We start from the raw sequence: 217944 nt of genomic DNA on the forward strand, positions 1-217944 counted from the left end.
CCCATATGAATGGAGGATCTGAGAAGACAATGGCAAATCCAATCATCAGGACATTGACACCTAGCAACCAATGACCCAGAGGGATATGGACTTCCCTGCCTCTCCTGGGGGAAGCTGAACCGTCTCTAGCTCCAGATCAAAGGACTGGAGAGGTGTGAGAGTTGGCTGCTGGAAGGAATCGAAGGAGGAGGTGAGAGAGAGAGGGAGACCTTGAACCAAGGGGTTCACTGCAGCTTGGCTGGGCTTTGGGCTAACCAGAATGGACTATGCTTTAACCTTCATTTGTGTACGCTACCCTAAGGACTTCCTACACTGTCTATCAGTCAATGAATATATCTTACTGTTTTGACAACGCTGTGTGAGTCTCACTGCAAATGTGAACAGAGCTCACGATGTGAAGCAGGCGTGCTGAAGGCTCAGAGGTCCAGTCTAAGGAGGTGGTGAAGATGTATGTCTTACCCTGGAGGAAGAGCGAGACACCCAGAGGGTCTGGCGCCCTGATGGGTTTCTCCTAGAAGGTGTTCCAAAGCTGGAGCCGGAGCACCGATCCTGTGGACCCTGGGACTAACTGTCCTGGATATTAGAGAGACAAGATGGGCGACGTACTATCTTTTATTGAACCAACTTCTGAGAGAGTCAAACTTACCCAGAGCTCTTCTGCAGCTCTGCCAAAGGTACTCAGAGCATCACAGCCAAATACCAGGTGGAACAGATTGGGTAGCAGAAGTGGTTAATACATATTTAAAGGGACCATTCAAGGTGAAATGGCTCATTAACACCCCTGCAGTCAGAGGGGAAATAAAAACAGGGGGGGAGGGGTTAGCAGGCTACAGATTGTTGTAATGAGCCATAAATCCAGTGTCTTTATTAAGCCCATGACAGGTTTCAGAGTAGCAGCCGTGTTAGTCTGTATCCACAAAAAGAACAGGAGTACTTTATTAAGCCCATGATTTTTTCTGTCTAGCAGAGCTTTTATTGCCAGGCTCATCTTTTGAAGGTGTGTGTGCAGGTTTCCTGTGAGGACGAGAACTGAGAGGTCAGATATGGAGTGATCGTCTGTAAAAAGGGTTTGCCCACAGGTGATAGGGTGTTTTTGTCTTTTATCATTTTCCTGTGTGAGTTCAATCGAGTGCATAGTGACTGTCTAGTTTCACCCACATAGTTGCTATTGGGGCATTTCGTGCACGGGATGAGGTACATCGCATGTTGTGATCAGCATGTGTAGGACCCATGGATCTTGAAAGGTGTATTGTGGGGGGGTTGATCACTGTAGCAGAGGAGATATGTCTGCAGGTTTTGCATCTGTTATAAGTCGGATACAATACTGGAATTGGTCCCCAAGGCTTAACCCTGCTTCTCACCAGGTCCTGAAAACCCTGTCCACAGAAAAGTTTTCAACTAGTAATCATCACGCCTTGGTTTGCACTTCATCTACAATACTGCCCTGGTGGTCTGGCAGGGTCTGGTAGTGCACTGAGTTGGTGTGCCCTGGTCTGTGTAGATCTTGCTTTTGATGATGAGCTTAGTATGGTTAGAGATTGTTCGAAGGCCAAAAGAGGGGGAGAGATTTCTTTTAATAATGCCTCCTTATGGGGCCCAGTGTGGTGTGGTAGGTGACAACTAGGGAGATGCAGCCAAAGGTGGTTGTTCCCCCCATTGAAGCAGGTTCTTTTGGGAGTATTTGGGTGGCCCATTCCATGCTGCACTCTACATCTCTGGTGAAGTGTCCCTGTTTGGTGAAGGCGGTTTTAAACATGTTAAGTTGTGTATCTTGGACTTTCTCCTGGGAGCATATGCTGTGGTATCTGAGGGGTTGGCTGGAGATTGGAGTGGTTACTGGAGCTGCAAAGGTTGGTGTGGTGATCTGTTGTCTCTAGGGCTCCATTGCTGAAGCTGATCATGGTGCCCAGGAAGTTGGTGGTGGTGCGGGTGGATGGGTGCTGATGGTTGAAGTTGTGGTGGAAAGGGTGGAAGGCAGGTGAGCTCTGGCTAAGGTGTCTGGCTCCTGGCATATGGCTCTGATGGGGTGGGAGGGAGAAGAGGATTCGTTGTTAATTTGCACAAGGCACCGCTCAGATTGGTTTCTCCTTTTCTAAACGGCAGCAGGGACCAAGGCTCTGATCCGATCCCACTTCACGGATAAAAGGGGTCTCCCAAAGCTCCCCCTCCACCAACCCAGCCGCAGTCTCCTCCTTGCGCAGGGCAGCCCGAGATACAGCAGCGTGCGCGCACGTTCCTGCCAGCTCCGTCTCCTTTCCGACAGGGCCCCCCACGCCGCAGGGTGGGTGCTGGGTGCTCCCGGGGAGCCAGCGTGGTCCCGGCGCTAGGTGGAGCTGGCTCCCCGGCTGAGCGCGGCGGCTGCCCGGGGACGGGCAGGGAGTGGGAGCCGCTGGCGCAGGCCAGGGGGGCCACAGCAAAGCGCAAGTTGGAGGCACAGCGCCTTGTGGCCGCAACTTGCACACGTGCTGCGGGGATCCGAGCCAGGCCCGGGGGCATTAGGAGCAGGAGCCGTGCCCGGGGAGTGTGTGTGTGTGTGGGGGGGGGGGGGGCAGCTGTAGCTTCCCCATGAGCCCTCCCCGCCAGGCCCGGGGGCCCCTGCCCGCGCAGCGCCTCCCCCCGGGCAGGCTGGGGGTGTGCTGGGGCGGGTGCACCCAGGACCCGAGAGAGGCGAGAGCCCGCCACTCCCAGGCGGCCCTGCCCTGCCCAGCCTAGGGGGGCTGAAGGGAAGCGGCCCGGGGCTGGGCAGGGAGGAGACCGCGCCTATAAAGACCCGTGGGAGAGCAGCCGGGCCCAGCCCGCCGAGCTCTGCCCCGCGATAAATCCACCTTCTTCCTTCCCCCGCATCAGACTTTCCACTGGAGCGCCGGGGCCGGGCTGCTCGGGTTACACACGAGCCTGCGCGGGGCAGCGCGGCTGGGGCGGGAAGGGGGCTCCGCGATGCCGCGTCGTTCCGCCCCCCGGGCTCGGAGCGGGCCCCGCTGATCGGCCCGCAGCAGGGGGGTCAGCCGCGCCCGGGCCCGAGACGGTCCCCGCGGGAGCTGCCCGGCACCGAGGGATGGTTGCGCGCGGAGCCAGCCAGGGCTTGCCCAGCGCCATGCGCTGCGGGCGGCCCCTGGGCTCCGCCTGACCGCGGGCGCCGGCCGGCGGGGAGTCTGGGCGCTTCTCCCCCACCCTGAAGGCGCGGGGCGGGATGGAGCTGCGGGCGCTGTGTGGGGCGCTGTACTGGCTGCTGCTGCCGCTCTCGCTCCTGGCCGGTGAGTAAGGAACTGCCCCCCTCCGCCCCACGTTTGCCAGAGCCGGGGAGGGGGCGGCCGCTGGGGGTCCAGGCGAGGCCGCGTGGGTCGGGAGTTCCCCTGGGGCTCAGAGCCTAGGTCCGCCCGAGCCCCCTGCCGCCGGGACCGGGCTGCTCGCCGCGCGCGGGGGCTGGGTGTGGCTATTGGAGATGTGGGGGGGGGACCCTGCCAGCCCCCATGTGTGCCGCGCTGGGAGGACTCGCCAGCGTCGCGTGGAGAAACTTTGTGTCGGCTCTGGGCGCTTCTGCTGCCCGTCCCTTTGCAGAGCGGAGCGTTGCACATTCCTCGCTGCTGGTGGGCGGTCCCGCGTGGGGAGCTCGCTGTGACTCACCTGCACGCGTGGGAGAGCGGGCTCGAGAAGGAGACCAGGCTAGGGGGAGAGTCCCGTGTGAACTCGACCTGTCCAGTCCCTCCGCACGCAGCACGTGGGCTGCCATGGCCGGGGCCGCTGTCAGAGCAGCGCGGGCATGTCCGTGGAGTGAAGGGACAAGCAGGAGAGAAACGGGGGTCACGATATAAAAACCACAGATCAGTCTCCCCTTTACTTTTCCCCACCCACCAGTCCCTGAATTGCTTCATGTTGACGCTAGGTACATCCCCAGCAGCAATGTCCCTGCCCATATGGGGCACCACCTCTCTGGCTTTCCTCTTCATTTCAACAATCTTTCTTCCCCGCCCGATGAGGCCTTAAGAAAAGACCCCCCCTGTCCCATCCTCACCCTTCTGGCTGCACCCCCACCCTTCTAGTTGGAAGTAGGTGACCAGATGTCCCGATTTTATAGGGACAGTCCCAATTTTGGGGTCTTTTTCTTACATAGGCTCCTATTACCCCCCCAGTCCCTGTACCAATTTTTCACACTTGCTGTCTGGTCACCCTAAGTTGGAAGGGACTGGGCAGGAACCCAACCATGTTCCTGTCTTAGCCTCAAGGGCCTTTGTTTAGTGACCTGAGGTGCTCCCATGGGTGAGAGGTTAGCATAGATCAGTGGTTCTCAGCCAGGGGTACGCAGAGGTCTTCCAGCAGATACATCAGCTCATCTAGATATTTGCCTAGTTTTACAACAGGCGACATAAAAGGCACTAGCGAAGTTGGTACAAACTAAAATGTCACAAAGACAATGACTTGTTTATACTGCTCTGTATACTATACACTGAAATGTGAGTACAATATTTATATTCCAATTGATTTCTTTTATAATGATATGGTAAAAGTAAGCAGTTTTTCAGTGCATCCGAAGAAGTGGGCTGTAGTCCACGAAAGCTTATGCTCTAATAAATTTGTTAGTCTCTAAGGTGCCACAAGTACTCCTGTTCTTTTTGCGGATACAGACTAACACGGCTGCTACTCTGAAACTAGGTACTATGGCAACCAGTGACATGCAAATACTCACAATAATTTCCCCCTACTTTACTCACACCTTCTTGTCAACTGTTTCAAATGACCACCCTGATTACCACTACAAAAGTTTCAGAGTAGCAGCCGTGTTAGTCTGTATCCGCAAAAAGAAGAACAGGAGTACTTGTGGTACCTTAGAGACTAATAAATTTGTTAGTCTCTAAGGTGCCACAAGTACTCCTGTTCTTCTTTTCACTACAAAAGTGAGTTTTCCTCCTGTTGATAATAGCCCACTTCCACTTTATTTGCCTCGACCCCCCCCCCCACCACCACCACTTGGTAAGGCAACTCCCATCTTCTCATGTACTGTTATGTTGTATTTTCCACTCCATGCATCTGATGAAATGGGTTCTAGCCCACGAAAGCTTATGCCCAAATAACTGTGTTAGTCTCTAAGGTGCCACTAGTACTCCTCGTTGTTCTTGTTTTTGCTGATACAGACTAATACGGCTACCCCTCTGAAACCTGTCACAATAGTATGTCATCTTTTGAAGAGTGACTGGCCTGTCAATCACCACTGATGTGCGTGGCACATTCGAGACCTGTAAGACACCATGATCCCTACCCTGAACAGCATGTTTGAAGAACAAACTTGCATCAAAGCCCTGAATGCATAGAGTGGGATAAAATCAGGTGTCCTACTTTCCAAGATCCTTTGTGTTCATGCCCTGGGTGAACCTGACTTTCTGCTTTTAGGCACCTGTGGAACTCCTTGCCAGGGGATGTTGTGAAGGCCAGATGTGTAACTGGGTTCAAAAAAGAATCAGATAAGTTCATGGAGGACAGTCCAGCAATGGCCATTAACCAAGATGATCAGGGACACAACCCCATGCTCTGGGTGTCCCAAAAACTCTGACTGCCAGAAGCTGGGACTCGATGACTGGGGATGGATCACTCAATAATTGACCTGTTCTGTTCACTCCCTCTGAAGCATCTGGTTCTGGCGAGTGTTGGAAGACCGGATACTGGGCTAGATGAACCTTTGGTCTGACCCAGTATGGCCATTCTTATGTTTTTACATTCTGTTGTCCCAAGACACAGTCTTAGGGGGTAGAAAAACAAACAACTTCTGCGTAGTGCTGCTGAGGGAGTAGCTCGTACAAATTTTCCCCAGGCAGCAGGGAAATGTATCGAATCAGTGCAGGCCAGCTGTTAACAAACATTCTCTTTACCTGACTTGCCTGTTGCTAGGTGAGTGGGACCACGTCTGTTAACAGGACATTGTCAAGAGGTTTAGGTTTGAAAAAGGAGTCTGCTGTGTCCAGTGGATGGAGTACAGGACTGGGAGTCAGACCTGGCTTCCGAGTCTGTCAGGGAATCACTGTGAGAACTCAGCCTCTGGGCCTCGGATTCCTTCTCTATCGAGTGGGGACAGTGATGCTTGTCTTTGAAGCGTTCTGAGAGCTGCTGGTGTAAATACTAGCTGTTTTATTCCAGGTTTTTTAACTCACAATCCAGTGACCCATCAAATAGCAGTGTCTGAGGAGTGGAAATGTCTCAGAACAAACACGCAGCGTATGTGGTAGAATGTCAGCGACACAAAGCATAGTGGTGCAAGACCCAGGGCCACGCTGCCCTCAGATGAGAGTGACCCAGCTGGGGAAGGAACTGCCGGAGATTAGAATCAAGCAACTGAGCAGTCATGGAAATGCTGCAAATCCTTCCTCTCTGATAAAGCTTTTCTACCACAAGTAGAATGATCTATTCCACATCAGCCATTCCTCAGCAGAACCTCCCTCCCCTTCTCCCTGCAGAACTCCAGAGATAATGAAGTCCCTAATGTTCTTCATGTGTTGTCAATCTGTCCTCAGTGGAAGGCACCCAGCTACTATGCTGGTGAGTGGCAGTACAAAACCCTAAGACAGAGGTGGTTTTAATCCTATCAGGTGGTAGTAACAGGTGTTCGTTGTTTTTTTTGAAGTGAGTGTCATTTTTGCAAGAGTTATTATTCAGAATGATAAAACATAGTGAGTCCTACCAAGGCATGAGTATGTGAAGTAGGAAAAAGTTATGATGCTGGAGTCTGTTGCATCCAAGTTTCTTTACTTAGAAATCTAACTTCTTACTCTTCCTCCCCGGCCTCTGTCTGAAGTCTCTGCATGCATCAAGTCAGCCAGTATTTCAGAAATATTTAAAAAGCAAACTTCTGCTCATCCCTGAGCTGTTTCTGTTACTCCAGAGTTTACTTTTGCAATCTAATTTCCAGAAACTTGTGAGAGAGGGACTGACTGGTGTACGGTGACACAGGCAGCGGTTAGAAAATCTCTGCTGAGTTTCCAGGAGCTGTGCTAATAGCCTGCAGTTTTGACTAATTTTGGCTTTTCCCCCTAATCCGTTCACTCAGCCCGGAGAAAGTATCAGTCTGTTAACAGAACATTCTGGGTAACTTGTATGCTTGGGGAAAACCCACCTTGGCTGTAGCAACTGGTTTTCAGAGAGGTCAAATCAATAATAAAAAGCTGCTCTCAGACTGTTTTAAGCAATGTTATTCTTTGGAGACAGATGCACCACCAGCCTGAGCACCCATTTGGCTACTAGTCTGGAAAATACCAGTGTCCTGAGACTTAAAAAACAGAATCAACTCTTTCAATCTGTGCTGCTCTGTGAAGTACGTTAGCTGACAGTGGACTGTCAGTTTACCTTTAAATAGACACTAATGAAAAGCCCTGTTGGGTCATCCAGCCCAGTGCTCTGCAGATGAAGGATTGCCCTCAACAACTTCCTTGTGTTTTGTCTGGCCAAGTTTTGAAAAAGTCCCAGGCTATGAGGCTTCCACCATTTCCCCAGGGAGATGAACCACAGCCAAAGACATCTTTAGATTCTAGTTAGAAACTGGGAGGCTGTGGGGGGAGGGAAGGTAGCGTGTGGCTTTCCAACCCAAATTCTGTGGCAAACTGCTGCTTGGAGGAAAAAGGAGAGCGGTTGAGGGGAAAATCTGCAGCTGTGAAAAGCTGTAGTGTGACTCTTCTCCAGTAGGTCAAAATAGCTTGACTCCTTTTGCCAGCAGCAGTGCCACCTCCTCCAATTAATAAACTGAAACTGATTGCCATGAGCTGTCAGGCTGCATTTGGGAGCACGGCAGGGCAGGATGTGATTTACAGGGATTCAGGTGGCAAAGTGGGCTTTCTTGGCGGTTACAGAAAATCTGACTCTCTCTTTAGTTGACTTTTTTTTTTTTTTTTTTTTTTTGGTGGCAGAGGCGTTTTTAAAAGTTGCTGACTTCCTATTTGTTCTAGTGTGTGTCTCTCTCTCAAGCAGTGACTCACCGTGACAGAGTGTGCAGGATGTGAGAAGATAATTATAATTCTGCCTGCAAACACCACTACGAGAGTGTGTCTATGTGTCTGTTACAAACCCACTTTTTTGGGTGTTAACCACAGCCGCAAGAAGTTGCTGTGGAGTGTTTCAGGCTGGGAGCAAGGATTTGTTTCCCAAATTTGCTTCATGGTGGTTTGGGCATCTTGGAGATACACATGGTTGTAAAATATACAGGGGCAGATCCTCACCTGGTGTAAACTGGTGTAGCACTGTTGACTTCGGTGGGGCCTACTGTCATTTTCCCCAGTTGAGGTTTTGGCTGGTTATGTGTGTGTTCACAATGGATATAATCTCCTTCTACAAGAGACTTCCTCTGCTTGTCCCTGTAGTTGAACAACAGCTGAGATTATTTAGACTGAAAGAACTTGTTTGCTGTTCAGTCAGTTTTGACAGTGACACGAGCCTTGTCAGTTTCACCTTCTGCCCTGGCTTAGTGCTGGCAGCATTTGCGTTCACAGCACTGCAGGCAAATATTTAAAGTCCCAAAACTGTGTTCTTTAAAATCCTATTAAAATTGCTTAACTTCCCCCTGCACATTAGGTTCTGTAGTTGTTTCTTTACACTGGGAACTTAGTTAAGTAGCCACTGTCCTTTTTAGTTCTAGGAGTTCAAATATAAGACTCTTGGGTGTGCTCAAAACTGTTTTTTTCAAAATGGAATGTTCAGGTGACCAGCTCCCAGTATGATGTGGGGAAGAATATTGCGAAACGCCTGCCAAGTTATTTCCTTCTGAGAACGGCTGTTAGGCATGTCTGTGGTATTGAACACCACTGTGCCTGAGCACTTTGCAAACACCACCAATAAACCCCACAATAGCTCTGTGAGCTTGGGAAGAACTGTGCATTCTCTGGATGGGGAAACTGAGGCACAGAGAGGGGACATCACTTATCCAAATTCACACAGTGAGTCCGTGGAAGAACCATCAATAAAACCAGATCTCCTTACTCCCTTCCAAAATCCAGAACATAACCAAAGTCCTGCAGCTTCTTTCTGTACAACATCTCTAAAACATAACCCTCCCTCCCCATCCCAGCTGCTTGTCCCTGCCTTAGTCTTCTCCTGTTCTAGTATCCTGTATCCTCTCCAGTCCATCCAAAACTCCCTCGCTGCATCCTCTCCCCTGTAGTGTCACTTTTCTGCCTCCCTTTTGGGGTGCATGTGAACTGTAAGCCCCATATTGTCTCTTTCCAGGCTCTCCATGACACTGCCCTGATCATGCGTCTACCCTGGTCTTATTAGGGGTCCCATCTCCATGCCAGCCTCTGTTCCCCTTCAGTCTCTTTTCACTATTGTCTCTGCTGCCAGCAGCCTTCCAAATCTTGTCCTCTTCCTCGCCCACCTCACTTCAGCTACTCCTGAAGCCCATCTCTGGAAGCACCACATGTGGAAAGGAGCAGGCATCTTCACTGCCAGCCCAGAGTGCTTGGCTTGGCTCCAGGCACTGGTCCAGGTCCATCACTTCAGTACGGTTCCTCAAGAACGCCGTGTCCATACAGCCTGCCCTAACCTTGCCTCGCCCACTAGTTGCTTTGCTCAGATGCCTCGGCTCCTTCCTCTTCCTGCCCCCTTGCCTGTAGACTGTTCCTCTTCTAAGCAGTTTAGGGCAGGGAGCTTGTGTATGTGGGAAACACCTGGCACATTTACAGTGCTACCCCGGGGAGCTATTTCCTCACTGGTCCCACCCAGCTGTCTCCATTGTGCCAGAGGTTCTGCTCTTGGTCAGAGGCAGTAATTGTGAATGGAAGCCCCTGTGCGCCCACAGATCTCAGGGTAAGGCTTGACATGGCTAGGGCCTGTGGCTGGGGCAGGCGTGTGCACTCGGACCCGATCTCGGCCTGCGATCTCATGCCCACCACAGGGAAGACGGACATGTGGTGATCAGCGTGATGTGCGTTAAAGCTCTGTGTAGACGAGGCCGTTTGTAGCTTTAGCGTGTATTTGCTGGTGGAGGTTCCTTGTCTGTACTAGAGTTTTGTTTAAAATGATGGCAATACCAGCTTGGAATACCAGGACCCGAGCAGACTCCTGACCATGAGGAACTGGCACGGAAACTGCTCCTCGACTGCCCTCTGTCCACACCAGGACTGCGCTAAGGGTGGGATAAGGACCCCGCTCCAATGTGACCTGCTCTCGAAAAGCCTTATTTCCCTGGGTTTCCGCCTCTCTCACGTGTTCGGTGTATTACAGGAGTTCCCCTGACCCCACCTGTTTAATAATGTAATTATAGGGGGTATTTTTAGGGGTTTCTCTCCTGGACGAGCCCAGGCGTTAGGTGCTGGCTGCTGTTAACCAGCCTCCCTATTTTAGCTTTTATTTTCTTTTCTTCCTGAAATAAATACTCCATGAAGTAGGCTCCAGCCAACGACTCCACTCTCCCCAAGCTGCTGCTTGTCCGGGAGAGTGGGCTGCACAGCCAGTCACCTGCTGTGGTTGGGTTCTTTTTTTAACTAGAAGAGAAGTAAAACGGCATCAGTGTCTGCTTTTTACGGGCAGGGCCTCAAAGAAAAAAATAACTGGTGCTTGTAACAAAGTGCCAGTCTGCACGGTGTGCGGTGGTGTGTGTGTAGTGCCAGTCTGCACGGTGTGCGGTGGTGTGTGTGTAGTGCCAGTCTGCACGGTGTGCGGTGGTGTGTGCGTGTGTGTAGTGCCAGTCTGCACGGTGTGCGGTGGTGTGTGTGTAGTGCCAGTCTGCACGGTGTGCGGTGGTCTGTGTGTAGTGCCAGTCTGCACGGTGTGCGGTGGTGTGTGTGTGTGTGTAGTGCCAGTCTGCACGGTGTGCGGTGGTGTGTGTGTAGTGCCAGTCTGCACGGTGTGCGGTGGTGTGTGCGTGTGTGTAGTGCCAGTCTGCACGGTGTGCGGTGGTGTGTGTGTAGTGCCAGTCTGCAGGGTGTGCGGTGGTGTGTGTGTAGTGCCAGTCTGCACGGTGTGCGGTGGTGTGTGTGTAGTGCCAGTCTGCAGGGTGTGCGGTGGTGTGTGTGTAGTGCCAGTCTGCACGGTGTGCGGTGGTGTGTGCGTGTGTGTAGTGCCAGTCTGCACGGTGTGCGGTGGTGTGTGTGTAGTGCCAGTCTGCACGGTGTGCGGTGGTGTGTGTGTGTGTGTAGTGCCAGTCTGCACGGTGTGCGGTGGTGTGTGTGTGTGTGTAGTGCCAGTCTGCACGGTGTGCGGTGGTGTGTGCGTGTGTGTAGTGCCAGTCTGCACGGTGTGCGGTGGTGTGTGTGTGTAGTGCCAGTCTGCACGGTGTGCGGTGGTGTGTGCGTGTGTAGTGCCAGTCTGCACGGTGTGCGGTGGTGTGTGCGTGTGTGTAGTGCCAGTCTGCACGGTGTGCGGTGGTGTGTGCGTGTGTGTAGTGCCAGTCTGCACGGTGTGCGGTGGTGTGTGCGTGTGTGTAGTGCCAGTCTGCACGGTGTGCGGTGGTGTGTGTGTGTGTGTAGTGCCAGTCTGCACGGTGTGCGGTGGTGTGTGTGTGTGTGTGTGTAGTGCCAGTCTGCACGGTGTGCGGTGGTGTGTGTGTGTGTGTGTGTAGTGCCAGTCTGCACGGTGTGCGGTGGTGTGTGCGTGTGTGTGTGTAGTGCCAGTCTGCATGGTGTGCGGTGGTGTGTGCGTGTGTGTAGTGCCAGTCTGCACGGTGTGCGGTGGTGTGTGCGTGTGTGTAGTGCCAGTCTGCACGGTGTGCGGTGGTGTGTGCGTGTGTGTAGTGCCAGTCTGCACGGTGTGCGGTGGTGTGTGTGTGTGTGTAGTGCCAGTCTGCACGGTGTGCGGTGGTGTGTGCGTGTGTGTGTGTAGTGCCAGTCTGCACGGTGTGCGGTGGTGTGTGCGTGTGTGTAGTGCCAGTCTGCACGGTGTGCGGTGGTGTGTGCGTGTGTGTAGTGCCAGTCTGCACGGTGTGCGGTGGTGTGTGTGTAGTGCCAGTCTGCACGGTGTGCGGTGGTGTGTGTGTGTGTGTAGTGCCAGTCTGCACGGTGTGCGGTGGTGTGTGTGTGTGTGTAGTGCCAGTCTGCACGGTGTGCGGTGGTGCGTGCGTGTAGTGCCAGTCTGCACGGTGTGCGGTGGTGTGTGTGTAGTGCCAGTCTGCAGGGTGTGCGGTGGTGTGTGTGTAGTGCCAGTCTGCACGGTGTGCGGTGGTGTGTGTGTGTAGTGCCAGTCTGCACGGTGTGCGGTGGTGTGTGCGTGTAGTGCCAGTCTGCACGGTGTGCGGTGGTGTGTGTGTGTGTGTGTAGTGCCAGTCTGCACGGTGTGCGGTGGTCTGTGTGTGTGTGTGTAGTGCCAGTCTGCACGGTGTGCGGTGGTGTGTGTGTGTGTAGTGCCAGTCTGCACGGTGTGCGGTGGTGTGTGTGTGTGTAGTGCCAGTCTGCACGGTGTGCGGTGGTCTGTGTGTGTGTGTGTAGTGCCAGTCTGCACGGTGTGCGGTGGTGTGTGTGTGTGTGTAGTGCCAGTCTGCACGGTGTGCGGTGGTCTGTGTGTGTGTGTGTAGTGCCAGTCTGCACGGTGTGCGGTGGTGTGTGTGTGTGTGTAGTGCCAGTCTGCACGGTGTGCGGTGGTCTGTGTGTAGTGCCAGTCTGCACGGTGTGCGGTGGTCTGTGTGTAGTGCCAGTCTGCACGGTGTGCGGTGGTCTGTGTGTGTAGTGCCAGTCTGCACGGTGTGCGGTGGTCTGTGTGTAGTGCCAGTCTGCACGGTGTGCGGTGGTCTGTGTGTGTGTGGCATATGTGCATGTACAACTATGTCCTGTGTGCAGGGTCCTAAACCAGCACAAGTTTCTCCCCTCTGGGCCTTGCTTAAGGGCATGTGCATGAGCACACCTGTAGGACCTCGGCCTTGCACCCTGCACCACTTCTCACCAACCCTATCTCTGTGCGACATCTCCCTCCCCTCCCCAAACACTTTTGTCATCTTGCAAGGCTGGCTTCAGTCCTGCCCGTCTAGTTTTTGGTTTCACTTTGCTCCCCTCCCTCCTCTCTTCCCAGCCCCTCCTGTCCTGTCCGTCCCCCCACGGTCCCTCCATGCCAGTCGCATTGTTTGGCAGCTGCCATACAAACCTGCCCATGATCAGCCTTGTGCAAAAGTTGCTGTGTAAACAAATTCCAAGCGGTGGAATGTAAGCGCACCCTGCTGGGTGGGCCAGTCTCATCTTCCTTGGGCCTGCGATACTGGCTGGGGTTTCTAGCTGATCTGGAGCGTTGGGGGGCACTGGGACAGCGGTGCCTGTGCTCTGGGTTATTGATTCGCTCTCAGACTGTTTAGCACTCTGCTCCCGTCGGACACAGCGAGACAGAACGCCGCACACGTCCGAGGGCTTGGAGGCCAATTTGTCTTGTCAATGAACCGGCTCTGCACGTCTTCGGCCCCCTGCGTGGTTCTCTGAGCCCTCTGCAATGCCATTCGGATAGTAGAGATCCAGCTTAGACCAGTGGGCCTCTGTATACGGTCACCTGGCTGTATCCTGGCTCTGTTGGGTGGTTAAAACCACTGAAGCATTGAGCTCTTTTGGGAGGGAGAGGTGGGGGCTGTTCCACTGATTCATTGACGTTGTTTTTTTCCGAAGGGTCCATGCTGCTGACTGTGTGTCCTGGCCGGCCGGGGGAAGTGGGACCGGGGAGGGCAGCTGCACTGTAGTCAGCTTGCGAGTTTACACAGTGGCGTGTGCTGGGCTACGGGGGTGGGGGTGGGCTTGTTTAAACAACGGGTGTTTAACTTCACTGCAGTGGCGTAAACTGCTGAGACCCGGACAGCGAATGGAAACTATGATGGCAGTGCGGGAAATGTAGCTGTTGGGAGAGAGAGAGAACTGGGCAGTCGTCCGAAAGCAGGAATCGGGTAGCTTGGTATCTAGCGTGGGCCTTACATCTCCAAGGGCAGTGTGGCTGGTGACTGCAGCCCCACTCTTCTTGGCCAGTGTAAAATGCCCCCGCTGGGATCTGACATTTGAGTGAGACTTGCAGATAAGTAATGGAGTTACCGTTGCTCAGCACGCCGCGTTAATGACACCTCCTGGGAACTTGGCTCGGGAAGCTAAAGCAGAGAGAGTGACTTGCCCCCAGGCCACAGCGGGGTTGGTGTCAGCACTGGGATTAGGACCGAGTTCTTGGTTCCCACTCCTTCTTCAGCCCATGCCTCTCTCTTGATTCTTTGTGTCTTTCTCCCCTCACTGGGTGATGCTAGGCTTCTCTCAGCTCAGCAGGGGGCTAGCTTATGGGCTGGGAAGCTTGTGCAAAGGGCAATGTGACTCCCATAAATCTCTGAGAATGTTGAGCTGGCCAATGTGAGTGAATCTGGTCCTGCCAGGGCCGAGGTGCAAGAGGAGAGAGATCGAACGCCTGGAACACTTTCCTTTCCAGTCCTTCCAGGGTCTCAGACGCGGAAACCCCAGGGTGCAGGTAATGCTCTGAGATGGGTATGGGGCTGGGCAGCCCAGCTGGGCCCCGACACCTACCCAGCAGAGCTCTGCTCCACTGGGGGCAACAGGGCTGTTTTGGGATCGCAGGGTCTGTTATGAAGAGTTGCGGGTTCACACCCGGGACAGCAGCTGTTTCAGCCCTTGACCGTGAAGCTGCATTCTCAGGGTTCCTCTGCTGTTCAGCCCTGCTCATCCCGGTGGGCACAGCAGGGACTGAGTTGGCAGCCGCCCTTTACCACACACAGGTCCTGCTGAGTTCCCTGCCTGCCTATGAAGATTGAAGTTTGCAGGCAGATTCCAGCCCCCCAGGTCGGGGCAGCACCATCTCCCCTCTGACGGGGGATCATTGCCCTTAGTGCAGGCTGTTGGCATTCCCCATGTCTGGCCCCAGTGAGCCCAGACTTCCTAGCCAAGCGTGCTCCTTGGGTTATCCCTGAAAAGCACCCAGCAGGCCCAGCTAGTGCAGAATTTAACAGCCCATCTCTTAAGAGGGAAACCTCTGAGCCCCCAGTGCTGTGCCCTGCCTGGGACCCAGTTCGCTCCTAAGCCACTTCTCCCTGCATCCCATCGTAGGGCCAGTGGGGTCCCTTCTGCTGGTTGGTTTGGGGGCAGGGACTTGTCCAGACCCCTCGCTGCCTGGGAACCCCCAGCTCCTGGACTGATGGGGGAGGGGTTTGCATCCCTTTCCCAGCGTGCCAGGGGCTCTGTTCTGGGTCTGTGGAGCCGGGCGACTGCACGCTGTTGTTTCAGTGATCGTGAGCTGCTTGTGGGCTGCACTGGTACATAAACCACCCCTCCCCAAACTCCTCACGGAGGGCAGCCACACACTGTGCAGAGGGGCCTTGCAATGGGCAGGGCTGTGGGGCAGGGAGGGACATGGTGGGGAAGCATCTCAGATGGAGGGGAAGAGGGAGACCACCGGGGCACAGTAGAGCAGCCAGGGGATGAGAAATTGGGGTGGCTGGTCTGAGCGAGCCCCTGGAGCTCTCGGTTGGCTCTGGAGCGAGCTGGCAAGCCGGCGATGGTGCTGGAGAAGGAGCCGTGGTCCCGTGCAGGCTCTGGCGGCGGGAATGTCTGCCATCCTTGGGGCTAAAGCAGAGAGTCTTCCCACATTGTTTTACTTGATTCTGCCAGGGCTGCGACCTAAAGGTGTGTCGGCCACACACTGGCCAGGCCATCGGGACGCTGAGATTTCTCTGTCCCCTTCAGCAGCTCTGGGCTAGCACAATGTCCACACATCCTGGCTCCGCATCCCAATGAGCTGAGGGCTGGGGCATGCTCCAGTGCCCCCTCCCCCCCAGCTGAATGCACAGGGGCTGTGTGGCCTAGTGATTGGCGCACAGGACTTAGGAACTGCTGCTGGGAGGGTTGTGACCCTTAATGTCTGCAGACAGCTTTGGGAGCCTGGGGTGACGGGCTGTGGAAGTGCAAATGATTCCTAGGGGTGTCTGCGCCTGCCAGTCCTGAGAGCCAGAGGGTGCGTTGCACACAGCTCTCTCCTGTACCCCGCCATGCGCCTGGGGCGCCCTCCCCATTGCTGCAGGGGCAGGTTCCCGCCCTAATCGGAAGGGCTGGTGGTGCAGAATGGAGCTGGGGCCACGTATCCATCTGTAATAGCCAAGCTCCCCCTTCCCTGCTGTCTGAGCTGCACCGGTGGCCTGCTCTCCCTCTGGGTGTCTGTCTGTCTGTGCCCGGAACCTGCTCTCCCTCTGGGTGTCTGTCTGTCTGTGCCCGGAGCCTGCTCTCCCTCTGGGTGTCTGTCTGTCTGTGCCCGGAGCCTGCTCTCCCTCTGGGTGTCTGTCTGTCTGCTCGGAGCCTGCTCTCCCTCTGGGTGTCTGTCTGTCTGTGCCCGGAGCCTGCTCTCCCTCTGGGTGTCTGTCTGTCTGTGCCCGGAGCCTGCTCTCTCTCTGGGTGTCTGTCTGTCTGCCCGGAACCTGCCTGTCACGCTGGCTCCTGCTGCCTAGACATCCCCTTTGTGCCACTGCTGAGCCGAGGGTGGGCACAGGCTTCCTGTGGGGACGAGAGCAGCGGAGTCCGGGCCAGGGGCTTGTCCGGCCTCCTCCGCTGGGAAGTGAAACCTGGGCTGAGCCCTCTGCCCCTCCCAGCTCAGCGTCCCTGCTGGCCTCCTGGGTTTGTGGTGTATGGTCCTGCCTGGTGGAAGCGGCAGCCCGTAATAGAGCTCTTCTTGGCAGGGCCGGGCAGGGTCTTTCGGCCACCTCCCCGTTAAGATCTATTTATAGCAGAGCAAAGAAGCTGGCTCCCTTGTGAGGCATGCCTTGTGCCCCTGCCGGAGAGTTGGGCTGCTCCTCTAACGCCTGGACCCCTCTGCACCCCCCACTCTTCACTCAAAGGTGGCATCCAGACCCGTGGGGCTGCCACAATAGTGCCCTGGGGTGGGAGCTGCCCCTTCAGAGAAGCAATCTGGCTGCAGCCTGTCATGCTTTCCATGGCCACTGGCAAGGGAGATGAGCACTGCCCAGCCTCTCCCCAGACAGCCTGCTTGAAATGCCTGGGTCCAGATGGCCACCCCCTCGGAGTTTGGTGACCCCGACGCCCTCCGCCAGCGGAGGCCCCAGGGATCATTAGCAGATGTCTGCATCTCCCGGCGCAGTTAGGAGTTGGATTCATTTTCCATAGAAACAGGATGTAGTGGGTGAAATGGCATTTCTGATCGCCTCTTCCAGTAACAGGAAATCTCGACTGATTTGCTAGGAATCTGGCTGGCCGGGAGCGTGTTCGATACGTCCCTGGCAGCACAGAGCGATCTGTCGGCCTCTGAATTAGTGGGCAAGTGGGTTTTTCATCTGGGCGCCAAGTGCGAGGCAGCATGGGGGTGCGCACCCCGGGGAGGCTGGAGAGTGTGGTGGGGCGGGCAGCTCAGGTGGGACAGAAATGCAGTCAGGGTTGATTTCCCTGTGATTTGCTGGGGGTGTGTGGGGGGGAGCAGTTGGCTTAGGGAGCCTGCTCTGGTGCCAGAGCTAAAGCTCTGGTCCCACTAGCATGGGGAAGGGAAGCCCTGGAGCTGGAATACTAAGGTGACCTGGGACGCCCGAAGGAGAAGGGCAAAGTCCTTTTACCTGAGGATCTCCAAGCACTTTACATCCTCTTATTGTCATGGTAGTGGGGTGTGTGTGTGTGTGTGCTAGGTGCTTTAGAAATGTCTAAGATGTTCTCGTAGCCTCCCGATAGGTCATGTCCCCCTCTGTGAAATGGGATAATGGAGGCACAGAAGGGTTAAGTGACTTGCCCAAGGTCTCACAGTGCAGCAGTGGCATAACCAGAAGTAGAGCCCTGGAGTCCTGTCTCCCAGTCCCCAGCTCTAATTAACATGCCACCATCCCTTCCCCACCAAGGCTGGTGTCAGCCAGAGACAGCACGCTGCCTTCCAGCTGTTTGAGGCACAGCTGCCCATTCTCGTGGGCCCTGAGATTGCCGGCGCTGGGAGCGTGATGGGATCCCGTCGTTCAGTTCACTGTGTAACGTGTGGAGACACACATCTGTCCTGTCTTCCATGGTGTGAAAATAACCCCCCAAGTGCAGGAAGAGCGATGGCTCTGCAGCCTGTGGTCACACGCGTGTCGGCCTCACCCTTGGGCCACTGATCTGGTTGACACCTCTCTGTGGCTTGTTTGGGATGAATGCGAGGCCCGGGTGTGAAGTAACATCGTGGGGATGTTTGCCTGAACTGCCCCTCCGCCATCCCGGCTGGGGAGCTGGAGGGTGGCTTCATGTCACTGCCGTGCCGTGGGAGAACCCGGGCAGCTGCCCACTGTCTGCGTCCATCTCACCCAGCTTTGCTGCCCCAATGGGAATCAGGGATGCTCTAAATGGGGCACTGGGGTGAGTGCTCTAAGGAACAGGGGAGCCAGGAAATGACTCTAAAGGGGGCTGTAGGGGCAGTTCGCTGGATAATCGCTCTCATCTATGGCTGTGCGGGGGACGTTGGAGGGTTAAATGCTCAAAGCATCCCATTAACGGGGCGTCCCTTGGCTATGTCCCTTGTTCCTGTCCTCTTAACCAGGGCTGTGGCGCCCTCCGTCGCTGCCCCCCATTGTGGGCATGTACAAATAGCGCTGCGTTAATTACTGCAGAACGTCAGCGGGTCCCTGTGAGTGCGGCAGCAATTAATGAGGCCGGCTACTTAGCATAAAGTGCTCCCGAAACCTCTTCATTTCCAGTGAACCAGCCACTGCGGAGCTTCCCGGCTGCCAAAGGCGGCGGTCGGTTCAGGCCGATCCCGCGAGGGGGACGCTCTGTTCAATAGGCTGTGCTCCGTGTGTGTGACACCGCAGTGTCTGTGGGCAAGCGTAGCACCGAGCAGCCTTCCCGGCACGAAGAACCGGCTGCTTTTCCGGGGGCTCTGGGGCTGGCTGGCTACTTGAAGGGACTTGGGCCAAGAGGCCTGGAGGCTGCTTAATGTTGCATTAAGAAAACACCTGCCTCGACCCGGCAGGTGGCTTGTCCCTGTTCTACCAAATCCCTTCCTTTCTGCTAGCGACCCAGCCAGAGAGCCCGAGTCCCAGAGCAGCACAGCTTGGAGGTGCTAGCCACTGACTAGGAAGTAGCTCCTACCCCCTGTAGTTAATGCACCACCAGCTATGCTGGGCCGTGACCTGGGGCTTTCACGCCACATTCTGCCCCCCCCAGTTTGCTTCAGAACCTCCCTTTCTTCCAGCACTAGCTGCTGCCGCCAGTAGTTTGTGAGCTGGAGCTGGGGTTCATCCTGAGGAGAATGTGAGCTTGGGGTAGCTTCCCTTTACGTGCCCCGGTCCGAGGGCTGGGTGGACGTGGGATCTGCACTGTTTCTAACATGGAAGCGAAATGAATCAAGTCTGGCTGTGGATTTACTCTGGGGCTGATGATCCAAACCAGTAGGGTTCCCTGCAGCCATCGTGTAGCCAACACCCCGTATCCTGGCAAGAGTAAGTTGCTGTCTGTCGTTCTGGAGATGGCTTGCTATCGGCTGGCAACAGTGAAATGGGAGATGGGGCACATGCTGTTCCTTGACTATCTTCAGCTCCTTGCTGGAATTCCTGCTCTAGGGGATGCACCTGTTGTACTTAAAGTACTGCACAGGATCTTTTTAGGGGGAATAAGGCAAAGCGCCACATTTATTAGCAATACATGTATTTATTAACACTGTATTATATGCATATAATATATTACACTTACACTCTCACACACACTCAAACACACTCCGTCTTGTTGTACCAATTAGTTGCTCCCCTTAACTTCACTGGCCAGGTGAGTTAGATGGGGGAGGGGGTGGAGCCGGGCTTCTGCCGATCCGGATCGATGCTCCCATGTTGACAAGACGAGACCCGGGGTCCTCTGCAAGACACATCACTTTTATAGCAGCTTTCCTCTTATGCAAATCTATACCAGATTCAAACTCTGTGTCTGTGTCCATTGGTCCTTTGTGCTGCTTTCTTTTGAGTGTTGTCCCAATGCTGCAAAGAGGGTGTTTCCAAAAGAAGGTGCTTGCTTCTAAACCCCCCCCCCCCTCCGAGGCCGTCGGTATGTCTGCTTGTTTTTAATGAGCCCACTTGACACGTTTTATTGTCCTTGGGTCTGGCTCCCAGCCCCTCTCCAACAGTTGAGGCTGTCTGAAGGTGCTGCCTTCCATGCCTTGCTCATCCACACCTCATTCATTCAACAGGGCAATTGATTAAGAGTGGGGGGGGGGGGGGAGAGAGAGAGACCTCTTGTTCTACTGCTAGCAAAAAGAATTTTTTCTTCTATCTTATTCTATCCTTAGGGGCTCTAATATTATACCAAGGGCAATGCAAAGTTTCTAAATGAGGCTTTGATACAAAATCCCATGAAAACAGGTCACACGTGGGTAGACCCACCACAAGGTTATATGAAGAGGCACAATGTAAAGTCATATGAAAATTATCAGAGATTTATCTACACACCTGCCATCCGTTCCAAGAACCTGTCCTTCTTGGGTCAGTCGTTCAGGATTACTGCCCTCAAGGTGGGTTTCTCTACCAGCTTCCTGGCTACACCCATGAGATCCCACTGGGTGGGAAGGGGTTCAGTGGAGAGATTAGTCCTGCCAAATCAAACTAGTGGGACTGAGCACCTGCTCCACAGAAATGTGATTGATTCCCATGGGGAGGCCAGGGGATGCTGGTGGCACAGCTCCCCGAAGCGCTGATGTGGTGATCTGGGGCCCCTAAGTCCATAGATGGCACTGCTTTGTAATCAGGGTACAGTAGTGATTGTACTGGTGATATTCCTCTCCAGGGTCATGGGCCTTTGTTGTCCTGGGTATTGAAGGGGGGACCAAGTTAGGAAGCTCTTCCACAGAGCTGAGAATGTCTCTAGAGTCCAGTTCTTGACTTGCAGACTTTTCTGGAACCGGGGAAAAGCAAAAATTGTCGTTGTCTTCTTCCTTCCTTTTTTTTTTTTTTTTTTTTTAAATTGTCTAGCTCCTTCTTTCTCTGCTTATGAAATACCCTCTCCTGTCATTGGCCAATATATCTTGCTTTGAAATTTTCTGCACCAGTTGTTACTCTGGCTCGCTAAGCCGGCTGGTTGGCCACTTTGGCTTCCCAATCATTGATATTTCTGTCGCAGTGGGGGAGGACGTATTTGGGTCTCTTCCTCTCTTTGCCTCGTCACCTCCTGCCCATTTTAAAGTTCACCGTAGATTTTTCCTTTTGGAACCTGTCGTCTTCCCTGCAGAGGACGTGTCCAGTCAAGCAAAGCTAAGCTTTCATAGGCATGTCTTCAGCACTGTTTGTGCAACATCGCTGGAGAACCTCTCTATATGCATGACTTTATCCGGCTACCTGAAACGAATGCTAGCTCAGAGACCTTTCCACCCCCTGGATATGCCTGGGATAACTATCCATATTACAGCGCTGTGGAGTAAAGTGGAAACATTACACTATGGGAAAGGGGGACTTTGTTCTCATGCATCACCCTGTGCTGTTCCAGACTTGATGCTGCAATCTACCATGTGGTAGAACATGTCTACACTCCCACTATGCTACAGCGTAAGCCCTCTGTAGTGCACGTGGAGAAAATCACTCCTACTTCCCTTCTGAAGGTGACCTAGAGAGTGTGTCTAGATAGTCTAGGACCCCCTTGGGTGTGGTGTAAACAGTGATAACTCTGGAAGGACTCGGTCAGTTGTTGTTGTCAGGGAGCACTCCAAAGCAAGGGGACCCATCCCATTGAGAGTACTTGACTCCCTTGCCTTGCCCCCCTTCGTGTTTCAATAGATGATATTGATAGTTATTTGTAGTATCGTATCGCCTGTGAGCCCTAGCCGTGGGCCAGGCCCCACTGTGCTAGGCGCTGTACAGAGATCGGACAAAACAACTGCCCCTGCCCCAAAGAGCTGACAATATACAGATGAGACAACAGATGGAGCCAGCCAGACCCATGGGGGAGCACAAGGAAATGGTGCTGGTCAACGTGACCGGCTGTGAGCTCAGCACCGCAGCAGCCGAGCCATGGCCATGTGTTTCTGGCGGCTTTGAAGGAGGAGGAGGAGGGAGCTTTGGAGACTCGGATGGGGAGCTCCTCCCAAGCGTGAGGGGCAGTGAGGACCTTGTGGGACTAGCCCCTCTGCTGGGTTGCCCCAAAGCAGGCACACAGCAGGTGCGCAGGCTTCCAAGGCTGTTTATGGCAGGACTTGGGGCTCTTCTGGTTTTGTCGCTCTCCCCACACAGTGCCAGGGAGCACTCAACGGGCCGGATGCTGCTCCCCTTCTCACCCTGAGCATCGCTCTCCTCCCCACGCGTCACTGTGACCAGGGGCACAACTGGGAGAGCAAAGCGCTGCTCAGTAGGTGCTTGAGGGTGGGGAAATCTGTCCCCTGTGGGGGGGGAAAAACCCCTCCTCTCTCTCCTTGTCACTGAAGGGGTGGCTAACCTGTGGCCTGCTTACCAATCACGGCTCGCCAGGCAGCCCAGTCCGCTGTTCCTCAGGCATGAGTCACGCCAGCCCTTGGAGTGAGCTGATGGCTTCCTCTGAGTCTCTCTAGAGCTGCTGTAGTCATGCTGGGGTCATGCACAGCACGCTGAGAGATGAACGCCTCTTCCTTTGTGCAAAGCTGTTAACTGACTTATTCCCTCTGGCAAGCTCTCCAGATCCTCACTGATCACGTTCCAGGCTGTAAATCTGACACCGGCAAGTCTGGGCCCTTCACCTGGCTCACCATGCCAGCGGAAGCCTGTTTCCTGAGCGCACCCTCTTCTGCACAGAAGGGCATTAGGAGGCAGCATGTCCATTCTCTCGAAATCTGGGCCGGTTTTCTCTCTCAGCAGCGTGAATCATTATTCTCCTGAAGTGCCCAAGATAAGAGTGTGACCCTCTCTAGTCTCTGTATCAAGGGGCTGTGATGGCCTATCAGCCATGGCTTAGTGCTCTGGCAGAAGGAAGTGGAGGGTTCATAGGATACCCTGGCTAGCCCCTGCACTACATAGGATGAGCAGTGGGATCCTAAACAGGCCTGCCCAGGCATCCACTCCCGCTGCTTCCAGCTCCGGCGTCCCAGGGCCCCTGTGCAGACTTGCAGACTCCCAGCTGTTGCCCAATTGACCTGCATCTGCTCCGATTTAAAGTGAGACCCCTCCAGTTCTCTAGTGGGCCAGTGCCAATGGTGAGCATGGCACAAAGCAATGGATGTGTCGGGTTCAGGTTCCCTTTCCCAAGAAGGCCAAGCTATAGACCTACCTAGTTCATCCCACAGAAAGTCCCACGTCTACCACCATAGATGGACTATATGTGTTGGGTACATGGGCCTAGGCACTGCCCCTCTGGGACCCAGCACCGCTCTGAGATCCACAGTCTAGTATCTTTAGGGAGCCAATTACTGTTCTGAGAGCCAGAGGATGGTGGAGTGGCCCTTTCTTCTACAGACTGGGCCATAGAATGGCAAAGCTAGAGAGCCACTGGTTTCGACTCTTGCTTGCAGCCTGGTCAGCCAGTGTGCAGCCCCTGGCATAAAGAGGGGCCCTGGTGTCGGTCGGGGTCTGTGCTGTGCCCGGCTCGGTGGGGGGCCCTGGTGTCGGTCGGGGTCTCTGCTGTGCCCGGCTCGGTGGGGGGCCCTGGTGTCGGTCGGGGTCTCTGCTGTGCCCGGCTCGGTGGGGGGCCCTGGTGTCGGTCGGGGTCTCTGCTGTGCCCGGCTCGGTGGGGGGCCCTGGTGTCGGTCGGGGTCTCTGCTGTGCCCGGCTCGGTGGGGGGCCCTGGTGTCGGTCGGGGTCTCTGCTGTGCCCGGCTCGGTGGGGGGCCCTGGTCTCGGTCGGGGTCTCTGCTGTGCCCGGCTCGGTGGGGGGCCCTGGTCTCGGTCGGGGTCTCTGCTGTGCCCGGCTCGGTGGGGGGCCCTGGTCTCGGTCGGGGTCTGTGCTGTGCCCGGCTCGGTGGGGGGCCCTGGTCTCGGTCGGGGTCTCTGCTGTGCCCGGCTCGGTGGGGGGCCCTGGTCTCGGTCGGGGTCTGTGCTGTGCCCGGCTCGGTGGGGGGCCCTGGTCTCGGTCGGGGTCTGTGCTGTGCCCGGCTCGGTGGGGGGCCCTGGTCTCGGTCGGGGTCTGTGCTGTGCCCGGCTCGGTGGGGGGCCCTGGTCTCGGTCGGGGTCTGTGCTGTGCCCGGCTCGGTGGGGGGCCCTGGTCTCGGTCGGGGTCTGTGCTGTGCCCGGCTCGGTGGGGGGCCCTGGTCTCGGTCGGGGTCTGTGCTGTGCCCGGCTCGGTGGGGGGCCCTGGTCTCGGTCGGGGTCTGTGCTGTGCCCGGCTCGGTGGGGGGCCCTGGTCTCGGTCGGGGTCTGTGCTGTGCCCGGCTCGGTGGGGGGCCCTGGTCTCGGTCGGGGTCTGTGCTGTGCCCGGCTCGGTGGGGGGCCCTGGTCTCGGTCGGGGTCTGTGCTGTGCCCGGCTCGGTGGGGGGCCCTGGTCTCGGTCGGGGTCTGTGCTGTGCCCGGCTCGGTGGGGGGCCCTGGTCTCGGTCGGGGTCTCTGCTGTGCCCGGCTCGGTGGGGGGCCCTGGTCTCGGTCGGGGTCTGTGCTGTGCCCGGCTCGGTGGGGGGCCCTGGTCTCGGTCGGGGTCTGTGCTGTGCCCGGCTCGGTGGGGGGCCCTGGTCTCGGTCGGGGTCTGTGCTGTGCCCGGCTCGGTGGGGGGCCCTGGTCTCGGTCGGGGTCTGTGCTGTGCCCGGCTCGGTGGGGGGCCCTGGTCTCGGTCGGGGTCTGTGCTGTGCCCGGCTCGGTGGGGGGCCCTGGTCTCGGTCGGGGTCTGTGCTGTGCCCGGCTCGGTGGGGGGCCCTGGTCTCGGTCGGGGTCTGTGCTGTGCCCGGCTCGGTGGGGGGCCCTGGTCTCGGTTGGGGCCTCTAACTCTCCCGTAATGCAGCTAGTAAATCCTGTCGTGCCAGGGGAAGTGTCACTCACTCCATTTTGTGGCTTTGTCTAGGGTTACCATTCGTCCGGATTTACCCGGACATGTCCTCCTTTTGTGTGCTAAAAATAGCATCCGGGGGGAATTTGTAAAGCACTCACAATGTCCGGGATTAGCAGAGCGAGCGGCTGGGAGGGCTGCAGGGAAGTCCCGGGCTGGACTCAGGAGCAGCTGTAGAGGAGCCGGATCCGCCCTGCATTCTGAGCCGGCAGCTCCCTTGCAGCCCAGTCCAGCAGCACTGTGCAGGGCCAGACCGGGTTTTGTTGTGCAGGGCCAGGGACCGGGTTTTGTTGTGCAGGGCCAGGGACCGGGTTTTGTTGTGCTGGGGAGCTCAGCCACGTGTCCGGCTCGCACAGAGCCCAACACCCTGTTCTGAGCAGCAGGGTAAGGGGGACCGGGGGCAGGAAGGTTCTGGAGGGGGCAGTCAAGAAACGGGGGGGGCTTTTTGGGGGGAGTGGAGAAAGTTTTGGGCAGTCAGGGTACAGGTAGGGGGTAGGGTCCTGGGGGGCAGTTGGGGGGGGGTCTTAGGAGGGGGCAGTTAGGGGACAAGGAACAGGGAGTCTTAGGTAGGGGGTGGGGTTCTGGAGGGCAGTTAGGAGCAGGGGTCCCAGGAGGGGGCAGTCAGGGGACAAGGAGCGGGGGGTAGGGGGCTGGGAGTTCTGGGGGGGAGCTGTCAGGGGGCAGGAGTGGGGAGAGGGATCGGAGCAGTCAGGGGACAGGGAGCAGAGGGGTTTAGATGGGTTGGGAGTTCTGGGGAGGGAGTGGGGAGTGGTTGGATGGGGCGTGGGAGTCCCAGGGGTCTGTCTGGGGGTGGGGGTGTGGATAAGGGTTGGGGCAGTCAGGGGACAAGAGGCAGGGAGGCTTAGATAGGGAGTGGAGTCCTGGGGGGCAGTTAGGAGCAGGGGTCCCAGGAGGGGGCAGTCAGGGGACAAGGAGCAGGGGGGGAGTGTTTGGGAGTTCTGGGGGGGGCTGTCAGGTGGCAGGGGTGGGGAGATGGATCGGAGCAGTCAGGGGACAGGGAGCAGAGGGGTTTAGATGGGTTGGGAGTTCGGGGGGGGGCTGTCAGGGGGTGGGGAGTGGTTGGATGGGGCGTGGGAGTCCCAGGGGTCTGTCTGGGGGTGGGGGTGTGGATAAGGGTTGGGGCAGTCAGGGGACAAGAGGCAGGGAGGCTTAGATAGGGAGTGGAGTCCTGGGGGGCAGTTAGGGGCAGGGGTCCCAGGAGGGGGCAGTCAGGGGACAAGGAACGGGGGGAGGGTTGGGGGTTCTGGGGGGGCGGGAAGTGGGAGGGGCAGGGGCGGGGCTAGGGCGGGGCTCCTCCCGTCCTCTTTTTTTCTTGCTGAAATATGGTAACCCTAGCTTTGTCTTGCTGTGTCCTCACCTCTCCCTGCTGAGTTGTGCCTGCCGTTGCACTAGCCGTCTCCTCCCCTTACCCAGCAAGCGGTGGTTGGAGATGGGTTGGAGATTGCACCGGGTGCAAAGCGGCTGAGCGAAGGAGACAGTGAGGTTTCGTTTCCTTTGCAACCAGTGTGTAGCCGTGGGCAAATCCCTTGCACTGAGCAATTCTGATTTTGCTTCCCAGCCTTGTGGGCAGGGCCGCTCCTAACCCTAATGTGCAGCCCAGATTCATCTGGGAAGATTTCAAGGCTGGGTTAAAGATCAGCGTTTAAACAACCCAGCAAAGTCAGAGCTGAGCTGTTCCCGAGCGGTGATTTATTCTCTCCTCACATAAAAGTATTTGAAAGAAACAAACTCCTGGGGCTGGCAGCTCCAACTCTGAGTAACGCATTAACCCTCTCCTCACTCCTGCACCGTGACCGGTTCTTCCACCCCTCCCTTGCCCCAAGCGCTTTGCCCCCGATTCTTAGAGCTGCTTAGAAACGGGCTCCCCATTTCCCCCATCTCTGAGGGTCCGGCTCGCCACGCTGCTGCCCTTGCTGGGAGTCTGTAATCCTGGCCCCCGTCCTGCACTGTGCAGGTGCTGCCTTTACTGGCCCAGGGCTATTCTAGCCCCATTGAAACCCCAGAGGAGGAGCCACCGCAGCCTGGGTCAGAGCCACTTGTGCTGTGAATCCCTAGGTAGTTTTTGCCATGCAGCCACCCCCACCCCAGCTGTGACGGTCTCCTCTGTAAGCTAAGCAGGGTCAGGCCCATTCAGCCTCTGGAGGGGAGACCTCCGAGGAGTTCTGGGGAGCTGCAGGAAGCTGATTCGACAGGAGGTGCTGTTCCCTCCGCAGCCATCCCATGCCCCAGCCATGCAGCTGCGGCCTAACCCCCCTGGTGAGTGTCAAAAGTCCGTAGGTGGCTGCCCTGGTGCGTCAAGCTGGGAGAGTCCCCGGGTGACCTGATGGTGACAGATGCTCTGAGATGCATCAAGGCTGCTGTTGGCTCCCCAGACTCCTTGCTGGGGGCAGAGCCGAGCTGCTCTGTGCCAGAAGCCCGCTGGCCGCCCTCCGCTGATGGACGGGGTTTGTGCAAGGGAAGTGGCTCTGAAAGGTGCTGGCTCCGGGGGGGTTGTCTGCCTACGTCAGCGCAGTGGAAAGGATTTCATGGGCACGTCAGTTCACTGTTTCTCAAGTAGCCCTGCGCTGGGGAGGGGGGGAAATGGGGGGAAGCAGCGTACTCCAGAGAGGCATAAAATAATCAACCCATCTCCTTGGAAAAGTCCATAAAACCCAGTGCTTTGGCCAAATCTGGAAGATGAACAGCTGTCTGCCCAGAAAGCAACCAGCACAAAGCCCTGGTGAGGGAGGAGGAGGCAGGATTCAAATTCAGCAAACTTTAGCCCATGCAAAAAAATTGCTGCTTCTCTCCTCTTCCCCCGCATCTTCCTGGCTCTGGCAAGCCCCGCTGGCTAGGCATGGCTGCCCCCTTGCCCCCACTCTAGAGCTGTGTGTGTAGGGGGTGAGCCTGAGGGATCTGGGCAGGTTAGTGAGACCAGCAAGGTGGGCGAGGGACCCTTCGCAAGAAAGAGGGCCCACTCAGCAACCCCTAGTGGCTTTAACTGGGGGGCTTGGACAGCACCTCTTTACTGCCCCCTCCCCCCCCCCCCAAGGGCAAGGCCCTGCCAGCCACAGGCCAGCGGGGTGAATCCGTCAGGTTCCTTCCCCACAGAGTTCCTCTGGTCCCTACAAAAACACAGGGGAGGATTGGATCAGAGACTGGGAGTGGATGGGCCATTACACAAAGTAAAACTATTTCCCCATGCTTATTCTCCCCCTACCCCCCCGCCCCCTACAGTTCCTCACATCATCTTGTCAATTGCTGGAAATGGGCCATTTTCATCACCACTACAAACAGTTCTTTTTCTCTCCTGCTGATAATAGCTCAACTTAACTGAGCTTATAGTCGCAAAAAGAAGAACAGGAGTACTTGTGGCACCTTAGAGACTAACAAATTTATTAGAGCATAAGCTTTCGTGGACTACAGCCCAAAGAAGTGCATCCGAAGAAGTAGGCTGTAGTCCACGAAAGCTTATGCTCTAATAAATCTGTTAGTCTCTAAGGTGCCACAAGTACTCCTGTTCTTCTTTTTGCGGATACAGACTAACACGGCTGTTACTCTGAAACCTGAGCTTATAGTGTGTATGGTAACTCCCACCTTTTCATGTTCTCTGTATGTAGAAATATCTCCTCACTAGATGTTCCAGTCTATGCATCCGATGAAGTGGGCTGCAGCCCACGAAAGCTTATGCTCTAATAAATGTGTTAGTCTCTAAGGTGCCACAAGTCCTCCTGTTCTTTTTACGGATACAGACTAACACGGCTGCTACTCTGAAACTTTTTATTAATTTTCAACATTTGTAATAGACTCTAGACTGTCTTATAGATCCTGGTGAGAGGGCTCGGAATGAGAAATCTGAAACGACTGGTGCTGTTGAGCTTGGAGAGGAGATGAACAGGAAAGGCCAGTACAGAGGTGGTCGCAGTCATACTGGCACAGAGCGGGCAGATTGGAAGCTTCTCTTTACCCTTTCTTTTAATCCAAGCGCTGGGAGACAGTCCGTGCAAGCAGCAGGTCTAAAGCTGATAAAGGGAAATGCCCCTTTTACGCCAGGCCTAATTAACCAATGACCCGAGGAATTGTTGAGGCCAGAGCGAAGCAGGTAGAATTGAAAGAGGATTAGCCTTGATAAGGATAATCAGAGCCTGTGTGATTACATTGGATGGGATAGAAACTTTTTAAAAAAGGGAGGGGGAATAAACCCTCATGCTTCAGGACATAAGCTAGCCACTAAATGATGGGGGTCAGGAAGAAACTTCCCTAGGGGCGGACATTGCATAACTGCAGCCCAAAGGGGCTCTTGCACCTCCTGTGAAACTCCTGGTATTTGCTACTGATAGAGACAGGGTGTGGGACTAGATGGACCTCTGGTCTGATCCAGTCTGGCAAGCCCTGTGTCCCTAATGAAGAGCGTTCTCACTGTCCTCTTGGCTATTGCCCCATCTTGGATCAAACTCCGAGTCCTAAATCAGTGCTGTGGCAATTGTAATCTTTCTGGTACCTGGAATGGCTCCAAGAGTGAGCTGCGAGAGGGGAGGGTCCAGGAGTCCCGGACAGTGTCCTTTGGTACCAGTTAGCACAGCAGCACGTTTGCACATGAAAAGACCTTTGTGCTCAATTCCTCTGGCCTGTTGGTCTGACTCGGCAGGGCCAGAGCACCCGGCAGTAGCAGCCGGACGTGGAGGAACAGAGAACCACCCCTTCTACAAAGGCACCTTCCCATGGAGCACCACTCCCATTGTGCTGTGCCGGGAGCTTGGCACAGGTATTCCTTGGCCACTGCTGAGCTAGAAGGGGCAGGGCTGGAATGTGGAGTGATTGCTTTGAACTGTCACCTGGACAATGTACTTATTTATCGAGGGCTCGGTTTGTGTTAAGATGCAGGATTGAAGGAGGAGCTGCATAGGGGGAAATTAGTATCCATCTTTCTTATATGTGATTATATATGCATGGAAAACTCTGTTGTGTGGTGGTGGTTTTGTAACCTTTAGAAGTGTAGCAATACTTCATTCCGTCTTACCTCTTCCCTGTTCGTTCTGGAGGACTAGAGAACTAGGTGTCTGCTTTTCCAGAGACGGTAACTAGAAGGGCAGGGCCAAGAGAGATTTTCTCCCAAGTGTTTCACAGATGTTCTAAACAATCCAAGTTTTAAGATCACACATGTCAGATCTAAGTCTGTTGTGACGTCCGATCCCACTGCCCACCCACACATCTGCTCGAGGACTCTGTGAAGACAAGGCCTGAGATTTGTAGCTTTAAAAATACATGGACTATACCCGAGTCAGGGAAAAGCTTTTCAGCTTTTCTTTATACGTATAAAATCTTGAAGGCTGGCAACCCCTCCTGCTCTTTAGCAGAAACTGGCCGTGTATTTGCACCTTCTGGCTGGATTGGCTCAAGTGAATGAGTCAGAAATACCAAGAGGGAAAATAACTAATGACCATTGGCACCCCCAAGCTCGCTGAGCGGAGTGAACTGGAAAAAGTCAGGCCCTGCCCTTTGCAGCCATGCCAGGAGCCAGCAAGGCTGAAGGATATTTGCGAGCCTAACGAAGAGGTGAAAAGGGTGAAATCAATGGAAATTAGGAGCCTAAGTAAAATAGCTCTGTAGATCTGGCTAAACTGGCTCCATACCACAGGGAGCTTCCAACGCTGCCCTGCTGGGGTGACTTAGAATCAGCTCGATGAGAACATTCCCCATTTACCTAATAATCCACCGTGCTGGGGACATGGCCATAGAGTAACACCCCATCTTCCCCATCTCTGACTCCGGTGCCCATTTGCTCCGTTTACAAGTTCAGAGGTGATGCCCGCCCCCTCCCGCGCACTGCTCGCCACCTGCCTTGCAAGGGGCCAGAGATCTGACCACAACACTGGGCTTTTCCTGCCTCCTGCAGCATCCGTGTTCCATGCTGCGGTTGGGACGGTTTTGCTGAGGAGGCGTGTGGCAGGATGGACTCTGCCGGGGCTCACGAGTCCAGACTCACTATCCGCAGGTCAGCAGGGGAGCCTGTCAGGGGCCAGGATGGAGACGGAGCGGAAAGTGACCCCACATAGTCACTGCGATGGCTTCGGGTGCTGTAAGCAGGGCAGGGGCAGTGTTCATAGAATCACAGACTATCCGGGTTGGACGGGACCTCAGGAGATCTCTAGTCCAACCCCCTGCTCAAAGCAGGACCAATCCCCCACTAAATCATCCCAGCCAGGGCTTTGTCAAGCCGGGCCTTAAAAACCTCTGTTGTGGGGATGGGCCTTGGTGTGATTAGTAACCAGCCCATTCTGGAGGCTTTAGTTGGAGTGAGGCTGGGATCTTCCTCATTCTGGTCAGGATCTCCCCAGCTTGGCCAATCCAGCGTCTCTTGGGCTGGGGCGGCCCCCTAAGTACTCGCAAGTGGCAGGTTTGCCTTGCTCCAGACCCGCTTGTAGGCCGGGGCTAGGAGAGGCAGGGAGCAGGCAGCGGGTTCTGTGATTCTTCTGTCTCTTGCTTAAAGCCTGTTCTTGTTTTTCCAACACTCCCTTAATCACCAAGGACTCTAAACTCCAGGGGGTTCAAGTGGATGTTACCAGTCTGACCAGCTCAGCGGTTTCCTCTTCATCCCCACAGCTGGCTTGTGAATGGTGGGAGGGTGGCTGCTAAGTGAGGAAAGGGCATAAATCAAAGGGCTGGAACAGCTGGCCGGGGAGTGGTTGGGTAATGGTGCCTCTCCCTTGCGAGCAGCAATCCAGATCTGTGCACTCCATTGGCCTGAGACTCCGCAGACACCTGTGCTAACAGCAATGCACAGCACAGCGTCTCTGCCCTTCACCAAACCAGCTGCAATGGGGCATCTCAGGGGGCAAGCAGCTCCTTCTTCCCCGAAGCTGCCAGCGCCTGCAGAACCCAGGTTGTGTCCTTCTCCAGCTCGCTGGCACTGCTCTCCTCCAACCGCTGCGCCGTATGTTTTGTGTGTTGGCCACTGTCCATCTTAAACTGCAGTCGTGGTCAAAGTTAGTATGTAAAAATAGCCCCTTCTCGCTGCTGTGTGTGCGCTCGCAGCTCGGCTGGGACAGGCAGGTTTCACTCCTGTTGGCCCTGGAGAGCCGGCTCTGCTGGGGGCTGGGAGGGCTGCGTTCTGACCTCTTGAGAATGCGAGAGTCAGACGTGTGAGTGAGGCTGTGAGAGCCAGGCCAGACCCTGCTGCCGGGGACTCCCGCGCAGCCCTGCTGGAGACCACGGGGAATTCAGAGCCTGCAGCTGCCCGGGCGTCACTCTGTATCGCTGCTGTGGAGAGGAGCAGAAAGAGCCGAGCTTGACTCTCCGATCCCAGCACTTGTCGAGCAAACCTCCATCCTCCTCCTTGTAAACTGGAGCAGGCTGGATCCGGAGCCAGCGAGAGGCAGCAAACAGGAAATCCTGCGATGCCTTGTTTTTCTTTACTGCCTTTCCTGAGGAACAGGAGGCTTTCAGGCTCCATAACTTGCTCAGCTGGTTCTCAGATACGTTTTTGACAATATCTGCAGAATCCTGCTGTCCCCGCCCAGCCCCTGTGATTGCACATGACGGTGTTAAATTGCAGGCGTGTGAAAACTCTGGGTCCAAATCCCTGTGCTGCTGCTTTTAATGCCCAGTCTGGGGCAGCACCCCTGTGCTGTGTCTGTGCTGGGTGGCGAGGCACAGTCTGGGAGGGCGAAGCTGAATGTGGATTTCTCTCCCCTGCTCCCCCAGTAGGTTTTCTGATCCTCTCCGGTTTACTGGAGGTGGGGCGGGGAGGTTGAGCAGATTTCCTGAATGCCTCTGTGCTCTGCACCAAAGCTTTCCTCTTCCTGGCGCGAGCACGTGATGGGGGAGCTGAGACTGAGATAAGCCATTAGCCCCAAAACACTGGCTGCATGAGGCCTGGGGGATGTCACCGGTGCAATCCATGCCAGCGGGCTCTGCTCCAGCTGTTCCTTCCTCTCTGCCTGGCCTCGTGGGCAGGGGCAGGGCTCTCCCCATCCCTGGCGGTCTGAGCACTGCGCCGCTCCAGGGAACGCTGCGCGACGGGCCTGGGCTTCTGCCCCACCGAGGTCTCGTACCTCTGGCCTGCGCAGAGCATCTGCGGTTGACTAAAGTGAAGGAATTCCCTTGGGTTTGAAATCGCTTTCGAATGCATCCGAATAACCCCGACTCCTCTGAATGCCACCCCCGTAAAGTGCCGTCGCTCTCGGGTGCGGAGATATAGCTTAGCCCTAAAGGGCAGGGCCTTTCCTGTGCGGTGCACACTGCCCGTGCAGGCCAAAGACGCTTTGCTCGGCCCCCTCTGCTCAGGAGCTAGAGGAGCATTGGGTTCCCCTCACTCATCGGTGGGAGGGCTGGGAATAGAACCCAGGTGTCCTGGCTCCCAGCCCCTTCCTCCCTTGTGCCCAAGGACTGGTGTGCTGCATGTCTCACGTTAAACGTGGACAGAGGCTGCCTGCCTGGGCGACTTGCCCTTAGTTTGGAGAAGCCAGGCACCGGCCAGGGCTGTGCTGCATGTCTGGGACAGCCCAGCGCACTGGCAGCAGCTTCTGAAGGTGTGCCCGGCACATCCCCAGCAGGGGTCACTGCCACCCACTGGAATGGGTGCAGTGTGCGCTCCTCACTGTGCTAGCCCAGCTCTGGGTGAGGCCATGGCCCAGCTCTGTGGTCCCAGCCACTCTCGACTCTCCGGTGCCATGTGCTTGGGCAGAACCAGGGCTGGCCCATGTGTAGGGACATAAGGGGAGCTGGGGAGGCTCTTGTCTCTTGCACTCCCCTGGGGTGCCTGCAGGAGGCAAGCTACAGTGTGGCCCTTAGGACTTGTCTACACTTGGACACTACTGAAGTAGCTACTCCGGAGCGGTTATCTTGCTGAAAGTCCCTGTGTGGCCAGAGAGCTCCTAGGGCGCCAGTGTCTTTGGGCAGCGTGTGTGTTTTCCCGCTATCGCTCAGTGACGTGGGTTTAACCTTGCTGCGGTGGGATGGCGTGGCGCGGGAATTGCAATGGCTCTGCTCACGCTGCAACAAACTGGCTTGGTGGTGGCATGGCTGTCCTAGTGGAGACAGTTTGCCCCCGTTGTGCGCTCTGGGGATGGGGGACAGGAGGGAACGTGCCTGGCAGAAGAGGCAAGGTGCAGTCGATGGCGTTAGCGTGAAGGGCTGTGTCTGCTGTGGAATGGGGGTAAATAGCCCGGGAGCGATCCGGTGCCCTGGAAGGTGCCGCTTGCTAGCGGAGAGTTCGTGGCACTTTGCGGCTGACTGGCAGAGAGCAGGAGAGAGCCCTTGGCGGGTATCTTCTCCACTGCCACTTGAGCAGCATTCCCAGCCAGGTGAGGACACAGCAAACCCCGGGATCAAACGCCCAGTCCTGCTGCTCCACAGCTCCTGTTCTCTCTCGGCTGGATCCCTGTGGGGCCTGCAGGGCGCTACCGGGCCTCCGCATCTGAGCATCGCTGGGGCCGTGCGCGGCCCGGCCGTCTATCAGCCTTTGCGGCGGTGGGGTCAGACGGTGTGACCCTGGCAGTCTCTGCTCGCTGTGATGGAGTTACCACGTCTGCACGGCTGGGAATGCAAACCTCCTCCCCTGGCCTGGAGGAACTGCTGCGGCTGCAGAGGAGGAGGGAGAGGTTGGGGAGGGGTCGCCGAGCCTAGGTCACTGGTGTAAATGCAAAGCGAGGCGGCAGCACCCCGCCCCCGCCCTGTGCAGTGGGTTGCCGGCTCAGGTCAATAGTTCTCAAGCTCTGTCGTAGGCTCCTGCCTTCCCTGCGGCAGCGAGAGCATGCGAGCGCCTCCTTGGGGCTAGAACCAGCCCCTGGCTCCGGGCAGTAGCACAGCAGGGCCAGGTCCTCTCTAGTGCCTCCAGCGCTCAGGCCCCGGCGGCTCAGGTCTGAGGCCCTGGGAGGCAGCGCAGGGTGTGAGCGCGCCCCCTGCTCAGTCCGCTTGCTCTGGGGCTAGACGGTTTTGTCCCCAAGGCCCTCAAGACAGCTCCTCTCATCCACCCTGTTCCCCTTGCTCACTGAGTTTTCCGTACCGAATTCCCCACTCCGCCCAGTGCCACCCAGACACTAGCCTATCTCCGCAGCGAAGAGCAGTCCTGCAAACCAGCTGCTGCACAGGGAATGCTCAGCGTGTTCCAGAGCGTGTGTACGGCTCTCTCCCTCATCCCTGAAGTGCAGCTGCCTCTGGGGTGGGACGTGGCGTATGCTCCAGCTCAGCATTGCTGCAGAATAGTGGTTGAGGAGGGGGAGAAGATGAACGCGGGGCTGTCGTGTGTGTGTGTGTGTGTGTGTGTGCGTGCACAGTGCCTAGCACAAAGGCAGAGGCATCCAGGTGTTCCTGCCCCAGGCAGGTAGGTTGCTACAGTCCACCAACCATTGCGCGTGGCCAGAGGCAGCATAGGAAGTGTGTGACTCTGCTCCCAGGCCCTGTTGCCTTGAGGAGCTGGGATCCCGTCCCACATATGGAGCTGCTTCCAGTCCCTCACCCTGGGCTGAGCTGCATTTAGCTGCTAGTCAGGTCTGGTGGCTGGGTCTGCGCCGACTCCTCCCTGGATCAGCCATTCTGAGCAGCTAGAGCCCAGCAGCCTTGGAGACTGCTCTGATGGGGAGAAGAGAGGACTCCCACTGCTTGCTTCCTCACGTACCCCTGGGGGAATTCTGCACCTCTGCGTCTGCACAGAATTTATGTCCCCCACATATTTCTTTGCTTCCCTGCAGAAAAATGAGTCCCATTACCGTTGCACCCAGAAGCCCCAACAAACCCCTGTGCATCCAGATCCCCCCCACACACCCAGATCCAGCACTGAGCCACCCACACCCAGATTGCCCCACACAGAGCCCCTCCTGCATTGCTGAGCCTGCCTTCCCACATCTGGTGCACCTGGCACAGAGGGGCAGCACCCTGTTTCTGGGGCAGGCCCGGTCCTTGCACGGTGCCAGGGTTGGGTGCAGCCTCACCGCTGAGTCTGTGTCCTGGGGAGGAGCTGCACAGTGATCTCCCACTTGTGTGCAGCCAGTGGCCTGTGCTCCCCAATGCCATGCTGGAGTTTCCACATTTATTTGACAAATAAAATTTGCAGAATTTTAAAATGTGCACAGAATTTTTAATGTTTTGGCACCGAATTTCCTCAGGAGTAGTCACAGCTGGGGTGTGGGAGATCTTGGTGCTGAAGGGGTTAACTGCCTGGCCCTGGCGATTTAACTTGGAGACTCTAATGCCCCTGGGCTCAAGGGTCCGAGGTCCCTGACAAGGAAGCTGGGAGCAGTCCTGAGCCTCTTGGGGAAGAGAGGGTGAAAACAAGGCTGCCCTCCTGAGTCAGCTGCGGCAGTTCCAGCGGTCTCTCTCGCTCTCGGGAAAGGGCTCTCTCTGCCTCATTGTTGCTGGCACCGGAAGAGGCATATTTGCTCCATGAGATCATGCAGTTTGTAAATTTTGTAGTTAGCAACCACTGGCACTTGTGAAGCCGGGGAGCGCAAGGTACTGCAGGCAGAGGTCACTGGCTGGCCTGCTCCCCTCCCAGGGTGGCACCGAGGGATGTGCCGCAGCCAGTGGTGGGGATGCTGCTGATTGGCACTTGCCCCATCACCCACATCTGTCGCCTCCAGTGCTGGCCGAGCTGGAAAGCAGCCGGGGTGCGCGCAGAGGAGGCCAGACCTGCGCTCTAGGGTGGGCCCTGTGGCTTGTGGGCACTGTGCTCTGGGAGCCAGACCCCTTTTGGGGCCACATGACTTTCCAGCCTCGGCTGCCCTGGGACACTCTCCCTCGAACCCTCTCTAGCACTGGTTTCCTGAGCGGGCAGCGGGGAAGCAAAACTCGGGGCGGTGGCTGCGCGGAGAGAGAGAGCAGCACCATTGCTAAAGGGCAGGTCCCCGCTCCTCGGGGCCGCACCCTAAGGTGTGCTAAGAAGGGAGGCTGGGAAGAGGGAGGCATGCTGAGGGGGTGTCTCACTCCTGAGCCCCGTGTGCCCCAGCTCGTCTGTCCCCTGGGCTTAGTCTGACCCTTACCGGAACGGGCCGGGTTCACCCTGGCTGGCATGGGTGGGGTTCCCTTGCGGGAACTTGGACAAGGCCAGTGTCTCCCTGGTGCAGTGCAGGATCTGCCTTTCTGGGTGGGGGCGTGTATTGGGAGACCTGGGGTTTCCTGGCTGCCTTAAGCAGTCGCTGTCTGGAAGGTACCGTTGCGTCGTGCATTTGGAGACAGGGCCTAATGCCCTGCAATGACGCTGCGGCCCTAAGCCTTCTGTTGGACCTGTTTTCTCCTGGGCCTCTTGAAGTGTGACCCCCTCAAAGTAAGTGTGTGTGAGAGAGAGAGAACCAGAATGCAGCAGACACCCTCCTTCTCCCCCCCTCTGCTATGCGAAAATAAGTTGTAGGGGAGGAGAGGGCAGAACTTCCAGCACCTGCCTCTGCGCCCCGTCCTCAAGGACTGGCATCTTAGGGTTGCTGCAGGCTGCTCCTTTCTGGTAAGCTGCGACGTCTCTGCCCCGAGTGCTGTGCCTGGAGCCACGGGGGAGGAGGCGGCGAGAGGGAGGGGGCGTGATCCTTGTCTGCATGGTACAGCTCCCTGTCCCTTTGCACAAGAGACGCTGCTGGGCTTTACCTGGCCCCCAGGTGGATGATGGCTCCTGCTGGTGCTTTCCTTTCCCTGGAGAGCGTGGGCTGTTTTGCCTTCCCACATGCGCTATCTCAAACTGGGCTCCGGTCCCCCGGGCTGCCCTCGTCTCCTGCCAGTAGGGGTTGCTGAAGGGGGTCTGGTGGGGCAGGCGGCTCCGCAGCGATGGAGGGCTGAGTGGGCCATGGAGCCTAGGGGCAAGGGGTGGTGGTTGTCCCCGTCCCCCCACTGTTCTGTGTTGCAGGATGTGGGGACACTTGTTCTCTTGCTCCCCAGGCTGTGCCAGTGCCAAGCTAATATTGATGCCCTTTTGCCGCCATTAAGCTCCCTGAGAAAGCGGCTGAGCTGGCTTTGATCTCTGAACGCTCCGCAGGGCTTTCGCCTTTGGCCATGTGTCCCCCTCCAGCAGCACCTCGGTCAGATGCGTTTAGCAGGACCAGGGACTGACAGTGCCTCCTTGCTCCCGAAATAGGGAGCAGCCAGTGGGCCACCCCAGCTCTCTGCATTCGGATTCTCTGCGGCAGTGGGCGCACCCCCACCTTGTGCCCCACACCAAGCACTCTGGGTGCAGCCCCAACCTGCCAATTGGTGGAGCTCGAGGGAGATTGATTTGCAGGGATGACAGGCTCCAGCCCAGCCTGTTCCCAGCAGCCCCAGGGGCTCTGGACTGTGTGTTAACTCCAGGGCGTGTGTGTCGGGCAGCACGGAGAGGCCCTCTGTCGATGCAGTAATCTTATATCCTTGGCATCCCAGTCCTGGGCTTCCCGCCTGGTGCATTTGAGCTCCTGGTGGGAGCGTGACTGGGCAGTGGCTGGGGTCACACTTCTTCCCGCGGTGTCCGGCTACATGGCCTTTCTGCGGCTGTGCGGCTTCCTATCCCCAGGGAGCGAGATCCCACGGAAACCTGCTGGTAAACACAGGAAGGGCCGTGCCCCCTTCCTGTCAGAGCCGGAGTGCGCCGCGCACACCGCCCGGCACTAGCCAGCACCGTCGTACGGAGCATATTTACGCTGTGCTGCTTCGTAGAGGCCCTGGCGCTCTGTGTAGCAGGACACACCTTGCTTATTGGCCCCCCCGGGTTTCATTAGCTCCGATAAAGGCCTGGGGAAGCTGGGACCTGGGAGTCCTCAGCTCTGCTTCGGGCTGGGCCTGTGGGCATGAGCCGCTCTGGCACAGAGAGAGGCCACAGGCCTGGAGTGAGCTGGGGAGGGGAAGGGAGGATGTGATGGCCCAGGGTGAGTGCTCGGCAATCAGAGACTGAGGGGTGCATGGCAGTGGGGGGGGGGAGCATCAGCCAGTTCTAGGCCCCCTCCCATACCAACTCCATCTCTGCACCTGGCCCTTTCCTAAACCTTCCCAATTGCTGCTTTAGCTGCCTCCTAGGGGATGGGCCTGCCAGTGGTTATTTTCCCAGTGCCACCCCCGTCCCGCTTCGCTCCTCGGACGCCCTCTTTCCCATGAGGCCTCGGTACATGAACCTCCCCCTCCCCAGATTGCCAGTGCCAAGTGTCAAAAATCGCAGCAGGCCCCTGAAAATCAGGGGATCGGCTTGAAGATCATGAGATTTTAAACCAAAATCAATGTTTGGACCTTTTATATTTGCCTTCTGGCCTCTAGGGGCCACATGGCTAGTTCTTCCCCGCAGCCATGTAGACTAGAAAGTGAATTTAAAAAAAAAAAGAAAAGGAAAAAAAAAAGCGGAGATTCTCCTGTAATCACATGACTCAGGTACTGGGGCTTTAAGAAAAACAACATATCATCAGCTCCCGATCTTATCGGGTCTGGCAACACTGTAAATAACCCCTTACTTTTATTGTTGGGGGGGAAGGGGCCAAGCCTGCTGTACATTGTGGGCGACCCACCCCAGCCCGGCCTGCTACTCCAGTAGGAAGATGGGGAAGGGGGCTAGAAACTTGGGGCACAAATGAATGCTGACAGCAGCTGCGCTAACCGGGGCGCCTACGGCTTTGCGGCTAGTCTCATTCCGTGCCGGCAGTGGCTCCCTACGGCCTCTTGCTCATGTGGGTGTCTGCATTTGATTGTGGCTTGTGTCTGGTGTTGCCCAGCAACCTGGTTTCTGATCAGATAGCATCTAGCCTGGTGAGTTCTACCAGAAGTAGACTGACTTCCTTTGTGTATCCCTGGGAGCTGCTGGTTTTGTAACCCACAGTATGGATTGCTACATCTCCAGCACTTTTGCTATTGGAGACGTGGGGTTTCCAGCTCTAGGCTGGCTGGAAGCACAGCGCCCGTCGTTTGTTCTAAATCCCTCCAAGCTCCAGACCGGTCAGATGGTTTCACTCCTTAAAACAAGCTGTAATTTGCCTAAAAATAATCTCCAGCAAAGAGGAAAGCTGATCTTGTGATTAAAGCACAGGACGGGGAGTCAGGCGATCTGTCTCCTAGCCCGGATGCTGCTGCTGACTTGCGTGTGGCTTTGGGCAAGTGGCTTAGCCTCTCTGTGCCCTCGTGCAAGGCGCGGGGGATGGGCCTGAGCCTCCTACCCGTGCATGGCGAGGGGGAATGTTTGGGATGTCCGGATGGAAGGGGGAAGAGGAGGACAAGGCCAGATCTGAATGTTCCCCTAGTTCGGTGGGCTTGAAGACCACGTTCTGGTGTGAACGAATCTCTGCATGAGCTCTGATAAACCTCCAGGTACCACGGCTTCGGGTATAGAGGGGTGGGGATGGGACTTATGATCCGCTTCCCTGGAGCATGCCACTGAAAGCAGATTGGTGTCACTGTGGCCCCAAAGGTGTCCCACCTCCTGCGGCCCTGCGCGTCTCACAGCTGTTCTCAGAGCGGGTTGAGAGGCTGTAAAGCAGGGGTCCTCAAACTGGGGGTCGGGACCTCTCAGGGGGTTGCAAGGTTATGAGATGGGGGGGTCGTGAGCTGTCAGCCTCCACCCCAAACCCCTCTTGCCTCCAGCATTGATAATGGTGGTAAATATATAAAAAGTGTTTTTAATTTATCAGGGGGGTGGCACTCGGAGGCTTGCTGTGTGAAAGGGGTCACTAGCACAATAGTTTGAGAAACCACTGCCGTAAAGCGTCCCGCACTCTGGGCAGCTCAGAGGGAAGCCATTCTTTAAACTGCTTGTGCTCTGAATGTGCCCAAACAAACACTGATAATCGGGATACACAAGGGCCCTCACCCAGACATCCATCCTGCTCCCTGAGCATGGACGCTGCAGCCACTCTGCAAGCTGTGCCAGCTCCGTGCCAATGTCTGGGACAAAGAGTGAAGGCCTGATGGCAAATGGCCGGTTCCTTTGGGTGTTCCCCCACAGTGGAGCCCAGAGGGCCCATGCACAATGGCATGTCTCCCAGTGTCTTGCCTTTGGGGTGGTCCATCAAGGTGCTTATACAGTGCTCAGCACTGGTCTACGTCCTCCACCCCTGTGAGCGGGTGCAGCGAGACACGGGAGGTGATGGCTCTGTTGTACTCAGCACTGGGGAGCCCTCGCCACGTTCAGCTGTGGGAAAGACGGGAATGAACTGGCGAGAGTCCAAAGGAGAGCAAGAAAAGCCATCGGAAAACCGGCCTATGAGCACAGGCTGGAAGAATTCGGCATGTTTAGTCTAGAGAAAAGGAGGCTGAGAAGGGATCTGAGAAGCCTTCAGCTATATTAAGGGCTGTTCTAAATAGGACAGTGATCAACTGTTCTCCGCATCCACAGCAGGTAGGACAAGAAGCGATGGGCGTAAGCTGCAGCGTGGGGGATTTAGGTTAGATATTAGGAAAAATGTTTGAACCGTGAGGGTAGTGGGATACTGGAATAGGCTTCCCGGGGAAGTTGTGGAATCCCCAACAGGTGGGACAAACACCTGTCTGGCCTAGGGTTGCCAATTTTGGTTGGATGTATTCCTGGAGGTTTCATCCCATGACATAATCTTTAATTAAAGATTAATCTTTAATTCCTGGAGGGTTGGCAACCCTAGTCGGGGATGGTCTAGGCCAAACCTCCCCAAACCTCGGCTAATGCTCCCCGCAATGGCCCCAGGGCCAGGCCCAGGCAAGGCTCCCCAAACAGGGGGTTCACATGTCGCCCAGCACGGGGGAGTTGGGCCGGGTGACCTCTTCCAGCCCTATGTTTCTATGATTCTCTAATGTGGAAGCACACCCAGCCGTAGGCCAGGGCAGCACCGCGCTCGGCGCTGTATAAACAGCACAGAAAGACTGTCCCTGCTCTGGAGTGCTTAGAGTTGACGTAATTCACCTCTGGGCACAGGATGAGCTCAGTGCCCCGGCCCTGGGGGGAGTCTTGCAGAGACGGTGTAGGGTGGGGCAGATCCCCCGGTTGGCCTGGGCTTCTTTGGGTGTCAAAGCAGAAGGGAAGGCGTGTTCCTGGCTCCCGGGGGGAGCGTGCCTGTCAGGTCCAGCTTTGCAGGGAAGGCTGGTTCTGGCGCATTCCCAGGGCGGGCTGCAGTGCGAGCTCCTTGGAGAGGGGAGATGATGGGACCCTTAGCGACACAGCGGGCTTCTTGTGGCGTTTCTGTAGCGAACACTGCCCTGATTTGAAGGGGTGTGTGTGTGGGTTTGTGTATGAGATGCATTGTGGAAATAGGAGGGGGAGGTTTTCAATAAACAGTCACATAAAAAGGTCTTGGTTGGCACCAAAATACACCCATCCTCCCCCCCTTCCTCTCCAGCATTGGACAAAATTGATTTTTTTTTATTTTATTTTTTTGGATAGACATATACAGCTATTACCAGACTGCCCATTTTCTGGTAAAAAGGGGAAATCCTGGCAGCCTGAGCCTGGCGTGGGGGAAGGGAGTCTGGCCTGGAACCATTTTTCAGGGGACAATCTCTCCAGTACGGTGCTCTGGCTCGCACGCTTGTGCTCTCGCTTTCTTGAGAGAGGTTTTTTTTTTTTTTTTTAAATATGTATTTGAAGTGGCTGCGTCTCTGGAAGCCCTTTCCAGAGGGCAGTGGCTGCCAGCCATGGGGAGGGGGTGCTGGGTGGGATGAGTGAGTGGAGATTTATCCTGCCCCTGTATGGTGCGCGCCTCCTCCCAGAACATACTGACTGATTCCACACTGGGGTCGCCCGGTGAGGCGGAGCCAATAGGAAGGTCCAGCTGATCTAGTGGCCAAATTGGATGCTCCTCATCAGAGCATTGTCCCTGCCCCCTGTGCAGCCTGGACCCTATTGGCCACCTGAGAATCCCTCCGCCATGACCTGTCCTGGCATTGCACAGAGCGTGTGGGGAGGCCCAGCACGGCAGTCATGGGGGGTCCCCTGGGTCTGGGATCCACATGGTAGCTCACCAAAGAATGCCGTGTAAGGTCTCTAATGAGAGCCGGCATCACGCTGGTCCCCGTAATCCCTGCGAGGTGTACGTCAGGGATAAGCTGCGAGGAGTTATGTAGATATTCCAAATAGGTCTGTGAGCGATGGCAGGGCACCAGGTGATCCCCATCCTCCTGGCAGGCAGGGAGACCAGACTGGACACTTCTCTTTCTCTCTCTCTCTCTCTCTCTCTCTCTCTGGCTGCTCATGTGCAAATGGACGCCCATTCACAGGCTGAGCAACATGCTAATCAATGGTAAATTCTCAGAATGGAGAGCGGTAACTAGTGGTGTTCCCCAAGGGTCAGTCCTCGGACCGATCCTATTCAACTTATTCATAAATGATCTGGAGAAAGGGGTAAACAGTGAGGTGGCAAAGTTTGCAGATGATACTAAACTGCTCAAGATAGTTAAGTCCAAAGCAGACTGTGAAGAACTTCAAAAAGATCTCACAAAACGAAGTGATTGGGCAACACAATGACAAATGAAATTTAATGTGGATAAATGTAAAGTAATGCACATTGGAAAAAATAACCCCAACCATACATACAATATGATGGGGGCTAATTTAGCTACAACTAATCAGGAAAAAGATCTTGGAGTCATTGTGGATAGTTCTCTGAAGATGTACACGCAGTGTGCAGAGGTGGTCAAAAAAGCAAACGGGACATTAGGAATCATTAAAAAGGGGATAGAGAATAAGACGGAGAATATATTTGCCCTTATATAAATCCATGGTACGCCCTCGTCTCGAATACTACGTACAGATGTGGTCTCCTCGTCTCAAAAAAGATATACTGGCACTAGAAAAGGTTCAGAGAAGGGCAACTAAAATGATTAGGGGTTTGGAACGGGTCCCATATGAGGAGAGATTAAAGAGGCTAGGACTCTTCAGCTTGGAAAAGAGGAGACTAAGGGGGGATACGATAGAGGTATATAAAATCATGAGTGATGTGGAGAAAGTGGATAAGGAAAGGTTATTTACTTATTCCCATAATACAAGAACTAGGGGGTCACCAAATGAAATTAATAGCAGGATTAAAACAAATACAAGGAAGTTCTTCTTCACGCAGCGCACAGTCAACTTGTGGAACTCCTTACCTGAGGAGGTTGTGAAGGCTAGGACTATAACAGGGTTTAAAAGAGAACTGGATAAATTCATGGTGGTTAAGTCCATTAATGACTATAGTCAGGATGGGTAAGGAATGGTGTCCCTAGCCTCTGTCAGAGGGTGGAGATGGATGGCAGGAGAGAGATCACTTGATGATTACCTGTTAGCTTCACTCCCTCTGGGACACCTGGCACTGGCCACTGTTGGAAGACAGGATACTGGGCTGGATGGACCTTTGGTCTGACCCAGTACGGCCATTCTCATGTTCTTATGATTGCGGGGACTGCACGAAAACCCAAACCTGGCAGGGCTGATCCTGTGTAGGAGGCAGGGCTGTGAACTTTCGGCACTCTGTCTGGGGTGCAGATGAGTCCTTCGTCAAGGGGGGGCACGATTGCCATGGAAGACGGGTCTCTGCCACGCTGGTGGGAAAGCACTGTGAGAAGGGCTTTGGGGTGAGCAGAACCTTAGTGGACAAGAGGGTCTAGGCTCTAGGAGGTGTGGTGCGATTGTAACGCTTTGTGCTCAGCAGTTCTGCTTGTTCCCACATGTCTCTGCTCGAGTGCGTTTGTCCCGGCTGTCTCTAGAAACAGATCTCAGTGCCGCATGCTAAGCGGAGCTGTGTGCTAAGGCGAGCTAGCAGGCTTTGGGACTGGCAGGCCTGGCGATTCTGGGAGCTGGGAGCAGCGGATTGGGGCTGGACACCGCAGGGGGATGCTCCGAGTCGGCGGGTGTCTATCGCTAGCCTGGATGAGGGACAGCGGGGGCTGAGAGGTGAGAGCTTGTGCTGCCCGTGGCTGGGCAGATCAGGGAGCTGAGCCCTGGCTCCCTTACGTCAGGCGGTAGCGAGGGCTCATGACCCTGGGGACACCTGGGCGGCAGTGGGGGGTTCTGCTGTGAGCCCACACGTGGGCTTTGCCTCAGCCGTATCCCGCAATCCTCAGCCCCAGGGGGCGAGGTTGGAATTGGCGCGGTGGTCTGGGGCCCAGTGTCTGAGCAGATGTGCCCAGCTGGGGAATGAGAGTGGGCCCCTTTGCTTGCAGAGTGCGGCTCGGCCGCTGCTCCGTCCAAACCCTCTAGAGCCGGCACCGTCCGATGTGACACTCAGCCAGGGCCGGGAATGGGCCTGTCAGCTGGGCTTGGCTATGCCTAGAAAGGCAGGTCTGCGGGCAGCATTAACTGGCATTGGAATTGAGGTGCAGAGGCGGATGAATCCTACAGAAAACACGAGCTCTGCTCCAGGCTGTCTGGCCCGGGGCCGTAGCATCCACTACAAGGTTCTCCCCCAACTTGAGTGTGGGACTGGACAGCTCAAACCTTCTCCAGTGATCGGCCGGAGGGTGAGGCTGTCAGGGTAACTTCCATCACCCCCGAGGGGCGTGATCCCAACTCCCTCCTGCAGGACTCTCCCACCCAGGGGTTTTGCCCTACACGGGAAGCAGCGTCCCCCTCCCCGCTGATGATGATCCAGCTTCAGTGTGTCCCTTTTTGGCGCATGAGCGAACAGGAGGGTTTCCCAGTGTGCCAGCTCCGATTGGAGGCTGGGTCCCCCCGGGGGATGAGCAGGGAGCACGGAAATCATGGCAAGGCTGGGAATAAGGGGTGTGTGTGTGAGGTGGGTTGCCGTAGAGATTCCGTGTTGTGGAGCAAACTAAATGGTGTCTAGACTTGGAAACCTGGGGGGGCAGGGACTTAGAAGGGCAAAGCCACCCTCAGCCCCACGCTGGAAGGGGTGTCGCTGACTGGGGCGGTGCTGGAGCTCTCCGAAGGGGTGGCTGTGTGAGGCCCCTGCTGCTTCCCTCTTCCCCCGCCCCTTGAAATGCAGTGTCAGGTGCGCTGGGGGTTGGGCATGGTCTAGTGGCCAGACCACTGAGCTGGGACCCGGGAGCTCCTGGGGTCTACCCCCAGCCCTGACGCTGCTCTTCCTCTTGGGGAGACTTGGCCTTCGTTAAAATGTGTAAAACGCCGTGTAACGGCTGAATATCATATTAGCCCTGTGGCTGCCTGGGAGCTTCAGTCCCCCCCATGCTGCACAGCAGGGTGATGGTGCTGTTGGAACTCTGCCTCTAGCTCCAGACACACCGGCCTTAGTGCTGTAGCTAAGGGGAGAAGTTCTGGAACCAGTACAGGGGGTATGACACACAGCTGAACAGTTCTGCATCTGTCCAGTAGAGGGCAGTGGCGCACATTCCCTATCCAGGTCTTTGCTGGATGTTTTTTTGACAGGCTGCTTCTAATCTACTTCAAAAACTTCCCATATTATGAATCTGCAGACCCCAAGGTTAGCAAATCCCATGCCATGAAACTCATGCTGGTGGGTGTCAGGAATGCCCCTGCTTTCCAGGGAGCGTTTGGCGGTGAATTCCCCATTTTGGGGGCAGTGCTGGTACTCTTGTATGGAGTGAACGAGCAGCCGGGGGTGGTTGAGATCAGAGCCTGTCTGCCTGTGGGCCCCCTCTTCCTGGGCGGGGGTGGTGGTGGCTGGCAGCTTGTCAGTGCCTTGATGCTGTGGGGGGCCGGGGAGGGTCCCCCAGGAGGAGGTGATCTGGGTTTGTGCTGGCCTGACGCCACAGCCTTCTGCTGTAATGGGGCCTCAGTTCCTGGGCCGAGTAATGAGGAGCTCTGCTTGGGGGGACACTTGTTCCACAAGTCACTCCCTGCCGCCTGGGGGACCCTGCAGCAGCGGGGGCCATAGGGTGTCCTGCCCTGCCCTGCCCTGGGGCGGCTCAGATCTCTAACCCGCCTCCCTTTGCCTCTCTCCCCAGCTTGTGTGTTCCGGTTCAATGCCCTCTCGCTCGTGTACCTGCTGTACCTGCTTCTGCTGCCGTGGTTCTTGGGACCCACCGAACACACCATCAAAGGTAAGGGGGGGGCAGCCGCGGCTCCGCCCAGGCTCCGGGCGTGGCAGGTTTCCCTTTGCCGTGCGATCCCTGAAGGCTTGCCCTCTCCCCACCCCCACGCCTGCTCTCCTCGCTCTGTCCTGGCTGATGGTGGCTGAGATTGGGGGATAGAGATGCCGGCTGCAGTCATGGGGAGACTGCTGTGCTTCCAAGGGGCATTGCTCTGGGAGCTCGCACTCTCTGGGCAGGGCTCCTGGCCTAGCGCCGGAGCGATTTCCTGTTCCGGATACAAGCCGTAAAATCCTTCCTGCCCAGGGCAGTCAGAGCGCAGGCACCACCCTGCGGAGTGTCCCGGGTTTTAGCAGGAACAGTCCCGTCGCTCAGCGGCTGTGGTATTCTCCACCCCTGGAAAGCCAGGCAGGAGTTGGGGGAGACAGCGTTGGTCAGCGGTTAGAGCATGAGACTGAATATTAGCAGTCCTGGTTCTGCAGCCAGGGGCACACCCTGTCCCAGCGCTGGGCCTCAGCCTTCCGAGCTGTAGAATGGGCGAGAAGGAAACTCCCCCTCTCTCTAATACTCTGTGAGAGGCACCCATGAAAAACATCCTCCGTGCCGTGTATTCTAGCAAGTCAGCCCACCTGGGACTGCTCACTTGTCACTGGGCTGCACTCCAGACCCACTGAGAACTTCCTGGCAACAGCAGGCAGAGGACACAGGAACTCCTGCATCCAAAGCTCAGGGCTCTGCCTCTTGAGCTGAAGGAGAATCTCCCTTAGCTGCTAGCAGTATTGAGACTATGGCACACAGCTGAGCAGTTCTGATTCCATGCAATAGAGGACAGTAGCACATACATATGCTATTCATTATGACTGTATTCATCTGTATCCATTTTGCCTCTCTAACTGGGAGTGGGCTAAAGGCCACAAGGCAACTCAGACATGGCTTGGAGATAATCTCCCTGTCTCCTGGACACAGCCCACGTTGCTAGCTTGCCTTTTGGGGCCTGACTGGATCAGACCCCAGGTCCATCTGGTCCGAAGTCCGGTCTCTGACAGCAGCACGCCCCAGAGGCTGCAGAGGGAGGTAGAAGAACTCGGCCATAGGCAGGTGTGGGATAATCTGCCCCCACGTTATGTCTCAGTCTGGTCTCTAATAGTTAGAGATTGGATTAAGCCCTGAAGCAGGAGGCTTAATATCCCTGCCAGAATTTTCATCCTTTGTATAATGGATATTCTAGTTCTCCATAGGAATGTCGATCCCTTTTGGAATCATGCTAAACTCTTGGCCTCTGTGACTTCCTGTGGCAGTGAGTTCCACAGTCTAGTTTTGCATGGGGTGAAGAAGTATTTATCTCTGTTGGTTTTGAATTTTCCATCTTTTAATTTCTTCGGGCCCCCTGCTCTCCCCATCCCATAACACAAGGACAAGAAGGTGTCGCTCCCCATTCATTACTGTATATGCTGCTCTCAGGGTGGATGCTTGCACTTGGCGTGCAGTGGGACTGGGTCCTCACTGGACTGGGGGCTGGTTCTAAAGGAGACCTGGGCACAGACGCGTGTGACTCAGCAGTGACAGGGAAAGGAAATGGAGAAAGTGTGCATGAGTCCGTGGAGCTCTGAGATAATCTTGTGCTCGGGTTCGGTGCCCGGGCCCTGCCGTGTAATGCCCCCACCCCCTTTTCTTGAGTTTTGCTTTGATTGCTGATACTAACCATGCTTGGGGCTAGCTGCTACTGCGGTTCAGCAGGCTGCAGTCTCACCTCTGAGCCACAAGGTTGTGGGTTCGAGTCCCACACGAGGCCTTGAGCCTCTTGCTGTGCTCCCGGGGAGGCTGATGTGATGCCAGAGGGGAGACGTTTAAGGACAACTTGTGTTCCAGTGGAAGTAAAAGATCCCAAGGTCCGTTGGGGACGATTGTGCTGGCTGTTCTGCCTCTTCCGCAGAGCCCTGATGCGGGTCTGTGTGTGAGTGCCGGACGATTGCCATCATCCACCCCCCCCCCCCCCGAAAAGCGACTGGGACCCCTGGGGCGGGAAAGGCTCCAGAGATGGTTTGGATGCAAAATCCTTCCTGTTTCCCCTCTCGCTGTAGTGCCTGCCCTGAGCCTCCTGGCTCATACGCCGCGGGCCGACTCCTGCGTGGAGGCCAGACTGTGGCTTCAAACCACGGCCCAAGCTGGAGGAGGCAGCAGAAGGCATGTGATGGCTCAGGCAGGACCCCTCCTTTACGAAGGGTGCCGCGAGCGCTCGCGGCCTGGGGGCTCTGCTCCCCGCGCTGGCCCCGGGTGTCACTGCTGGCTAGCTCGAACAGCTGATTGACATTTCAGGGGCAATGGCTGCACAGCAGCCGTGGCTAGATCAGCTTTCGGGGGCGGTGGCGGGCAGCCAGATGGCTTGGGGTTTGCAGAGCCAGGGGATCGTGAGAGAATCCGCTGCCGTTTTAGCACTGCGTAGATGGGGTATCCCAGAGTCGCCAGGCAATAATCCCTCTCCCTGTGGCTGCTGAGAGCGCACCTGGCATGTGGCGTCCAGCTCCGGGACCCTCCGTGCCAGAGAAATGTCAATAAACTGGAGCAGCTCAGAGAAGAGCCACAACTGGGGAGTCCAGGGTAAAAAGTCCATCCGTACGCGTCCTTCGGCTGCTCGGGGAGGGTCTGGTACGGATCCCAGAGGAGAGGAATTGGAATCGAGCTGGGAGCAATGGGATATGTCATCAGAGGAACAGAGAGCCTGGCTCTCCGGGACAGGACTGTGGAGTAGTGCCCAAGGGAAGAGTGGCTTATAAATAGAGGGTTAAATCACTGCAGGCTGCCCGCCAGGAAGAGCCCTGCCTTAGCCCCACGCCTCTTTGTCCCATCTCTAATCTCCGGGACCCCAGCACCACTGGCTCCTGCCCCAGAGAACGGGGGGGCGTCAGCGTGTCCGTGAGGAGTCCTGGCTCTTCGAGCTGGCAGATTGCTGGAGCGGGGCGACGCGCTCACGCAGCTCTCAGGGCTTAACCGGCCCCACACGTCTGCACACGGCGCCTTGTTCTCCGCCTGCCGGGAGCAGGATTAGAGAAGAGGGCCTGACCCCAGTCTGCACTCCTGCCCGCACTGGCCTGCACCGCCAGGGAATTATGGATCCTTCTTTCTCTAGTGTCAGGCCTGGCCTGCCCTCACTGTCCTGCACCCCTTCCGTGGTCCTGCTCGGAGCCGCGACCCCAGCCGAACGGCTATCCTGATCTGCCTGTGCCAAGAGCCCCCTTGAGATGTGCCACAGTGCAGCATTGGCACCAGGATCTGCCAAAGACCAGTTAGCCTCTTGGCCAGTGGCTCTGGGTGGGTGTGGGAGCTTTGTCTGCTCGGACAGGAGGGGTGCCGAGGAAGACTGGACTCAGATGTTTGACATGCAGAGGAGAGGAGGGGCAGTCGAGACCCAGACTCCAGGAGCCCTGGGGGATGGGGCGACGGGAGTGTGGTGCCCCCTGGGGTGGGGGCTGGACCGCCATGCCCACGTGAGGGTGGGACCCCAGCTCCTGGCTGAGCAGGGTGGGTAGCTCATAGGCTGAGAGTCCTGGGTTTCTCGGTCCGTGGGGGTTATTTTTAGGGCCAGGGGGGCGTGAACTGTTCTAAAGTGGGCACCTTCTCTCCTTCCTCTGTGGTTTCCCCCAGGCCGGGCAGCTTGGGGATTCTAGTCTCCTAGCGGTTCCCGGGCGGTAGTGCCGCTGTTAATTATAGCCTGGCCTTGCTATGAATAGGCCTCTTGCTATGAAATGGCTGGTTCCAAACACCAGGCTTATTAACCAGAAACCTCAGAGCCGAGCTGCGTCCATCCAACAGGGAGCCAGCCCCCCCCTCGCCGTGCTCGCTGCTGGAGCAGAGGGGCGTGCGGGGGGGGGGGGAGAGCCTGGGAGGCAGCCATAGATCAGCTGTTCAGCATCTCCTGGGTGTCGGCCAAGGCTGGGCTGGTGGGAGCTGCTGGGGGCCTCCAGTGCAGGGAGACCCACCACAGGTGGGCAGGCAGTGCCTCCCGCAGGGGGAGAGGTTGGCAGTGCCATGGCTTTGGGGCGATGCAGCGGGCAGGGCTTTGGGGTGTGGCGAGCGGGGCACCCCTCCTCTGAGTGCTCGTGCAGCTGGCACCGAGGCCGCCCTGCTGCCGGAGCCCTTCCGGATCAGGCCCCAGGCCTGCCCGCCCCCTGCAACAATTAAAAGATCCATAATCCGAACTGGCCTCCCTCGTGTGCCACCACTAAAAGCTTCTGCCCTTGAATATTTCATGGGCTTTTGTGCCATCTGAACCCGGCTCTCTCCAGCGAGCCGCAGAACAGACTTACAGGAAAGGATCATCGTCACTGAGCGAGACTTTGGACGGGCCAGTTCTCCCTCCCCTCCCGGGATCTCTCTCTTTCCAGCCGGGAGAGGAAAATGTGAGCCCCCCCAGTCTGGCATCCTTGGATTTATGAGGCGTGTGTGAGTGCAGGGGGCTTAGCAGCATCTGGTGGAAGATTTGACTAGGGTTATTATCGGGGGTGGGGGGTTGAAGTTATTGGCTCACCTTGTGGTTTGCGATTGGAAAATTCCAGGCTGGCTTGAGCCAGGGCCGCAGCCTGCGGTGAACGGGGGTGGGGAGAGGAGCCGTCCCTGGCAGGCCGGGGGAGCCCAGCTGGGTTTCATTTCTGCAGGCCCCCAGGCAGGGGATCCTTGGGCAGCTCCCCTTTGTCAGGGCAGGCTAGGCCTAGGGGTTTCCTTTAAGCAAGAGGGGAGGTCCCTGAGACTGCCAATCAGGGGGGCAATTGGAGTGGTTTCATCCCAGGGATTCGCCCCCCACAGGGACCCACCAGCTTTTTTCCCATGGGACCCCAGCCACTGGGTGATGACTGCCGCGCCCGGCAGGATTGGCACTGGCTCTGCAGAGCTGTAAGGGTCCATATCCCGCTGCCCGTCACCTTCACCAGCGGCTCTCCCGGATAGCACACCTGCAGTTTGGGGGCGTTTTCTCCTTCTTTGGGTCCTGGCTCTAACACACACCCCATGTCTGACCCCGTGCCTCGGTTTCCCCATCTGTACCAGGGGGGTGACAGCCCTTCCCAGCATGCCCAGGCATGCTGAGAAGTTTAACTCATGAATGTCCATTGAGCCCTGTGAGATCCTTGTGTCAAAGCAGTGAGGCAGAGGGAGGGAGGGGATTTTTACCTAAACCTACCTGCCCTTGATTCCCAGCCTGCTGTATGGAATCAAAGGGGCTGCCCCACACGGGACAGCGTGGGCGGGGCGATGTCCTCATCCACTTCCAAACGTCCCTTTGTGCTGAGAGCCCTGGGGACTCAGCCCAGCGTCTAATCTCCAGCCTCTCCCCCTGCCCCAGCACACACAACCCCCAGCATACAGCCCGGGCATGGACTGCTGGAGTTTTGCTTTATTTCAGTGATTGGGTGTCTAATTTATCTGTGTGGGACCACGATGGCGTGTGCAAATTGGGAAATCTCCCTCCACACGCACCTCAGCCGGCCTGGGTTGTGCCCATCACTGTGGGCACGGTGCACAGCTATAGAAGTGCAATTGCACGTGCATTTTAAAATTGGACACACACACACTGAGAGCTGGCCCCTCTTAGCTCCCTCTCCCACCCTCCGACTGGAGCTGGGATGTGCTCCGCAAGGCGGTGGCTGGCAGGAAGGGGAGAATGTCCCCCCTGCGCCCTGTTCTATGCAGGCTGTTCGGGGCGCCCGGCTCATGCTGCTGCTGGTGTGAAGTATTTGCAGGTCCCCTCTTCGAGGGAAGTCGCAGCTGCAGCATGGCTGGGAGAAGACCACGCAGCCCCCGCTGGCATTGCATTGTGACATGGCCTCCTACAGGAGAGACCCTCTGAAGGGGTGGCCCCAGCACAAGTGTCTGAGTTCCCCCAGGGGAGCCCGAGGTTCCTGCGGGAGGTGGGGGGGTTCTCCCTCAAGCCATCCTCTCTGCAGGCTGGATCCTGCTACGTGCAGCAGGGAACAACACCCCCTTGCCTTGAAGCCCGTGTCTAAGCTTTGCTGGACTGGGCCGGAGCGCTCAGCCCCAGGCAGGATCGAGCCCTCACGACTGGTGCTCTGTATGAAGTGGCTGTGAGCCACTGGCTAAGGCTCTGATTGAGAATCTGATTGAGAATCTCGGTCTGGCTGTCGAATGCCCGAAGCTCGTGGGGCCTCGGGGTTTGGCCTGGGCCCGTCTCTGAGCTGGAGCAGAACCAAAGGAGGTCCAGTTTCATCTCAGACGTAAGCTGATCACTTCGCACCGCCTCCATTACCCTGGCTGGCAGGGCTGCCGTGCCCCGCACAGGGGTGTGCCTGGGGTACCCCCATCCCACCTGCCCGAGGGCTGGTGCTCTCGAGCGGTGTGGGGGGCAGGAGTTGGTTCTCTGAGCTGTTTGCTTTGTGAGACTGTGTCTGACTCCTCCAGCATTGCAGCTGGACAGGGCCGGCTGCGTGTGTGCAAACAGGACCCATCCTTACATAGGCGGAGCTGTGCTGGTGGACAAAGACTGTGAAAGAGTAAAGTCCTTCCTGGGCCGATGAAGTGGGTGTGGGAACTGTCAGCTCTGTGTGTGTGTGTGAGACTCGGCCTGTCACATCGTGTCCCATCAGTTAATGTAGGAGCCTGGAGAGGAAGCGGGGATCTGCATGACACCCCCCGAGATCCGGGGTTCATTCCCCTCTGGGTTTCCCATGGCAGGGGATCCCACCCCCCTCTCGTGTGGATTCAGCCACTTGTAGTGATGGGGGTTGGTGTTGAGATCCTCACAGCTCCAGGTGTGCCCAGTGAGGCCTCCGGCCTTCCCTTGTCTATGGGCAGGGCGTGTCCCACTCCCTCCTGACCAGGGGTTAGGCTGCCCGGCTCCTGCCATGCACTGTGCTGCCCCCAGCAAGCCCGTCTGCCTAGCAGCCAGCCTCTGCGCTTTGCTTTCTGTAGTGCCGGCGTTACCCCCCAGCTCTTTCTAAGCTTGGTAACCGTCAAGGTTCCCGTGCGCAGGCCAGAGGTCGCCCGTGAGCCTTCCGGAGCCCCAGCAGGCCCAAGTCTTTCCAGCCCTTCCCCCTGGGTTGGGGCCTCCGTGGACAGAAGGCCGAGTCTATTCGCTGGCCCAGAAGGAAGGGCCTGAGTCAGGCCAAGCTCATCCTTTTACACCAAAAGCCCTTTCTTTGTCTCTGAGTCTCTGGAAAACCCAGCCTGACCTGGTCTATGAAACCTCGCTGGGGGGTTCCTCTCCAGGGCTGGCTAGTGTCAGTGACTCACTTTAATCACCGCCCCCTGTTCTGAATCCCTGGAGGAGCTGTGGTCCCCTCCCCGGGGCAGAGCATGGCCCTACAGGAGTCTTTCAGAGATTTGATTCGGTGGCCCCAAAGATACTGTCTGGGGGTGCAATCTCAGTGTGCACCGGGCAGACTCCGCTGGGGTTAACGGGCACATGAGGGCATGATCTCTGCCCACCAAAGGCCGTCAGATGCCAGCATCTAACCCCCAACTCCTAGGGGAGGCCTGGGCACTGGTGCCACTCTCGACATGGTCTGGGCTACCCTGCGCCAAGGCAGAGGGGCTGGCTGACTCTGTGACAGCCCCACACACATCTTCCCGCGGCCTGGCAGACTGCGCCAGTCATTCCCTATCCTGCTAGCGAGGCGAAGGGTTAGTTCTCCCCGTCTGCCTCGCGTGGGAATCTGTGCTCCCGTGGGAATCCCTCTCGGAAGGGGCCTTTTGTTTCCCACCTTCTCCTTCAGCGGGTCTGTGTTTAAATGGGCCCCCCGGGGCCTTCCTGATTCTGGGCTCAGAGTGTGACTTTGCTAGAGTTGCCTTGAAGGAATCCATTGCCGATCACTCGAGGCAGCTAGCACCTTTGCAGGGCTGGTGTGGACGCTCTTCCGCCTGTTTGTTTCCAGGTACAAGCGCTTGGAATTTACCCTGGGCTGATCCCTACGGGAAGTCATAAGCCCTCCCCATAGCACGCAGGGTACCACGTTCCTGGGTCAAGCAACCTTGGAAGGTTTGGAGGCTCAGCCAGAAATGTTCAGAGGCTGCTTCTCCCAAGCCCTTGGGTGTGAGGACAGACGCAGGGACCCAGCTTGCAGAGGACAGGGTGGGGAGTGTGCTCTGACTGTGCCCCCTGGTGGTCAGTGGGTGGGATTTGAGACCCCAGACTAGGGGCTCTTGTACAGAAGCTTGGTGTGCTTTGCTCCCAGTCTGTGATGCTGTGAAGGGAACGTGTGTTGGGGAGCAGTGCACCAGCCACAGCGGGGGCTGGCCAGGATGCTGGCGTCCGAGCACCCCGCTGGAATGCGGGAATAACTTAGCCACCTCCGGCGCAGTGCAAACACAGCTAGAGCGTGGCATGCGCTGACACCCTCCAACGGCTGAGCCGGGGGCAGGCCTGCGTTTGCACAGCAGTGGGTCAAGTCCCCTGTACGCAGCTGGCGGAGCGTTTGTGGGAGACGCAGTCATTCTCTGGCACTGGAAACATCACCCACATTGCGGGGTGTAGTGGTTAGAGCAGGGGGGACTGGCGTTCTGATGCCAACTCTGCCACTGTCTTGGTGCAGAGCCTTGGGCAAGTCACCCAGCTTCTCTCTTGCCCCCTCTGTAAAACAAAGATGCTGGCCACAGCGTAAAAAGCCCTCGGCTGGGAGGGGAGCAAGGAGGATGATTTAATAAATGGGGGCGTTATTTTTGTCTTCTAGGGCACACAGGCCGTCTCCTCCAAGCTCTCCTGGGAACCAGCATCCTCTTCCTCACTGCCCACTTGGTCTTCCAGATATGCCTGTACACTGTGCCGGATCTGGGCCAGCTGCTGGGACAGAACTGTGAGTACTGAGCCCTTTCCTCCCCATTCTGGGGGCAAATGTAAATATTGGTTGCATCTCAGTGGTAGCTCCTGGATTGATTCCGTTTCGCCCCATGTCCCCTGCTCTTCTCTACCTGCCTGGCCAGATGCCCCCGGGCTCCGTCCTGCTGCCCAGCGCGAGCTTTCCCGAAGTGCTGGCACTTTGCTTTCAGAGGTTACTTACATGCACTTGTTGAACAACATCCCCGGCTGGGCGCAGGCTGGCCGAGAGGGGAGCGGGGCAGGCAGGCGTGTGCCTCTGCCCTCCAGCCCCTGCAGTTCTGTGCGCACTGGATTCTCTCGTGGCCTGTGGACACGGAGTCTGTTTGGTCTCCGGGGACAAGGGGGCTCTGGCAAGTGCCTTTGCTCATCTCCGAGCGGAATTGGAGGCAGTAGGAAATTGTTTCCCTTATGGAAAGCCAGGCTTGGCTTCCGCCACTTGCTCTGCAGCCTCTCCCCCGGGAACAGCCTGGCCGGTCAGGGCTGTGTACAGCACACACCAGGGAACCACTCCCCGGCAAGCCAGGAAAGCCAGTGGGAGAAACGTCCCCCTCCTCCCAAACTTCCTCCTTTCCCAGCAAGGTGCTCCCTGCAGCCAGTGCCCCCGTCTTGCTCCCTCTGGGCCCTCCTTCCCCAGACCCTACAGAGCTTCCTCCCCAGAGCAGCAGGGGGCAGAGGAAGGGGAGAGGGAGTGATGGGAGAGGGGGGTGTGCAGCCACAGCTGTCCCCAGAAACCACCTTCTCCTGTGTCTCGTTTGGAATCCACCGGGAATATAGGTGTCGGCTGGGCGTCACCGGACAGTGCTTGGCCAATCCGATTGCTTGGCTCCCTGAACTGTCAAGGTGAAGGAGATGTACCTGCCCCCTGGCCTGTTCTGTTCCAGCCCTGAGTTGGGCTGGGGGGGGCTTGGGTCAGCTGAGCTGGGACTGTCTAGTGCCCCATTTCGGGGGAGGGATAGCTCAGTGGTTTGAGCATTGGCGTGTTAAACCCAGGGTTGTGAGTTCAATCCTTGAGGGGGTTACTTAGGGATCTGGGACAAAATCAGTACTTGGTCCTGCTAGTGAAGGCAGGGGGCTGGACTCGATGACCTTCCGGAGTCCCTTCCAGCTCTATGAGATAGGTATATCTCCATATATTTTTATTTTTGTTTTGGTCTGGCCCAGCCAGCAGATGGTTCCTGTGCTCCCGGCTCATCCTGTTGTATTCGTTTAGATGGATAGTATGAGCCAAAGGTGTGAACGTAGCCCACGGTGTCCTACATCAAACCGTGTCAAACAAGGGGAGGGGTCGGTGTACAGAGACCTCAGCCTGCTCCGCCCCATTAAACAGCCATCTGACCTTTCGTGAAGGATACAGCAAAGCGGGAGAGACCGTTCGAGCCTTGGGAATGTGACGTCAGAACTAAGGTTTCACGTTCGCCACTTCCCTGGGCCTTGAGCTGACGAGTGATTTTAAAAGGAGAAAGCCCCTGGTGTGCCAGTCCCCGGGGGGCACTCTTAGAGGTCCTGCTGGGTGCTGAGATGCGCTGGAGAGTCACTGTTGCTGCTCTCGTGGGAGGCTGGCCCGTTAGATGGCCGGACAGTCAGAGGGACGCTGGGACGGATGGCACGTACGCGCCGGGCTGCGCCGCCCAGGGCTGCGGGTCGGAGACGCTGTGGAGACGGGGGGATGCGGCTGTAGCACTTGATCTCCCCTCGGCCCCTGCCCTGGAGCAGCTCCCCCCACCCGCTGACCCTTCCGACGAGCTCGCTAAGCAGCTGCAGAGCGGGTGGCGTCGGAGCTCTCGGCAGCCCCGCTGGCCCTGCTGGCGTTTGCTCCTGTTCTTGGCACCCGGCCCTTCTTTCTCTTACAGGCCTGATAGGGAGAAGGGCTTTGCTGGCGGCGTCCTCCCGAGCAGTACCACATCCCCACGTGCTGTGTACATGGCTGGAGCCAGCAGCAGCCTGGGGCCAGGGTTGTGGGGGGCTCTTTGCTATTCAAGGGGATCAATCTGGGCCCCCCCAGTATCATCAGACATGTCAGGGGTCCCAGCCAGCCGGGCTCTGCTCCCAGCCAGGGCGCTCTGGAAGGAAGGATGCACTCTGCAGTGCCCAGCACGGTGATAGGGATACAGATTCCCTGCACGACGGGGGCACATTGGGAATGCGTGAGGCAGGATTCAAAGGTCCCCGTTAATCCTTGATGGGTCAAATAAGGCCGGGACCCCATGTGCCCTATGGGGGATCCAGCTGCAGGGCTAAGAGTGAGATGGCATCGCTCCGGTCCTGACCCACTTGGGGTTACGGCAACCCCCCCAGAGCAGGGCTGGAGCAGGGCTGGAGCTGGTGTCCGGCTCCAATTCCAACCTTGCTCATTGCACTTTGCTTCCTAAATTCCCCTGCGGTTTCAGCTAGATTGAAGATTCTTCTTATTCTCTCCTCAACGGACACCGAGAAGCTGTTAGACGGCCGCCCCGTTCCACCGCGGAGGTGGTCGCATTTCAGCGGTGGGCAAAGCGGTCCCTGCCTGGCTAGTCTGTAAAGAGCTTTCAGCTCCTTGGAAGATGCTGTATAAATGTGAGATCTAGAGAGCTGAGCCTGGCGTTTCTATGGGCGAAGTGGAGTGTTTAGCATTGGCTCTGACCGTAATTGGGTGCGCAAACAGCAGGGGGCAGAAATAACCGTCTGACTGGTCCCTCCCAGGTGCCCTTGCAGTAGCTTTGCACAGATTCGTGCATGCCGTTTTGCACACTTGGGTCTGGTGAGCCAGGCCTGCACTAGCCACACTGTTATTTGAGGTGAAACATTCTAGTTCTGAGCCATTTGGCCAGTGAGGGTCAAGCTGGTGAGTTACCGCAGGCTGCCACCTGCTGTGTATCAGGCTCCGCTGGCCATGTGCCTTCTGTCATCCGCTCCCCTGCTCAGACGCTGTCCATCTGCTGCTGCCGGGCTCAGCAATGTCTTGGCATCTGTGCCAGTTCCCAGTGGGTTTGCCAGACTCACTCCCTCTTTGTTTGCTTCCCCACAGGCAGCAGGTGGGAAACGCTCGCCCGTCACATTGGGGTCACCAGGTAAGGGGCAGATCTCTGCGTCGTGGCACTTGGGCGGTGGTGGATTTCTCGGACGTGGCCCCACGCACACTCCTCTGGGGCCACGTCTGAGAAATCCACCACCGCTGTGATTGGGCGTTGGCTGGGTGGTCACTGGGGCCATCGGGTGTCCTGCTCCAGCCCTTGAACTGATGGCCGGGGGGAGGCTCAGAAGGCAAGTCCCCACAACTGGGCCTTACGCTTTCCTCGGAAGCACCGTGTGGTGCCACAGGCCAGGGCCGGGGACCGCCTGTGTGCTCCCGCGTGCCGCTGCAGTGACTCGAGGCATTGGCTGCAGTGCTGGCAGAGGGCACAGGCTCCGGTTAGAGCTGTCTCCTTGTCCCAGCTTCCAGCCCAGCCTGGCGGAGGCAGAGCCAGAGGGAGCTGTGGGGTGGCCAGCAGCAGCACATGGCAGGGCATGTTGCTCCCTGATGTTCTGTTCCCACATCCGTGGCTGAGCCATGTGGGTCCCTCCCCAGCCACTCCCACTGGCCTCTGCCCATGGGTCTCACACAGCGCGAGGGACTGGCCTGTCGGCAGGTGAGTGTTTAACTCTCCTTCCCGTCTCGTTCCCTCGCAGGCTGGACCTAAACGACATCCCCAACTCTGTGCGCCTGGTGGCTCCCGACCTGGGGATCCTGCTGGTCTCTGCCATCTGCCTGGGCCTGGGCCGCCGCCTCGTGCCCAAGGGCAGTGCAGCGGCGCGTGTCCGGAGGCTGGAGTCGCTCGAGCCCCTCGAACAGGTGAGATGCTGCAACTTCATGAGCTGAGATGGCTGGTCTCTGCCAGACGGGTGCCAGGCCCGGGCGGGGTCCCTGCTGGGAAGCTGGTGAACCGCTCCAGCCATGGGTTAGAGCCATCAGGCTTTTCCGCCCTGGGTTTCTGCCAGCCCCTCCCGTGGACAGGGTACTTCCCCAGGGCCTTGTCCAGACTGGCTGGCTGTGTCTCAGGCGATGGAGTTTCTTCCAGACCAGACACACACACGGACAGCCCCACCCCCCCCCAACTTCAGGGAGCTGTCCTGAGCAGGGCGTGGACTCAGGAATGACACCCCCCCCGACCCCCATTAGAGTCTGGACTTCAACAGAACCATTCAATGGCCACTGGGATCCTCCAGCCATGGCCTTGACTTGTGTCTGCAGCTTCGCTCTGTGCGGTGGGGGAAGGGCTCCCAGCACGGGCCAGGCCAGACCTGCCCCAGGATGATGAGTGTTGGGTCCCCAGCTGGTGTATTTCCTTTCCTTGCCAGCCACATCCCTGCACTTCCCAGAGCCCCAGCCTAGCTAACCGGCTGCATTCCCTTGGAGACGGGATTGTCCTTCCTGTGCGGAGCAGTTCTGCCCTGTTAAACAGGGGCACCGGCCACCGCCAGAGGTGGCTGCCTGGCACCAGGGCTTGGCTACCCTTGAAACGCTGAAACGGCCCAGCTGCAGCGCTGCGGGGATCCCCCTCCCCGAGAGGCGGTAGCCAGGGGGACGGAAGATTCCTTCCATCGACCTAGCACTGCCTACGCCAGGGGTTAGGTCGGCTTGACGACGCTGCTGTGGGGCTGAATTTTTCACCCCCCCCCCAGCGACGGGGCAACTTCCCTGTTTAGTGTCGGGGGAAAGGGATCCTTGTGCATGCGTGAGGCTTGCTTCTGCCGCAGCTGCGTACATGAGCTCAGAGGGCCTGGCACGTGCAGTGCAGAGCCCGGAGAGCCCTTGGGACGGAAGGTGTTAGAGAGCTGGAAAAAGCTGTATTTATGGTACCGTCCCGGCCCTTTAAAATCCCCCTCGTCCAGGGTGAATCCCATTGGCTGACACTGAGCTCCTGGGAAAGAGACCCGAGGAGGAGTTGAAGGGGCTAGGTCTGTCTGCAGCCAGCCCACCGCTGAGCACAGGAGCTGCCCCCCTGGGCATTATTCAGCTTTGCAGATTGCTGCCGCTGGAGCCAGCTGCGAGCCTGGGAAGCTTGGCCTGGCCGAGGACGCCCCAGAGACCACTTGTGGAACAGATGTGCTAATGGGATTAGCCAGGACCAGCGAACCTGCGCCCCTGGGAACCGCAGTCTGGCAGCGCTGCCTCCTGGGGGAGTCATTCACTCCCTCGCAGCTCATTACGGTGCAGATCCTTCAGCGTCACGCTGCGCCGAGCTCTGCCCCAGCCCCCAGAGCCAGCGGCGAGAGATTGGCCTGTTCCCGCTTGCACCAGATGCCCGCTGCGCGGCCGGCCTTGCGTTCGTTGGCCTTGCAAACCCTCTCCGAATGAAGGGCTCGTCAGCTCTGGGGCCTGGGAGGGACCCATCCCTGGGACGGGGGGCACGTGGTGTACTCAGCCCGGCTGCCCTGGATCTCCACTGCTGACTGACCCATTGACCCCTTCCCCTCGGTGCCCCCCCGTGGCTAGGGCTGGTCGCTAACCGCTGGTGCTGTTGGATGCCGTGGCCTGGGGAAGAACCAGAGGGGAGGCAGCCCAGTCCCGGGAACGGGGTCTGGGGCTGTGGGGCCAGAGAGCAGGATTCTATTTCTAGCTCCACAGCTGCCTCTGTCATCTGAACTAGGGCAAGTTGTGGTCCGTTCCTGTGCCTCAGCTTCCCTCTCTGGAAGAGGAGGCTCAGGCACTCCTTGTTCCCAGTGGATTTGGGAGGGAATCTCCCCACCTCCCCCGGGCACATTTCTGGGAATGGGACATGAGCTGGGGTTAAAGCAGAGGACTAGAAACTGGGCAGCTCTTCCATTCCCAGCTCTGGCATTGCTGTACTGCAATGAGCCAGGCCCTCCCCTGCCCCGTGCCTCAGTTTCCCCATTGGTTTGTAAAGTGCCTCAGGCAGATGGACGGCTCTAGAAGAGCAGAGGGTTCCAATTCCCTTGGCCTGACTGAGCGGGGTCAGCTGGGCCCTTCCCCGCCCGACTGATGCCCTGCGACTGCAGGGGGAGGGAGCCCCCCGACCTGGGTGGGGCTCGGTTCCTCCCATCATCTGCACTTCCAGCTCAGTGCAGCTGTCTTTTGTCCTGCCTGCAAATGGCCCAAGGGCCCGTCTGCGCATCGGAACGGGCAGGCTCCTCTCGGTCAGTTTGTTGGCGGCCTTTTGTGGCAAACCACATCAAGGGCCCAAGGGAGGGGCCAGCCCCAGCTGACTTGCCCTTCTCGGGCACCACAAAGACTCTCCTGAGGGAGGAGACCAGCACCCCAGGCTGATCCTGGCACAGCCGTCCACAAGCTGCTCCAAGTGTGACTCACCCAAGCCCCCTCCGCATGGCTCTGAGCATGAGGGGCCACAAGGCAGGTGGGGGAGAACCCCACAGAGAGTGTGGGGCACAAGGCCAGGCTCCCCACCCATCCTGGTACTCCCTGGCCTGTGTCCTGTGAGCCTGGTTCATGGATCGAAAGCAGCCGACTGCTTCTGCCACGGGCACAGGGTGCCCTGGTGTGATGGCAGAGAATCCAAACTGTTGTGGGGGCGAATGGAAGGGTGAGGCCAGTCGGTCCCATCCCAGACAGATGCTACCCTCCAATAGCCCCGGCGGAGCCTTTGTTAGCCCGTCAGACAGCTCCCGTGTAACAGCAGGGCCCACGGTCACCAGCTGCAGGAGTGAGTCTGCGTCAAGCTGAGGCCGCTGGGGAGAGATCATGCGAAGTGCGGGGTCGTAGCCTCCTGCAGTGCTGGTCTGATCCAACCCGTCCTGGTCTTAGAGAGGGAGGCCAGCCCTTCCTGCTGGGCCCTGCCGTCAGCCCCCGATCCCTGAGTTAGTACCCAGCCTTGAGCTGCAAGGCCAGGCCATTGCCAGCTCCAGACTCCCGGCGTCTTGGAAACCTTGTTTCTGGAGCTCCCTCTGCCGATGGAGCCAGCCCAGCGCGCCTGGCGCAGTGCCGCATTCACACTGCCCAAACTGCCCCCGTCCACCCCCAGGCAGATCCAAGCACCAGCACGACCACAGTGCCGATAAACCGCCGGCCTCGAGCGAAACATGATCTCCGCAGCGGGGAGAGCCAGCCAAGCGGTTTCCTCCCAGCACTCACCCCACACTTCCTCTGCTCCACAAAGGACGTTTCAGGGAGTCTGTCCAGATAACCGGAGGCTTAGCGCTGCCAGTGCAGACCGGGTTCGGTTCTACTCCAAAAGCACACGGACGCCTTGGCCTCCTGCTTCTGCGCATCCTCCCAAGACCCAGACCCCGCAGAGTTCTGTCCAGCCTGTCACACAGCCCGAGCATGGAGCAGGCAGGACGTGCGTGGTGGGTGCTCCAGGGCTTCTCTAGCCCCTGCTGATTTGGGAACGGTTTGGACATTGGACTCTCTGGAGGCCAAACCCCAAACATCTGACCCACCAGACTCCCCATTGGAACCGCCCCATCCTCGAACTCAGGGCTGTTTGTTGGGAAAATCACCAAGAAAATGGCACACGAGCGAAATCACCAGGCCTGGCCTTGCTGGCTTCGGGACACCCCTGGTGCCCTGAGACGGGGGAAGGAGGCCCTGCCCCAGTGCAGCTTAGAGTCCAGCACAGCCGTGTGCTTCCACCTTTCCAGCCAGAGGAGAACTAGTCCTGCCCAGGACCCCACACGCTGGGCCGGGGGTAGGGAGCTGCGTCACCAGCTGGGGGATTGGCAGAGCTGGGCCTCAGCTGCCCAGAGGGTTTGGAATCTGGGTGTGGGGCTGTTGCTGCCTGGCGCGGGGGGTGGCGCAGGCAGCGTTCCTGCCGTGCCCACCTGGAGGGAGCTCCTGCTCCTCTGCCCCCACCCCCTGTTCCTGGCACCTTGCAAACCTCAAGGTGAGTCACCCAGCAGAGGAGGGACCGTGTTTGCTCCTCGGTTACCATGGGGACCCTAGCAAACAGCCCGAGTAACAGAGCTGATATTATCCGGGGTTCGCCAGAGGCCAGGCTGCAGCTGGGGCTGGGGCCAGATGGGCTGGTGGCTGAGTGTCGCCGCTTGCTGCTCCTGGAAGGCTGGTTGGAGTCTCCCCTGTCCTGCGGCCTCCCCGTCTAGCCCCTACCCTGGGCTTGGTCACTGGAGCGGTGCTGGAGAGCTGTCCTCGGGGCCAGGCGCTGCAGGGGCTGCCCCAGCTGTCCCTCTCCTGGGAAGTGCTGGTCCCTGGGAGTCTGTGGGCCGGAGGCTGCCGAAGGGGCTTGTGCAGGTGCCCACGTCAGGGGAAGCCAAAGCAGTTTGCTCTGCCCCCCACCTGCCTTTCCCCCTGGTTCTCAGGGTCTTGGCTCCGGGCACAGGGGCATCGGGGAATGGTGTGTGTGGGGGGGGGGGGGTCAGGATGGAGACTGAGGACCAGACTTTTGTCCAGTTGAGCTGCAGCTGACCTGCCCGGGCAGTTGCTGTACCTGTGACCCCGGGGCTAACTGGCTGCGTTTGCACACCCAGTCACCTGATCAGTGAGCATGCGTGTAAACGAAGTGTGCAAGCCTTGGCCTGTGGAGCCAGGACCGTGACTCCCCCTGCGAAACGGGCCTGGCCCCTCTGTGCTGTGAGCCGGGGAGCCCTCTTGGCTGAATGGCCTCGGCTAGAGGTTCGCGGTTGGGTGAGGGAGCTGGGGCAGCCCAGGCTCCGGGGCTCGCAGCCGGGGGTGTCTGGGGGCTGGGGAGTGGTACGTGCAGCCTTCTCCCTGCTGTGCTGTCCTGCAGCCAGGGATACGCTGCGCAGCACAGAAAGCCCCTCCTGTCCCATCCCGTCAGACCCCTGCTGAATTGTGACTAGTGGAACGAATCCTCCGCACTGAACAAATCAACCAGGCAGGTCCCTCCCCGGCCAGCGCAGCCAGAGGTGCCTATGGGGCAGGACGCTGCCACGCCAGCTGATGGGGCCAGGAGGTCACCACTGGGTTTGAGGAGCTGGCGTTCTAGACGCAGCCAGTCACTCGAAGCCTGAAGCGGGAGCCTAGGAATTGCAGCTGTGGAACTGAGCATTGGTCCGTCTAGCTCCAGGAAAGGCCAGTGCTGGGTGCTTCAGAGGATGGTGGGAAAAGCCCACAATGCACCTGGCTAAGTCTACACCCTGGGAGGGGATGCTTTACTGCCTCAGCTGGTGATCAGCTTGTGGCCTGAAGCCTGAGGATCAGTTGCCTGAGTAACTATATCCTAGCAACTAGTACTTCTGATGCTGCAGTCCACAGACATCTGGAACCCTTGTTGTTCACCTCACTAATACCCTGCAGCAGTGAGTTCCACGGGTGAATCATATATGGCATAGAGAATTCTCTTCTCTTCTGCGTAGTGCTGGTGCAAGGAGCTGGACCAGCAGCTCCAGAGCCTGCAGGCTGGAACTGCCAGTGCAGGTAGTGGCACTGCATTTCCCCCGCTCTGATCTGGGCCCCTGCCCTGGAAGGGCTACCCCCAGTGGAGAGAACAGTCGCCGGGGCCCTGCTTCTCCGCTGAGCCCAACAGCAAAGCGGCACCCAGTGTGGTGTTTGTTTTGTGACGGGGACACAGGACTGAGGCCATCAGGGCAGCAAGTGGCCATGGGATGGGAAAGGTCTCTGGTGCTTACCAGTCCCGATCCCCCTCTCCTCCAGCTGACTTGCCCCTAGTTCCTCAGAGGTAGGGGCCTCGGGTTGGGAGCACTCGTCCTGCCAAGATGGACAATGTTTTCCTCATTAGCGGTGCCTGCAGTTCCAGGAGCTGCCTGGGCAGTCCCGGGAATCGTCTGAATCCGCGCCTGGGCTGCGTTTGGGATTGGCACGGCCCCTGGGAACATTCCTCGAGATTCACATTCCTTAGTGAGCTCGGCTGAGCAGCCCCAGGCCGCGGGAGCAGGGCCTCCTGCCTCTTCTGGATCCCCAGATCCCCCCATGTTCTGCCCCTCCGGGACCTCAGCTGGTACCTGGGCTCACCTGGCTGGAGGGCAGGCGAAGGGAGAGAGGGCCACGCTGGCAGGAGGGAATGGGAAGGAAATTTCCCTCTGCGGTTTGGAGATGCTTGTCGGGCTGCACTGGGGGGTTGGCTTGTTTGGGGACCTTCGCGGTAGTGGGAGCTGCCAGGTGCCGTGTTCAGTGATGTCCCCCTGCTGCCACCACAAGCTGTCGGGGGGCCTTGGGGCGCTTGTAAGGGCAGAAAGCAAAGGCGGAGCTGGGGGCAGCGCCGCGGGGGATGTGGGCTTTGGCCAGCCTCAGGCCCACCGCACCTGGGCTGGCATCGGGGGCGCAGGCCCTGGCCCTTTGGGAATATTAACTCTTCAGCTTCTCCCAGCCCAACGCCCTGCCCTGCCCTGCCCGCCTCAGAGCTGTATGGCGCCAGCGATCACGATGGGGATGTGTGTCAGGGTGTTCTCCTGCCCCTGCTGGCCAGAGGGGGCTGATTGCTGCACCCAGGGGTGGTTCAGGGGGGCTGGCTCATCCCACAGAGCTCTGCCTTGGGCCTAGTCCAGCCCTTTCGTGGCTGAAGGCTGCCAGTCCTACCCAACTGGCTTTGGGACGGGTCCAGACCGGGACTAGGTAGAGACCCAGCAAACTCGTTCCAGCTCAGGACCCCAGAGCTGAGCGCTGTAGAGCTCCCCTGTCCCTGCTTGGTGCCTGGGCTGAATAGACTCACTGGCAGAGAGCTGAGCTTGCAACCCAGGGTGGGGACCCAGTCACCAGTACCCTGCGTGGGGCGGCCTTTAGGGGGGTGCGAGTGGATTATTGTGTCCAGTACTGTGTGGGTTGGGTGGGAGCAGGGCCTAGTGGTTAAAGCAGCAAGTCCGGGTTTGGGTTCTGGCTGTGTCCTGACTCACGGTGCGGTGCCACGTCTCTGAGATGGGGGCAGTGCCCCCGGTACCCTCCTTCCAGGTGTGGCACGAGGCGTCATGCCAGAAGGATTGTAAAGCAGCGTGAGATACGGCCTGGCCGCTTTCCCCAGTACTCAGGCAGCTCTGGCAGGGGCCTGTCCAAAGCGAGCTGCTTGGGGATAGACCGTTCTGCTTGCTTCTGGCCAAGCTACCAGGGGGCTTCTCCCCACCCTCTGTGCCCCCGGCCCACAGGAGACAGAGCCCAGTCTGACTCAGGGCCGGCCAGGCCTCGTTTCCCATTGGCACTGGCCTGTGAGAACGTCGCCCAGCGAGGTGGCTGGCACAGCTGCGCCGGCCGCGGGGTTGCACCAGCCGCTGCTGCCAGGAAACGCCATTTCTTGGGTGCTCTGCGGAGAGCTCGGGTTGGACCCGGGCGAGCCAGGGGCTGCGGAGGTGGGGAGTTAAGTCTCAGCTGCTCCAGCCCCCTATGGGGAGGCAGGGGGGAAGTGTCCACGTCCCACGGGAAGCTGGGGCTTCTGATCTCTCTTTGTTCCCAACACTGGCTGTCCCGGCCTGGCCTCGTGGCCAGCCAAGGGGAGTGCCCAGCAGGGCGCCTGGCAGAGCTGGCCCCGCAGAGCTGATGGAGGCTGGCAGCTGTGGGAGGAAGATGGGCGGGGAGGTTATTCCGGCCAGTGCTCTTGGCAAGCCGACCTGGGCTGCGGCCAGGCACCGGGCATTTTGCTGGGCACTGGAGACCACGGGAGACATGGAGACCAGTCCCTGCCCACCTTCCGGCAGCAGCACTTTAGAGGGCCCAGGCTCAGACAGCAAAGGAGGGGACTCAGCCAGGGTGACCCCAGAACATGGCTCCTTCGTGCCTTTGATTGGGCTGTGTGTGGCTGCAGCCCGCGGTACCCCGGCCTGCTCTCTGGCCAGGGGGCCCCAAGGGCCCTCGCTTTCTCCCATTGCTGGGAATTGTTGCTCCATGTGTCCCGGGGCCTGTTTTGTGACTGGCGCTCGTGAGCGATCCACCCTGGGCCTGGCAGCCTGGCGGGCGAGACGCCCTGGTGCTGATGGATGGTGCCCAGAGCCTCTGCCTTGGCATAGCTCTGCTGGCAGAAATGGAACTACTTGGCGGGGGCCTCACCCCCATAATTCAGTGGGATTCCACCTCCAGAAGGCCTGGCTCCCCTGGGTGCACAGCAGGGACCCTATCGCCACATCCACCTGTGCAGAAGGGAGCTGCCCAGTTCTCCGCGGCTGCCCGTCCCCTCCAGTTCGGATTGAAGCGCTCTCTCGCTGCAGATCCCCCAGAGTGGGGGCCAGCGGTGCGTGCAGAGGTGAGGGTGGAAAGGCTGGGAGGGCTCCAGGGGAAGGTTCCAGCCAGCCCTCGGTGTGTTTGTGTGCGTGAAGTAATCTGAACTGGATCTGAACCCGGCGCCCAGGCCTGGACGGTGCCAGGCGGCAGCTGGAGCCCAGTCAGCTGCAAATACCTTTGCTGGGAGAATGGATCAGCGCAGAAGGCGGCGCTGGGAACCCAGGCTGCAGCGCCAAGAAAAACAGGCTTTTTGTAATGTGTTGTCCAAGCAGCTAATGAGACAAACAAGACCAGGTGCAGGGCTGCGGGGCGGAGCGCGGAGGCAGCTGGCTCCCACCCCAGCGGGGCTGGGCCCGTTGTTCCAGAGCCACACAGAGCAGGGATGGCTGGAGGATCAGGCAGCGTGTGAGTTAGCAGCAACCAAACCTCTGGGGCAGTGCGCTGATCTCCAGTGACCCCCATGGGACGGGGCAGGTCCCCAGCCTGTCTCACCCTCCCACTCCTCTGTAGTGTGGCCCAACCCAGAAATACTCCCAGGTTGGGACTCTCTGACTTGGAGGCTCAGGTTATGGCCAGGGGGGACACGGCTGAACATGGGGTGATGAGGCACCTTCGCCCACCCCACTCATGGGTCGGCCCAGCCCGAACAGTCTGGGTCTGACTTTGTCAGCAATGGGCTGAACCAGACCCACCAGAACCTTGGAAGAGCCTGGGTCTGGATCCGGACATTGTGGCCCGGGCTCGTCGTCTGGTAGGCAGCGTCACTCAGCGGGCATGGCACAGACCTGGGAGCCGGGACTCCTGGGTCCTCGTCCCAGCTCTGCCACTGATTCACTACCACCGTGGGGGAGCCGCTTCCTGGTGCTGGGCCTCAGTTTCCCCTGCGGTGGGGTGAGGGTGCTGCGTGATGCCACTGCGATGGACGGCTGGAAAGTGCCCTGTGAGAGCAGTGGAGCCCAGGGGGGATCCCCAATCCCCTTCCCCTTCCCAAAGGTCTGGAGAAGCCCCTGCCCCTAAATCTCTAGCGTTCTCTTGGGCGCTTACTGTCAGAGGCTGGAGACCAGGCTGGCTGGGCCGTGCCCTGCTCCGGCGTGGCAGTTCTGTACCTAGGGCTGCCCCCTGGTGCCCTTGCCAGGCAGATGATCACACATGGCATTTATATGTAACCACAGCTGGGCTGCCATTGTCTGAAATCTCTGCAGTGAAGGGAGGAAGTGGCAGACGGGCAAGTGGCTCCCGGCACGCCTGGTACGTGCCCCGGTGTGGCTGTTCCGGCGGCAGATTCCTCGGTGCTCCGTATTTATTATTCCCTCGCCCGCCCTGCTGTGGAAATGGCAGGTGCTTTGAGAGCTGAGCAGGCCGGGCAGCGGGTTCCACTGCGACTCCCTGGAACACCGGTGTCTTCTCCAGCCATCCTCCCCCGGGAGCCGTGGCGGGGAGCCTGCCGCCTCTGCCAGCAGGAGACGACGCTCTTCCCCAGCAGCTGCAGCAAACTCCTGCTGGGCCGCGTCCAGTCCCCTTCCACCCCAGACCCGCGCAAACAGCAGCTGGCTGAGTCTGACAAAATCCCTGCAAAGCAGGTCTGGTTAGCCCCGTTTTCCTGCTGGGAGACAGGCCTGGAGCTGGGGCGGGACTCACCCGGGCTCAGGGGCAGAGCCAGGCCCAGCCCGACTCCTGTGCTCTAGCCACTGGACCCTGGGTACTCTTTGCTTAAAATGACCGTGGTGTGGGGTGCAGAGCCCTCTCGTGTGGGGTAGGAAAAGGGCCCGGCCATGGGCATATAAACCAGACCCCTAGAACCTCCCCCACCCATAGGGCCAGCGGCGCGCCATGGGCTGGTCTAGAACTGGCGCCTCTGTCTCCATTTACTCTATCAGCACGTCGGCTGAAACCGCAGCCTGACCAGGCTGCCTGCACCTCCCGACCTGTCCGGTAACCGGACCCAGCAACGTTGCTGGGGGGCCATGTCTGTTCTGGGCTCCGTACAGCCAGCGCGACTGATCCCTGAGCGCAGGCTCTGCTCCCGCCCTCCCTCGCTCTGACACCTCGCACCCGGTGCCCTGCACGGAGACTGATCAACGGGTCTCCTTTCCCTGGCGGGCGCCGTGACTATATCATCCTTCTGTGCAATCCATGGGTCTGTCTGCTTTGCTGTGCGTCGAGTGGCCAGAACTCAGTTCATCCTGCGCCTCCGACTAGCTCAGCGCCTTTGTACTGTAGGGAGAATGAGCCCTTTGTGTCCTGGGGTCGCAAGCCAGGCAGGTATCTGGAAGATGGGGAAACTGAGGCACAGTGAGGGGAAGTGACTTATCCATGGTTACACAGTGCGTCTGTGACAGAGCCAGGAATAGAACTCCAGAATCCTCCCACCCACCCACCCCTGCGCTAACTACTAGTCAGTGGTATCTTGGCCACGTGTGTGCCACGCCCCCTGAAGAGAGGAACTGTCTCCTCTCAGCCCCCGGCTCTGCCTCTTGCGGGGCTTCGTCGCACCAGCCTCAGGAGTGCTGGTTTGTGGGGCCGGGGCGTGGGGGTGTGTGTGTCTGGGTCACCCCCCAGCGTGCAGGGCTGGATCCCTGGATTTCGACCCTGCACCGACCAAGGGCATCCAGATCTGCGGCTGCCCTTGCTGCAGGGCCCGAGGGACGCAGTGACCCAGCCTGGCTCTCGTTCCCTACAGGAGGAGGACCTGGAGAGGCCGGCTGGGCAAGGCGCTGCAGAGGAGGTGGGCTCTGCGAAGCGAAAGGGGCTGCTGGCTGCTACGCTGCGGGTGAGGGCGCACTGGCTCCTGCTGGCAGTCGGGAAGTGTCTGGTCATCCTGCTGCTGGCTCTGGCAGGTAGGTGTCGGGGGGAGGGTCCTCTCCCGTTTCTCCTGGCCCAGCGTCGCCGGATCACTGTAGGGTCCGTGACCTGGGCATGGGATGAGTCTGGGGCTCTCATCCTAGCTGGCACTGCCCCTGGTCGGTGCCGAGGCCTCTGTCCTCAGTGCTGAAGTGTGGGGCCCCCCTGGGGTCTCAGAGCAGGGCCCTGGCGGAGAGCCCCAGCCCTGACCCGGCTAGTGCAGCTCTCAACAGCCCCGGTGTCGGCTCGTTCCCCAGGGATCGCTCTGCCATCCGCCTTCTCCAGCATCTATTACCTGCTCTTCGTGGGCATCTGCACCTGGTGGGCCTGCCACTTCCCCATCAGCCACCTGGGCTTCAACACGCTGTGCGTCATGGTGGGCGTCTTTGCCGCCGGCCACCTGCTCTGCATCTACAGCTACCAGGCGCCGTTCATCCAGGGGCTGTTCCCCCCCGCCAGCATCTGGGCACGGTAAGGCACCGGGCCTGGCCTCCCTCCTGTGTTCTGACGCCCCATCCAGAGCCCTCCCACTCCCCTGCAGCCGGGCTGGCCTGCCCCTGTCCCATCTCCCCTCTTCCCCCTGCAGCTGGGCTGGCCTGCCCCCGTCCCGTCGCCCTCCCAACCCCCTGCAGCCTGGCTGGCCTGCCCCCGTCCCGTCGCTCACCTGTGGCAGGCTGCCCCTCCAACTCGGGTGACAATGGGCATTGTGGCCTCGTCCTGCAGCACAGGTGGGTGCAATCGCCTGCCCCATTTCCGGCTGCGGGGAGGACCCATCTCCCACTGGTGATATTCCCACCTCCACTCTGCCTAGCAACCTGCTTCCGGTACCAGAAGGTTCCCCTGAATAGTCCCCCTCCCCCACCCCGAGGGACCGGGGAAGGAGGGGGGACTTGTGGGTCACCAAGGAGGAGCTCTCCCGTAGCCGGGGGGGCTGATGGAAGCAGCTGCCGGTGAAGGGACCCCGGACGTGCCACTCGTCAGTGTGCCAATCAGACCGGGATCCAGCAAGTCCTAGGGCCTGGTCCCAGCTCTGCCCCCGGTTTGCTGTGTGTGGTGTGGGCCCGGCCCGGCTCGGCCCTGCTCTGTGCCTCGGTGGGGCTGTGACGCTCAGTCGGTTAGCGCAGGGCCTGGTCCCAGCTCTGCCCCCGGTTTGCTGTGTGTGGTGTGGGCCCGGCCCGGCTCAGCCCTGCTCTGTGCCTCGGTGGGGCTGTGACGCTCAGTCGGTTAGCGCAGGCGTCTGTGTGGTCACCAGCTGGGTTCAGCTGTATGATGGCTGGGTTCAGCTCAGCGGGAACCTCTGCTCAGGGCGCGGCGGCCGTGTGGAAAGCCAAGGACGCTGGGGTGGGAGGGCTGAGCTGAGAACCGATCCTGAGCCCCCCGGTCGGGTGGATCACTGGGCCGGCAGGGGGGTTCTGTCTGGCTCTAGGACAGAGCTGAAGTGGAGGGATGACCTGCGAGGGGGGCTGGAGCCCTGGAGAGAAGAGGTGGGATGGGAAAGGCTCAGGCAGTGCCGTTTGGAGAGTGGCCGGGAGAGGCGGCAGACGGGGAAGGGGGGGCGGCGAATGGCAAACGGAGCAAAGGAAACAGTGTGCCGTTGTGGAAGAAAGCGCAGCTGCTTTTCCCACTGGCGTCCCAGGCAGCGAGAGGGGCTCTGGGGCGTGCTCAGAACTGGGGCACCCCACGCTCTGGCCGGTGCAAGCCTGTGAATGAACATCAGCGTGTACCTGAGCCACCCAGCCGCCGGCACCTCCGTACCCAGCCTGGCTTGCCAGCTCCCAGCCTGGCCCTGCTTCCACGCCCAGGGGTGTAACGCCGCCTCCTTCCTCCCTCCAGCGTATTCGGCTTGAAGGCCTTCATCCTGCCGCTGAACTGCACTAACCCCAACGCCCTCCTCCTCAACACCAGCCACCCCTGGCCGGTCTACGTGAACCCCGGCGTCCTGCTGCTGCTGTATTTCACCGTGGCCTCTCTGCTGAAGCTGAGGAAGTTGGACTCCTCTGAACGGGTGAGGGGCGCTGGGGCCGTGTACAACACAGTGCTGGGCCCATTCTGCCCCTTGTGCCCTACCCTGCGCCCGGGAAGGTGCCGCCGACAGCTGCTGTGCCAGCTGGGAAGCTGGTGCTCCAGAGGGCACCGGTGCCAACCTGGGGATGTGGACAAAGAGCAATCAGCTAGTGGCTGAAAGTGGAACTCTTCACGCCCTGCTACGTAGCATGGTGGGGCCAGAGCCCCAAAGCACTGGCTGCCCCACTGCAGATTGTCCTCCTCAGTGAGGGGTCCCTGCCAGGCCCGGACTGTGCCCTGCAGCGAGCTCCCCAGAGTGCTGGGGAACCCTGGAGAGGGAAATGGGGCATGTGGCCAGGGGGATTTGGGGGCGTTACGTGCAGCGGCGTCCAGAGCAGGGACGGGGACGGTTCTGCTCCAGGCGGCTCATTCCCAGAATCTCCCCGCTCGGAGCAGGGAGGGCGCAGTCCTTCTCTGCCTGGCTCTGGGGAGACCCCACCGGGGTCCCTGCCCCACTGTGCGTGTGGGAGCGAGGCGCTGAGGTTGGCTCTTCCCCCCTTCCCCCCCCAGAAGGACAAGGCAGAGGCGTCAGCGGTGGCGGCGGAGCCCCAGGATGAACTGGTGGAGCTGGAGAGCTGGCCCAGGGAGGGAGACTGCCTGGCAGAAGACACCGAGGTCAGGAGTGGAGCCACTGGCCCCTGGGGCTTCGGGAATGGGGCCCCTGTACTGCGCTTGCCCTTTGGAGACTCCCCAGGGCTCGGAGAGGTGACAGGGAGCCCCCCACCCCCAGCTTTCCCTCAGGGCAGAGGGGGGTGCTGGGCCGTTAGCACCAGCCAGCCAGGGGCTCGTGGGGTTAGAGGGGCCGGAGGGGGGTGGCATGGAAGGGGGATGCTCTTGTGCCTTATGCTGGAGAGTCCATGGGGGGGGGGGCAAGAGGGAAAGGGTCAAGGGCCTGGGGACACTGGGTGGGGGGGTCTTGTGGTGCAGGAGGGGTGCGTCTGAGTGTGTGTGAGAGAGAGAACACGCTGGGCAGATAATGGCGGGGGAGGCAGGAGGAGGGGAGCACATAGACCTGCCCCTTGCACCCTCCGTGGCTGTGAAGCCGCCTAGTGTTGGCAGCCCGTATGCCCAGGCCTGACGCTCTCCAGACTGGGGCTCACCCCACTCCTGTCTCTCTCCCCCAGCGGATGCTGTCCCCGGGCACCGAGGCCTCAGCTGCGGACACTGAAAACTGCACCATGCACGTGATCGGGCCAGGTAAGAGGCCGTAAGCAGCCCAGGAGAGACACGCTGGGGAGCTGCTCAGCTGAGTGACTGCAGAAGCTGCCCCTCCCTGGGCACTGCCCTGCGGTGCCAGCCGCTGGTGCCACGGGACTTCCCTGGGCTTAGGGCTCCGTTGCAGCCCCACTTGCCTGGCTCCAGCTCCCTCTGCCCTTAGCTGGTCCTCACCCCAAGCCTGCAGCCCCCTCCCCAGGAACCCCCTTTCCTTGCACCCAGGATGGTGCAGCCTCCAGAGGGGAGTTTCCAGGGCTTGGCTGACACAGGCCCTGGGCCCTGCTCTGCCCCTGGCAGTGAGGTGGGCATGGGCTGCCCCCCAGCCCTGCTCGTGTTAAAGGGACCCCAGCAGTCGGGGCTGGCTGAGTAGCACCAGGGCTCAGCTCAGTTGGGGTGAAGCAAAGGTGACTCCTAGTGGTCAGAGCTCAGCATTGCAGGGATGTGCACCCTCCAGGAGTCGCATAGCTACCCATGGTGTTGGGGTGCAGAATGGGAGGGTCTGTTCCTGTGCCGCTGCCCAGGTGTGATCCCCACGGCCCCTGACCTGGCCTCGGCACCCGCCCATCCCTGTCTGCTCCCCACGGCCCCACAGCCCCCTGCCCTGGCCCGGGCACCATGCCCGTCGCTGTCTGATTCCCACGGCCTCTGACCTGGCCCCGGGCACCGTGCCCGTCACTGTCTGATTCCCACGGCCCCCGACCTGGCCCCGAGCACCGCGCCCCTCACTGTCTGATCCCCACAGCCCCCTGCCCTGGTCCTGGGTACTGCGCCCATCCCTGTCTGATTCCCACGGCCCCCGACCTGGCCCCGGGTACTGCGCCCATCCCTGTCTGATTCCCACAGCCCCCTGCCCTGGTCCTGGGTACTGCGCCCATCCCTGTCTGATTCCCACGGCCCCCGACCTGGCCCCGGGTACTGCGCCCATCCCTGTCTGATTCCCACAGCCCCCTGCCCTGGTCCTGGGTACTGCGCCCATCTCTGTCTGATCCCCACAGCCCCACAGCCCCCTGCCCTGGTCCTGGGTACTGCGCCCATCCCTGTCTGATTCCCACGGCCCCCGACCTGGCCCCGGGTACTGCGCCCATCCCTGTCTGATTCCCACAGCCCCCTGCCCTGGTCCTGGGTACTGCGCCCATCCCTGTCTGATTCCCACGGCCCCCGACCTGGCCCCGGGTACTGCGCCCATCCCTGTCTGATTCCCACAGCCCCCTGCCCTGGTCCTGGGTACTGCGCCCATCCCTGTCTGATCCCCACAGCCCCCCTGCCCTGGCCTTGGACACTACACCCGTCGCTGTCTGATTTCCCTCCCCCCTCCGTTACCGTGCCCGTCGCTGTCTGATCCCCCCCCCCGGGTACCGCGCCCATCGCTGTCTGATCCCCCACCCCGGGTACCACGCCCGTCGCTGTCTGATCCCCCCCCCCCGGGTACCACGCCCATCGCTGTCTGATCCCCCACCCCGGGTACCACGCCCATCGCTGTCTGATCCCCACGGCCCCTGACCTGTCGGTGCCGCTCTCGATCTACATCAGTCCCAAGGTGCTTGGCCAGTTTTCAGCCTCACTCTGTCTCCTCCAGGGGGGTGGAGCTGAAGGGGCTGGGGGAGGGATTTCGGGGCTGTGAGATGAGCTGGAGCCTTCGTGCCCAGTGGGATGGGCTCCTCTCTGGGAGGTGATGGGTACGAGCCGTGGGGTGGCCTGGTATTGTTGGGGGTGTCTCTGGGCAGCTTTGGGGCTGCTCTAACCATCCCTGTGATTCTCTGCAGCGAGTAAGAAGCCGGAGCGGCGCAGGCAAAGGCTGCCCCTGCACGCGCTGGGGCATGTGATCATGAACCAGAGCTACGTCTGTGCCCTCATCGCCATGATGGTGAGCCTGGGGCAGGGCTCCGAGCGGCTGGGCAGGGGCTGCACCAGCTCCGGACCGGAGCTCTGATCCCCAGTGGGGCTGGGCTGACATGGGGTGGGGGTTCACCTGCTCCGAGCCCTGGGGAGGGCTGGGCTGACATGGGGGGTGGGAGCAGCTCTGCACAGGGGCTCTGAGCCCCAGTGGGGGCTGGGCTGGCATGGGCAGGGGGTGAACCAGCTCCGGACTGGAGCTCCCCGCCCCGGTGCGGGCTGGGCTGGCATGGACAGGGGGTGCACCAGCTCTGGACAGGGGCCCTGAGCCCCACTGGGGGCTGGGCTGCCTTGGGCAGGGGGTGCGCCGGCTCCATACTGGGGCTCCCCGCCCCGGTGCAGGCAGGGCTGGGCTGGCATGGAACATGGGGAGGGGTGCACCAGCCAGGTGCAGGGCCTGAGGGCGGAGCCTCCTCTCCCGGCCAGGTGTGGAGCATCACCTACCACAGCTGGCTGACCTTCGTGCTGCTGCTCTGGGCCTGCCTCATCTGGATCGTCCGCAGCCGGCACCACTTCGCCATGCTCTGCTCCCCCTTCCTCCTGCTCTACGGCCTGGCGCTCTGCAGCCTGCAATACGTCTGGGGCATGGACCTGGAGCCCGAGCTGCCCACCCGCGTCGGCTTCATGAGCCTGGAGCAGCTGGGGCTGGTCAGGACCAAATACCCCTGCTTGGACCTAGGGGCCAAGGTAATCCCCCACGCCCCTCCCCGCTGCCCGTCTGCCTCCGGGCCGGCTGGTTCCTCTGCCCGGCTGATGTCCCGCTGCTCCCCACAGCTGCTCTACACCCTGACCTTCTGGCTGCTGCTGCGGCAGTTCGTGAAGGAGAAGCTGCTGAAGTGCCGGCGGCCGCCCGCCTCTCTGCTGGAGGTGACCGTCTCCGACGCAGGTGAGCACCCCTCCCCCACGGCCTGCCCGGGGCCTCAGCCTCCCCCACCTCCACGGGGAGCCCACGGCAGCCTTTGGAGGGGGAGCCGCAGGGAGTGCGCGCTGGCCAGGGGAGACGCTGCTGTGCCCTCCGCCCTGCCCCGGGCTGGAGCGGGCGCAGCCTGTGCCTGGCCAGGGCCGTCGTGGCGCTGGACCTGCGTGCCGGGATGATGAGGGGCTGGTCTGCGTCCGGCCACATAGAACTGTGGGGGGACAAGGGCAGCCATGTGCCCCCTGCCCGCGGTAACAGGGCCCACGGGTGTTGCTCGGAGCAGCCTGGGCACGCTCGCTGCTTTGCAATGGGGGGTGGGGGGCTGGGGAGCTGCCTCCCTCTGCCTGGGCACGGAGCAGGGCATCTTGGGCACCAGTGACCTCTGATCCCAGGAACCGTGCCTGGTGCCACCTGTGGGTGATGTCTGATCCCCCTGCCCTGGCTCCGGGCATCGCGCCCGTCGCTGTCTGTCTGCATGTCTGGGGCTGGAGCCTGCCGCCCGCCAGGGAAATGTGCATGCTGGGTCTCCCGGAGCTGCTGCGCTGGTGCAGGCCTGGCACGTCCCCGGCTCTCACCCGCTGTGCCCTGCAGAGCCCCGCCGGCCGCGGAGCATGCTGAAGTTCCTGGGCGAGCTGCTGACGGATCTCTATGCCAAGTACTGGATCTACGTGTGTGCCGGGATGTTCATCGTGGTCAGCTTTGCCGGGCGCCTGGTGGTCTATAAGATCGTCTACATGCTCCTCTTCCTCCTCTGCCTCCTCCTCTTCCAGGTGAGGCCTGCACCTGACGGGAGAGGCTGGCTGGCAAGCCCTGCGAGGCGCCTAGGCTGGGCATGTTCCCTGCATGGGGTGCTGGCCTCGGCAGCCGCTTGCTGTCTGATTCCAGGGCGGCCTGGACACCTACCCCGCGACCGGCCGCTCTCTGTGATGGGGAACCCACCTGTGTCATGTGGGCGGGTGCACCAGGCCGCTGGGCGGGGTGCTTCCCGGCCAGCCCTCCGTGCCCAGGCTTAAAGAAACCCCCAAGGTCCCATGGGGTGACTGGGCCACTGCGGGTGGCAGCCATCAGGCGGGGCAGAGCAAGGGGCATCGAATTAGCACTGCCGCTGGAGGTCCAGGCCAGGCTCCGAGGGGCGTGACAGGGCTGCGCTGGGCAGGGTGCTGGTGCTGGCTGGTCGTGGGCTCAGGAGAGGGGGCGCTGCGACCACCCTTAGGACAGAGAAGCTGGGCAGCCCTGCTGGGAGCTGGGGGTGCGGCCGGGTTCTGGGCTACGCGGGAGGCGGGGCCCAGGCACTCATGGCTGTCATCCCCGCAGGTCTACTACAGCCTGTGGAGGAAGCTACTGAAGGGCTTCTGGTGGCTGGTGGTGGCCTACACCATGCTGGTGCTCATCGCCGTCTACACCTTCCAGTTCGAGGACTTCCCCATGTACTGGCGCAACCTGACCGGCCTCACCGACCAGCAGTGAGTGACCCCCCGGCCAGCCCTGACGCTGCCCGCACAGCGCTTCAGGCCAAGCCTTGCTCAGTGGCTGCTTCCACTCCTAGGTGCTCAAACCCTGCCCCAGGGGCAGAGCCTCCAGGTGGGGTCGCCCCATCCCCTCGGCAGGGCAGGGTCTGTCCTGGGAGTGGGGCCGACTCCCCCAAGAGGAATGGCAGGATTGTTTCCCCCCCCCCCCGGGCTATGGAGAGGGAAACTGAGGCACGGAGAGGGGCAAGGACTGCCCCAAAGGCCGTCTGTGGCAGAGCCTCTCCCAGCCCGACCCCTCTCCTAGCACAGACTCCAGCTCCCGCTGCGGCCGCTCAGGCAATTCCCACGAAGCACGTGCCGGGAATGGGCGGGACCGGGGCGTCTCCGTGTCAGTAACAGCCTGCGTCGCCGGGCGCTCTGCCGGCATGCCCGTTCTCCTCCCCTGACGGGTTACACTAGCTGCTCTCCCACCGGGCGAGGGCTGGGCCTGGCTGGGACCTGGGCAGTGCCCCGGCTGGAGCTCTCCAGCTCTGCTCGCTGCGGCTGGGGAGCAGCGTTTGGGGTTGGATGCAGGAGCCGGGGGGAGGGGGAGGGGGCTCCATCGCCCTGGTCCTCAGCCGCTCTCCTCCCATCCAGGCTGGGCGACCTGGGCCTGGAGCAGTTCAGCGTCTCCGAGCTCTTCTCCAGCATCCTCATCCCGGGCTTCTTCCTGCTGGCCTGCATCCTGCAGCTGCACTACTTCCACCGCCCCTTCATGCGCATCACCGACCTGGAGCACGTGGCCCCCCCGGAGCCCCGGAGCCCGCCCGCCCCCAGGTATGCTCCCCTCCCGCCTGAGCAGCGCTGGGGGCACCCGGCCCAGCCTCCTCTCTGGCCTGCCTGGTGCCCCAGTACAACGTGAGGAGCCAGACCTCGCAGCCCAGCCCGTGGGTTTGGCTTGGCGGAGGGGCCTGCGGCAAATACACCAAGCAGGGTCTCTGGGGACACGGAGCCGGAAAAGGGGCTGGGGCAGGGGCAGGCTCTAGGAGGTGTGTCTGGGGGAGAGGGCGCAGTTCCGGGCATCCTGTCTGCTCCAGCCCGATGCTCCTCTGGCACCCCGCCCCGGCTGCGAGCAGGGGGCCCTTCTGCAGACAGGCCTGGATGTGAGCTTGGGGTGGGCTGGCATGGGACCCTGCCTCTGGCGTTCATGCCCCTTGGTCTGACACGAGGGCAGTGAAGTCCTGGTATCTCCCTGTGCATGGGCACCGCAGCCCCTTCCCTGAGGAACCTCCCCTGCCCCTGGGCAGCCCCACGCCACCTCCCCTGCCCAGTTGCCCCACGTGTTGAGGAATGGAGTGTGCGGTGCCTGGTTCCCAGCCAGGCAGGGAGCAGCATTGGGCTCCTGCATGTTTGGGTAGTGCCTGCTGCTGGCTGCGCTGTGGGGCTGGGCCTCCCTCCCCAACCTCCTCCCTTGCTGCCCTGAACTAGGGAGGGGTCAGCTGTGGGCACTGGAGCCGAGCCCGGCCCCAAGCCCTGTTCTGAGCTGCTCTTGCCGGGGCCTCGGGATCCAGCTCTGGGCACGCTGCCGTGCAGAGAGCTGGGGCGGGTGAGCAGCCCCGGGGCTGTGCCCGGCGGGCTCCAGCTGGCCAGTGCAGCGCGTGGGATCGGCAGAGGGCGCTGCTGGGGGTGTCTGTCGGATGCCAGGGGCTGCAGGAGCAGGACAGGTGGCTCAGCAGGGCCGCCCTCCCCTCTGAGGGCTGACCCCAAGGCCCCGCATTGGCACTGGTGGGTTCTGTGCTACTTGGGGCACCACCTTTGGGATCTGACTTCTGCTTCTTCAAGGGCCTCTGCTCCCTGCGTCCCAGCCCTGAGGATCCCCCTCTCGGCTCCTCCCCTGAGACCCTGTCCCTCTCTCCCCCCCCCAGCAGGTGCGAGGTGGCGCCGGGGAGCCACCTGCTGCCCCATGTGGAGGAGGAGGCTGAACCCGGAGACTCCGACTCGGCTTCGGAAGGTAAATGCCTCTCAGGGCCCTGGGCGGAGCCCAGCGGGGTGGGGGTGGGGGGGACCGGGGGTACGCTGGCGGGAGAGATGTTGGGAAGGGAGAGGGAGCCTGCGGGGGCAGGGGGCACTGATGGAGGAGGGGGCAGGGAGAGTGCAGGGCCTGTGGGGGGAGCAGTGGGGAAGGAGGTTGGGAGAGCACAATGGGTGTGGGGTTACTGGGGGAGGGGCAGGGCACCCAGGGGAGTGCAGGGCATGGGGTGGGTGCTGGTCGGGGAAGGAGTTTGGGAGAGCACAAGGAGTGTGGGGGGGTTACTGGAGGAGGGGCAGGGCACCCAGGGCATGGGGTGGGTGCTGGTGGGGGAGGGGGAAGCGCACGGCAGGTAGGGGAGGGGGAGTGCACGGCAGGTGGGGGGCGCTGATGGAGGAGGGAGAGCGCACGGCAGGTGGGGGGTACTGGGGGGGAGGGGACGCGCACGGCAGGTGGGGGGCGTTGGTGGGGGAGGGGGGGAGCACACGGTACATGGGGGGCGCTGATGGAGGAGGGGGAGCGCACGGCAGGTAGGGGGCACTGGTGGGGAGGGGGAGCGCACGGCAGGTGAGGGGCACTGGTGGGGGGAGGGGACGTGCATGGCAGGTGGCGGGCGCTGGTGGAGGAGGGGGAGCGCACGGCAGGTGGGGGGCGCTGGTGGGAGAGGGGGAGTGCATGGCAGGTGGGGGCGCTGGTGGGGGAAGGGGAGCGCAAGGCAGGTGGGGGGTGCTGGGGGGGGAGGGGACGTGCACGGTACATGGGGGGCACTGATGGAGGAGGGGGAGCGCACGGCAGGTGGGGGGCGCTGGTGGGGGAGGGGGAGTGCACGGTACATGGGGGGTGCTGATGGAGGAGGGGGAGTGCACGGCAGGTGGGGGGCGCTGGTGGGGGGAGGGGACGTGCACGGCAGGTGGGGGGCGCTGGTGGGGGAGGGGGAGCGCATGGCAGGTGGGGGGCGCTGGTGGGGGAAGGGGAGCGCAATGCAGGTGGTGGGTGCTGGGGGGGGAGGGGACGTGCACGGTACATGGGGGCGCTGGGGGGGAGGGGGAGCGCACGGCAGGTGGGGGGCGTTGGGGGGGAGGGGACGCGCATGGCAGGTGGGGGGCGCTGGTGGGGGGAGGGGAAGCGCACGGCAGGTGGGGGGCGCTGATGGAGGAGGGGGAGCGCATGGCAGGTGGGGGGCGCTGGTGGGGGAGGGTGAGCGCACGGCCCTGACAAGCTGCCCTGCTTTGCAGCGGTGCCCGGTAAGTGGGGCCTGGTGCTGGAGCGCCTGGTGGTGCTGGGCTGGACCTTCTCCGACATCCTCACCCGCGGGCAGGTCTTTGTGCGGCGCCTGCTGGAGCTGCACGTCCTCAAGCTGGTGGCGCTCTACACCGTGTGGGTGGCGCTGCAGGAGGTAACGGGGGATGGGCGGGCGTGCTTGGGAGCCCAGGAAGGAAAATGCCCTCGAGGCCTCCCACCCCTTCCCCCTGGCCCTGGAGCAGCTGCAGGGCAATCTGCCTCTGCCAGCCATCGGGAGGGCCCCGTATGGGGGGTGGGATCCTCGGGGCAGGGGGAGCGCTGCGTCGGGGTGGGAGGGGGCCGCTAGCTAGCCTGGGGGTTCCTTCGGCTGCCACGTGACTCAGTGGGGGGCCCTGGCCGTCCGCGGTGAGGCTGGAAGGTGTCCGTGGAGGTGGGGGCCCCTGACCAGCACCCCCAGCTCTGCCCTTGCTCCCATGTGCTCTCTGCAGGTGTCGGTCATGAACTTCCTGCTGGTGGCGCTATGGGCCTTCGCCCTGCCCTACTGCCGCTTCCGCCACATGGCCTCCTGCCTCTGCACCATCTGGGTCTGCATCATCATCGTCTGCAAGATGCTCTACCAGCTGAAGGCCGTCGACCCGCATGAGTACTCCAGCAACTGCACCGAGGTGCGCGGGGCAGGGACGGGACAGGATCCAGGAGGGGATCGGGGCTCCCCCCTCAGCCTGTGGGCTCCCGCAGCAGGCAGCCCTGGGAGGTCGGCAGGGCTCCCTCCATCCTGCCCCAGGGAGCTGCCACCGGCATGCCCGTCCCTGCAGGGCAGCCCAATGTGCTGCTGCCCCAGGACAGCGCGGGCATCAGCCATGCAGCTGCCAGGCACTGGGAGGGATTGGCAGCTGGTGGGCCAGACGCCCCTCCTCCGATGGAGAATCATGGGGACCCCCTGCCGGGGGGCTGGGTCCCACGCCTGGCAGCTGACGTCTGTTTGTGTGTTTGCGCCGCAGCCTCAGCTGAATGACACCAACCTGCTGGAGGCGGAGGTGAAGAACTCCACGCTCTACCGGGGCCCCGTGGACCCTGCCAATTGGTTCGGCATCCGCAAGGGCTTCCCCAACCTGGGCTACATCCAGGTGGGTGATTCGGGGGCACTGCTCCTGCTCTCTGCTGGACTCGCGGCCCGCTCTGCCGCTGCCATGCTCCTGCTGGGGATGCCCGCGTAGTGGGCATGGGACAGAGACCCCCAGCTCCTCCCATGGGGCCCAAGGCAGGATTTGAGCCCTCGGAGGCACCAGCTCACCCACATTCACCCGCTGTCCACACTGGCCCAGTGAAAACGGGAACCGCCTGCCCCTCCGCCGGGGTCAGCGTTGGCAGCTGTCACGGAGTGTGGGGGAACTCAGGGCCCTGCACCCCCAGCTTCCTGCGATTCACCATGACTCTCAGCCAGCCAGTAAAGGTTTATTTGGATGACAGGAATACAGTCCAAGACAGGTCTTGCAGGCACAGACAACAGGACCCCCCTCAGTTAGATCCATCTTGGGGTCCCAGGGCATCCCAGCCCCCCTCTGCCTCCCAGCCATCTCACCAGCCAGCTTCCAACACTCTGCCTTCAGCGACCCCTCCCACAGCCTTTGTTCAGTTTCCCAGGCCAAGGTGTCACCTGGCCTCCAACCCCTTCCTGGGTTCTCATGTTACATGCTCAGGTATTCTCCTTCGGGCAGTCTCCCATCCCCCAATGTAGACTATCCTAGCCACACTCCCCTGTCAGCATTCACAGACCACAGTAAGAACAGTCCCAGTTCGTCACAGCAGCAAAGCCGGTGAATCCATGTGGGCCGTGGGCAGTCCAGCACCTCGCCCATGGCTGGTGGGGTGACCCCTCCTGCCCGCCATGCCCCAAGCCCTCGCTCCCAGCTGGGACTCACCTTCGCCCCTGGCCGTTCCCCTGCAGAACCACCTGCTGGTGCTGATGCTGCTCGTCTTCGAGGCCATTGTGTACCGGCGCCAGGAGTATTACCGCAAGCAGTACCAGCTGGCGCCGCCCGCCACCCAGACGCTCTTCGAGGAGGCGTCACGTGAGCATCTGGACCAGGGCCTCATCAGCTGCGCCAAATACTTCATCAACTACTTCTACTACAAGTTTGGCCTGGAGGTGAGAGGGCAGGGCTGAGGGCAGCCCCCCAGCCCTGGCGCCAAGAGCGGCGTGTCTATGGGAGCGGGTGCTCCCCAGTCCTGTGAGCAGGACCCCAGCATGGCAGGCAAACCCCCCCGCCCAGACCCTGCCTTCGGAAACGCTCGGACACTGGCTGTGGGGAATTAACTCCCCCAGGATGGTGATTCCCTGGCGCTGCTGCCCGGGGTGCAGTTCAGGAGGGGGGACACTGCGGGCGCAGCGGGACCCTTGTTCTTCTTGCCCTCAGCTGGCTCGGTGTGGGGAGGGCGGCGCCAGCCAGGCCCCCTGGCATGGGGTTGCCGGCAGCTCAGCCCCTCGTCTCCCCCACCCAGGTCTGCTTCCTCATGACGGTGAACGTGATCGGGCAGCGCATGAACTTCATGGTGATCCTGCACGGCTGCTGGCTGGTCGTTATCCTGACCCGCCGCCGCCGCGCCGCCATCGCCAGGCTCTGGCCCAAGTACTGCCTCTTCCTGGCCCTCTTCCTGCTCTACCAGTACCTGCTGTGCGTGGGCATCCCCCCTGCCCTCTGCATAGGTAAGGCCCAGGGGGCCGGGACCAGGAGAGCGGGGGATGCTTGGAAGCCCTGCTCCTAAATCGCTGCATGGGCAGGAAACCCTTTCCTTCCCCTCTCCCCAATCTCTCCTCAGGCAGGGACCCCTTCCTTCCCCCCCACCTCTCCACAGGCAGAGACACTCCCCCCCCAGATCTCTGCATGGGTAAGAAACCCCTTTCTTCTCACCCCAGCCCCCAACCTCAGCACGGGCAAGGACCCCTTTCTTCCTTCCCTCTGCCCCTCTTATCTCTGCACGGACAAGGGAGTAGCTGGGGGGAGCATTGATGCTTGTGTGTTATCGAACCCCCATCTCTGTAGCAGGCCTGGGAGCAGACACATGGGCATGGTGGGGGCACGTGTGCCCCGCTCCTCCGGTGACCTCTCCTCTCCTTGGCAGACTATCCCTGGAGGTGGAGCCGCTCCATCCCCATGAACTCGGCTCTCATCAAATGGATGTATCTGCCCGACTTCTACATGGCGCCCAACTCCACCAACCTCATCAGTGAGTACCCGTCCTCGCCCTGGGCAAGCCCCCGGTCCACGTGGCACCACTGCTCCCCATGGGACTGGTGCCTCCTCCTTCCCGGCTGTCTGTCCACCCACCCTCAAAGCAGTGCACTGGCTCCTGGGCAGCGCATGTCCCCCCCCCGGGAAATGCCTCGTTCCAGGCCTTGGGAGCAGAGTCTTGGTTGCCAGTGTCCTTCCCCAGGGGAATCCCACAGGCCTGACTCTCCCCCTGCATATCCCCCCTGCTAGCCAGAGGAACTTGTCTGCCAGCCTCGCCCACTGGCCCCATGACCCGGCCAGCTGGGTATTCACCATGCGCTTCGCACCTCTGGGCATGTCACAGGGAGCAGCTTCCATGGAGGTGAGAACCAGCTGTGCCTCCCAGGCAGGGGGAGGGGCCCAGCTGGGGGTCTGCCCCCTTGGAGGAGGGGCCTGGCTGGGGTCCACCCCTTTGGTGGGAGAAGGAGGGGCCCAGCTGGGGTCTGCCCCCTTGGAGGAGGGGCCTGGCTGGGGTCCATCCAGCTCATTCTCCAAGGTGCCCATGGTGTTGGCATGGTGGGGTCCCTTTGACTCTCTTCTCCCTGCAGGTGACTTCCTGCTGCTGCTCTGTGCCTCCCAGCAGTGGCAGGTCTTTGAAGCCGAGCGGACGGAGGAGTGGCTGAGGGCGGCCGGGGAGAACACGGACCAGCTGGAGCTGGCCAGGGGCAGACCCAACCCGGTGCCCAACTTCATCAACTGCAGGTAGGGGATGGGCAAGCGCAGGTAGCGGGGCCTGGCCTGGGCAACTCCCGGCTCAGTGGGGCTGTGCTGAAGCACCCAGAGGGCGCAGAGCCTGCTCCCTCGAAAGCACTGGGCAGGGGGGCTGGGGGGCCCTGGCTCAGGGGAGCAGGACATTGCTCTGACGGTAGAGGGCCACAGGGAGGGGATGAGGCATGGAGACCATCTGGCGGCCTGTGGGGCATCTCGCTCTGCTCCTTGGGGAAGGGGTGTCCTGCCACCCAGACCCCCAGCGGCCCAGGACCGAACTGCCCACTGTGCCACAGGGATAGGGTGGGAGGGCTGCCCTTGCCCCGCGGCTCCAGGGCTGTCAGCGCTGCTATGAGCCGGCTGCCCTGGCTGCAGGTCGTACCTGGACATGCTGAAGGTGGTGGTGTTCCGTTACCTCTTCTGGTTCGTCCTGGTCGTGGTCTTCATCACCGGTGCCACCCGCATCAGCATCTTCGGCCTGGGCTACCTGCTGGCCTGTTTCTACCTGCTGCTCTTCGGCACGGCCATGCTGCGCAAGCCGGCCAAGGCCCGGCTGGTGCTCTGGGACTGCCTCATCCTCTACAATGTCACTGTCATCATCTCCAAGAACATGCTGTCGGTGAGCACCTGCCCCCGCCAATGCCCCCTGGGAATGGGCACCGGGCACGGCACGGCTGGGAGAGCCCTGGCAGGGCCTGGGGGGCAGGGGCACTGCTGGGTATGCCAAAGCCCAAGGGAGCACCCTCTTAGCACCCCCCATGCACCCTCTTTGGGGCCAGCCCCAGCTTCACTCTGTGCCTTGCCCTGGCCCCTTTCCTCCTTGGTTATCTGCCCATTGCCTGCTCCTCTGGCCCCGTGAAAACATCCCCCAGGGCTGGGTGGGCGAGGGGGGCTCTGCCTTCCTTGTCTGTGCACAATTCAGAGCCCCGTGTGGCCCTGGGGCCGGATGGGTTGGGCAGGGTTCACGTGCCCCTGTGGGAGCCCCCTCCTCCATAGGGGCCTTCTGCCTGTGCTTTGGGAAGCCCTGGCGAAGCAGGGCTGGGCATGCGTTTCCTTTAGACACAGGGGAGTGTGGAGCAGAGTGGCAGGGGCCCGAGCGGGCAGCGTGGGGGGAGGGGAATGGTCCCAGGGCCCTTTGGAGCCCTGGGGGGGCTGACCCCCTCCCCCACTCTGTCCCGGCAGCTCCTCTCCTGCGTCTTCGTGCAGCAGATGCAGAGCAACTTCTGCTGGGTGATCCAACTCTTCAGCCTGGTCTGCACCGTCAAGGGCTACTATGACCGTGAGTCTCCGGCTGCTGGGCAGAGTGCCGGCGGGCAGGCTGTGCTGGCAGGGTCAGCGCGGGCACCCCGGGCATGGCCAGTATCTCTGGGGGGGAGCAGAACCTCATACTAGCCCCCCTGCTCTCTCACATCCCCTGCTGTATGCCAGGGGCTTGGACCATGGGCCTATCCCAGTATCAGGGGGCTGGCAGTAAGGGGCTGGCCCACTGAGGCCTGGGGTCCCCCAGTGTCAAGAGGCTGGGAGGGGCCGAGGCTCAGGGTGTTGTGGGGTTGGAAGTGCGGGGCCCAGCACTGTGGGAGGGGAGCCTGAGGTCTCCCAGTGTCCGGAAGGTGGGGGCTGAGTCCCGGAGATCTTCATGCCTGCAGTGTGGAGGTCGAGGCCCTGAACGGTCCTGTCTCTCTGCTTTGCCAGCCAAGGAGATGGGCAAGGACCAGGACTGCTCGCTGCCCGTGGAGGAGGCTGGCATCATCTGGGACAGCATCTGCTTCTTCTTCCTCCTCCTCCAGCGCAGAGTCTTCCTCAGTTACTATTTCCTGCACGTCATGATGGAGCTCCAGGCCTCGGCCTTGCAGGCCTCCAGGTGGGGGCGGCATGGCCAGGGGATGCATGCTGGTGGGGCAGGCTGGGAGCCCCCTCACAGCAGGGGCGGGGGGGAGGATCTCCCTGTGAGGTGCGCTTCTGCCACCTGCCCAGCCTGTGCTGAGAACCGGACTGGCATGGAGGTGGCATTCCCTGCTTGTGCCCCCGGCAGAGGCTGAAGGCCGCATTTCCCCCAGCTCCCATGGAGCGCCGGGGACTGGAGGCCCTAGTTCCTGTGGGGCCCCGCCCAGAGGCCAGCAGGGGCTGGAGAGCCTGGGGCCCCAGGGGAAGTTGGAGGTGCCAGTGCTCTGCTCCTGGATCCCTTGTGCCTTGAGCTCTGGGCGCGGTGCCCCGGGGGCGGAGGTTGTCTTGCTGCAGCGCCTGGGCAGGGGGCAGCGTGCGGGGGGTGCCCCGGCTCACTGCCCCGTGCTGTCTCCGCAGAGGATTCGCGCTGTACAAGGCCAGAACCCTGAAGAGTATGAGTTCCCACCGGCACGCCGAGGAGAAGTCGCTGGCCCAGCTCAAGCGACAGTGAGTCAGCCGAGAGGGCGGGCCCCGGGCTGGGGGTTCTCGCTGCCCACAGCCTCTCTGCAAACGGGGGCCTGGGGAGCGGAAGCTGGCCGCCTGGCTCCGTGGCGGGGAGATGGACCCCCCCAGCTGGGGGTAGGGGAAGTATTGGGCAAGGAGAAGGTCTCCTGCACCTGTGGCTGGGGCCCCTGTGTGCTGGCTGTGATCAGACAGCTGGCTGGAGTGGGGGGACAGACAGCGCCAGCGCCCGCAGCTGCTCTGTGTTTGTGGCTGCAGGATGGAGAGGATCCGGGCGAAGCAGGAGAAATACCACCTGGGGCAGCGCCGCAGCGACTCCACCGAGGCCCCGGACGAGGACCAGCCAGGTGAGAATGGCAGGGCCGGCCTGGGGCACCACAGCAGCGGCAGCATCTCGAGCCCAGCGCTAGCTCCTGCTGCCACCCCCAGGGAGTCCTGTGCACCCAGTGCCCTTTACCGGGCTGGTATCCCAATGGGAGCCTGGCTGGGTAGGACGGGCTGGAGAGAACTGGCAGTGGCTTTTGGGGACCTGGGGTGCACAGGGTGGGGCTGCATGGCCCACACCCGGTGTCCTGGAGAGTCAGGTGGCCCATAACCCCCCACGCTGAGCAGAAACATCTGTCTGTCCCTCCCTCCTGCGTGTGTCTGTCATTCCCCTGCCCCAGGAAGCCCCACATCCATGCCCGTTCTCCCGCAGACCCTCCCTTAGCAGTGCAGCGAGGTGGTTTGCCCTCAGATGGTGCCACCCCAGGATTCATGCCCCCACAGCAGCGTTAGTTCCTTTGCCGGCCTGGGCGCCGCTAGGGCCACGACTCTGTGCTGTGAAGAGTGCGAGCAAGCTAGAGGTCCTCCCTCCCTGCCCCACTCCCCCACAAGCAGCCTCAGAGGCTGGATCGGGCACACCGGGCGTGTTCATTTCCACCCAGCGTGTTGGGCATGGCCCGTCACCTCCCCTGCTGTGCCCTGCCCAATTCCGAGATCTGTGCCGTGGTCTTGACTGCCATGGGGCAGGGTGCGAGCTGGTGCGGCCGACAGGCGTCCTGCCCCGGCCGACGTGGTGCTCACCCTCTGATGTGCCCGTTCCGCAGAGCCGAGTGGCGAGAAGGACCCTTCCCGGCAGAGGAAGAATTGGTGGCGGCCCTGGTTAGACCATGCCGCAGGTACTGCCCCCGCCCCAGCATGGAGCACTAACACGGGCGACTGCCCTCAGCTCTAACCTTTCTGGTAGGGGGTCACTAACGCCTGCGGGGGGCTGCAGCAGGGGCAGGGCCGATCTGCCGGCTTGCCCATCCCCTCTGCAGCTCCAATGGTGCCTTCCTCGCGGCTGGCGCCGGTGCTGGCAGTCTGTCCTGCCCTGCGTGGCCCCGAGCCCGGCTCCTCCCGACTCTGCTTCCCACCCACACCCTGGGGTGCTAACCTGGTGTTTCTGTGCTTGTCGGTACTAATCGGTGAGGGGCTTGGGAACAGATCCTAGGTGCCCATTGGAGCCCCTTTGTAGACAATCTCCCCCCCCCGAGCAGAGGGTCCTTGGAACCAGGCTTCAGGCTTAAACCTAGGGGGGGCTGGGTTCCGTGAGCGAACCGTGCAGCTAATCTGTGTGCAGCACGGCTGCCCCGGAGCACTCGCCTGGGGCCCTGCCTACAGGGGCCTGTGCCATTCAGCTCTCGTGCGCACCGGTTCCTCCTGCGGAAGTCACTGGTGCAAGCTGGCACATGGCCCCTGCCAATCCCCGAGTGCCTGGCCGTAGAGGTGCCAGCGTGCTCCGTGAGCGCTGCGCCCCAGGGCGCTAGCCACAGGCTCCGGGACTGCTCGGTGGCTGATTGGGATGCAGCTGTTTTAATGCTCATTCTGCAGAGCGCTTGGTGGCTCTTCGGGGACTCCACTCTCGGTGCGCGGGTGCATGAGATCAGATTCTTTGGCCATCAGTGTGTATGGGGCCTGTGCCCATGCCCTAGCTGTCCTCCCCCAACCCTCCGCCCAAGGGCATAAAGGGCACGGAGCCAACCCAACCGCCCCTCGGTTCCTTCTGACCCCCGGTAAGGGAGGTGTCCCTTGTACCGTCCTCTCCTCCACTGGGGCCTGATAGAAGGGGCCCTCCTTGGAGGAAGTAAAGTCCTCTTCCTCCTCCTGTGCTGGGCAGAGCAGGGCTCAGCTCCCACCCTAGCAGGAAGAGCCCTCACAGGGAGCTTGGCGAGTCACGGCAGCAGAACAGAATAATTCCAGGACACCCCCACGCTGCCCGTGGCCTTTGCTGATAGAGACCAGCGGTTCTCCCCGGGTGAAGGCGTGGTAGGAGCTAGCCACGTTCGACCCACCACGCCATGGTCACGCTCGTTCCGCTGGAGCTGAGGCAGCCTCTGGGGCCTGCCTGAAGAACGTCCCCGTTGCTCAAAGGCAAGGCAGCCCCGCAGAGCTCGTGCTACCCCCCTCCAAGACGCTGCTCGTTGGAAGAGGCGTCCGGGTAGGAGTCCCATTTTGGCTGCTGGTGAATTCCTGCCCACCTCCACGCTTGGGAGCCGTCAGGAGCGGGAGCTGGCCAGGCAGCCGCCCAGAGAGGACCGTTCCTGACCCTGCAGCAGGAGTGGTTCCTCGAGCTGGGTTCTCCATGTGGCTTCCACGCCCTGCCCGCTTTCCCCACTGCTCCTCTGGGGTCCTGGGGAAGGACCTGGGGCATCGGGCTCCCTTTGGGCCCTCGGGTGAGGGTGCGAGGACATCTAGGGCGCAGGCAGGGCCCCGTGGACAGGCTCGGGTCACGTGCAGTGAGAGTGGAGTCCGTGGGGAGCCCGCCGGGAGGAGCACCGTGACTGGGGTAAGCGGCTGCTCGCTGGGTTGCACTGATGGTGCCCTGAGATACGCCGCGCTCAGGGCCGCCTCCAGGTGGGCTCTGCCCCCAGAGTCATAAGCCTGACGTCACCTTATCCTGGGCTGAGCTGGTCAAAGCCCCACAGAGCCATCAGTGCTGTGGGGCCTAGTCTGAGCGCCATTTCCCTCCCCTCCCCTCCCCCCAGGAGTTGGGGGGGTGGGAGCAGGGACCTTCCCTCCCGGGCTGCGTCCTCTGCAGGACCCTCCATGACACCGGCTGTTGTGTGTTGTCTCCCCCTCCCCGGCTCCCCACAGTGCTGCACTCGGGTGAGTATTTCCTCTTCGAGTCGGACAGTGAGGAGGAGGAGGCCAGCTTGGAGGAGCAGAAGCCAGCCAAGCAGAGTGCGTTCCAGGTAAGGGCAGCCCCGAGCCGGCCCTGCTGGAGCCGGGCAACTACCTGCTAGCCGTGGTCATGGCTGGACAAACTGGGTGTCCGTCCGTCTTGTCCACTCTGCTCATCTGTCCGTCCGTCCATCCGCATTCTGTCCACCTATCCCTGTCCTTATCCATCTGTCTCTCCTCTGTCCAGCCCCATCCCCCATGCCCCCAGCTCTCCCCCCCGTGCCTGTCCGTCTCCACCCCGCATCCTCTTTCCCCCTCCTCAGCCAGGCTGCAGTGATGGGGCCCCCGGGTCAGCGTGGCAGTGCCGTCCCTGGGGATAGACAGGACCAGACTCCAGTGCAGGGCGGGTTTGCAGACACCCTGGGTAGTTTATGGATATTTTGGCACAAACCTCTGGGAAGCTCGTGTCTGGGCAGGAACCGCCCCCCCAGCTGCCCGCCTGCCCTCTGCTCACAGGGAGGGGCAGCGGGCAGGTTGGTCCTGGGCAGGCCACGCCTGCGGTGGGGCTGGCGGCTGCCGGACACTGAGCTCCCCACCTTGTCTCTCGGCTCCAGCTGGCGTATCAGGCCTGGGTGACCAATACCAAGTCTGCACTGAAGGAGCGGCAGCGGCAGGACCAGGAGGACGCTGAGTTGCCAGCAGGTGGGACTGGCTTGCCTTCCTTGCCCCTTGCCCGGCTCGCCCTGGCTGGGATAGATGGGGGCAGGGAGCCCTCTGGGCTCGCAGTGTGTCCCTTCCCAAGCTGGGAGGAGCCCTGGCTGGGCATGTCCTGTCCCTTGGAGGGGAGTGTGATGGAGGGGGCATCACACCTGGGGAGGCCAGCAGCATCCCGGCCCCACGTGGAGAAGGGGTGTCTTTCCCCCTGACCCCAATGGCTCCATTTCCCTCCCTGTCCTTCCCCCCTCCTCTCTGGGGCCCCATTCCCCTCCCCACAAGGTATGTGGTAATCCTTGCTGGAGGGGGCCCTGCTCCCCTCCCATTGCCCACAGGCCCCAGAGGAGCCTTGTCGTGGGCCAGCCCGAGGGGGTGATGACGGCGAGCCCCATGGAGGCTGAGCATGACCGTCTGGGGGCGTCAGGCTGGTTTCAGGGGCGTAACCCGCCCTGCCTTGCAGGGGACGGCGGAGATGGAGACGTCTGTGAGGCCGATACGCCTGAAGAGCCTGAGGACCAAGAGGAGGAGGACACAGGTGGGTGGGAAGCTCTGGAAGATGGGGAGAGCTGGGGGTTCATGTCCCCTATGGCATGGGCACCCCATAGCCCTGACTGCCTCCCCCCCCGTGCCAGGCCCCACTCCCTCCCCCCGCACACCCAGAGTGGGATCTGCCAGAGAGCGCCCCATGGGGACGACCTGCCCTGCTCCCCTCAGGGCCCGGGGAGGGAATGTGCCCACAGCCAGCAGGGCAGCACAGCCATGCCCCAAGGGGATTGACAAGGGGTGGGGGGGGCTGCCAGACTGGACCCTGCTCTGTGCCAGGCAGGGGGCACCACTCACCCTAAGCACAGCGTGGTAAGGCCAGGGCTGTGTGTGCCTCCAGCCCCGCTCTGGGCTGGGAGTGGGGGGCTCAGCCAGGTGCCTGGGGTGCACCTCGCCTCCGGTGCTGCCGGGCCCTTGTGAAAGCAGCCAGATGCTGAGTGAGCCGTGGGGGAGACCAGCCGGGGCCCTCCCTGACCTCCGGGTGGCCGGGGGCCCCTCCCCAAGCTGGGTGCCGCGGTTCCAGAAAGCAGCTTCCCCTCCCCGTCCCTGCAGAGAGAAGCAACATGGTGCAGCGGGCGCTGAACATGGTGCGTTTCCTGTGGGTGCTGTGCCAGGCCACGGTGGACGGGCTCACCCAGTGGCTCCACGCCTTCACCAAGGAGCACAGGGACATGTCCACCGTCCTGTGGGTGGAGAGATACGTCCTCACCCAGAAGCTGTGCCAGGTAGGTGTGGGCGGGGGGAGGAGCGCTGCAGGCGCCAGGCCGAGGGGCGCTGGGTGACGCTGCTGTTCCCCTGGCAGGGAGACGAGGTGCACAGCGGAGTCCTGGACGACCTGTACCAGCTGGCGCCGGGCGACGAGACAGGCCTGCAGGCGGCCGCCACCTTGGACTCTCACAACAGCATGGCTTCAAGGCAGGTGCCTAAGGGGCCCGGGCAGGGGCAGTTCGGCCTGGAGCCGGGTTACTCTGTTTCCTTCTCTGCAGCCTGCTGCCCTCTCCTGCCACCTCTCTGCCCCCCAGGTGATCCCTCCCCCATGGCAGCCAGGTCTGCTGCTCCTCCCCTCCTGCCACCTGTGCTGTTGCTGCATGACCACCGGAGGCAGCACTATGGCTCTCCCCCAGCCACGCCAACCCTGCCATGCCCACCTCCGAAGCCCAGCATCGCCCAGGCCGGGGGCTGTGGTGCTTCCCCCGATGCAAGCCCTGGCTGCTCAGAGAGAGCCTGACCCTGTGCTCGTTGCCCTCCCAGTGGGTGCGAAGGAGGCGACCTTCTCAGCAGTGGGGCTGAGGGCACCGACGACACCATCTCCCCCCTGACAACCGGCTACCACAGTGAGGAGCAGATAACGGCCCTGAGCTCCCAGGAGGAGGTGGAGCGGATCCAGGGGTCTCAGGAGCTCCTGGTGTATCCCAAGCACCGGACCCGAACGGCCAGCGAGCTGCTCTCCAACAGGTAGTGGAAGGCTCAGAGTGAGAGCCGGGTCTGTGCAAAGCATTGTGGGAAAGCCATGCAAATTAGCATGGCTCTGGCTAGGAAGGACCTAGCCTCCGAAGCCTGCAGCAGGCACCTGCTCACCCGGGGATGTGCTCGTTAGTTTCACAGTGTGCAGGGCGGCCTCTAGTGGCAGATGTGTGTCTGCGTCGCTGCTCCATGGCTGCTCTGCCATTCCCCATGGCCGGAAGCTCCGGGCAGTACCCCTGGGGCGCGGTGTTCTGCACACGGAGGTGAGAGACCCAGTTCGGTCTGTGCATTGATCTCCCAGGAACTCAGCCAGCCCCGGGAGAAGGGGAGCCGTTGGACTACTCTGGGCTCCTGGAGTCCCGTGCAGCTTGCCTGAGCCAAACGACGGGCAGTGAAAGGGCGGCAGGTGCTGGGGACTGGGGGCATCCCTGGGGAAGGCGTTGCTAGGCTCCCAGCCTGTCTTTTCTCTCGGCAGGCAGAGCAGGCCTGTACACGAAGAAGTCCCAGCTCCTGTGTAAATGGCACTTGCTCTAGGGGGGCAGGACACAAACCAGGGAGCGCAGCACCCCAAACACAGGCCTCTGCCATTGGAGAGGGTTCCCCTTAGCTGGTAGCAGAGCCAGTCGCTGGGCTCAGCCACTAGAGGGCGACACTGGGGCGCACCAGGCATATCCCCGGATCCCGCAGGCAGGAGGATCAGCCCACGTCTGGCTCTGTGCTTCCCAGGCAGAAGTACTTCCAGGAGCTGGAGGAGTCGGAGCAGTTCTACCGGGCCCAGAACCGCTTCCTCAAGCTGCTGCTGGCCCTGTACCACTTCGTGGCTGCCCATTCCGAGCTGCTCTGCTACTTCATCATCATCCTCAACAACATGGTGTCGGCTTCCGTCATCTCCCTCTTCCTGCCCATCCTGGTCTTCCTGTGGGCCATGCTCTCCATCCCGCGGCCCAGCAAGCGCTTCTGGATGACGGCCATCGTCTTCACCGAGGTGGGTGCCCGCTGCAGGCTGGCTCCTGGGCTGCCATGTGCCGGCAGGGAAGCCAGCCTTCACTCTGCCCCCCGGCGGGCTGGGGCCAGGGCCGGCTCCAGGCACCTGCCTGGCAAGCAGGCGCTTGGGGCGGCCGCTCCGGAGAGGGGCGGCATGTCCAGCTATTCGGTGGACGGTCCCCACTCCCGCTCGGAGCGAAGGACCTCCCGCCGAATTGCCGCCGCAGATCGCGATCGCGGCTTTTTTTTTTTTTTTTTGGCTGCTTGGAGCGGCCAAAACCCTGGAGCCGGCCCTGGCTGGGGCGGAGCCCTGGGTCCTGCCTGGCTGCGTGGTGGGGCGAGGCTGAGCTCTGGGGCTGCGCGTGGGGACTGATCCCCTCTCCCCTCCGCAGGTGATGGTGGTGGTGAAATACCTCTTCCAGTTCGGGTTCTTCCCCTGGAACAGCTACTCCTCACTGGTGCGGAACGATGCCAAGCCCTTCTTCCCGCCGCGCATCCTGGGCCTGGAGAAGACCGACCGCTACCTCAAGTTTGACCTTGTGCAGCTCATGGCTCTGTTCTTCCACCGCTCTCTCCTGCTGGTAAGAGCTGGGGGACGTTGCGGCCGGTGCGTACGGCTTGTGGCTGAGCTGCCGTGGGGCCACCTGCCTGAGCTCTTGGGAGCCAGGCCTTGAGACTCACTGCCCCAGGCAGGGAGATGGCCCTAGCGCTGGGTCCTTCAAGCTCCAGGAAGCATGGTAGCAGAGGTGGGGTGCTGGAATTTGGGGTGGCAGCCTTTCCCAAAGCTAGGGGTACACCCCTGGGGGCGTAGGTCCAGGTGGGGGCACAGATAGCCTCTGAGTGGCTCCCCGGCAGAGAAATCAGTCGCTCGTGGTTCTGGCCATCTTCGAGCAGTGAGGCCAGTGTAACCAGTCCAGCACGTCTGCCTGAGGTCAGGGCGCTGGAGACAGTCGCTCGGAAGGGGGTGTCACCCCCCCCCCAGGTTTCAATAGGTGCCAGCGGTGGTACCTTAAGAGATTTGGGAAGGAAGCGGGAGGGTCAGGCTCTGCAGTGTGATGGGGGCATGTGAGGGCACAGTGCTAGCTGGGGAAGGTGTACATCCTGGTGCCCGGCCTCTGACAACACATAGGGGTCGCGGGGGGTCTTGTTTCACTGGAGGGGGCTCAGCTTCCGAATCCTGGGAAGGGATAGCACAGCCGGACATGCCATGCCAAGCTTCAGGCCTGGCACCGCAGTGCCCTGAGCCCGACCCCCAGTCCCTCATCCCCAGCCGGCTGGCACTGACCCTGGCTGCCCCCTTCCCTGCAGTGTTACGGCCTGTGGGATCACAAGGAGGATGCCTTCGCCAAGTGGAAGCGCGAGGCCGAGCGGGCGGAGGAGGAGAAGCGCGAGGCCGAGCGGGCGGAGGAGGAGAAGCGCGAGGCCGAGCGGGCGGAGGAGGAGAAGCGCGAGGCCGAGCGGGCGGAGGAGGAGAAGCGCAAGGCAGCAGAGCCGGCAGTGGAGCCGCCACCCGTGCTGGACAGGGGGGACGGTGCGGAGCCCCCAGCAGCGAATGGGGCAGAGGCAGAGGTGGTGGCAGCAGGACTGGAGCTGCAGGAGAAGGGGGCCGGGGAGGGGGAGAAGGGGAGCCATCTGCGCTTCCGGAAGAAGAAGAAGGAGAAGAGGAGGTGGACCAAGAAGTGGAAGGCAGTAGCAACAGTGGCAGGTACATGGGCGGGGAGGGCCTGGTGGTGCGAGCACATTCCCTACTGGGGGGCGCTAAGGACCCTGGCAGGGTCGCTGGGCCATTCTGCTGGGATCTCCCTTAGAAACCCTGGCACTGTGGGGACCCGCTGCCAGAGCGGGCTGGGGGGTGCCCGTCTGTGCCACTCTGGGGCTGTGCAGAGCAGGGTGCTCTCCCACCCCACCCATCCAAGAGGCAGAAGCCCACATGCTCGCTGCCCCCAGCCCAGCAGGGCCGGGCATGCTGGGGGCTAACCCTTGATTTCTGAACGGCAGAGGAGGAGGACGAGGAGAAGGAGAAGGAAGAGAAGAAGCAGAGCCCAGCCCGGGAGAAGCTGAAGGCTGCTGGGCTCAGAGTCAAGCTCTTCCTTCTAGCTGTGTAAGTGACCCCAACCCTCAGCCTGGAGGGACAGCCTCTGAGCCCGCCACCACCGCACACCCTGACCCCCCCCCCCACTGTCCCTGCCACCCCCCATCCCCTCGATTTGTCAGGTGCGGGAGGGGAAGAGATGTCCACTTCTATGAACCAAACATTTGATTTGCTTGATGGCTGCTGGCGGGCCCCTGGCTGCCTGGCGGGACCCAGGGGGTGGGGCCCTGCCCCTCAGCTGCCTGGGGGGGACCCGGGGGGTGGGACCCTGCCCCTCAGCTGCCTGGGGGGGGACCCGGGGGGTGGGGCCCTGCCCCTCAGCTGCCTGGGGGGGAACCCGGGGGGGGGGGCCCTGGCTGAGCAGCCCAACCGGTCTGAGTTCCTCGCCTACTTTCAGGGCACAGAACATGTACCAGCCACTGAGGGGCTTCTTCTGCGCCATCCTGCACACCAAGTATCAGGCTGCTACTGATGTCTACGCCCTCATGTTCCTGGCAGACGTGGTCGACTTCATCATCATCATCTTCGGCTTCTGGGCCTTTGGGGTAAGCCGGGCCCCACGGCTGGGCTGGCCACGCCCCCGTGGACCTGCAGCGCCCACTGCTCCAGGCCAGACACCCGCCTCGCTAACCTGCTCCAGCCTCCCTGCGGGGCTGGAGCCTGGGCTCCCCAGCCGGGCCCACGGCTAAGCATTGTGCCCTGTAATGGCCCATCTCCCTGGCTTCCCCCAGAAACACTCAGCCGCTGCCGACATCACCTCCTCGCTGTCGGACGACCAGGTGCCAGAGGCCTTCCTGGTCATGCTGCTCATCCAGTTCTCCACCATGGTCATTGACCGAGCCCTCTACCTCCGCAAGACCGTGCTGGGCAAGCTCATCTTCCAGGTCATCCTGGTCTTCGGCATCCACCTCTGGATGTTCTTCATCCTGCCAGCGGTCACCGAAAGGTAGTGCGGTCTCGGGGAGGTGGGGCAGCCATCGTTCGGTCCGGAAGACGAGGGCACTGCACAGCGCTCTGCTCCCAGAGTATCCCAGCCCAGACCCTCGCAGTTCCAGAGGGGAGCGTGGCCCTGTGGTCAAAGTCCAGGTTCTAGGGAGTCAGGAAGCCTGGGTTCTATTCCCATCTTGCCATTGGTTTCTTTGGGCAGGTCATTCCCTGGGGGGGTGCCGCTAGATGGGTCAGCGTCTGCAGACAGGACGTACGCGCTCAGTGCGAATTATTCATTACACAGCCCCTTAATGCGCAGGCTGCGCGGGGTCTGGCCCAGCCAGGCGGGAGCTGAGAACCGTCGTGATGCACAAATTGCCCTGACACCTGCCGGCCTCCTCGTCTCACTGACGTCTCTCCCTCCGGCTCTGCCCCTGCAGGATGTTCAGCCTGAACACAGTAGCCCAGCTGTGGTACTTCGTGAAGTGCATCTATTTCGCTCTGTCGGCCTATCAGATCCGCTGCGGCTACCCGACTCGCATCCTTGGCAACTTCCTGACCAAGAAATACAACCACCTCAACCTCTTCCTCTTCCAAGGGTAACGGGGACCTGCCCTTTGATCTCAGCGGGGGTGGGCTCCACCCCAGCCCTCCTGCCTCTGAGCCTCGTTCCCTAGGAGCGTGTGCAGAGACTGTACCGCACCAACGCCAGGGATAGGAGTGAAGAAGGATCCTGTATCCAAGGGGTGCTTCCCAGGACCCTGGGGGAGGTAGAATGGGATGGCCCAGCTTGGCATGTGGCCAGGACCCCAGGGCTGCCCGTGAGCAGGAGATCCTGGGGAGAGGCACCCAGGGTGGACAGAGGGCAGCTGGTTCCCCCCAGGGTGCAGCCAATGACCGCTCACTTTCCCCTCGCCCACGGCAGGTTTCGCCTGGTGCCCTTCCTGGTGGAGCTGCGTGCCGTGATGGACTGGGTCTGGACCGACACCACCCTGTCCCTCTCCAACTGGATGTGCGTGGAGGACATCTACGCCAACATCTTCATCATCAAGTGCAGCCGGGAGACTGAGAAGGTAGGGCTCCCCGTCCCTGCTGCCTTCTCACCACTGTGCGCCATGCCATGCTGGAAACGGAGAACTGGCACCACCCGCCTTTTGGGAAAGGAGGAACCTAGGCAGGAAGGATGGGCTCCTCCTAAACCCAAGTGGAGCCAGACTGCTGGCCTGTCTAGCTACAAAGGTCGGAGAGGGTTTTCTAACCTAAGCCGACAGGTGTGGAGGAGCACACGGTTCAGGCAGACACATCCCATAGGGGTGAAATCATTGAAGGGGGAACTCTGTATCCTGGGAAATAGGACAGGAAGGAAGCGGGTAACGACCAGGGAGGAGCTAGTGAGGAACAGTCAAACGTCCAAGAGTCTCATTGAAATCTAAGACAGGAAGGCAAGCAGCTGACTAGTGACACAACGAACAAGTGCTTCTCTACGAATCTGGGCAGGCTAAATACTAAGCAGGGTGATCTAGAACGGCTGGCGTGAAATGAGGCTATTGATCGAATAGGAAGGCCGGACACCTGGTGGAACGGTGATAATCAATGGGGCGCAATAATAGCTGAATGACAGAGTAGATCGCCCTAGTGGGGGAGGGGCGCTGTGTGGGAAAACAGAGTCAATATGGTAAAAATCTTAAATGAATCAAAGCGTCCCTGAGGATCTCTGAGGCGAGGAATTCCAGGCCGGCATGCTCCGAGCAGAGCCACGGGAAGGTACTGCCGACCACCTGGCCAGGATGGCGATGGGGATGGTGACATGCGCAGGGAGATTTGAGAGGCTACGAAAACAGAAAACCCAGTGATCCTGGGGGTTTTCAACTCTCCCTGTATTGACTGGGACCGTGTCACCGCATGTTACGGACCAAGCCATGCACACTGGAAAAATAATCCTAACGGTACATAAATGAGCTGTTACCGCTCCAGAAAGAGATCTTGGCGTCATTGTGGCTAGTTCTCTGAACACATCCGCTCAGTGTGCAGCGGCAGTCAAACCAGCTATGTCAGGACTGGAAAAGGTACAGAGAAGGGCAACGAAAATGAGGAGGGGTCTGGAGCAGCTTCCATGTGAGGAGAGATTAAAAAGACTGGGGCTGTTCGGCTTGGAAAAGAGACGACTAGGGGGGGATGACAGGTCTATAAATTCATGACTGGTGCGGAGACAGTAAATCAGGACGTGTTATTTACCCCTTTACATAACACAAGTACCAGGGGTCACCCAACAAAATTAATAGGCAGCAGGTTTAAAACAAACAAAAGGACGTATTTCTTCACCCAATGCACAGGTAACCTGTGGAACTCCTTGCCAGGGGATGTTGTGAAGGCCAAGACTATAACAGGGCATAAAAAAAAAAAAGAACTAGATAAGCTTATGTAGGATAGGTCCATCGATGGCTATTAGCCAAGACGGTCAGAGATCCCACACTCTGGGTGTCCTGGGGCGTCTATTTGCCAGAAGCTGGGAGTGGACGACTGGGGATCACTTGATAATTGCCCTGTTCTGTTCATTCCCTCTGAAACAGCTGGCACTGGCCACTGTTGGAAGACAGGATACTGGGCTAGATGGACCTTTGGTCTGACCCAGTCTGGCCGTTCTTATGCCCAGGCCTGGGAACTTGAAGGTGAAAGGGTAATAGGGACAGGGTGGGGTGGAGAACATGAGGGGGCAGGGCAGGGTGGGTAAGCTGGGTAGGGCAGGGGGCTGGGTGGTGTAGCAGGCTCTTTCTGAGTTCCAGGACAAGTGAAAGGAGTTTGAGGATCTCAGCTCAGTCCCTGGCATTTCTTCAGCCACAGAATGTGGCTACATCTGATTCAGCGGGTGGGCCCTGCTTGGCGGAGTCGACTGGCAGAGCAGGAGGCTGTGGGTTGGCGCTTGGGCATCAGCTGAGCTGCGTTGCAAGGAGCCCAGGGTAGAATAACAGGGGGGCTGGGAGCTGGGATTGAGGGGTATCCACAGGGGTGTGTGGGGAGACCATGCACTCCGCAGTCACACTGAGCGTGATCCTCGTCCCTCCCCCATATTCCTCCTCGGCCTCCCGGAGGGTGGGAAAGGCCTTGAGATGAGCCGTTAGCACAGCCGGGGCGCCAGAGGGGGTCTGTCCCTTCCCAGGCTGGGAAGCCCCACTGGCCCCGAGCTGAGCCCGCCCTCTCCCCGCAGAAATACCCCCAGCCCAAGGGCCAAAAGAAGAAGAAGATTGTCAAGTACGGCATGGGCGGCCTTATCATCCTCTTCCTCATCTGCATCATCTGGTTCCCGCTGCTCTTCATGTCGCTGGTGCGCTCCGTGGTGGGCGTGGTCAACCACCCCATTGACGTCACCGTCACCCTCCAGCTGGGGGGCTACGAGGTAATGGCCAGGCCAGGCCCTGGGCGTCCCAGACCCCCATGGCTCTGATCACCACCAGGGCGGTGCCGGGGCCCTGTTCAGCCCTGGCTGCCCAATGGCCCAGATACTGGGTGGTGAGAGGGAGGGGGGCTGGGAACCTTTCTGGGTTTGGGCTCAGACTCCCCCTTGGGGGGGATAGGGAGTGAGGGCCGCTGGCTGGGGATGCCTGGCCTGCGCTTGGCACGGCCGCCCTGTGCTCCCCTCGCCACAGAGGGGGCAGGCAGGCTGGTCTAGAACCCGAGTAAGGGCCCGGACTCTTGGGTTCCCTGGCTGTGCCTGCCTCCCTACCCCTGGGCACGCAGGGTCCGCAGGATGCTTTGAGACCCTCGGCCGGATGGGGCTGCAGCTCCTGTTGCCCCGACCTCCCGCTCAGCCTTGCCCCGGGGGTTCCCAACGGGTGCAGTGCAGCAGGGGGAGGCTGGTGCTGCTGTCTGGCTGCCCTGGGGGGTGCCAGTGCTGGGGCTGTCCCCGCCTCACCCTGGCTCCCCTTCCCCGCTGCCTCGCAGCCGCTCTTCACCATGAGTGCCCAGCAGCAGTCCATCCAGCCCTTCACACCCCAGGACTACGAGGAGCTCACCAAGAAGTTTGAAAGGCAGCCGGTAAGGGCCCCCCCCCCCCCCCCCCCCAGGTGTGGGGGGAAGGGTCGGGCGGAGCCACAGTGTGGGGGTGAGGGGTGCAGGAGGAGGGGCAGATCCTGGCTCCCAGGAGGTGTGCTGGGGGGAGGTTGGAAGGGGGGATGAGCGTGGGGGGCTGTGGAAGGGCTGGTGGTGCTCACGCTCACCCATCCTCTCCCACGGAGGGGCAATGCCGGGAGGTACCCATGGGCGTGGGCTGGACCAAGCGGGGCTGCTGCCAGTGCTGGCTTCCCATGCTCTGCTCCTACTGCCCGACCAGAGCCTGCCCCCTTTGCACCCAGCGGGAGTCGCACCCACGCCTGCCTGTCCCTAATGACGGCGCCAGCCCAGGGGCCTGTTCCTCTGTGCCCAGGGGCCTGTTCGCCTGGCGGGTGGGGGGCCTGCCCCGCCCTGACGGTCTCTCCCCACCCCCGGGGTCAGTGATGGGTGGGGGCCGTGGCTGGGGTGGGGCTCTCTGGGGCGGGGTCCCTGCCCCGCACTCCAGCCCTGACGGTCTCTCCCTGCCCCCGGTGTCACTGATGGGCGGGGGCCATGGCTAGGGCGGGGCTCTCTGGGGCGGGGTCCCTGCCCCGCACTCCCGCCCTGACGGTCTCTCCCCACCCCCGGGGTCAGTGATGGGCGGGGGCCATGGCTGGGGCGGGGCTCTCTGGGGCGGGGTCCCTGCCCCGCACTCCCGCCCTGACGGTCTCTCCCCACCCCCGGGGTCAGTGATGGGCGGGGGCCATGGCTGGGGCGGGGCTCTCTGGGGCGGGGTCCCTGCCCCGCACTCCCGCCCTGACGGTCTCTCCCCACCCCCGGGGTCAGTGATGGGCGGGGGTCATGGCTGGGGCGGGGCTCTCTGGGGCGGGGTCCCTGCCCCGCACTCCCGCCCTGACGGTCTCTCCCCGCCCCCGGTGTCACTGATGGGCGGGGGCCATGGCTGGGACAGGGCTCTCTGGGGTGGGGGCCCTGCCCCGCACTCCCGCCCTGACATCTCCCGTGCTGGCAGGTGGCCATGCAGTTCATCACGCTATACGGCTACGAGGACATCGTGAGGGCGCAGATCGAGGGCAGCTCGGGCTCGCTCTGGAGCATCAGCCCCCCCAGCCGCGAGCAGATGCGGGGGGAGCTGCTGAAAGGCTTGTCGGACATCACGCTGCGGCTCACCTGGACCTTCCAGAGGTACCGGCCAGGACGGGGCGGGGGGCCCTGCCACCCCCAGGGCCAGAGCCCTGCTCCAAGCTCACCTTGCCTCCCCTCTCTCTCCTGGCAGGGACCTGGGCAAGGGTGGCACTGTGGAGCACACCTTCGACAAGCACACCACCGACTTGCAGCCAGGCACCCCCATCCGCACCGAGCTCGCCGACCTGCTGCAGGGAACCAGGAACACCGCCGTGTGAGTGCGGGCACCGCGCCACCCCAGGGACAGACCAGGGGGAGCAGAGGAGGGGCTGGAAGCCTCCAATTATACCCCTCCCGCCCTGCGACGAAACATTGGCTGCCTGGTGGCAGGGGTGCCAGGCTCCCAGGGTGTCACACGGCCACCCAGCAGCGGTGTCGGTGCAATGGAGTGCCGGGGCCATTGGGGCCCCACCTCACCGGGCTCGGGGGAGGAATAGCTTCTCCCTGCAGGGCTCTGGGGAGAGCACAACAGGAGTGGGGGGTTGGCCCTGGGCCCGACAGGGCCAGCAGAAGGATGGGGATAATGGGGGGCAGGTCAGTCAGCTACAGGGCTGCGAGTGGAGTGACTAGGGTGGGATGGAGTCACAGGTGACTCAGGGATGAATACTATGAAAGGCAGGTTCTGGCTGGGTCCAGCGAGGCCTGGGGGCCCGTCCCCGAGCGCTGCGCTGAGACCCATCCCCACAGCCCAGCTGGGAGGGAACCAGCCTGCGCCGTGCAGGGAGTAGGAAATGGCGCAGTGCGAGCCGTCCACAGCCCACCAGCCATCGCCCTGTGCCCAGCTCCCCCCCAGAGCCTGGCTGTCCCAGGAGGAGCAGGAACATTAGGCACGGCTCCCCTCACCCCCCTTTGTGTTGCAGGAACGTCCCCCATCTCTTCCCCACGTACGTCCGCGCACCCAACGGCCCAGAGGCCAACCCCGTCAAGCAGCTGCTGCCAGGTGAGCGGGCCGGGGTCTGAGCCGTGGGGTGCCAGGGAGCAGGGGCTCAGCCCCCCGTTTCTAGGGTGATGGGTGTCCCCAGTCTCTGTGCTGCTGGCAGCGTTGGGGCCTCGGTTCCTTGGAGGGGGGCAGCCGAGGGGAAAACGGCCCCCTTTGCCTCTCCAGCTGCTGTGCTGCCAGGCAGAGGAACTGTGGGATGGGGTTGCCGGGGGCATGGCCCAGCAGGAGCCGCTTTGGGGGGTGGCTGGGTTAAGTGCCCGGGAAGCCAGCCGGGTGGGTGCTGGGGGAGGCGTCCCGCCTGGCTGGAGCGGGGGGCGAGCTCCCAGCCCTGACCCCCCTCTCTTACAGAGGAGGAGGAGAGCTACCTGGGCGTGAAGGTGCAGCTGCACCGGGAGCGTGTGGGCGCCAATGACAGCTACCTGGAGTGGTGGGTGGTGCAGCTGAGCGAGTGCCAGCAGACCTGCAACATCCTGCCCATGGTGATCTTCAACGACAAGGTCAGCCCGCCCAGCCTGGGCTTCCTGGCCGGCTACGGGTGAGTGCCAGGGCCCCTCCCAAAACCAGCCCCCATTGGCCATGCTGGAGGAAGGGCACCAGCCTGAGGCAGCCCAGGGCTCTGCAGTGTGGGCAGGGGAGGGATATCAGCCAGGGTGGTCCAGCTGCTCGTTGGTATGAGGGAGTGGAAGGATGCCAGCTGTTGTACGGGGGGGGAGGGAGATGGGCCGGGTGCGCCCGTCTGCAGTATGAGGGGGGCATACTGCCCTGGGAAGCCCCTGGGCTCAGTGGGGCATTACTCCCTGCGGCCTGGAGGCCTTTCTGGGGGGACACCCTGGCCTGTGTTCCCCTACCGTGGTCCAAACCCTGAGCCCGTCCCAACAGCCATGCTGGCAGCAGAGCTCGGGGCCTCTGCTCCTGGCGCCCCCCATTCCTCACCCCAAGGAGCACACGAGTGGGCTCGGGGCGGCCTCCTGTCACTTGCCGGCTTCCCAACGGGAGGCCCAGGCGGCCCCATCGCTTGGAACCAGGCCGGAGGCAGCAGGGCCCAAGCCTGCTCTCAGCACAGGGCCCAGCGGCTGCAGGGAAGGGCTCTGCCCCCAATGCGGTGCTGGGGGGCAGGGAGAAGGGCTGACCCCGCTGCCCTTGCCCCATTGCAGGATCATGGGTCTCTACGTGTCCATCGTGCTGGTGATCGGCAAGTTCGTGCGGGGCTTCTTCAGCGAGATCTCGCACTCCATCATGTTCGAGGAGCTGCCGTGTGTGGACCGCATCCTCAAGCTGTGCCAGGACATCTTCCTGGTGCGCGAGACGGGCGAGCTGGAGCTGGAGGAGGAGCTCTACGCCAAGCTCATCTTCCTCTACCGCTCGCCCGAGACCATGATCAAGTGGACGCGGGAGAAGGAGTAGCAGGGAGCTGCGGCGGGCCCCCTCCGCCCCCTGGACTGTCACAACCGAGGCCTTAACCCAGCCCAGCCAGAGCGCCCCGTCTTGGGGGGCCAGGCCGAGTGCTCCAGGCGACCTGCCAGCCCCTTCCCCTGGCCGGCGGGGGGTCTGAGCTGTGCCCAGCACCACCCGTGTGCGGAGGGGGCATCTTGGGCAGGCTGGCCTTGTGCTTTTTAAAAGGAAGTTGAACTGCTTTACAACTAGAGAGTCCTGTAAAGGCAGCTGGGTGAAGACCCCCCTCCCGAGGAGTCACACTCCCTCCCATCAGCGGGGTGGGGACACGCTCCTGCCCCAGCCCCACCTCAGTGCCTTCCAGCCCTACTGCTTCCTGGCTGTTAGCACCCCTGGGCCAAGGGGGGTGCACGCTGGAGCCCATTCAGCGGCTGTGCCGGCCTGTGAGGGAGATGGGCTCCCCCTCCTGCAGTGGGAGAATCCAAGCCAGCCGGCCGCAGTCGCTCCCAACTCCGCTGCAGGCAAAGCCTGGCCCAGTTGCCCCCTTGGCCTGCTCCTGAATCTGGCTGCACTAACACTCCAGAGCAATACCTTCCCCGCCCCCCCCTCCGCCCAGCACAGCGCTGGCCAGCACCCATGGGTGCAAGCAGAGGGTCCCACTAGCCTGACGGCCCCCCCGGCGGTGCTGGGCTTGCCGCTCCTCTTGCCCTGCCTGCAGAGGGCGTGGGACATGCTACTGCAGCCAAGGCCCAGTGCAGGGAGCTCTGCTCGTCCCAGGACTGGTTCGCCCCCCCCCAGGCACTCCAGGGGGGGAGGGCTGGGCTCGCTCCAGCTGGACTGTAGATTTTTTTAAATTCAAATGGTTTATTTATACAGATCTCTAATAAAAGCCAAGCCACGGCCTGTTAGCGTGACTGACTGACTCCATCTTCTTGCCCCGGCTGGGTGCTCCACTGGGGGCTGGCGCAGTCCGAGGGCCCGACTCAGCCTGGCCTCACCCACTCGAGATCAGGGAGTCAGCCCAGGGCCCCAATCCAGCTGTGCGTCAGGGGATGCAAAATATCGTATTCCTCTTAGAAACAGTCATTAAAAGAAGGGGGGTTGGGAGGTGTCTCCTCTCCTCCCCACCCCTGCAGGTAGCAGGCGCCTCCCAGGGGCAGGCAGTGAACAAGAGCTGGGCCCAGCACCTTGGAAACAAAGGCAGGCCCACTGCCCTGCAGCAGGGCCCCTGTGATCTCAAGCCCAGCCTGGACGGTGCTGGGCCCAGGCCCCATTTGCTCTCTGGCAGGCGCGCTGCTCCGGGGGCCCCTGACAGCCAGGGAAGCGTCGAGCTCGTTGGGAACATGGTCCACCTGTCAGCTCTCACCCGGAGTCACAGCTTCATCTTCCAGCAAGAACTCCTGGATTTCCAGCTTCATCGCGGCCCTGGAAGACAACCACCATCTCAGCCCCCTGCCACGCCGGGTTGAGCTCCCGGCACAGGCCCGGTCCGACCGGCTCAGGTCACATTCTGGATGTTATGGTAAAGGAGGAGATTCTGCCTCTGATTTGCTTCTAACTCGGCCTGCACGGCAGCGGCTTCTCCCAGGGCTCAAGCTAGGATGCAGAGCGGGAGCGCGGTGACCGATGGCGCCGGCCCACCCGCCCTCCCCGTACCTGCATTTCCTGCGCTCTGCCTCCGAGCGGACGTAGAGCGGGAGGCTCTCCAGGCAGGTCTGTAACAGAACAGAGCAGCGGTGACGGGCTGCCCCCAGCATCCCCTGTTCCTGTGCTGCTGGGGTCCGTGCAGCAGTGCGTGTCTCTCCCCGCCCGTCCCCAGCACCGTGCCGCAGCCCTGGATGGGGCCAGGGGGCTGATGGGCAAAACTGGGATCCGAAGGAGACTCCACCGGGATCACAGTCCTGCCAACAAAGGAGACCCACCCCCTAGACAGCCAGGTCTGCCGGGTGCCTAAAGCAGGGCTGGGACCACAGCAGAGCCCCTGAGGGGCAGAGGGGCTCACCGTGTCCTTGATGGTCAGTCTGCAGCCATAGCAGAGCAGGGGCAGGAAGTCGGCCCGGGCGTCGGCCCTGAGGGGAGAAGACAGAAGTGAGGAGAGGGCTAGGGGCCGGTTCTGCTTGCAGGGGAGGAGCTAGCTGGGGGCAGCTCGAGGATGATGGTGCCACGGCTGCTAGGGGAGTGTAGGCCCAGCTGGGCCACAAGGCCAGTGCCACTCCAAGCAGCGCGCTTACCCCGCGATGGATCCTGGGCTAGGGTTGGCCTTACCCTGGAGCTGTCGTGTTCATGCAGCATCCTCTCTGCTCCTCTGCCCCCAGGCAGCACCCTCTCCCGGCGGGCGCCGCAGCTGGCAGCTTCTGCTGGGAGAGCCGCTCCGAGACCAGGATGGCTTGCAAAGCAGAGCCGTCCTCTGCACCAAAGAGAGATGGTTGTCAGAGCCCCTCGGGCTTCCGCTCCCCATCCAGAAGGCCGGGCATCTGCCTCCTCCTGGCGGAGCAGACAGGGCCGGCCAGTGACCCAAGCCAGGATGGCAAAGCCCACACCCCTGGCCTTCAGACACCCCCTGCCAGGCCAGGCCCAGCCAGAGGCAGGTTCCCCTGCACGAGGGGCCCTGGGAAGATCCAGGCCCATAGTTCAGCTGGGAAAAGGGGCTAGTTAAGCCCTGGCCTGCATCTCTAGGCCCCCCCGGCCCCGCACCCATGGCAAGGTTCCCCTGCTTTGCTCCTGGGGGTGGTGAGGGGCCGGACCCGGATGGGCTCTGACCCGGGAGGGCAGTTGGTGGCACCCTGCCCTAGATCAGCCAGAGAGGATTTTGTGGATGGGGGAGGCTGCCCCGCTCAGGGAAAGGGGCCAAGTGAACGGAGCCTGCGCTGGCCGGGGGCAGCGTTCGCACGTACCCACGTTGGTGTCCAGGGCGCACAAGCACAGGAGGCAGCGTTCGGGCTCAGCGGCAGGGCCGGCGTCTCCAGGGGTCGCGCTCAGCTTCTCGCCCGTCCTACAGCCCAGAGGGGGACGCACAGAGGTTAGTGCCAGGCGACGGGGCAGCCAGTGCCATTGTGAGTGCAGCTGCCCCCACAGCTTGTGCGGGCAGACGGGGCCTCCCCCTTCCCCAAGGCCTGGGCACCACAGGGGCAATTCTTCAATAGCAACGTTAGGTCTCAAACTCTGCAACTGCCCCACAGCCTGTGCCCCACCCCCATGTCCCCCACTACTCCAGCCCTGGGCTCCCCCCACCCTGCTCTGCCGGGGCCCCTCAAGCCTGCCTCCAGTCCCAGGCTCCCAACGCAGTTCAATCAGTGCCCTGTAGCCCCGCCCAAGCCATTTCAGTCCTGGGCTCCCCACGCAGCAGGAGATGCTGTGCGCCAGGATTCAGGGGCGCAGCAGAGTTCTGACCCTCCCCTAAGCAGAAGTTTCCAGTTGTTCCCACCAAGGTCTGGGCTGCCGAGGCGGGCGAATGGCCTCCAGGGTGAAGCCACCCACACGTTTCCCACCTGAGCCGAGCCCCGGTCTGCAGAGCTGTCGGGGGGCCCCACAGGGGCCAGCCCTTACCGGTACACGGTGCTGACGGTGGAGGGGAACTCTGCCTGCAGCCCGTAGAGGAAGCGCTCGATCACCCGGTGTATGCTGGCCTTCTCCAGGGCCTGGGGGGGGGAGAAATCCACGTGGAGTCTCGTAGCCTAGCTGATTCCAACCCCCATGCCCGCCCTAGGACTCCCCTGTGATGACAGCAGAGCAGCTGGGTCCTCTCCACAGATGTTCAGAGGCCCTGGAGTGATGGAATCGGCACCATGCCCGGCTCTGCAGTGCCCAGGGGAGGGGGAGTTAGCCTAATCTGCCAGAGCCTTCCCCCAGTCACATCAGCCAGGCCCCAGCCATCACCGCCTCGGCTGGGGCCCTGGCCTCACTGCCCATCCCTGTCAGGGATCACTGCAGGCCGGCACTTGGGAAAGTGCCCCTTGGTGCCAGGGGCACTGGAGGGCTCCCTAGAGGGCACGTTGACCGCTGGGAAGGGTTGCAGGTCCTGTGGGTTGGGCTGGGATGAGCAAGAGACAGGGGGGTGCCCTTGACGTGCCGGAAGAGCCCAGTGCCCGGCAGGCTCTCCCCTGCCGGCTGGCCCAGACCCACACGCCCCCTACCTTGGTGTCCAAGGCAGGAGTGAAGACCGTGGGAACGCCAAACAGGTGGTTGTAGAAGGCAATTTCCTTGGCAGAGTACTCCCTCATGGGCCGCACCACCACCACGTCGCCATGGCGATCGTCCGAGAAGCCCTGCGTGGAGAGAGACTGGGTGAGGGACCGGCCCACCGCCAGCACCGGAGCAGAGCCGGGACGGCCCCCAGCCCTCTGGGGCCGCTGTCGTCCTGCATGTCTGACCAGAGAGCTCAGGTCTGAGCATGGCTGGGTGAACACCGGCCCCATACCTGCCCTTCACACCCAGCCTGGGCTCTTAGCTGCTCGTTCGTGGCTGCCAGGAGCACACCAGTGGCAGTGCCAAGCTCTGGGGTGAACTGCCAGACAGGAGCGCGCCCCCAGCCCTCCAGACTAGCTTCCCCTTGGAGCTAGACTGCAGCGCACTCCGAGCTAGGCTGCTCTCGGAGGGCAGTCGTAGGACTGATTCTGGGGCAGGCCGTGCCCACGGGAGGGTTCTCTACAAACCCCTCTACCCACCTGCTACCCCCATCTCACAGGGGCACCCGAGGCACCGAGGGGAAGGGACATGCCTGAGACCACACAGGGAGTCAGTGCCAGAGCAGGGACTAGAACCCAGGAGTCCCGATTCCCAGCCTCTTGCTCTAACCACCGGGCAAGGGAGTGTGGGCAGTTCTCAGGCTGGACATGCGGTCTAGTCCTTGAGGCAGATCCTGGCTGGAAAAGGGTTTGTCTGGCTCCCTGGTAACCTAGCCAGCCTCCAGTAAAGGGACAGCCAGGGGAAGAGGCTCTCACGGAGTCGGCATTCAGAGGCCTCCTGCGGGGCTCCACAGAGGGCGGCGCAGGTCGCCGCTGAGGGGGCTCTGCCCACAGCCAGCTGCAACATCTCCACTCGCGTGTCCATGTTCCTCCAACGGCCCCCTGTGCGGATCGGTCGGAGCGACGCCCCCCAGCCAGCCTCTCTCCCTGAGCCCTTTCTGGCCCTTGGCTTCCCAGCCACGCTGCACAGACCGATGGCTGCGGGCGGCTCCCCGTTGCATCGCGCACACCTGGAGTTCAGAGCAGGGGTGAGGCAAGAGCCAGGGCTAACCCTGGACCTGCTGCTGTCTGCGGCCTGTGTGCAAAGCAGCACCGGGGATCCCTCTTGAAGGGCAAGCAGGGGCTGGGGAGATAGGGATCGCCATGCTGGATCAGATCTACGGTCTGTCAAGGCCGGCAGCTGGCCTCCAGCATGGGCGTCGGTGGGAGGCAGAGACCCCCGTGCACCTGGCCTGCTCTGTGCTATGGGGAACGCCGTCCCCTGAGTGCCGGACAAGCAGCGTCAGTGGCTGTAACATTATTGGTCCCTTGTGGGGAAAAAGTCAGGCCCCGGTTTTCTCTTGCTGGCCTCCCAGTGGGGCTGCTTTTTATGGGAGCTACCTTGGCTGCTCCTACGTTTCACTAACGACCCCTCCACTGCACACATGCGTGCAGCCCTGGCCAGCCCACGCCCCTTGCTCTCCGCTTCTGGGAAGGGATTAAAGAGCAATTCCCTCAGGATGCACAGTGCCTGCGGGCGTAGGGAATAGAGATCAGACCGTTCCCTGGGTCCCTAACTCCACCCCCTCCTTTAGATTTCAGGGTGGGAGAATCAGATTTTTGTTTTTATCGTAGCTTTATCTTTTTCTTCCTTGGCCTCTTGTCAGAAACTAACTCAGCAGTTGGTCTGCTCCGAGCACAGAAAGGGGAGCCAAGAACTCTTGGGTTCTCTGGCCTTGGCCGAGTCACTTCCCGTCGGTTCCAGTGCCTGCCCCATGGGGAGGAGTGGGAGAAGACGTACAGTCCCAAGTATCTCTGTCTTTGTTAAGCCAGTCCCCAAGTGCCTGGGAGCCGCAGTCTAAGGGTTAACACGACCTGGCAGGAGCCGGGGCCGCAAGATGTTCGCTCCAGCTTGTGAAGGGAAGCAGAAGCACGTGGCGCGGCTCCCCTGACCGAAAGCCCCGGCTTGAGAATCAGTGCAGTGACATCTGTCCCAGCTCCTGCATTTGCTGCTGCAGCTGAGAAATGTCAATTTCACAGGCAAGAAAACCTCCCCTTCCTGGAGAGCACGGAGCAGGAACTGATCGGATCAGAATCCCCGTGCTGCCGTACAGCAGCTCGCGCACGGCTCTGCTCCGATGCCCATGTACTTGCGGGGAGCCTGTTAGAGGCATTAAGGCGGCTGGAGAAGATCAGGGACGTAGCAGCCCTTTGTTCCAGGCCCACGTGAGGATTATACATTCACCCAACACTAAGCTGTGGGCCCTGGCCATGCTCAGTTATGAAGACAATGGAGAAGTACGGCAGTGCCAGCTTCTCCCCGAGGTCCCGATAAACCACAGCGCACTAGTGCCGCCGAGGCCCAGGCAGAGCGGAGAGGCCACAGTGCAGTGCGTCTCCATCTCCCCCAGCACAGCATCCTGGCAGCACTGGGACCAAGGCCTCCAGCTAGGGAAGGGGGCTAACAGCGGAGTCCGGGTAACCGCTGACTCCAGCCCAACTCAGACGCCTGCTTCCAGGCGCCCTCCCGCCCGCATTTACCGTGTCCATGGCGAGGGAGGCCCCCCGCCCCAGAGAGAGGTTGGTCAGCAGTTTGACAGCCAGGCGGGTGCAGCTGTCTCCCATCATGACCTTGGAGTACCCGTGGGCCCTGGCTGTGTGCAGGATCAGGTGATTCCTGAAGGAGGAGAAGCCAGAAGTGAGGGAGGGCTGCAGTCCGGAGCCAGACAGATACATTGAGCCCATCAGCCCCGGCCAGCTCCTCACGGTCACCAGCTCCCACAGCAAGCCTCCCACCCACTGCTGTGCCCAGGGCGAGGCAGAGGGGCCATTTGGGGGCTTCAGAGGAGGGAGATGAGATCTCACGGGCGCTGCGGGGAGGAGATGAGCAGGGCTGCGCTTTCCCAAGGCCCCGAAGGGAGATCGGCCCCCAAACCCCACTGAATTCCAAAGGCAGCTGGGTGCCTTGCGAAACCCAGTGTGCGCGGGCACGTGGCCTAGGCAGCTCCTCCGGAGATCCCCAGAGCTCGCTGGGGGGCCTGGCACGAGAGCGATGGACAGACAGACACTCCCGTGGATGGGAGCTGCAGCATCATGGCTGGGAAGCAGTGCATGCTGGGATGGATCGGAGGGCAGGAAAGGCGGAGGAAAAAGCTCCTTAGCCCCTCCCCTCCTGGGCAGCCCCCAGGCGGCAGGTCAGAGAGGGCAAAGCTTGCAGCCCTTGGCACAAGGGCTCAACTCGCGGTCAGCACTCTGGGCGGGGCTCACCGCAGGGTCTGCAGCAGCTCTTCTTTAGCCGTCAACGTCTTCACGGACCCAAAGAGCCGGATCAGCTGCTCGGTCCGGACTGCAGCCAAGAGCCTGGCTTCCGGGGCGGCCAGCCCCTCCATGCCGGGTGCATCTCGCACGCTGACCTCGGCAAGCTTCTCCTGGATCTGCCTCTCAGGCAGAGAGGGACCTCCGCCCTCCTCCTGCCTCTGCTGGCGGATAAAGCCCTCCACCGCCTCCTTGTAGCTGTCCTTGGGGCCTGCGGGATGGTGGGGCACACGCTGCAGGATGGAGCTGGGCAAGTCAAACACCTGCACGGAGCAAGCAGAGGATGGATCCTGTTAGCCACAGCGAGCGCCTGCATGGCAGTGAGATAGGTGCCTCGGGAGCTGGCAAAACCCAGACAACGGAGGAGCCCCAGGGAGCTTGTGCCAGAGACAGGATTAGAGGTCAGGAGTCCTGGCTCCAGCTCCCCACTCACACCTGGCTGCCTCTCTAATATATAAGAATGGCCCTACTGGGTCAGACCAAAGGTCCAGCTAGCCCAGTATCCTGTCTTCCGACAGTGGCCAATGCCAGGTGCTTCAGAGGGAATGAACAGAACAGGGAATCATCCAGTGATCCATGCCCTGTCGCCCATTCCCAGCTTCTGGCAAACAGAGGCTACGGACACCATTCCTGCCCATCCTGGCTAATAGCCACTGATGGACCTATCCTCCAGGAACTTATCTAGTTCTTGAACCCTGTTATGGTCTTGGCCTTCACAACATCCTCTAGCAAGGAGTTCCACAGGTTGACTGTGCATTGTGCGAAGAAATAATTCCTTTTGTTTTAAACCTGGTGCCTATTAATTTCATTTGGTGACCAGTAGTTCTTGTGTTATGGGAAGTAGCAAACACTTATCTACTTTCTCTACACCAGTCATGATTTTATAGACCTCTATCATATCTTCCGCTTAGACGTCTCTTTTCCAAGCTGAAAAGTCCCAGTCTTATTAATCTCTCCTCATACGGAAGCCGTTCCCTACCCCTGATCATTTTTGTTGCCCTTTTCTGAACCTTTTCCAATTTCAATATATCTTTTTTGAGATGGGTCGACCACATCTGTACACAGCATTCCAGATGTGAGCATACCATGGATTTATATAGAGGCAACATGGTATTTTCTGTCCTAATATCTATCCCTTTCTTAATTATTACCAGCATTCTGTTTGCTTTTGTGACTGCCGCTGCACATTGAGTGGATGTTTTCAGAGAACTATCCCCAAGATCTCTTTCTTGAGTGGTAACTGCTAATTTAGACCCCATCATTTTATATGTATAGTTGGGGTTATGTTTGCCAATGTGCATTACTTTGCATTTATCAACATTAAATTTCATCTGCCATTTTGTTGCCCAGTCACCCAGTTTTGTGAGATCCTTTTGTAGCTCTTCGCAGTCTGCCTGGGTCTTAACTATCTTGATTTTGTATCATCTGCAAATGTTGCCACCTCACTGTCTCATTCAGGCCCTATCATGGCTAAGGGCACCTGGCCCAGTGCCTCCTCCATCCCAGCCTCGTCGGTTCCTATTGGACAAATCTGTGCCCCTCAGTTCTCGGGCACCGGGTGGCCATGCTGAGCAGGGGCCTCGGACATCTCAGCCAGAGGCTCTTGTCCCAGCACCTGGAATCGCAGCGAAGGGGGGGTCTGGGGCATGTGATCGCTCGCCCAGTGTGTGCCCCAGCGCGCCGCAGGGCCGTGACCCCACCCTACCTCTTCTAGGTGGGCCAGGTGATATGGAAACCCTGAGGCTTGCAGGACGGTCTCCAGCTGGAGCAGCGTCTTCTCTCTCTCAGCCAGGCTTTGCCCGCACACGGCTCCCTCTGAGTAGCAAACAAGAGATGCCAGATGAGGAGAGTTAGCTGCCTTGCAGGAGAGGCTTCTCTATCAGTGGCCTAGGACGCTCCAGCCAACCCAGAAGGCATGCAGCCACATCTACCCTCCTCACCAACTAACAAGGCAGGAAGTAAGGAGATGGGGCTCTCCAGTGCTTGGGCAGGGGGGATACGGGCCTGCAGGCCTTGAAGGCTGCATGCAACGGAGCAAACTGCAGCCACCCTTCTCTTTCAGACAGGAGTGAAGTCTGGGGAGCAGTTCCCAGCAATGCTCTATCTTCCTACAAGCAGCCAGACCAGACCTTCTCCAGGTGAGGCCTGGATTCTCCATGGGCAGGCCAGAGCCATGCCGCAGAACTTTAGATGCAGACGCCACTTCCTCAGCTCCATATACAGTATTCGCGAATACACGTTAGGCGTAGTACGCAGCATCCGAGTAGGTATTCGGGCACGGGTTCAGATATCCAAGTGTTGAGAAGTTACGTTAACTGAATGAATTACGCTCTTCCCACAATTCTATTCATCCATCAAGTATCCCATAACGCTCTGCAAAGCTGAAGTCAGCTTTGGCATTAGAAACTTGTCAAAGGCAAAATACATGAATGTTCTGCCCCAGCCCAGTGGGGAGGCACCTTCACATCCCTGGAGTGCTCGTATCCAAACCAAGATAAGAAACAAACAGGCCAACACGTGAAGGAACCAGTACAAAGGGAGGGCTTGGACTTCAGTTACATATGAAGAGCTTTGTAATTTGTAAAACCATCCTATAAATGCCGCTAGCTGAAATGCAGATCTTTGAAGCACCCCGTCCGTGCACGGCGAACGCGCCGCGAGAGGGTGCGTTCGTCTCCTCGAGTTGTGCTGGTTTCTCTTTAGACGATGCATTGGGCTAAGTTCAGCTGGCCGGTCTCGAATGTTTTTAAGACTGAAGCGCGAGCGTAGTCAAACAACAGGCTACGCCACTGAGTCAGCCGCAGAACCCAGCAGAAATGCACTGATCCTCCAGCCAAGCCCCCATCCCTTTCAAACCCCCCACCCCTCCAGGGACGTCGGGAGAGGTAGGAGGATCCCCCCTCCATCCTCAAACAAGCAGAGCAGCTCCCCCCATCCCATTTAGTCTCTCTACTCCTATGCAGCCTGCTGGTGCTGCCAGGCGGAGAGCGCCCATCTGGTCGAGGAAGGAAGTGCTGGGCTCAGCAGGGCACGTCCAGCCCATGCAGCCGCTCGAGTCTGGGAAGAGAACTGCTAACTCGTGCTCGGGTAGCGTCCAGACTGGGATTGCTCTGCAGTCTCTGGAGATGGAAGCACAATTGGTGCACTAACCCCCTGGTCCATCACCCCCCATAGTGGGGGCTGGTGTAGCTGCCCAGCGTGCTGTCTCTTCGGATTTAAAGAGAGCAGCTAGCAGCTGCAGATAAGCCTTAGCCTATCTGCAATGGGGGTACACATACCCCACCCTCAGCTGGGCAGGGGAAGGGTTAATAGTCTGTCAGGGCAACGACAGAGGAAACTTCCCCTCTTCCTGCCCGCTCATGAGGGCAAGGAAATTAGAGGGGGCAGTGAGACACTCCGAGTTCCCCAGCCTCCCACAGGAAGGAATCTCCCCCTGCTTCCCGCCCAGGGGGACCAGAGAACCAGGATGGGGGGGAAGCTGCTGGAAGGAGCTGCTGCCGGACGAGGGGATACTGTGAGTGGTGGATCAGGCTGAGAGCCTTACTCCCGAGCCCATGCCGGGAGCTCTGGCTGGAGGGGTGTGGGAGCCTTTGAGTGGCCGGACCCTTCCTGGGAAGGGGACACCATCCACCTGTGTGTCTGAAGTGTGCCTCGCCTGGGTGCCAGTCACTGAACCAGACTAGCTTAACCCCCCCATTTCCAATGTGTTTACTCTGTGCACCGGCCATCTCACTGCTCGCTTGGGGAGCCTGCCTCTCCAGGCCTGAAGGGATGCTGCCAGTAACAGGAGAGCGGAGAAACTAGACAGGCCTTAACAGTGAGAGGGGCACTATCCAAAACCAGCTTTCTTAATGCTGGACAGCATCAGCAGATTCCAGAGGGTTCTGGCTGTAGGCTGGCCCAAGACCGCGTGCACAGAATGGGTTGGGAGCAGGGCAGGTTGCTGGGTTACCGTCAACGTAGATGATGCCCGGCATAAAGCGCAGTTTCTTGGCTGTCTCCCGACTCAGGCCCTGAGAAGAGAAATGGGAATGAGCCGCTCGTCCCAAGCGCTGGGAAATGTAATTCATGTTTGCGTGTCTTAGCAGCATCCCCTGGATCTAGCGGAGAGGGCAGGTCAGACTCCTCTAATCCTGGCTGTTAGATAGGCATTCCCACGGCCCAGGCAGAGATGGCGAATGTTTCTAGTTAACAACACACCTAGATCTCATGGGCTGAAGGTCCCAGCCTAGACCACGCGATTCTAATTGACACCTGATTACACTCAGACATTGACCTGAACACGGACATTTGGACGCATTGTCACAGTAACTGTGGGCATAGCTTAGATGCTCCCCACCTTTTGGGAATAGAGCTGCAGGTGCACTGGACAGGAGTTGTGAGATCTTCTAAGGAGCCACATTCACTGATTGCACTTCTACGGTTTAGACATGGGGGCAGACAGAAGCAGACAGCCCTCCTGGGAGATCCAGGCCCTCACCCCACACAGCAATGTTTTCCTCTCTGCTAGTGAATCAGCCTCCTCTTAACCATCTCTAACACCCCTGCTACGGTGCAGGTGGCTGTTCCTTCCTCCGGCTAACTGCTCTCACTGTTCCTAACAAGTTTCCCCGCAGCACTGCAGAGCGGATACCTCTTGGACTTGTCGAAGCATTGAGCTGGAGGCAGGTCCACCTGATAATGCAAGAAGAACCTGTGAGGGAGATAGGAGAGAGACTTAACCATCCATCTCTGCTTCCCCCTCGCCTTCCCACAGCCGGCCCGCCCTTACACAAGAAGCGACTCTACCTTTTCTCCTGGGTAAATGGCACGATTCTTCCCAAGCATCGCACGGAACTTGTGAACAAAACACTCCCTAAAACAGGCCCTTGGAAACAAACACGCACGTAAGTCATTAGAAACGACACTCCCAACCTTACGCGAGATCCCAGTCTTGGCAGGCAGCACCTCGGGCACCTGCATCTCACGCTAATGAAGCTTTGATTCCAGCACAGGCCAATCGGGAGGCACTGGGAACTGCCTGCTACCCTGCCCGACAGGGAAGTCAGTCAATGAGTCCCCCTTAAGATTTCATCAATTAGCTTCTGTCTGACAGCAAGACAGTTCCAGTGTGGGGACCTAGAAGTCGGTGAAGATCCATTTTAAAGCTAGTCTGAGAAACCAGGCTTGCTGGACTGGATCCCTCTCTAGCCCTCTGAGCCAAAACACTTAAACAAAATAAAAAGCCCAAGAGGAAAAAGTTGCATTGTACAAAGACAGGCATCAATTTAAAAGGGTTTGTTGCTTTTATAAATGGTCAAGTTAAGCCAGACACATGGAGAGGTAATTTGATCCCCAGCCTCAGTTCAGAGCGGTCAGCGTACAAATGTGCGCAAGGCGCTAGAAGGCCACGTTTGCAAAGACCGTAGGCATGCAGGTATGTGCATGCCCACTGTTAACTGCAACTGGCGTTCTGATCATTGTGTGCGCGCAGTTGCTTGGGTTGTACTCTCAGTCACAGTAGTACCTGTACAACTGCCTACGCAACTGCAAACCCAAGCATTCCAAAACCTGGCCTGCAGAGCTCAAACAAATCAACTTCCGAGATTCAGATAAAAACAATATGGGGCAGATTAGATTTGTTTTCCAAATTTAAAAAAAGAAAAAAAAAGAAAAAAAAAAAAAAAGGTGACCCCCCCCCCTCCCCCCTATGCTCATACCCGATTTCTCCACAACTAGGGCCCTGCATCACAGTATCTCTTGCATGCAATGGCAGTGATTGGATCTCTGCAGAAACAAAATGATGCCAATCCAAAGCAAGGGCCTTACAGGGCAACTCCCCACACTCCTGAGTGAGTTCAGTCTGCTGCACACAACTGTTGTGCTCTTTATTATCTAGTTGGTTTGAATCTCTCTTGCAACCCTCCTCATATACAGCCCTATTTCAAACAGATTTATAAAGATCAGTAAATGAGGATCTTAAGATGGGAACGTTCTGGCCTTCTGAACAGGGTTTTTTCTTGTAAATCACTATGGCTGTTTCGCTCTTACTTGCAAAAGGCATCTCCAACACGAATGACTAACACAGGCGAGGCCTCCTTGCACTTCATGCACTTCTGCGCACAGCTGGGGAAAGACAGTCAAAGCGAACCGATTACCACTCTAGGGACCACCTTCACGCAAAGAGCAATGCAAACCACCATCAGCTAGTTTAAACACTTTGAAGATACCAGGTGCTTTGTAAGTACAGAGGTGAAGGATGGGTGTAGTGCAATTGTATTTTTCTAATAAATGAATCTGGGGTTGATGTGGGAACTAGAGAGACTGAAATGCTGAGGTTATGTACACACGGGAGGTGGTAGCGCAACCAGTGGCCTAGCAGTAAAAGGCTACATTATACTATTAGCCCTGGAGCTGACCAGTTACCACCTCCAACTATACAAATCTCAGTCCACATGTCAATTATGTCAGGTCCCGTTTTCAAAGCACAAATCCGGAGGCACGTGTTCAAGCTGGTATTTGCACATACACAGCTGCAGTTGTGCCATGTCAATGGTGGCCATGTGATAATCTGGCCAGAGGAGGTCCAGGGGCACCCTGCAATTTCTCTCTCCTCTGAAGGGCCAAAGCACTAAGGGGTGAGTAAAATAGTCACAGTAGAAGATAATGGTCACCTTTGTGGCTATACACCTAGGTATTGTAGCACCCAAAGGCCCCAGTGAGGAGCAGTGTCCCATTGTGCTGGGCCCTGTAAGCCCCCCACGCCCACCGATCAACACCCCAGGCCTGGTCTGTACTCAGGGTGTAGACTGGCATAGCTATGTCCCTCAGGGGGGGTGAGAAATCCACATGACTGAGCACCGTGGCTACGCCGGCCTAGCCCCCAGTATAGACTCAGCAATGTCCCCCCTAAATCCCGCTCTGCGGCTCAAGGGAGCCGGGCAGGCCGCGGGCACCAAGGCCAGAGCTGGCCTGGCCCAGGCTCCAGCCGACCTCCCGTCCCCGCTGTCTCCGCGGCCAGGCGAGGGGGCGGTTAATGGGCCTTGGCCGGCCCTGGCTAACGCTGGACAGCGGCTGAGCCGGCCCCCCCGCCGGCCCCCACAGCCCAGCGAGGCCCCGGGGGACCCCGGTCCCTCCCCCCGCCGGGGGCCGGGCTCTCACCTGACGCGGGGCCGCCTGCGGGGCTGGTCGCAGCCCCCGTACTCCTCCTGCGCCTGGCACATGGCGGCAGCGCTCCCCTCCCCCACGTGACGCCCGGTCCCCGGCCCCGCTTCCGGCGCGCCCCTTCTACGTCACCGCCCCGCGCCGAGCGCGCGGTGATGAGGATGAGGCGCGCCGCGATGACGCGCGCATGCGCGGGGCCCTCCGCGCTCCCGCCCCTCCCTCATGGCGGCCGCGATGTTCCGGAGCCTGTTGGTCTCCGCGGCCCAGCAGCGGCCTCAGGCCCCGGGCCCGGGCGGGACCCCGCGGGAGCCGCCGCCCGCCGGCCCCGCCCCCGACACGCTGGAGGCGCAGTTCAGCTGCCCCATCTGCCTGGAGGTGTATCACCGGGCCGTGTGCATCGCGGGCTGCGGCCACACGTGAGCGGGGCCGGGCGCTGGGGAGCGAGAGAAGAAACCACCCTGGAGCCCATAACCCCCCCCCCTTCTCGGGGGCACCCATGGGACCCCCCCATCACCTCCCTCCCCCTCCCATCCCCCACCCCTTCTCGGGGGCACCCATGGGACCCCCCCATCACCTCCCTCCCCCTCCCATCCCCCACCCCTTCTCGGGGGCACCCATGGGACCCCCCCCATCACCTCCCTCCCCCTCCCATCCCCCACCCCTTCTCGGGGGCACCCATGGGACCCCCCCCATCACCTCCCTCCCCCTCCCATCCCCCACCCCTTCTCGGGGGCACCCATGGGACCCCCCCATCACCTCCCTCCCATCCCCCACCCCTTCTCGGGGGCACCCATGGGAACCCCCCCATCACCTCCCTCCCATCCCCCCACCCCTTCTCGGGGGCACCCATGGGACCCCCCCATCACCTCCCTCCCATCCCCCCACCCCTTCTCGGGGGCACCCATGGGACCCCCCCATCACCTCCTCCCTCCCATCCCCCACCCCTTCTCGGGGGCACCCATGGGACCCCCCCATCACCTCCCTCCCATCCCCCCACCCCTTCTCGGGGGCACCCATGGGACCCCCCCATCACCTACCTCCCATCCCCCCACCCCTTCTCGGGGGCACCCATGGGACCCCCACATCACCTCCCTCCCATCCCCCCCACCCCTTCTCGGGGGCACCCATGGGACCCCCATCACCTCCCCCCTCCCATCCCCCCACCCCTTCTCGGGGCACCCATGGGACCCCCCTATCACCTCCCTCCCCCTCCCATCCCCCAGCCCTTCTCGGGGGCACGCATGGGACCCCCCCATCACCTCCCTCCCCCTCCCAGCCCCCCCCAACCTGGGGCTGGAGCCCCTTCCCCCACCGACCCCTGCCCGCCCTGTGCGGAGCCAGCCCGGCTTTCAGCCTGGCCTAGGGGGAATCGGTTGATTTTTTTCCATGGGGTTGAATGTGAGTGTAAAACAAAATCCCCTGTCCTGTCCATTCCTGACTCTCCCATGGGCCAGATTTCGCCCAAGGCGCTCGTGAGCGATGGGGTGCTTGTCTTGAATGGAGCGATTGAATTTTCAGCTTTGTTTGGAGTCTGTTTGGGCGTTGCGTGATTGGCAGCTTCTTATGTTGTTGTATCAGATCATCTAACAGCTGAGTCACCCAGTTCCTTAAAACTACCTTTCTGTGCATATGTCTTATGACTAGATTCCCCAGAGCGTGAGGCAATTGTAAATGTCAGAACATGCACTACTTATTTTGATCTATTTTAACTCTGGAGCAAACACTACTTATACTGACGGTGGTGGTTTGCTTGTGTGGTATCGGCAACATGCAAAGTGCTTGGCGGAAGAGCTCTGCCCTGAAAAGCTTACAGTCTAATTGGGCAAGAGATGAAGGAGGCGGGATGGGAAGTGACAGAAGGCAGCTTGAGGGGCTGTGTGCCAGAAGCTGGGAATAGGTGACTGGGGATGGATCACTTGATATTCCCTGTTCTGTTCATTCCCTCTGAAGGCACTGTCAGAAGACAAGATACTGGGCTAGATGGGTCTTTGGTTTGACCCACTGTGGCTTTTCTTATGTTCAGTGCTAGCAAATGTCATGTTCCATGGGTTTTGTTTTGATCTAGGGCACGGGGGGAGCAGCGACATTTATAGGGCGCCTGGAAGGAAGCATTTCCTAGACCGTCCCTTGATTTTCCCTTCTCATTACAACCGGAAGTAGTTTCCATACTGGCAATGCTGAACGAAACAGCGAAACTTACTGCCTCCTTCACCATCTTGGACTTGGAGGCTAACTGTTTGGGGGACTGCAAATGACAGGGCCTGGCCTGCTGTCTTCTCTCTCCTGTGGTGTGAGTTTTCTGTATAGTGGTGGTGTGTGAAAGACTGTTAAATCAAACAGGGAACACAGGCACCCTTGACTATTTCCAAATGCTTAATTCTGAGCCGTGTTCCCCTGGGGAAGTAAACAGTTTAAAGACACCTCAGCAGGCTGATGGGGCCCAAAGCTCTTCTTGAACTTCCTTCAGAGCCTGAAAAATGTCCAGCCTCTCCAAATCACAGACTGCCGTTTGAAATTGCCCCTTCTCTGCCGGGCCAATGACCAGGCCTGCCGGCCTCGGCCTCCGGCCATTGCTCACCTTGGCTGTTGATGAGCCAGACGGGATCAGCAATCCCAAGACTCGGTTCAGAACGGGGCTTTCTCAACAGAGCAGAGCGGAGGGACTCCGCAGTGCGTGCTCCTACATCAAACCAAGCTGGCCGGTCCAATGTTAGGCCTCCCTCTGTCCCAGTGTTGTTCCTTCTATTGATTGAGCTTCAGTGTCAGCACTGTGCCAACAGAGCAGGAGACAATGCCGGCCCCAACGAGGTTGCTGTTCTGGTACCTAGCCTTGCAATGGTGACTCCCACAGGAGTCCTTTTGGTCTGGTCCTCTTTGGGTCACTGGGGTGGATTTGGCCTGCCTGCAGTAATGATTGATCATGATGTGGAGGGCAGCCATGTCTATCACTGTACCTATCCCTCCTCTAGACACTGTGGTGTAGGCACCAGCTACAGGTAGAAATCTTGCCGGGGACAATGTTGGACAGCTTTGCTGTGAAGAGGAGGGGGCTGTCATCCCAGCATTGGGGTCAGAATGGAAGGAAGAAATGCGTGGGGGCTGGGTCCCCATGAGGGAGTAGGCGGGAATGAGGCTGTGGGTGAGCAGAGCTTTGAAGACCCTGTGCTTATGCTTTGTGGGGAATAGTAGAGTCCACACGGGGGGTTGGCGACATGATGATTACTAGCAGCATCTGGAGGGAGAAGCAGGGAGACCTGCGAGCAGATTGCAGGAGTTAAGGAGAGGTGACCACCGTGCACATGAGGGCCTTAGATCTTGTCTTCACTAGGAAAACGTTGTGGGAGCCAGAACTTGAGCCCGAGAGACAGTAGTCAGTAGTGATGGCAAAGGCAGCATTGGGGAGGGATGTGGAGAAACTATGGGTTTATTTGACCAAAGTGCCTTTGAGTCAGTGACCAAACTACTTAACTTGGTACCTCACCCTGCCTGTCCAATGGGCTGGACTCTTGGCGAGCTGCCTGTGCTAACAGACTCTGAGAGGATCATGTGGTCCTTGCCTCTGTGCAATGTGCTGCATTGGAAGCTGCTGAGGAGAGGAGTCTGGGTGGAAGGCGAGTTCACTGGTGGCTCCCTGCTTTTGTTCAGGAGCAGAGTAGTGACCATGTGAACTCTGCTTCCCAGCAGGAGCTGCTTGTACATATATATCTAATACCCTCTGGTCATGCCACTGATCCAGAGAGACTGGCAGGAAGTGCAGCTTTTGGGGACACCCGCTGCCTTTACTCTGTGAGAGAGTCCATCTTTGCACCAAGCAGGGGGGGTCGTTGAGGATGTCATGCCAGTGGCAGGAAACTAGCCAAGTGGCATGAGGTGGGTGTGGGAACTGGCACGTACCAATGTGCTCTGCATTATCATGTGCTTGTGTTACCATCATGCTTGCAGGCCCCAACTGAGGCAAGGCCTTCGTGTTGTGTAACCACATAGTGAGACAGTCCCTGCCCTGAAGAGCTTAGCTAAGTAGACAAGACAGGCAAAGGGTAGGAGAATGCAAGATGGGGCTGATAGTATTTCCTAATAGGGAACTGCGACAAGAAGATGAAGCAACTTGCTTGGAGTTGCGCAGGGAGCACATGATGGAGCCACGTTTTGTTTTGACATTTTCAAAAATAAAAAATTCTGGTTGTCTAGTTCAAAATGACCTTTCGTTTTGAAATTTCAGCTAATTAAAGTAGGACTGGGTGGAGAAGAAAGGTAAAGTCGAAACAAGACATTCTGATTGATCTGAAACGCGAAAGAAATCCATGTTTTAGTGCAGAAGTTTGAGATTTTGACTTTTCGTCCCAATTTGAGATTGGGGGGGGGAGTTTCCATCTCTCAAATATTCATGGGACCAATAAAAACATTTCCCACCTAGGTCTAAACTGAAACATCCAACCCCACTCCAAGAGTTAGTCATGGGCGGCAAGGCGGTGTTGGGTGAACTCCACTCTGTGTTATTGGGGAGCAGACAATGAACCGATTGCATGTTGACCTTAAAGAATTATGGATTCATTGCAGCTTCTCTTTGTCTATTTCAGAGCTGTTGAGCATGTCTTGGATGAGCAAGGGAGGGAGGGGGTTCTTAATATAGCTGTCTGGAAACTTTCCAGGCTCAAACTACCAGGGCTTTGGAGCGGAGCACGGAGCAGCTCCGGAGCAGTGGAGCTGCAGGTTTTTGCCTGGAGCTGGAGCGGAGCCGGAGCACAGCTTCCAAGGCCTGCAAACTATAGCTTCCAGTTTATTTTCAGCAGGGATCCCAGCTCATCTTTACAGATGTCTACAGTTTTCCCTTTGCTCAAGATAAAAAGGTACGGCCAGCTAGCTGTTCCGCTCTGGCCAGATCCGTTCACAGTGGAAAGGCTGGGGTGCTACCAGGAGGGATTTGCCATTTGCCCTTTTTGTCTCTCCCACTCACCCGTAACCCAGAGGTCTGTTTCCAGTAGAAAAGTTTATTTCCCAGAATTTCCTCTCCAGCACTTGATTTGAGGTCCCTGCTTCTGCAGGCATAAGAACTTTGGGCGGGAGGGATAGCTCAGTGGTTTGAGCATTGGCCTGCTAAACCCAGAGGTTGTGAGTTCAATCCTTCGGGGCCATTTAGGGATCTGGGGCAAAAATCTGTCTGGGGATTGGTCCTGCTTTGAGCAGGGGGTGGGACTAGATGACCTCCTGATGTCCCTTCCAACCCTGGTATTCTGTGATTTGAGAGGAGGTGATCCCCAGCTTAATCTCAGTGTGTCCTGGCCTATTACTTCCCTCCCGTGAAGTCCTAAATGGCTTGTTTTTGAAAATCATTGCGTGACCATCTGCAGAGAAAGCACATTCCCTGGTGCTGCTGCCTTGCTGTGGGTCTCCGGATCACTGCTTTAATGCTTCCTGCCCTTCGTCTGGGGTTCAGAGCGGAGCACTCTTTCCCAGCTCGTATTTTGTGCCTGGGTACACATGGAGATCAATTAGATCTTATTTGTGTGATGCTGTGTAGTGCAGCATGGAGTCTGCAAAGGGCAACAGGCTCCTGTCTGCTTTCTGGCACGTACCCCCCGAACGCTCCTTCTCACTACACGTCTACAGACAGGCCTGACGTTCGAGGTGATGCACCCGTCATTCACTCTAACTGCTGTTTTCCCAACGTCCCTTTGGCCTGTCCCAGGTCAGCTGCGGTAGGTTCTCACGGTGCTGCTCAGCCCCAGAGAGTGGTCACTTCTCTCCAGCATTTGAAGTCTGGATGTTTCTAAATTGGTGTGTGGAGATTTAACCCTGCAGCTGCCGTAGCAAGGCAGTCACGTTGGTAGGTCCTCACTTGGACTTGCAAGTGTAACTCTGGGGCACAGGTGAATTCCTGGATGGACGGTTTCATGAGCAGAAGCAGACCTAACTCCGGCCTTTGTTAGCATCCAGGTACTCTGTGTTGGTTTAAAGGAGCAGTGTGGCAAGAATGTCACTTGCATGCCTCTGTTGTCTGGTTAGCTGAACACCTCTGTCTGTGTTCCTCTGGCCCCCATCACTGCAGTATGTCAGTCAGCCGTGGGCAGAAACAGCCTGGAACAAACCAACCGCACTCACTGTGTCAATGCAGGAGATGTTTTCCTTAATGAAGGACCAGACGGTAAAAGGGTGTCCCCTTCCCCAAGGGCCAAGTCCATTGACTGTCTCACTCCTAATTCCTGCAGGCTTGGGAACCAAGGATCCAGAGGGGCTGACTTTGTCCCCGACAGCATCACTAGCTCTCAGCACCAGCCTGTGCACGTGATCTGAAACCTCGTTCATTCTAGCATAAGATACCCTTCTGTGAGAGGCCACGGGGCGGGGTAAATGCAAAGCCAGACCTTTTTGCACAGCCTGAACTTCTTAACCACATCAGGTCAGCCCCTGCAGATGCTACATTGGCTGCAGCCTGACACATGCTCGCTGGCTCCTGGGGAGGAAACCTGCCTTCCTGTGGGGGAAACAACCTGAGCATGTTTGGTCTGTTGCGTTCATGCATGCAACGGACACGTTCAGCTCTGTGTAAGTCCCTCGCTTAGAAGCCCTGCCCCCAAGCTATCTGTTCTGGACAAATCCAGTTCCTTCCCTTCGGACCTTTGGCCACTGCAGCCTGGCTGGGTGCACTGGTAGCTCTGTCTCTGGAGGTACTCGTAGAAGTCTCTGCATGTATAGAGTATCCGGTTTCAGATGGTAGGGAGAAGCTGCTGGAGAAGGCAAATTGGCCAGTAGGTTCAGTAGCCCTGTGACTAGTTTGGGGAATTCAGGAAAGCGTCTAGACTATGCATGAGGGAGGTAGCAAACTACAACAGGAGAGTAGTGGCCAGGAGGAACAAGTAGGTGAAAGTCTCAAGTCTCTGCTCCAGCTGGCCTATGAGCCCCCCACATGACCCCATAAAGTGGAGTGGGGTGGCTGGATGAGGCCTGCAACTCAGATGCACAGTGTGTTGCTTTTGAAACAGGAGCCAGGAGTTGCTGATAGCTGCGTATTAGTAGCGCATTGATGTGCACTGAGGTAGTTCAGCCTATTGGACCTATGTGCTGATCTACTTGGAGGAACCGTTTCCATGCCCCAAGGTCTCGTAGATGTTACTAGATCCTTGGTGGCTACCAAAAAGCTCCTGCCCGGCTTCCTAAAGTCTGAGGAGAAACCAGTTCTGTTGATTTGTGTGAGATTAATTCCTGCACCCCCAAGGAGGCAGTGGGCAGGGCTTCCTATGAGTAGGTGTGTCAGAGGGCATGTGCGGGGGAACCAAAATGCCACGGGGTCCTTTCCTCTCCTCCCCTGGGCTGTGATAAATAATGGTTCTCCTCTGAGCAACTTAATGGTTTTGTTTCTCCTCCAGATTTTGCGGGGAATGTTTGCAACCATGTCTCCAAGTGCCATCTCCTCTTTGCCCGCTCTGCCGCATGCCCTTTGACCCCAAAAAGGTGGAGAAGGCCTCCAATGTGGAGAAGCAGTTGTCCTCCTACAAGGCTCCCTGCAGAGGGTGCAGTAAGAAGGTAATCCATCTGAGCGGGTCCAGTCATGACTAACCCATACCTGGTATTGTGGGGGCAGGACAGGTATGGGTGACACCTCGGGTGGCCCATTGTGCTAGTCAAGGTTTTGTCCATGCCCAGATGAGTGTTGGTTTATGTCTGAGCGCAGTATCTGTTTCAGGAGTTATTTCCTCCATCCCCAAAGATTGTGGATGGGAGGCAAGTGGGATGCTCCACTACGAGGCATGTGGCTTGGAACCTCGGGGCAGCACAATAAACGGGGGTGCCCCACCGCGATAAGAAAACCTGACTTTTGCTCCCGTCGGGAGGCGATCAAATAGCAGGAAGGGCGGCCTTGTACTCCAAACCAGAATGGGAGTCAGGAGAGCTGCGTTCTGGTCCTAGCTCTGTTACAGAGTCACAATGTCCCCTTGAGTCAGTCACTTACCCTCGCTCTGCCTCGGTTTCCCATCTAGACGATGGGGATAATGCTTCCTACATCAGAGGTGCTGAGGCTTAAATCGGGAATGTTTATGAAATATTAGCGATGCTCTCTTGCAGGCCAAGTCAGTATTTTATTAAGTGGATGCATCTTTTAAAAAGGGAACCCGGGCCCTTATTTTCTCCCTCAGTTGCTTAACCCTTTCTAGAAGACACCTGTCGTCAGGTTTCTACTAAAATTCATCCTTTCCCTGTAACGATCATCTCCCCCACTCCTGTATTTGGAATCAGCACAGCTCCATGCCTAGATCTTGTTAGGGAGTTTACTGCTGGCTGAGCAGTGGTGCAGACCTGACGTGGGAGCGTTAATTCCTCAGCACCGGTGCATATCCTAGTGGTAAGGTTGCGCTGCTGTAGTTAAGGTTGTGTCAAGACTTCTGTTTAAAGGTCGAACTTCCTAAAATGAACATGCTCAGTTGGATTCCTTTGAAATGTGCTGTTCCTCGGGAGAGTGCAGGGTGTGGCTAATGACCCCAATGTTTCCTTTTTGTCCATTAATGGTGTTCGATCGGTGGTTCTCCAACTTTTGTACTGGTGACCCCTTTCACATAGCAAGCCTCTGAGTGCCACCCCCGATAAATTAAAATATATATATTTTTAATATATTGAACACCACTATAAATGCTGGAGGCAAAGCGGGGTTTGGGGTGGAGCTGACAGCTTGTGATCCCCTGAGGGATCCCGACCCCCAGTTTGAGAACCCCTGTGTTCGATGGAATCCTGTGGGTGAGAGTGAATGGGTTGTAGAAGTAGGTGAAGAGCTTGTACATTTCCGTAACACTGGGTTGGCAGAGTAATGGGGCTGGTGTGTATTGGGCCACTGCTGGAAGACGGCAGAGTTAAGATTGTTTGGGCTCCTTAACTGTGGATTTCCTGCTTTTCTAAATTTGAGTTTTGCTCAGCTCCGTGTTCTGCAAGGGTACATACTCCCAAGCAACCTTCACTCTGTGTTCCCGTAGTGTTTTGCCACTGAATTTAACACAGATGTTTAGACTCCAGAGAACACTCCTCACAAAGCAGATCAAATTCTGGAACCCAAACTACTTGCTACCATGCTTGGTAAAGCTCCAGCTAGTGGTTCCACCCGGGGGATCTCCTCGTTGGCTGGCTGAGTTTCACACGCAGAGCTGTTCAACTTGAGACCTTAGGTACATGGCCCTGGTGAAAGCCTGCGTTGTTGGTGCTTATGAACCCAGAGGGCCCCTGCAGGAAGGGCTGTGAGATATCTGAGCTATACTGGCTTTGCTGCCTGCTGTGAGATGGTGCTGTGCTCAGATGAAACATCTCTTTGTCCTAACACCCTTTGGCAGTAGACTAGTGCCATTATTAAAACAGCGGAGCCTTCCAGAGAGGCTTGGGACAAACCCCAAGTGGTGCAGCTGGTGTTTCATCTCTAGTTTATGAGCAGCCTTACAGAGTGGGATGTTCTTCTCTTTAGAGCTGGTGAAAGAAGCTGGATTGACAGCCCGAGAGAACACAGCAGAGAGTAGGTCTAACTAGGGCATTGTCCTGCCATCATGCCTCAGCCCTGCCGTGAAGGGGCCACCTGGGTGCCTCTGAGACTGGCAGTAAAGTTGTTCAGTTGTGGTGGCTTTGTGATGTGGACAGCTGTCACCTCGGGGACTGAGACCCTTTCCCTTTGCTGCTCCAACGCCTCACTTGCTGTCAAGTGAATAACTCCAGAACTCCCTGTGTACCTTTGAGCCTGGCATTTCTGTTCCTTGTTGAGAACTTGACTGTAAGGTTTGGGTTGCCTTGAAGGGCAAGAGCTCTGCCATGATTTGCTTTGGTCTTATGGAAAGGAAATGGGCTTTCTTAGCAGTCTCTGGGATCAGCTAGACTAGCCCACCCCATTCCCCCAAAATCCTGCATCTCCTCACTGGAGCTGGTTGGCTGATTGTTTTAGTTGGCTATAACGAGACACGCTTTGGCCCAGCAATTCCACATTGGTGCAGACTGATGTGCAATAATCCTAGTGGTCTCCTGTATTCGGGCGCCTGTCAGAAAGCGTTTGGGGAGGCTGCTCTCTCGAATGTACGGGTTTGCTTGAGAGTGGGGCATCTGCCTTGTTTTCTTCTTTCTGGAGAAATGCATCCCTTGCTCCTTGGAGTTCTCAAAGATTGTCCTGGCTGTCCAATGATCTATTTCTTTTTTCTCCCTCTATTTGTCTTTCTAGGTGACCCTAGCGAAGATGAGATCCCACGTTTCATCCTGCGCTAAGGTTCAAGAGCAGATGGCCAACTGCCCAAAGTTCGTTCCAGTGGTCCCAACTTCCCAGCCCATTCCCAGGTATTAAAATACCAAATTCAACCACTTCACAGGGGAATTCTCCCATCTCGTTTTCTGTAACAAACTGCTATTTAAACAGTGCACAAGATGAACCAGAAATTGTCAGGTCAAATCTGGCCTTGAATTGTAGAGGGATTTCGAAATAGGCTTTTCCAAAACCTGACCCAACACAAATGTCTACATGATTTAAAAAAAAAATCCAATGGAAAAGCTTTTTCTTAAACAAATCAGACTCCCCTGCACCATTTGCAGCTCTAACATTGTGCAGCATTGCTCTCCTGCCTGAGAACCTGGGGGAATAGACTAGAAACTGCCTGAAAACAAAAGGGAAACTGACTAATCTGTTATTTTGCCAGCTGGGAGAGATGCAGAAAGTAAACTGTGTGGCTGGTAAAATAGATAAGGTAGACTTCAAAAACTCTTTGAACTTGATTCTGCTCTCACTGACTGGGATGCAAATATAGAGTAATTCCACTGAAGCCACTGGAGATGCATCAGCATGTGATCAAAATCTTTTCCTTCAGTCTAAGGTGGTGTTTGGTGCTCGTAGTGAGGGAGTGACTCATGGTGTATCAGATACTTTGGAGTCCGCTGGGGTTGGCTTGTCTCTGTGAAGCTCGTTCAGTTTTCACCTGTCCTCTTCCCTGTGGGTCTCTGTTGTGTTGAATTCTTGACTGCCGTTTCTTTTTAGCAATATTCCAAACCGTTCCACTTTTGTCTGCCCTTACTGTGGAGCCCGGAACCTGGACCAGCAAGAGCTGGTCAAGCACTGCATGGAGAACCACCGCAATGATCCCAACAAAGTGGTGAGCTTTCCTCGGGCAGACTGGCGAGCGTTTGGCACCGCGGCCCTGATTTCCGTGTCCGGCTCTGTGCTCGTGAACTTCTGGCTAGGCAGAGAATGGGAGCGGGGTAACCTCCAGTGAATTGGCAGTCTCTGCGTGTTTTAATCAATCCCCTGTTCAAAGTCAACAGGCGCACACATCTGCTTCTGGGCATAAAGTACTATCTGCATTTCTAGCTCATTTAATCTTTGTTAAATCTCTTTGACAGGCAGACACGGAGCTGGATCTATTAGCTTTGCTCGAGGTGCATTGCAGAGCAAGAACTGGGTTAAGCCTAGATTTCAGTGCTGTCTCCCTAACTCTAATGGTTTTGCTTTGCCATTCACTTTCCACTACAATAGGCTGTGACTTTTAAGGGCTTCTTGTGCTTCTGAGACGGGAGCTTCTTCTGTGTCCCTAAATGCAGCGTGCCTTTAAGCTCACAGAGGGATCACAGCTTTTTGGCAGGGAACCCTCTGCACTTGAGTGATCATATTTCCTGTGTCCCATTCTGGTCCTGAGCCTATTGTGCTCAACACTCATCAGTGCTAAAAGGGACCATCTCCAGATTGCAAACACCTCTTTAGTCCACTAGAGCATCCCCGAGGGTTCTCAGCACTCTGTCACTTTCACGCACCATTCCCACAGTTGCATGTGCCTGTTAGGGGGCTTATTCCTTCACCGTCTCACTTCCCTGGTCCTTCTCGCATGAACAGAGAGCAACAATACCCAAAGTCCGAAGGTGCAAACAATTCGATGTTTATTGGGGTGAACTTCCAGCAAGCATGATTCCAGTTTCCTTCCTTAGTGTCCCCCTTTCCAGCTCTGACACCACAGAGCCTTGCCTGTGTCCCTGTTCCCATTCCCCCCCTTAGCAAAACATGGTCCCAGTTCCCCCCCGTCCAGTCCCTGTTCCCGTTCCCCCCCCTTACTTCCTGATTGACTGCAGACCGTATAGTAAAACTTGAGTTCTGTTTAGCTATACCTTAACCAATCATTTTACTGAAATTTTACTAACCAATCCTAACATACTGTAACACAGTTATTTAACCAATTATATCCCACCTCCTTAATTGGTTTACACCCAACAAAATTAATTATACAGCAGACAGAAACAATCACAGAACCAGACAGAGATTATACAGACAAACAATAGGAAAGTGGAGACTACAGTGATAGCACAATACAGAAATGAGGATTTCACATCCCAGTTATTGATAAGTGAGTTCTTGCCAGACAGGATGCTATCAAACTAAGTTTCCTTTTACATCTTCTAGGCTCTTCCCTTTCCCTGGAGGTGATGGGAATATCAGGACAGGATTGGATTCCTAACAGCCCAATAGCACCTTATTTCCATGTGACTAGTTTGGAATGGGAGGATGTGACTGTTCACTTCCCAGTTTATGGCTGGCCTCTGCTGCTTAGCCGAAAGCCTTAGCCTAAAAACCAGGCCTCAGACTCTCACAGTAAAAGAAGGCCCTTACACAGACAGTGATTTTGATTCTTCTTTTATACTCTGTAACTAGCTCTCCAGCTTGGGGAGATGTACAGCCTCTCTCGAAGAGGGTGTTTGCAGAAATTGCCTCTGACTGATAGAAATTAAAAAGGAAATCTAGTGTTTGGGCTGTGGGTGGCAGGCAGGGTTCCAAGAACTACACCACATTGCTGGTCTTGTGACTTCCCTTTCCTCCCCTGTACGTTCTAGGTGTGCCCAGTCTGTTCAGCGATGCCCTGGGGAGACCCCAGCTACAAGAGCGCCAACTTCCTGCAGCATCTCCTACACAGGCACAAGTTCTCCTATGACACCTTTGTGGTGGGTACTGCCACAAATCAAAGTTCAAGTCGCTTAGGGCCCTGGCTGTTCCCACTGACCACGTTCCAGCCCTTAATCAGCTGGCGTTGGCTTCACATGTGGCTGGCCCATATGAGAACGCCACTTTTGTGTGCAATTTTTGCACAGTTTTCATGCTGAGCTATCAGTTACTGGCATCTTTTAGTGGGGGAACGGAAGGGGAAAGGTTTTCTTCTGTATCGCAGGTGTCTGTCCCAACCAGCTAAGTGGCCTTGAAATAACTTCTGCCTTTTAGAGAGAATCACATCTATACTGAGACAAAACAGCATGTTGGAATGGTGAAGCAAGACTCTGCAATAGGCTGTGTGCTTGTAGGAAGTTCCCCTAGCAGGACACATGTGCACAGGAGGGTTGGGGGAGGGGTCCTGTGTGAAGGCTGAGCTTTGTTCTTGTGGCCTGCACTTGTGGGAGTCAGCTGTATGTTGCTTTATTATTATATTATTGCCGTAGTGCCTTGAGGCCCTAGGGAGGGATCTGGGGCCCCAGAGCTAGGACCTGGAGATGCACGCAATGAAACAGGTTCCTGCCCCTAGGAGCTTCATCTGAGCGATGAACTTCGCCAGGTTGTGAACAGTGAGGCCAGGCAGTGGAGTTGGGAAAGGAAGAGTATGTAAGTTTTTTATCCGCTCATGTGTCCCTTTTAAACACACTGGAAAACGAGCGAGAAAAGTGTCACTGAAAACCTGCTAGGACTACGAAGTCCCAACCAAATGTGCTGTCAAGTTCATACCAGCCTCTACGTGCAGGCTGAATCTCACCTGAGCTTGATGCATTTTTAACGAACAAGATTTTTGAGAGAGGTAAAGCCACTAATGCAGGAGTTGGGTTGCATTTAGCAGGCCCCACGCTGCCTTTTGGCGCACAGCACGCGCTCCCTTCACAGTCTGCCCTGGGGACTTGAGAGAAGTGAGCTGGTGGTAATTCTGTGTGAGTAGTCACTGTTCCAGCCAGCCTCAGGAAAATCTCCATTCGTGAGAAGCTGGCCAGGCTGGACTGGCATCTCACCAGAAGCAATGCTCCAAGATGCAAAAACCTGTGTTGTATAAACAGCTGTGGGGCATGTGCCCAAAAGGAGCGTTGGATAACATTGGGCTGGCTGAGTCCAGCCCCTCGCTCAGACGTGCTCTCGCACGGCGGCATTGGGAGCTGAGCTCCAGAGACCATTCAGAAATACGGAACGTCCACAGTGTGCCATGTCCTTCCCTGGTGCGGTGTGCAAATGAGAACTCTGGCCGGTCTCCCTCATGGTTAATCTTTGTGTAGGTGTGGGGGTGGTACTCGCCCCTCAAAGGCTGTTGCCAGTGCAGTTCTGCTCCAGGGACCTTGTAGATAAACTCCAGTTTGTGTCTGCCATTATCGTTTGGCAGATTAGATTCCAGAGTGACTGTTAACCTCAGAGGACAGATACTAAGCTTTGAAATATTTGCACGTCTCATCTTTCAAAGGATCCTCATGGTCATGTAGCTTGTGCCCAAATGTGGGTATTGGGGGAAAAAAAATTGTGGTGTTGATAGAAACCTTTTTTGACTTTGTAAATGAAACCTTTTCAATTGGCTGCATCTTCCTGCTGTGTGTAGGCAAACCAGAGAGTGAAACTGAGGCTAGAACTGATCAGTTTAACTTGACTGTCCTTTTAACACGCAAGAAATAAGCTTAGAAAGGTAAATTAATGTCCTGTTCTTCCCAGCCTGGCCTGTCTGAGGTGGCGGTAATTGCACAGGTGAGGTTTCTTGTAATCATGTGGCTGTTTTGACAGTGTCCAGGTCTGAAAGGAAGGTCAATGTGAAGATTCTTTCCGCTCGGCATTCTGGCCCTTTCTTGGGAATGTCACAGGAGGTACGAGCACCCGGGCAGACAGCTCATTCATGCAGGGAGAGACGCACTTACTCCTCGTCAGCCCCTCTGACCTGTTCACTCTTCTTATTCCCAGGACTATAATATCGATGAAGAAGCAGCGTTGCAGGCTGCGTTGGCGCTCTCCCTCTCGGAGAACTGAAGGCAACTGATGAGCAGCGGCGTGGATCCTTTGCACAGGTCGCCTTTCCGCTAGGAGAGGTGTGACACTTCTTAATCCCTCTGCATTCCCTAGAGATTAGGCAGCCCATCTCTGGTTAAATCGCACCTTGTTTAATAAGGTGGAATCTTTCGTTGCACAATGAAATGGTGAGCGAGCATGATCTGGTGAGAGTGACACCTGCTGGATGGGAAGAGGCAAAGGCGACCTCACCAAATGTTTGTTTTTTCCAATTGGGCATTTCATATCCATATACGGAGTATATATCTTTATCTATTTATTATTAGATGCTTTTTGGCACCGTTGCTCCTTTTATTTGTTGCAGTTAATGGGTACGTAAAACAACGATGCATTTTATGTAAAATGCCCCAGTTTTCAATTCTTATCCAGGGGTTGGTTTGTTTTAAAGCGTTGAGCGTTTTTTAGCCTCGTAAGAGTATTTATTGGGATGTCGGCCCTCCGCCCTCCCAAGGGCATGAGCGGTCTGTTGCTCAGCTCTATTGCCGCTGCTCACGGAAGGCCAGAGGCAACGAAGCGCATTGGGCTAAATCTGGGAGCGAATCTGCTGCGCTCAGATACCGGGATGGCAAGTCTATTAAGAAGAGCTAGGTAGAAACGGGAAGGAATCCTGAACTGTCCTGCCACTGGTATTCTTTCACCTTGCTCATTTTGTACTGGCTTTTGTGATACTAGAGTTCTTGCATTTTTTCTACATTAATCGGTGTGAGACCTTTTCACGTTTTATAGAGCAAAAAAAAAAGCAGTTACTCTTCATATTGCAATATTTGTGTTTGACTAGGAACAATAGTATTTTTATGGAACCTTATTAAGAAAAAAATTATATTTTTTAAACACATGCTGTGGATTCAAGAACTGGGGGGGTGGGGTGGGGAACTGCTGGAACCTGGAATTGAGAGGGGGCTCTTTTCCATTCGCGCCTGAGCAACAGAAAGGTTGCATTGTTCCGTATTTATTTTGGGGGGTCAGTTACTTTTTTTTTTCAAATAAAGATGCTGATGTGCAGCCATGCTGGATCAGACATGTGACCCAAGCATGGGAGGGGGTTACTCAGAGTTACTCACCAGGCATTAACAGGGGTGTTGGTCAATGGATCAAGTCCACTTCTGAAAGAAAATAAAACCTGTGAATAAGCTACAAGCTGTGTGTCTCTCCAAGATGCAAAGCCCTGTGAGTTGTACAGCAGAGGGGGTGTTCTCTGGGGCAACAGCCCCATTCGCATTACCAAGGAGCGGGCCAGTGAGCGTCTCGACTCCAGGCTGTTCGTTCGCTTCTGACGGCATGGACGGGCGGTTTGGCTGGGATTGTGAGGGGGCTGGTCTGGTCCTAGCTTGGCAGAGCTCAGTTCAGCAGTGGTCTGGTGTTTAGAAGTACATGCAGTACAGCATGACAAGCAGGCTGCCTTCCACTATTAGTACTAACTTTAGGTCTCTTAAAGCTTTTGATTGATCCATGAATGCTAATGTGTGTGAATATGGCGCCGATAGTGTGCAAATCCAGCCTCGGGCTGTGGCATGTAAACTGTAGTTAGGGACTCCGATTCTAGTCACCTGTGGAGAAGGAAACCAATGCACCTCAGCAGCCGTCCAGAGGTTGGTTGGGTCTCTGTGATCCCGGGGCAAAGATTCGGGAGCTCACCGGGAGTGACACCAGTAGGATAATTTATAATAAACGTCACGCCCCAGATTTTTTCTTCTGTGACAACTGTAATTTTACAGCCTTAAATCTTATAAGGACATGACTGCAAAACTCTCCATTGGTGTGGAGTTACACCCAGCATCTGGTGCTGGCCCCGTCTGAGACAGGGCCCTTTGACTGAGAGCGTGGCAGGTCCTGAAATCAGATCGATCTGTTTGTAACCAACCATTACATACTGGGGGTGGCTGAAACTTTGGCCTAGCGGCATGCATTCTTCCTGGGGCCAGGAGGCTGTCTGGGCATGCTCAGTTCCATGCTCTTGCTGTAGTGTAGAATCAGACCAGCTTAGTCTTTCTGCGCTGTGAAGATCACTTCCTCGTTTGCTCCTCGGACGCTGCAGGCGCCTCTCTGGGGATAGGGCAGATCTGCCCAAAGGTTTGGGCTGAGCCTGTTCTTAAGGGAGTTGAAATTCATTTTGGAATAGTATGGCTAGCAAAGAATGCTGGGAAACAGAATGACTGGAGCAGGGTGCGCTCTCCATGGCAGGGAGACGTGTGTATTCAGTTAACTTGTCCAGCCAGCGTGGTTAGGAAGGAAGTATTGGGAGTTTTGACAGTGCATTTCCCTGTCTAGTTTCTGCCCAGGTCTGTGACTTAAATGTCATTGGTGCCATTGCATTGACTGTCGTTCAGTGGGTCTGTGTAATACTGGTTTAAACCACGTCCTTGTACTGACTTGAGCCCTGATGTTCCCTACCTTAGATGCCAAGCCTCAGATTTATGCTGCACACAGCCCCTTTCTTCCCAGCCAAGGAGAACTGGCCGCTTGTCAGTGGGCCAGTTCCCATCCTAACTGACCTCTGGGATCCCCATTGCTGGATCCTCCCTTCTGTAGGGACTGGACATCCCACTCCACAGCACAAAACAAACAAAACAAAGTTCCTGGCTGGTATCCACCAGCCCCTCTGTTGCTGAGCTCTGGGGAAGAGCCCTGTGGGAGGCAGGGCAAAATCCATCTAGGACCATTTCATTTCCCGTCTGCTAAGAGACATCCTGTAGCCTCCCTATCTATAAAGCCAAAACGGGTAAATCACGTACAGTCCTGCTGAGCAAGCTGGAACCCAGCACCCGCCTTTTCTAGGGAGCTGGGAGCTTCTCTCCTCCAGTGCCCTGGGAGGGGCAGTCCTGCTTAGGAACACAACTCAGCAATAGATACCTTGTCCACTCACAACCTGGTGTGAAATGTGAAGGGGCAGGATTCATCAGGTGCTGCGATTCGCTCATCCCATGGGTGTTTGGGTGACGCTGCACTTTCATATTCAGGGTGTTTCAAGCCAGAAGAGGCCACTAGAACCTCTAGTCTGACCTATGTAACGCAGGCCATTAAACTTGTCCAAGCATGAGGTGTTGGGTGGCTGGTGGCCATGTGTTGACCTCTTGGAAGGGGACCTTTCCTCCATCTATCTCGCTGTTCTTGCTTTAGCCGTTTTGCTTTCTGGCTCTGTGCCTGGTTCCTGTCCCTTCCCATCACAGTTCAAATCGGTCTCATCACTGGATTGCGTTTTTATTCTCTATTTGCTCTTTTATCCTGTGACCTTTGTTATTTGCCACCTGACCTATCTCGAGTCCTTCCATCTGCAGCAGTGCAGGAGCTATCCTATAACCCCACCCAAGGGAAGGAGCATTGCAGCTTGCTGCCCTTCCAGCTCTTGGTCTCCCAATATGGACACATTCTGCTACTAAAGTCCCTGGCTTATGGTGGTCTAATCTCTAGCACACTGGCTGAAGGCCATCCCTTGTGGAGGGATCGCCTCGTTTTCTTAGGTGGGATCTCCATCTCCAAACCCTTATTTATCACCCTTCGCCCTTTGCTCTAGCACGCACGGTTAAACCTTTCTCCAGAAGAGCTGAGTGGCTCTGCTTGCCGCTGGTTTTGCTCACTGACTCCTTTTTCCTTCCTTGCAAAGCAGCTGCCACCTCCCAGCATGCTAGAACGCCACCTACTTTGCACCTCACTTTGATAGTCTGGGACCAATTGGCAGGCACCTAGCACTGGTGCATTCCCTCTTAGGGATGGGGTGTGTGTTGGGTGAAAGTACGACTTCGCACTGATGCCTGGGGACTCTCAGGGGGTGCATAGCAGCTAGCTAATCTCCTGGCGTTTGGGAGCTGGCTTGTGCAGACCTTCCTTTCAGCATTGCTCTGGCTGCGTGATACTCACCATCTGGCACCGCACCGTCGCTGCGAGCAGGTCCCTGGCCATGCCAAATGGTCCTGGGGGTGATATTTTAAACATCTCAGTAGCTGCTTCACTCCAAGCTTGAAGCTTAGTTTGTAAGTGGGTTACCCATCAACGTAACTGAATGCAATTGCCTACTGCAAACCCAGGGACTGATGGAAACTGCCCCCAAATCACTGCCTTTGAATGTAAGATGAGATCGGACAGGGAAACTCCACAGTACGGCGCTGTTAACCTTGCTTGTTTTGCTTCGCTTAGTTGGGATGGGTTGGAGAAGGAGGTTTTGTCTGTCTAGCCTTAAAACCCAGCCATCTGCCAGCAGGCTGTTTTGTCCTGGGTTTGAGTCTGTACTGCTGTGGGTGGACCGTAAAGAGGGCAGCGGAAATGTTCCTTCTCCAATGAGACGTCACAGACGTCGGATCTCATCTGTTCCCATCTCTCTTCCAGCAGCGTTAAGCTGCAGAGCTTACATTCCTTTCAAGTATGTAAACTTTAATAAACCTACCTAACTTTTCTACTCTTTTACTGTACTATAGCGAATGGGGTCCAGTTTGCCACTGGCTTTCAAGGCATGGGGAGTGGGGAGGGTGTCTCTGAGTCTTGTCTTAATGTCAATTGTGTCGAACAGAAAATGAGTTTTGGCAGGAGGAATATTTTACTTATGGCTTGAGGGTAGATGTGCTTGATCTCTGCTCAAAGTGGTGGCACAGCACTGTGAATCGCAAACCTCGCGCTGGGAACAGGAATGGCAATGAGTTAGCCAGTGTGATGAGGAAGAATCAGAACCCAGAAACCTTGTTAACTTTCTCTAGCCCTGTCTCACCCCAACCTGCCCACTGACACATTGCCTTAACTTCTGTTCCTAGCATGGAGTTTGTTCCTGTCTTTGTATTGTTTGCTGTCTTGTTATAACAAGCAGAATCCTCTAGGGGGAGCAACAATTACACACTTGCTAGGGGAAGCCTGTCTAGTGTACATCTTAAGTGCTGCATTTTGTCATTACACTTGAGATGCCGTTGGAAAAAGCCGAAGCCATGCGCCTCTTACAATGAAATGTGTAAATGTCTCTGGAATGTGTGCGGTCATGCAAGAAATATTCATGTGCTAATGTAGAAGTCTTGTTTGCCATAGGTTCAATTGCACTTTTGAGGCAGCAGGGATTAGTGGTTAGAGCAGGGACCTGCATGCCAAGACGCTCGAATCTGTCTCTACTACTCCACTCACTAGCTGGGTGACCTGGGGCAAGTCGCTTCATCTTTGTGCCTCAGTTTCCCTACCTGAGCAATACCCACTTGAGGGATTATTTGGGGGGGATGCCCACCTCTGTAAAGTGCTAGGGGATCCTCGTATGAAAGGTGCTATAGAAATGGGAAATGTCACCTTTCAAAATCAGCTGTGTGTCAGCAAGCACAGTTCATTTTTCAGCTGTATAATCGTTCAGATCTCTTTACCTAAGCAATGTGGTGATGTTTGTAAATCATTCACTCTGTGCTCAAAATAGCTGTTCGTTTCCAGCTGGCTAATCTGGACTTGCTAAACGAGGGAACTGTGCTGGAGCAAGGCCGTCTTTCAATGCATGCTGGTGTGCAGTATACTATGTCGATATTTCCAGGTAAAATACACAGCGATGCTATTGAGTACATGAATGTCAGTGGCATGTGGCTCTCAGACATGCAGCACACCGCACTGCAGCCGGCAATAGAAAAGGGTTTTTTCATATGGGATAGCTTCATGGATGACTTTGGGTTTATGAGGCACCTTTCATACTACAGGTGTCCTAAAGCTCTTCCCACTGAAGTGAGTGAAACATTGGCAGGTGCTGCAGCTGGTCTGCCCTCAGCAGTTGCCCAAATGTTGAGGGAGAATGCTGGCCAGGGTTTTGGAGTTGTGGAAAAACTCTTCAAAGCAGATGGGCCCTTGATGGGATGTCTCAGCCAAAGGTTGCTAACTGGGCACATCAAGTCACCGTGTGTTGTTCGGCTGAAATAGCAGCTGCCGCTTGGGAAAATCTCCAGGGTAGGTGACTGAGGAACTCCCTGTGCAAGCACAGCGTGTCTCAGCTAGGACTCGGTGGATCAGTACAACGCTCAGGAGCCCAGCCCTTAAAAGGCCTGTGTTTAAGTTCACTCATTCCCATTCTGGGTCCATCTTAACCTTTAAACACTGATCCGTACCGAGTCTGTTTGTTGTGAGTGTCTTCGCTTCTCACCCAAAATCCAGGCAGGGGAGGGAGTGGGTTGGCGTTCTTCAACCACGCTGAGACCTAGGAGGTGAGGTGGCTGCCTTCTAGTCCAGAAGCCATCCTCTCCCAGGATTGCTTAGTGTCCGACTGGTGCTTGAGAGAACTTTCAGCAGTGCCATTGACTTTTGATGGGACTCAGGCTCTCTTGAAAACTTTGTTCCATGTTCCTAGTTTGAAGAGTGCAATTTCGGGGCTTAACCAAGGTACTTCCTTGCACCCTGGTATCCAAGTTTTAGGCTCACACTCTAGTAATACAAGGTTTTTTCCGCCTCAGTCTAAATAGTAACAGAAAATATTGCAAAGCATGTTTGCTTCTGAGTGGCGAGCTGTCCCTCCCCCACCCCCTCACCCCAAGGAACCTGCAGTCATCCCTACAACACATGAGCAAAGGGCAAACGCTTAGCAGAGACCAGCTGCTCGGAGGAGTTTCCTGAGTTGGGAGTTAGCCATGTGGGGCCGCCTGGGAGACATGAACAAAACCATATCCTCAGTGAGCCAGGGGGCCTTTCTTCCTAGCCGGTCGCTGCTCTTTAACCCTGGGGACCGCTAACTGGATTTCCTGAAGATGATGGGACCTCCTTGCAATATATGCTCTCTCCAGGAAAAAAGGAGTTGATATACAACCTGGGAAGGGTCTGGGTTTCCTGTTTATGCCAGTGCAGTATCCGGATCACTGCCCCTGGCCTGTACTGTTGGGTCCCATGTATAAAGAGCTCGTGCTGCTTTGTGGGCAAGTCTGTGCCACTTCTTAGCTCCTTCCAAAGGGGACTTTGCCCGGAAGAGGGGTAGGGGGTGGCATCCTGAGCAGGTTGCTGGCAAAGACCCCTTTGTTGTATAAATAATGAATGGCAGCATTTATTGGCCCAAGCTTTGCCCTGGAGAAGGGGAAGGTGCAACAGATGCTAGAGAGGCAGCATGGCTGTGTGGATAGACTTCTGGGGCTGGGAGTTGAGGCCTGAGTTCCATCCCTGGCTCTGCCACAGCCATCCTGTATGATCTTCAACAAGCCACTGCTCAGTGCCTCAGTTTCCCCAGCTCTATAGCGGGGGCAATGATACCTGCTTTTGTAAAGCACTTTAAGGCCTATGGATGAAAAGCCCCACATATGTGCTAAGTGGATATTTACTATGCTCCCTTTGCATCAGTTATGTGTAATAACATAAATGAAAGGGGTTTACACTCAGAAATCCACGTGTCGCAGCAAATCACAAGATTTCTTCCCCTTGAACTCCTGATTCTGCTGGAGGTGTGGGACTGTCGGGCCCACGGTTCTGGGTGTAGGCAGAGGAGTCCCCCATGTTGAGTGTTCTCTGTCGGGTTTGGCATTGGTGACGGTCATGCTGTTCAATGTGGTGTTGTGACTATTTTGCATATGAATAGAACTTTTAACGAGACATACTGTTTTTGAAGAAAAATCAATGATGTATTTGTAGCAAACCATTTTTTCTCAATAAATGCAGTTTCATCCATTGGTGTCGGGCTGAAATCTTTTGGGAGCTTGGGACAAACTGGGGTAACAGTGTCAGCTCTAGGGAACAGAACCCCCCCACTTAGTAGACCTTTAGTGGGTCTGTTTCCCCTCCCACACTCCTCATCCACGGGGGAGTAGAGAGCTGAATGAATTTTAGTGGCATATGAACTTGTCTTTTTTTTTTTTATGGCCATTCCAGATGCTTTGAGCCTGCCCGTTGCATTGGACAAGCGTGGCTGATCCCCTCCAAGACACAGCTACAGGTGTCTAACCTGTCTCTGCTCTGAAGCACCATGAGCCTGGAGCAGAAGCAGGTATACCGAGGCAAAGCCCACCGAGATAGGGCAACAAGTGCTGAATGGAATCAGCTGTCTTTGTTTGGAAAGGGAGACGCTGGGCTGATCTTTATGACCTCGTCCACTGACTCATTAACTACTGCTGAGCACTGTGGTGCCTGTCAAGTATCTGGCAGACAAGGTTTCATCATCCTCAATCTTGTATTTCCAGTGCCCTCTGCTAGATAGGCCCCTGTATCAAGTCTCCAACAATGCACAGGCTACTGCTTATCTGGCTGACGCAGAGCAGTTAAAACCTTATCTCTGTCTCACCTCTGTCAACAGTGGAGTTAAGTGTGGATTTAAAACAAAAACCCAAAGAAGGGTGATCGTAACTACTGTCTTTCTTCAGAGCCTGCCTTTTGCTCCTCAAGTGGCCTGATTTGGCTGCACTGTTCGTAACTGTTTTGCATGGCTAGGTGAATTCCCCCGTCCCTCATGCTTGCACAAGAATTGCTGAGCTGTAGGAAAAGTCCAGTGACAAAATTCTGTACAGGGAATGCAGTTCCAGCGAGCTCGGACAGCTTCTCCTGCAACACATTGAGGGCAAAAAGTGCCCCCTACTCCTAGCAACCTGAAATCTTGCACAAAGCGACGCACTTTCTGAGCCGACTGCTCCCATCTGCTCTCAGCAATCCATTGCTGATAGCAAAGGGGATGCTTTTTTACAGGTTAATGACACGGCTTCGCTCTCGAGAGCAGGAGCCTAATGCACGGCATAGGTTTATGGAGCTCTGTAACCCTCTGCCAAAGCTCTAGGACGTCTATTACTCTGTTCTCCGTGCTGTTGTGAATGGATAGTGTAACCAAGGGTGTGGCCGTGCCTTGGAAGATTGGGACAGGATGGGAAGCTCCTGACTTTGGGAATCCTGGGTATCTCCAAGGCCCTAGAAATTGGGATGGGGATTTTTTCCCCTCCCATAGCCGTGCCTGGGTTGAACATTCCATAGTGCTCTACCTGTGTGCTGACTTCTCCACAGTCCTGCCTGCTGGGGGGCCCAGGTTGGAGCGTGGGTTGGGTAACTGCTCTCCTGCTGCATTAACTGGGCTAGCAGCTAACGACTCTGGCTGCTGAAGTGCCATGGGCCGGCACTGGATTTGAATGTCAGACTGAATAGCAGCCTTTGATTATTTCCACAGGACCAGAGGTGGGCTGCTGCCTACAGGCTATCAAAAGACTGTACCCCATAGGCAGGGCTGCATGTCTGTATTCCCTGCTGTACTTGGCACAGCTCGCTGGCTAGTCTGGAGCTCCCTGCATGGATGCTTTGGGAGCTGCCCACGGTTCCAGGACCCCTCCTCTAGCCGCCTGTGTGACTGACATACCCCCAAGGGCCATTGGGGAGAATATGGTTCTCTTGGTCCCTTCCTTGCATTATGGGACAAGTTCCAAATACCAGGAGATTTCTGTGACCCACTCTGGCTACAGTCCAATCTCACCTCCCCATCGTGTGTGCATGATCGTGTCTGCTTTTGACTTCAAAGGGTTACATGATTTCATGGCTCATTTATGCCTTTTAGAGGCTAGAGGGAGACTATTTTTAGAGTGCGTTTATATTGAAATACAAGTCTAATAAATCATACAAAATACCCCAACTATTCTGCACCCACAGACCCTCGCCTTTGCCGGGTGGTGGTCACTAAATGACACTAGGCCCCCTAGAATTGCTGGAGATCTTGCCACAGAGGGACAAGTCAACAAGGAAGCTGGGCCTAGTGGGTAATCTGAACCCGGCACCCGTCCCCCTCTCCTTGCAGCTGCACTAAGGAATAGTCGCTGTCCGTGAATCCGGTTCAGAAGCTAAGAGCACCTCGCAATGCCCGTCTACCAGAGCAAAGTGGTTTGTGGCCTGAATTGCATATAGCAGTGGCCCAGTGGCCTCTCGACTGGATCTCCGGCCATGCCCAAAGGAGGGTGCTCAGCAGGCTCGTGTGGAATAATTCTCACTCTCGGGCCCAAAATCTGCTGCGGGACTGAGGACAGGAGCGGCGCTTGCGCTGACCCGCAAAGGGTCATCTGAGATGAAGCCATGAAGGTGGTGCCAAGCTAGAAAGGTGAGTTTGCTGAAGCATTGTATTGTTCTTCAAGGTGAGCTCGCCGGGCAGCTCCCTCAGAGAAGGCCAAAGTGCAGGATTTGATATTGGCCATTATTGATAGATGTTACAGCAATACAAAAATCAAAGAGCCTAGTCACAGACCTGGACTCCAGGGTGCTAGGCGCTGTACGTACACTAGCGCACCTTTCCAAATGCAGGCCGTGTGCGTATCAGTGCCCCCAATGCTGTCTTACGCTGTCAACAGCTAAAATGCTGCTCTGAAACGGGGAGGGGGGTTGCTATGGAGACACACAGTTGGAGAGGCTCGCTGGGTGAGAGATGGGATTGGAAGTTGGGAACCTGAGTTGTATTACCCACTCTGCCACTGACTTCCTGTGTAGTCTCAGTCAAGTCACTTAACCTCTCAGGCCTCAGTGTCTCAGGCCACATCTACACAGCAGGGGCACAGCTGCAGCACCATAGCATAGATGCTTCCTACATCCGCGGAATCGGGTTTTCCATCAATATAGTTAATCCACCTCTCCAAGAGACCATAGCTAGGTCGATGGAGGAATTCTTCCATCAGCCTAGCCTAGCTTCAACTACACCGGGGGTTAAGTTGACTTACTCCAGGCATGAAATTTCTGACAACCCAGAGCAACGTGTGGCTAGGTCCATCTCACTGCTGAAGCTCGGAGTTCTCTAGCACCACTGCCTGGATGATGAGATGCCCGGGTCATTTTCCAGGCCATGTTTGTAGAGTCACTTACAAAGCTGCTAGATTTTTGCTGCCTTAGCTGCTACGCCTTGTGGGTGGGAAGCAGCAGCCCCTTTCCAAGGTTACTGCTGAGCTCCTCTTCTCCAGATCACAAACCAGATGGGGCTTGAAAAGCACCTATAAATCTTCTTAATTGTAAGCACCAGCGCGGGGAAAGGGGTGTTGATCTGTGCTTGATCCCCTTCCAATTTCTCAGGATTTTAAAAATCCCAATTCTTGGAAACATCCTTTGTAGAACATGATACTCTGAACATTGTCCTGAGCAGGGCAGGTGCTGAGAGACTTCCACGGCGTTCTCCCCTGTAGCCCGACTGTCTCTGCTTCTCAGAGTGGGGGACCCTGCTTCCCTGGCTGGCTCAGGTGAGTGGGAACAGCACCTGTGCCCCGATCGGGGGGAGAACTACCCAAGCAGGATGAAATCTGCCTGCAAGGGTGGGAATGGAGAGTCCTGGGGGTGCCCGCAGTGGACTCCCTGCGCTGAGGAAGCGTTAATCTCTCAGCCCATTTAAATGCCTGCTGATGTTAAGCAGTATTAAACAGGGGCGTCAAGGTGCTTCGTACTGTCATTGTTCTTGGGCTGCCCCCTCCTTTGTCTAGGATGGGCTAATTCAGTCTGCCATGTGGGGCCTCCCCCACCCATTGTCTAGGCTGCCAGGAGCCTGGGGTTTCCCCTTCCCAGGCTGGTGAGTGCAGGAGAAGCATGATCCGCTCCTTTGCGGCTGCCTCAGTGTCTCACCTGCCGAAGCAAGGAGGGGCTGCGAGCCTCCCGGGGGGTAGAGAATCAGCAGATGTCTTTGCAATGGCCTGGCCCAGTCTTTGCTTCCAGACATGGCTTTGTCCTGGGTGGATGGGACATAATTTGATTTAAATACTTCCAGGGGCCTGCTGTGATTAGCTATGGGGCAAAGCCATGCCAGCGGAGCCATCTTTCACAATAGCCCAGCCTCTCGCCGTAGTATTGACAGGGCCTTCTTCACAGCTCTGGGGCCTGGAGACTGCTGGGGGTGGGTGTCTGTCTGAGCCGGGCACACTGTTTCCTGACACAGCTTCCAGGAGCCCCCAGCCGCGTTTTGGCCAGGGTGCTGCTGTGCACCACTTGAGAGGCAGTATCTGCGGTTAACTTGTATACCGTCCTTGGCTCCTAGCAGGAGGGTTACACCAGCTCAGGATCCCCTGCACGTGGGTCACCGGCGCGTGCAAGGGGCTGAGTGGGAGGAGCCTAGCTTGCACCAACTCTTAGTTTGGGCTACAGTCTCCACACCAGCAGCGTTATTTAAATGCAGCGAGCTAAGCTAGAGGGCCAAGTAGGACTGACTAAGCCACTTCTCACGGTGGGAAGGGGTCTTTGGGGGGCTATCTTGGCTTTAGCAATTCCAAAACTCCAGGAGGGGTTCTTTCCTGAGCATCACAGGACCTGGCTTGGCTATTCTGTGGAGAGCGAGGTTCTTGGGGTTTAAAGTACAGGACCAGAACTTGAAATCGGGGGGCTCTGTTCTGCTACGGACTTGCTGTGAGACGTCGGGCAAGCCATTTAACAGTGCTGTCTCAGTTTCCCCTAGCTATAAAAGGGAGACTATTTCCTAACCTACAGGTGGTTTGTGAGCTTGTATTCACTAGTGTTTGCAAAGGGCTTGGAGAGTCTTGATAGAAAATGCTGTTGAAGGACAATTGGCTTATTAGCCTAAACACTCCTCTGGTATTGGGGTGCCCAGTCTGGAACTAGCAGGGAGTGTCCGATAGCTGTCTGACACCGAGCCATTGGCTGCTGGTGCATTTGAATCCTCCTGCTTCAGTACCACTGTCTGGTGCCTCTGAACAGCACTATTTGATCCAGCTGGCTGGGTGCCTTGCAGTGCCCAGTTCTGCTGGCACTCCTGAGGTGTGGAAGGCCAAGTGCAGACCCCCTGGGGAGCATAGGGGCTAAGAGGGGCTAGGCATGCTCGGCACCCACTACTTTGGTGACCAAAGTTATTAACTGCTCGGTTACTGCCTGGGCTTAACCACCGTTTTCTCCAGCTCTACTCTCTCCTTTCCAGCCCTTGGTTGCATGCTCTGAGCCTTTGCCAGCGTTCTGATGCCTGAAGTTCCTCCCGCTTTTCTTCACCTTGCTGCTGCCCAATCCTCAGGCCCTTACTGGTCTCTGCTAGGCATCCCTTGTGATTCCCCCGTTGTCTTCCGGTGCTCCCCCTTCTCCTGGCTTTGACACTGCCGCCGCATACCCCTTTCTCCCCACGCACTGAACACCTGCCTCTGTGGCCGATGCACCTTCGGAGAACAGGGCTTAGGGCCAGGGCAGTTCCCCTCCCTTCAGCCTTGGCCAATATTTGCTGTGTGTGTCACTGTCATAAACACTCTTTTCCTGCTAAGCTGATGGGTTTTGGGGGTCTTTGCTCTGTGGGTTCAGAACCAGCCAGGGGCTCGCTGAAGAGTTTCTAGCCTAGATTCATGACACGGGTTTTCACACACGGAGGGGGGGCTTTTGGGTCAGTGGCGAACGTCTCTGAAATCCTGCCCTGGGAGAAGGGCAGACTGACCCAGGAGGACTCGTCCAACTCCAAATTCCAGGCTCCGATTTCACTCCAGACCTGCAAGTGCTTGGCAGAGGCAGTTGTCAGAGACTTGCTGGGCAGGAGAGGCCTGAGGGTGGGGTGTCTAACTGTGTGTGGTTAAACATGGGCACTGCCAAGGCTGAGACAATGAGCAGCCTCTGCCTTCAGCTTGACAGGGCACTTCTGTCGTGGGGGTAAAGCAGTTCCTTTGGGTGCTCATCTTGTGTCTTCTAGCTGCAATGAGGGGTAGAGAAAATCTGGGCCACTATAAAGGTAATGAACCATTTTCTCAAGGGCTAAGACAGACTATTGCCCACCTTCCGCTGTAGGGGCCAGGCATGCTGCTTCTACTCGCCTTCTCTGACAAACACAGAGCAGTGTGCCTGTTCAAAAAACCAACCCCCTGTCCAAACTAAATGTACAGCTGGTTCTCCCCCAGGGCCAGACCAAGAGCATGAACCAGCCATGCTGGATTCATTGAGTCCAAGGCCAGAAGAGACTCTGGTGATCATCTAGTCCAGGGGTGGCCAACCTGAACCTGAGAAGGAGCCAGAATTTACCCATGTACGTTGCCAAAGAGCCACAGTAATATGTCAGCAGCCCCTCATCTGCTCTCTCCCCCCCACCCCACTCCCAGTGCCTCTTGCCCACTGGCAGCCCCTTCAATCAGTGCCTCTCGCTCCCTCCCCCACCTGATCAGCTGTTTCGGGGCGTGCAGGAGGCTCTGGAGGGGCAGGGGGAGGAGCGAGGGCACGGCAGGCTCAGGGGAGGGGACGGGGCCTGTGGCAGAGCCAGGGGTTGAGTAGTGAGCACGCCCTGGCACATTGGAAAGTTGGCGCCTGTAGCTCCAGCCCCGGAGTCGGTGCCTATACAAGGAGCCACATGTTAACGGCTGAAGAGCCGCATGTGGCTCCGGAGCCAAAGGTTGGCCACCCCTGATCTAGTCTGACCTGCATAACCCAGGCCAGATGTGACTGCTGTTGCAGAATGCATCAGTGAAAGGTACCAGACGCTGTGGGGAGCAGGGTGGTGTAAGACCCGCTATAAAACAGAAATGGTGCCTGACTAAAAGCAATAAGCTCTGTCCCAGCCCTGGCTTCTCGTGCTGCCGGCTGTCCTATAACCTCGGAGAACGGGATGCTGATCTGCAACTGCAGGCGGCACGGTGCGTCCAGTTCAGCTTTCGGATTTCACGAGAGGCTCGCGTGTAAGAGGAGACAGGCTGGGAAGGCGCAAAGACCCTGGTCGAACATAAATTATCTCTAGCTATTAGCAAGTGGGGTGGGAAGACTTCGGAGACCCAACGGCCAGGTGAGTGGGCGCACTGTCTGGGGCTCTGATAACATTGAAGAATAACTCTTATCTCGCACTCTGCTGCTTCAAAGTATTCTCCAAACATCCCGTTCGCCTCAGGTCTCCCGCTGAGGTAATGGTGGTTATCCTTGTTAGACGGAGGAGGAAATTGAGACAGAGGTGAAGTGACTGGCTCAAGGTCGCAAAGTGAGTGAGGGGCAGAGCTGGGCTTAGACTCCAGTTCTTGGCTCCCAAGATGATCAGACCATTCCTCTTTGCATGCGTGTGTGTATCAGTACTTGTAACTCTCCCTCTCTAGGTCCTTACATTAATGGGTGTGTCCTACACCACCTTCGGGAAGTGGAGAAGTCTGATCCCGATTTTATAGTGGGGGGGGAAACTGAGGCACGGACAATCTGCACTTGCATTATTCCTAATCCTTCCACCCCTGTGTGGTGCAGTGTGTAAGGTAGGTGCAAACCTTGCTGTGCTGGCAGTGCCCAGGGAGGAGTGCAGAAGGATGGGGGGGGCTGTATTTTGCGGGGGGGGGCTGCTGGATTACTTTAGCAGGGTGGTGTGGGGAGGTCTGTGTGTTTGAGGCAGGGCTGCGGGGGGCTGTGTGATGGGGAGAGGTGAGGGTGCTGGGGCAAGGGTGCGGGTGGCTTGTGGCCCAGGTGTGGGCAAGTAGGAGGGACTGTGTGTAGGTTGGGCTGTGTTGGGGGAGCAGGAGGGGGTTGGGGATGCATTTTGGTAGAAGGTGGGGGGAGGGGCTGTGTACAGGGGGGTTGTGGGTGGTGGCTGGGGATAGTCTGGTGGTATGTGGGGGTATGCTGGGAGGTGTGGGGTAAATGGTGAGTGGAGCTGGGGGTTTGGGTGGTTTCTGGGGCAAGAGGAGAGCAGGGGTTGTGTAGGGGGGTACTCTAGGTGGTGGTGAGGGTCAGAGCTGTGTAGGGAGAGCAGGGTGGTGTAGAGGGACACTGGGGGAGCAGGGGTAGTGTAGGGGGTACTCTGGGTTCCCTGGGGGGTCTGTGCTGTGTATGGGTGAGCAGGGTGGTGTAGAGGGGTGCTGGGGGGAGCAGGGGCTGTGTGTGTGTGTGTGGGGGGGGGGGTGTTCTGGGTGCCCTGGGGGGAAGCAGGGTGGTGTGGAGGGGTGCTGGAGGAGCTGGGGTAGTGTAGGGGGTACGCTGGGTGCCCTGGTAGGTCAGGGCTGTGTATGGGGGCACTGGGGGGAAGTAGGGTGTGTGAATCGGTACATGCTTGGTAGGGGGATACTGGGGGAGCAGAGGTGGTGTGGGTAGGTATGGAGGAGCGAGGGGGGTGGTTAGGGCTGGGTAGGGGGATGGTGTGGGGGGCTACAGAGGAGCGAGGGGAGTGGGGGTGGTTAGGGCTGGGTAGCAGGGAGTGGGGGGAGCAGAGGTGCTGTGGGGGGGTATGGAGGAACGAGGGGAGGGGGTGGTTAGGGCTGGGTAGCATGATGGTGTGGGGGGTGGTTAGGGGAGGAGTGGGGGGAGCAGAGGTGTGGGGGGTATGGTGGAGCGAGGGGAGGGGTGGTTAGGGCTGGGTAAGGAAAGTGGGGGGTGGTTAGGGCTGGGTAAGGGGATACTGGGGAACAGAGGTGGTGTGGGGGTACGGAGGAGCGAGGGGGTGGTTAGGGCTGGGTGGGGGGATACGGGGGAACAGAGGGGGTGTGGGGGTACGGAGGAGCAAGGGGAGGGGATGGGGTGGTTAGGGCTGGGTACGGAGGAGCGAGGGGCGGGGTGGTTAGGGCTAGGTAAGGGGAGTGGGGGGTGGTTAGGGCTGGGTAGGGGGGTACGGAGAACGGGGGGTGTGGGGGTACGGAGGAGCGAGGGGCGGGAGGGGTGGTTAGGTCTGGGTAAGGGGAGTGGGGGGTGGTTAGGGCAGGGGAGAGGGATACGGGGAACAGGGGGGGTGTGGGGGTACGGAAGGGGGAGGGGAGGGGGTGGTTAGGTCTGGGTAAGGGGAGTGGGGGTGGTTAGGGCTGGGTAGAGAGATACGGGGAACAGAGGGGGTGTGGGGGTACGGAGAAGCGAGGGGCGGGGTGGTTAGGGCTGGGTAGAGGGATACGGGGAACAGAGGGGGTGTGGGGGTACGGAAGGGGGAGGGGAGGGGAGGGGGTGGTTAGGTCTGGGTAAGGGGAGTGGGGGGTGGTTAGGCTGGGTAGAGGGATACGGGGAACAGAGGGGGTGTGGGGGTACGGAGAAGCGAGGGGCGGGGTGGTTAGGGCTGGGTAGAGGGATACGGGGAACAGAGGGGGTGTGGGGGTACGGAAGGGGGAGGGGAGGGGAGGGGGTGGTTAGGTCTGGGTAAGGGGAGTGGGGGGTGGTTAGGCTGGGTAGAGGGATACGGGGAACAGAGGGGGTGTGGGGGTACGGAGAAGCGAGGGGCGGGGTGGTTAGGGCTGGGTAGAGGGATACGGGGAACAGAGGGGGTGTGGGGGTACGGAAGGGGGAGGGGCGGGGTAGTTAGGGCTGGGTAGGGGGGTACTGAGGGGCGGTTTAGGGGGGGCTCGGGCGGGGCCTGTGGGGGCGAGCGAGCAGCGCCGCACGTCCCCCCACCCCCCGTACCTGTGACGGGGGCGGTCCCGGGGGAGGCGGCCAAGCCCCGCCCCTCGCCCTGCGGTTGGCCCGGCGGGCGGCCCATGCTAATGAGCCGGGCGCCTTATGGCACCTGCCGGCGGGGTCCCGGCAGAGCCGCTGCCGCCCGGCCATGCCGCGCTCCTTCCTGGTGAAGAAACCCTGCAGCACCCGCGTCCCCAACTACGGGCAGCTGGAGACGCGGCGGCGGCAAGGTGAGGGGCCGGGGCTGCGCCCGGGGCAGGGCGCCCAGGGGAACCCCCGGCTCGGGGACCCGTCGGGAGTGCGGGTCCTGCTGGGGTCACCCTGCTGCCGGACTGTGACTTCCCTGCGCCCTCGGGCTGCGGGCGCTGTCCCGGGGCGCAGGCTCCCGGGGCCGGCAGGTGCTCGCAGCCTGCCCCCAGCGCCCTGCCGGCAGGGCACAGTCCCGGGCCGGGGTCTCCCCGCCCCATCGCTTCCCGGGCGCTGGGGCTGACGGCCCGGCTCTGCCCCGGCGCTTCACACGAGACAGGTGTCCGCTCCCCCCTGCCCCGCACAGGGCAGCGCGGCGCCCGCTTGGTCCGGCCCCGCCGGCTGGCTCCGGCCCCGCAGTGAGTGGGGCTGCGACTGCCAAGTAACCCCGCTTCCTTCTGCAGGGGGGTCTTGGGGCCCCTTCGCCGGGGGGGCTGCGGAGAGCGGCTCCCAGTGGGACCCCACCGAGAGAAGCGGAGCGGGCAGCATTTCTCTTGCAGACCGGGCTGGGGGGTGTCCGCGTTCCTGGAGAGCAGGGCGGGCAGGTGGTAGTGGGGGCTCTGGGGGCAGGCAGTGCCGCCTGGATTGTCACTGCTGGGGCACTGGTATGACACCCCTAATGGGGGGGCTTCAGGCAGGGGGACCCTACTCCAGCTCCATCCTTAGACCCTCTGCTGTCATCTCATCCGAGTCCAGCAGGAGGGGGGCGGGAGTATTTCCAATAGGCTACTTGGCCCTGGACAGAGAGAGAGAGAGAGAGGTGTGTGTGTGTGTGTCTGTCTGTGTGTCTGTCTGTCTGTCTCAGAAATCTCCCCAGGATGGAGCCACAAGGGCTGACACTGGGCATGTTGTGATTAACTTCCCTCTTGGACCTCCTGGAAGGTCCCGCGCACTCCACTGAGCACCGTGGCGGGCCCGATTCACCCGTAGATAGATGGCCTGGCCCGTCCCCCCAGCACGGCCCCTAGGCTGGGGCAGAATGCCACCAGGTGGGAGCCTTCCGACTGCTCAAGCCAGCTCCGTTCACGGGGCCAGGACCTAGGAGACTCCTGCAGCGGCAGCAGGAAGGGTGGCCTGTTTCCATCAGGTAGAACAAGGCTCTGACTGTCTGCACTGAGGCTTCCCATCCCTAGAAAAGGGGAAGGGGGGGCTTACATTGGTGGAAGTGGGAGCTAGCAAGGAGTGCTGGGGCCAGCCCAACATCCCGGACCCCAGACTGTCAAGAGCACTGCCCCATTAGCAGCCCCTGCCCCAAACCGTTGCCCAGTTTCTCTCCACCCAGTCTGAGCAAAACAAACCCGCAGGGGGTGGGGGAGTTGGAGTGAGCTGGTGCAGGGACTGGTGTGTGCAGTGTGTAGGCGGAGAGGACTTTGGTTAATGGACACAAGCGAACTGGCCTTCAGCTCTCGTCTGCCTTGCTGTTCTCACTGGTGCACAGCTCCTGGCTAGGCGTGCACGCCGGGCACGGGGGTGGGAGCTAATAGGCAATATTACGGTTTCATGTTCACCTGCCTCTTGCTTCTCCCCAGAAATCAATGGCGCGTGCCACTCCTGCGGGGGGCTGGTCTTCCCCATCCTCATCCCGAATGACAGCGCCCCTTCCACGCCCTGGGACGGCAGCTCCATCCTCGCCCGCTTCTCCTTGCCTCTCCCACTGGATGGTGATACCAAAAGGACTCCCAGCGCAAGCCCCCACAACCTGGAGATCAGCCTGGTGGACACGTTAACGGGCCGAGCCCCGGGCACTCCTCTCAAAGACAACCAGAACAATCTCAACCTGCCACCTGTCCTCAGCCTGCCCCCAAGGAGGCCATCCGACCCGGGGAGCCCAGCAGAGGGGGACAGGGGAGCCCAGGACAAACTGCCAGGGGCACGGGGTGGGGCAGCTGAGCCCTTGGAGAGATTTGAGTGCTTTGACTGCCACAAGTCCTACCACACCTTCTCGGGGCTGGCCAAACACCGCCAACAGCGCTGCCTGCTGCAGGCCAGGAAGTATTTCAACTGCAAGTACTGTGACAAGGAGTACGGGAGCCTGGGGGCGCTCAAGATGCACATCCGCACCCACACGCTGCCCTGCGTCTGCAAGATCTGCGGCAAAGCCTTCTCCAGGCCTTGGCTGCTCCAGGGACATATCCGAACGCACACAGGTGGGCTGCAGCGCCGGGGCTGCCCAGGGAGGGAAGTGCCTTTCATGTGCTTACCGGGCTCCGCTTGGCCAGTCATTTTGCACAGCTGCTGGCGCAAGCAGGTCGAGGTGGCTTGCAGGCGGTAGCGGAGGGCGGGCTGGGAGAAAATGGCTAATCTCTGGTGGATCCGCCTTTTAATTTGGCACTCACAAAACAGCTTGCCAGGCCCAGTTCGGTTAAAAAATGCTTGTATTTTGTACGGAGATTTTTTGCAGACCCCAAGAGTAAAAGGGCACTGTCTGCTTACAGATCAAACGCTGCAGACCAACATCTCTACCTGGGACACTAATACACTGTATTTGTATCCCAGTAGCACCTAAAGGCTCCATTTAGATCAGGGTGAGCCTTTGGCGTTAGGTGCTGTACAGATACCAGGATACCGCGGTCCCTGCCTTGAGGAGTTTACAGGCCAAGGGCTTCTCTTAGTACACCTGAGCTCCTCTCACTGCTCGCTCCAGGGACCACAGTTGGTGAATTGCTGTAATCTGAGCGACTGCATCCCCACTGGAGCTTCACCTCCCCCTTGGTGGTGGCCCAGCTTGGTGGAGTTTAAAGTGTGGATGGGAGTCAGGGGAGGGGCAACCTTTGAGTTCGAGCTCCAGCCCACAGTGCAAAGACCACCAGCCCTAAGGCAACCTGCACAGACGTTACCTTTATGCACACAAATAGTCCCATTGGCTTCAATGGCTTTGCTGCATGCAGGAAATTAAACAAGTGCATAAATCATGCCAGGATCTTTCTCCGAAGAAGAATCTAACCCCTTAGAGTAGATTTTCAGTATCCCATTTGCTTGGCCCTGTTTTGCTCTTTGTTTGCCCTTTGCATTTCTATTGGTTTGAACAATGCAAACTCAATGAACTTCGTTTTCCCCCTGTGAGTTTCAATTTCAGACTCTTGGTGCTGTAATGTCTGGGTTACAGACACTGCAGATGAATGTTTAAAAACAGCTGTTTTCATGGGAATGAATTTTTTTAAAGTATGGAAATCTTGCTCTGCTGGGCTTAGGTTTCATAAAAGCTGATCTTAGCAAAACTAATATTTTTGTCACCATTTAACTTGATTGTGTCCCTTTAGTAGAATTTTTTGCAGTATTTCCTACTTATTCCCTTAGAAATCGAATAACTCAGGTCAAACTGACTAGCAATGAAGTAACCAAAAATCAGACTGACTAGTCTTGTTCCCTTATGCCAGATGAGAACAACATCCAGAGCAAATGCAACTAGTGAGAAGTAAATGATCTAAAAGAGAATTCTTCCAGTTTTAATAATCTTAGGTATTACAGATCAGGAGAAGGGAGGGGAAATTCCACTATCCTTTTAAAAAGATGTTCTCTAATCCATCCAGATTAGCCCTAATTCTATTTACTCATGGTGTGTTTATTGTAAGATTGTGGTGGTGCCTTTACAGTCTTGGTTTGCCCCCTCTTGGCTCACTTCCTATGGCCTTGGGCATGTTGCCTCTTTGTGCCTCGGTTTCCCCATTGTGAAACATGAGTAATACTTCCCTATCTCCAGGTGGGTTGTGAGGATTAGTTTGTGCTGATAAAGTGCTTTGGAGATTTAAGTGCTGTCAGCAAAGAGAGTGGCAGAGCATTGGTCTAGTACATTTCTTCTGCCTAAACAATCTCCTGCCAGGCTTGCAGTTGTGGGAAAGTTCCTCTTGTAATAGGATGTGCTCATGCCATGTGGGCTGAGAAATCCAGTTACAAAGCTGGTTGTTCCGAAGTGGGAGACTTGCGATTTCCCCCCCCCACTCCCTGCATGCCCAAAATAGAGGTGGTAAACAGGAAACAAAATACAAATGCCTGATGCACATATTCCCCTCCAGATCCCATGCATGAACCTAGCCCAGAGCTGAGCACGGCAACAGGGCTCCCGCAGAGGATGCGCGATAACCTGATGTTTGTGTCTCTGCATTTCTCAGTTGCAAACATCCAAGAGAGGCGGGGGGAGAGCTGGAGGCTGACTCACCAGTGTCCCTTTAAGCAGACAGCAGGTCGGACATGAGTTGGCAACATGAGCCGGTTGCAAAGAAAAGGCTAACGTGACTCTTGGGCTCCGGAGCAGGGCCAGTCCTGGTTCCTTTGTACAGGGCTCTGGGCACAGCACCTGGAATATTGTCCCTGGTTCTGGGCACCAGGATCACAGGAAGATATGGACAAATTGCAGGGAGTTCTGAGAAGGGTGACCGATCTACGGCCTGGCAGGATTGATTTACAAGGAAAGACTGAAAAAGCTGCATGCATCTAGCTTGGCTAAGCAGAGCAGAGGGAGTGAGGGGCTACTCAGTGTGGTATATAAAGGGATAACAAAGGGTGGTAGTGGGGTGGATTAGGCTGTAGCAGGGAAAACCTGGCAGTGAGCTGCCTTGGGCTGTGCCATATTCTCCCCAGGAGAGTGTTGTAAACCTCATGGCTGGCAAATGGTGCTGGGAGGGGAATGATCCAGGCCTGGCCCTGGGGAGAGAGTCTGATGGGGCTTTTCTATCTCCAACTTCTATGATTGGACAGGGAGTCCTTCCATTGTGAATTTCAAGCCAAACAGTCTGGCCTGGGCCAGCTTCTGCAGCAGAGGCTGGGGGTGGTTGGGAAGAGTCACTGGGCTTGGCTTGGAGGGAACGCAAAATCCTGACTCCCAAGGGTGCTGTGTCCCACCCCTGCTGCTACTATATGCTCAGGTGAAGGGCTTCCAGCTGTGGAGTCCATGTTCCCTCTGCTCCCGCCACGGTGGAGTGCTTCTGAAATTTACTTGTGCAGTCAGCTGCTGGAAATGAGATTGCAGGTCTCTTGGGCTGTCTGTCCACCTGGCTCCAGTCTCCTCTCTTTCTTCCTGCTGTACAGACCCCTTCTGCACGGCAGGGAAGCGGAGCATTCCCCTGGTTACAACGTGCAGCGGGCCGGGCTGCCGCTGGGATGCTCGCAACCCTCCCTCCCTCCTGCTCCCTGGAAACCCCCTAACCCACCTGAGCGCCTAACAACCCCTGGTGATTGCCTGCCATTCGGCCTGGCCACTGCCCCCCGCTGATTCCAAGGGGGAACCAGGATAGGAGAGTTGTGTGGAACTTCCTGCTATTTCTGGGACCCCAGGCTGCTTGGATCTCACAGGAGAACTGTACAAACCAGACCAGACGCGGGACTGGTCCCACTCCCTGACCCGGCCAAGCCAAGATTGTGCCCCAGTGTCTTGTCTAGAGGGAGCTGCTTGCATGGGGGTGGTTCTCTCTGACGGTGTTGCCTTTGCTCCCCCCCCAGGTGAAAAGCCCTACAGCTGCTCGCACTGCAGCCGCGCCTTCGCCGACCGCTCCAACCTCCGCGCCCACCTGCAGACGCACTCGGACGTCAAGAAGTACCAGTGCCGGGGCTGCTCCAAGACCTTCTCCCGGATGTCTCTGCTGTCCCGGCACGAGGAGGCTGGCTGCTGTGCTACATCTTGACGCCCACTGCCCATGGCTGCACCAAGCAGTCGGAACGAGGAAACCTGCTGTAGGCCTGGGCATCTCCGTGGGAGCTTCCGGCATCCTGCCACTCTGTGGAGGGTGCGGGTGGACGTATGCTAGCATGGGAGAAGGCTCCGGTTCCTGGTGATGGTGGAGATCTATACCCATCTTCCAGCTTTGTGTCTTCAGCTGAATGGCACCAGCTCTGCAGAGGGCGGTGCTGGAGGCCTGGCAAACTCATTGCAGGAATGACTTGGTTCTTTCTCCATGCAGGCAATGTCCTTCAGTGTGCGCGTGAGGAAGGGGAGTGGAGACTGCATTCCAGGCTAGCTTTGAGCTCCATGCATTGAGCTCTGGCTCTCTAGGGGTGAACTGGATCACCCCCAAGCTCCATGCATCCACTCTGCTCACCTGCCTGGAAGTACGTTTGTCTGCACCCGTTCAGCGGGACTGCCCGAACGGTGCTTCAAGAAGAGCCACGCTGGAGGAATAACCTCTCCTCGTTTCTGCCTCTCTCCCATCCTTTGCATCCAAGAGTCTCCACCTCCCTCGTTAGGGGCTGGGCCGTCAAATGCAACTCGCTGTGCTGTCACCAGCAGCCGGTGGGAGCTGTCCATTCTCCCCTGCTCTGTGGCTGCCAGTGTGGGATCTGTTGTCACACATCGGTTCAGTTTGATTGCCTGGTGTCTAATAAAAAATAAAACCGAGAGCCTGCAAAGTGAACTTGTCTTATTGCTCAATGAGAGCACGGGGCCAGCGACTTCTCACTGCTTCCTGCTCCGTCTTGGCGACACGTCCTCCTAGTGCTCCTCCCCAGCCTCAGCACTTATCCGATCGGGTTATTTGTATTGCAGTAGCACCCCGAGCCCTAGCAAGGGCCAGGATACCAGCGTGCTAGGCGCTGTACAAACACAGAACAAAAAATGGTCCCTGCCTCCAAGGAGCTTACAGTCTTAAGTCTAAGACAAGGGGCAATGGAGGATAGAGACAGAGAATAGAAGAAACAATGAGACACCATTGGTTGGCAGAAGTCTCCAGGGCTATGCGTAGTCACAGCCGAGGGACTGCTTCTGTGCTGTTTGGCGTTCGGACACTCCTTTACCTCTCTCCCGGGCATCTGCTTCTCCCCGCTCCTGGCGCAGTTTCACCCGCCCTCACCACTTGGACACAGACGTGTCCTCCAGCCCCAAAACATACCCTGGGCCTTGCATTGTTAGCAGTTGCTGGAAGGACAGCTCCCAGGTCTGAAATCTCTATTTGTCTAGGCTTTTTTCTTTTAAAGACCTTGTTTATGTAGGCCCTACTGCCAGTGTGTCATGCAACCCCTGCTGTTGCTTCACTGGCAGTTGTGCTGCATTCACAGCTATGCTCGGAGGTAGCCTCCCAACCAAAACAGGAAGCAGAGGGCCAGGCCCTGAGGCCGCGTCCACGCGGGCAGTATAAATAGACACAGGGGTGTTCGTTTTTGCTGATCACTGAATGTAACTTGAGCGGGCAGGGCTCTCAAATATCAGATTCCTGGCCCTGTTTTCTTTCCTCCCAAGCTGCATGCGTCCCTCTGCCCTGTCCCAAACAGGGGCCTGACACAGTTGCTGCTCACTCTTCTGGGGCTGGATGAAGGCAGAGGCCCTATATTGCCACTCAGGGTCCCAGCTCCTGGTGTCAGGAGTGCACCACAGTCTGTTTCATTTTTTAAAAAAGTGTCTCGCCATTGTGGTTGCAAAGAAAAGCTTGAAACTGGGGGTAAGGAGAGCAGTGATGTCTGCCTGTGTCTGCAGAGAGCCTGAAACAATAGCTCCGAGAGCTGCTGACTGCCCTGGGCATCTCAATGGGTGTTCACACCAAGTCCTGCTGCTCCAGCTCTACCCCAGAAAGGATTCTCCGTGTGGCAGCAGGCTCCGCCCACCCACTAGCCGATACATCTTGACTGCTGGGGTATGTACTGGGGCTCCCCTCCTGTCCCTCTTGCCTCTCTGACGATGGGCAGGGGACCCCCTGCTGCTGCTCCTGTGGGGCAAGGGGGCCACGTGCTACTGCCCCGCTCTGTCTGGGAGCAAAGGGAGTGGTGACTCCTGCCACGGCCACTCCAAGTGGGGGTAGGGCTGTGGGGCAGGGGCAGTGATGGGGGCCTACAGTGTGTGCATGGGGCCCCAGGCATTTTGTATCCTTCAGCTCCTCCTCGCATCCTGCTCAGTCAGGGCGGCATGACGCAGGGCTGTAGCCCTGTGGGATTTCTGGGGGGCTGTGTGGAAGCTGCATGTGGGAATGCCCCCTCCCCTGCTGGGGGTCTCAGAGATGAGCAGGTGTTTGGACTGGCTCTGGACTTACCTCTCTACCCCTTGAGCAGGTCAGGGCAAGCTTCCCCCCTTCTCCCCAGGAGCTAGGGAGGGCGAATCTCTCTGTAGCCCTGTTCCTAGCCTGTCTGCCTGCTCCTCCTCTTCCCCGGGGTAGCTGTAAGCTCTGCAGAGCAGGGACTCGGCTTGTGTTGGACACAGCTGAGCGTGCTCTCGGTGCTGGTCGCTGCTGGTTTCGGAGCCTTGTGCGGCTGGTTAAACTTCCAGGCCCCTGGTGATCCTAGTCAAAAGTTCCCCCAAGCCAGTGGCTCATGGGGCTGATGCAGTTATGGCACGTCCGTTTCATAGCCAACGACCCACAAGCGAGGCCGGGGGCCAGCATCACGTCCACCCACCTCTGCCTGCCCCTAACCCGAGGGATCAGGTCTCCGTTTTGCAGCTGGGTGACCTGGCACTGTGAGGTGGACAGTACCTTCAAGCTGCTACGGGTGGATGATCTGAGCCAGGCAAGCCCCCCCTCCCCCCCCACCAAGCGCTGGGAAGAACAGGGGCCCGGGTTTCGTTGTTTCAGTACAGACAGCAATGGGCTGGGCACGGCATGCAGTGCCAGAGAGGTGTCTTTCCCCCGGCCCCGCGCACATCGGAGATCTCAGCTACCCATCCCTAGCTGCGTGTGTGGCTAGATGAGACTTTGGCGTGGGGGGGGGGGGAAGCTGCTTCGGTATTTTCACGGGTCTGGGCTGCTCCCTGCCCCGTTTGCTCTGCTGGTGGCAGAGAACGGGTTTGAGACCTGCCTGGTGCCAGCTGTGGAGAACATTTAAAAGCCGAGTGGGCAGCTTGTCTCCAGGGGCCTGTTCTGTCGTACAGCCAGGGCCCGCGTGCTAGGTGCTGTACGGACTCTTCAAAGGGCAAACCCTGCCCCAAGGAGCCTATAAGCGCCATGACAAAGGGAACTCAGGGCTGGGGGAGGGGACGCGACGCAGGCAGCAGTGAAACAGGCTCGGCTCAGCTCAGGGCCATGTCGTCATGGGATGCTTCTGGGTGCAGAACCCTGCGCCCCCCTATAGCGGCTATGTATAGCTCCTTATGAAAGAGCCCGCGTGTTTCCTTAGCGGAGATGGCAGCGTGTTTGGGTGAGCAGCGGGATGGCGGGGCTGCTGATGTCACCTTCCTGGCCCAGCAGAAAGGCAAAGCAGAGCTAATATTTCTATTTTGGGCACCAGGGGGTTGGGGGGGGGGGGTTATAAATAGAGCCCAGAGGCCTAAAGGAAGCTATATTATGAATTGTGTTCTATTTCCAGAGCCCAATGTCTAAATATGTCCATTGCACCTGTCGCCAAGCGGGGCAGTGGGGGAAAGAATCTTACAGGCTCTAAAATAAACCCGAATGTTTTCCCTTCTCCTAACGGTGCATGGAAAATACGTATAAATATATCACCGGGCTGGGGGGAGCGGAGCAGACGGGGGCCCTGGCAGCCAGCCAGCCCTGGGCACAATGAGGGAGAGCGGCAGCGGAATGAATGAATGAGATTTTCCACTCTGCGGTGGTTAGGCTGAAGCTGTAAACAGCACGTGGGGCCTTCTCCCCCCCCACCAGCTCTGGACCTCCTGCACCCCCAGCCCATCCTCCCTCTGGGGCCCCACTCCCCCTGCTCTGTTCCCCTCTATTGCCTCTTTCCTCTGGGCTATCTGCCCTCCACCCCGAGCTGCTAGATCTTCCTCGGGGCTTGGGAGGGCAGTGCCTAGCTGGGCCATGCGGGTCAACACCTCTGCACTTCCCTCCGAGAGGACAAAATCCGCCATCCTGGGGGTTCCCTCTTCTTTTTCAGAGGCTGGATGGGAGACGCTGGGCCTGTGCCAGCCGGCCGAGCAGAGCCTGGGATCAACCCATAGGAGCCACAGAGCCCACGGACCAAAAACGTTACCAGAGACCATTGCTGCAGGAGCCATTGTGCCCGTGCTCGGCACTTTATACCCTCTTCCTCGCCAGCGTGCCCACACTGCCCCTACTTTCCCCATCTTACAGCTGGGGAAACTGAGGCACAGCCAGGCCTCAGAAAGGGCACAGCAGCTGGGCTGGGGCTAGGAGCCAGGACTCTCCTCTACTGCTCCTTCCCCGTCCAGCCCATTTCTAACCCCCAGAACCCCCGTTAGAAAAGCGATGCCTTGCACTGAGGTGCTAGCAGCGTCACGGCTGGGCCGCGTGGAGCCAGGGGGTGGGGTGGTCTCTGTGATGGGGCGCTAGCACGGCAGGGGTTCTCCTTTCTATCCCTCCCAAGCCAGGCTGAGCGGGGCACCGGCTGATTGCTGGGCTCGCAGCTTGTGCGTGCGAGAGGAGACAGAAGCAGCTTACGGCCTGCAGACGGAAAGCCAGCAGCTCCGAGACGTTTCCTGAGTGAGGTCACCAGGAACATACAGTGTCGCAGGGCCAAGTTCTGCTTTCGACGGCGCTGCACGTGTCTAGGCCGGACCTCCTCCCTGCCCCCCAGCGGCAGAGCGGTGACCGTCTCATGGTACGGGAGGGAAGGGGAATGAACCAGGGCTGGGTTGCCCAGTGCAAGGAGGAGTGGCTCGGCCCATGCCTCCCCATGAGCTGGTGCACCCGCAGTCACGCGTGCTTCCTCACGGGGCGTTGCGTGACTCGTCAGGGCCAGATCTGGCACGTGCACGTTAATCAGGAGCAGAGCCCGTTGTTCTGGGGGCTGGGAGCACTGGTCATTGATAGCCTGGAGCCATTTCTCTGAGTTTTATAGGCGGACAACCTGCCTGGCCCGTTTCACCCCCCGACACACCAGTCACCCACTTACAGTTTTTTGCAGCTTCTCAAAGCAGATGCCCGCTGCCGCACTCCTTTGGGAGGCAAAGGAATACAAGGAGGGAGTCAATTTACTCATTGTGGCAGGAACAGGCAAACCAGTGGGGCTGCCCAGAAGGAATCCGGCAAGGTGGCCGCTGCACTCACCAGCTTAAACAAGATTTGATCATTAACCAGCTACACTTTTAAGACCAAACCACAAACCTTCCAGTCCAGGGTTTATCTCCACCTTACCCTATGGAGGTGAAAGCTGGAAATCCACCAAAGATCCAGCAAACACTTGGAATGCCTTCAGCGGCAAATGTCTTAGGAAAACACTAGTTATCAAATGGACTTTATAGCAAATGCCAAGATTCATCAGAGTTCAACAGCGCCTTATCTCTAAAGAATCAAGCCAGAGCAGTTGTGCTGGGGGGGCATCTGGAGGAATATGCAAAAGGGGCTGGCCAAAAGTATCCAGCTGCCAAACAGTGCTCAGAGGGAGAACTTGTGGGACTTAACACAGAGAACGTGCAAAGAGCAGCCTGGGCTAGCCAGGGAAGGCGAGCCCTGTTCCTGCCCCCCATGACGTCTGACGGGGCGAGAAGGGTTCTGATCAGGGCTGGCTCTGGCTTTTTTGCCGCCCTAGGCAAAAAAGCCACCTGCTGCCCCGCGCGCCCCCTCCCCCCCCAGCGCGGCAGGGGAGGGCGCCAAACCCGGCCGCGGGCCCGCAATCCCTGACTGGCTGGAGCACCGGGAGCAGGCCGGAGAGCCCGGCTGGGGCTCTCCGCTCTCCCCAGCGGCCAGAGCGCCAGGGGGAGGGCGGAGAGCCCCCAGCGGCCAGAGTGCCGGGAGCAGGGCGGAGAGCTCCCGGCGGCCAGAGCGCTGGGGGGAGGGCAGCGAGCCCAGTCGCGGCCCCGCTCTCGGGCCGGAGCGCCCCGCCGCGTCGCCTCCCTCCAGGCGCCGCCCCAAGCACATGCTTGGTGGGCTGGTGCCTGGAGCCGGCCCTGGTTCTGATTCAAAAAAAATTTCTCCCAATCTGGCAGACTCTCCCCAGGGAGGGTGTGGCCCAAACTGCAGCAACCTGTCTTGAAATAACCAAACGGGAGTGTGGCGTGTCTAGGGGGAAGTCTGGCCCCTGGCGTCTTGCACCAGAGTGCAGAATTACACCTACTGCCTGTAAATTATGCACTAATTGCTTGTGCAGATCTTCTCTCCTGAGGGTGAGTGGCCGGGGAACCGCCCCGTCTGTCTGCCTCACTCTTGTCAAAGTTCAGTAAATCTGCCCTTCGGAGCTGGTATTTCATTTACACATGAGCAACAATCCCGTTACTGTCCCATTAAGTGGGTGGCTAGTTTTGAGGGTGCTCCAGTGATGGTGACACTGCCCCATTGGGCGTTGAACTGACATCGGTTCAGACAGAGTGTTTGGGATCTAGAGGGTCGGGTTCAGGGCTCTGCCCATTGGAAATAGGAGGTGAAAATAGCAGCTCCCTCCTGGCTCTGCACCAGCGGATCGGTGCGTGTCCCTTGAAATTGCCTCTCCCGGGTGCCTTGCGATGGGAGGTGCTGGTGTTATTTGACGAGAGTCTCAGGTTGGCAGAAATGCCGGGTGCAGAGCCCTGGGGAGCTGGAACAGGCAAAGCAGTGGGGAAGAGGGGTGTTTGGTCCCAGCACAGCCGAGACCCCCGCGCCCATTCCCTGGCCGTGCCCCCTGCCCCTCTACACACGCATGGTGGGATGGGGGGTAAGTGGCTAAAACCTAGGAGTGGAAGCCCGCGGCTCTCCTTGGCACTGGCACACTGGGCTGTGAAATAGGGACTGTGCGAGCAGGGAGGGAAGGGGCCGACCTGCCAAGCTCTTTCAAATAGTCGGCTGGATCCTCCTCCATCTAAGCCTGGCTGTCTTCTGGGACGAGATGCTGTAGCCAAGCCCAGGTTGCCGGGTTCAGGCCCGGGGTAACTGGGGGGAGCTCTGGGGTTACATGGAGGGCAGCCGGGTGGAGCTCATGGTCCCGTTGGCCCTTAAACCCAATCTATGCGAGGAAGGGTCTGGGAAGGCCAAAGTCACGTCCTCGCTGCACTGGCTCTGGGGCCAGGGGGAAGGCGGGGCAGCGCAGCCGCAGGCTGCAATGATCCGCTCGGGGGGTGGGACGAGGAGGGACTGGCACAGGGCTGGGACGGTTGGAGAGGCAGCACTTTGCTCCTGTGCGCCCCAAAGCACCAGCCCCTCGATCGACATCCCCTGCAGCGGAGCCTGGTGGGGGGAGGGAGGGGCTCCTCGAGCGAGTGTGACGACCTGTCTGAAAATAGCCACGCCGTTCCTATCTATAGCCAGCTGCCCTGGGCTGGGCCTGCCCTCCAGGTACTATCTATAACCAGCTGGCAGGCCCCAGTGGAACCACACAAGTTTCCAAGGCTCTGTTAGCACATTAGTGGAAGCGGATCAGATGCCAGGGAGAGCACCTAGGAGCTGGTGAGGCAATCGCCGGCTGGTGCTGGGTGGTTTGAGCTGGATCACAGCGGCGGGCTCTGCACCCCCACGCTGTGCAGGGCAGCAGGTCCCCGGCTGGGAACACCGGCTCCTCTCCTGGGTGCTCAGGGCCAGTGCTGGGCGTAGCCCTGAGCATCGTCCACCCTGTGCTGCCAGCTTTACTGGTTGTTCCCGGAGCCGGTGCAGCAAGTGGGTGAGGGGATCTGGGCTCTCTCCTGCCCTGCCAGCCCCAATGCCAACTCCTGCTGCTGTCTGGTGTGACCGGCTGGATTCCCAGAGCCCGGGGCAGGTAGTGGCACAGCCTTTTGGTTTGCAAGTTGCACGTGTCCGATCTGGGATCGTTCCCAGGGAACTGGGCCGGCGCTCCCCCACGCCAGAGCCCATGTGGTGGCAGGGAGGGCTGGGTCCGGGACTGGCCCAGTCTGTTGGCAGTCCTTCATCAGGATCAGTCTGGATGGGTACCAGGCACCCGGGTCTGAGTCAGGCCTGTCTCCTATTGCCCTCCCTGCAGCTTCTCCAAAAGCGAATCCTAAAAGCCTAAGGCAACAAGGGCGTCTGGGACAAGCCACAGCTGCCACTGAATTCAGAGTGTGTATTGGTTGGCGGGAGGGGGGGGGGTTCTACACTGCTGATGCTGGGGCTGAATTGGAGTCTAATAGAGAAACTGACTCGCTAGCCGGGTGCCACAGGTGGCTTCTATTCCGTGAGTCAGGGCTGAGCCTAGAACTCCCCATGGCAAAGCCCCGGGGTGTCAGGCTGGGCCAGCCCTAGTGCCTGCAGGGAAAGGCAGCCCTTCACCCCCCCCCCAAGACATAGAAGCCCCTCTCCCCCACTGCACTGATCAGCAGCAGCTGGAGCGGGACTGAGGCCGCTGCAAAGCTGGTGGGCTAGCTGGGAGAGCAGAGGGCAAGGCTGGGGGACCTGAACTCGCGTCCCCACCCAGGCTGTAGGAGCCTTGCAGAGAGGCAGGGGGCCAGCTCCCCCGCTGGGGTAAATGGCCTGGCTCCACTGAAAGCAGCAAAGCTCTGATGATTTACAGCTGCCCATTGCCCTGGAAGGGGGCAGGCTGAGATAGGACAGCGACAGCCTCTTGAATCCTAGCTAGCCCACGCAGTTCTGTGGCCTTGGACTCACCGGCTGGGGAGGGGGCACCAGAAATGAAACCACATTTCTGGAACTCTTCAGTGCCCAGACACCACGGTGATGGGCTTGTGCCTTCGGGACAGAGCTGAGGCGGAGCCCAGCTGTAGCTCAGCGCACAGCGAATATCAGAGCTCCTGTGCCCCCCGCCAGCGAGAGATTGGTGGGTCCACCCTTAACTGCGAATCCGGAGTCGTGGGTGGGGTCCAGACGAGGACAAGAAAGGAACGGCCAAGGTGGCAGATTCAGAACCCACGCAGCGAATGTGTCGTCACACCACACGGAATTAGGCTGTGGAACTCACCATCACAGGGAGCTGAGGCCAAGAATTTAGCCTGGCCATGTGTCCAGCTCTCGGGACTAGATGAGCCAGAGTTGTTATGATGAGTGATGATAATACTGGCAGGGAGATTACACCTCCCACTTCAGGGCTTGAGCCGATTTCTAACTATCCGAGACCAGATTATCCCACATCTGTTGCTGCGACACCTGCCTTTGGTGCTGGGACGCGGATCAGATGGCCCTTGGCTCTGATCTGGTCTGGCAGTTCCTACATTCCATACATTCTGCTAGGAAGGGCAGCAGAGAACCTGTGAACGAGTCACTCCAGGGGCAGGCTCGCAGGTTTCCTTGGCACTCCCGGTTCTGCCTAACCCGTAGGACAACGGGGCATCAGTCTGGAGGGATGTGGGGCTACCTGCAGGGCTCTGCTGGGACCAGCTTTGCTTCTTCAGTGGTTGTTTTACCACCTACACCAGGGTTTCCCATTCTGCCTGAGTGGGGTCAGCGCAGCGCTAACAAGTGCCCCAGCTATTAACCCACCAGGCAGGTGGGTGCTAAGCAAGGCTGCTATTTTTAGCCTGCCCCAGTGAATCAAGGCTGGGATATATTTATCCTGGGGGTTGGGTGCATGTGTGTGTGTCTCTCCTAGGGCTGGGATTTGCTGAATACTTTCCACTGTGAGTGACTGGCCGATAAAAATACGGGGGTTGGCTAGGTGAATGAGGCTTTCATGCACTTGTTGTCTGCATTTCTCTGCTAGCTTCATGTAAATACGGGGGCAGGAGGTTGTAGCTGCTCGGTTTGGAAATTCGTTAAGGATGCAGAGCGAGCCGGGCTCCTCAGAAGGTGGCCGGGGCAATCTCCCATCCCCCCATGACTCGGGCGCTTTCTTCATTAAAGGGGGGCAAGGACTGAATTTCAGCTGTTGCCCGGGGCATGGGGTATCTGCTCTTTCTGAGGGGTGGGGGGAAATTTGGAGCTAGCCCTAATCGTCTTCCGTCTAGCTCTGATCAGCCGGCGGCTGGAATCCCATGTTCCTCAGGGCCAGGAAGATGTTGCAAAAGTCAAGGGAATTCAGAAAGCAAGTAAAAGATGCTGAAGAGATGAAGGCAGAATCAAGTGATCCTGTCTGGCATGGCCCGATGGTGACTGTGAGGGGTGTGATCACCCTGCGAGCTGCAGGAGCAGAACCCAGCTAGCTTGCTCTAAGGGACTGTTGGGATTCCCCGAGCCGTCAGTTCCCCAAGAAGTCAGTCCGACTCCAGTCTCGTCACTCAGGTCCATGGGTGGCGGGTGAACCCCCCCCAGGGAGGCTAGCCCCTGGCCCCGCCCCTTCCACCGGAGCCCCGCCCCCTGGAACCCCGAGGCCCCGCCCCTGTGGCTGGAGGAGCCCCAGCTGGCCCACAGCAGCCGCGCCGGCCGGCCCGAGTACCGGACCACCAACTGGAGCAGAGCCCCTGCCAGCTTCAGGGGAGAGGGGGAGCGAGGGCGGGGTGGAGTGTGGGCAGGGCTACAGGCCTGGCTTAGGGAGGCCTTTCTCTGGCACACAGCACTGCTACGCTGAGTTGATCAGTGTACGGTGAGTACAGGGTACCCCAAGCAGCCAGAGTTACACAGCAAACCTCTTCCTTCGTATACATTTACACATCACATGGCATCTGCTGTACACTGCATCACACGTGTCGGGATTGGCACGGCCCCTTGTGGGAACCAATGCCTGGACAGCACGTTCCATTCACGCGCGGGCCGGGCACGCCTTACTCACATGCCAAGCTTATGTGATCCTCTGGAAATGGGTCCCTGGGTGTCCTCCCTTGTCTTAGCTCGTACAGACGTTCTGCTTCCATTGACCTCCCTAATTCTGTCTCCCAAGAAATGAGGCCGTGCCCGTGACCCATTACTCATGTCAGCCCGGGCCTACATGTACCCGGCTGTGATGGGATATTGGAAAAAAGGAAAATATGATAGGAATATTCATCATCGCTCAGGACTCTCCCCACTGGCCTGGACAGAGCCTTGGAGATCAGACAGTGGGGAACGAGGGCTAGAGCGGCCGGGCGGGAGCCATGACTTAGGGATAATTATTAGCATCCCCAGTGGATGGAGGGGAGGCAGGGGGTTGGTTCTGTGCTTTGCTGTGGACCCTGAACGTCGACTCTTCATATAGAGACTTACCAAACCAATGGATCATCTCACCGGGAATTACCCCCGTGTCAGGCGAAGTCCCTGGTGCTGCGCAGCTGGAGAAAAGGTTCTAAGCTGTCCCCCTCTGGCAGGTCCCAGTGCAGGGATGGGGCCAGGGATGGGGGTGGGAGAGGGGGGGGGGGGGGCTGTGCTGCTTCTATTCTGGGCTGCAGCTTGGCCCCTCTGCATCTGTGGGAGGCCAGCACAAGTTAGAGCAGCTCCTGGCCTAGGCTGCTCTAATTTGCCCCAGGGGCCAGGCCAACTCCTGCAGGGCAGCAGGCCGGAATTCAGGAGGGGCAAAGCTGGCATAAAACCACCTCACCCGTGTAGCTGAGCTGATGGGGTCAAGATTCTGGGGTGGGAAGGAGGAAACCGCCCCCTGCCCCAAGAAGGAGAGTGGGATGGGACCTTTGGGGCTGGACGACTGAGTGAAGAGGGAGCATTTGTTATCAAGGAAGCCCTGGACTTCGTAGGTGTCTGGGGCTAATGGGCAGGCACCTGCTTCCTGGAGAGGTGACAAAATTGCCGAGAGGACTGTGTGTGTGAGACTGTGAGTGTGTGTGTGAGACTGAGAGTGAGTATGTCTGTGTGTGTGTGAGACTGTGAGTGTGTGTGTGTGTGTGTGTGTGTGAGTGTGAGTGTGTGTACGTGTGTGACTGGGAACGTGTGTGTGTGAGACTGTGTGTACGTGTGAGTGTGTGTGACTGTGAGTGTGTGAGACTGTGTGTACGTGTGTGACTGTGAGTGTGTGAGACTGTGAGTGTGTGTGCGTGCGTGCAGTGGGCGTGAGGTTAAGGACGAGCCTCGGGACCCCCAGCGCTCACCCCCATCCTCCGCACTCCATCGGCATGTCCTTCTCTTCAGCGATGGCGTGATGGGGTGAGAACTATGCCCGGAATCCAGAGAGCTGGGGAGGTATTTAAAGTGCATAAATAAATACGGCAGCTGGTTCGTGAAGGAGCAGCGGCACCGCAGAGAGCTTAGCGGCCCCTGCCCTGCGCTGGCCCGAGGGGCGACCTGTGCTCCTTCTGGCACCTGCAGCCGGGTGCAGCGAATATATGGGCAAACCCAGCAAAGAACACTCCCCGCAGCGGAGGCGCTCTAACCAGTGGGAATCGCTGCCTGCAATGCTCTTAATGTCTTTGCTGCTGCGTCCTCACCTGGGCGGCTCTTGTCTCTTAGCATTCCACTCCCATCCCCGGCATGTCAGTGCGGGCCCAGTGCTGGCAGCGCAGCCGGTGTCACCTCCCTCGGTATGCCTGGGCCTTTCAGCAGCACGGCCGGTGTCTCTGCCCGGCGTGCACCCAGCAGCATGGCCTGTGTCCTGTGCCCGGCGTGCACCCAGCATGGCCCGTGTCCTGTGCCCGGCGTGCACCCAGCAGCACGGCCCGTGTCCTGCGCCCGGCGTGCACCCAGCAGCACGGCCCGTGTCCTGTGCCAGGCGTGCACCCAGCATGGCCCGTGTCTTGCACCCGGCGTGCACCCAGCAGCATGGCCGGTGTCCTGCGCCCGGCGTGCACCCAGCAGCATGGCCGGTGTCCTGCGCCCGGCGTGCACCCAGCAGCATGGCCCGTGTCCTGTGCCCGGCGTGCACCCAGCAGCATGGCCCGTGTCTTGTGCCAGGCGTGCACCCAGCAGCATGGCCCGTGTCCTGCGCCCGGCGTGCACCCAGCAGCACGGCCGTGTCCTGCGCCCGGCATCACCCAGCAGCACGGCCCGTGTCTTGTGCCCGGCATGCACCAAGCAGCACAGCCGGTGTCTCCTCTCTAGATGTGCCTGGGTACACCCAGTGCTGAGTAGGTGAGTGCTGGAGACACCTAGCGGCTGGGGACACCCAGCGGCTCGGCGGGTGGGTGCTGGGGACACCCAGCGGCAGGGCGGGTGGGTGCTGGGGACACTGGGCGGGTGGGTGCTGGGGACACCCAGAGGAAGGGTAGGTGGGTGCTGGGGACACCCAGCGGCAGGGCGGGTGGGTGCTGGGGACACTGGGCGGGTGGGTGCTGGGGACACCCAGCGGCAGGTCGGGTGGGTGCTGGGGACACCCAGCGGCTGGGCGGGTGGGTGCTGGGGACACCCAGTGGCTCGGCGGGTGGGTGCTGGGGACACCCAGAGGAAGGGTAGGTGAGTTCTGCCTGGACATGGGGAAGTTCTGAAGCAGAGCAGGTGCATTGTGGTGAGTGGGTAAAAATGGCCACAGAGTAGCTAAGTAAGTTTGGGGCTGCTGCGGAGTTCAGCGAATAAAGGAGATGCCCCGTGCAAAGCTGGCTGCAAAGGGGGACTGGCCGGAGGGGCTGGTGCCAGGCCGGGGAGGAGGGGACACTGCCTGGAAGTGTGTTGGCTGCAAACTGCCCAGGGCTGGAGGCTGCAGTAGGCCGGAACTGGGCCATTTGCGCTGCAGTTTTGCTCTAGGCTGCGAGGGAAGTGAGCGGTCAGCGGTTGGGCCCCGCTGGGGAGAGCCTGTTCCACACAGTCCCCCCTCCCCGGCAGCCAGACGGGGGAGATCTCCGAAATCACCCTGGTCAGCCTCGTGTTGTACTTAAAGTACTGCACAGGATCTTTAAAGGGGGAATAAGACAAAACACCACATTTATTAGCAATACATGTATTTATTAACACTGTATTATATGCATATAATATATTACACTTACACTTACACACACACACACACACACTCCGTCTTGTTGTTACCAATTAGTTGCTCCCCTTAACTTCACTGGCCAGGTGAGTTAGATGGGGGAGGGGGTGGAGCCGGGCTTCTGCCGATTCGGATCAATGCTGCCATGTTGACAAGACGAGACCCGGGGTCCTCTGCAAGACACATCACTTTTATAGCAGCTTTCCTCTTATGCAAATCTATACCAGATTCAAACTCTGTGTCTGTGTCCATTGGTCCTTTGTGCTGCTTTCTTTTGAGTGTTGTCCCAATGCTGCAAAGAGGGTGTTTCCAAAAGAAGGTGCTTGCTTCTAACCCCCGAGGCCCTCGGTATGTCTGCTTGTCTTTAATGAGCCCACTTGACACGTTTTATTGTCCTTGGGTCTGGCTCCCAGCCCCTCTCCAACAGTTGAGGCTGTCTGAAGGTGCTGCCTTCCATGCCTTGCTCATCCACACCTCATTCATTCAACAGGGCAATTGATTAAGAGTGGGGGGGGAGAGCTCTTGTTCCACTGCTAGCAAAAAGAAATTTTTCTTTTATCTTATTTTATCCTTAGGGGCTATAATATTATACCAAGGGCAATGCAAAGTTTCTAAATGAGGCTTTGATACAAAGTTCCATGAAAACAGAGGTCACACGTGGGTAGACCCACCACAAGGTTATATGAAGAGGCACAATGTAAAGTCATATGAAAATTATCAGAGATTTATCTACACTCGTCCTGAAAGGTGGGGAACAGGGCAGTCCATTGTCCAAGGGTCAGTCCCTGGGTCCCTCCCCAGGCCCTCCCGTCCCTTGCATCTGGCTCCGCTTCCATCCCCCAGGGACGGTTTTGGGGCGGGTCACTGGGTTTCTTTGCCCGCAGGAGCGATCGCTCCTCTGGGCGCCATCCCCAGAGGTGCAGGTTCCGTCCTCGCGTCTCGCCTACGGGCGCCGGGGTCGGCTGTGCAGCGCCCGCCCCTGGGCAGACAGGAACCAGGTGCAATGCTGAGCCAGGGGAGGGAGCCGAGGGCAGGCTGCAGGCACCAGGACTCCAAGGATGCCGGGAGCACTGGGCTGGGAGCTCCCGCATACTGTGTACCCACACCAGAGCCCTCAGACGGGGGGGGGGGGGTGAACAGACTCTGAGCTCTCCAGGGAAAGGGCCTTGGCCCCGCTCCTGAACAGGCAGCCCCAGTGACGCCGGTGGGCCCCGAGGGTGGTGCTGGAGGGGGACCGCTGCGTCCGTTCTGTGTGTTCTCAGCCCCTGCCCCCAGGCGGCCTGGAAAACAGGGCCTGGCAGCCGCGCCCATTCGTCCCCCTCTCCCCGAATCGTTGTGGTGCTGGCGAGGCGAGAGGGGCTGTTCCGTGGCGATGGGTGGCCGCGGACAGGGCTCGCCCGCGCGGAGAATGGTAGCTCTTTAGAGCCCTGCTGGGGGCTGTTGAAGAGGCTGACCGAGCCTCCACCTGCCTCCGTGCCCGGTACAGGCAGCAGGGAGGGTGGGCAGCGCAAGGAAGGGCGGTTGATCTTCTGGAGGGGCAGGGCAGGGCACAGAGGGGCAAGCTGAGAGGGTCGTGCCCTGCTCCTTGCAAACCCTGTGACCTCCTGTACTGTCGTTCTGGCCTGTCCGACGCTTCCCCTTCAGCTCCTCCCTGGGAGCGCCATTCGGATCGGAGAGCCAGCCCCGTCGCTGCTCTGACTTCAAGCCCTGGCCCAAGGCCAGGATCTGGGCCGGAAATCCCCCAGCAAAGCAGCCCGGAGAATCCTGCTTTGCACCTCTCTTCCTCCGGCGACATCAGTGCTTCCCGGGGGAAGGAGGGGCCGTGCGTGCCCACCTGGCGGGAGGGAAGGAACCAGAGGGGTGATCCTGTGGAGATTAGAGGGTGGCTGGGAAGATGCCGGGGGAGGGAAGGGAGGATTCTTGACCCACTCTCAGCTGTTTCCCTTCCACTTTGCACCTCGCTCAGTCGCCACATGCCAAGGGAAAACATCCCTGGTTCACAGCGAAAGCTGCAGCACTGAGCCCGCTTCCCTGGGCAAGCCAGGCCCACGCCGCCACCTGCTGGGCAATCCCCGTCATGCTGCCCCCAGTACCAGGCTGCCTTGGCCCCAGTGGGGACCGTGTATTTGATACAAGGCAGCGTTTGCTATTCAATGCGCCCTGTAAGGCAGTGGTGTAGCTGCAACGGTGCAAGTGGTGCAGGCGTACCAGGGCCCACGAGGTTACGGGGCCCCACCAGAAGCAGCAATGCTCCGGCACGTCTCCTGGCCCGTGGGGTCGTGACGCCACTCGCTCTCATTTGGCCCCATCGCACCCGTCGTGACGGAAGGGGTGGGCTGGGCCAAACCTGACCAGTGGCGTGACCCTGGCACCAGGTCGCCATGCCAACCATCTCTCAGATTTGGTTTGTGTTGTGTGAGCGTGGGGCGGGTGAGGGGAGCAAGCGGAGCTGCTGGGCACCCGGGATTGGGAAGCGGTGAATGGCGTGCTGAGTGGGAGGGTGGGGAGGGGCGGCAGTGCTGGTGTCTGGCTAGGAAGGTCCCGGGCCTGTGGCCAAGTTGCTAGTGGGCTGTGGAGTGGAGTGTATTGGGGGCTGCAGGGCGAGGGGTTGGGGATGATGGGGTAGGTGGCGGGGGGGCCGTGATGTCGAGAGTAAGCAACATTTTAGATTTCAGAATCAGGAAGGGGGCCCATAGCCTTGTCATAGAATCATAGAATATCAGAGTTGGAAGGGACCTCAAGAGGTCATCTAGTCCAACCCCCTGCTCAAAGCAGGACCAATTCCCAGCTAAATCATCCCAGCCAGGGCTTTGTCAAGCCAGGCCTTAAAAACCTCCAAGGAAGGAGACTCCACCACCTCCCTAGGTAACGCATTCCAGTGTTTCACCACCCTCCTAGTGAAATAGTTTTTCCTGATATCCAACCTGGACCTCCCCCACTGCAACTTGAGACCATTGCTCCTTGTTCTGTCATCTGCCACCACTGAGAACAGCCGAGCTCCATCCTCTTTGGAACCCCCCTTCAGGTAGTTGAAGGCTGCTATCAAATCCCCCCTCATTCTTCTCTTCTGGAGACTAAACAATCCCAGTTCCCTCAGCCTCTCCTCATAAGTCATGTGCTCCAGACCCCTAATCATTTTTGTTGCCCTCCGCTGGACTCTTTCCAATTTTTCCACATCCTTCTTGTAGTGTGGGGCCCAAAACTGGACACAGTATTCCAGATGAGGCCTCACCAATGTCGAATAAAGGGGAACGATCACGTCCCTCGATCTGCTGGCAATGCCCCTACTTATACAGCCCAAAATACCGTTAGCCTTCTTGGCAACAAGAGCACACTGTTGACTCATATCCAGCTTCTCGTCCACTGTGACCCCTAGGTCCTTTTCTGCAGAACTGCTACCTAGCCATTCGGTCCCTAGTCTGTAGCAGTGCATGGGATTCTTCCGTCCTAAGTGCAGGACTCTGCACTTGTCCTTGTTGAACCTCATCAGGTTTTTTTTGGCCCAATCTTCTAATTTGTCTAGGTCCCTCTGTATCCGATCCCTACCCTCTAGTGTATCTACCACGCCTCCTAGTTTAGTGTCATCTGCAAACTTGCTGAGAGTGCAGTCCACACCATCCTCCAGATCATTAATAAAGATATTAAACAAAACCGGCCCCAGGACCGACCCTTGGGGCACTCCGCTTGAAACCGGCTGCCAACTAGACATGGAGCCATTGATCACTACCCGTTGAGCCCGACGATCTAGCCAGCTTTCTATCCACCTTACAGTCCATTCATCCAGCCCATACATCTTTAACTTGGCGGCAAGAATACTGTGGGAGACCGTATCAAAAGCTTTGCTAAAGTCAAGGAATAACACATCCACTGCTTTCCCCTCATCCACAGAGCCAGTTATCTCATCATAGAAGGCAATTAGGTTAGTCAGGCACGACTTCCCCTTCGTGAATCCATGCTGACTGTTCCTGATCACTTTCCTCTCCTCTAAATGTTTCATAATTGATTCCTTGAGGACCTGCTCCATGATTTTTCCAGGGACTGAGGTGAGGCTGACTGGCCTGTAGTTCCCCGGATCCTCCTTCTTCCCTTTTTTAAAGATGGGCACTACATTAGCCTTTTTCCAGTCATCTGGGACCTCCCCCGATCGCCATGAGTTTTCAAAAATAATGGCTAATGGCTCTGCAATCTCACCCGCCAACTCCTTTAGCACCCTCGGATGCAGCGCATCCGGTCCCATGGACTTGTGCACGTCCAGTTTTTCTAAATAGTCCCGAACCACTTCTTTCTCCACAGAGGGTTGGTCACCTTCTCCCCATGCTGTACTGCCCAGTGCAGCAGTCTGGGAGCTGACCTTGTTCGTGAAGACAGAGGCAAAAAAATCATTGAGTACATTAGCTTTTTCCACATCCTCGGTCACTAGGTTGCCTCCCTCATTCAGTAAGGGGCCCACACTTTCCTTGTGGCTGAGCCATTACAAACGTTGACTCTATCTCCCCTTGTAAGTACTCTCACACTTCTTATCACACTGTCTGTACTCGGCTAGCTTGATTATCACTTCAAAAGTTTTTTTTCTCTTAATTAATTGGCCTCTCAGAGTTGGTAAGACAACTCCCACCTGTTTATGCTCTCTGTATGTGTGTATATATATCTCCTCATTATATGTTCCATTCTATATGCATCCGAAGAAGTGGGCTGTAGTCCACGAAAGCTTATGCTCTAATAAATTTGTTAGTCTCTAAGGTGCCACAAGTACTCCTGTTCTTCTTTTTGCGGATACAGACTAACACGGCTGTTAGTTACTCTGACACTTTCCTTGATTTTCTTCTTGTTGCTAACATACCTGAAGAAACCCTTCTTGTTACTCTTAACATCTCTTGCTAACTGCAACTCCAAGTGTGATTTGGCCTTCCTGATTTCACTCCTGCACGCCTGAGCAATATTTTTATACTCCTCCCTGGTCATTTGTCCAATCTTCCACTTCTTGTAAGCTTCTTTTTTGCGTTTAAGATCAGCAAGGATTTCACTGTTTAGCCAAGCTGGTCGCCTGCCATATTTACTATTCTTTCTACACATCGGGATGGTTTGTTCCTGCAACCTCAATAAGGATTCTTTAAAATACAGCCAGCTCTCCTGGACCCCTTTGCCCTTCATGTTATTCTCCCAGGGGATCCTGCCCATCTGTTCCCTGAGGGAGTCAAAGTCTGCTTTTCTGAAGTCCAGGGTCCGTATTCTGCTGCTCTCCTTTCTTCCTTGTGTCAGGATCCTGAACTCGACCATCTCATGGTCACTGCCTCCCAGGTTCCCATCCACTTTTGCTTCCCCTACTAGTTCTTCTCTGTTTGTGAGTAGCAGGTCAAGAAAAGCTTTGCCCCTAGTTGGTTCCTCCAGCACTTGCACCAGGAAATTGTCCCCTACACTATCCAAAAATTTCCTGGATTGCCTGTGCACCGCTGTATTGCTCTCCCAGCAGATATCAGGGTGATTAAAGTCTCCCATGAGAACCAGGGCCTGCGATCTAGCAACTTCTGCTAGTTGCCAGAAGAAAGCCTCGTCCACCTCATCCCCCTGGTCTGGTGGTCTATAGCAGGCCTTGCCCCAGGGCCCTCTGGGGCCATGTTACGCCATTACTGTAAGGAAGGGGACTGGTATCTCAGCTCAGAGCCTTCCTGTGGTTAACAGGAGCCAGGCGATCTGGGTTGTATTCTCAGTTCATTGCGTGAGCAGGGTGAGAACTCTGTGCCTCAGTTTCCCCATATGTAAAATGAGGATAATGCTAGTGACCTGCCTCCCAGGGGCATCTGCCTCCCACTGATAGGGTGACCAGAGGAGATGAAGAAAATATCAGGACAAAAATTGCATCCCGACCAGAGATCGGTCGGGACGTGGGACAAACTGCTCAAAATCGGGACGGTCCAGATTTTATCGGGACGTCTGGTCACCCTACCCACTGAGCTCCTTAATGTCTGTAAAGCCCTGGCAGGTACTAGACAGGTGCAAAGCATGCATCTAAAAAACAGCATGTCCCTGGCTTCCTTTGCCCAGCCTCCTGCCAAATAAGTCCTGCTGAAGAAATACATCAAGGCTGGCAGAGTCCAAACCTCCACCAGGATCTTTCTTCTTTTTCTTCGACTGTCCCTCCATGTGAGGGGCATGTCTGCCAAGCGGGTTCACTGGTGAGTTTTTAGGGTCCGAGGAGCCCAATTCATGTGCTGCAGATTTTCTTATAGCTGCAACAAGGGCTCTGTGGCACAATGGATAGTGCATTGGACTTCTAGCTTGATGACCAATGAAGTCATTCAAAGGTTGTGGGTTTGAGTCCCACCAGAGCTGTTTTACACACCTCACAGTGAATGTTCCACTCAACAGTTTGACAATCCTGGCGTTAATTCAATGGAAAAGAAACGCATCCCATAACTGACAAAATGATTCCTCTGACCCAGGAAAACAGGAGTCCTGTCACTTGCTTAAAGCCAAAGTCCAAAGGAAGCTATATGACATCAGAAACAATCAGGATCTTTCTCTAGCTTCAAAACCAATTCTTGGGAGGGACTGGTCATTGTTAATTCCTGTCTAGGCCACTGGTCGAAGGTGAGTGAAAGCTGTTACCATTTGAGGGCTGGTCACTGGCCCACATGCCATGGATTAGCACATCAAGTCCAGTTCCTAGCAGACTCCACACAGAGAAATGACAGCGGCACTAACTATCTGGCTGCTGATCAGTCTCTGCAGACAGGTGGGTGACTCGATTTCCCTGGGGAGATGGCCAGATTGGAATAGTAGACAGATAAATCCATCGTGCGTGGCAGGAACACTCCCTGCTCGCCAGTCTCAACCTCCCTTTGCTCAGTTTTACACCTTGTTAATTTCTAACACGCCCACGGAATGTTTTGCAATTGACTTTGATGGAGCAGGAGCGAGCCCTAAATCTCAGTTCACCCCGTTTGAGGGTCCCAGCTGGATCCCCCAGGCTCTAGGGCTGGAATCCTGCAAAGCAGCTCCAGGCTGCCTGCTCGGAGGATACTGGCCAGTGGAATCTGAAATGTAAGTAATCACTGCAAACCATGAGAACGACCCAGCAGGGCACTGGCTGGTTCAGGGATGTGCCCATGGGCTATAGACCCTCTTGCCTCTCGATGACCCATTCAAACCAGGCTGGTACTAACCTAAAACCTTTTCATCTGGTGACCATTTGGCTACCTCTATGAAACGCAGGGTGCCAACCGAACACCCTAGCACTGCCCCCCGCCCCGCTCACTACATTTCCCCCTCCCTCAATGGCTCGCTCTCCCCCACCCTCACTCACTTTCACTGGGCTGAGGCAGGGGGTTGTGGTGTGGGAGGGGGTGAGGGCTCTAACTGGGGGTGTGGCCTCCGGGGTGGAGCCAAGGGGTTGGGGTGAGGGCTCTAGCTGGGGGTGCGGACGCTGGGGTGGGGCCGGGAATGAGGGGCTTGGGGGGCAGGAGAGGGCTCGAGGCTGGCAGGTGTGTCAGAGGGGTTCAGGGTGTGGGAGGGGTTTCTGGGCTGGGGCAATCAGTTGGAGTGCAGGAGGGGGTGGAGGTGCGGGTTCTGGGGTGGGGCTGGGGGGTCCAGGTGCGGGAGGGGGCTGTGGGTTGAGGCAGGGGGTTGGAGTGTAGAAGGGCTCCATCTGGGGATGCTGGGGCTGGGGAGAAGGGGTTTGGGGTGTAGGAGGGGGCTCCAGGTTGGGGGGATGCTCAGGGCTGGGGCTTGGGGTTTGTGGCATGGGCTTATCTCTGGCGGCTCCCGGTCAGCAGTGCAGTGGGAGGGTTACTAAGGCAGGCTTCCTGCCTGTCCTGACTCCGCGCTGTGCCCCGGAAGCGGCTCGCAGGTCTGGCTCCTAGACAGAGGTGCAGCAGGAGGCTCCGCTCGCTGATTTCGCCTGCAGGCACTGCCCCCGCAGCTCCCATTGGCTGTGGTTCCCGGCCAATGGGAGTGCGGAGCCGGTGCTCAGGACAGGGGCAGCGCGTGGAGCCCCGTGGGCCCCCTCACCCCTGCCTAGGAACCAGACTGCTGGCCGCTTCCGGGGCGCAGCACAAAGCCAGGACAGGAGGGACTAGCCTGCCTTAGTTCCGCAGCACCGCTGACCGAACTTTTAACGGCCTGATCGACAGCACTTTTTCGAGCAGGTGTTCCGGTCGAAAACCAGACACTTGGTCACCCTAATGAAACGAGGCCTGGATTCCTGCCCAGTTCACAGGCCTCTGTATCAGGCAGACCGTTCCACAAGGCACCAATCTGTCTCTTTGCTGGAGTTGCAGCAAAGCCGCCAAAAAGTGAATGGGAGACAAAGGCCTTTGGGGGAACCTCACCCTGCTGCCGCCCATGCTGCATGAACTGAGGCCCAGATGCTCAAAGGTATTAAGGTGCCCAACTCCCATTGGAGCCAAAGGATCTGGGTCAGAGTGCTGCAGCTGCAAAGGGCCAGCCACACAGTGTCTCAACGTCTCCAGAGTCAGCAAGCAGCAGTGCATTTCTCGGCAATGAAGGGTAAAAGAGCCTGGGCCAGAGAAGGGGAGGAAGCCAGCTGGCTTTAATGCCCGAGGATGACACATGGACCCGCCAAGTTCACTCATTTCCCTTCTCACCACAGCTGCCTGTAGAACAAATGCATCCAGGTGTGTGAGGCTCAGAACCAGCACCAGAGCCAGGCAGCCATGTTCACAGAATCTGCCTGCCCACCAGGGCTGACCCATGCTTGGCAGGAGAAAGAAGAGGAACTAAAGGGCCAGGCTGAATGTTACTTCAAGGAACTCTGGTTACACATTCCCTAGTGGCTAAACTCTTGTGACCCAAATTACAGACAGGCTGCTTCCTCAGATCTCTTTGAACTGTCCATGTCCTGTTGACATTGCTGGAAGTTACCCAGCCCCTGAGGGGTGTGTAGTACTGTGCAGGAAAACATAGGGCACCAGGGCTGACTCTCCTCTCTCCTTGGTGTCAATCAGGAGTGACACCCTGGTTGGCTACACAGGAATGGGGCACTGCCAACCTCAAATGTTAAAAAATCCCTCCTACCCCCATCACAAGATTGGCTTAAAAATCACAAGAGTTATAAAAATAGCAAATGTCTGGTTCTTTTTATTTGCCTGCTGGTGCCTGAGCCCTTGGGGGGAGGGCAGGAAGGATATTTTTAAGCTTTCGTCTGCAACCACAAAGGCTAGAAACGTACTAGTTTAAAATGAAAGCTGTGATTTCGCATGCGATCCCCTGACTCCAGAAGCTGGGGCTTTCCGAAATCTTAGGAGGTACGTAGATTTTTACAGTGCTTGGACAAGTCAGCTGTTAACCAGTAAGAGAGTCTCCGACTTGGCTAGAGTGCACTACTGCCTCACCGTGAAAACCCCCCAAAATCCCCCCAGCCTCCCAAATGTGGCAAATATCCCCAAACCCTCCCAAAGTCACATAAGCCACCATATAACATTGCGAGAACTGGCACCCTGGATAGTCTGGTGTCAGTGACCCCAGGATCAGGCCCCCCAGACTGCTCAGCTGCAGGATCAGTCCCTAATTCTGGCCGCCCCAGCCCCCACCCCCCCTTGGATTTGCCTATAGTGTCATGGCCGACGATGGAACCCTAGGGCCTGAATGACGGTAGCACTAGTATACACTGCGCATGTGCACGCTGTTCCACTCACTAATATGGCACCTGGTGCCCCATAGCAACATTCCCCTCTTCGTGTGACAGCTAAAACCCTCCGGGTGGTAACGTGCACCCGGCGCCACCAGGGTTCCTCCTGCTGGGTGCGGAGGGGGTGGTCGGCGTCCATCTTCCGATCCCTCCCATTGGTTGACAGAGCCAGCCGTGGGCGGGGCGCCGGTGCTGATTGGAAGCGGCGGGAGCAGCTGGTGTTCCGCTAGCCAATCCGCTCCCGTCAGCTGATGGGTGTGTCGCGCGGGGCAGACACGTGTGGGAGGGTAGCTACTTGCACGGGCTTGCAGCGCCGGGCGGGTCCCAGCGCGGTACACGGGGGAGCCGGAGCTCGGTGCAGCGCCGGGGCTCCCCTGGGCTCCCTCCCTGGGCCTCTGCAGCCCCCGGCATGGCTGAGGAGAAGCCCCTCACCGTGGTGACCTGCACAGCCCCTGTCAACATCGCGGTCATCAAGTACTGTGAGTATCCCCCTGCCCCTCTGGCCTGCCGGGGGCTCGGTGCCCCGTCCCCTCTCCCGGGCACGCCCCCTTCGTGCCCGGCCCCTGGCCCTCCCCGGTCCCAGGGCAGCGCCCCAGAGGGTGGGGGGGCCCCGTATCCCTCAATCGCCCCCAATAAGGCCCTGGAGTCGGCATCGGCTGCAGTTTTCTGAGTGAACAAACGGCTGCGTCTCTCTGTCAGACTGTGTAAGCTCCTTGGGGCAGGGACTGCGCCTTCCAGCGGGCTGGCGCTTTCCACCCCAGCCCCCTCCAGAGAGTGCCTTTCCTCAAGGGCAGGGGAGCGGGTGAGGGGGCTGGGCCAGGAGAAGAGCCCTGTCAAAGCCTGTCTCATTGGGTCTGGAAGTCTTGGAGGAGCTGGAAGTTGCCAAACGCCATTACCCAGGTGAAGTCCCTTCCAGACTCCGTCTAACAGGACTGGAATGCTGGCCAGACCAAGCACAGGATGGGGGCATAGCTGGGGGAAAGGCCTCTACGTGGGCTGTTGGCATCCTGTTCAGCCCTGTATTCCCAGGCGGGCCGTCAGGCCTGTTTGTAATGGGGCTGACTTTGGCTTGTTCTCTGTTCCTGAGTTTGCAGATTTTGTCCTCGTTTATTTGTCTCAGTCTCTGCAGCGGAAGCACCTCCAGTTGTCATGGCGGTACACACTGTAGGGTTTAATAAATTAAAACAGAGGCCGTGGTAACTAACCAGCCCTGGGTGAGGCAGGCAGAATGAATTCTGCAGCCGTGATCTCGTCAAACCTGTTTCTTGTATCCATTTGTCTGTGGGCTGGTGAGGATTATTTGGAAGTGACTTGTGTGGCTCTGTCTTATTGCATTATTGGGCTCCTCTGATGGGTCTCCATGTGCCTGAGGGCAACTGCTGAGGCAGGAACCTGAGTGATTAACTGTTTGATGAGAGAGAGCCCTGTTCTAACGACAGGGGCTCTCGGTGCTGATTTTGCCATCTAATCTCTTCCAGGGGGGAAGCGAGATGAAGAGCTGATTTTACCCATCAATTCCTCTCTGAGCGTCACCCTGCACCAGGACCAGGTTGGTATGAACTTGTATTAAAAGCCCAGGAAAGATGTTTCTCGGGAGTGAATTGGAGCTGAGGCTGCTAGAGAAGAGAGATGGTTAATGGTGGGACCGGAGCAGAGAGGGGGGGGTTCATTGGGAGTGAAAAAACAGCAGCCGCTCTTCTTCTGGGAACAATCAGGCAAACATTCAAGGAAAAAGGTGGTAACTTTCTTCCCAAAGGGCTTGGAAATGATGGGCCACCATGGGAGAAACATCTGCCCCAAAGTGTGGTTTGCTATAAACCCCATTGTAACCTTGTCATAGAAATCTTTCCCCTCTCTACTTTCTGTGGTGTTGTCTAGTGCATTCCCCAAGGACCCGTACACGGTTGTCCCCTTTGGCTCCTGTCCCTTCCCTTGGGAGAATATTCCACAGCCTCAGGACTTGTTTCCTGATATTTCGCCAACGTTTTCCCTTTTCTTATTTTAATCTGATTTGGCCCAGTCCATCCCTTGGTTTAATAATCAACTCCCGGGAGTTCAGTGAAGTTCCCTTTGGCCCTTCATTTTTAGATCCCTGTGCACTGTGATCTGGCCCTCTGCAGTGTTTGAATTGGCTCTGTGCTTAGAGAGATGTATCCAGCCACGTATTCGCGCAGTGCTTCCCCGCAGGGCGAGGTGGGTACAGCTTGGTGGAAAGGCGGGGACTTGGGATCCGAAGGGATCTCTGGTTGGCCCGTGGCCTGTGCTGAAGTGCTGGGTAGGGTGACCAGATGTCCCGATTTTTGGGTCTTTTTCTTATATAGGCTCCTATTACTCCCCTGCCCCTCCCCCCGTCCCAATTTTTCACATTTGCTGTCTGGTCACCCTAGTCTCACAACCTAGTGACTTGTTGCGCCTCAGCCCCGAATAGAAACTTCTAGGGCCTTGGGAAGGTCATGGCCAGGCTCGCTCTCATAAAGGTGAGAGGTGCCAGCCCATCTGGTGGCTGTCAGGGATGCCTCTTCCCATGTTCACGCCGGAAGGAGTATTGCCTGGTGGCAGGAACACCTGGGTTCGCTTCCCACATCTGCCACTGGCTTGCTGTGTGTGGTCTTGGGCCAGTCACTTCCCAACTCCGTGCCTCAGTTTCCCTATGTGTGAAGTGGGGATGATAGTATTTACCTACCGCTGGGGATTACGTGGCTGTGAGATCCCAGGTGAGCGGTGGTATAAATAGAAACCTTTTTCTTTTATTATCCTAGCAAAATGTGTAAGCCGCTGCCCCATGGGCTAAGGGGTTGGGGGCGCCTAGCTTTCACTTTACGTACACTTGCAGTGAGAGTGGAGCCACTCTGTAAAACAAAGTAAACTTTGCAGAGAATCCGTTCACACATTCAGCAGGGCCGGGTGGCAGCCTGTGTGGGGAGGGGGTGTTCGGTGGGCAGGGTGCTGGACTGGGAGTTGAAAGACCATGGTTCTAGTCCCACCTCTGCCACTGACCTCTGCTGACCTTGGGCAAGTCTCTTCCACCTGTGTCGGCTCTTTAGGGGATTGTGTCACTCTGCCTTGTACAGCGCCTAGCACAAGGGGGGCCTTTGGGTGCTGCCATGATAGAGAGCAATCGTGATGCGTTAGAATAATTCTGGGCTTTTGTTCTTCCTCGTCATAAATAGAACTCCCTCTGGGGTGGGGGACGGGGGCTTTGTGCGGCCCCGAGGGTGGTGCGAAGTGGCCACTGCTGCGGGGTGCGGCTCAGCGCCAATCTCCGGAGCTAAATCTACGGGCAAGCACACAGTTAGCTGGAACGCCCCCTCCGGGCCCTGGCTGCAGCTCCGCGTGCTCTGATCTCTCCCTCCCAGCTTAAAACCACCACCACAGCCGCCATCAGCAGAGACTTCAAAGAGGACCGGCTCTGGCTGAACGGGGAGGAGGCCGATGTCGGGCACCCACGGCTGCAGTCCTGCCTGCGGGAGAGTGAGTATCCTGGTGGTGGGCAGGGCGAGCGCAGCCAGTTGGGCTGGTGGTGAGCAGCTGGCATTGCCAGGGGGCAGGCCCCAGTTTGAGCCCCCAGCTCTCCCTGCCTCCCTTGCAAGGGCAGTGCCATGTGCCTCGGGGGGGACCTCTCCTGGTTGATCAGGGAACTGCACAGTCTCTCCCAGACCTGGGACTCCATCTAGTCATGGTGCTCGCACCAGGCCAGTGGCCAGAATACAGGACCGAGGGGCGTGTAGGGGCAGTGTGAAGGAGGGGGCTTGTTGGGCTCCCAAAGGAGGCAAGTCCTGTCACCTGTGGGGAGGGCAGGCGGTCGAGGTCTGTCAGTCCCTTGGGTTTCCTGTATATTTCCAAGTTGTTGGGCGCATGATCCCCACCGGGCGTGCTCAGTACCTCGGCCATATGCAAGCTGCACGTGGGACTCCTGGGGTCCATTCCCAGCCATGCCACTGGTTCCCCACGTGACCCTGCACAGGATGGCACCCGGCTCCGTGCCTCAGTTTCCCCCTCTGTCAAACTCCACCCCCCCCCCCCCATTCTTCGGGGATCGAAGGGCTGTATTTAAAGCTTGTGAAGTGCTTTGAGACCCTTGCTGATTAGGGGGTGGAGGCGGCTGCTTCTCTGGGACGTACCCCACTCCCTGAAAGTCTCTTGTGCTACCCCAGCACAGGCCCTCTCCTGCCCTTCCCAGAACCCATCCAGGAGAGCGAGGAGGGGCATGCAGATACCTCTGGCTGGCACCATGGCCCTGCTGCTGTCGCCAAGCTTGTCATCTTCTCTCCAGCACCCAAGGGGTTAATTTCCAACACAGGCAGCTGGTCACTGCTGGGAGGGGGTGTCAGGTGCTACCCATGGACCTGATGCCTCCAGCCCAGCCCCTGTGGAACCCACTGAGGCAGGTCCGATGCCTCCTGAACATCTAAGCCACGCTCTGCTCTATCCTGCAGTGCGCCGCCTGGCCAGGAAGCGGAGGGGCGGCAGTGCTGGGGCCGCGGCCCCCCTCAGCCTGGCCTACAAAGTGCACGTCGCCTCGGTGAACAACTTTCCTACGGCAGCCGGCCTGGCGTCTTCAGCAGCGGGGTACGCCTGCCTGGGTGAGTGCATGGGTGTGTATGCGCTGGGCTGTCCCTGCTCCTGGCTCTTGGGAGGGGGTACCGGGCTGTCCCTTCCCCCACACACACCCTGCTCTGGAGGGATTGGAGGGTGGTCTGTTCATGCCCCCCCCATGCCCTGCACCGGTCTGCTGTGGCCCCCCCTTCCTCCCCTGTTGCTGGGCCGTGCCAGAGTGGGGATGGGAGAGAAACTTGGGGACCCGTCGGGGGACGGGCGACCCTGGGATAGGTCCAGGGGGCTGGATGCTGGCGGAGCCCTGGGGCTAGGCCCTGTGGGTGGGGAGCGATTCCCCCAGCCGTGCTGACCTCGCCCCGTCTTGTGTCCCAGTGCACACCCTGGCCCGGCTGTATGGCGTGGAGGGCGAGCTCTCCGAGGTCGCCCGCCAGGGCTCGGGCAGCGCCTGCAGAAGCATACTTGGGGGCTTCGTGCAGTGGCTGATGGGGGAGCGGCCCGACGGCAAGGACAGCATTGCCCAGCAGGTGGCGCCGGAGACGCACTGGCCAGAGCTCAGAGTACTCATCCTGGTGGTGAGTGAGACGGGGTGATGGCCCAGGGGGTCTGGTACCCCTCGGTCACGGCATCCATCCGGCCTGAGCCCGGGGGTGGGGCAGGAAAAGCATTATGGGATGGCGAGGAGAGAGCGAGAGCTAGTGGCTGCTTCCCCGCTGGGACTCCTGGGTTCCCTTCCCAGCTCTGGAAGGGAAGTGTGGGCTATTGGTTAGAGCAGGGACCTTGGCATCCGGACTCCTGGGTTCTGTGCCAACCTCTCCTGCTTACTAGACCTTGGGCGAGTCTCTCCCACTCCCTGTGGCTCATTTTTCCCCTGCTCCCGACGGGGCGGGAGGTTCGTCTGCAGGGGTACGTTCCAGACGGGACTCTGGCTAATAGGGCTCTCGCAGGCAGTCGCTCTCTGAGCCTGAGAACCTATCGGCCCAGACCTGGACCCTGAGGTTTGCTGTGCCCTCCCTTGGGAGGGAGAGCAGCGTCCGTTCCTGGGGTGCTGGGGGGCGTGGAGTCAGCGTGGTCTTGGGGGTTTAGGGGTGAGATACTCCCAAGAATGTCACAATTGGGGTGGGGCAGCTGACTGCTCCCAGGTGGTGAGATCCACTCCCCAAGCATCTGGGGGCCGCTGCACCTTCCTCTGGGTGGGGAGAGCCCTTGGGGATGCTGATGCCAAGTGCTTTTTCGCCCCCCCCCACAGGTAAGCGCTGAGAAGAAGCCAGTGGGTAGCACGGCTGGGATGCAGACAAGCGTGGACACCAGCCTATTGCTGAAGGTTTGAGGCGGGAGCCCTGTTCTCAGCCCTGTGCCACACAGGAGTGGCGGGCGGGCGGGGGCAGGGGTTTCTCTTGCTCATGTTTGAACTAGCTGCCCCTGCGATGCTGCTGGGGCAGACAGGGGCGCTGGAGTTGGGAATAACCCCCGAATCACTCAAATAAATCCCAGAGCACAGGAGGGCTGCTGCTAATGCCCCTCTCCCTTACCTGCCCTGGAGCCATGCTGGGGGGTGTTTGACTCCTGACCCTGGAGACTGGAATTGTGGAATTTGGTGGAATCTAAACTCTCCTGCTTCAGGACCTGAGGTGACCTCTAGCTAATGGCAGCCGGGAAGGGGTGGGTTATTCCGTCCATCCTGTCTGCAGAGCTACCGGGCCTGATGCCCTGCTCCCTTGCAAAGTCTGCTGGACCTTTGAGTGCATTCGTTGGTGTTTTTCCAGCTCCTTCCAGCACCATGAATCCATGTCAGTGCATCGTGGGCTCTGGTCACCAGCGTGACTGAGCGCCTTGGAATGCACTCAGAGAAACAGCTTATTGCTGGCGGGCTGTAATGCAGCGTGGCTGGAGACCCTGAGACCCGCTAGCTTTGAGGCTCCTCCTCCGGGGCTGCTGGATCCGAGGGTATGGCCTGCACGTCAGGGAGGTGACCGGGCTCTACCCACGTGGCCATGGGCTGAGTTTTCAGACAGCTGCCGGAACATCACTGACTGTGTTAACAACTCAGCCAGCAGCGGCATTGTGATGTGACTGGAGACCCTTTGTAGCAGCAGCACTAATTCTATTCAGAGGGTGGCAGGGAGATTTGGGAGCCCCCCCTCTTACCCCCGGCATCCCCTTCAAAACAGGATAAAGCAGCCCTACACAGCCCGTGGGGAGCAGCCGTGCACTGGCCCCTGGTGGGGAGGGGCTGTTATCAGTGGTTCACAGTCATGCTGGAAGGGCATAACGAGTGGGGTCCCGCAGGGATCGGTTCTGGGTCCAGTTCTGTTCAGTAGCTTCAGCAGTGATTTAGATAATGGCATGGGGAGAACACTTATAAAGTTTGCAGACAATACCAAGCTGGGAGGAGTTGCAAGTGCTTTGGAGGATAGGATTAAAATTCAAAATGATCTGGACAAACTGGAGAAATGGTCTGAAGTAAATAGTATGAAATTCAATAAGGACAAAGGCAAAGTACTCCAGTTAGGAAGGAAGGAACAATCGGTTGCACACGTACAAAATGGGAAATGACTATCTAGGGAGGAGTACGACAGAAAGGGATCGGGGGGGGGGGTCAGTGGATCACAAGCTAAATGTTATTCAACAGTGTAACACTGTTGCAAAAAAAGCAAACATAATTCTGGGATGTATTAACAGGAGTGTTGTAAGCAAGACACGAGAAGTAATTCTTCCGCTCTACTCCACGCTGATTAGGCCTCAGCTGGAGTATTGTATCCAGTTCTGGGCGCCACATTTCAGGAAAAATGTGGACAAATTGGAGACAGTCCAGAGAAGAGCAACAAAAACGATTAAAGGTCTAGAAAACCTGACCTATGAGGGAAGATTGAAAAAATTGGGTTTGTTTAGTCTGGAGAAGAGAAGACTGAGAGGGGACATAACAGTTTTCAAGTACATAAAAGGTTGTTACAAGGAGGAGGGAGAAAAATTGTTCTTAACCTCTGAGGACAGGACAAGAAGCAATGGGTTTAAATTGCAGCAAGCGAGGTTTAGGTTGGACATTAGGAAAAACTTCCTAACTGTCAGGGTAGTTAAGCACTGGAATAAATTGCCTAGGGAGGTTGTGGAGTCTCCATCACTGGAGATTTTTAAGAGCAGGTTTGACAAATACCTGTCGGGGATGGTCTAGATAATACTTAGTCCTGCCTTGAGTGCCGGGGATGGGACTAGATGTCCTGTAGAGGTCCCTTCCAGTCCTATGACTCCTCCAGCTCTCCTGGCTCTGATCCTCTCCTGGCTCTTTTCCCGCCTTTGTAGGGGCATGTTGGTGGGTGGGGCCTTGCTGGGAGCAGCCCTCCCAGTGGTTGTGTGTTGGGGGGCAGGATTAGAGAGGGTGCAGTCCATCCCCCCTGCTGTGATGAGGTGCCCCCACTGGATGATGGTGCCGAGGAGATGGCACAGGTGCCCAACATAGTAATGAGACTTTGTGGGTCTCCCCATCCCAAGGTAATGGGGTGCCCCCCAGCCAACGTAACCGTCCCTGTCGCCCCATTGCAGCACCGCGCAGAGGCGGTGGTGCCAGAGCGCATGGCCCAGATGATCCAGTTCATCCAGCAGCGAGACTTTGAGGGCTTTGGCCAGCTGACCATGAAGGACAGCAACCAGTTCCATGCCACCTGCCTGGACACCTTCCCTCCCATCTTCTACCTCAACGACGTCTCCCGGCGCATCATCGCCCTGGCCCACCGATTCAACGCCCACCACGGCAAGACCAAGGTGGGCTCAGGGCGGGATATGCGGACGGAGCTGGCATCAGGGGTGCATAGCCTGGCACTTCGGGCAGGGCCTCCTGGTTCAGAGAGGGGCTTGTCCTTGTAGCAAGGCGACAGGGTCAGAGTCCCATGATTGGAGAGTGGTGTCTGTCCGCTCAGAACATGTGCCATGCACCGGTAGAGCCATTGGCCGCCCCTTTGAGATCTCCCGGGGCCGATCTGCTGTGCCAGGCACTACATGTGCTCAGACAGGTCCTAGGGAAGCTTGGGATTTCCCCAGGAGGATTGTGGGAGTTGGGAGACTTTTTCCCCTGGCACCCAAGAGTCCCCCACAGCCATGTACAATTGCCCACCATGTGCAGCGTTGGGAACTCTGGGGTATGTGCCCAGAAGACGCCGCTTCCAACCTAACAGGGCAGCACAGTCAGGGTGCCGGGGCCGGACAGCAAACAGGTGTAGGGCTGCACTGACTCGTGACCGCTACGCGGGAGGTCACTTCCTAGTGGAGTGATGCCCCGTCGAGGGTTCCGGTGTGTGACAAAAGGCTCCTTGCTGCCCCAGAGGACCTGCCCCTAGGAAACCAACTAAAATCGGCCTCCCCGTGTGAGTGATTTATCCTGCCCGGCTTCTGCCACCCACCCTGCAGCACCTACCCACCTTCCCCACTGACTAGCCTTCAGCAAATCTCCATCACGCGTCCCTGACTGTTTGTGGGAAACGCGTGGGATCCCGCAGCCCCGCTCCCTGGGATGTGATGGAGGCGAGCAGTTGGTGGATGAGCGGACGAGGTGCAGTCGGCTCACATGCTTCAGGGGGCCCGTTGCGCTCTGCAGGGCTCAGGAAGGGATCCCCACCCAAGATGCAGCTGTCGAGGGTGGGGAGGTGGTTCCTTCTGTGGCACCGGGCGTTGCCCATGAATACTGGATCTGGTGGACCCTTGGGCAGGATCTGTTTGCCCACCCAGCCGTGCTAGCACCAGCCCTGTTGCATGGCAGGGGGAGGGAATGTGCATCTCGCTGAGGGCAGATGAAACAGGAAGCAGCTGCTGTTTTTCACGCTGCCTTCCTCGAGCAGGTGTTTCTCTCTGGCCAGCCCCATTCACCCGCCCCCTGAACTCCCTGCTCTGGTGCCAGCGTGCTGCTGGGCACCAGACTGTGGAGACGTGCCCAGGGCCAGCAAAGGCTGCAGCTGTTGGGCCGGGTGAGCATTTAGGACCCAAGGCACCGAGCGCTGGAGCCCGCTGGGGACAGGCAGCCCTGCTCCGGGTGCTGCGCTGACCACATCCGCTCTGTCGCAGGTGGCCTACACCTTCGACGCTGGCCCCAACGCTGTGATCTTCACCCTGGCGGACACGGTGGAGGAGTTTGTGGAAGTGGTGAAGTGCAGCTTCCCCCCTGAGTCTAACGGAGACCAGTAAGTCGCACACGCCCCGTTCAGCCAACGCGATGTGCTGGGGACTGGGGTAGCAGGGGCTGCGGGTCAGGACTGAGGGGCACCAGCAGAGGGGCGTGGGACAATGCTGCTCCGGATTGAGGGTATCGGTAGGGCTGTGGAAGGCTGGGGTTCCCAGGGCTGGGCTAACAGGGGAGGGGGCTGCAGGCTGGGACTGAGGGGCATTGGCAGTGCTTGGGGTGGGGATGCAGTGGGGCACCAGGAGCAAGTTGGCAGGCAGGGCTGTTCCCTCTGCCTTGCCCCCTTGATTCTGGTCCATCCAGGGTCTCTAACTGCTGCTCTAAGCTCTGCCGCTGCGTTCCCGGGGCCCAGGGCCTGCAGCAGCCGGAGGGTTTGGGGCTGTCAGGCAGCACTAGTGGGGTCTGCCCGTGACGGACTAAGGCGGGAGCTCTAGGAGTTTGGTCTCGGCCTGGAGTGGGCATTGGTGAGACAGAGCCAGTCTGCAGCAGATGAGGGGGCAGCCCGAGGCATCCCGGCGCAGGGGGAAGATGACTGAGAGGGCAGCGACTCCCAGCCCCTCTTGACCCCCCCCATCTCCCCTCTCTTGGGGTGTGCACTGCGTACCCCCACCGATACCCCCTTTGTGCCCCCCGCAGGTTCCTGAAGGGGCTGCCGGCCAGGCCCGCCTCGCTCTCGAAGGAGCTGCTCTCCGCTGTGGTGTTGGAGCCTGTTCCTGGGGCGATCCGGTACATCCTCCTCACCAAGGTACGGCGCAGGGCTGGGCCTGGGGCCGCTTGGGGGTGCTGTTGCAGACCCGGGCCCAGCCACGCTGTGGAGCTTGGACGTGGCTGACGCCAGGCTTGGCTGTCTGCAGTGGCAGAAAGAAACCATGTTTGCACAGCCTGGAGTGGGGAACGAGGGGGGCTGGTCTGTTTGACTCTCCTCTGGGTCTCTGGCCATGCTCTGAACCCCAGAGTCTGAATTAGGGGTGGGGAGGGGGGCTTAGGTCCTCCTCCCCCATCCCCATTGCAAAGGGCGTCTTTAAGGACGAGCCCTGTGCCATGGGAGAGCGCCCCAAGATTCATTGGGCGGGTCTGAGCATTGTGCAGATAGACTCTCTCATTGAGGCCTTGTCTACACTGCCACTTTCTTGCTCAGGGGTGTGAAAAAACACCCCCCACCCCCCCGAGCGCTGCGAGTTTTAGCGCTGTAAAGCACCAGTGTAGACCGTGCCCCAGCGCTGGGAGCTGCGCCCCTTGAGGGGATGGGTTTTTTACAGCTCTCTCTCCCAGCACTGGTGCCGCGACAACGGTTTAACATTGCTATTGAAGACAAACCCCGAGTTCTTTCCCGGCAGCTGGCCCCGCCCCATGCCAGCACCTGCTTCCTCTTTCTCTGAACTAGCGAAACGCCCAGCAGTCCCCTAGCTCATCAGCTGCGTGGAATCAGGGCCTGGAGGAGTCATGTGGCTTCCAGACGTGGGGTTGGCCAGTGCGGGTGTGAGAGGAAAGCTGCGCGTGATGCAAGGTGTCCCCTGGCATCCCAGGGTTAAAGCCAATGTACCCACCAGCGTGCAGACCTGGGGGCAAGCATCCAGTTAAGGGCAGGAGGCATTGGAGGGGGAGCAGGCTGCTGGTGCAGACTTTGTCATCCCAGATTAGACCGTGAGGTTCGCAGATCTGCAGTGGCAGGAGACAGACCAGCGGCCTGCCCATCTCTGGCAGTGCAGTACTCAAAGGGGGCTTTCTTCTAACTTCCCCCATCAATAGGGCACCCGGTCAGCTGTTTGGTGCTGTCTAAACCCTCTGCTGTGTACGTAAAGCCCCGTGGCTGGGTCCCTCGCCCGTAGCACCCATGGGGTCCCAGCAGCCGTCTTCAGCTCCCCTCTGTAATGTGTGGCTTTGTTCCTCTTATAGCCAGGGCCGGGGCCTCAGCCTCTGGACGATCCCAACCTACATCTGCTGGGAGCAGATGGGCTGCCCTGCCCCAGGGCCTGAGCAGCGCCCTGCGGAGCAGCTGTCCGGCCCCCTTCAGCCTCAGGGAGACACGCTGAGCCAAGACGCTTCCAGCCTGCGGGGAACATGGATTGTGACGATGCCGTTTCAGTCGCTGGCTCTCAGGAGAGCGGAGAGGCATTCGGGGCTTGGCCTTGGGGAATCGATCCCAGCAAAGCTGGGGGATTGCCGGTGAGGTACAGTCTGGGAGAAGGTTTTCAGGTCCTGCTGTGCCTGCTGCTCCGTCCTGGGGGATTTAATGCTGGGGAAGAGTGCTGGTGACCAAAGCCCCCTCGCAGAACACATGCCACCTGGCCAGTGGCAGTGCCAGTGACCCACGCTGCCCAGCCAGTGTGCTGCTCCCCCCATCTGCCGGGGCCCCTCGGGGAAAGGAGGGTCCCATCTCCATGGCCAATTCTGCCAGCAAAGGAGGGCAGTTTGATGAGGCCTGTTCGTCTGCTAGGAAAAGGACTGAGACTCCACAGCAAACCGCTTCCAGATGGGAACAGCTCCTGGCGCCAGCTGCCCTGGGCTCCTTTCTGGTGGGGCCTGATCTGGACTGACCTAGAGATGAAGGGCTCACCCATCCCCTTAGCCAGCTGGTGCCGCTCTCCAGCACAGATCACCCCGTCCCAGGCTGCGCTGAGAAGCTGGGTTTTAAAAATGGAGCAATAGGAACAACTTTGAAGTGTCCCTGCTTCCTTGTTGTTGGTTTTTCGGTGTAAATGCCCATGAATATCACTTTCTGAACCCAGAAGTGTCTGTCAGTTTTTTACATTCCTGCCCTGCTTCCCTTCGACCTGTTAAGGTCCAGCGGGAGACACCCAGAGGGATGGAGGAGAGGGTGTTGTCCAGGAAGAGGCTGGAAATGAAGTAGGTAGATTAAATTCCTGCATTACATTAGCAGCACTAACCAGTCCAGTCCCACCACACATGTAGAACTGTTTCTTTCCATGATGATTCCACAGCTACTTCATCAAACGTTTGGAATAAAAGCCCTGGTGTCGGGGGCAAATTCTGGTTACTTTCTGCCTACCTCCCATTCCCTTATGCAGTTCCACTTGTAGGAGTTATTCTTCACTTCCCGTCTTAAGAACGACCCCTCCACATGCTCCTAGTGGAATGCTGGTGCGGTGTGCTGCTCAACAGCTGCAGTGTTCCACCCCAGAGGCAGCTGCATTTCAGCGGTGGGTGGGTGAGTGATCACTAGTGTATGCAGCAACTACAGCACTTGAAATGGAAGACACGTCGTATCCAACAGTTCTATCAGCTGTATGGTTCAGAATCTTTTCCTAATGTCCCATAGCTGCTCCTGGTATCAGAGCCCACTTAGTCATGCGGAATTGGCTACAGGCTGCTGGGTTTGTTTGTTTAAGTCTTTCCTCATAGCTCATTCTAACACCTTGGTGGCTCTTCTCTGCGGTGCTTGTGACCTATTTGATCCTGATGTATGGTGGAAGCTCTGGGCTGAGGGTTGCTAGAGAAAGTGTTGCCCATTCAGGGGGGCTAGGGCTGTCAGTGGGGTAATGTGTGAGGGGGGGTTGCATCACTTCCCGGGTCCGAGTAAAAGTTGAAGGGGCAGGCCCAGAAATGTGTGTAGAAGGTAGAGCTCTGCCCGGTGCCTTTGTATGGGTATTTCGAAGGCTGGGGCGGTGGAGATCTTGCTGGCCCAGGAGGAAAGAGGGTGATCCAAGAAGGGAGGAGACAGGAAGCGTTTGCCGTAAATCAGGGGTAGGGGGATAAGACGAAGGGAGCATGGGGGTGAGATGGCTTTAGCCGGCTGCGGGGGGCAAGGAGGAACTGCCTTATGAACCCACAAGCCTGAGGAAATTGATCAATTTCCTCACCAACTGATGGCAGCCGTGACCCGTCAGCTGTGGCTTGCAAGCCCCAGGCTGGGTGCTGTAGCCAGAGGCTTGAGTGAAAGCATTTCAGGCCGGGCCCAAGAGTCCTTCCCCGTGCCTCACCCGCAGAGCAGGAGCAGGGCTCTGCTGGTATCAGAGAGGGTCTGGACACCCAGCCGCTTTCCTCTCGTTCCCCACCCGGCTGAAGAAGGGGAAGCGGGCAGCAGGTGCCTCTGCTCACTCCCCTTGGGCTCCTGGCCTTCACGCAAATTGTATCTCAGCTGTCCGGGCCTGAGTGAAGTGATTCTCCCCCTGCTGCTGTGGGTGAGCAGGGCTGGGCCTGCAGAGAACCTGAGTTCAGTCCCTGCTTTGTGAGTGTGGGCAGGTCTCTGTGCCTCGGTTTCCCCAGCTTTAACCTCCTAGGTGAAATGCTGCGAGATCGCCTGAGCGCGGTTGTCTTCCTACAGCCCTGCCTGCTGGGCCTTTTGCCAAGCGGTACGGCTCACGGGCCCTACGCTGCACCCGGTTTCTGCTGAATGCAAAGAGCACAAGTAACAAGGAATGTGCCCTCCAAACAACCTGCTTCCCTGTTGCGCCCTACCTGAGGAAGGTCGGCCTAAAGGTTAGATGAGGCCCTGCAAGCCCTGAGTGCTGGATCCCGTTCCAGGTCCTCACGCTGCCTCCACGAGTGATGCTGGGTCATACGGTCACAGTGTTTAATGCAGGAAGGGACCACTGACCCCCCCCAAGCCCCCCACCCTAAACGCAACAACCAAACTAAGACCAGCGTACTGTGAGGGGGGGGGGCAAGCTGGGACTGAGTGAGGTGCACTAGTGCCTGAGCCCATGCGTCCCCCCCCCCCCACACACACACACCAGGGGCAGGAAGATGTGTGATACACCTAGATAATTCGGGCAAGTGACCCACACCCACCTGCTGCAGGGGAAGGTGAAAACCACCTGCCAGTCTGACCTGGCCCTCCCCACGCTCCGTCTCCAGCCCCGGCCCACCCCGTGTCCTGTCTCCAGCCCCGGCAATCTCTGATGCTTCAGAGGAAGGGGATTAAAACAAAACAAAACCAAAACCCGGCTGGGGCGGGGGGAAGGAAATCCCCTCCAGACCCCTGCAGGTGGCTGGCTGAAAGCCTGCAGTCGCTTCACTTCGGTGCCTCAGTTTCCCCGGTGGGGCCGGGGGCTGGCTGAGCCCTGCCCTTCCCCGCGCTGAGGGCGGGTGCCCCCAGCTGGCGCCACCCCGGGCCCGCTCCCCTCTTTGAAGGCGGGTTTTAAAGCCTCCGAAGCAGCGACTCGCCGGGGACCGAGGGCCGGGGCCGGATCGCCCCCGCCCGTGGCTGGGCTGGCGCCTGTCCCTAGGCGGGGGCGGGGGTCCGGCTGCCCGGGGGTGTGGCCAGCAGCGGGGCGGGCAGAAGCCGAGCCGTGCGGGGCCAGGCCAGTTCCCGGCGGCGGGGCGCAGTGTGTCCCCGGCCGGCAGCAGCGCAGCCATGGGGCGCATCGAGTGGGCCATGTGGGCCAACGAGCAGGCGCTGGCGTCCGGGCTCAGTGAGTGGGGCGGGGGAGCCGCTCCGGGCGGGGCGCTGGGGGGCCGGGAGCGGGGCGGGGGCGATTAGGAGAAGGGAGTTGGAGGGGAGCTGGGGGCCAGGGGAGAGGGCGATTGGGGGCTTAGGAGAAGGGAGGTGGTTGGAGGAGGGGGGGAGGGGAGTGGGGCAGGAGTGATTGGGGGGTTAGGAGAAGGGAGCTGGGGGCCAGGGGAGAGGGCGATTGGGGGATTAGGAGAAGGGAATTGGGTGGGGGGTTGGTGGGGGTTGGAGGAGGGGAGCTGGGGGCCAGGGGAGAAGGTGATTGGGGGATTAGGAGAAGGGAATTGGGTGGGGGGTTGGTGGGGGTTGGAGGAGGGGAGCTGGGGGCCAGGGGAGAAGGTGATTGGGGGATTAGGAGAAGGGAATTGGGTGGGGGGTTAGGAGAAGGGAGCTGGGGAGGTGGTTGGAGGAGGGGGGCAGGGGAGTGGGGCAGGAGTGATTGGGGGGTTAGGAGAAGGGAGCTGGGAGGGTGATTGGGGGGTGGAGGAGGGGAGCTGGGGGCAGGAAGGAGGTGGGCTGGGGGGCAATCAGGGATTAGGGGAGGGGAACTGAGCTGGGGGAGAAGGGAAGAGGGTGAGATGGAGAGTAGGTGGGATCTGGGGGTGAAAACTGGGCTAAGGGGAGCTGGGGGTGGGGTGGAGAAGGGGGTAGGAAGGAGAGCTGGGGAGGGGGTATGGGAGGGCTGGCTGTGGGGCAGGGGTGGGGGGGTAGGGTTTAAGAGAAGGTCTGAAGTGGCTGCCTTTCCCCAGGGTCATTCCTGGGGGAGGGACCCTCCCTGCCCTGCAGGGTCTGTGATGAGCAATGCCCACTCCTCATCCTGGTATTTCCCAAGCTGCTGTGTTCCCCCCCGGAGACCCAGTCTCCTCCCCAGTACCAGCCTCACGGGGCCTGGGCAAGCATCCATCACCCTACAGCGCGGGGCATCCCCAGTGGCTGAGGCCGAGGTTGAGGAAGTGAAAAGAATAAAAAGGGGAAGGAAGCGTCCGGGCTGTTTTTCTTCTGTTCTCCTCTTGCTTAATGAGTCTCTTCCATTGGCCTGATCAGCATCTGGTGATAAAAAGTGCATGAAAACTCCCACTGCAGAGTGGGTACAGGGCTTGCGCCACCAACTTCACTTCTCTATAGAAATCTGAGTAAACTGGGTTTCTCTGGGGACTTGCTCCCATGAGAGAGCTGCTGTTCAGCCCCCTAACTTGAATGCCGTTATCCCAGGCTAAAGGTGCTTGGAACCAGTATCGCTTTCCTGCGCAGGAAGGGAAAGAAATCCCCCTACTGCTACGGCACCTTTATCCTGGGATAGCAGCGTTCACACTGCGAACGCCGACACAGGGATATGGTAACACGTGGCAGTGGAGCCAGGCCTCAGTTTGACACCCGGCGTGGGGCTGAGTCCCTTGGGAAGAGCGTTTGTACAGGGATTTTTTCTTCCAAAGTGTTCTCGAGCTAGGAGCTGGGATCCCTCCAATGCAGTGGTTCTCAACCTATTTCTCATTGCGGGCTGCATCCAGTATTACCTGTCTGGCCCCGAGGATGTCACATGCAGCCCCGTCAGCACACTGCTGCAGCCCACAGGCCCCAGGTTGAGAACCACTGCTCCAATATATAAATTAACTAGATCTGCCCTGCGGGCACCCCCCAGCGCGTGACGTGGTTGCGAACTTTGCGGCCAGAGAGAAGAACCTAACTACATTACAGCATCATTGTGACACTTCAATTGTTGGGGAACTCACTGGAAGGAGAGAGAGAGTGGGTGGGAGGGCTGGTGGGAAGAGAGGGATGAGAGGGGAAGCCTTTTGCTTCTCGGTTACTGGGTGTTGTTACCATCAGGTGATTGTAGCCACCAAGTTACATTTACCGTCTAGTTCCCGTGGACAGCTCGTCATCACAAAATCCACCGTCAGCCTGGCACCCAGGCTGGCAGTGAGGCTTAAAATCAGTAGCTGGAAAATCTGGCCTTGGGGGTGAAATTCTGGGCCCACTGAAGTCAGTGGCAAAACTCCTGCCGACTTTGCTGACACTGGGATTTCACCTTCAGGGTATGTCTTCACTGCAGCTGGGAGGGCAGGCAGGGCTGAGCTCGCTTGCTAAAAAGAGCAGGGTGTCTGGGAAACGAGGGGGGGGGCGGGATCATGGGCTAGCCACCCACGGACTGTCTCGCCTGGGCCCTGGGTATGTACTGGGGCATCTAACCCGCTGCCACGCTGCTATTTGTAGTGAGCCGGTTGGGTCTAAGATAGCTCAGTTCTGCCTACGCACACTGCCGTCCGCCTCCCGATTGGGGTGTGGTAGCCGGTGTCTCCTGCCACCTCCATGGTGGTGCCGCCAGCTTGTGCCGATGGGGACGCGAGCGCAGAGCTAAGTAGCTGGGGATAAATGAAGGAGCTGGGAGCTGCCAGGCCAACACCAGCCTGGAACTCAAACCCACAAATGGCCAGTTGATAAATGCGAATGTGCAACGCTGCATGCAAAATACTCGCCTGGTGGGCCAGGCGCGTAGGAATTGCCAGTCTGGATCAGACGCAGGGGCCAGCTGGCCTGGGAGCCTGTCTCTGGCAGCGGCCAGGGCCAGATGCTTCAGCACAAGGCGCCTTGTAGTAGGCAGTGAGGGACTTGCCTGTCTGCAGGGAAGGCTGCTTCTCAATCCATCACTTAGGATTTGGTTTACGGCCTGAAGCCGGCGTGGTTATAGCACTTGGCCTTTAATCCTTCCACCTACTAGCTGGGTAACTATGCGTGGCAGTGTGCCTAATTAGTGATTGGCGCCTAATTAGCGATGTGTGCATGTCAGTATCTGAGTTGTGGGATCTGCTGTGGTAACTGCAAATTAGACACGCCTAACGAGTTAAAAGAAAGGCCCCAAAACATGCAATGGGGGCAGGGAGCATTGCATTTTAAGGCTCACAAGTCAGGCCAACTTTTGGACAGGGTTGAAGATGGGGGTAGATTAAACCATTTATTGAGCCTAGGGCCTTTTGGGCTTATTTTTTTCTGCTTAGACACGAAAAATCCCGAAGCGTCTGTTAGTCTAAAAGGAACCGAATCCAGTGACTGGATCCTGGCTGTTTGGTTTGTTCAGCTAGAAATCGCTCCCTCCAGCGGATGCTGCGCGGCAGGTTAATCGCCTCGCTAGAGGCTTTGAGAATGACAAGGCTGCATTTGTTTTGGTTTTTTTAAGCAAGGAAAGAATGTGATGGGCTGTGCAGGAAACAAGGAAGTTTCTTAACTTTGGGCCTGCCTCTGTGAGTAGCACATCCTCCCTTAGACCTAAACCCTCCTCTCTGGCTGGCTCTGGGCTTTCACGCCAAATATGCTGGCCCGTGTCTAGTCCAGTGAATAAAGAGCCAGGCAACTTCTGTCCCTCTGCTCCCACTTCTGCCTGGCTGATGGGAAAGTGCAAAGTGGGCGTCCCAGGTGCACTAGCTGTGGCTTTAAAAAGCGTCTCTGGACTGGCTTGACCAGAGCGAGAGCTGCATTCCTGCCCAGGTCACCATGGATGCGTGACCTTCACAGGGGACCACTCCTGCAAAACTGGCTCTGCTTTAGGACAATGTGAACATGCCCTGCCAGGCTGCTGCTGTCTGGCAGATTCGGGTCCCAGCTACCGTGACAGGGCAGCTGTATCCTCGCTGGGAGTGGAGTTTTCTTTCTGCTGTGCTCTTGCTGTGTGAGTTGGCGAGGATCTGGCTGTGCTGGTGCCTTCCTGTAACACCTGGGAAAGTCCCCCCTGCTGATTCCCAGCCAGGGCGTCTGGGTAACCAGCAAAGTCTCTTCCTCCTTTCCCTGGTGAAGAATCCAGCTGGGTTCAATGCTTGGCTCCGGGCAGGACTTACTTCCGGGCAGGGGCCTATGCAGCGATGGTTACTGTAATACTGGGTTAGCGTATTGATGCGACGTGCTGCGGAGTCCCTGCAGTAACTGGGGGAGATGCCCTCTCAAGGGGCCCTTTCCACTGGTGCCTACGGCTGAGTGCTCCCCGTAACTCTCACCCATGTTCATCCTTCCTCACCCTCCTACCGCCTCACCCCAACCCTAGCTCCAGCCGAAGCCATTCGGTGTCACTTTCCCTTGCAGTGACGCGTGCCCGCCCCAGCGTGCCAGACGCAGCTACGCATGGCGCCCTCTTCCCAGGCGGCGTTCTTACATTTAAATCCGTCCTTCAGCTTCGGTTAAAGGTGGTTTGCAGGTGGTCTCCTGTCCGTGGTAGCTGGCCCAAGTGGAATTGAAACCAGCGTAGCTGGGGCTGTGCTGAAATGCCATGGCCAGGCCAGAGGCTGGAGTGTAACTGACCAAACAGCGGCGCTTGTGGTGTCAGACTCCCTGGTGCAAAGACCAGCTCTAATGAGTGTCCAACTGACCTGGCTTGAGGCCCAGAGTGTGTTTGGATTGTTATTTCTCCTTAGGGTGACACGACAGCAAATATGAAAAATCGGGACAAGGGGTGGGAGGATAGGAGCCTATATAAGAAAAAGACCCCAAAATCAGGACTGTCCCTATAAAATCGGGACATCTGGTCACCCTATTTCTCCTGCTAAATTTGTCACAAGTTGAGGTGACCTCTTTTGGCGTCACCGGATGGCAAAAACCCTCTCAGGTTGGGTCCTGTTTCCAGCTCTTACCTCCCGGGGAGAGGCTTTGATTTAAAATCTTCCCCAGGCTCAGTTGGTGGCGTGATACGGGCTGAGGGAGGGAGCAGCAGCGGGGGCAGTTTGAGGTTGTGCGGCGTGTTGGGGGCTGTTTCTCTAATGCATGAGACCTGTGTCTCTGTAAACAGATAGAAACGACCTGCCGTGGCATGTGGGGCGCTCAATGAATGGCTAGACCTGGGATTAACTATCGCTCTGGAGCAGAGTACCATGGGGACAGAGCCTGTTCCGGGCTCAGAGGAGCTCAGCTCTTGGGTACCACGAGGACAGAGTGTGGGGACGTTCGCTCTGGTTTATTAACCCCCTCCCTCTCTCTCCCTTGTCTCTTAGTTCTAGTGACGGGAGGGATTGTGGCGGTAGCTGCTCAGTTCAAAGGGTGGCCGTTTGCTGCCTATGCCATGTATCCTTTTCCAGAACCACCATCTGTCCCTGGGCTCCCCAGGCATCTTGCGGGCGAAGATCTCCGGAGGCTGCGGCGTCCTGGCTTTGCTCACCACAGCAGTGGTTTAAAAGGGTACCTGGCTGTCGAGAGGTTGAGAGTTGCTGGAAAAGCTTTCGCAATGTCACAAAGTCAAAATGAAGAAATCGGGGTGGGGCATTTCAACCCCTCTCCCCCTACGGGACTAGGAACCCAAAAGCAGCCGCTTTGGGGCCAGTGTATTGGAACCCAGAAGTGGAACTTACGATAAACAAACAGTGAAACTGACTAGCCGAGTTCCATGGCCTAAGCGCTGAAGTGCCCAGCCGCCGTGGCTGGGTTTGTAATGAGGCTGGGGAATTGTCCGCTGGTTGATAACCTTTGTGGTCCTGTGTGCTAAAGCAGGGGTAGCCAATCCTCACGCTTCAGGGGCAAACTCCCTTCCGCCTGCTGGGGTCAGTCAGCTGTTGTTACCCACTGCCTGTCATTGCTTAGCTGGCCAGCATTATGGGCTTTTTCTTGTCTCCCTCTGGAACCTCAGGCATTGTCCACGGCCACAGGTGGGATCCTGGATTTGATGGGCTGACGGGCCAGTCCTAAGCTGCTGCAGCTGACCGCAGAAGTTCCCCAGGGTGGATGCTGCCGTCGAGGTCCCATCCAGGCAGCGGATGTGGGAGGGAGTCTGAAAAAGGCTTCTCCTGACCTCGTGGGTCTGTGCTGTACGTTATGGGCTCTCCAGATAGGCAGCATAGACCAAGGGGGTTTGGGCACTGAGAAGCTGTTTTCCTTGACTGGTCCTCTTAGAGCGGCTGGGGTCTTCATCTGCTTGCTGGAGTACCCCCGGGGGAAGCGGAAAAAGGGTTCCACCATGGAGAGATGGTAAGTACTCCCCCGCCTTCGCCTCCAGCGGTCGGGGGGAGGAGGGTGATCTCACAAAGGGGATTTTCTGGCTTTCAGTCCAGGCCCAAACTGACTGTTGCAGCCCCGTCCTGGCAATGGAATGGCATGGAGAGCGGAGGCAATATGCTCAAAGCTGAGGAAAGGAAATGGTGTCTTAAGCCATGGATGAGTAACCTGTGGAACTCACTGCAACATGATACGAAGGCCAACAGCTTAGCAGGGTCCTAAAAAATGGATTTTGACATGGGCAGGCTTGGAAAGAGCATCCATGGTTAGATTAGATTGGATAAAACCCAATACATCCTCATGCTTCAGGGCATTAGCCAGCAACTCACTGACAAGGGTTAGGAAGGAACTCTCTCCTATGGACGGGGTGATCCTTAATGCCCACTAGGGAGTTTCTCATCCCTTCCTCTGAAGCAGTTGGTGCCGGTGGAAGACAGGTTATTGGGCTAGCTGGACCTCTGGTCAGATCCAGTCGGGCAATTGCTATGTTCTTCAGGCCTAGAAGGGCCAAAACGTGCCTCTTCCTGCTCCAACAGCACGTCTCCAGTCTGAACGACAGGAGAATCTCCGAGAAGTATGAGGGATATGACACATGGCTGAACAGCTTTATTCCGCCAGTAGGACGGCGTGCTAGATAAGGTCTCACCCTGCCAGCAGTGGGGCGTTTCCATGGCAGTGAAACATGGCTCGGCTGGGGTTAAAAAGCTCCAAATGCAGACGTGGCCCTGAAATTCCTGGCTGGAGGGGCTCTGCTGGGGTTTTGGAGAGGAAGTCGTAAGGGAGCTGGAGTGGCCGAACTGGGCTGGGGTCTCTGGGTATCGCAGCCCTGCAGCCTCATGTCCAGGGTGCTGACTTCCTCCATAGCAGCAGGGTTTTCTGTGCCCTGTCTGGCTCCCTGTCACATCGCAGTTCAGATCCCCAGAGTGCCAGGGGCTGCAGCTCACTGCCCTGTTCGCTGGTCATTGGTGATCAGGTGGGAGGAGACTTCTGCGCTCCCACAATGTTTTCAACTGCCTGGGTGAGCATGTTAGATCCTGATCAGGATAGAGGGTCAGAGAGAGGGGCGTGGCACAGGGCAGATTGGGGCATGTGATCGGGAGCAGAGGGAGGGCTGCCCTTCTGTGTCATGTGCCTCATCCTCTGTGGGAATCCCATGCCTTTCTGACCCCCCGTTCCCTGTGTGCGCTCTCTCTCCCTCTCTCCCCGCCCCATGCAGTGGCCAGAAGTACTTGACAGCTGTGGTGAAGGTTTTTGGGCCGATCACTAGGAATTACTACATCCGGGCCATCCTGCATGCTGCGTAAGTCCGGTGTGTGTGTGCGTGTGTGCGTGCGTGTGTGTGTGTGTCCATTGCCAGCTCCTACCCGGGGTTACATTTAACCAGGTCTCAGTACACATATGCCTGATCCCGAGTGAGGCCCGGCTTGGATCGAGTGGCGACACTGAGAGGGTGTGCATAGCCAGCGGGGATGGCTTCTCTTCGTAAGCACCAGGTTTGAAATCCCTCATCCCCTCTCACCATGGGGTCAGTGTAACCGTCACCCTTCCAACATCGATCTGAGCCCATGACTGCTCTGGGTGAATGAGAACGCCTGTGTGCACTGTCCCTGTCTCTTTGTTTTTAAGCAGCGGTTCTTCCATGATCTGGCCTAAAGTTTTCCCTTTCCGCTGCTGTTATGCAACACAGAGTGCTGCAGTGAGCTGCTGCCCTCCACCCCAGAGGTGGCTGCATTTCAGTGGGGCTGTGTGCATTGCATGGAGTTTGGGATGTGCTCTGCCAGCCTTCAGAATGGGAAGCGTGAGACGGTTTCATTGATTTGGGGATGGGAAGCCACCCGTTGCTCTCAGCAGGGGCTAGATTCGTATCTGTTCCTGCCTCCTGGATGTCAAATGGCGGGTGTCTCCCCAGCTTCAGTTCACAGGGAGTTTGTGTAAACGCACTGCTCCGCCCGCTCAGGAATTCTCCCAGGTTGTGTGCGGGGCTTGGGTTTGGTTCTGAGCCCGGGGTGGAGAGTCTGCTCCAATCCCCCAAAAGTTACAGCAGGGAGAATCCAGGAATGGGCAGTGAACTATTCCTGCTAAACCCACGCTGGAGATTTGGGGTTGGCACCCTACCCAGCCTGTCCCTGTGCCCCCTGTGCCAGGCACCATCTCCCCCATAGCAGACAGGCTCTTTCTGTCTGGCCAGCCACAGAGAGAACCAGGGATTTGACCTGCCAGCTGAGGAAACGTTTGATTTCTGGGTAAGCAAAAGCCCGGATTCTGCGGAACGCATCAGAATCCACAGAGAGAACCAGCTCCCCGGTGCGCTACCCACAGACCTTTGCTCCCCTCTTGCGTTACCCACAAACCTTTGCTCTTAATTTATTTGGAGGCTTGTCTTAAAAAGGTTTCGGTTGGAGTTAAATCTCTCTCTCGCTCAGTCTTGCAGTGCCTGCAGGTTTCCTGTTATCCACCATTCTGGGCACGGCGTGTTTGGGCATCGCAAGTGGCATCTATTTGTTGGTAAGTGCCCAGTGCTGTCACCTCACCTACCTTGTTAGCCCTCTGGGGGGTTATTCCTACAGAGCAGGCGCTTGGGGGCTTGGTGCCATTCTCAGAAAACCAGGCACCATCTGTCTTTCGACTCACCCGGCATGTTTCACGCCTCTAATCATCTTTTGTTTGCTTCTGCTTTAACCAGGGATATAGTTGACAGGAATGTATTTGCCCCCCAGTGATGTGGTCTAGTGGTTAGAGCATGAGAGAGGCAGGACTCCTGGGTTCCATTTCTGGGTCTAGTGATTAGAGCAGCGGACTGGGACTCCTGGGTTCGTGTCCTAGCTGCCACTGCTTCTCACCGGATCGGTGCATGCCTCAGTTTCCCCATCAATAAATTGGATGGTGTTTAGCTACAGTCCCCCACGAGGGGTTAATTAGTTAATATTTGTACAGAGCTGGCAGGGTGCCAGGTGGAAGGTAAGAGATGCAATAACCTCCTTTGCTTTCCCTAGGTCTGACGGAGAAGTTTCTCTGCCAGGCGCTGAGTGCCCCCTGCTGGCTAACTCGAATGCTGAGCGTTCTGGGTCCCTAAAAACCTCCAGGGTGCATCGAGTTAGGTTGGCCAGCAGAGGCGCCCGTTGTGTGAATGGGAGGTGGCGGGGGGTGATAGCTGTGTCTGTGGGGATGGGTTCCTGGGCCTGAGGGAAGCTCTCTGAAGGGGGGGACAGGGGAAGGGGTGACTCGGCTCTCACTGCCCTGGGGGGGCTGCTTTGCAGGCTGCGATCCGCGGTGAGGAGTGGAACCCCATCGAGCAGAAGCCCCAGGAGCGGCCGCAGGTGGGAGGAGGCACCATCAAGCAGCCCCCCACCATGCCCCCGCCGCGGCCGCCCGCGGAAACGCGCAAGAAGCAGCCGGCGGAGGAGGCCAGCCAGGAAAATCCCATCCCGGTCATTGTTGAGGCCGAGTAACACATCAGCCCCGCGCTCTGCCCGGCAGGAGGGAGTCGGGCACTGAGCACACTTTGCCTGCAGCCGGGCGCCCCCACTGCCAGCTCCGTAGCCTCATGCCCCCTTCACAGATGCTTCCTCCCGGGGTCCAGCCTGCTCCCCATCCCCCCGGACAGCCAGTTCTCCCCCCCGCCCATCTCTAGAGCCCAGTTCTCTCCCCATCACCCCTTCACACTACAGCCCGCTCAGGACCCCCCAGCGGCACAGAGCCCAGCAGCCTCGGTGCTCCTTTGCACAGTGGAGGGGTGTGGGGCCCACTCTGCCCATTGGGATGTGGGGGCGGCTGTCTCCTGTTGGGCCCCTCCCCTGGATGGGGGCGTGGTTGTGCTGAATGGCATCGCTTCATTGGGTTGTCTCCTTTTGATACCGTAATAAAACGAGTGAAGCAATCTCTGATCTCGCTGCACGGGAGGGGGTGTGGGTTGTGCAGGAAGGCGGGACCCCCCCAGGCCTTGCAGTTTGTGCCTCGCCTTGGTGTGCTGTTGGTGCTGAGACGCCCGGACCCTGCCCCATCCCCCTCCAGTACCAGGGCATCCCATCCGCGCCTCCCCTGCGTCTCCTCAGACGCCAGCTGCTGTCGGCATGGCCAGCCTCAAAGCATGGGTTACAAGGAGAGCCCCTTTCAGCCTGCCAGGGTGCTGCCTGAAGTGGTCACTTGCTCCCCTGGCTCTGGCTGTGCTAGCAGGGTGTGTGGGGCAGGGGAGGGGTGCTTGCTGCTGGGGGAAGCCAGCATCCAAGGGGATCTCTATGGGGGAGGGCTCCTGTAGGCAGGGGGTGCTGTGAGGCAGTTGAGTGTGGTCCCTGCAGGGGGTGTCTCTCTCACCCAGCTCCAGTGCTGGCTGGGAACCCCTGGTCCACCCTCCTCCTCTGCTGGCGGCCTGAGGGAGCTGGGGGTGGGTGGGGAGGCAGAGAGTGGGGTGGGGGCTGGTGCTGGGCTGGGGGTCAAAGAGCCAGGTCAGGGGAGGAAGGGGTCCTTCCTCAGCCCCCTGAGAGGAAAGCACCAGAGGCAGCTGGGCTTCCCCTGGGGCCTGAGCAGGGTCGGGGGGTCCCCCAGCCCCAGGCGCTCGCTGGGGCTGTGCTGCGGGTAGGGTCACAGTCTGGTTGAATTCGTGCAGCAGTTGGTTGTTCTGGGCTGCAGGGGGCGCTGTGGGCTTGCGGCTGTTCAGCCAGGGCAGCCCAGCTGTGAGGGCAGCGGAGCCCAGACAGGAGGGTGTGTGGGTGTGTCTGTGTGTGGAAGGTGGTCTGGTCTGTGCCCGGGGCGAGGACTGGTTTTGCCAGCCGTGAGGATGCTGGGGTGAGAGGCCGGCTGATGTCCTGTGGGCCCAGGACGGATGGTGCATGGGCAGTAGGAGCCGTGGAGGGAAAGGCAGCCGGCCCATGGCCCCCGAGGGCGAGTTAGCTCCCACGTGGGGCTAGTATCTACGTGGGCATGGCTGTGCTAGCCCCTGGTTACTACGTTCAGCCGGGGCACTGAACGGCTGGCACATCGCAACTGCCTTGGGCACTTCGGGCCGAGGGGGGGGGCAGTGGATTCCCCTCCCCCAGTCCCCCCCCCCAGATCTTGGGTCGGCACTGGTGTCCGGCAAGTGACCTGCACTGTGGCCCAGGAGGAAATGAACCAGGTTTCCTTTCTCATCCCCCAAGGCAGCTAGTATCTCTCCTTGCACCAGACTAAAATCAGTGCCCGAGCCATGGATCACCCCAGGTTCCCCTCCCTGGCCTAGCCCGGCCTCCCCTTGCCCAGGCAGGGCTGGCCTGGAACAGCTCTGTCTCCCATTCCCTGACCTCAACCCTCTCACCCTGCTGCTGTTTTTGCCAGCGCTCTGTGCTGAAGTGGCACCATTGTGCATGTCAGGGTTGTACCAGGCCGGTCTCATCGCGGCCCGGATCTTGGCAGGAAGGGCCCACGCAGCAGTTGTTGTGCCAGGGGTTTGGGCTGTAACCCACGCAGCGCGGTGCAGGCCCTGTGGGCTGGCCACACACCCAGCCACCGTCCTGTGGCAGTGTCAGCTCTGCCTGGGGGTACCTGCCCCGCCGGTGTCTACACCGGGCTTAGGTACCATGTTAGCAGTTGGGCGGGTTGGGGGGAGCCGCCTGAGCCAGCCGGGGGGGTGATACCGGGGTGGGTGCTAAGCCCTCCTGCTCTCTGGGAGTTTGGGGTCTGGGCTGCGTGGGCTGCCCCCCTCGTAGTGCCTAGGACACTGGCCTCCTTTGCCTCTTAGTGTTTATCCCAGTGTGTGTGGGGGGGTGTACAGTGGGAGCCCCCCCGGTTAACTCCCCGCCCCACCAGAAGGGATCGGCCCTGTCTCCACTTGGTGCCCTAATCACTGGGCTCTGGGGGTGTGCTGCCCTCTTGCAGCTGTTGTACTGGGGCTAAATAAAAAAGGCACTGGTGGCTCGGGGGTGGGCGGGGGGGGCTGGCTGCTGGGGCTCCCCCACCTCGCTGCGTGTGCCCACCCCCCAGGCTGCAGCTTCCTGCTCGGACACACACAGTCGCGCAGGACTCCTGCCTTATCCACCGTGTAACAGCATCAAAGGAGCACTTGCGGGAGCCCCACAGCAGGTTATTCTATACCCAGTGGCTAGCGCACGCAACGGGTGGGGGGGGGGGCAGCGGGTGCTTCAAATCCCTCCGCCCCTGCAAACCGAGGGGAGCATGTGACCCAGGGCCCTCCCTGCCTGTCCTAACCCTGGGCTGAGTCATGTGGGCGGTTGCCCCCTCACCTCAGCGGTCCTGCGAGCGCTGCAGCCCCTGGCTGTGGGTGAGCTAGGAGCCCAGCGCAGGCCCCCATGGGTGACTCAGGAGTGTGTGTGTGTGTGTGTGGACGGGGGACTACACCCATCCTCTGGCTTCGTGCAGTGCTCTGGGGCCTGCGAGTCGGGACACCTGGGAATGAGGCTGCGCAGAGACGGACCCGGAGGAGCCATGTGACTTTAGGGGCCTATGAGGTGCAGTGGCTGCTGAGCAAGGGCCCGATTCTGGGATTTAGACACTGAGGCGGCAGGTGCCTAATGCCCTTTGGTCTCTAGCCCTAACAAGACAAACCTGATTATTCATAACAGTGACAGTCAGGCTTGCACGAGGCCCCCACCAGCACCTGAAAGCCAGGCACTAGGCCGTCTGCGGCAAAGTGGCTGGTGCATGGTACGTCCTAGCGCCTTCTTCCCACTGTCACTAAGGCCAGCACCACACCAGGTTTGGGGCCATCGCCAGCAGACACTTCAAAGCAACACGGCCCAGTGGGTAAACCACGCCAGACGAAAGGGCCTTGTGGGTGAGCGGCGTTCACGTGACCCATTTAGGGTAACGGTGTGACCATACCTGCCGCAGTCGTGCCCTGTTCGGCGTCAGCTGCACAAACAGAAACACAACCTAGAGCCTTTGGAAACTGAGTGGAGCTGCAAAACACACCCATCAAAGCCCTTTTTTATAGCGTGCGGCTGGCCATTCGCGGCGCTGACCCTAACACCCCCGCCTCCTTCGTGGGAAAGACTGGGGCGTGCTGGTTACGGGTCCTGCTCTTGACAAACGTGTGCGCCACGAAGGGGCGCAGAGCCGGGTAAGAATGGTCGGGGAGCTGTGGCGTTTGTTGACGTGCGCGTGATACAGGGCAGCTGGTCAAACATGGATGGATGCGCTTGGCTAAAGTATGTCGCCGTACAGCCACCGCAGTAATTAACGTGGTGGGTCGCAGTGTGCGCCCTCCCCCCCCCCAGGAACGCTGCCACCGACTGACATGGGACAGTGCTGAGACGAGGGGGCTGACAGCTGGAGCCCCGCAGCTCAGGGGCTGACCGCCTCAGCTGTAGGTCACAGCTGGTCCACCCCACCCCACCTCCAAAGCTGTCAGGTGGGCACCAGCTCACACCTGGGCCTGTCCACCCCAACAGCCTGAGCTTCTCAGCTGGGTGTGGGCTCACAGCTGGGAGCCTTCCCCCCCCCTGCGGCCCTAGTACTGACAGCCCAGGTTTCCATTTCACAGCAGGGAGTGTACTATTTCCATCCCTTCCTGGGAGACAGTAGCAGGGGCTGGGGCGTGCTCACAGCTGTGACCCCCGCGCCCCGCTGACAGCTTGGGCTGGCAATGCCAAGGCTTGGGACTGGGAGGTCAGCCCTCTAGGGCCTGACAGCCGATGTAAGTCACGCAGGGGCTGCACAGATGCTGCGTCGTCCTGACTACACCAACGTGAGAGCGACGCGGTAGCGTCATGATGTCGGTGTAACGGGCCACTTACTTCGGCGGACGCAGCAGCGTAGTGGACGCGGCCATAACGAGGGTGCCGTAAGTGGGCTGTCGGTGCCCAAAGGCTGTAGTGTAGCCCCCACCCTCTGGCTGGGCCATGTCATGCTGGTGCCATATGATGCCACTGGGCTCCGGGGCAGGCGAAAAGTGGCGGGAGCACGGTAGGCCAGGAGGGCGCTAGTGGGCTTGGACAGGAGCAAACGAGGGCGGGGAAGCCGGAGCAGGCGCTCACGTGTATCAGGTGGGGTCAGCGCTGGGCTGTGGGCTCAATGCACCGATGAAGGACAGACTGACCCAGAGGCCTGCTGCCCTTTCCTGAGGGACTAGCCCAGGAGTGGGGCTCACTGTTTTGTGCCCCCACACGTATACAGACACCCTCCATCTCGCCCTGGGTGGAATAGCCCATCCTCTCATTAGTTCATTCCCGAATTAGGCCGGCTTTCCAGCACGCCAAGCTGGGCCCGTCGTTCCTCACCTTGTTCCTCAGGCCCGGCCCTGGGGTGGCCTCCGGAGCCCCTTTTGTTAGGCCTGAGCCGGCTCTCGCCTTTTCATACGCCGCCTCTCCCCACTCACCCGCACAGGCTGTTGCAGCCAGAAGCACCGTCCAGCGGCTGAGCTCACAACCTGGGTAGAGATGCTAGACCCGCCTCCCCCTCAAAGGACAACAGCAGTTCTCCAACTCACCCCAAACCTCACTGGCGCCCTCTTGGGCAGCACAGCTGAGTGTCGAACTCTGCCCTGCCTCCCTGCGGTGGCCACATCCCCGCTTGCACTTCCCATGCTCGGATGGGGGCAGCGCTGGGGTGCATGGGCCAGCCCCACACGGTATTTTCCCAGCAGCAATCGCACAGGGAGGCAGCATCTCACCCCAGGGCTGTTCCGCGCTTGGGAGCTGATTAGCATCACCCTGGGACATGGCCACAGGGTCACTGCTGCCTGGTAGCGTAACAAACAAGGCTGAGCCCTGGACACTTTCCAAAGGGAAATCAAACTTTATTGGCTGGCGTTTCTGCCACTTCCCCAGCCATCCACACCAGCGAAATTACATCCCAGGAACAGCAACTGCGTTCAACAAATCAGCACCACTCCAATCCAGGCAATATTAAATAGCGCAGCTTAACAGTGACACAATAAATAATAATGGCTTGGCATAAATAATAATAATAATTCGGTCTTATCGCACACTCACCAGACTTCACAATCAATGGCGCTTAAATAAATAGATTATCGCGTGTAGGCTGGGGCGAGAGCTGCCCACTTTCTAAAGCAACAACAGCGGCTGCTGCAAAAGAAGTGGCCCATTCTTGGGTCCAGCTGGACGCTGGGCTGGCCCGATGCTGCGGGGACTGAGCACACGTGTGGCCACTTGCTTCGCTCTTTACAAGCCACAGGGGTTGCTTTTCAAGGGCATTTTGATGCTCGTGAGGGACTATAAGCACTGCCCAGCGCCAGCCTGGCCAGAACACCTCACTGACGTCCTACTTGCCAGGCCTGATTTCCAATGCAAGACTTCAGGCTGTGGCTTGTGTGAGACAGGCCAGGGGGTTGGATCTGGCTCAGTGTTTTGCCAAAGAAAATGTTTCTCGGTGGAGGAGGCCTAGCGGTGAGCCCCTCCCCGGGAACAGTATCACCGGCATCTCATTGCCACAGCATTCCCGCCTTGCGGTTACAAGCACCTCCGTCTCTGGGGACAGCATCTCCCAGCAAACAGAAATAAATAAATAACCAATAAATACACAGAACAAATCAGCGTCACGGCTGGCTGGCCCCGACCCCTTTCGGCCCAGCTGGGGGCCATCTGGGCTGGACGCAGCCTCGTACTAGCCCATGGTTCCCTGCGTTGCAGCGTCACGGACGGCTGCACGGGACTGCAGGTCTCCCAAGGGGCTGGGAATGCGCAGAGCACGGCACAGCTTGCTGGCCAGCCAACGTGCTTGGGTTTGATAGGAACGTACATGCGAGTCCCTGGCCCAGAGAGCATCATCAGGCTGCAAAGTGAAGCCGCAAGGACAATGCTAGTCAGTATGCACTGCTTCCTGCAGGGCAGAGTTAAGGATATGGAGGCAACCCCCCCGCTTGGCCATTGCTTCACTGTGCAGCCTTTCCTGCCAGGTTTTTCTGGCTGGAATTTCATCTGTTTTGGGGGTTTTTTTTGTAAAGAAAAATGTGGACACAAAGAAGAGCCCTGGCTGCTCTCTGCTAGGGAGCACCCAGAGGCAGTGTCCGGCACAATGTGTGCAATCAGCAAGGAAGACGTGCTTGCCTAGCTCCATCTGACCCCTCCTCCTCCCGTCACATGCACCTTCTAGCTACTGTGGGGAAGGAGGCAGGGCCAGCTAGGCATGAGGTCTGTAATAAACACAAGAGCATTAGAATGAGCCCTCCAACAGGCTAGTGGCCAGTGGCTACTGCCAGTTGCTTCAGAGGAAGGAATACATTCCCTCTCGCTTCCCAAGAGATGCACCTCACTGTGCAAAATTCTAGCCAGGAATAAATTCCTTCCTGACCCCTCTAGCTGACAGTCAGGCGATGCCCTGAGGCATGAGGATTCACAGCTCTTTTCATTGCATTTCCAGCTTGCAGAGCACCTGCAACCTTGGCAGCTGATAGTTTGGATTTCAGGATCACCAGGTGGCAGGCTGAAATGCAAATCCCAGGACAGCTAGCTGGTTGGGTGGGTCTCGCTAGGGACAGGGAAACGGTTCCATAGGGCCTACAATTTAAATAAATAGTAAGTGCTTTAAAACAAACATACTGGTCGGTGTGACACGGTCACACTACGGGTCTGGGGTTAACATGCTGGAAACCAGCTGGCTCCACGGGAGGTCGGCTGCTCCAGCATCTGTCACGTGCTCAGCCGCTGGACCTGGGGAGGACACAGGTGCAGCCGACTGGCACCTTGATGTACTCCACCTCGAAGGCAAAGGTCCCAGGGCTGGCATTGTGCGGGCACGGCTTGCGGCGAAGCACCATCATGGTCTGGTGCATGAGCACAGAGTTGAGCGAGGACGTCTCTCGGCCCGTCTTGACGTCGATGCAGCCGGTGCACAGGCACTCGGCGAAGGCCAGCTTCTGCGGGTAGCGGTTCTCATCCTCGTCGATGCTGCGGGAGAGGAGAAGGGTCACACCATGCTCTGGGCAAGGCAGAGCTAATACAACCCCATCGCCCGCTGGCAGCAGCCTCCCTGGCTGCCTTGCCATGCTCTGAGCTCAGCTGGCACCTTAACGGGGAACCAGAAGCATGAACTACCCCTTTCTGTGTGACCTGGGAGGGGGGGGGCACAGGAGCTGGCCACCCTCCATCCCCCATCGACGTCAGTGAGAGCTCCAGGTGCCCAGCCCCAGAGCAATGTTTCCAAGCGTCTCCATTCACCCAGCTCTGCCCCAGATGTCCTGCGTGACCTTGGGCAATTCACTTAGCATCTCAGGGCCCCGCCTGTACAATGTGGCTAATCTCTCACAGGGGCGCGTGGGGATAACGACATGAGATGCGCTGGTGATGGGGCCATGGAAGTACCTTCAGTAGATAGTTCCACATTGCTGCACCATCTGGGGATTCGTTCAGGGCCTATTTAAGGCCTGTTTCCACTGGACGGACCCAAGGAAACAGTTTTAATGAACATCTGGGGACTCAGTTTCCACATCTGTGAAATGGGGACAGCCAGGGCAGGAAGGGAGACAGCAGTTAATGGTGCATCAGTGCTAAGCACCAGGAGAGGGGTCCAACCCTGCCCTGGCTGAAGGGGATGGCCGAGGTGTAAACAATCAACAGGTCTTCTGTTCTGTGATTCTCTTGCAGAGATTTAACAGCTGGGGAGATTTGCTTCAGGGCCATCCCCTGTGTCTCTCTGGACCGGGGGTTCCTACAACTCCAGGCGACTACAGGGGCCCCAGGCGACCACAGATCAGTCGTTCTTTAGCAACTGTCCATTCCCTGGCTGGGGAGGAGCAGGATTGGAGTGTTTTGCTCCTGTTTTGTGCGGGTGAGAACCCACAAGCCTTGTTCTGCCGAGGGAACCCTTTCCACCGATCAGCCCTACTGGGGATTTTCATACGGAGTCGGTTGGTCTTTGAATGAAAAGGACCAGCGAGAGCCATGCTCAGACGGCATCTGGTGCATTCGTGGGGCTGTGAGAACACAAGTGAGGGACAGCTAGCGTTAGCCCGTTCCCCAAGAGAGGAAACTGAGGCACAGCCAGGGGAAGAGGTGTGCCCAAGGTCACGCTGGGTGGAGGGGTCAGGAGCTGAGACTCGAGCCCAGGAGAGCCGAGCTCACTAGCCCGCACGACTCCTACTCAAGCCCGCTAGGCACAGAATGCTGCCTGGTATCACGGTCTATGGTTCCTCCCCATGCAAACCCTGCCCAGCCAGGGGCCACCCGTGCCTACCGGTATCTCCAGGGAGAGAGGGAGCGCTCATTGGGCTCGCTGTTGATGGTAGCCTGGAGTTGCAGAGCCGGGCACCCATCTACTTGGCGTTTGCGTCTCTGGCCTCCTTCCTGCTGCATCTTCTCCAGGTGTGGCACCAGCTGCACGGGGGCATATCGGTCCCACTTCATGGTCCTGCTCACAAAGTGGGTGGGCAGCTCCCCGGCCTGCAGCTGCTCCTGGCTGAAGCAGTGGTGGTGGTGGTGGTGGCGGTGGTGATCCTTTGCCCGCTTCTGGGCTTGGCCGGCCGGCAGCGAGAGCAGGAGCAGGGCGCACAGCACCCCCTGACAGACAGAGATGGGGGGGGGGAGATAAGCGCATGTAGTTGAGCAGCCTGCCCAGGAGGGACGTCCCACAACAGCCCGGGGGACACCTCCAGAAACCGCACTCCCCTCTGCAATCATTGCCGGCTTCCCCAGGAGCCTGACTCCCATCCCCCCAGGCCCGGAGAACGGTCACCGCGGCCATTACATTTTATCTACACAAACATCTAAACACAGAGATACACAATGGACTGTGCATATCCCCCCAGGCCTACACAAACATGCAGCGTGTTGGGGTATACACCCCCGCCCCACACAAACACACAGCTTCTATATGTACCCACACACCTCTACACATCGTGTGTGCATATATATGTACACACCCAAAGCATATATATTTACCCCCACTGCTCTACACAAACACAGTGTATACGTATGTACACACACCCCGTCATGCACACACACAGCTTCGACATGTACCCACACCTCTCTCCACAGTGTGTATATCTATGGTCACACAGTTCTACACAAACCTACAGTGTGAGCATAGCCTGCTACGTACCCACCCACCCAGGCTAATTCTGCTTAATTCCTGACCCTCTTTGGCACTCAGCCTTGCTGGCCACCGCCTCCCTCACAGGGTGCCAGGAGAGCCGCACTGGCACGGGTGCCGAGCCAGCCCAGGCGCTGTGCATCCCTTGGCTAAGAGCTGGCAGAGGCCCGCCTTACCACGCTGGCTGAATCCATGGAGGAGTGGGAAGACCAAGTGGCTTGGAGCAGGTGATGCGTCCTCAGGCTGGGGAGCGTCTTCTCTCCCTTCTCTCTGCTGTGGCTCTCTCTAGGCTGGCTGCTCCTGCCCTCAGGGGTGGTAGGTAGTGACAGGTGTTCTCTGGCCAGGTCTCTTGCTGCCTGAGTTTATATAGTGACCCGTGGAGGTGATGTACACACACCTGGAAACTCCAAATACTCAGCTTCACTTCCTCCTCCCATTTCAACTCACTACTTCCTTTTGGGCAGGAGCAGGATAGCAGCTAATTGATTGTAAGAGTCTTTTCCTTTATTCTGCAATCTGTTAATCATTGGCGCAGCACTTTAGGGGCGAGGTGGCCCAGGGCAGGAAGCTGGGGTAATGGGGGGGCGGGGGCGTCCTTGTTACAGGCTCTCCCCTCACTGCTATTCCCCACAGGTGGCGCTTTCACTTCCCGCTGGAGCTTGCCCCAGGACCATGTGTTTGATTCAGGAGGCAAAGGACAATACGCCCCTGCTGAGCTTGCGGGGGGGGGTGTGTGTGTGTCCCATGGCTCATTCCCCCCCCGGCTTTGGAGACGGCCACTTGGGACTAGCTGTCTGACTCTCTGCTAGGGCTGGTGGGCGCCCAGAGCAAGGGGTCTGGGTTTGTGTGGGCAGGGGCCTGGTTGGGTGGCACATTTGCCTCAAGGATGAGATGATGCAGGATCTGCTCTTCTTGCTGCTCTCCAAGAAGAGACCTGCCCGAGGGGAACCCACTTGGCATTACAAAGCCAGCAATAGCTCCTTTGCACGCCCCTTTGCGGCAGGCCTGCCGGTTCCTGCCCAGCTGTAACCCATCCCTGGGGCAACACTGTCAGCCGCCCGGTAGGCGTCAGAGTTGGCAAAAGGAGCCAGTCAGCTAATGCCGCTGTACAGGCCTCATCCGGGACGTTCAAAGCGCTGCACAGATAGGGAAACTGAGGCACGGAGCTGTGACTTGTCCAAGGTCACCTGGCAAGTCAGTGGCAGAGGTTCGGCAGCTGCCAAGGCTCAGGGTGGGACAAAGGCCCAACCTGCAGGAAGGGTCCAAACCCTCACAGGACTGGCGGCCCCAAGCTGCTGCGAACCTGACCCTCGCATTGCTGCAGTGGGGCACATACAGTCAGGAAGCCAGGCTGCCCCACAACGGAGGCCATTGAAAGCGCCTGGAGAGGTCGACATGCCCCACTGTGCCCGGCTGGCCATGTGAGAGACGAGGCACGGGGCGGGGCGCTGCCACACGCCTCACAGGAGCCCTTAAGCCATGGCTGGAACAGGCCCCATCTCTTCAGTGAAGCCCCCTCCCCAAAGATAATGCATTGAGGCCTGACCACGTGGCACAGGCAGCGTTGGACACACGTGGTATGGCTGATCTAGGGGGCTCTTGTGCAGTATCGGGAGATGCCAGAGAGATGGGGTGCCCCCCGCCCACAGCAGCCGGGGAAGGGTTAACATGCAGCCCAGCCACAACTGGTGAAACGTCAACCCGCAAAGCAGGCTCTGAACTTTCGACTGGAGGATCACGGGTTCCCTGCAAACCGGCCTTACCAGGCACTGCTGACAGCCGGCTCCTTGCTACCGTGCACTGGAGTCACTCGTTCACCGCGGCTGTCACATGCTCCCGCCCGCTTGGCCCTGGATTGAGGGAAAACCCCCACGCCGCATTGCAGCTCGCTGGGCCACGCTGGATTGAGGGAAAACCCCGGCATGGCAACTGCAGCTCGCTGGGACCGGCCCCGATGTTACCGACGGCTGGGAAGCAAGCTGGCCTGGAGCCTCGCTGAGCGGCTGAGCCCGGCCCCCTGCTCCCCTGCGTGGTGACGGGGCGGTACTTGGCAGGAGCCCCAAGGCCATGCACTGCTTGGAGACCGGGGCTGGGCAACCGGGGTTTCCAGGTACCAGCCCAGCACCCGCGGGTTCAGATGGGGAGGGAGCAGTCCCTTTCCCTTGTGTCCACCGGGGCCACGCGCTGCCAGGGGAGATGCAGATCTCTCTGGCAGCGGCAGGTGTGTTCAGCGCAGGCCTGGGGCTCTCTGCGCGTTTGACTGCTGGTCTGTCCTGCTCTGGGTGGGCACGGGGCCAGGGCTGCATACTGAACTGCAGCATTCGGCATTGGGAGCAGTGAGGCATGACCCCATGTCCTCCCTCGGCACCTCCTAATGCCCCTCTCGCGCTCTTCCCTCCAGGCAGCACCAACCCCCAGTTCCATGGCTGGCGGATGGCGGGGGAGGGAGGGGGGCAGTGCTAGCAGGGGAAGGTGCAGGCGGTCGCCCCTCTGTCCAGGTCCTCCCACGACCCCATTTCTCAGACCCTAAACTCTCTGGGGCAAAGCCTGCGGCTTGGTTTGCACTGTCCCCTCCTCAGCTGATGTGTCCCTATGACTCTTCCCTTATCCCCGAGCTGGGCTGAGACAGCCAGACGATCTCCAGCCCCAGAACAGAGACGAGATCCAGCCCCTGGTGCTGGAGAAGATGCCCCCCCCCCTTCTGCTGGGGAAACAGCCTAAGAGCCACCTCCATGGCCACTGCTCCTTGCAGGGACTCCCTGGG

The 217944-nt window shown here is 58.5% G+C and overlaps 7 protein-coding genes and 1 non-coding gene across 12 annotated transcripts; 6 read left to right on the forward strand and 2 right to left on the reverse strand.

Annotated features, from left to right (window-relative positions):
- Nucleotides 1-2675: 2675 nt before the first annotated feature.
- PIEZO1 (piezo type mechanosensitive ion channel component 1) lies at nucleotides 2676-105904 on the forward strand. Of its 4 annotated transcripts, none has more exons than XM_054048840.1 (51): nucleotides 2676-3254; nucleotides 46550-46645; nucleotides 55309-55431; nucleotides 58459-58501; nucleotides 59100-59262; nucleotides 70208-70364; nucleotides 70626-70839; nucleotides 72202-72373; nucleotides 72943-73047; nucleotides 73557-73629; nucleotides 75411-75511; nucleotides 75967-76227; nucleotides 76315-76426; nucleotides 77048-77226; nucleotides 77771-77919; nucleotides 78562-78741; nucleotides 79830-79915; nucleotides 81169-81329; nucleotides 81664-81840; nucleotides 82177-82302; nucleotides 83124-83324; nucleotides 83678-83882; nucleotides 84299-84403; nucleotides 84996-85149; nucleotides 85531-85774; nucleotides 86338-86434; nucleotides 86848-87016; nucleotides 87457-87546; nucleotides 87820-87908; nucleotides 88650-88721; nucleotides 90679-90776; nucleotides 91320-91407; nucleotides 91880-91954; nucleotides 92515-92687; nucleotides 92765-92877; nucleotides 93214-93417; nucleotides 94153-94411; nucleotides 94803-94991; nucleotides 95719-96115; nucleotides 96409-96511; nucleotides 96900-97047; nucleotides 97234-97448; nucleotides 97870-98028; nucleotides 98355-98502; nucleotides 100635-100823; nucleotides 101369-101461; nucleotides 102486-102658; nucleotides 102750-102872; nucleotides 103519-103598; nucleotides 103947-104133; nucleotides 104753-105904. In XM_054048840.1, the coding sequence occupies exons 1-51, from the start codon at nucleotides 3191-3193 to the stop codon at nucleotides 105000-105002; spliced, it is 7632 nt and encodes a 2543-aa protein (XP_053904815.1). In that variant the 5' UTR covers nucleotides 2676-3190; the 3' UTR covers nucleotides 105003-105904. The 4 variants fall into 4 exon arrangements, with proteins under 4 accessions (XP_053904815.1, XP_053904813.1, XP_053904814.1 ...); XM_054048838.1 differs by lacking the exon at nucleotides 2676-3254 and adding an exon at nucleotides 28586-30788; XM_054048839.1 differs by lacking the exon at nucleotides 2676-3254 and adding an exon at nucleotides 28586-30788 and having other exon boundaries at nucleotides 79833-79915.
- A 106-nt stretch (nucleotides 105905-106010) lies between these two features.
- Nucleotides 106011-119701, reverse strand: CTU2 (cytosolic thiouridylase subunit 2). Its single transcript, XM_054048844.1, has 15 exons — nucleotides 119609-119701; nucleotides 118499-118573; nucleotides 117257-117335; nucleotides 117102-117161; nucleotides 116421-116481; nucleotides 114174-114283; nucleotides 112421-112731; nucleotides 111695-111830; nucleotides 109124-109255; nucleotides 108537-108628; nucleotides 107885-107982; nucleotides 107256-107397; nucleotides 106993-107059; nucleotides 106647-106705; nucleotides 106011-106415 (listed from the first exon to the last, which is right to left on the reverse strand). The coding sequence occupies exons 1-15, from the start codon at nucleotides 119668-119670 to the stop codon at nucleotides 106346-106348; spliced, it is 1554 nt and encodes a 517-aa protein (XP_053904819.1). The 5' UTR covers nucleotides 119671-119701; the 3' UTR covers nucleotides 106011-106345.
- A 117-nt stretch (nucleotides 119702-119818) lies between these two features.
- On the forward strand, nucleotides 119819-142196 carry RNF166 (ring finger protein 166). The gene is made up of 6 exons (XM_054048660.1): nucleotides 119819-120027; nucleotides 126976-127132; nucleotides 129789-129901; nucleotides 130593-130707; nucleotides 132431-132538; nucleotides 134508-142196. The coding sequence occupies exons 1-6, from the start codon at nucleotides 119834-119836 to the stop codon at nucleotides 134571-134573; spliced, it is 753 nt and encodes a 250-aa protein (XP_053904635.1). The 5' UTR covers nucleotides 119819-119833; the 3' UTR covers nucleotides 134574-142196.
- Nucleotides 142197-151916: 9720 nt separating this feature from the next.
- Nucleotides 151917-158338, forward strand: SNAI3 (snail family transcriptional repressor 3). The gene is made up of 3 exons (XM_054048977.1): nucleotides 151917-151999; nucleotides 153545-154162; nucleotides 157452-158338. Exons 1-3 carry the CDS (start codon nucleotides 151918-151920, stop codon nucleotides 157631-157633), a joined length of 882 nt encoding a protein of 293 aa, XP_053904952.1. The 5' UTR covers nucleotide 151917; the 3' UTR covers nucleotides 157634-158338.
- Nucleotides 158339-177695: 19357 nt separating this feature from the next.
- On the forward strand, nucleotides 177696-177788 carry TRNAR-UCU (transfer RNA arginine (anticodon UCU)). Its single transcript has 2 exons — nucleotides 177696-177732; nucleotides 177753-177788. It is a non-coding gene; the product is annotated as a tRNA-Arg (tRNA).
- Nucleotides 177789-181397: 3609 nt separating this feature from the next.
- Nucleotides 181398-193823, forward strand: MVD (mevalonate diphosphate decarboxylase). 2 transcript variants are annotated; one of them, XM_054049414.1, is made up of 10 exons: nucleotides 181398-181583; nucleotides 182583-182653; nucleotides 184461-184575; nucleotides 185541-185687; nucleotides 186034-186233; nucleotides 186908-186982; nucleotides 189199-189417; nucleotides 190711-190826; nucleotides 191462-191570; nucleotides 192722-193823. In XM_054049414.1, the coding sequence occupies exons 1-10, from the start codon at nucleotides 181514-181516 to the stop codon at nucleotides 192800-192802; spliced, it is 1203 nt and encodes a 400-aa protein (XP_053905389.1). In that variant the 5' UTR covers nucleotides 181398-181513; the 3' UTR covers nucleotides 192803-193823. The 2 variants fall into 2 exon arrangements, with proteins under 2 accessions (XP_053905389.1, XP_053905390.1); XM_054049415.1 differs by lacking the exon at nucleotides 181398-181583 and adding an exon at nucleotides 183193-183297.
- A 2152-nt stretch (nucleotides 193824-195975) lies between these two features.
- Nucleotides 195976-205969, forward strand: LOC128849035 (cytochrome b-245 light chain). Its single transcript, XM_054049396.1, has 6 exons — nucleotides 195976-196200; nucleotides 201212-201281; nucleotides 202104-202178; nucleotides 203422-203505; nucleotides 204629-204710; nucleotides 205463-205969. The coding sequence occupies exons 1-6, from the start codon at nucleotides 196143-196145 to the stop codon at nucleotides 205652-205654; spliced, it is 561 nt and encodes a 186-aa protein (XP_053905371.1). The 5' UTR covers nucleotides 195976-196142; the 3' UTR covers nucleotides 205655-205969.
- Nucleotides 205970-212790: 6821 nt separating this feature from the next.
- IL17C (interleukin 17C) lies at nucleotides 212791-215414 on the reverse strand. The gene is made up of 3 exons (XM_054048526.1): nucleotides 215357-215414; nucleotides 214326-214648; nucleotides 212791-213040 (listed from the first exon to the last, which is right to left on the reverse strand). The coding sequence occupies exons 1-3, from the start codon at nucleotides 215372-215374 to the stop codon at nucleotides 212791-212793; spliced, it is 591 nt and encodes a 196-aa protein (XP_053904501.1). The 5' UTR covers nucleotides 215375-215414.
- Nucleotides 215415-217944: the final 2530 nt, after the last annotated feature.

Source organism: Malaclemys terrapin, chromosome 14 (assembly GCF_027887155.1).
Source record: "Malaclemys terrapin pileata isolate rMalTer1 chromosome 14, rMalTer1.hap1, whole genome shotgun sequence".
In the NCBI taxonomy this organism is placed as follows: domain Eukaryota; kingdom Metazoa; phylum Chordata; order Testudines; family Emydidae; genus Malaclemys; species Malaclemys terrapin.

Coding starts and splice junctions, on each gene's coding strand:
- CTU2 (XM_054048844.1), bottom strand. CDS start 119,670: ATGTGCCAGGCGCAGGAGGAGTACGGGGGCTGCGACCAGCCCCGCAGG. Junction 116,482..117,101: donor TGCTTCGACAAGTCCAAGAG/GTATCCGCTCTG, acceptor TTCTCTTCTCAG/GGCCTGAGTCGGGAGACAGC. Junction 114,284..116,420: donor GGGCATCATCTACGTTGACG/GTAACCCAGCAA, acceptor TTTGCTACTCAG/AGGGAGCCGTGTGCGGGCAA.
- LOC128849035 (XM_054049396.1), top strand. CDS start 196,143: ATGGGGCGCATCGAGTGGGCCATGTGGGCCAACGAGCAGGCGCTGGCG. Junction 201,282..202,103: donor CCGTTTGCTGCCTATGCCAT/GTATCCTTTTCC, acceptor TGGTCCTCTTAG/AGCGGCTGGGGTCTTCATCT. Junction 203,506..204,628: donor CGGGCCATCCTGCATGCTGC/GTAAGTCCGGTG, acceptor TCTCTCGCTCAG/TCTTGCAGTGCCTGCAGGTT.
- IL17C (XM_054048526.1), bottom strand. Junction 213,041..214,325: donor CTCTCTCCCTGGAGATACCG/GTAGGCACGGGT, acceptor CCTCTCCCGCAG/CATCGACGAGGATGAGAACC.
- MVD (XM_054049414.1), top strand. CDS start 181,514: ATGGCTGAGGAGAAGCCCCTCACCGTGGTGACCTGCACAGCCCCTGTC. Junction 181,584..182,582: donor CATCGCGGTCATCAAGTACT/GTGAGTATCCCC, acceptor AATCTCTTCCAG/GGGGGAAGCGAGATGAAGAG. Junction 190,827..191,461: donor CCTGAGTCTAACGGAGACCA/GTAAGTCGCACA, acceptor TGCCCCCCGCAG/GTTCCTGAAGGGGCTGCCGG.
- PIEZO1 (XM_054048838.1), top strand. CDS start 30,599: ATGCCCGCCCCCTCCCGCGCACTGCTCGCCACCTGCCTTGCAAGGGGC. Junction 96,116..96,408: donor GGCAGTAGCAACAGTGGCAG/GTACATGGGCGG, acceptor TCTGAACGGCAG/AGGAGGAGGACGAGGAGAAG. Junction 101,462..102,485: donor AGAAGTTTGAAAGGCAGCCG/GTAAGGGCCCCC, acceptor CCGTGCTGGCAG/GTGGCCATGCAGTTCATCAC.
- SNAI3 (XM_054048977.1), top strand. CDS start 151,918: ATGCCGCGCTCCTTCCTGGTGAAGAAACCCTGCAGCACCCGCGTCCCC. Junction 152,000..153,544: donor GGAGACGCGGCGGCGGCAAG/GTGAGGGGCCGG, acceptor GCTTCTCCCCAG/AAATCAATGGCGCGTGCCAC. Junction 154,163..157,451: donor ACATATCCGAACGCACACAG/GTGGGCTGCAGC, acceptor CTCCCCCCCCAG/GTGAAAAGCCCTACAGCTGC.
- RNF166 (XM_054048660.1), top strand. CDS start 119,834: ATGGCGGCCGCGATGTTCCGGAGCCTGTTGGTCTCCGCGGCCCAGCAG. Junction 130,708..132,430: donor GCAATGATCCCAACAAAGTG/GTGAGCTTTCCT, acceptor TGTACGTTCTAG/GTGTGCCCAGTCTGTTCAGC. Junction 132,539..134,507: donor TCTCCTATGACACCTTTGTG/GTGGGTACTGCC, acceptor TCTTATTCCCAG/GACTATAATATCGATGAAGA.